We start from the raw sequence: 258,168 nt of genomic DNA on the forward strand, positions 1-258,168 counted from the left end.
AAAAAGGGGATGTAAACCTCCAAAGCAATTTTTTGCTTTGCAATATGACACAAAAAACTCTTTTGCATAATAATTCACATTATTGTAATTTTGCATATAAATTTAGATAAACATAAGTCTCACTTGCTCATTTCTGTTATTTTTGATGAGAGCAATACTGCTGAATTGGGTGCCTCAGTTTGGGGTACGCAGGTTCAGAGTTTGGATTCCCCTGGGAGTGCTGATTATCCACTTTGGAAAGTGAGGTCTCCCATGACAGCGGTACCATGTCCCATTCAAAAGAAGGTTCTCCATGGAGGAGGAATATAGTCACACATTAACACACACACACAAAAAACACACAATGAGCACGTGTATGTCTTGTCTGAGTTGATGAAAGGGCAGAAGTCATCACCTCCTTCTCTGAACATGGAGCACTGTGTGTGCTGACCACAGCCTGAGTCGGGCAACAGAAACTTCCAAAGCTGCTGCTTAAAAATAAAACCAAACTCTTGTTTTAGACTGACAGCCTTTTCCTTGTGGTCCTGAACTCCTTACTCAAACAACAACCATCTCTCATGTGATGAGGGAATAAAAATCAGCAGGAGAGAAGTGTGAATGAGGTTCTCCACCACCTTCAGCTCTCACCACAGCTGCTGTCAGTCCCTCAGGAGGGTCTCTGGCCTGACCTCACATCTTTCACCAACCTTTCCCATCTCCCCTTTGCTTGCAATTTGGAAACCAACACCATCTGACCATTTTATAACCCTGCAGAGGCGCGGGGAGCCAGAGAGGAGGATGTGTTTGGTCCCTCTGCACCCCCATTCTGCAATCTTCCATCTCCAAACCCTTGTCTCCCCACAGAACATGGGGAGGGAGGGTTTGGGAAAGGAGGTTTCTCCACTTCATTAAAGAGGGACTGTAGATGCCTCAGTTTTTGCTTTAATTCAAAAAGGAGTCAAAATATCTTCACTGGGTCAAGAAAATCAGCCTCTCTGTTCCTCCCACTGACCCTGAATTACAAACCCTCTCCCCGCGGCTGTGACAGAAAGGGCATGGCAGGGTAGTTCCTAGCAGAGGTGAGCGATTCCCTGCTGGGTCTGAAGGGATGGCGACATGGCAGCAAAAAGGGGCATATTTTTGTTACAAAGGATGCTTGTAGGGGATTAAAAACTTCGTTTTAACAGAGGAAAATGTTACAAGTGAAGAGAAAAGTGACTGCACCAAAGAATAATTCTCCTTTTGACCCACAGAGAAAGAGGTGCCTAATGAAAATATATGATCACGGACAGTGTGAAGATAACTGTCTGATCAAATAATGGAATTGTTTTCAGTGATAAGAATGAATCCATTACTAATGCAAATAACGATAATAATTATAATTTGCAATACAGTAAAAATCACCTAGTCTACCTCCTCCTCTGACAGCAGACTGTATAATAAATTATAGGCTGAGAAAAAAAAAAATTTCAAAGGGATAAAGGTTAAAAGATTAAAAAAAAAATCTGAAACTTAAAAGCTTAACAGGGAAGTCAAGACCTGAAAGCAGAAATTGGTGCTATTAAATAAAGCAATTGTGAAGAATGAGATATTATGGAATTGATTAACAAACCAGAAACCAAACGTTTCCTCGTATCACTACCTCTTGTCACAGATTTCAATAATTGTGAAAGAACAAAAAAATAAGAGTTGGCGTATAACAAGAAAATTAATTATTTAAATGTAGGTGAATATGCTAATAGTACTCTGGGAAGATGAATATAACTTAACACACAAAAAGCTCTCAGAAGGGTTCAATAAATTTGGGGAGTTTCACCAGTCATTTTTGCTTTGCTTTGATACCTGAAACAGGTCCAGCTGTTCTGTCAGTCCCAACCAGGACCACCTTCGCAGACCATGCATCTTCATAGGGCAGATCTTTCAGGGCTCTCTGGGCATACCAAGATGCTCATACCAATTCCATAACTTTCTTTGTTCGTGTGAAGGCTTTTAGGTATGGAGGCAATGTGAAAAATGCTTCATTTCACCTTTGTGGAGGAGCAGAATAAGGCAGATGAAACAAATCTGGTATTACAGAGGTTGCACTACAGTGAGCTGTTTCACCAGTTACAGCAATTCTGCTTTCTCCATCAGTTAAGCAGAGAGAAGATGCGCTACATAAGGCTTACCCATACATGTTGGCATCATACCAGTCACACAGAGTTCAGTGATCAAACGTTAGGAATCTACCAAGAGATGATGCGATTCTTTCACACCCATCAGTTCTAAGTAAAATAGCAATTAAGTCACCAACTCTAAAGCACTGTCTTCCAGCACTCTTCATTTAGATCCTCAGTTTCCAAAGCATAGTATGTCCTGTAACAACCACATAAGAAGAACCAGGAATTTTAATGACAAAGGGTATGTTAGGGAGACTTAAAGACCAGAGGGGCTGCCAGCTAGTTAAAAGTAGGTGTGACTACCATTTTAATCTCAGAATGAAGCCCAGTTTTCTGCAGTTGGAGTATTTTATTGCATTTTAAATGCACAGTTTAAAGCACAATGTATCCTACCTAAACTTCCCCAGAAAATTATTCAGGAAGTTAGAGATATCTCACCTTCTTTGAAGTCTTTCATTGCAGCATTTTTCATGTGGCTGAAAAGCTTGACACACTTCAGGTCAGTAAAGCACAAGTAATTCATCAGAACTTCCACATTATAGGATTCCAAGGAAAATGCTTTAAACAATGCGAATTCTAAAAGCAAAATGAGTGCAAAACCCACAGTATGTTTCATAACCGTGATTTGTGGTTACCTCATAAGTGCAATTTATCAAAAGCACACCCAGCTAATGTAATACTAACTACTGTAACAAGCTCCTAAGGTTTTAACACCCACTCTTCAGACTGCACACAAAAGTGCCCTTTAATCAACGTTTGCAAAAGTCAAAACCACAATGTTGTGGGATGACTGATGCACTTCATTCATAAAAGAGAACAGCAATGTTTATTGGTATAAAACAGCAACTTTACAAAGTTTGATAGTAAAAGCGACAGTGGTTTAACATGATTTGATGGCAATGTACACTTGATTATTTACTGTACTGAGGACAGGGTCAGACAAAACCATCAGGGAGACCCTCCTGTTGAGTCATGAGGTTCAGAAAGGACCTTCTTGCATTCTAAACTCCTTCTCAGAGGGGAGTTTAGGTGTGGTTAGATCCAGACCTAGTCCCAGACTTGGTCAACGGTTTATATCTAAAGGATTATACATGCACAAACAATCCTTTATCCACTTAGCTAAGATTTCCAAATTTAGCATGCTATGAACCACTTACCAAGAATCTGTTGCAGCAAGGAGTCTCTCAGCCTCAAGCAGTAACCTTGAGAGGTGTCCTTACTCAAGGGAAATCCTGGCATGCAGCCCACTGTCGTCCAGGAGAGCTTGACGGATAAGATAATTCACTTATAGTCAGATTTGCATACCAACTACAGAAGTTAGTTTCTTTCAGACTTTCAGACCTTGACCAGCACTGTGGCCAGGTGCGTGCATTGCTCCAGTTAGCCCTTGGCTATTGTATTGTTACCTGTCTCCCCTGAATCCACTTTGACACATACAGCCATCATGACCAGATGCACATGTTACAACTGCCACTGGTGGTGATCACTTGAGCAGTGTTAGAGCAATAAAAGTCAGGATGCAGGGGAGCACACAGCCCCACACAACACGCTTTAACTACTCACACCACATTTTGTTTGGTGATGCTTTGCCAGGGCTTTCTGTTTTGTACTGCAATGTGCACAACATGTCTGTCCTCCATGTGTGTGTACACAGAACAACTTCAGCATTGGTTTCCAAAGTCCTTCCAGCAACAAGATGTTTATCTGCAAGAAAACAGCATCCACTGTCTAATCCTCAAAGCTGCTAACAGAGCTGTAAAAAAGATCACAGGTCTATAAAACCTGATCGAAAGACCTGGGGTTTAATTAGAGAGTTAGATTCAGGGCAAGCATGAAACCCGTCTTCAGATAATGCCAAAAGCTGTCAGAGCAGGAATGGGATGAAATCTTCCTGTGTTCTCCAGGGGCAGACAGCCACAGAGAGTCAGAGTTCACATTATGCAAAACTTTAGCAAGGTTACAACAGCAAAACACAAACTGCCCAGGCAGGTAGCACCACTGCAGTGTCAGAAGGTTTAAAACCAGATTAAACAAAAGTTGGGAGTAGCTTAGGCAGAACTAACAGTGTTTTGTAATTGGGAGGTGAGATATAGTTGGTGCCTGAGGTCCTTTACAGCTACATACATCTTCTGTGATGCTCTGACAGATCTGCAATTGCAGTCAGCGAAAATACTGCATGGGTCTGCACAGAGATAGAGAAGAAAAAGGGAAAAAAATCTAAAGCCACAATTAATACTATATACTACCCAACTCTGAAGGAGAGAAATGATAAATGCTTCTGTGGGATGTGATCAGCATACTCTGGCAACATCCCCTCAGATCTGTAGCATGTTTGGCAAGCGTGTGACACTTCCTGATCTTCAATCTTATGTCTCTCATCCTTAAGACACAAGAAAGTGACTACAAAATTAATCTAAGTACATTTTGGAACACCCTCAATTACGTTACCCGATTCTTCAAATATCTTACACAATTATCAGACTTAAATGTTGACCTTGTTGCCCTGAGCTGACAAAATTTCTGTTCTCCTACCCACCTGTGTACTCTCGCTAAGGCTTTTTTGATGGACAAGGCAGCTAGCTGCGTGTTCCCACCACCCTGCAGATACTACTGCCATCTGGGATCTCTGCTTACATAAGCAACACAGGGAGAAAATTATCTGAAGGAGTATGCTGTAACACTGTTCGTAGAAAAACACACTTAAATACAGGAACCCCTGCAGATGTCATGCAGGACCAGCATCCTTTCTGCTGGAATCAGCTCTGCTCACAGTTAACTTCCTCCAACATTTTGAGGCATCGATAGTCATCTGAAGTGTGTGTGTTGAGGGGGTGGAACAGGCTGAGAAAATAGATTCACTATGATTGTCGCTAGATGAAAAGTAAAAGCTCTGTGAACACCCCATTATCCTGCAGTGCTTTACCTGCAACCTTGGTACCTTAGCAAATACGCGGTGACGGCACATACAGCAGGCAGCTCGTCTGCAGGAAGCATCAGGTCAGCGCTGAGGGTTGCTCTTTGTACTACAAAGGAAGAGGATATGTTCAGTCTGGTGTCCGCCCTTATCAGCTGATGGCAGACGGAAGTTCCCACTGGAGGTGCAGAGCTTATTCCTCAGAGGAAAGGAAATACTCCTTGTTGTCCTTAGGAAAGGGGCTGTCACCTTTCCAACTCCTTAGATTACTGTGGTTTAACAAACTCTGGCATTCACAGCTGTCAGTCTCACCACCCCTTTCTACTTTGAAACCTCTGATCTTCAGTTATTGCTGGAGCGCATCAGTGCCTCTGCCCTCCCTCATCCACACGCCTCTCCAGCCAACTCTGGTTTCCTTACACTCAGTCCGGTATCGTCCTCCTTTTACTTGTTGACTCTGCTGCAGCACACAGTATTCACAGACTAAGCTTATATTGTATTTTTCATTTCTCCGTGTTTATGTAAGCTTAGCTCTGGATGCTGCTAGAAGGATCACAGCAGCTGCAATCTACCAAGTTCTTAATTTTTTGCCATTACATGGTAGCAAACACTACGTCCTAGTCTGATGATTTCTGCTTTGGGCACAAAGGCAGTGCTCCTGGGATATAGCATCTAATAAACTTTTCCCTATTACTACAATCCCTGAAAAATGAGAAAATAAATGCTACTTCAAAATTATAGACAGCACCCACTCAACTGTATGTTAAAGAAAGAAGATACAGAAAAAATATTTGCAGCAAACCAACTAACTCTATATGCTGCATAGTTCCTTAATATCACTGAGGTATATGCTCAGCTGCTTTGGATATACCCCTTAGTGATGCTGAGATCATATTTATTTATTTATTTTTATTCTATGAGCACATCCACATGTCAAGTCACAGGTATGAAAATAGAATTGTCATGAACTCATACCTCACAAATACACCATGAACATCTTCACCTCCCCAGAGGCTGCTCAGCACTCCTGACATTTGCTGTGATGCATTTTCAGGATGGCATAAGACACTTTTTGCTGCAAGAAATTGATCTTTGCCTCTGTGGAACTGCACAGGCTGTAATGCAAACTGCTCCCTTTGTTTGAACACCCACTTTCAGATCTCTAATTTGAAGGGAAAAAAAAAAAGCATAAAATTCTGCCTCCTAATACCTTGTTGCAACTCTACTGCAGTCCCACCACAAAAATGTTTCTGTGTGTTAGAACACAGTGAGGAATGAATGAGAACTAATAAAACAGAATTTATTGCTGAAAAAAAGGGCATACAAGTTTTCCAACATCAGTACCGAAGGAGACTGGCAAATAACAGGCCTGAATGCCAGTTACACAAAGCATCTGCAGTTCTCAGTAATTTAGCCAAGCTGCATCTCTTGAAAATCAGGCAGCTCTTGCACTGAGTAGGGAGGCTCAGAATCCATTGTTCTTAACACAGATGTCTGGGTGGGGGTTAATGTAGCTGCTTAGGAAACTGAAAGGAGAGAATCTCTGGGAAAGTTGGACACTGCTGTCATGGAGGTTGTTTTGTAAATTGTTTTATTCCATCACTATTAACACTAAAAGACTGCCTGCAAATTTCAGTAGGAATTTACGTGATCTTAGTAGAACCAACAATTTATACAAACTCCTTCCTATCAAGATGGGGCTGTAACTTTAAATATAAACAGACTTATAAGATTTAGATTTAAAATTTAGAAAAGTCTAGTGAAAGGACCAAATTCTGAATGCACATACATTATTGGCCAGCTTATTGGCCTGATAATACAATTTTAACAATAAACCAGACTTTGACAAGGCCTAGAGACTACAGACCTCCCTGATATATCGATTTTTATATTTGATCTCTTAGCTCTCTCAGAGCATCATTATAGAAAATACCTAATCCGCTTTCGATATTGTCCAAAGCCTTTCTGCCTTAACTCCAACAGACACCTTACTCAGAGCTACACCTACTTTCACAGAAGTTGAGTAATCACCAGGAGCAGACTTCTCCCATGGGCGCATCCAAAGTCCCCCTAGAAAGTACACAAGTGAATTAAAAATGCAGCAGCCTCTTGTCAAAGAGTTGTGCGCACTGCACAGGGGGCTGGAAGCCCTTGACAAAGCCCGTAGGTGTCCACACATCTAAAAGGCTAAATAAATCTCACAAGCAGTGCACACAGTTGGTGTCACTTTTGCTAAGTTAAGCATATGAAGGAGCATCCAAATGCAAGTATAACCACTTATCCTTTCTCACTTTTTTTTTTTTAATAGCCATTTTCAGAAAATAGTAACACCCAAAAAGAATGAATACTTTTACGGTATTTTATTTGACATGATTGAAGACACAAGAACACTCAAGATACAATCCAGACAAGTTGTGAACAGCTCCAAACATCAGTGAAACCTGAATTTATCTTGCACAGAGGTGAACAAGACCACAATGGTTGGTTTTATAGTATAGTTTAAGACTATTTCAAGCAGGTGAGTACTGTGACGTTATGCCCAACAACTTTATACTATTCATCCGCTTAAGCCACTTTGTATCATAAATATGCAGCTTATCTTGGCGATTACATCTCTGCAATATATAATTAGCCTTCTCATAATAATGCATTAAAACTCCTGTATATAAATAAATATTGGTATTTTCATACCAACATAGACTGCCCTAACCACCACTGCACATTTATCATATTCTAGCACAATTAATCATTCCATCACAATTAACTGCTAACTTTGAGCCTAGAGTTAAGTAACTTGGACCCAAGCTGGCAAGTTGCTGCTCAGAGCAAAACTTCTGCCAAGACCTTCTGCTTTCCCTAAGGATAGCAGGCCTTCTCCTTTCAACATTAAGTTGCACAATGTCATCTGAAACCCCTACCAAAAAATGCTCCGCAGGGATTCTCCTGCAAAGGTATCAGAACAACTATTCTAAAAATTACTCATTTCCTAATAAATTTCATATTAATTTTACAGCCTAACTTCCTTTATCAAAATGGGCATCCGCATGCCACTTACAATGTAAAGTTGTTTAACTGGGTTATAGACTACAGACCACAGCTTAATATTCTACTTACAATTCTAACTCCTTAGAGACAAGCTAATTTCCATTCTTAGAATTAAAGAGGGCAACAAGGACAGCTGGGAGTTTGTTCGGTAGTTCAGTGCGCTGCAATGATAAGCTTGATAGTGCTCTCATCAGACTGAATGAGGAAGTGCAAAAATATGTAAACCACATTTTACAGTTACAGTAATTTCAGCAACAAACCCCTGCTTGGATCCAGATGGGATCTTACAAAAGGTGAATAAGAAAGGGCAGAAACTGGTACTGTGCAGGGAACTCTGCTTCAGAAGAGCTGCAGAAAATACCCTGAGCATTCCCTGCAGACAGGCTGAAAACAGCACAAAAATCATGGGCCACCTGACCTTGCAGTTCACCGCCCTCCTCTCCAGAGGGGAGCGGGGGAGGTTGCAGCCATTTATTAAACCAAATTCTGTGTTAACTTAAGGCCACCAGAAACAAATCTGTGCAGAATTGGACCAATTCAGTTTAACATAGGATGTAAAGACACTGAATCCTACTTTTCTTTAAGAATTTTGTCTTTTGGTAGGTGGTAGTGGTAGACAGAGACTGGGTCTTACCTGCAGCTACAATAAATCAGTGTTGCCTGGCTTTGGAAGGTAGTTTTGTGTTTGTTTTTTTAAAAACTAGAGAATATCCTTAATGAAACCCCAAAACCTAGTAAAGCTTTATATCCAGATCAATAAATCTATTTTTTAACTTGGATTTACAGGAGGATTCATCCATTATTATGATGAACTGCTGGAGATGGAATGGTCACTGTCTGAAACAAAGAAATGAAAATCCCAGCAACATACTACTGCATCTGTGCAATATGCTTAACTGGTATGACTTATGTTGCAGGAAGAACGTTGTATTCTCTGACACACCAACATTTCTTTCCTATTATTATAAGATCAGCCTTTTACATTTCATACCTTACCATCGTCAAAAGCCTATAATTACAGAAGCTGATTGAGAAACTATGTTATTTAAAATTAACAGCTGAATGAAATCAACAGAGGCAAAGAGCATTTTTATACAAGAAAATAGCACTGTAGAAAGAAAGAGTCTGTACAATATTTAAATATTGTATATACATAAAATTATATCATTCATAACTCATCTTAAAGTTTCTCTTGTTTGTAAACCGTGGAAAGCAACACACAAAAAAATCCTGGTATTCAGCTTTTAAAGCATTTAGCAGGCAGCAGGAAACTGAATGCTCGCAAGCACACTTTGTAATTATAGAAAGTATCCAGCGAGATACTGTGACTAGCATTCTCCATAGTCCTTTTTTTTTTCTTTTTCTTTTTTTTTTTTTTTTTTAAGCTGAATGCAGAAGAGATTTCACATTCAACTAGGGAATCCTGCAGGAGACACAGAAAACTCAATGGCAAAATGCAGTAGATCAGTTCTGCAGCTCTTTACTGTGGCAAAACTCCAGGCTAAACATAAAAATCCTAAGTGCAGGACTGGAACGTAAATTAGTGAAATAATTCATAATGCTTTCTTTTCCCAAAAGTGTCAGTAATGAATTTAACTTATGCTCAATGTATTAGAAAGGAGGTTTAGTTTAACAATTAACATTGCAAAGTTTCAAAAATGTAATGAATTCCAGCAGGTAATCAGGCAGCTCTGTAAAACTAAATGCTCTGAAAGTGTCAGCATTTTAGGGTGATTCAAAAGGTTAGTATCATTCTGCCGATTTGGAGTGGAGTTTAGATTTGAATCTGAAGTTATCAGTTCATGGCAGATACAGATTGTAGGTTTCAGAAGTTATCCACCTGTAGCATTTTGCAAAATAAAAACTCTTCCAGTTGCAGAAGAAATTTTCCAGGTGGATGTGCTTAAGAAAACATTTTCAGAAAGTTATTTGGCAAACAAGATGCTACCGTGACCATCATTGTATTTCACCTGCATTAGAGTTATGTGCTTGTAGCCATGCACGGAATACTTTATTTAATGCTATTTGTAGTTTCATTCTCTTGCCTTCCAATTTACTGGCCATTCAACTCAACCCAGAAATATATTTTACTTAATTAAAACCTCTGTTATTCAAAACATATTACAGTACTTCTGATCTGGATGTTTTCTCTCTTAACTTGTTTAAATCTTCCTGGACAGCCATCACCTAACTGTACTTCCAAATCTTAACACAGGGATTATCAAGAAAAGAAATATAATCACTTGGAGAAGTGCTTGGTAAACCAGATGGGTCAGAGGGACCTCAACAGGCTGGAGAGATGTGCAGACAGGACAGACCTCATGAAGTTCAACAAAGGCAAGTGCAGGATCCTGAACCTGGGGAGGAGCAACCCCATGCAGCAGTATACGCTGCCAGCCATCTGCCTGGGAAGCAGCTCTGCAGAAAAAGCCCTCTGGGTCTTGGTAGACACAAAGCTGAGCATGACCCTTGCAACAAAGAATGCCAATAGCCTCCTATTAGCCTTCCTCATTAGGAAGAGCATTGCCAGCAGGTCAAAGAAAGCAATTATTTCCCTTTATTCAGCCCTGGTGAGACCACACCTGGGGTGTTGGGTCCAGTCTTGGGCTTCTCAGTCCAAGAGAGACATGGTCATACCTGACTGAGACCAGCAAAGGGTCGTGAAGACAATGGACAGACTGAGTAAGCTGAGACTGTTCAGACTCGAGAAGACTCAGGCAATGCTAGAAACATGTATAAAGACCTGGTAGGAAAGAGTACAGAAGATGGAGTCAGACTTCTCAGAGGTATCCAGTGAAGAAACAAGAGGCAATGGGCAAAATTTGAAACTCAAGAAATTCCTTTCAACCATAAGAAAAAAACTTTTTTGCAGTGAGGGTTGTCAAATACTGGAACAGGCTGCCCAGACTTTAGGCATCTCCATCACTGGAGATATTCAAAACTGGACAAAGTACCCTGCTCTGGTTGACACTGCTTAGAGCTGAGAAGTTGGATCAGACAGTCAATGGGTGTCCTCTCCAACCTCAACCATTCTGTGATTCTATGATTTCAGACGGAGACTAATAAAAGAAAGTTTAGAATACCCAAAAGGGAAATAGCTTTGTTCTTAATAATTTTCCAAAGCATAATGAGGGTAACACTAGCTATTTAATCCAACAGCTTGTTCTGAGAGTTTGGACAATAAAGGCTTTGTTTTCAAACTGAAGCAATCAATATGAGGCTCCTAAATATATATATTTTATATATATATATTTACTAAATCTAATTTTAAGGATTCCTGAGGATCTTCTTTTCAGTAGGATCTAAGAATTTAAGAAACTCGGTTCCCATTTCTTTAAGTCATTGACTTTCAGCACTACAAATTTTGAAAGCCCAGGGCAAAAATGAAAGAACAAAAGAATACTATAGACTACTAATTTGTTTCCATTGCCAGAGGATGGTGCTGTTTAAACAAGTACCTCACACAGATACCACATGGGTTAGGGAGTTTTTCTTGGGAGGAAGAGGAAGAAGAACAAGAACAAGGCAAATAGACTGCAGTTTTATATCTTTTAAACTAATCTCCAGGTGCCAACAATAATCAGTATTTACTTAATAAAGGTAGATCTTTAAGCATGCTTGAATAATTTGGGAACTTTTACTACCTCTGGAACTTTTGCTCCCAAAACTTTTTAAGGGTCTTTCAACATCCAGCCTTTGGTCATCAAAGGCACGAACATGACATACCCCACCTTACTAGCTGTTCTCATATAGCCTGCTGAAATTCAAGGTGATTATGTGGTATATGAAAGTCAAAAAATGGAATAGTGGAAGATCAGTCTCACAAACAGGCTGTGGTGGGGAAAATGGGCTGTTAGTAGTTTAAGAAATCAATACCAACTTTGACACTTTTAGAGGTGGCAACATCAATGGCCATGGCTTTGATTTCAGTGTCCCCAAACTGCATAAGTGTTTTGATCTCCCGGCGGTTTGGCACTGAAGCATCAGTTCCCGTGAGATCCAAGCGAAGGGTGCCACACTTTTTCACTCCAGATTCAGTGATGAAGCTAACATTATCTTGTTCTGAGCTATAAATATTGATCACTATTACTAACTGAGAAGGTTTGGCAGGTGTGTAACTGCGTGTCACAGTTTCTCCAAGGGCTACAGATTGGTCAGCTGAGATAAACTTGTCAAAGACATCAGTGCACCAGCGTGTGCCATCTTTGACCAGCAGCTTCTCTGGTGGATGCTTCCCTTCCACAAACCGATTGAGCACACCCACACCATAGGTGAGAGGTGAACGCCGCACTTTGATGACAGCAGGGTCTAGACCGAAGAGAACAGCTCCTTTGAGGATAGTGAGCCCCACATCCTGAGGAATGATGACTCGACACCTCGAACCAAAAGCGCTCTGGACAGCTTGTTGGAGTAAGGGGGATTCAGCGAAGCCACCAACCAGGAACAGAAACTTGACATTTGTCACTTCTGGCTTATCAAACACATCACCTAAACAGAAACAGAGCCCATTCAGTAGGGAAAAATCCACTGTGACAAGGCAATGGGGGTGAAACTCCTAATGTCCGAGTGCACTGAATATCCCACGCACACACACAAGATCTGAAACTGCCACACCTATGCCCACACTGCCACTCTCAGCATGCACTAGTTCCACTTCTGTAGTCTCTTCTATATTTCACTGTGAATGGAAACTTATTTCAAAGCATACAATATTTCTGAAGTGGCATTTAGAACAGAATTTTTATTTACCTCCTACCAGTAAAGGGAGACAGGGATTTCTTGCAAAGAAATCCTGCCAGTCACATTATTATCATCTTGCCACTTCAGGGATCAGTGAAATATTCCCAAACCTAATCAATTCACATATCCTTTATGGCATTCCAGATAAGTTACCCCATTTAAAATTCACTTGTTATTTCTGACCCTAACATCTCAACCACAATAAGTACCATCTGCAAAATAATACCTCCTTACGTTTTTAGAGATGTTATTTCTTAGCTTAAGCCCACATCTCCTACATTCAAGAATATCATACAGTTCAGTTGTAGGCTTACCCTGAGTTCAAGTAACCGAGGCAGCACAACTCAGTTATCCATCACAACTATTGTAATTCTAGGTCTCTCCCTCCCTGCTCACATATAAGCTGTTCTGTACTAGTCTAAGTTGTGACCTCTGAAATTTACTTAATAATTCCTCACATACAATAAGCAAAGCTGTATATCCCATGGCAAATGCAATTCAATTAGTGCTTTGTAACGTAAAGAACAGCAATACTTTGTTCTGTACATATATTATATTCTACTTGATACAAATATGATCTTCCACCAGGAAGACTTGAAATAATAAATTTCCCAATAAGCTTATGTCACTTCCCATTACTGGATAAATTAATTCTGTGCTGCTTAAGACATGCCTGCAAGTACTTTTAGCATGATGCATCAATTATTATTATTTGTGTTTTAGAGATGTCAGTGATTTGGATAGTCATGAGTAAATGTGACCTTCCACTGAGGAGAACTAAATTATTTTCCTAAACTGTGTACTAGGGGGGTTGTTTGACTTTAATTCCAGTTACTGGTTTGAAACAGGTAAGCAAAGCTTCAGTTTCAGCTCAGCCAGAAAGGGGAATTACATGCAGATACGTACTAAGGTGCTGAATGATCTGGTCAATTGTAGGTTTGAAAAGAGCATTCATCGCATCTGGGCTCATCCTCAGCATTCCCTGGGAAGACCACTTCACAAAGTCCACGCTGGAAAAGAACAGTTGGAAAGGACATTAAAACATAACAGCTGAGCTGTAAGAAACAGCCAGGCACTCACAAGACACACTAAATAAATAAGTGAATGAGTTTACAAAATCTGCATGCGTTTTGCTTGGAAGAAAGTGCCTCACCTCACCCTAGCCACATACCAACTGCAGCAATGCTAAATTTCAAGGAAGAATTGTTGGGTTTGCTTGTCTAATTGTTGTTTTCTTTGCCTGATTGCCTTCTGTAGCCTTACCAATGCTCAGCTGCTTCTTGAAACAGCTGGCAGACAATCCAATGCTCGTTCATCTGAAACAGCACTGATTCATCCCCAGAAGGGCAGCATTTAGATTATAGCAGCAGCAGGCCAAAGCTGCTGGAAACGCACAAGGAGAATGAGCAAGTAGGGGAAGCCTCACGAGGCAGAAGGTAGCAGAGCATTTTTAATGAGGCATAGCATTTGTTAAGTGAATACAGGCATTATGTTATTCCATCACTGATACAAATCCATATAGCTCGGCAATCTCCTTTTCACTCATGCCCGTTATATGTTGCCTTTATACTCTTTCTATCCTGTTATCCAATGAATTTTATTTTATTCCAAGGGAACATTTAGCATTCCCTCTAAAATTCACCATTAAGACTATTAATAAGAAGAAGATGGTCTTGCAAGGGGGAATATTTCCAATTTTTTAATGATTTCAGAACCTCAGTCTCATTTAGGAAGTGACTCTGAGCTGGATTCCAAGTCATTTAGGCTTAAAGTACATTTATCAATAACTTTAGGAAGAAATGCAGGAGTTTCAGCTTGCATGTTACATTCAACATTCACTGGCTTAAAAAAAAAACAACGCAGAAAGAAGCCAAGGTACAGGTACTAAATATCACATCTCCTGCTCTCAAGCATTCTGCCCCAGATTCACAAGCTCTCTTGTTCGTTCTCTTTTATGCCATTAATCTCCAGGTCTCCTGTAGTATATAATCTCAAAAGATGCAAAATGCCACTTTTACTTTCTCTTCACTTCCTTTTCTATAGCAGCCCATGATCTCATCATTTATGGTGCCCTCTTGATACTGAAAAACATGAATTGAAAAAATCTCTGGAGGGGATTATGTCTCCCCACCTACCGAGCTGATTATCTAACTGGTAAAATACTAGAATAAAAGAAAGCCTGCCATTACTTAAAAGAAGAATGCTTTGCCCTTGCAGAGCTTTATGAGCTTTATGCAGTAGTGTATGTTTTCACCAGTGATCTCATATTATTAATAACTCTTCTTAAGCCGTGAACATATTTACAAATCTTGCTCAACATCCTGGTTTTGTTCCAGGGCGCAGGCCTCTAAAAATTAAGGTTCTAGATAAGTAACTTTTAGACATCAAATTCTGTATTAGATCCGACGTTCCTAATTAACACATAAGGGACTCAAAATATGTGGTCAAATTCAGAAAGTGATGCAGTGGTGGCATAGAAATCAATTTCAGAAGAGTGCAAGTCTTGTATAGAAAAGCTTTTTCAAGAGATTGGTCAAAACTTTTCATTCTGGAAACTGCACTTCTGGCAATCCCATTTTCTCATCCTTATATTACTACATTTTTACATTATTATCTTCCAGTCTACATGTAATTAGGATATCTTATTATTTGTCTTTGCTACCTGTAGTTAATTTGGCATCCATTTGGGTTCAGTCATCTACTCACTTGCTTTTCCTCAAGGCATGTTCCACACTGTGACCTCGAAACTTCTTGTAATAGTCAATGAAGGAGAAAGGCAGAGTGATGTTTAGTGGATTGGTCCTGTCTGGAGCTGCTGCCCGTTTACGGGACTCAAATGCTATCATCAGATCTACCCAGGCAGCAGGACGCTTGATTTTAAATTGCTCAATAAAATCTTCTCCAAATATTTTACACAGGAGCTTTTCAAATTCATAGTCCACACCTAGAGAACCATATGGCCCGCCTGCATTACAAACAAAACACAGTTTTAATATTCTTAACTGCTTCTTAGATTTCAAGTTGACCAAATACACATCAGATTGACACTACTAGGACTGTCATGGGAGAAGGTCTACAGAAAAAGATATCTTTCCTAAATGTAACAGCTGGTCTAATACAGAACATAATCTTACTTTTGCCTCACTTACAATCATAGCAATTGTAATACTACCACTATAAAACAGAAATGTTTTTACTGGAACAGAGGAAATGCCTCTTTATCCACACATGAGAAGGTGTGGGTTAGTCATATTTAGGAGTAGACTTGATGTACACTGTCCCATTTGCTCTTACTAGGTTGTATCCTGAATTAGTCTTACTGCCAGCAAGACTGAGAAGGCTCAGCAATGAACCATACAGATTAACTTGGTATAGAGACACAGCAACAAATAATAGGCTGAGTCATGTGCTTAACATCTTAGCCGCAGGACAAAGTCAAAGGGGATCTGGAGTTCAGGATGCAAACACCATTCAAGGAATTGCACTTTCTATCTTTGTTAGGAACTGACCATTGTGCATTTTTCCCAGGGGATGGCAGACCCTCCTTGTTACACTGCCTGTGAAATTACTGGAATATGTAAGATCCCCCTTAAAACTAGGGAAACTTTTGTTCTGCCAACAGTCACTTTAGAATGATCTTGCTGTGACACTTAGATATTCACATCTCCACAGTACATCTCCGAATACCTGGACAGGGTAGCAATACAAAGGTGACAGGAAGATGACGAATCTACTAGCAGAAGTCAGACCAGGACCACGGCAGAAGGTCATGGCCTGAATGGGAGTGAATAACACAGGAGATGGGAGTTTTTTTACCCTCCCAATGTGGGGCTTACCATCCAAAAGCATCAAAAGCATTGAGTGATCTAGCCATGTCTGCTGACCAGCAGCTAGGTTATACTAATTTTGAATGCTGGTCTTAATTCAGGAAGAACTGTTAATGAAATGTAGGAATAATGAAGCATACATTTTCTTCACTGACAAGTCAAAATATTACATAAATAAAGCAAGCGGTGAAAGTGACATTACCTGTTGCCTTGTATAGCTCCTTAAGATGTCCTTCAGGGAGCCTAATCTGATGGACAGTCATATCTACTGTGCCTCCTCCACTGTCAACAACGATGTAACGGTCACCTAGATTGGCAAGGAATAGGCAAATGGTATTTACCTTGGCATTATCACAACAGCATACCACAATGAAAGCTTCTCAGGGGCATTACCACCATGAAAGATAATGACTTACAGAAAATCATGAACACCTACGCTGAAGACTTGATCTTTATTAGAAATTATAATGCAATGACTGATAACAAGTATGAAATTCAGATGTCAAAAGCTGTTGATTTAGCACACATGAAAAGTAGATTAGCGGAATCGCTCATGCTGCTGGTGTATGTTCTAGTGGGCTACCAAATTAACGCTATGGCAAGATCTATTCTGAGGAAAACATTCTGGTTGCGTTTTTAAATCCAGATTGCTTTCTACCATCTCCTTAACAAACCATGTTTTGCTAGAGCATACAGAATTTCAGTTCAGCCTTAGTAACTAAAAGCAGCTCACGAACTTGTACTTTTTTTTTCTTTTCCTATTTATAATGACTGTGAGAACAATGCAGTGAACAGCACATTTGTGGAAAACACAATGTTTGCCCACAATATAATACCAGTGAGAGCTAAGTTTATTCAGGAAAAGACACTACCTTCCTCCAGTTCGGACCAGATTTCTCCTATGACATTTTCCACCATAAAGGTACGACTCTGGCGATTACGACGGACATGTTCCTTAGCTAGTCATTGACAGAGAAAAAAAATCACTGAGTATAAGAAAGCATGAAGAAGTTGTATCGTAAATTCATGAAACAAGTGCAAGCAGGCCAACAGATCTGTATGTGTCACTTCTTAACAAAACAAACAGAAATTATTGCACGAGAAGCAGGAAGATTCTAACATTGTTTCTAGAAAGAAGGGAAAACGTTTGTCAGCCACAGTGATCCTCCTTGATACTAACTGGATTAAACCCCATAACCTAATATGAAAACTATAAGCCAGTCTGATGGGTTTTTTGTAATCTGTTCTGGTTTTCAAAGCGCCGTCTGGAAGCGGGCAAGCTGGCAGCCACCAGGAAGCATCCCCAGCCCACTGCCAGGTCAACCCACGCTGCCTGGGCTCAGCAGAGAACCCCCCTGTTTCCAAAAGCCACTGCTGATTTTGGGTGCTCAGGCACAGACACCTCCCCAGCCTTTCAGGGTGTCGGTCCGTCCCAAAACAAGCAGCCAAAAGCACTGCTGCTCATGTTTAGAACTCCTTACGGCCACAGTGATCACCAAGTCTGACCCTCATCATATTTTAAATAGACACCGATTAAAAATTCTAGCCATCTAGCAATACTATCAGAAGGATCATTTAACTTACAAGATTTAATTGCTACTTACACGTTTAAAAGATGCAGAACAGTCAAGCAGAGTAGTGAAAGCCTTTACTACTAGGCTTCTAAATCAACCTCTACAACAGTATCAGGATGCAAATCACTGAATGCATCTGGCTTGTCATTTCTCTAGTGCCCATCATCAGGAAAAGCCCAGTGGCCCCATGGGCACCCTCCCCCTGCCCACGAAGACCCTGCGATGCAGACCAGCCACATCAGCCTCGCCGCATAGCAGCACAGCAACAGCTTCAACAACAAAGCGTTCAACGGCAGGACAAGCACCAGGTCCCAGCAAGGGCCTGACACAGCGCCCACAGCAGTCAGTGGGAGCCCTTTCATTCACTCCTGTGGGTGAGAAGTGAACACAAGGGCCAGTCTTTAACCACAGCTGAAGTATGCTTATCCTGGTTACTACAAACAGTAGAATTTTTGTTTTGACTTCACAGCAATAATATGCTCCTTGGAGTGCTTCCCTCTGTTTATATTTAAAGGGGTTTTTTTCTCCTTAATCTGTTCTCAGCTTATCTTGGGTGCCTGCCATGCCCTTACAAAATTTTATTTGAACTCCAAATTAATTCACTCCAAACTTCGTTTTCATTAATTTTGACACAAAACCTTTCTCATCCACAATAGCTTTTACCATACAAAGTCATGAAGGAGAAAAGTAACCCCCACCCCAGAAAAAGCCCATCAGCAGAAATCCATGGTCCGCCAGATTCTGCCCAGCATCAAAACCTTAACCAATGAAACTAATGTCTTTTATTATTTACCCAAGGGTAAATCGTTGTGTAGCCTGAGAGTGAGTTCATGCAAAATCACATGGAACTGGAACAGTTCAGGACATGAACGAGAGGGTATAGATGCTGAGGGCCCTGAAGGGACTGTGTCCTGAAAACGGATTGTGCCCTGTGCTCCGCGTGGGTAACACTGAACACATCTGACAAGCGCTGGCTGGGAGAGGCATGGATTTGAAAGAATGATGTAGTGACTCCACCTACCTATAAAAAATACCCTCCAGTAAGTACAAGAATAGCTTTACTAGCTTAATCTTCCATTTGCCTGTACTGTTTTGAGCTAACAAACATGATAAAATACAAATTCTTCCGAAAAATTCCTTCTGGGATAGATTGGCACACTACCACCAATATCAGTGCAACTGATAGAGTTCACACAAACGGGAAATCTGTGCAGTACGTAGCAGTCACATCTTATTGCTGCTTTGTTTACTTGGGGGTTTTTCTCTCTCCTGTTTTCCTCCAATCTCATGTAGGATACCAAGCTAAAAAATCCTAGTGACAAAGGATCTTTTGAAGAGTGACTTACACTATAATCCAACCTATGTCCCTCATTGTAAGTCAGTCTTCAGATACTGATATTAGCAACATGCCAGGTCAATAAATCAGAAGTACCATATCTAGTTGCGCTTCACAGATAAATTCACTGCTATATTCCAAAACTGTGATGAAAGTAATTAATGGTATTTCATAAAGGTAACATCAAAAAGCATTTGCCAAATCTCTGGAACACCTCAGCCTAAAAGTCTCATTGCAGATCCAATTTAACACTGCTTCAATAACGCAGCTAATCAAACACATAATTGTTTTCAACAAATGAAATATTAAAAAAATGTTCCAACATGAAGTATTGATTTTAATTAAAGCAGAAAAATACTGTTGTGAAAATACTAAAAGACTCCCACAACATCTCAGTAAAGGCAAGGCAATGAAGCTACCTGCATGCTAAAGTTCAAGTGCACACAAACGTGTCTGACAGTTCAATAACCAAACTAGTCTAACTACAGCAAACAGCAAAACAGTTATAAAAGGAAACTGATGCTAGTCTGAAACATTTAAGAAAGCTAAGACAACGAGAAAAGATAAAAAAAACATCCCTCATGGACAAAGCAAATTTAGGCATAAGAATCTAAAGAAGTGAGTTAATAGAAGAAGTACCCTGTGTAAATCCAGTTCCAATAGTGTCACTTGGGCTATAACCATTGACAGGCGCCCTACTACTCAGGTCTATCATCTGGTGCAGGCGGAGCTTTCGGCAGTAGATAGAGGCAGCCTCGGGTTCCAGGGCAATGATCAACTGCTCAGGATTTTCAGGAGATGCCATTCCTGCCTGCGAGAGAGAATTGATCAGAGAGGTGGGGTGGGAAACACCACAGCCTAGCAAACCCTTTCCAGCAAGTGAACAAGCCTTTCCCCAGCTTGCAGGTTCGGGTAGGACAGCCCTCCGAGTTCAACGCGCAAAGGAGCTACTGCCATGGGCTCGAGGTCTTGATCTGGGAACCGTCCTGCCCACAATGTCTAGCACAGCTTCACAGGCTGGAACAGGGAGGTGTGCATGCACTTACCATGCTGTCTAACCCAGCAGCTGTACCTGACAGGTGGAGAAAGGAAGAAAGTTGTTTTGGAACCTGTAACGAATGGCCTAAAACCTGAACTCCTAATTAACCCGTGAATCTGCCTGCTAAGAGGGTGCCCAACCTCCCTTAAGAAATGAAGAAATACTTTTGGCCTCTCCTCCCCACAGCGATATTTGAAGTATGCCTGCCTTTATATCCCAGATATACATAGTCCTTGCCGAAATGGACTCCATGCACTGTGTAGCTTACTAGAAATATACAATACGCTTTGCCAGTAATGCATCTTCTGACTTACAACCAACACTTTCTGCTTCAAAATCCATTGCTTTTAAGCACATTCACTTTTATAACATCTCCAAAATGCCCAGTATATTCAAGGACTCAAAATACAATAGGGCAGGTTCCTAAAATGTAGAGAGAATAAGCCTAAAAGTAAACCCACATTATAAAACCAACATTTGCCATTCTTTCTATTTTTCTTCTGGATTTTCAGCCTTCAGACACACAGATTTTCAAGAAGCCACAAGATCTCATGTAACAACATCACTCTGAGAGTGGGCTTAAAGAAAAATACCAAAGCAACTGACAAGATTGTGTTTTCGTTTCTTTTCTCCTGTACTTCTCCCTACTGGATGATTATCTGTTAAAATAGGTAACGTTATCTTTCAACTATTTCTGCCCAACTTTTGGTTTACCTGCTTTAACTGTTTTTCAGTTAAATGCCTGAGTACTAAAGCATGCTAGCAAATGAATATACGTATGAACATCTTTCTGCTTCCACAGTCAGCCTTTGAGCAAACCTTCACTTCAATTCATATACACGCACTGTGGTGGCTCCAGAGCATCCCCAAAAAAAGGTAGAATCACATGGAAAGGCTGCAGGACCTGGACTGGAATTTGGCTTCCTTCATACAGCTACACTGTGGGCTATGGGAATTGCTGGCTAGTTTATACCTGCAGCTAGCAACTCAAAGTAAAACTTGTTCAAAAAGCAATACTGAGGTAAAACTTGGAGACATAAAATTGTCCTTCACATTCATGGACTCATTTTACCCTCTTCATCTTCATAAACACGATAAATAGATTTTTATAGAAAGCATCTTTCTCATTGTTGATAATAAAAAAGGAAAAACAACAAATAAATTCCACAATAAGAAAGTAAGGGTTAAACTAATCATCTCAATGATGGGGATTATGGTCACTTTACATCCTTTATTGCTGTCGGGCGAAACCTTCTGTTTTGGTTGCATCCACTGGACTCGACAGCATGATCTAAAATTAGTGGAACTGTCTGGGAAGGAGAATGCTGGGCAAATACCACAGAATATCAAACCTTGCCAGCTATGTGACAACATATATTGAAAAAATATTATATTGAAAAGAATGTTTGCAATCAAACGTCCACAATTTGGAAAACACAGATTTACAGCAGCCAGAGTAACACTCAAAGATATAAAAAGACTTTTGATCAAGCATGGGTCCCAGCCAGGCTCTCCTGCCATCACTTGGATACAAGCATGCTGGCAGCACAGGCCACAGGCTTAGATAAAAGTTCTGGAGCTGTACTGGGGATGGAGATGAAGTTCTTGCATTGTGCTTTAGTATAAACCCAATCTTTCCTCCAACTGATCTCAACGTACTAGGCACAAGCAGGGCTGGTTTCATGCCAGCTCACTTCAACGTCACTTATCTCCAGCTGAGCTCTTCCACACACAAAGCTTTAATTTGTTGCTTTGGGAAGGGCAACACTCAAGACATGCTTGAGTACTTGCTCCCTGAAATATACTTATCTAATCTGCTAAAGAATTCCAAAAGTGTATGGTCTCTGTGTACAAACTCAGCCCTTTACTGTCTTTGCCTTCGGAAAGTTTTCCTAAAAGCCTAATCTGAATCTTTCTTGCTGCAATTTTAAGCCCAGCACATTTAGCCCTGTCCAATAAGGGTACGATGAACAGAGTTCCCTACTACCCTGCTGCAGTTTTCACATATGTTAAATCCATTATCACATCTTGCAAGAGCACCAAGTGTTTATTTTTAATATCCAGCAATGTGGATTAACTTGTGTGCTCAGCCTGGTCCCTGTACTGGGCATATGTTAGTAGCACAGACAAAGCAACTCTTAAGTCTCGTGTCTAACCTAGGCACTAAAAGAGAAAATTGCATTTTAGAGAAATATAATTTGCTGCTAAGGGTATTTAAAATCCAAAGGCTATATCATAAAGCATTTTCAGAGGTGACAAGAACTGAGATGCACACACAGGGAATGCACTGGTATTTCCTAAACTGAGGCAGGGGAAAAAACAGATTGTATTAATTGCAAAGTCATCTGTTCTAGGGGGGATTTTGGGACAAATTTCCAAGGCTGGTTCTGCTAAAATAAAACAGTAAACCATTAACAATAACATTTGCTTCCTCCCCTCCTCCAGCAGTAGTCTGTACCATGAACTTTTCACATTGCAGCCTGCACGTCAGGAGAGGAAGGCAGTGACCTGGAGCAGATGGACTCAGATCCATGTTCTCAGACCCTCGGAGTATAGCAGATGCTATTCTTGCTACTTTTTCTCTCTAGATATTATTTTAGCATGCTTAAAATATCTCCTGAAGAAAACATTCAACAGAAATAACAGTTTTTAACAGTTCAAAGCACAGCTGATCCTAACAGAATTTAATGAAAAAAAGTTGGGTTTTTTTGTTAAAAAGCTTCCCTTACAGAGTTTGAAGGGCCAGTTACAATGAAGAATGTGTTGTTTCACATTATAAAAAGACCATACAAAGAATCTTATACACTGAAAGGTACTAGGAATCATGTGTACATATATATATTTATAGGTACACACACAAATGTACGTAGAGATATATATATTGATCAATATTGACTCTATTTCATACCTTGTGCATGATCTACTTAGATCATCAGATATAACACATTACTGTACATATATCTATACACAGCACAGAAAATGGGTGAAGGGGAGATGAGAAAGAAACATGAACACATACATACTGCTAAGGAGGAATGGAGCAAGGAGATTGCTTTAATACAAGCTCTGAGAAGATGAAAACTTCAGAGGCAGTACCTCTGTCCCATCATTACAGCCAAGGAGAAAGGGACAGAAGGCAGAAAAACATCAAGCGTGCAGAGAAAAAGGAGTGACAACAATAGGCACTCAATACAAAGAAACGGTGATATACTAACTGTAGACATTTGGGAATTTGTGTATTTTACATTTCTTCCTTTCTATCTGCCTCACTCCATACCCTTACCCACTGCTGCCCAAGTACAACTGTAACTAAGAACAGAGGTTCACAAGGTAACAGGCTTGTAACAGGACAGATCTAAACAATGTCTCAATATTCAACATTATATAAATCATTCTGGCAGTGGGATAGATGCATCACATTGCTCTTGCCTAGGGTAGCTTACAGCAGACTTTATAACAGAGCCATGTCTTCAGTCTGCCAAGGAGATTTTCTTTCTCCCATCATGCTCACTAGCAGCATAAACCCAGCCATCACTTATGAAACACGAAGGCAACAGACACCAGTATTCCCAAAAACGCAAATGTGGAAAACCCATCATGGAATTACAAAAATCCTTTGAGCACCAGAAAGTTCTTAAAAACAAGTTTATTTGCAGGATGTTGCTGCATTTATAGACCTGGAAGAAGCAAAGAACACTATGAAAACAACTACTTCACAAAACTGCCCCAAACTCACTTTGCTCATATGCCTGAGGACTAGGATTTAATACTTTGAGAAATCCCAGATTTTCACTCACTCCAGTAAAACATGTCTGTGAGCTGGTGCCAGTGCATTCACCAAGATGCATCAACAATAGCAAACTTCAAAGTGCTTCAAAGCTTCACATACTTGAGCACAAATAACTTTACCATCCAGATGCAGGTGAATTCTCAACTCAGTGCACTTTGCTCTCCTATAGCCAGAGATGTGTCACCAGATGAGAGCCACAGTTGACCACAAATATATTCTTGATTCCCTGAAAAGCATCAGCTGCCCAGTGTTAAACTGATTCATCATTAGCAAACATTGAGGTCTGGACTGAAGCTCAGTATAAGCAGTCCAAGCACTTCCAGAGAACTAAATGATATTCACTTATTCCACGTGCAGAGTCTTCATTACTACAGATTAAAAGATGCTATGTTTAAAACCCAGCCTTACATGCCATGATGCACAATGAAAAAAAGCAATGCACGTTGATTTTGGTTTTTTAAATATTGTCATGTATATGGCCCTAAAGACAGCATCATAGTAAAATATTGTAAGTATTTTTAGAAGACAATGAAAGCCACGAGGTAGGCTAGATAAAAAGCTCCTATCTCTGAAAGCTGCCATAATTAGAAGCATCAGCATTTAGCTGGAGTATTTCCTGTATTTCATAACACAGCCAGGCAAAACACTGTTCTCTAGTAGATTTTATTTATTACACCACAGTGACCTCAAAAGAAATAGCATATTGGGAAATACACCATCATTGACAAGACACACATTTCCTATTACTATGCTTTCAAACTATTGAAAGCAACAGTTAGATTTCCTTTTTCACATATTCAGAGAGATGCATCAGACTGATTTGTAACACCAGGAACATGCCTTGCATGGAGTGCACCCATATCTTCGAGTTGTAGAACTGATTAAAAGGACTGATACAAAGGTCTTAAATACTAAAAAAAACCCCAACCCACGTACTCCATCTGTTGAGTTTAAGATGCTGGTTTATTATTAGAATTGTATGTTAATCGGAGTCAGTCCCATGCATTTTGTATTCACCTTTATTTCCTTGAGCTTGACCTGTCTGGAAATCTCTCCAATTGAAAAATTCACATCAACCTTGTTTTCTGAATATTAAACCTTCTAAAATTCCATGGCTGACTGCCACGAGGGCTGGGAGGCTCTCAGCTCACACTGCAGCTTTTCCCGTTGTCAGGGAACACACAACCATGCCTTCCTGCACACTGCAGCCTTTACTCAACCATTTCTGAAGCTTCTGCCCTTCCATCAACACTGGGTGATAACATAGGCAGGCACATACACTTTCACAAGATCACTGCACAGGTCTAGCTTACTTTTGGAACCAGATCATTAAAAAGGGACAAACCTGCAGAATGGAACTACACTAGGGGCACAACAGCAATGATCAAAACATTGCCCTGTCTCATGCAGACTTTTCAAGCACTTTCCTCTGACCAAAGGAAAGTACTTGTGTTAAATTTGTATGTACAATAATTAGCTTTTATGTCCCTGAGGATGTGTGGAGGAAGAATAGTTTATAGCACAGCTGTATAAAAGCTGTCAAACCCAACTGAATCTGTGGGCAAGCTCCTAGGCTGCTCCACGGGCCCATGGTGCTACTCTGCAAAGCCAGGAAGGAAAGCAGCAGCTCACGGGACTAAACTAGCCCCATGCAGGCAGGCTCTGAGGAGACCGACAACAGAGGGATGTGCCTTAATGTAATTCTGCAGCATGGGGGGTTGGGAAGGTGAAAACATTAAAGAAATACAATAAGCGACAAGGTGCATTTTACCCCACAGTTATACAGGACTAGATTCAGACGGTTCTTGCACCTCAGTGTTATGACAACATAGCCACAAAAGCCTCGACCTGTTAAGATGCATCTGTATATAATATTATAAAATCATCATCTTCCTTAAAGCGAAAATATGGTGAAAATATATATTAATCTTAACACAGCCTCTGAAGAAGATCCAAAAATTTTTAAAAAATGGTTAAAAATCAGTACATACAGGAAATAACGGAGGTACAAAGGAGCACCACACAGATTTAGGATTAATCAGATCTATGCAGGCGATCCGGTCTTGACCCCTATTTCACTAGGATGTAGAGTCAGGGCCAGAGCAAAACGCAGCTGGGTTTACTTCAGTGCTAACACTCACATTAACTTGCAGAGTGGTGGTCTTCATCGCTGCAAGAGGAGCACAAAGACCACTCTGACCCTTTTGATTCCCTTTTGGTCTAGGGAGTAGTTTAGGCAAATTCTCTGAACTAGAGAAAATAATCTGATCAAGACCTCATTTTTTACCCATTTACTAACATTTGATACATCACTTTCAGGTCAAATGGAATAAGTAAATTATTCCAACGTATACTCACAAATGTTAAAAAGTGCATTTTCTCTGGATAAGAACTGTGCTTACAATCAGGAGAAGTGAATTTTACTTTCTTTGCACTGCTAACCAGTGAGATGATCCTGGCAGACTGTACTCCTTACCAGCTCAGATTACCTATCTGTTAAAATATGTATACTACTGCCTTTGTCCTCTGTGCATGGAAAGCCATCAAAGGAAAACATTTTGTAAGCTAAGTATAGAGTATTATAGGGTATTACTTTCATGGCAGTTAAATTCAATCATTCAGAAAGAGAAACAAAGTAGGAGGTCTGATTGGATGAATTCTAATTTTCTGCTTTGATCAATTTCGTAGTCATCTAAGACCCAATTCAGTACTGCGTCAGTGCCATAGGCACTGCATTCACAATTAGATATTTCTAGATATAAAAATGTAGCACAAATAGATTAAACAGATGAAAATGTGCAAGAGAAGAACCACCCTCGTTAGACAGTTGGAAAAACAAGGCACAGAGGCTAAAAGCCTTGGCTAATGTTGCGCAGGAACCCACAAATAAGTGGGACTTCACAACACCCGAACTCCAGTTCAGTGTCCCAGCCACACAGAGCAAGCTTCAGTTTCTGCATGTGACACGTAGCACGTGCAGAAGCTGCATGGACAGCTCCATCACAGCTCCACCACAGCCTTGGGTCCCCATCCTGCTTCCATAGTTTGCCACCTCCACCAACTGTATTACTTTAATCACTTTTGAAGTAATGCTGCAAACCAGAGGAGTGTAATGATCTTTTCTTCTGGGAAGAACCTTTTAAACCTCTTTTACCACTAAAGTCACATTTGTAGGCACCAGAGATAAAATTCAAAAGTTGGATTCCACAAAATAGCTCTGTAAAGATAATGTGGTTCATTAGGAAATGAAGCTCTGCAGGACAACATCATTCAGCCAAAAAAACAGCAGCTGTGAATTAACATCAACATTTTTCTATTTTCCAAGATATTTATTATAATTAGTAACAATAGGAAAGCCATGATTGCAAGTTAAGCACCACACAGCCTGCATGAAGAAAGTATTGTGTGCCTGAATCAAGGCAACACAAAACAGCAGTTGGAAATTAAGTGCCTTGTGAAATTTACACTGTTTAAACTAATCAGTTCATTGTGTTAACGGATTCATGATAACACCATCCACTTAGTGCCTTGGTAAGTGAGCTCCTCTAATCCTCCTCCTTTTTCACTAGCTAGCACTTTCTCCAGTTCTATGGCATCAAACTGGGATGTCACAAATAAATGACTGAGATCTAATTACAGAGGCAGAGCCTGCCAGGGAAGATGAGCAACATGGGAAAAGACTGTCAGCACTATCACAAAGAGGCGTGTAAGGGGGAGCTGGGTTGGCAGGGAGTGGGGCTAGTGGATATCACAAAGCTGCATGAAAAGCACAACACATCCAGTTTTGCTAAATCTTCAGCCTTGAGACTTATAAAGCCTTCACAAGAAATGCTTGAAAATAACTATGCCATCATATACACCAAAGCTTCGGCTTTAGAGTGACGAAAAGTACTGCAGTACGTTAGGTATTGTGAATAAATACAACAGAGTGAAGGCAGACAGCCCATTTAGCTCAGTCCACTTGTCTGTTCAAAGACAGATTCTTAAAATTGCTGAAGAGCCACAAAACGAACAGGATCTTCAAAGGCACCCAGATTCCTCTTAGTGATGACAGCAAAGAGGCTGCACTTGCCAAAGGCAGGAGAAGAGCTGCTGGGTGCTCCCCTCCTTTCAAAACCTCATCCTCAGAATTTAAGAGCCAAGATGAAAACTGAGAATTAACGCCTGTCTCTTTTTTTTAAATCTAGTCAACACAACGTTTGGGTGATGGTTGATCCTGGAAAGATCTAACATCTACAATGTCACTGAGGCACTTCTTGCTTTGCAGAACCAAGAGCTTTTCGCTTTCTCTTAAACAACATTTGCTACACACAAATGCATACATTTTCCACTATTGTTGCCCATTGAGCTAAAATTAGATTTGTAGCACAGGCTGCCCTTCATCCTATTCTGATTAGGTGCCACTTGATATTTTGCATTTCACAAGTGAGAACATAGTGGATAATTATCACAGCTGCAGAATTCCTTCAGTGTCAGCTTCCCCATCTGTACAGTTAAGTGACAGGACAAAGATACTCATCTCTCTGTGAAAAAGCTGCTTGAGAGAGCATAAATGAAAATCTCAGGCTATGGTAAAATCATAGTAACTTCATTTTGCAGACAAGGGAAATACGGATTATGGAAGATGAAAAGTAGAAAAGCCATTGGTTTATGGAGAGGGAACAAAACTAGAAGTTGAGAGACCCCTGTAATAGCTTTTATTTATTCACTTTGCATTAGCACAAGTGATTAAGTAACATGAAAGACATAGGATGAACCCCCATGTAAAAACTGGCCTTCAGATTGTCCTTGGGACTTTGGGATTATCCTGAGACATCTTTTAGACCCCAGGTTATCTTGGGTTCTACCATGACAAAGTAGATATTGTTACTATATATTTATACATTTTTTCCTTGCTTTTAAAATACTAGAGCTTAGGTTTTACAGTGTCTTGTGGATTCCCAGGGTTTGCCTATATCAGAAACTCATACAAAGTAACTAACCCACAGAAAATTCACAGCCTTCCTAGGAGCCTTCACTAGGCTGAATTAACTGGTCACAGCTGCTCGCACTTCCAAGGTAGAACTTACAATCTATGAATTCCTGTGCAGGGAGCTTTCAGGTGAAATCCTCTAACCTACAGGAAATCAGGACAGATGATGATAATAAGGTACCTCACACTTGCACACATATAGCCGGTGTGGTGAACATCACCAGACAAGATATAAATGAATTTCAGTTAATAGCAACGCTACTCCCTATTTAAGAGTTTGTGCATGAACATACATGTTGAAGAGGGAAGAGGTTTAGATTAACATTTCATTTATAATTAGACTAAGTTTTATGGTGGAAGAAACTCTTGGATACCAACTTCAAAAGCTGGGATGAAAATGTGTAATCATTGCGTAAACTAGTAATATTAATAATAATAATAATAATAACAACTCCAAAGAAACCACTAGAATCACTTACAGCCCTCTACTACAGCACTTAACTTCCTTGCTATTTCTTGGTATAAGTATTCATGACTGCTAATTTCCATGAGTAATGGCTACAGAATGAGCTCTGTGAAGGTTATCAACAGAACACTTTTGCACTCCTCAGTTCAAGACAGACATGGAGAAAGTGGAGAGGATTCAAGGAGGGCTGCTAGAGAACACATTCTGTAAGGAGACTGAGGGAGCTGGCCTTGTTTAGTCTGGTAAAGAGGCGGCCAAGGAGCGATGCAGCTGTCTGAAGAGTAGTTATAAAGACAGCAGAACACAACTATCCTCAGTCTTGCCAGGGGTACAACAAGGGGCAATGGCCACATACTGCAGCTTGTGGAATTCAAATTGGGTATTACAACAACCCCTTTTTTACTAGGAAGGTGATGCAGCACTAGAACTGCTGCCCAGGGAGGCATCTCTGCCCTTGGAGATTTTTAAAACTTTGCTAAACAAAGCCACTGCTGATGTGGTGTTAGCAATAACCCTGCTTCAAATGGAAGGTCAGGCTAGATGGATCTTCAACAAACGCTTCCAATGAACGCTTCCATGATTCCAAAATGGTGCAGGTATTATACACTGAGAAAGACCAGAACTGCTGGTAGGAACCTTTCCCTAATGCCAAAGACCTACACACTTTCTCATTCTGTCTTTGTGAATGCCGCATTGAATCCTTGCCTGCATCAGAGGGAGCCCATCGTGCCTGACAGTAAACTGCAGCACCAGACTCACTGTAACAAGCCTGCAGTTATTCATGGCCTCACGGTTTCTGTATGGAGTTCAGTCATCATTGCAATTAGAATTTCTATTTAAATATCTTGAAATCAAAAGGAAACATTTGTCAAAGTACACTTTAAAAAAAAAATCTGAAAGCTACACTTTTAAAATCTCAAATTATAAAGAGCACAACAGCCCTAAGAAGTCCTTTAGCCTTAAACATCAGCCATCAGTCACTTTTTAAAATGATTCAGTATAGGAAAAGCAGTTAGTTTAATGCAACAAGGATGCACAGGTTAAGTTTAAAACACTAATACAATCTGCCCCTCAGTCCAGTGTCTTGTCAAAGAAGAACTTCAATTCCTAATGAATTCATTTTCCTGTATTTGATTGTAGAGAATAAACAGTCTTGTGCTTAAAAGCATGAGAATACAGATAGCAGGCCTGGACTTGAAGGTCAATGCTTTTGCATTCAGCTCTGCTACAAGCATCCCATATAACATTTTGCAAGTCACTCAGACCAAACTTTGTGAAACAATCCAGTAAAGTAAATACATCATCAGTTTCTGAGTGTTCAACTCAATGCCAAGGTTTACAATGGAGCTATTGCTGAAGTTTGTTGGAATGGGAGGTGCTCGGACTGAATAATCAAGCTGGCTATCCATCACACACATAGCTCATCATGCTACTTAGCAAGTTGGTTTGGACCAAAGCAGAATCCATTTGATCCTTCATTTCTCTTTACTAACCTATCAATAAAGCTCCTCCTATGATAAGAAATAAAGTACAGCCTGTAACATTGCTCCCTCCTAATGGTTGTTTAGAAACCATGCCATTATCCCATTCTGAAAAGCAAGACCACAAATGTGGCACCTGGAATTGTAATGGAAGTGTGACTTTTACTTTCAGCACACTCTGAATAACGAATTTTGTGGAGTTGCATTGCCTACAGTCAGAACCGCTGCATTTGTGTGGTCACTGATTAGATGAACTAATTTGTTATAGAGGCTAGGCTGACAATTACTGAGACGAATGCCTTTGCTAAGCATGGTCAGACTGCCTCAATTTATTTTTCCTGGGGTTGCTGTTACCCACCTAAGAGTACAGATTGTTTTACCTGGATATTTCTATACTTTGTATTTTATACATTATCGTTACAATCTCTTATTTGTATTTTCAGCCTGAACTTGGAATTCTTTGGGACTGTAAACACTGTTTGATTCTCTTATTTAAATCCATACTCATCAGGTCTTTTGGATTTTGTATAATAATTTCCCTTTTTTAAGTTAAGAAACGATAAAATTTACTAAACATAGGCTATAACACAAACTTTTGAAATGGAAGCCAGAGAAGGAAAAGAAGCAGATAATCTCAAGAGCTCCTGAGCTCTGCGAAGTATTTATTACTCAGGGAAATATGAAGTTCTCCTGGGCAGTAGGAGCCAGGAGAGGACAGAGAACAAGAAATATTGTCAAATCCTTGTACGTGACAATAGCAGAATTGCAGAATATTGCAAGAATACAGTATTCGCTATCTATTATGTTACAAGGATGAAGATTACACTTCTAGTCCAAATGCTTCTTGCAGAAAACAGCAATGGTGACAAAAAGGGGTCCCCTCTGTCAAGCCTTCCAAAATATCATTCTCCTCTCATAGTTAGAGGAAGTCCTTTAACTGGACTGTCTTAATTCAAAAACCTGAGGAAATTTATAATTTAAAAGCATACTGTGACAACTCTGACAGGGGAACGTCACCCTACCCCAAAACCAACAGACATCTTTTATGACTCAAAGAAAGAGGTCTCTGAGACCTGTCAGAAATCACCCAGAAAAGTGTGCAAGCTGTTTATTCTAAAGATATGCTTTCACTGAACAAATGAATCTTTAATTTTTGAAAGGCTGTTGGTCATTTGTTTACTTCTCAAAGGAAAAGACTGTTCATGCTGAACTCCCCATGGAGGTGATTCCAGGGTTTTACAGGGCCCCGCAGAGCTGAGGGCTAACATGGAATTCTGTCCTGACAAAGGTGAGAGATGGAAATCAAGGAGTAGGAAATCAAGAGTAGGAAAACACATGTACTGCAACTGTGGGAGGGTCTGGGAAGAGAGCCAGGAGGAACTGCTACGTATCACTGCCTGTTTTACCCCTCAGTCTTTGACTGCCCTCTTCATGCACGTACTCGGGCAACTCATGCGCTTGGGCTCAGATCTGCAGCAGGCACAGCCACAGGAGCGCTGCTGGCGCCCTGAGAGTTTGCATCTGGTTTGAATAGACTGTGCAGACGGGAAAGGGCTGCCACATCTCCCAGCAGCATAAGACAGCACCCAAAACTCCAAACATGCTGCTGTCTGAATGCTTTCTGATGCAGTCACAGAGCTTATATCCCTGGCATAAGCCTCCTGCTTTCCTTCTCCCCTGTACTGGAACCTGCACCGCCAGCAGGTGCATCCATAGAAGACTTTCAGCGGAAACAAAATATTTCAGCTGCCTTTTACCAGCTACTGGGAGGCATGGTGTGAAAATACAGTTGTCGTTTTGCACTGCATGGCAGTCTGCTCCAAACCTCTCACAGTGTAAAAAAATTCTGCTGTCCTTATTAAGACAGAAAATAAGAGCTGACATACCCCCAGGAGGGATGTCTGTTCTTCACTGCCTTTAGAAGATGCTCACTGGAACTGAATTTCAAGAAGTGGCTGCTTTCCAGGCAGAAACAGAGATACAGAAGTACCACTTTCACTTTATAGCACGATGAGAGGATTATTCCAGTTGCTATCTTAAATCCAAAAATTTCCTCTTCCAATTACACTTTTCTAGGGAAGAGCTCTGTAGTTTGAGGAGAAATGACACAGGTTTTAACAGTGAGATGGATGAATCCAACACCAGATGCCTGAGCAGAATGGACTGGAAATTAGTATTGTAGCATTTGCTGATGAGCGGGCCTTGAGGAAGTGGAACATAAGGAAGGAAATATCTGAATTACAACCAGTGGCTACCAATCATGAAGCAGCATTAAAACCACTTTTGCTTACAATGCACAGAAAAGGTTCTGCAGCTTACCTGTGTCTATTCCTCAAAAAGCTTCTGTGAACCAATGATAAGAAAGAAAGATAATTTCTTGCGACACACAGACAAGGCACAAGGCTGAGTCATTGTGAGAGAGACAAGGGTTGCTTGCATTTGTGAGACAGAAAATAATACCAATAATTGCAGCAGACCTTACTTAGGACATCACATCTAGTCTATCTCATTCTGGTCTTAGAAGTAATCCCAGATATGTAGACACAGTTTTCTAAGGGGAAGAATCTTGGAAACCTTACAAGGCAAGGAACAACCAGAAGACTCTGAAATCACCAACTTTTTCTTTGCACAGCACGCTACAAAAAGCTCCAAATTGCTTGTTTTGTTGTGTCCCTGCCCTTTCATTCCTCCAAAATTTTCATGGGTATTGGGACCACAAATAAATCCAAATTAGCATTACTAAAGCTAGCTAACTCACATATTGCTAAACAATAACGTGCTAAGGGAGAGGATGTGCTTCTTGACAGGTTGATGGCAAATTGGACCACAGTTGCATTGAGTCCATATTTCCACTAGCACGATGCTGCTGCAGCTCACTCCCAAATGACTGTTGCCACAGATCACATTTGTGAAGTAAATGAAAGCTTAGCTCCAAGTGGCATTACTAAGAATTTTTTGCTGCATTACATTATATCCCCCAAGGTGCAGGAAGACATTAGTTGCAAGTTTTATGAGTAGTGTGCATTAGAAAAATGAAGCCATTAAATTCTCATAAGCTTTTCAATTTTTCATGTTATATTATTCTAGAAATGCTTTTTGTACCATGGGCATACACCAGTTACCGCAATAGCAAAGCCTGACTCTCTTCCTATTTAAGTAACCTATTTAAGTGTCTCAGGTTTCTCCCCTTTGTTTCAAAATATCCTCATTATAGGTCCTTGTGGCTCAGGCTGACTTTATTAAAGAGACACAAGTGGCCCTGACTGAGAGTAGTTTTGCTGAGAAAACTATATGGTTGCTATTTTCTATTGGTTGCATCTTATTTTGTACCTTGGGCCTTCTGATTTTGCCTTAATATTTTTCACTGTAGTTCCACTTTCAGCTTGTATTTCTTTCCTCTTTGTAACTGAATACTGGCATCTAAGATGTCTTTTAGGCTGATCTATTATCCTCCTTCATCGTCCTTTCTATGAACTTATTACAAACAATCCTATGTACTAGTTTTAGTTCTTGTCCACACTGCTTTAAATTTGTTTGTGGACCTCTATCACTCCCTCCACTGCTCCTGACTGCAGTTCAAAGCCTTTCCAACTATTGTTTTCTTCTTTTGGCTGGAAAACCCCATCTAGCACAGTCTTTCCACCAGGCGGAGGGAAGATTCTAATTTTTGGCTATTTCTGTGTGTTACAGTGACCTTTCAGGCAATTTCTAAGATACTGAGAAACAGCTCCCACAGCTTTGTAAGACACACACAGACCCATCTACCTGTTCTTACCTAGAATGCTATGAAAACTTCCTATTTTATTTGCTTAGCAAAATAAAAAGAAAACCTCCAAATACTCCAACTTGTGCTGCAGAAGTGGACAAACAGAAATGTACAGAACTGGATGAGCAGATGGCTTTGTCAAATGCCTCTGCTTTCATGTGAACCTGCCTGGGTAATTAAAATGTGTAAACCGAGATCAATTAGTACACGTTCCCCACTGTGCTGAGTTCCCTCTCGCTAATCTTCACTCCTCAGTTAGTTATCCTTTCCTAATTAAATATAGCTACAAGATGCAGAATCCTCCCTAACATATCACTTCATAAATGTTTTAATTCTTATGATTAAAAAGATCCTAATATCACAAAAGTGGAAGTATGGACTCAAGAGAACCCCAGAAGCTACAAATTCTCAGGAAGGCTGATTCATTAGCACACTTCTGCCTCATCTGCCTCCATGAACAAGTACTGTTTCAAAGAAATCACCAGCTTCCCTGTGTTCTTACGGCTGAACATCGCTGCCTTTTTATGTAGTTTAGAGCAGAAGTCTGCTACACTATGCCTAGACAAATACATTTCAGTTGTGTGTGTTTTACGTATAAAAAAAAATACTTACAAAGGAATAAGTTTAGCTCAGCTTCACAGATATCAATCTGGTTAAGTCTCTCTAGTAATCTTTTTAAAAATCAAACTTACTTCACATCATGTTTTTATTAGCAAGGAATTTTATGTGTTGTCACATTACTCTTTCACCAAATTTGTTTACTTTTCTCCAAAGGTTTCTACAGAGCAATGTAATGTAATGTAACCCTGGAACACAATGTGTTAAATAACTCTCATTGTGCACATTCCATGATGTGAAGACATTTATAGATATTCAGCATAAGAGCTGGTTAAAAAAAGTTTCTGGAATTCCAGCATCACATGCTTAATCCTATAACCTAGACTGCCTCTGTTTATTTATATGAGCTTATCATACAAATTATTTTACTTGCTATTTGTAACTGAAAAATAGATCTACTTCAGAGCTCTAGAACTCCATTTCAAAATCAACAGTTCATATAAAAAAGAAAATAGCCCTCAATATCTCTAAGCAGTTGAGCTGACTGATGTTTGTAAGCCTACAGAATATTTTGGGCAAGCTTATGAAAATGCACTAGCCTTCCCTTTCCTTTGCTCTGCCCTGAGTACATTTGGTATGCCATGTTTTATTTTCTTATTTTATAGCTTCTGCATTCACTCCTGCCACACTCCAAACTCTTCCTTAAAACCTTATTCCTATTGGCATGTTCAAGGAATTCCAGCCTGTAGATTCTGCTCTGCACTTACTGTGCCCAAAGAATGTGTATTGAAAGATGAGCTGGAAAAATGCCTTTACTGTAAAGAAACACTCTGCCAAGAATATTGGATCCTGTGTTCCCTCTAATAAACAATCTACAGCGCCTGAATTTCATTTCGATATGGGATTAAAAGTGTTGCTTATAGTAATATATTAAGATACCAAAGTGCTGTTAAGACTGAACCAAGTATTCATGCCTACCCAGATTCAATGCATTTCTACACAAATGGTCTTGAACGCTTTCAGAGTTTCATCTTTCCATTAGTGGACACACGCTTTATTTTTTTTTCCTTTTTTTTTTTGGTCATCAGTAATACAAGACTAACAAAACACTTTCTCGTGTCAGTAGAACCTCAGATGACACAGAGGTGGAATCCTGGTTTTGTATCCACGTTCACACATCATTCTGATGAGGCTGTAAGTGCCAGGCCACGTTCACGAGCAGGAACTGGCTTGCCTCCACACCTAAGCCATCTGTTCATGTCGGGGTCTAAACCTCAGAGCCACTGCAGGTAGCTGCATCTGGCTGCTTCTGCTATGGCAAGAATAAGGGTAGGTCCCACCACACGAGTGGGATGGAGTCCTTCCACACGCTGTCCAACCAGACGATGCTGTCAAGGTCTCCAGAATAAGCAAATATATGAGCAATTTGAATTCATTACTCACGATGCAAGTTCTTCACGAGAATGGGATTCCTTCTAATACTGGTAAATACAGCACTCCTGACAGAACTATACCAAAGCAAAGAATTTGAAACGGAACAAATAGGACACAGAAACAAGAAAAGTTAATGCTATTTATGATGCCTTATATTTTACTGGTGGGGACAATGGCAAACCTGACTAATGTATCCTCAGAGTCATTATTCAGGATGTAATGAACACAGATACAATGAACACTTCATTCCAGCAGACATGCTTTGGGAAAGGAAACTTAAACCAAAGTTCGTCCTCCTGAGATAACACTCTGCTCTCATCACAGAGCTCTCTCCAAGTGTGACCAGACCTCAGCAAGTGTCACACAGCTTTAGAACTACCCCTGGACACATAGAAATTAAGCATGAAGGACAGCAAGAAGTGTCTGTGAACTGTTATTCAGGAATAAAGCAATTATGATTCAGCAAAGTGAAGTTGTAAAGACATGCAGCTCTCTACAGCCTACCAAACTGAGTTCTTCAGGAGGTCCCAGGAAGCAAGGCAAATGAGAATAAACAAATACCTGCTTCAAAGAGGTAGCAGCTCAAGTATAACAAGAGTTAAGGATACAAGCAGCACAACACATGAATACAATATGGGGCAGGCAGGATAACAGCAAGAAGCAATGAGGAGCAGTTTTCACATATCAGTATGTTAATCACAGTCAAGTTTTTGTAGGCATGAAAAAACCAGCATTTTAGAGAGGGTTTCAGAGGAAGAAAATGAGTTAGCATTACAGATGTTCATCTCCAGGACATGCAGCTTATGTCTGAGATGACACAGATGAAAGAGTCCAATGAGGGTTGTTATCCTGTCAAACATGAGGCTACAAAACCCTTTAGCAGCAATATTCTGAAGAGATACAAAACAGACCAGATTGCAGTTGCCAAAGCCAAGGAAATGATGTTGCAGTAACCAAGATGCAAAACCAGCGACAGCTTTGATGGAAGCTCAGTGGTATGTAGAGACAGGAAAAGCTGTCATGCAGACAGAATTAGCAGGATTTCGATAGGCTGGATGGAAAGAGAGAGGAAGAACTGTGGGCTGAAGGGAACACCCAGATTACTCATTGAAATGAGAAAGCAGGGCAGCAGCTGGAAGGGGCTGTCACAGGAGCCCTTGGGCAAATTAAGAATTCCAGGTTAGCAATGTTTTGTTTAAGGCAAGACAGATATGAGGGGATGTCAGAGATGCACTGAGATTGCAGACTGTACAGAAGCTGATTGACATTGAGTGCAGAAGCAGATCTACAACACTTCTTACTTGTCTCTATTAATTCCGTGCAGTATTTAGCTTTGCCTAGGCAACTACTTAACCATCCCAGAGAGGCTGCGCTTCACATTGTGAACCAGTGGCTGAAGCCATTAGTATTTCTGTTCTCTTAGAGATATGTCAGTTGCCACAGATTACTCAAGCAGATTTCCACAGCTCATTAACATTTCCCACTAGTTAACTCTCACCTTAGACTAGTGGTTGTACTTCAGTGTCTTTCCCTTAACAAAACTGCCTTTTCACATGTTTCTCTACTCAGTGCCCCGATTACTCTTACAACAAGCTCTGCTTTTCAAGATGCTTGCATGTTCCAATAGCTAGCACCAAGAGCTGCAACTTCTGATCCATCTGTACACACCGGTTTGAGGAACGTTTTGGATCCAGCGATAGGAATCTGAAAGACTGAATGGCAGTGCTGAATTCTCAGTTTTCTGCACTTCTTTCTTCATCCCCATTATTTTAAAAAAAATCAACCATGTGTCCAGTAAACATCAATTATTTCCATAAACTCTTAAGTTTTCCAGTAATTGATCACACACGCCGAGTTAAAAGCCTTGTCAGTCCTTGCTGTTTATCAAGCTTGCTGATAAAAGTACACAACCACAGACACAACCACAGACACAGACACTAATTAACAACATTCCATTGCGCCACAAGTGAGAAATGCCAAGAGATCTACCTTTCCCTGCCCTGCTCCTTACACAGCTCCCAGTTCACGAGCACACATGCACACAGACAGCAGGCAGACAACAATATACAAAGATAACAAATGGGTCTCTAGCGTTTCAGATTTACCTACAACAGTGTCCTTCCATCAGAACTTTAAGAGTGTTTTGCTTCTGGCACTAGCATTAGCAATCCCAAACAAAGACTGTTAAGAAAAATGTTGCTCAACATTAGAGATAGTTAGAAACAGCGTTAGAAAAAACTGGGTGCTTCCCAGGAGCACTCTGAGAATTAGTCATGAACTACTAGATATTTTACAAATTGCCTCGCATAGCTGCTGCCAATGGGTTACGCAAGAGTCTGACCAAAAATAAAATAAAATTAAAAAAAAAAAAAACAACAACGGAAGATGGAAATCCTGATGAAAAGAAGAATGTGTACATCTCATGTATTAAAGACACAAACTGAATTTGAAATAAAGGGCAGTCATAACAAAAGAGCACATACTTGGGGGAGTTTCAGGGGAAAGAGTTAAATGCAGATAAACCCTGTACTGGTGAAAATAACATTTAAATTTAATTTTATATCCAGATTATCCAGTTCACAGTCCTTTCATTCCTACTGTGGGAAAATGGGAACTGGAAAAAAAGTCCCACCGAGGAGGCTCTTTGCTTTCCTTTCTCTTCTTTTTATTTTTTTTTTTTTACTTTAAAAGTCTGTGATGACCTAAAGAAAATTAAAAAAAAAAAAAAACCTGTGTCCAGTATTTTAAAATCAGCTTTCCCTTGGGTCTCAAAACTGCATCTGTTCCATGTGCACTGAATTCAGCAGGAATACAGCATACAAGATGACTAAACCATCACAGTCTGCAGTGAGGGACACCAATATATAAAAGCGAACAGAAAGAAAAAGGTATTTAAGAAGTGAATATGTATGACTTAAAGCTACTGCTTGGTAGAGCTAACTCCTCTTTCAGTGTTTCTAGTCTGACTCTTTTTCTAGCCCATTTCTATACAGTTTATACTAGAGCTAACTGTCCCAAATACGTTTTATCATTTAGCCTATCAGCTAGAGCTTTAAAGGGGCATTTCTAGATTCAGCCTGCAATCTTACCTTGTAGGCAGCTTGTCTCATAAACTGTTTTGCAGGCTGCTTCCAAATAGCAGGCACTGTAATGACCCATCTTACTTCCGTGTTTTCAAAGTCCGAGCCTCCTTGGTCGCTGAGCTCCTAAATAAAAGGAAAAATAGAGGTGAATCCAAAATGATGGGCGTCAACTTTAGAAGAAAGCATTATTTTCTGCTGGCTCTAATAACAGTAACTTTCCCTTTTCCATTTTTTTCCTGTTACATCTACGCTACAAATCAGAACTATTGCCAACCTGTCAACAATGCTTTACTATGCCAAAAACTGGGATTAGGGTTGATGCTTTCTCAAGGAGGCCTATAGAAAAGTTTACTGGTGAACATGAAGTAGAAAAGTTAGTTTTTCCAAAAACACCTCATGCACCACTGAATATTACAGAACGTTTATGTACATTCTTAGTCTTGCTGTTAGCTTGAAGAATTCACACTTGCATCTTGATTAATACACAGAAAAATATTTGAGGTATCACTGATGAATATTATGTTTTACACTCTGGATTTTTCAATGACTTCTTTATACACCATTTACTTTAAATCAAATTTTTACAACTGAGTTAACAAGGGAAAGTGAAACCCTTTCCAAAAAAATGACCAATTGCTCCTTGAAAATTTTGCTTTAAGCAAACATTCAAGACCAGTTTAGTTCTTTTATTGTCCTTTTTTCCCCCCCTTACAAAGAGGAAAGTCTGTACTGCATTTGCAAATTAGGTGATATACTGACATGTTTTGGGAAAGGTTCCAAGTAAAATGTCATTACCATATGTCCTATCTAAATCTCCATCCAAACAGGCAAAGGTTCAGAAAGGTGAACAACAGGCCTTTAGAATGTAAAAAAATGTTCCTGCATGTGCTGTGCCAAGGTGTGGTGTTTGTTTAGCTATGCCGCCATTCAAAATATCCATGCTAGAAAAGTAGTACCTTTATACTGCACATAGGGCACTAGGAATGGATAGATTATAGTCCAAAGTAATAGTTTGTTTACAGTGCTTGTCTAATTAAATTCAGGAAACACTCAGAAATCACAAGGATTTATTTATTAACATCAAGAAAGGATGTAGCCCTGAACAGGCAACACAGCAAATATACAGGATTCATATTCACCACGAATTTCCCCAAAGTATGCACAGGTTCAAGTCTGTGACTCCACAATCAGCCCCAAAATCTAGTTTAAAAAGTCTTTGACAAGATGAGAAATTGGACTTGTAATGGTAGCGTTATTTCTCTGCAGCCATAAAAAATAGACTGAGGTCTCACAGAGACTAAATTAACCCCATTCAAAAGAGTAGGTTAGTTTTTAACAACAAGGCTATTTTAAACAATGCTTGCTTGGATGAATATTCTGATTTGACCCAGCAACTATTATGCTTACGTTGACAATACAGTGGTGCATTTGAACCCAATGGCACTTAGCTCGCATTTGACTGTTTACATGAGATTTTAAATCTCTAGAACTGTTCACTGGAGACAAGTATTTCACAAAAGAATACAAAAAACAATCTTGTGACCCAAGCAGAGCATTACAATAAATGAGCATTGCAACATTTCAAATGGAAAATAAAATGTATTTTCCCTACTAACACCAGCCACAGAAGGAGAAAAAAAAACGGCAAGATAAATGGAGGTAGTCCACCAGAACACAGTATGAATTTACAAATTAAACCCCTTACAGATGTCTGTCTCATTGGTTCTCCCGAATGCTTGTTAGATTTTCTCTGTAAACATGCATTCAGGATCAGGGCAACCAAATAACATAGACAACTCCAAATTGGGTCAGTGCTGACCTGCTGGGGGGCAGGGGGCTCTGCAGGGGGGTCTGGGCAGGCCGGGCCGATGTGCCGGGGCCACTTGCATGAGGTTCAACCAGGCTCAGTGCCGGGCCCTGCCCGTGGGTCACACCAGCCCCAGGCAGCGCTGCGGGCTGGGGCAGGGGGCTGGGAGCTGCCTGGGGGGAAAGGGCCTGGGGGGGCTGGCTGACGGCCGGCTGGGCAGGAGCCAGCAGGGTGCCCAGGGGGGCAAGGGGGCCAACAGCACCCTGGCTTGTATCTGAAATAGTGTGGCCAGCAGGACCAGGACAGTGACCGTCCCCCTGTACTCGGCACTGGTGGGGCCGCACCTCGAACCCTGGGCTCAGGTCTGGGCCCCGCACGACAAGAGGGACATGGAGGGGCTACAGCGTGTCCAGAGCCGGGCAGCGGGGCTGGGGAAGGGGCTGGAGCACAAGGCTGGTGAGGAGCGGCTGAGGGAACTGGGGGCATTTAACCTGGAGAAAAGGAGGCTCAGGGGGGACCTTATTGCTCTCCACAGCTCCGACAGGAGGCTGCAGGCAGGTGGGGGTTGGTCTCTTCTCCCAGACAACAAGCAACACAAGAGGAAACGGCCTCAGGTTGTACTAGAGGAGGTTTAGACTGGATATTAGGAAAAATTTCTTCACCGAATGGGTTGTCAGGCATTGGACCAGGCTGCCCAGGGAGCTGGTTGGGTCACTGTCCCTGGAGGTACTTGAAAGATATGTAGGTGTGACACTTGGACACAGTTTAGTGATAGACTTGGCAGTGCTGGGTGAATGGTTGGACTCAATGATTTTTAAGGTCTTTTCCAATTTAAATAATTTAATGATTCTATCTCACAGCATAACAACATGAAATTCACCCCTGCAAATTGTCAGCACAGGGCCGAAATACCACAGCCTACTTGTGGCTCTTTGGCACATACACTGTAGTTTAACTGTGTAAAACAGAATAAAGGAGTCTTATCCAAAATGTTCCTGTGTTGGTTTGGGGAATGGAGACTATAGATCTGTACTGGTGTGGAATTCCACACAGGCTAATATACTGAATCTCTCAATGCAATCAAGTGGCCTGCACAGATCATTGCACTGGCATAATTACACTATTTCCACCAGGTTAGCCAGCTTGTACTCCTCAGCAGGGCATCTTTGTACAGACTTACAGTGAAATGCAAGTCGCCAAATTATAAATGAGCTTCTAATACCCTTTTTATTACAAAATAAATCCAGCTCATCTAGCTCTGCTTTGCTTCATCAGTGAAGACAAAGTTACGTTGGGGCAGGTGACATCAGTAGGTGCCCATCCTATTTGCATTTCACAGTGCCAACTCATGAACATGAGAGACAACCTTGTGTGAACACAGAAGAATGCATCGTCCCAGCTGCAGCAGTGTAGGGGATGAGGACAGGACCCAGTCTCAAATTTAATTCCTGAGCTTCAGCTCCTGCGCTTTTAAATTTCCGTTTCAAATCCACATTTTTTTCATGAAAAAAGGCAATAGAAAATATTTAAGCTGGTAAGAAGATATTCAGAACTCTGCATCACAGCAATACTGTTAGTGAATCAAGCTTCCCCTGTGTGGTGGTAAATCACTTCAGGCTATTGTGAGCTCTCCAGAGTCCACAGACTGCCTAGCGTTTCTACAGCTGCCTTGCTTTGTTTACATCAAATACTACTGAGGTCAAAGCCTGGAAAGGTTAGAAGTGTTAAGCTCACATTCATACCAGTTATAAATCAGAAAATCTAGATAAGGAAGCATTACCTTACCTTTAATGCCTGTTCCTTAAAGAATTGCAGAGCGTAAGCAAATATCTCAAGTGCCTTGACTTTTTTGCCATTTGCAGCTGTCAGGTCTGTCTCCATAGTAAGATTCTACATGAAAGAACATAACTGAAGGTTATTAAAAGGAAAAGGTAAACATTAAATTAATTCCCACTGCTTGAGGAAAGGGAACTCTTCATTATCCACCTGGTTAGGAAAAAGTGACAAAATTGTGCTGAAGAGGATCCAACTCATCACTTGAATTTCCTGGAGCATGACATTTGCTGCTTATTTTAGACTGTTTTAAACACCTACAATGTCTACGGATAACTTCAGGCAGAAAGCTGTACGGACTAAATATTAAATAATTACAATAGAAGTATCTGTAATTAATTGCAACCAAGCTGCATATACAAGAGATTTAATCCAAGTTCAGAGTTAAAAGCATAGATTTCTGGCTTGCCACCAACACATGAAATCAGAAAATACCTCAATACAGAAAGTACTGGCCAAGTCCCAAAAATCTAGAAAGGATTAAAGACAAAAATATCATCAGTAGGAACAATGTCAAATTAACAACATGATTTGCACTTGCGGTTTTGACAATATCTCTGACTAAATTTGCTCCTCCGTGCTAGAGTTCAGTATGGCTCTTATATTCCATTTCTGCTTTCTAACTAGATTTATAGAACAAACCAACCTCGTGCAGATTCCCAAGACAGCTGTGAATTTCAAACAGGAAAATTAGGACGTGAAGATCTAAGCAAATGTGATGGTTTTGGCTGGGGTAGAGTTAATTTTCTTCATAGTAGCTGGAATAGGGCTGTGTTTTGGATTTGTGTTGGAAACAGTGTTGATAATTCAGGGATGTTTTTGTTATCAGTGAGCAGCACTTACACAGAGCCAAGGCCTTTTGTGGTACTCACCCCAGCAGCGAGTAGGCTGGAGGGCACAAGAACGTTGGGAGGGGGCACAGCTGGGACAGCTGATCCTGACTGACCGAAAGGATATTCCATACCATATGACATCATGCTCAGCATATAAACTAGGGGGAAGGAGAAGGAAGGGGGGAACGTTCGGAGTGATGGCGTTTGTCTTCCCAAGTAACCATTACCTGTGATGAAGCCCTGCCTCCCTGGGGATGGCTGAACACCTGCCTGCTGATGGGAAGTGGTGAATTAATTCCTTGTTTTGCTTTGCTATGCTTGCATGCGTGGCTTTTGCTTTACCTATTAAACTGCATCTCAACCCATGTGTCTTCTCACTTTTATTCTTCTGATTCTCTCCCCCATCCCACCAGGGTTAGTCAGCGAGCAGCGTGGGGCTTAGTTGCTGGCTGGGGTTAAATGACAACAGCAAAGCAGATAATGAACTTCTAAGATCTAGAAAGAAGGCTGGCAAAATACACTTGCCAAATGCAGTGAGAGGCAAACCAAATCACAGTGTTAACTGAAGAGTTCATTTTATTTTATTTACTCTTTAAACTTAGAAATAAAGCTGCCTCATATCTATTTGACAATCCTCAGGCAAAAACGTAGTACTGACCACAGGAAGATAATTCGAGTAGCAAATGCACAATTATCCAGGTAAATTGGTTAATACTTACACCAGTGGTATGTAGCTTCATCTTAAACTTTTCAAAATACAACCAGTGCTTTGATTCGGTGGGATCCAGGTCATGGTAGAAATCTCTTGCTGCATACCCAAAGCTATGAAACTTTCTCTCTGGTGTTAGGAGGATAGTGGTTGGTGTCTTCTGGTTGGATACGCCTGGATCTCCACCTTCCCACCGTCTATCCAACAAGTGAAACAGTTTCAGTAAGTGATACTAATGTTTAGAGCAGCAGAAAAAAATAGCATATAGTGAGAAAAACAAAGTGGTGGCAGATTGCACGGACTGCTTTCCCCTCCAAAGATACAAATTTCAATCCTTATAATACCAAAATCAAGTGGTTTTTTTCACATCAAAGAAAAGAGGACTGTAATTTTCATTTCAGATAACTCAATATATTTTGCAGTTAGTGGTATAATTTTTAAGGACATAATCATACTCTGTCTTTGGTAAGAATACAGGTTCCCTGAAGCCATACACAATTAGCAAGGAAACAGTTTTACACTTAGTTTGCAAATTCAAGTGCATGTATGTAATAAATATTGTGCAGGAAAAAAATCAAGTAATTATCCAAGAACACTATTCATGAAAAACCAAATCTTCAAATTGCGTGGCCTATCCAATTGTCAGTCCAACTCCATGAATGCTTATTTGTACAGGATATTTCCCCCATTTGGATTTAGGGATCTGTTTAAGTAATCTGAACACCACTCTGGAGAAGTTGATTAAATCCCTCTTTTTGTCACAGAAAGCTCTATGAAGCAAGACAAGCCAGTTCAACCAACATCTGATCATGTGCCTGTGTCTTCACCTGAAACTCTGAAGACATGTCTGCAGCTGTTGAACTCTCCGCATTCCACTCTCTGCTCACCTGAAGTCGATGGATTTTGTGTTTGAAATGACCAAAATGCTGTAAAAATCTTAGTCTCTCAAAAACGAAGCAGACTCCCCCAGTCCCCAAATACATTACAGGCACCAAAACATTCCCCTCACTACCATCCACTAAAGCAGTGAATAAAGCTATCCTACCTTATCAAGACTGTGAAGTTTTCTTCAGGAAGACACAAGAAGCACAAAAGTGTTAAGATGAAAGCAAAACAAAGCTTGTTGCATGGAATGGATAAGGAAATCAGTAAGAACATCAAATATGAGAACATCCAGAAGCAGAAATTGGGGGGGGGGGGGGGGGGGGGGGGGGGTGTAGGGTGTGCAGGGCACAGTGAGACGAAAGTAGAAAATTGTCAGACAGTAGAAATCATGGTCAGACAGTACACAGTTGTACCACAGAGCCAGCTGTGAGCATTCCTGTCTTCTCACTTTTCAATCACATAAAAAGTAGAATGGAAGAACAAGAAACCTGGGCATGACTGTTCCACCTCACCCTACATAGAAATACTTTCAGCACAGGAAACAAACAATCACCAGAAAACATTTTCTTAAGAAGGCATTGGTGGAAAGATCTGTTTATGCTATCAAACATAACCATAACACCACTCAGAGAGGAGCCAAGTTAAGATCACATGGGCAACTGCATTCATTCATTATTAAACCACATGTTGATTGCTTTCTTCTCAAGATAGCAAAACACACTTAATATACTACTGCCAAAGTCCTTGTTCTAAAGCACAAAAAGGTTGCCTTGTTCTGTGGTACTTGTTTATGTGACACAGGAAGTTTACAAAGGAAAAAAAAAAATCTTTTCCATTTCACTCTCAGAAACAGTTGAAGCAATTGACCTCCAGACCAGGGCAGGCAACTGACATGGAAAACTGCAATCTAAGGGCTTAATACTTGGCAAAGGAACAAGGAACAGGATCTTCTAAAGTGCTGGGAGCCCTTCAGACCATTCAACTAGATCAAACAGCGCAAAATCCACCCTTTTTTGCACCAGCAGCAGCAGCAATGGCAGGGAATCACATATCTGTGAATTTACTTCAGTGTGGAGGACAATTCCACTGCTCTGAAAGCAGAAACAGCATGAGAAGTGGAATGATTTCCACCTTCAACCACTTGGAAAAAACTTGCCTAAACCTCCCTAGTACCACTGCTCAGCCCCCGAGCTACTACCAGCTGGCAAGGGCTCTGCTGCAGATCATTTCTTCTAACCTCTTGCTAGAAATGTACTTGGTCAACTTCAAAATCTTTTGAGTAGGTGTCACAGCGAACATACGGTTCCAATGTGAAGAAGTTGGGATCCCACAGCCCCTGAGCAGAAAACACTGCCTATTTCACCAGACTTAAATCCCACACACCTGCTGCAAGCAGAGAGGAGACAGAGTGGTATCATTTTTGCTTGGAAACATTAATTATTCATTGTGAGTCACTGGTGGGAAATTCCATAAATAGGACATGGCTAGTAACAATACTACTTTGTTTTTCATTATGGCTAGGTGCATTTTTTCTTTCCAGAATAAGTACACTTAAGGTGCAGTTTAAATGAAGAGAAATTGATGCTCAGGGGTATGGGCTGAAATTGTCAAAGCCACCTAGAGAACTGGATTATTTACTTCCTGATGAGTTTCTGACTGAAACTAGACACGGTAATTGCTCAGCACATTCTAAAGTTCTCAGCCTGTACTACAGTTCGGTCACCGGAAGAGCAATAAAGAAACAGAAGGGGAAGTCCAACTCTACCATTTGCAATCAGAGATTTAAAAATATTCCTGTGTGACATCTCTTCTAGAAAGAAGCAGCTGCAAAGGCACATGCATAGTAAATCCTGACTGTGACACTCTGCTGAGGTGGAGCCCTAGCCTCACTCCACTTAGTGGAGGCTTCTAGTCAGTAAGGCTAGGATTTCAGCACCTTCATTTGCAGTTTTTGTTCATGGTCCCAATGCAGGCAAAACAATGGTAATAATGCTCTCAGGGGGGAAAAAACAAACAAACAAACAAACAAACAAACAAACAAAAAACCCAAAATATGGAAATGCCTAGTAAAAGCATGGACTAATACGAGCCAGAAGTACTCTGGCATGTGGGCAATACCTTCTCAAAGCCGAGTCAGAACTAAAAATATTCAAGCAAAACCCAAGGTAGATTTCTGCTCAAATGCAGACATGAGACTAGTTCCTAGGCTGATAAAAAGTGGAGTAGCTCAACAGAGCAGCATAGACCCGTTTATAGCCACAGATGATCTGAATGTATCTAGGAAAAGTGAGAACTGAGACAAGAGAAAAGTTAGTGTGGAAAGGATCGCAAGGTTATGCTAAGGTTAGAGAAATGCCCTTCCTCACACAGGAATCTGGCTAACAGACAGAGTAAAGAGAGCGATCCTTGCAGAGTGATGAGAATTTGATCCAGAGCTGCAGCATAACAGTCAAGGAAACGAAGCAGTGGGATCATCAAAATGTAGCCAAACGCCACTGCAAGCATGTACACCAAAGAAAGGCAAGCACATGGCTGCCAAGAAGGGAAGAGAAGGATAAAGGAAAACCTGAAGGTTGAAGTAAAGTTACACTGAAAAAAGCCCGCATTCTCCCTCCTTCCAAAGACAGGCTGTGATTTTTTTCATAATCACATGTGGTTTTCCCATTTATTTTTCTCCATTTGTGAAATACTCACATTCAGTTTGTTGCAATTTAACCAGCAGCTGAAACATTTATAACTTCACATAAGTGCATATAAATCAATAGGAGTTTTTAAAAACTGTGCAAGGCCTTGCACATTCCCTCCAAAGGAGTTGTAGTTAACCCATTCTACAGCACCAAACGGGCTTTCATTATGACTCTGGCACTGCCCTGCCTGCTCAAGTGCTTGCTGAACTCATGGCCAGGCTGTTCCTATGCATTTACTCAGCCTCAAGGTAAGCAGAAAATAGCACTCGTTATAACATACACTTCTACTCTGAAACAAGAGCCTGAAGGTAACCACAACTATCTATACGGAAGTCATTGGGAACTAGCAAGAGTTTACAAGTGGGAAGTATTACCTAGAATTGATAAAACAGTAACTAACATTATGCAATCAAAGTGAAGTCAATCATTACTCATCTAGAAACATACGCCCAACTCCAAACATGTGCTTTAGACTACCGACATGAGTGAGGAGGATACTTCCACATTTAAAGCAAAGTGTATGCTTCAAGAACTCTGCTTATAAATTCATTTTTTTTAGTACTGGGCATTACAGCAAATAAATACACAGTCAAAAACATGACTGTCTACTAACCACACAACTAGAATCATGCCTTTGCTGACTCTACATTCACACTTGGTACTAAAGCCCTGTGTGTTCACTCTTTGCTGAAGTAGGACCTTCCAAATAAACCCATCTTACCCTTCATTGAGCTATTTACAGAAAAGCAGCTTTGTTAAAAGGCAGCCAGAAATCTAAATGTCTGGAAAGGATCAACACTAACAAGGAAAAAATGTTACGAAGCAAAGAGGACCGTGCATCACTGGAATGTTTTATTTTAATGTAAACATTCTCGAGTGCAGGCGGGAAATTACATTTACTCTGCTGAAATATTTGTAAATTATCCTACATGTAAGCCTCATTATATACAGAGTTTGAACTTCTTAATACCTTCTGAACTACTGAAGCTTTATTTTGATACATACACCACTGAATTTCATGATTTTATGAGTATCGATATATAAATATATATAAAAACATGATATACATTATTTCCTAACTCAGTTTCAGCTATATCTTTCCCAAAATCCTTCCCTGCCAGCAATATTTATTTAAAATATATAATAAAAAATACTATTCTTTGTATTAAAATGTTTTCCATTGTTAGAAATACCTGTTGGAAACCTGAATACATTTCCCCCTCAAAGAGGTATCCTCCCTTCTGTTGGAAATACATATAAATTAATACATTTCATTTCTTTTTACATTACTAAATAATATCTACACAGGTCTGAAGTCACAATCATGGTACCATTATTGCATAAGGAAGAAAATACAGTGTTTTGAACCATAAGTAGTAAAATATCAATTAAGATTTGGAATCTCTCAGCTGGCCATACAGCACCTACAGACTTCAGTGTCCCAGTGATCTACAGCAAGAAGCCAGATACTCTGAAAGGAGAATCTAGTCTGTAACTCACTGTGTGAACCCTGTGGCAAAATCAGGTCCTAAGGTAAAATTTTGAGTTCAAAGCACTGAAAGGACTTCCCTAGAAACAGCAGTGATTTCACCTAGGAAAATCTCCACAGAGATTACAGGAACAACACAGTACACAGGATTTAGGCTTGCTCAGGCACAGCTTCAGAGATATCTTCCCTAATTTTGTAAATTTCTTTAAGAAATCTGATTAATTAATTGCTGTCAAAAGAGAACAGAAATTGATAAACACAGGTTCCAACCTGGCAACCCTGTAACTTGTCTGAGCCAGAAACATGGCCTGTCCTTTGACTCCTGGCCTCGTGCAGCTTCCCATGCCCTTCAGAGAACAATAGATGGATGACATGCATAAAACACCTTGAAGCATTTACATGTCCATACTGAAAACAGTAGGTATCTTTGCAACTGGACAGCATAATACCACTCCAAAATTTACCTCCCTTCAGCCGGTATTGCAGATCAGTTGCATTTGACCTCTGAAATACTTTGCAACTCTATACAAACCAAATGTGCATGCTGACTGCACAATTAACACTGCCTGCTGAGATTTAAGAGCTGCCTTCACCTAGCATCTTTGCTTAGAAAAATGACAGTAAATCACACTGGACTGCAGCAAGTTAGTCTTTTTGCCCTTTTGTTCTCAGTATTACAGTGCTGGAAAAAGTACATCACCTACTGCTACAACAGCAGCTTTGTTCAGAAGAACTTCTATGGCTATGCTTTTTACACATACCTTGTTTATATCTGAAATTAGCTATTATCTTGGTCTTTTTACAATACAGTAGTTTTAAAGATACTTTAATAAGAATTGTACAGGGGTTTAGTTCTAAAAAAAACTTTTCAAAAAGACTATAAAACACTATAAAAATGGTTTGTAGGGCAATCCTTTCAGGTATCTGCCATAATAGGGTTTGCATTTGTGATTGCATTAGTTTTATATGCATAAATTCATATTGTGTTGATTTAGTCATGAAATAAAAAAACAAAAAACCTTACATAACAGCATCTAAAGTTTGTTCCTTACATACATATGATACAGTACAGCTTTCACATCTAACCTTAATTTTCAAATTCATGCCTTTTGCTTGCTTATTTCCCAGTATCACTGGCTTGTTACTAGAGATTTTATTCAAATTTAATGCTAAAAAACTTGTATTAGCCAAATGAACTACCAGTTTCTGGGTGCAAGTAATGAAACATTGTACACATAACTGTACACAGGCATGATTCCAGGGGACGGGCAGCTCCTGGGAAATGCCATGACCCTTAATAAATGTGTAGTTTCTCTCGACCTCTGAGATAAGGGCATCCAGATTTAATAATTAGTACTGCTCCCTGAATAGTTCTAAATACTCACTGATCCCTCCTTTTATTAACGTCATCTTGTAAACTCAGAAAATAGAGAGGATGCATTCACATTGATTATATTAAAGCTAGAATACAGTAAAACACTAAAAAACCCTGTAACTGTGAGAAAGGTGTGGACTGTGGCAATGCTAGACAAATCTAGACACTTTAGACTCCTGTAGAAAATATCTAGAGCTACTGCAGACAACCCATGTTATCACAATCGAAAACCAAATGCTGCATTGCAGCCCTTACCTCATTACATGAATACATTCTGGCTCCTTGGTGAAGCTGTAGGCGTAGCCACTGGATGTTGTGCCAAAATCAATAGCCACAACAACAAGAAATAACTGTTCTACAGCATCCTCTGCATCAGAGTCCTTCTGTTAAATAGCAGAAGCAAAACAGACACTGAGTCACTGATTAGAATAACTGCAACCTGTTTTACCCTTCAGTATTTCTGCTCCCTGAGACATGCATATCTCTTCAGTGAAAATAAGGACCTCCTTAAGCTGCATTTGTGACCGAAGTTGGTACCAGATAGCTGCACATTCCAATGGAAGTGGAAATTTCATATACAACGCAGCATATTTGCTGGAGCCTTGTATGCATAACCTTCTGAATCAAGAGTTTTCTCATATTCACTTTTTTGGAATAGCTATTATCCTGTATCATTAAAACTTATGGCTGAACACTGGGTTATTGGTTTTTGGGCCTGTGTTTTGTTTTTTGTTTGGGTTTTTTCCTTAAATTGATCAAGTGAAGAATATGTTTATATTCGTCAGTGTGGTATATTTGGGACTTATTTGGTGTTTTTAAGAGTTAACTATGTCATAACCTTGTAACATGAGGTACTGCCATTTAAAACTAGTGGAGACAGAACAACCCCCAATACAGCAATAAGCTTTTTATCCCGTGGATAAAAGCAATAAGCTTTTTATCCATTTACTCCTGTCTGTACTAGAATGTGGAAAGCTGTTCAGCTGGTTATAGTGAATTTGGATCCTTCTCCCTGCCTTTTACCTGTAATCCTGCAACCCCTGAAAAGCACCATCAAGGGCAACATGGGAATGTTAATTAGAAGAGGTAGAAGGGTTATGGCCCAAATCATAACGACATGAAATAAAGCCTGACATGAATAAACAGAGAATTGTACCACTCCCCAGCATGCTGTTGCCTAACATAAATCCTGTATAATAGAGGAATAAGTAATGAACAGCAAGGAACTACTCTTCACATGCTGACGGTGGTTAAAGCACTAACAGCTGAGCAAGACTGGCAGAGAACAAGGTGGAAATGCCCGTGAAAGGGCTGTGCGCTACAGGCAGGTAAGTAATGAAGGCAGGCAATACACCCGCCTGCACACACCGTGTTTTGGCAAAACCACCACGGAGCAGACTCATCAACTTAATACTGTACGGGTCTTGTCTGAATCCTCCACCACTGCTGCTCAGCTTGTACTCTCATTAACATTTTGAAGCAATTGTTATCTTTTACAAAGGAAATGCCAAATATCCTCACTCTATGAGCAGTGTTCCACCATCTTCCTCGCATATCTCTGTTCCCTCCATGCCTGCTACTTCCAGCACCTTTCTGCTGTACCCTTACATTTCCCAAGATCATCCCATAGGCCTGCTACTAAAAATGGAGAAACGAGAGTAATATAATTTGGTCTCAAGTAATGAAGGACTTGCTTGGATTCTCCTAATAAAAAAGCTTTTCAACTAGGGCAATAGGTTATTTATATGTCTTCCTCAAAGAGTTTACAGAGCAAATCTAACCGAAAGAGGACATAAATTTATCAATAGACAGAAATAAAAGTTCTGGAGTATATAGAGAAAGAAGTGAATAAAAGCAAAAATTTTTTCCAGAGAGAGGACTCTGGAAATCCTGAAGAGGGGTGTTGCACAACTCTGAACTTGATTCAGAAAACGAAGGAAGAAATCCAACAAGTGTAGCAATGTGTTCTGAACATGATTCCTTGCAATATCAAGACATACACTCTGCATATACTGTGTTACACATGATGCAGATGATCTTAAAAACAGATGGGACTTAGTTTTAATGGGAGTTTACCAACAAAATGAGCATGATGTACAAGGGATTAAAACATACTACATTTATGGGACATTTGCTTGCTTTTAAAAGCTTACAGAAGTGGCTATTTTCCTTAAGAAACTAAAGCAGTTCTATTTTGAGTCTCTGTTGGAAGAGAACAGTAAAATTTGTATTTTACTGTTGAGTACCATAGATCTCCTTTTTTTTTCTGAACAGAATGACACCTTTCAGGGGCTGCCTAAACAAATCACTGATAAAGACAGGGACAGAACTTGGGAACCCTGAGGATCAAGAAGCCCCTGTATTTGATATAAAAATATGCAGAGCAAATCTATGAGCTCAGCAAGTAGACAAATAAAAAAAAGCAAAACCAGGATCCCAATGAAATGAATGAGATCTCTGCTGCCAGCCCCAGTGTGACCAAAATTTAACTTAAGACTCTGGAGAGCATGAAAAGGATTGTTATGGTAGGAAATTACAACTTTTTTTAAAAATTATGTTCCACTAAACAGGCAGGAGAAAATAATGTCAACATACAGTATATGTTAAGAATGCATTTCTTACCACAATATGTGACGGAGACAGTGGAGTTATTCCAGGGTCTCCCAAACTTTTGGCTGGTGATGAGTAAGCAGATGTGGAAACTGCATCTGAAAGGAAACAAAAAGTCTTCAGTCTCAGCAAGCAGAATGACTACAACAGGACAGTTGCTTTGCATACTGCTACACTATTTTCCTGTTGAAACAAATCTGCTAAAAAAGAAGCAAATTCCACAACCACCACACAAAATGTATTTTTTGCCCTTACAACATGCTAAGACTCAGCAACTGCAGTTTTGGTTTTAAAATGTTTATCTGACCTTCATGACTAATTTTCATTCTTTTGCCAATTAAATTACCATGTAGAATTTTAAGTCTTCCTAAATATATTCAGAAGTCATAGTTGATACAAGCAGCTTGAACACTATACACTCAAGCTAATGGCCTAAGATTTAAATGTATGCATGCAGAGACTAAACACAAGCTGTGAATTCAAAAAAGACAGTCATTTTAAGAGAAAAAGAGGAAATAATATTGATTTGACAACACAGTAAGAATAAGTTGCAATGATCCCATCATGAGCCTTTATTCTGAAACTTTTCCAATACTGTCTCTGTTTTTATTCTTCAATACACTCTGTACTGAAATATCTTGCAGCTGTTAATATTACTGCAGGACAGAATCCAGCTGGGAAAAAGGAAAGTATTATTAACAAATCATCAAAGAAATATTTCTACCCTGCATACAATACTGGAATTTCATTTAAAGGAACATACCAAGTGAGTGACAAATACTGTAAAATGCACTATTTGTATTTTTCCCTCTTGTGTTTACCCCATTGATGACAGAAAAGGAGATAGCTTACTGAAATAATTAATCACTGATGACTCAGATTGATGCATATTTATTATCTTATGAACACTGCAATAGTTTATCCAAATGGAACATAGAAAAGGTACCACATGCCCTGTCCATGCTCATACCTCCCTGCCCCCAAATTTAAGCCTTGAATTTACTTAATTCTATTCTGTAGAATATAAGCTAATTAGATATAATGCAGAATTATTTAATGTCTGTAAAGATTAATAACCATAATAAATATTAAATAATACATTTCAACATATTTTACTACCTACTTGGATGCATCACACAATAAAATGCATATTTATGCACAGCATGTAATTCCTAGACATGACTGACAAGTCAGAGCACTATTCTAAGATGACACAGGAACTGCTGGCCAAGAAACAACCTTAGAACTACTTAATGAAGAAACCTGTCACTCCTAGTAATCAAATATGTGTTGTTTTCCAGGGAAGATGCAAAAAATTCTGCAGCAGCCAACTACAGGATAATCTTCCCACATGAAAAAAATCTTCCTCCATAGCTCTCGTAACAGTGTTTATTTGTATTCAAGTTATAATATGCATCTTCAGCCTGATCTTCAGAAGCATTTGCAGAAGCAAAATATTCACACTTCCTGTACAAGTTCTTCAAGAATATATTATGTTACTTCTCTTGTGGTGAAGTACAAAAAGCCACAGGTCAAATGTGACAAACTCAGAATCTGCTCTGTTTCTTAAGATATATTTGGATCAGATGCTGTTATCAGCCTCAGATGCTGTTATCAACCTCCTTTGTGCCATTTCATCCTCTTTTCAAAACAGATTAATTTTTGTACCATTGATATGGCATTTTTTGTAGAACTGAAGAGCAATATTTCAGCACAGGAAAAAAAAAAAAAACAAAACAGAGAATTAATAACAAAACATGTTCCTTGAATCCTGCTGCCATTCCTGACTGGACCTGAACCAACACATCCTGAGCAGACCAGGACATCATAATACTGACTCAACATCTTCGGAAACCAGTACATTTTCCCCACTTAGGATGCTGGCTTTGAAGCACAAAAATATAGACATCAAATCACTATCTATGTGGTTTTCAGTGTTTCTCTTTGTTACTAATTCTTTTCACTATTTGTTTCAGCACCCATTGTTCAGCAATCTATTTTCCAGACTGCCTTCACCTATCAGCCTGGGTGTACCTCGAGAAGTTATTCATAGCTCTACATGCAACTCAGAAAATCCTGTGTGACAATATACACATACTTTTTTGTCTCTCAGAGAGCAATGATAAAATAACCAGTGCAATACTCACATTCATCCAATGAAACTGTGCTAACTTGGGTGGTGTTCTATCAAGAATTTATTCAACTCAATTAACTTGTTGCAATCCAGGGATGTAAAATGTCTACAAGGACACTCACTGTATCCACAAACATAAAAATATGTGTTAACAAACAACAAATGTTAAGCAGAGATCAGAGGTCTGTCTTAGCTACCTGTAGATATCACTGCTTAAAAATAAAACAGACTTAGATATTTTCATCAGAAATCTTCAAAATAAATTGTCCATTTCAGTTTCAGAATGTTCTTGAAAACTTAAGCATAAAGGCTGGATTTGCGGAAGGGCTAACTTTTCCTGATTCTTATCAGCTGCTCCACTCTGCTGGAAGGTTAAACTCTTGGTGATTATCAGTATTTTTGACCTGAGGAAAAAATCCTTCCAAACCCATGACCATTCTGCACTGTATTCACTGCTGCTCCTGCAAATACCCAGCTAAACAAATTAATTCTACAATGAGTCCTTCATTCCACCAGCCTGGAGTTCTGTTAGATCGAGAGAGGAAAATCACGGAAGGCAATGCTACAAGCTCTAAAGGAGCAAAACAAACCAAAATGTACTGTTACAGTGATTCGGTAGAGTTGCTATCCAGTTGACACAAGCAGCAGTGGCACGACATTGCAACTCATTTCATGAGACTACTAACTAATCATGTGCAATAATCAGGGTAAACATAATTGTTATATTCTAACTGTTAAAAGAGACCCTAACACTATCAGAGAGTGCAGAGCTGATAAATGAGTAAGCGCAGTTTAGAATACTGGGAAGTTAAAAAGTTTTTTTATCAGAGCAATTGGCGTTTACAGAAAATGGCTTGCAAGCCAGTCACCCTCGATTTAATGCCAAGAGTTCTAACAAGTAGTGAAACAGTTGTTAAAAGCACATGAAACTGGGAAATTTCTAACATTATACTATCTACCCAATCTAAACTGAAAGGTGTTAAAACAGACTTGTCCATGTGGGAGCTTTAATATTTTGTTGAGTTAGTGTTTGCTTGGGGGAAAAAAAAGTGCACGTCACGATTTTTACAACTGTGTTCTGAACAGCAGTAAATGCATAGATATTCCAGGATATTTAAAAATCTCCTATTTCTAAAGGAGTATGAGTAGTTTATCTGAAAGAAAAAAAAGCATCTATTCCAAGCCAGAAAATGGAAAAAAGGTTGCAAGCAACCTGATTTGCAATCATGCAACCAAAAAAAGGATGCCTAGCCTTTATGAGTAAATTCCTCCTCTTAACAATTGGAAAAGATGTCCTGCAGAGTATCATGGTATTTGGAACAGTTCTTACAAGCAGGATGACTTCTCAAGGCTTCTGTAATGAAAAAACACAAGTAGTGTCCCACATAGCTCAAGTTCCAGCTTTATCTCCCATGTTTACTAAAGATCTCTGTGTCAAGCAACACACTATGAAAAAAAACATATAGCTAAACAGCATGCATTAAATAAACATTTAGTTCTTGACAATTTGCACACCAAAATAAATGGAGAGATCTGATTTAGCATGCAAATTAAAGTCTTCAAACAAACCAATATTTAAAATGATCTTTTTCTAAATACGATTTAAATTTCTTGAACAGAAATTCTTTAATTTACTTATGAAAGAATAATATGAACTTTAGCATGAAATATGACTGTCTGTATCAGGGGGTTGGATAATTTAACTAAACATGTATAGAATTTGACCATATCACTACAATTCTGACTTTTGTCCTAACCTAAGCAATTAGAAGAACACCTTGTGCATTTTCAAGGTGACCAGAAGAGGAAGCAAGAACACAGAAGACTCCCATTTTCAGCAATTTTTTTTAAGGTTCAAAGGGTACCATCTGATTTGCAAATCCCCAAAGAATTCCAGAATTGGTCAAATTATGAGATCAGCAGATACTGTATTAATAATGAATCATGTCCATTATCATATTAGCTGCATTTGCTGGTTTAGACTTAATTTAAATTATTCTTCTTTTCATCTAAACACATGCAAGAGTTTCTTTTCTGTGGTTTCCTGCAATAGCTACTCAGCTTAGCTTTTTCTGTTTTTCAGTAAATGATCAGCCACATTCTAGATTTCAACAAAATGCAATGCAACTGATGACAAAATGCAATGAAGGATTAACCTTTAAGTGTCACAGCACCCAGAGTAAAATCAAAGTCCACAGCATTTCTAAAAACTTAGCTGACACAGTGTGAACATTTCACCGACAGCATATTCAGCTGAATCTGATCTTCTAATAGATCGAAAGAGAAGGACCAATCTTGTTATTTAATTAGAGAGATCAGTTAACAGCAGCTGATATCGTCTGGAAGACTATCAGTCCACTCAATATTTGGGAGCCCCTGCTATGCATTCCTATTCAGGACTGGATAAATGAGTTTTAGCAAACCCCTGAGAGTATCAGACATGGAGTGCTACAGCCCCAGATCATCAGTTCCAAGCCAGCAAGCTGAGCCCTGCTTTAGGAAAGGTGACTGCTAAACCTCACAGCCACAGGTCACTAAGGTCATACTAAACTTTTTCTTTTTCCAGCAGCTACACAAAATCTTATCTTTCCTTTTAAATTCAGGTTTCATAAGTATTTTGCTTTCTATAATTCAGCGACACCAGACTTCAGCAAAATATTCTGCTTCACATATTAAGGAAACTGTTCATTCCAACAGCAAAGCAGCATTCTGTAGCAGTGGACTCTCTGCTAACAAAGTTCCCTGCAATCCAAGTAACACAGACAACATAAGCTAGCGGGCATCGTCTCGAAGTAACAATTTACCAAGACAAGTAAAAGCAAGAATTCAGGAAGCAGAGTACGCTGCTCAATGGTATAAAGCACAGAAATGCAGTCCTATCAGGGAAGGGGGGAATACCTGAATATGTGCCACATCAGCAGTTTGGCGTACACAAGAGAAACAAATAAAAAAAAAAAAAATAAAAAAAAAAAAAAAGGAAGAAATAAGGTATCAAGCCCCATGTTTGCCATCAGAAACCCCAACATGGACCTTTTCAGGCACATTCTGCAGTACTTTAGAGTCATGCCTACAACAGAGAAGGCTCGGTCAGGACAGAACTGCACTTCCCGAAGCTTTGCAGGCCTCCCCTCTGAGCGATGGTGAAAGGGACTCATCATGGTCTGGATCTCCTACAGCTGTTTTGCATATCAGAAAATAGGCAGCATCAGTATGGTATCATCTCTCTGCAGGAGCATGCCTGAACACTAGTGTGTATGTTATATGCCAAGCAATGTATCCTAAGTTCATTTCTATTTCTACCCTGCCAGAGTGGCCACAAACTCAACACTTGCTAATTAAAATTCTTCTTGTGATTTGTTGAATCGGCAATAGAATCAATGCTATTCCCTATTTCAGATCATATTTCTAACATTTGAAGAAGTGCTTTCACAATAGAAGTCATTTTTCTACAATCCATAATGTACAATGCAATGAATTCCATTCATTGTGCAGAACTGAGCCTCTGGCTGAGCTTAAGGACCCACTGGAAAGACCGAGATACAACACCCTTTTCCAGGCTTTCCCAGACTCCCAACTGGGAATGCCTGCAGTACACCACCTGCCTCAAAAGGAAAGCTGCAGCAACTCTTTTTGATGTGTATAACATATATCCACTGTTCCATATGTGAAATCCATTCGGCCTCTCAGTTATTTGCGGGCTGATGAACCACATGCACACGGCAAGTCAGGATGCATTAGACCTACTAAAAACGCCACTATTGCAGCCAATCTTTATGGCTCCAAAAACCCAAGTTCACTGAATTTACTGTGTAGATGCTGATCATTTTCACAGATCACACATTTGCACATATCTAATGGCTGTTTTTCTGGAATTTCCAGCCATCCAGCAGCTGATGAGAGTGACTGCTATATGTAGCTATGATCTCAGTCAGGTTGCTGGCCATACGAAAATCTTAGCCAAATTCTTCATTTTCCACTCAGACAATATCTCTGGATTGAAAAACAAAAAACAAAAAGGATGTACCAAATCAAATCTGGATACAAGGTAGCCATCAGGCAGTAAAAGAATGGCATTAAAAACATCATTTTTCATTCAAAACATGCATATAATTTTGAGCATCAATAATAATTTTGCCCCAAGGAAAGCTTGTTAATGATGTTTGCACAACAGGAAAAGAAGGGTTTACCATACTGCTTTTAGCTGGCAGCTACTGCATTGATGAAGAAAATCTTATTCAGCTTTTCCTATTGCTGAGATTTTGTTTTGCATTAAGCACAAAATGTCACAGCTTCGAAATGTGACATGACAACCTAGAGCATTTCACTGTAAATACAAAGATGGCCTTTGAAAATAATTATAGAACAACCAAAAAAAAAAAGAGACTGAGAGAAGCAAATACAAAAAAACACTTAAAATATTCTTATGCATAATAAAAGATCCCATATTTCATATTAGAAGTAAGACCCTTCTGTTTCTACTGAAACCAATGACACCAGTGTTATTGCCATCAATGGAATCGGAATTCTTTGTTTTAAAATGCCGGTAGGCATCCAGCTGGTTTGTTGACGACTGCAATACACTTCCCTTCTACGAATACAGCCATAGCTAATCTCTGATACAAATCCAAGTTTCCTGATACCCTTTCATAATAACTGGTCACCCAAAGAGCTGGTATTCATTGCATTGATACCAATTAGAGCACAGTGATTTCCTAGGTAAAAATCTCCCAATTCTTTGGATAAAATTCTGAAAATAAGACATGTTCCTCATTATAACTTTGACCTTTTTTGTTTATGCTTTTACATTGCCTCCTATTATGATTACAGTTTGACTGGAGGAATTACTTTTCCACTATGCTATCAAGCTAAGATAATTTTTTAATATTAAGGTTAAGAGTATCAAAAAACAACCCCAGGTTCGCCCCACCACTCTGTGAATAATATTAATTTTCCTGAACCTCCAGCAAAGGAAAACCAAAAGACACTACCTATTTTCTGTGAATGAAATTTAAGATGAAAGAAACACAGAAGAACTATCAATAACCTTCCAAAAATGCCACATGCGTTATATTCATTTCTCTTTTTGACAAGACATAGGCTAAACTATTTTACCTAGATTTGGTCTGACCTCGCTAATGCTTGGTAAGCTGGACCAAAGCAGAAGCATCACACTCCCTTGCACGCTTCGCAGCTGGGTCTGTAAAGCCTCAGCCAGGTCTTTACCAATAGCTAAGTCTGCCCTAGAGCTGCCTTAAACTCAAACCTATTCACTATCTACACTGTAAAGTCTTAAATCCACCTCCCCCTTTAATGACCTGAGAGCTTTCCAGCTTCTGCGATCAGCCAGCTCCCTCATCCATCCCAGTGCTGATGTAGTGCCAACTTGCTCAGAACCTGCTCGGACCCCAGAACCCGGGGGTTTGGGGAACTTACCAGCGGTGCCTTGCAGTCATCGCTCTCCTCCTAGATTCCAGCTCTTCCAGCACTCATGTACTACTAACAGGACAGACAGAACTGATCCCGGTTTACATGTTGGAGAGGGCAGGCTGCATGTTGTGATAAAGGTGGGTTAAGAACAGATGTTGTAGTTCAGAGTGGTAGAAGACAACTCTCCAGGATATTTCTAAATATTCCACATACAATTCTGTAATAGACACCTTTAATACACACTAACTAACCTTCTCTTCCTTCAGCAAGCTCTTCCATGAACTTGCTTCCTTGAGGCTTCCTTGCACTATTTGCCCCTGTGCAAGCACTGTTTTCCTGTATGTCTCATCTACTCCCTCCTTGCTTCCACAAGGAAAGACATAAGGAACACAAAACAAAACACAGATGTACAGAACCTAGGTTCTGTGAAAAGATACTTTCCTAGAAAAGGTTTCCTGTTGCTGCTCCTCCATCATCATGTCTGTCATCATCTACCTCACCTACTTGGTTCACTGCAAGGTTGTCAGGAATACCACTACTAAGATTATGTGCTAATGCCCAGGACCACACTCATAACACAGAGCATTTGTGATGCTAATCACTTTCTTTGGGAAAAACACCATGTACCAGCTGAGGAAGGGCTGGTGAGTTGTTTTTTTCTCTTTAAAAAGCAAGATCAAAATATTGCAGAGTTATAAAACCCCTGTTTGATGGCAAGTTCCTATTTAAGAACCTCCTCAAGGCACAGTTGTATCCTGAAAACAATGAATATCTTAATCTAGGATTGCAAAGAAATATTATCCGAAGACTGAACAATAATTACTGTTCAGACCATGTAACCAGCACAGAAAAATAAGAACACTTTTGGAGGTATTTGTTTACTTAGAAGGCAAAAAGGTTATTTAGTTATCAAGAATTCCTAGATTCATTAAGTACCCTGCAAAGTCTCAAACCAGATGAATGCAGTGACTTCTTTTTCTTAAAACATGGACTGGAAACAGTACTTGAAAATGTCTGTCTTCATTTTTACACTCTTCAAGAATGCCAAACATGACCCATGTAGGTGTAGAGTCTTGATGATAGAAAACATACCTCTCTCCCTAACCCCACTCAAAACAAACAAAAAAACCCAACCCACAAACGAACAAAAAAACCCACCAACAACAAAGAAAGGGGAAGACAGGGCAAAAAGAAGAGCCAAACTAGAATAACTGTTACTTCTCATGGTAGTCAGCACGAGTGATGCTATATATAAATCCCTTGATATTCTGCAAAGCTATTAAACCAGATGTTGTTCAAAGATGGGAAAATAAGAGAGTATTAGTTGTTGTGAAACTGCAAAATTGGTATCACATTTGACAGTTCATTAGCAGTCATTTGTGACTATGGCTATTGATTTAGCTCTGAGTGACACTTTATAGCTAAATCAAAACTAAGTCTTTACTTCTTTGTTCTTTTTATTTTACAATCTTGAAAACAGATCAGCTATCAGGCTTAAAGGAAAATACCTTATGAGAAGAGAAGCCACGGACAGAAGAAAGTACATGTTTAAGGATTTGTTGAGCAGATCACAAAATCAAGCAGTCACCAACCAAAACCCATGTCCAGAGGTTTTTACAGCAGCATCCACCAAGCCTACACTCAGGTACCATGACTGTGCACACAAATCCCACAGCCAGAGACCAACACTGACCAGCCAAAAAGTTCCACTGTCACAGTGGCAAGCCAATGGTACAGACTGCAAAGGAGTTCTTATGGCTAAAACCAGAACTGGAACATAGCTGAGTAAGCAAGAGAGCTACTACAAAAGGTTGATTTTTGAATGCAGCAGTTCCATAATGACAATACCGAAAGCTTTTGCAAATGGCATGCCCTGCTGTTCTGATTACAGCGTGTGCTCTACTAAGGTATCCATGGAAACTTGAGAAAGAGATGTTAAATTTGTGGGATCTGTTTGACAGCTGGGAATGGGGCTAGTTGCCAGTCAGCCTAGTATGACCACAGGTATTTTGATCTTTAAGCATGGAGAAAGCATCAAGAGTCCTCAAACGATGAAATCCGTAAGATCAAATTGTCAGAGGAATGCATTTCCCAGACAATGACAAGAAGGTGGCAAGGACATAGTAAAGAAACGGTGATTTTAATGTTGTTATTACCTCTTAGCAGAGAAAAATAGCCCAATCACTCTAACAAGGAGAGACACACCCAAACACTCACTCTTCAGACCTCATAGGAAAGAGGTGAAAAGCGCGAATCCCAACCCACAGAGCCTCCCGAGGGAAGGCTGCGCGGGGCAGGCGGGCATGGAGTGCTCAGGACTGTAAAACCCTTTAAGAGAAACTGCTTCAGCCCTAGAGAGTAGTCCTGAACAGCACTAAGAGCATAAGACACATTCAGAAATGGACAAATCAAAACAGCGTTCCCAGATTATTCCCTATGGGAGAAAGAAGTAGCATAAGCAGAATATTCATCTCTGCCTCCTTCCCCAAGGAAACCAAGGCAGGTTGGGTAGGCCTCTACCACTGGGACAGTTTTTCTTCAGAGAAAGTTAAGTGAATAAACTCCCTCAGATGACATGAAATCGCTATTATGAAATTCCATTCACATCCACACTTCTTTTCGGACTCCAACAGATAAAAATTACTAGAAATGTCTCTCAGTGTTCCCCAGAAACTGCATCTGCAGAGCACTGGCTGAGAGTGTCGACTCGGGCACTGAGGAAATACTGACAGAAGAAACAGCTATAAGTAAAATCCTCTCCACATCCCCTGTTCTTGTAAATTAAGATGCCTTTAGAACCGACCTATGTGCCCAGAGTCCCGCACATCAATCACAGCAGAGATACTGCTTTGGGCCACTGAGCGCCAAATGGCTCTTGCACAGGCCCAGACCCCAGCAGTGTGCCGATGGCGGGGACAGCAACGCGGCTCCTAAAGCTGCTCTCTGATGTCCTTGACACACCCTGATGCAGTCCTGAGTAAGGACATTTATTCAAGTCCTTAGTAAAGAACAAAGGCTTTCTAACTTGAGTGCCGGCCTCCACATTCTCAGTATTTTAGTTCATTTCTTTGCTTTCTTTATTTGAACCGACTGCATTTCCCTTTTCATTTACATAAAAACCTTTCTCAAATCCCCCTGAGACAGACTTTGAAGGAATTTCCTGTTTTAATACCAATTACTTACACAGTTCACCACTGCCACCCTAATTTTAAAATACTGCAAAGTCACTGCTTTGTGTCACTAGTTATGACAAGATCTAAAACTTGCATTTGTTAATTTTAAATGCATACCACTATGTTTCTTAACAGCACAGCACATGAGCCATAGCTGGCATATTCGGAGTAATGAGAGCTTTGGAATCTTCTTTTGAAGATCAAAAATGTGCCTGGTCACTAAGGCAGTTTCAATTAAATGACCCAGGAGCCACAACATTTGTCACAGAGAAGAAGACGAAGTCTGCAGGTATGTTACAGGCATTTCAGATTGCTGAAAAGTTCATGCTTGGCAGCAGCATTCCCTCACCGCAGCACCAACATCTGTGACCTTACATCATCAAACAGCTGCACACTCTTCAGCAAAACATCTGTGAAGCCAGCGTACCATTTACAGTCACGACCGACGGACTTTAGAGCTCATTCCCGAAAGAGATTCCAAGCCTTCCCTGTACCTCTCTCTTTCACCATTGGAGAAATACAGCTGAACAAGCCTGTGCGACAGCAATGCAGCCTGGAGTTTCATCCATGTCTGTTTTCATCTAGCAAGGCTGTTTGATAGAAACGTGACAAGTGCTGTACAGAAGCTAAATAAGTAAGCAACTGAAGCCATCTACAGATAGACAAAATGCTCTAAAGATTTCTCTAAGCTGCATATAGAAAATGTCAACATCTACTTTACTTTAAAAAATAATAGATCCAAACTCCCCCAAAAGGTCATGGTGCTTCATACCTAATTAAGGCCATGACTGTTCTTGCTCTACTCAGAAGCAGCATCATTTGAGTGAAATGTTTCTTCTTACTTTCGTATTTTCCCTTATCATTTGCTGAGAGCAAGCACAGCTTTTTTAAATACCCAAAACAGACAATTTGCTGCTTTGCCATACCTACAGACTAAAACAGCCACAGAGAGAAGTTTCTAAAACCATAAATGGTACGCTCTTTGAAGTCAAACACTTCTGAAATCCCATCTGACACACCATCAAAAGGCAGAACAATTCAGGTACAGAAAATGGAGGTGATGAGATCCTTTGGATGTTAGCGTTTCAAAATAAAAATTATGGTTTTAAGATTTTTTTTAAGAAAGGGACGGTTGTTTGGTGCGATTATAGATAACTGAAATCACAGCAGAGGACTGCAAAAAGGGAACTAGTCACCTAGAACAGCTTAGAAGAACAAGGAACTGAAAATTTTAGAATATTTGACTGGACCTATAGCTTTAACAGAAAAGAAAAAAAGGGAAAAAAAATCCAGATTTAATTGCAATAGCAGATACAACATCCAGAAGGGGGCTCAATAATTTCAACAGCATTCCCATGAAACTGGGAGAAGTTGGCCATGGCAGGTCACATCAACTCAACAAAAAAGGAAAAAGAAAAGAGGATTTGGCAGAGAAGAATACAAGATGAGACACCAGTCAACTCATATATAACCACCACCACCAGCAACACAGTCAAAAAGCAAACCATATCCTGAATATTGACATTTACATGCAGGGATCAGGTCTTTTGTAGGTGAAACAACATTCTGCTCTTCCTGCACAGACCTGGCCTCCTGAAGGCTGCTCTGACTGGAGCTGACATGCGAGGCCTCAGCAGCCTCTCCTAGCCGCCAGGGATGGTTGTATTTGACAGCCATCCTGCTCGTTCCCTCTAGACTGGGATAAAGCCCCCTTACACCATACATGCATCAGCTAAATCAGCCTCTGGACAGAACAGACCTCTTGGGGCCTCACTACAGCTGACTGCGGCTTTGGGGGAACTTGGCAGGTACGGAGCCAAGCGGCTCTGCTGAACACCAACTGCTGTCCCAGTGGGAATGAACTAAAGATTCAGACAAAGCTTACAGGGTGACAGTACCATTAAGCAAAACCTGTCAGCTGAATCAGCATCACCCAATTACAAGCCAATGGTTTTAAAAATGCCAAAAGTCAGTATAATTAGAAGCTTTACATGCAACAGCTCCTGAGTATGAACAATTTCATCCAGGCTCTTACTAACCAAGCTGCAGATACCGCAATGCTGTGCTAGCCGAAGCTATAAAAATGATTGGCAGGCACTGCATACAACACTTGGCTATTTTACCTATAGACATTTTTTTTTTACGCATTGTACTACGCTGCCATAAGTGACTGCAGCTTCAATACTGTCAATAAAACACTCACTAAATCACATTCTATCCCTCAAGCCTTTTTTTCCTCTGACAGCTTCAGCATTCCAGTGCGTGGAAAGAACATAAGGATTTCTGGCATAACAAATCATTGCTTTGCTACATGGTCTTCTGTCTTTAACAAAATCCCTTCTGCATAGGTTCTCCCTATGTCACAGGTTACTTAATTTCAGTATTGCATTGCACCAACCTTGCAGCTTTGCAGGAGAAAAAAAACGCACGATACCCTATCACCTAAAAGACAAATGAATCTGTCAGTCTGTTTTCCCCGTTGTCAGCTGTGTTCCAGAAAACTGTTACAGGTTACTTCAAACCGATATTAGAGACTTTATTTAGGAAGCACTGAAAGAACATTTAGAAGTCAGGGGTGCGGGGGTGGTGTATGGGAAGGGAATCCAGTAGAGCAGGTCATCTTGAAGATTCAACTACTTTCTAAGTACTGTTCCCTGGGGTTTTTACAATGGATACTTTCTGACTCTTTTATTCCACTTGCACTGCAATTAAGCTATTCCATTCAAAATATACCCCAAATCTCATTGTGATCAGTAAAAACTCAGCATTTCAAGTTTCTCCATATATTACTGCCAGCACCTTAGGCTCAACATTACAGTTTCCTCAAATCTTTGCAGCATACAGTGAGGAAGAAGGGATAGAAAGAGTGAATGAAATGAGGCAGAGTCTGCATTCCCCTTAGGGTTATTCACCCATATCATTTGTATCCTGGGAACCCTCCTCCCTCCCCCAGTTCCCTTCCCACACAGGGAGAGACCACCCCTGTCCTGCAGAGGCTTGTCTTATTTTATTCGGCACACTGCAAACCGCACACGGACCAAAACCACTGAATCTTGGTTTCAGGCAAAACAAGACTCAGATCGCCTCAGCTCTCATGTCGCATTTGCAAAGTCAGAGACCAGCGGATCCGTCAACGTGGGAAAAGGACCCGCTCGGGTTCTGTCCCAGCCCTGCACCTCGTTGGGCTCCCCGGCCCCCGAGGCTGCGCCAGGATGCTCAGGCTCGCATCCCTGGCAGCACTACCGCTGCCACCCACCTGCCTGCTCCTTCTGTTTCAGTGCATCAGGCTACTCAAGTAAGAGCCTGCCTTCATCTCAGCAGCAGCCCGATTTCCAGTCCAAGCCCTCCCCCTTCCCTCCTGGGCCGTTGCAGGGAAAGGGAGATCCCGACCCGGGGGAAGACGGAGCCGCAAAGCCCCGCCGGGAAGGATGCTGCGGGGCCGCGCCCGCCGCAGAGCCCCGGCGACCGGGCAGGGCGCCCGCCCCGGCCCGGCGATGCCGCCGCATTGTTTTTTCCACCTGGATCCCCGCCCGCCGCATCGGCTGCCCCCGGGGACCGCATGCGACGGGCCACGGCAGCTCCGCAGCGGGCGGGGGGCTCCGTGGGGCCGAGCCCCGCAGAGAGCCCCCCTCCCCCCACCCGCGGGACCCCGCCGGGGGGGCTGACGGCCCTTCCCTGCCCCTCGCCTGCCACGGCCGGAGCGGCGGGGCCGGGACATTGTCTGCCGCGGGGCCGGGACATTGCCTGCCGCGGGGCCGGGACATTGTCTGCCGCGGGGCCGGGACATTGTCTGCCGCCGGGCCGCCTCCCCCCCTCCGGACGGGGCTCCGGCTCCCGATCACTTCCCCCGATAAGCCGGGGCCGTCCCGCCGCGCCCGCCGCCGGCAGCCGCGCTCCTGCATTGCGGCGGGGGCCTGGCGGCCGCGGAGCGGGGCGCTCCCCCTTACCTGCGGCGCCGCTCTCTGCCTCCGACATGGCCCCGCCGCCCGCCGCCGCCGCGGCCCCCTGCCCCGCTCAGTGCGCACGGCGCGGCATGGGCCGCCGGCGGAGCCGCGCTGCGCTGCGCTGCCCGGGGGCGGCTCCGCTCCTTCCTCTCGCCCCCGCCCCGCCGCGCCTTCCTGCGGCCGGTGCCGGCAGCCAAGGGGACGCCGCGGCCCGGCTCGGCGCTGCCAGCCCTCCCGCGCCGGCTGCGGGGCTGCGCCGCCCCTCCCCGCCCGCTTCCCGCAGCCGCACAAGGGAGCGGCGCTGCGGCTGCGGCTCGGGGGCGGAGGGGCGCTCGGCGGGCAGCCCGGCCCAGCCCAGCCCAGCCCCAGATGCGCATTTCACGGCTGCTGAAGCAGAAACCCGCCGCGGTGCTGTCTGTGGAAAGCGACACCCTGGGTGCGCCAGGACGGGGGTGCGGGAGCGGGGCTGGCGGCGGCAGAGGCTGCGCTGACTGCCCTCAGGTTGTCGGCGGGGGAAGCAGGTACAGCGAACCTCAACAGTCAGCAGTCGTTAACGGGGGCCCCGAAATCAGGAATTGCAGGGTGACGTTTACAGCATGGGATTCTTTTCATTTGCCTTTGGGGAGAACTCTCTCCCGCGCCGTTCTGCAGCGCCATCAGGGCCAGAACCTCTTGTTCCCGGTGATTTTTAGCGAGTTAACTTGTCTCCAGGACGTGCGAGAGAGACACACTCCCCTACTGTCACTCGACCCACCACTAAGTTTTAAGAGTTTGCCAAACTAAGAAAGAATAAAATGCAGAATAAAAATAAGGCTGGTAACCTGCCATGAACAATTCTGAAGGCAAAGGAAGTGTTCTGGTTTCCTCCCATGCTTCATGGTCTAATTCTCCTTTACCTTCCAGCCTCAGCGGCCATGCACATCTTGAAAGCACTGCCAGCAGTTCACATGGAGTAAATCAGGGCATTAATGTCAAGCACAGCCTCAGTTACTCGCTAACTCCTAAGCTTAGGAAGTCACTAACATTCAACTCACTGTAAAATTCACCCAAAGCTTCTCCTGAGGCCTTTCACCAAAGCTGCTGCTCACACAAGGCAGGATGCCTTTGAAAACCCCAAGGCCTAGGGAATTTTTAAACAAAACCCTAGACACTGCAGGTGCTTACTCAGCACCTGCCTTTATTTGCTCCCTGATCTCCTCCTCTCACAGCATTAGCCCTGTCCCCTGTAAGTTGTGTTGCCTCTGAGGACAGCAGGTGTGGCACAAAGGTTAAAATTAAAGCAGTAAACTGCATCATGTCTACACAGCTGACTCATCTCACAGGCCTTCACCAATCCTGTACACCCTATAAAGACAACTTCCCAAAATCCACTGTCTATTCCAGGGAAAAAGCTGAACTCAGTTCTCTGCCTCCCAAAACCAGCTGCACAAAGGAGAAGAGAGGGAAGGAGCACGCAGGGATGGAGGAACAGCACCTCGCTCCACTGTTCGCCTCGACTGTAAGCTTATGTTCTCAAAGATGCTCAGTAACATGAGGATCACTCGCACAACCTGCCTAAACCCGAGGAGAAGGTGCACTGGGCCAGCTTCCTCTTCTTCCCTCCATACCACACCAGGCAACAAAGGGGAACATCTGGCCAAGAGTTGGCTTTAATTACCTGTTTAGAGTCAGGCTGAATATTTATGCTGTCAGTAAACAGCCTCGGAAATAAGAAACCAAACAACTCTAATACTTGGTTTCCTGACAAGAGACTTAAATAGCAGGAACTTTTGCTTCAAATTAAATGTGCTTCAATGGCAATTAATCACAGGCTTTTAAAATGTATTGAGATAATTAACAAAGGCAGACGGAAAAGAAAAGGAATAATCAAGGAACACACAAACACATATCCAAAGTGTATACTTTTAGGAAAAAAATATTGCATGCAGGCTAATTTTCCATGAACCCTCAAGCAACAAGACAACACACATAAAAATAGCATTTTCTGGGTACAGACATCTCTCTGAATGTCAGCGCAGTGACTACATTATTCAATATCAAGCCAGGTTGCCTAAGTTACACACTCAACTGTAGGTGTTTTGAATAATGCAGAAGGAGAATATCTGAACACATGTGACTGCTGGTTTCAGAAACAAGACCCTTGCCCAGAAAGCTTAGTATCTCCTTTTAAAAATCTAATGAGAGGAACCAAGTTAAAAAAAAATGCATTTGAAGTAAAAATTAGATTGTCAATTTGAAGTACAAAATTAAGAACTAAGATCCCTTAAATTTGGTTTTGTTTTATATAGATCAAAATTAATTATATAAGTAAAAATAAATTATATAATAATAAAATTATGCATTATTTTTCCCTTGTGATCTCTCTCCCTTGGAAACAAATACAAAAGTACATTTCATATGAAAGAAAAAACTTTCTGAAAAGGTCACTGTATCAAATAAGCCTGCTCTGGGGCTGAAGAGTCTATATTTTTGTTACTTACTCCATGGGAAGTTTGTCATTTTTATGGTCATTTTGACAGATTGTTTGGAATTTGTGGTTGTAGTGGTTTATTTTTTTATAAGCATAACAGGAAATGAGTCTAAATATAATTATTAAAATGCAAAAATACTGTGGATGGATAGAATTTGAAAAGGATGGCACAAGTTAAGTCATCTACACTTGTAAGAACACCTGTTCTTACAAGCACCTAGGTGACCTCATTTACTTGTCCCTTACACAAGATTCAGTTTTAGTGTGGGTCTGGAAAGCATTTTTTTTTCATTCTCAGTGAACTAACATCAGCTGGCGTAGTACATTGCAAGGGAGTAGCAGCAGAAAGGAAGAACCTTTTTCTGACTCTGAAACATGGAAGTGTTATTCCGTCAGACAATCAAGGCACCCATCACTGTTAAGTTCAAGCACCAGACCCAGTATTTGTTACGGGTATTACCTTGACTGTGGGGAGAAGCAGGATTCCTGCAGTAGCCCAGGGCAGACGTTTGCTTTAAGTTCCCTCTCAAGCATCTACTTGGGACTAAACACCTCTCGAGCACAATCAAGACCAGTGATTTAATATACTGTATTTTGCATCTGCAGAATACTTCTTATCCTAGGTGGTCCCCAGAAAGCTGCAGCCTCAAACCATTCAATTCATCACAGAAAGGGTTCAGATACACTGTCATTAAAGAAAAAATGCTGTCTAACCTAGCTCTGATTTTAGCAAAGCTACTATATATATGTTATCCATTAGCATCAATCAACATTTCCTAAGAAAACTAAAGACCACCACAGTGCCCTTTCAGAGCCATATTCACTTGTTGTGAGAGCTACATAAAACTGTGGCTAGTCAGTGAAAAGAGCTGTGTGCTTCTCACACATGATTGCAAGGGTCTAAGTGAGGCACTGAGAATCAGTGAGCTGTAACTAGGCACAGAGATCTGGAAGAAATACAGGTATTTGAATATTGCTTTCAATGCACCTGACAGCAAGATGTATAGATATTATTACAGACACAGAGATCAGTGTACCACTGAAATCCAACACCCAGCCCAATACTGCTACCAGGGAGAGTTGTATCTTTAAAAACCACACCATATTATAAATCTAAGAATAGAAAGCATGTAAGTATGCCTTGCATCTTGGTAGCTCAGGAATCCCTCATCAAGCACAGTGTCCATCTGCTCAATTAAAATTCCTTGGACAATGGTTTCATACTTCAGAGTTTCCTCTTACGTACTTTCTGGAGCATCGTTAAACATACAATACCTGATTTTTGTTTGCCACCTGCATAACTGTTATTGCAGTCTCCTCCTTCATTCCAGAGGTATAGTTTTTCAGCTTACAGCACATTAACCTCTCCCATTTGCTTATTGCTTCATGTACTAAAAACCTAGAAATTATTTTTATTACAGAGTCAACTAGCAATATGTATCCCTAGATGCAGTTTTTATCTTGCTCTTTCCTAAAAACAGCCTTTTATATTAATACTGAAGAAATCTCTTAAAGACAGAACAAAAAAGTATTCATTGCTGTTACAGTGTTTCAATAAAGCAGCTTATTGAGCACATAAGGATATGAAGGGTTTCTTCAAAAGGAACAGATCATATAGTTTTCACCTCTTTCATACATTTCTCGTGCCTGGTATCCCAGCATCTGTAGGAAGTGCATCATTCTGGAACACAGCCTGCATAGAATTCTCCAACATTTCACAGCAGGATGGCTTTTTCAGCAAATCTGCTAGGCTGTACACAAAGTCTGGTTCTGGTGCTCACAAATCTCTGGCAATGCTCTCACTTGAAGAGTACTTTCAAATGCAGATATGGGAGCCCTCCCCGCTGCTTACACTGGGTTTTTTCACCTCTTTTACAAACTATACTATGTAGATATGTTGAACACTGAACAGTGTGTCCAGTGGCCCCATCACAGTAACATTCAATAGTCTCCTTGTGTATCTCAACGCACAGATCGCAAATAGCACAGCAGTGCTAGCTGCTGTGTGCACAGAACTGAAAGATCAGCTCAGTCCCAAAATATTTCCACTCATACTGTATGTCCTGAACTACTTTTTTTCTTTAAATTTATTGCCCCTCCTCTATCCTGGATGTATTAAAACAAAACAAAAAACCCCAAACAAAACAAACAAACAAACAAACAAAATAACAGAATAAAAAGATTTATCATATAACTTCATGTGATCACACCGTCATCTGAGTGTTACTCTCCAAATATGCACCCATCTATCTACAGTAAAAAAATGCTATTCCGTCCAGGCATTTTTAAAATATCAATCAGATTGTGCATCCATAGTGGCTTGTTTTACCACACATTTCTTATCGCTCCAAAAGAAACAAAGCTGCATATGCATCAAACAATAAACTTAGTTTTGTTACATGGTTCCTATGAATATATACACTGCTTCTGCAAGTGATGAGCATGTTGGCTCCCACTGAAGTTAAAAAAAGTAGCAAATGGCTCAGCCACCTCTAAACCCAACTACAGCTAGGCAGGACAAAATTCTGCCTCCCTTATTTCTTATGATCCAGAGAATAAATTGTACCCCCTAGATGGCATGTTCAAGTATTATTATTGTTCATACCCTTGCTTTGCAGACTGCTTCACTGAATTAAATAGCATCACCAGAATTTCAATGCTTTTTGCAGTGCAAGTAATAATTTCATCCCTTAAAAATATCCTGTACCAGCCTGAGTGTACTGAATTTGACAATGTAAAGGGGAAAGAACTCAGGTATTATCAGACTCAAGTGAAATAGAAGTACATTCTGTCACTGTGCACCTGTGATACATAGATATCATATACATAGAACATATGACAGTTACCAGGCTCCTACCTAACCACTTTCTGAAGCTTCCTGTGGTCCAATTATAAATACCAGAAAGAAAAGGCAGCATGCTGAAAGATAAGCAACACATGATTGACATGATACTCAAAACAAATTGCATCCAAGGGGAAAATCTGAATCTAGAATTACATGCAGTTTCCACAGATTGATTACTTACAAGGAACAGACATTTAGGTTTTGAGTAGACATGTCAGCTTAAGGGTTGGTTTTATTTTTTCCTAAGACATTTGAGAAACTGTGGAAAGCACACAAATATAATAAAAATGTCCAGCCAGATCCTCCAGATTAGTACAGAATGAACTGGAAGAGTGGGCACTATAATGCACATTAGATTTCATCCATCTCACCTGGGGTCTAGGAGGTAGAAGTGGTCACACTGAGGCACACACATGTACTGAGAAATAAAAGAATTTTAAAGGCTAACTGAAGAAATGCAGGCTTGCAAAGTCAGAGAAAACAAGAGAAATAACATGATCAGTTTTACAAGAAACTATTTGCAGTATACAGATGAGTCTCTACCACCACCTCAACTGATTACTTACTGGAGTAAATCTTAATGGATTCCACTGACCTCCAGCTTCCATTTGACATTTAACAATGCAGCAAGACTGGGACATTTTAGATTCTGAAGAGAAATGAAAAATAACCAAAAGCCCTCTGACACTCTTAAGAAGTGCCTGGTGAATACTGAAAATGTTTTTAACATTTGAAACATATTTTGATAGGTTTTATAACCTTTAACATTTCATGTGTATGAACATTATGTGATTTGATTTATACTCCTAAGAAAAGAAAAGGCTAAATTGTTGTAAAAGATGTTTTACAAAGATAGGCCTTAGAAATGCTCATGAAACAAATCTGCAAATATAAGTGATGCTGGATTTTTTTCAGAGCATTTTTTTTTAAAAGAACATTCAATATAAAATTATACTTAGAACATCAAATGGTACCATATTCAATCATGAGTAGACAAAGCATACTAAATCACACAGATGATGAAAAAAACATAAATACTCCTAGACATAGTAGAATTAGATATTTTAGCATGAATCCACTGGTTGAAATATGTTCTTACAAAATGTTTAAGAAAATTCTAATAACTAACATTTTTTCAAAAATTAAAAGTCTATATCATCAGTCAATCACCACTATGAGTCATTTATTTACTTTTTGTTAAAATGTGTGAAATGAATGGTGTCTCCAGCATCACCAACATTCTCTCAAAATCTTGATGTGCCACTCTACATTCTCTGTTAACCACCACATACTTCTATTTTTGGAATCTTTAATGAGGGCACACACATATAAATGAAAGTACATAAGATCCCAAATGAACAGAGTGATATTTTCCACTCAATAGCTAATTTATCTCACCACAGGTTACAAGAGACCTGTGATCATTTTTTTTCTGCCTAATCACTAAGGGGATGCCAATTCCATAAGGTTACACCACTCTTCTCACTTGCTGTAAAATCTTTCTAAAGACAGACCTCCATACCAGGTTTTGACAATTTCTAAACATGGAGCCTAGTATGTTAAAATAAAGGCCATGAATCAGTAAGTCATATTATATCTGCAAAGGTGAGGAATTACCATGAGCAACAGCAAGTAATTAAAAAGTCCAATTACATACTAAGTAACAATCCAACAGTCATTAACAAAGACATGACTATTTTTAAGAGTAGTTCATCTCATACAAGATTAACATCACTGAAATATGTAATATATTTAGCTTCTATAAATTAATACTGACTTAATTACAACAGCTATATAAAAACAAAAGTAAAAATAAGTTATTTCTGCTATTCACACAAATGCAAGCAAGAATACAGTTTGTCCCTGACTTGGGAATTCAATAATAGATAAAGAAAAAAATAAAAATAAGATGGCAGAACTCTACTGACTTAAAAGGTAATTGAAATTAGAAACCATGATTCAAATCTTGCTTTGATGAGTTATAAAGCTGTTGGCTGGAGAAGTCCATTATTTGTCCATTCTCACTTAAATGACAACAAACTTTGCAACCTTTACAACAAACTTTACAACAAACTGCACCTAAATATTTAAACTGGCACATACAATGCAAAAAACATCCTTCCTGTTATTAAATCTGTTAGATTTGCCAGTAGTATTTTCAATAATGATTTATTATTTCATTTGTCTTTGCCAGCAGAAGAAGAATGTTGTTGACATTCCTTTAAGTGTTTAGCCTAAATTATTACTAAACTGCTCCAGTCTGGTAATTCAATAAACCAAGAATTTGTTCAGGAGAAAAACTCATACTCCTTTAAATGTTGCCACTTTCCTAACTACTATAAAGATGATGCTTTAATCCCTTGAAGAAGCAAAATGGAATTATATTAATTTGTTTTTTCATTGACAAAAGAAGAATCACGTAACAGTGACCCCATTAGCCGCAATAAAAGATCTGGGTTTTATTTCTTGGTGAAGACTGCCATTTAGAAAAAGACACAGCTGATTATTTTAGCATACTGTGTATGCACGCATATCTTATAAAGCCATTTTCACTGACCACAGAAATATTCCATGCCTTTTTGTACTTAAGACATGATGACAAACTCTGGTTGCAGCTTCTTTCAGCTGCATCCAAAGTCTCTCAAAATCAATGGAAAAATCACCCATTGCTTTCAGTAATTTTAAATCAGGCCTTGAAACGCTGAGGTTATGTGACAGCTGCCTTGATGTCTGGGAACTGACAGAGGATGCATCGTATGCCAATCTTTCTAATACAGATATTCTTCAGCTAGCACTTCATTAACCTGTGCTGGTGATGTGATTGTCTACATCACCAGAATGACTGTCACAGAATTTGGATTCAGATGTTTTAAGGAGTCTGCTAAACAATAGGAGTTTGAATATTATTAAAAAAAAAAAAAAAAAAGAGGACAGAACATGCTGAAAAGGAGACTAGATTGCTCTGAGGATCTTGTAACACCAGCAGACCTCTACAAGGATGATTGCAAACCCAAACAGAGCAAATGCACTGAGGTTAATGTGTCCACTCAGATGATCTTTGTTCATCCAAGGTCTCTTGGCTTTGAAACATAGGACAGTGAAAGTAAATGTAGGTGCTTCTTTAAAATCAGTTCTGCAGAAAAGGGAGCAAGCACAATAAAAAAAGCCATCTCTGCAGGAAACTCCTTCTGGTTTGTTTAGAATGGCAGCATAACATTTGACACAAAAAGAAGTGCTTGACACCATTTATAAATAGTGAAATATGTGTAAAAATACTGTTCAAATCCATTTGACATCTCTCTTCTAAAGGACTGTATTTTTAGCTGAATCTATATTTTCAATCCTTTGCCTTAAGCTTGCATATGACTGTATTGTTATTTAGGAAGTAGTGACATTCTTTTACTCATATAACAAATGGGCAATTTGAAATGTGAACATATAAAACTACTGCCATTAAAGTATTATTTAATGCAGTGTCCAGTGCAGGAGCAGTCCTCCTCCTGGAAAAGCCTGCATCCAAAGAAATGGAACAGAGACAGGCACAAGCCTATATCAAATCAAATGGTTCACAAACATAATTCTTGTACTAGCATAAAGTAGGTCTGCACGTGTTAAATAAAAACAGGTAGTAAACAAAAAAATCCATATGAAGGTACTGCTCAAGAAACAGAAGTAGCACATGGTGAGGAATTCACAGCAAGGAGTGACTGCTGTGAGAGGAATAAGCACGAGGAGATAAGAATAGTGTTTTCTAAAGCAAGGTTGTTGCAGAAAAGGTTTCAGATTCCAGTCTATGTTTATAGCCTTTGGTGTCAAGCTGTCCAAGAACAGATCCAGAATGACTGACTTGGTAAAAGTAAATTTTCTCTGTCATCTTTTTTCTCACCCGAGGTGCTATCTGTCAAGGCCTATAAACTTCACCATAGATAGATTATGTTAATAAGACATGAAATACTGTATATAGCTACAGGGAAAATAGGGTGCTTGTATCAAATACATCTTCCTGTTCACTGATGCAAGATCTGAGGGGCACTTTCTACAGATAAGTGGATTTGGAATAACATTAATTTAAAACTGTATTCCCAGTCATAAATGGACCATGCAGACAATGGACATGTAAGCAATCCAGACATTGCCATGAGTCACTATTTAGTCACCCTTCCTTCTTCAAACTTTTCAGTGCTGGATATTTAATCAATACAAAGGCAGCACACTTCTCTCATCATCTCAATTTTGCACTTAAGGTAACTTAAACAAGAGGTTTTAAAGTCAGCTTTTCACAGGCATCTATAACTCATTTTCTATAGCACTGCATAGATATTGTGAGGGCTCAGGATCTCTCAGCAATGGAGAGGAAAACAATAGTTCAGAAGGGCTTACTAATTCTGAAGGGTTAATTCCAGATTTTCTCGGCGTCTAACTTACTGCCGCTTTCTCTGAGATGCAGCTGCTCAACACTGGGAAGAGCAAATGTCCAGCATTTAGAGCGCTCAGAGATAGCTAGATGTCTATCTGGATCTTCAGATTCAGAGACACCAAATCCTCAGTGAAGATCACAGGAGGTAATTGTAACATTGCTTTACAAAGCCAGTTGGAGAGCTATCTCCATTTCTAGGTCCTTTGACAACCCTACCGGCACAAGTATTTTCCCCTGTAATAGATGTGTCTGTGCATCAATGTGTTTGCAAGATTTTATACTCTGTTTGCAATTATGAGGATTTTTGCTAAGAAGATTGTTTGCTTTGAGGTAGTTCTCTTAGAACCGTGTCTTCCTACAGGTACTTGAAATTCCAAGGACTTTGAATGACTGGATACATACAGTTACGATACACAAAGAAGGGAAGCAGTTGTACTTACATGCGAAATTTTCTTGTGTGTTACATGTGAACAATTTTTATGTGGATACATACCATAATTTCCTCTTGATGTGGTAGAGTTTACAGACAAAAATACAATTTTAGATGAGTAATTACAATCATAATTCCTTTCAATTCACTACTAAATCTCCTCATTATAGGCTCTTCCGTTTGTAGTGTTTCTGTATTTGGCTGGCCCTTCTCAACTGGCACAGCTGAGCAGCGTCACTAGAAACGAGTTAGGGACTGTTCTCTTTCCAGGCCCTCATTCACCAGTTAGAAACCACTCTTTCTCAAAGTCTACAGCAGCATATTTGTAAGCCTGTAGGTACCTGAGTTACTGCCAACTGGCAGGTTCTGCTGTTCTTTCACAGCTAATAAGCTGCCTGCAGTTTCAGCTCCAGCTGATGCCTCTGGATCTGAAGCAGGATTCTTGAAGTATGCCTTTCCGTGTTTTCACAGCTAGTGCTTTCTGATCCATTCAGATGCTTTGAGCATACCTAAGCCAAAAGGTGACTAGCTGTCCAGATGTACATAGTGGAAGAGAGAGGTGCCTGTCTTTCCCTGCTTTCAAACTAACAGGTGTTCTGGTGTTCTGCCTAGGAGACTTGAACTTTCTCTTGCAATCAAGATAAGGGAGGTTCAGGTTCTTTCCAAATAATACTCTGGAGATATCAGCATTCTGCAGGCATACCTACCACTTTTATCATGTCTTTTGTTCACACACTCATGGTGTGTGATTTAGACATGTCTCTAAGTCCAGAAGAAATTTTGTGTTTAGGAATACCAAAGAAAGTACCTGCTTGCTCAAAGACCATCTTAGTCCCATCACAGCTCTTGATGTTCTTGTCTTGGCTAGTAAGATTTTCTCTCCACACAGCTGACATTTGTGGGGCCACTCTGGGTTACTCGGTTCTTCCCTATAAACTGCTTGAGGGAATCCTGGAGCTGAGGACTCACTTTAGCTGCAAGGCCCACTGGAGGCAGGCAGTGCCAAGTACTGAACCAGTCAAATACCTTTAATGGTCTAGGCCTGAGCCGGCTGGATTTCTTTTTGTTACAGCAAGAGGTCTTTTTAATACCTCTATGTCAGTAATATCATTTGTCACACACAAAAAAAACAAAAAACCAAAACAACAAAACAAAACAAAAAAACCCCAACCAATAAGCCTGGAAAGCATTTAAAATGTTAAACCTTTATGGAAAGCATTTAAAATGTTAAACCTTTAAGGGAAAGATCTCCTAAACTCTCTCTAAAATACAAAATCTATGGAGAATTCATATGAGTTTGTCAGTGGCCATGTGAGACACCCACCTTGAATTTGGAAAGAGAGGGAGGTAATAGTATGAAATCACTGAGGGATGCATATTTGCCTCGTATCTTTGTTTTCAAGTAAACTGCTATCCAGGCTGTCTTCACTGCTCGGCTCTGCAATGTAACATAATCTGAAATATACACCACAGTATGGCACAGGTGACAGATTTAATTTATATGCCTGAATTAAATAGACTTGTGATGCAAAGCTGAAGCCAAATGTGGATTTATGTTTAAGTAACCAAGGGGGACCTAAAGCATTTGCTTTTGCGGTACAAGACAAGAAGGTTGACCACAACTTCATACTTGTTTGCCTGACAGCCATCGCCACAAACTAGCAGGCATGCCACCACCACGAATCTACAAAATCCTGCTAAAAAGGCCAAAATTAAATTCTTTGCAGAATTTCCCCAGTAGAGATTCCTCACTCCTTCCTACTGAAATCAATAATTTCTGCAGGAAAATCTATGAGAACAGAAAAACATTACGCTCTAATCAAAACCTCAAAAGGTGCAGAAGATGCAAGTTAAACACATGCCCACTGGCTCAAGGCTCCCTAACTCTTTGTATCCAACTCCCTCAAGCTTTAAAGTAGGGAGAGGAGGAATGTGAGGCTATAAGCCTGTACTCCTGCTGTTACATCAACTTCTGCAGTTAGAAGTCATCCAGACAGATGATTTCAAAATCATGCTGGATCGAAACTGTTCAGGACTTTGAACACTTGAATCATTATCTTTAAATAAGGCAGCAACCACTTTACACAGCAGCCAAAGTTTCCAATGATTGCAGTGTATTACTCAGGGTAAAATTGTACTACACTAATCTACCCAAGAGGTGGCGGAGGCAGAGAAAACTGTGTAAGGCCAGCATCCGAAAGGAAAGGTTGCAGACTCTTGGGCAAACACAGATGATAAAAGCATTCCTGGTGGCTTTTTCTATCTAAGCGTTCTGGAATAGCCAAGGACATCTTCAGAATGGCACAATATCATCTTCAGAAACTCCACTCTCATCTGTTCCATTTTTGCAGTGTGTGTTTTGTCCCTCAGCATCCTTGCATGACCCTCTTCTCTTTAAAGTCAGTGGAAGTTAAACACACTTAGGCAAGAAAATGGAAATCCAACTCTTTACAAAACAACCATATGTAGGCTTTGAATTGACAGACAAAGCCAAACCCAGGAACATTTTTTTTTTTTGCTAAATATCGCTGTGATTTGCCCCTTCAGGCTCAAACACATAACACAGATCCAATTAGGAGCCAAAACCACAATTGCTAACATGTTGGCAATGAACTGAACACATCTTAAAAACGGAAACAAAACCACACAAAACCCAAATGCAGGAACAATCAGCAAAAATCTAAAATAAAACCTAAATCAATCTGAGAGAATGTTAAATCTGTGATTGTGCCCCTACATTTCACAAAAGCAACAAAAGATGCTGCACTTCTCAGACCAAGCCCTGTTTGTCCCCAGGTCTGAATTTTACAATAAACTTGTATCCTTAGCTTAGCTGTTCTTCTTAGGCAGAACTGGGAGTAGCCTGGAGGCTTCATTCAGTGCTCTCTACAAAACCTACAAGCACTCAATCACTGACAAAATATTCATCTCTTTTCAGTGTTATTCTCACTGTACTTGCTTTTTAAACATACCCACACATGGCATACAACATTAAAAAAAAATCTTATGACACAAGCTCCAGAAACACACAGCCAGTGCTTACTCCATAATGACACTGTCCCAGCTGATTAATTTCTACCCTTTGATGTGACCTTTTTCTTCAACCAAGTTAATATGCAAGCTTCACTTTGTGGAGGAAATCAATCAAGTTCTGCTTACAATTCCAGTAGCATAAATCTGAAGCAAGCTCATTGTTCTATTCCCAATGTTACAGAAACACAAAGACAGTATTTCAGACCAACAGCACTGAAATGTGATGCATATCTAAAATCAGACACTCGTAATGCAGCAAGATTACATTTTAGATTAGCAACAATGTCCCAACATTGCACAAGAAAAACAAACACAAGCAGCATTAGGAGGAATCATCAAATAGAATAACAGAACCATAGAATCATTTAGATCATAAAATACCTTTGAGATCAAGTCCAATCATTAAGCCAGGACTGCCAAGTCCATCACTAAACCACGTCCCTAAGCACTGCATCTACACATTTTTTAAATACCTCCAGGGATGGTAATTTCACCACCTGCCTGGGCAGCCTGTTCCAATGCTTGACCACCCTTTCAAGGAAAAAAAAATTCCTAATATCCAATCTAAACAAACCTCCCCTGGTGCAATTTGAGGCCATTTCCTCTTGTCCTGTCACTAGTTATCTGTAAGAAAAGACCGACCCCCACCTGCCTGCAACCTCCTTTCACGTGGCTGTAGAGAGCTAGAAGGTCCCCCCGAGCCTCCTCTTCTCCAGGCTGAACACCTCCAGTTCCCTCAGCCACTCCTCTTCAGACTTGTTCTCTAGACCCTTCACTGGTTTTATTGCCCTAATATGAATAATTTGAATATTCTTCTCATTCCCTAATTTGAATATTCTGTAAACACTGCTAAATTCTTAATTAAAAATAAATCCCAATAAAAAAGCTTGCCGTCTTTGATGAATATACCATTCAGCAGCTATCAAGAAATGAGCAAAAGTTTTAGTAGTACAGAGGAACACAATTCAAAAATTATTTCCCAGATACAAAGCTATGTTAAACGTGATGCTCTCACCTGGAATACTGTACTTATTCATACCATCATGTAAGGTGTATAAGAACCAAGTAAGGTTCAAAGTGCATTATAGAAGTGATGTAAAGTCATTTGTCCGCATAATAAGAAACTGTTAAGATTGGGATTGGACACAGAGAACATACAACTGTAGGACAAAGCTCTGTTGACACACAACTCTGCCTGATTAGACTCACCAGATGGTGTTCAAAGGCAGAAAAGAGTACCTTAATTCCAACATCTACCAAACGTCTTAAATTAGAAAGAATCCTGAATAATTTTGAACACACTATTTAAGCCAAGAAACTAAAAGAAAAGACATGCTGCAAGAATATCGAACAGTGATACAGCAGATTCCAGAAGAGAAGATGGCTAGTAAACCATTGAAATAAACATCTGCCCTACAACGCCTTAGCATGCACACCAGAATCATGCTTTGCAGCCACTACAAGTTAGCACAAAAGGACGCTCAGTTGTAAACAAAATCAAGGTTAATACTACTAACATCCTTGTTTCTTAAGGATGTCATCCTAGGTATTTCTGGAAGCACTTTTGTGCAGGCAGGAGATGCCTTTTTGCTCAAGCAAGTAACAGTGAATTCCCACACTCAAACTAACAGGTCCATTGCAGCAGCTGAACAACTCTTGCAGAAAGCTTTGTGAACAAAAAGCAGCCAGGCACGTGAACCAAAAATGCTGGGGATTCAGGGGTAGCAATGTCACAGGCAGGCATCTGCCCTGACATCTTCATTTCTGGATTTTATTGACTAGCTTAAAGTTCTCATTTTAGATTATATATCTTTTACTATAATTTTTCTTCCTTTTTCTTTTTTTTATTTTCAACATTAGGATGTGCAACAGCTATGTGTTGCAACTGTGTCAGGAGATTGCAATTAGGATTAGCAGCACAAACATATCAAAGAAGACAGACAGGAAACGTGTCAAAGAAGGCATAATACGGTTGAAATATAACTTAACTACAAAATATAGAATTGCTACCTTGTGACATACATCTATTACAGTTTATATTTAACCTTGTATGTTTTTTCCTGTGCTAAATCTCGATTGTTGCCTTGCTTCTGATAATAATCTAAATCTGATGTCCTAATTACACACTCCAGTAGTCTCTAGGACCTTGGGAAGCAAAAAAAGGACACAGCTGCATCATGTCACTGAAACTATCCACCTTCCCACTCAAAACACTAGCATCAGCTCAGCAATGCATCAGAAACATGCCACTGCTTTTGCCACCTTCAAACTCTCACCAGTCAGAGAAAATGAGCAAAAGAGTTCTCAAGTAATGGTGGTGAATGAATAGTCTCCAGCTGCACACCAGTGGGAAAAATACGACCTTTCCTAAACTGACCTGGCAGATCCCCTGTGTCTAATATATAAATATGTGTGTAAACATCAGTTAAAACTACATCAACAGCTCCTCATTGCCTTTTCATATAGAAAAGATTTTCAGAAACATTGGGTAAGATGAGCACCAAATTCTCACCTTCTTTTGGAAAATCTCTGTTGAAATATCGTTGCTGGAATTCACAGTTAAATATACTTTGTCCTTACTTTATCCTTAGTTTTAAACACAGCACTGTACTAGCTACTAAAAAGAAAAGCAACTCTACCACAGCCAAAACCAGGACACAAATTTTTATTTTTATTTTGCATTTCTCATTAACTATCCCATAGATTTAGTTTGTTGAAAACTTACTGTCATTTTTCTGCTATGAAATGAACACATCAGCACTAGTGTTTTCTCTGGATGGCTCCTTTAGTGGTTTCTTAGCTGCCCTTCTGGTTGATTTTTTAAAAAATTTACAGCTTATTCAGAATCACGCTGCTCTTTTAATTTCTTGCTGGACCTGCTGTTCTCTTTCTGTTACTATGTTACGTCTTGAGCTACATTAAGATGACTTGGAAATTGAGAAATATGATAAAATCCTTGTTACTGAACTTTATGACTGTAATAAAGCCTAATAGGAAATTGAAGGGAATTCAGAGAAGTGTGAAAATTATTAAGGTGCTTGAGCAGTATATATTTAATTACTTTCAGAAAGCAGCAGCTAACTAACATGTGTAACCAGTGGTACTTAACCTTTGACAAGAATCTGAGGAATATGGGGTCAGACTCACAGTAGTGGGAGATAGTTTTTTTACTTTTAAAACAAATCTAACAGGATGGAAGGATTAAAAGGAATGTATATACTAAATACCAGGAAGTATTTTAAAATTGCAAATCTGAGATTCTAAACACATCAGATAAGAAAATTTAGGACAAAAGACCAAAAATATTCTGTAAAGGATTATATGATATTGGCAGAGGGATGGAAATCACCTCATGAAGTATTGCTTTTGTGTGTTTTTCTAGAATTTTATCAGACTATTCTCTATTTTTTTGTGTCAGTGTAAGCCAGTTCTCATGAATCTGTGGTTTATTCTTATGGAAAGGAGAAAGCAATCAAGAAGTCAGGAGCTGTTTAGATACAGTCCTAAATCTATTTATCTACAAAGTTCTAAATTAAATTCTGTTCTTCAGAACACAAAAGGATCATACTTTGATTTTTATGGAAGTTTCCTAATCGCATCCCATGTCCTAAGCTAGCTTTTGCTGTGAAAATAGCCAACAATGTCCAGAGGGTTCTACAGCTGGAACATCAATCTTTTTACAAAATTTGGTGTGCAGGCAGGAAACTGAGTCCTTTGAAGAAGATGACCTTATGGGCATCAGCCACACTGGAAACATGAAAAAAAGTCCTTTGGGAGTGATATGAGGGAAGGCAGGAGTTTAATATTCTTACTACTAGAAAGAAGGGGCCCCAGCCTCATGGCTGCCAAATGCAATCACATTACAATTTTTTGACGCTTAACTTCACCAACCAAAACCAATTCTTGACAGATAACTCCTAAAGATTGAGGTCAAATGACAATGTTTGCAAAATCAGAGGAAATGTACTGCTAAATATTAAGGATTAATCTCTGCTTGATATATGTTTGGAAAAGGTCTTAAAATAATGGGTAAGGATCAAGCGACATAACAGATAGGCAGGAAGTAACTTTCTGAGCTTAGAGAAGAGCTTCATGACAACCTCTTTTGATGGCTTAAAGTATCCAGTCTTTACAGATGAATAGATCGCATACCTTCTGCCCCTATCACATGGCAGGAGAATGCCATGTGCTGGGACCTTTCTCCTGGCAGATTGTAGCTGATCACACAGCATGTCTATATCCATGTCCAGCTTCTAGGAATTTATGGTTTCATTGTACCTGTGTGGCTCTATACTTGTCCATGGGAACTGAGCCTGCCTGAAGCTGCTCTGTATCTGCATTTGCAGAGTTTGGGACAGATGGCAGCAGGGCACTGATGACACTCCCTGAGCACTTTATGCAACCTGTTTCTGGCTGTTAGGCTTCCTGAATACTGCTCAGGCTCCAGCCCAGAATTACCTGTGGCACACACAAATTGTTCTAGCTTGTGGCATCTTGCTCCTGAAACCATTTTTTCTGGAAGACCCTGAGCTTGCCTGTCACGCATCTTATGAAGTAGTGGGGTACCACTTAGGAAATAACAGCAAATAGAAGCGGGCTGCTGCTGTCAGCTATTGACCCAGCCTGCAGTGTGGGTGAGTATCTAAGGTACTCTCAGGAAAAGACGTGGCCCAGGCAGCTCACCAACTATATGAACTGCTCTGCTGTGCACATCTGATATCCCACTGGCTGGAAATCAGCAGCCAATGTTCACCATGAGATATTGCACATACAGCTAATATTGACTGCACCTCTTACAAGTCCTTCAATTAATGTCTGTGTTTACATAATCACCTGTAAAACCACAAAGCTGGGATTTTTCCACAGCTGAAAAGAAAAGAGAAGCTTTTCTTCTCAGCTAAAGAAAGCTAGGCTCCAAAACCTAACAGGGTATAAAGCTCGAACATTTTACCCACCTTTGAAAATCTCAGCCAAAACGACCAGTTGGGTTTCCTCAGACACAGCCCCTCTCACCTAGCTGTGTAACAGCTAAGACTCAGCTCTCCACTCAGAAGGGGGAAGGGAAGGAGTCCTAATGTTGGAATTTGTTTGGCCCCTAATCTACCAGAACTCAACTGACTATCTGCGACACTCCTTCCTTACACATTGGAAGAAAGTTAAATTTCAACAGATGTGAGCTGGGAGGGTGGGCTATCTCCCATCTGAAAAAGCTGTCATGCTTTTTGCTTACTTTGTTTTGCAATAGTTTTAAAACTGTGCTGTGGATTATGGATAGGAACATTTTAGAACAAACGATTTAATGGGATAGAGCAATCTTGCAGTATCATTCTCACCACCACCACCTTTCTTTTCCTTTATAGGAACAGCCAGGACCAATACAGACAGTGCTTGACTTGGCAGCTAATGACCAAGGCAAAAGGTCGTGTACAAAAATTTGGCTTCCAAGAAACACTCAGTTTAGCAGTTATCTATCACTAATTGACACTGAGGAAAGATCAGACTCAAAGCACTGAGACACTCCATTTCTTCTTATCTGTCAGTGAGTTAATTGCTGCCTCTTTATCCATCTCAAGAAAGGCAACAGCACTGAGGAAACCAGTGTCCAGCTTTTCAGAGTCACGCGCATTGACCCAGACTTTTCCAAGTGACTTTTCAAAGACTTTGGTGCTTCTTACAAAACACATTAGAACTGTGATTTTTCTTTGCTATCCCTAATTATAAGCCTAATCCAATTCTTACTAAATACCTCAACAGTTTTAACATTGGCTTCAGCAGCAGTGGAAACATGGGGTTATATCTGGCATCTAAAGGATAGCTACTGTTCACAAGGTCACGGAGTCTGGAATCAAGAAGCTATAACTTCAAGTTATTCATGTTCTAAGGTTTATTGGAAATAAGTTTGTTCTCTTTTTCAAAAAGCTTATTTCTGGATATATTGAACCAGATCCTTGGGAAAATCCTTATGCTAAAATTAGGATTCAATGACCCTAAAAGGCAAAAGTTTCTGTAACACTAGGTAAAAATATCACGCGAAGTTGGTTTCCAGAGTAGTTTAGCAGACTCATCTTTATCCAACAATACACTGCCATCGTGTGGTTCAGTATATCAGCGACAACGTTTATTAAGACCCACGGATGCAATACTCCTAGGATGTTTCCACAGACATTTCATAGCTTTAATTTCTATTATGCTAATAATGTACCAACTTTTTGTTTCCAGGGTATTTATTGAAAGTTTCAAATAGAAAAAAAGAAACAAATAATGTGATTCCCTCTTCAAATTAGAAGAGTTAAAAAATGTTCAATAACATTATTTGAAATGTTTTGCTTGTTTTAGTTTAGTAGTGGACTGTTTCTAATGCAAACCACAGCCATCCTTTCATTTTCTTTAATTAATCCAGAAGGGGTGAGCTCTTGGAATAATGATATTATTTTTTATATGTGTGTTTATACACATAATTGTATTGATCTCATGTTCAGTTGCTTGTATAACTTGAGTAAGAGCAAACAGCTTTCTAGCCATTCCCTTAGTTCTTTAGCTTCTAATAATAACCTGCTGCCTTAACCCTAAGCATTCAGCTACAGATCCCAATGGGCCAACCCTCTGAAAGCCTCTCATGAACTTCTGTTGCTTTCCTCAGAGCTCTCCAGAGTATGAAATTTAGAGGAAACTAATGCAAAGGAAACACTTTGTAGTGCACCTACTGATTGATCTTCCAACATACAGAACAGTGAGACCTCTACCACAGAATTAAAAAAAAAAAAAAAAAAAGCATTATGATTACCATGAGCATAGCATTTACATGGGGCCAGTCATTTCCTCTCTTTGAAACACTCATGCAAGGTCCTGGATAATCCAATGATAAGCAGTTGGCAGAAGAAATTATTTCTCTTTCTTCCCTGGAATCTTAATAGCTAATCCTGCTTTTAAAAATTCCATCTGACTTTGTAGTACTAAGAAGTCAATACTGTCCAGGAAAGTAAAGAGTTGTAGGTAGCACTTTTAACTAGGATGGTAGGGTAGACTAGACTATGTCGGTTGGAAGGGACTACAGTGATCCTCTAGTCCAACTGCCTGACCAATTCAGAACTGACAAAAATTAAAAGCATGTTGTTAAGGGCATTGCCCAATTGCCTCTTAGATGTTGACAGGCTTGAGGCATTGACCACCTCCCTGGGAAGCCTGTTCCAGTGTTTGACCACCCTCCCCATAAAGAAATGCTTCCTCATGTCCAGTCTAAACCACCCCCCAGCACAGCTTTGAACCATTCCCACTCATCCTGTCACTGGGTACCAGGGAGAAGAGATCAGCACGTCTGTCTCCACTTCCCTCCTCAGGAAGCTGTAGAGAGCAATGAGGTCACCTCTCAGGCTCCTTTTCTCCAAACTAGACAACCTCAAAGTCCTTAGCTACTCCTCACAGGAACATTCCTTCCAGCCCTTTCACCAGCTCTATTGCCCTTCTCTGGACGCATTCAAGAACATTCACATCCTTCTTAAATGGTGGGGCCCAGAACTGCACAGAGCATTCAAGGTGAGGCCACACCAACAAGGAATATAGCAGGATGATCACCTCTTTTGATGGGCTGGTTATGCTGTGTTTGATGCACCCCAAGATGTGGTTTGCCCCCCTGGCTGCCAGAGCACACTGCTGACTCGTATTGAGACTGCTGTGAACCAGCACCCACAGATGCCTTTCTGCAGTGCTGCTCTCCAGCCACTCATCTCCCAACTTATACTTGTCCCTGGCCTTATTTTGTCCTAGGTGCAGAATCCAGAATTTGGACTTGTTAAATTTCATCCCATTAATCATTGCCCAATGCTCCCATCTATCTAGATCACTCTGCAAGGCATCTTATCCCTCAAGAGAGTCAAGAGGACCTCCTGGTTTGGTATCATCATCAGACTGGCTAATGGTGCATTCCACTTCTGCATGCAGATTGCTGATAAATACATTGAACAGAACTGGCCTTAGAACTCAGCCCTGAGGAATACTGCTGGTGTTCTGCATCACACTGCTGTGGTACTTTTTAAGAATTTGACCCTGACATGGTAGGCTGCCACAAGCACAGATTCATAGCTGTTACTACCCAGTGAACAAGCAACAGCTTGCTTTAAAAGGCTGGCGTTGTTTTTGTTCACAAAGATAACAGCAGCATCTCTAAGGGACACTCAGTTGTTACTTTCAAATAAGAAACTTGCTTATTTGTAATAAAAGTCATACCAGGTATTTGTTATCACATGTCCATGAAAAAAGGTCTTCCTGACTTAATCATTAGTGAAACTACATTATGTCCTGGAATGTAGCACTAAATACGTTCCTGATCTAATTTTAATACAAAAAATCAAATCTGCTCTCTTCCTGGCACTTATATATATATACACCTACATATAAACTTGTAAAACTCATTTATAGGCATAAATTTATATATACAAACATATAAATTTGCATTATCTTTATATATTCAGTTTCCTGGTTTTTTTACTGTCATACTAGGAGGACAGATACAGTGGAATATCCCACAGGCTGTTCGTGCCCTACGCTTTATTACATGGCTATATATTACGTTCCACAAAATACAATTTATAAAACGTCGTTCAAAGACCCTCACCCTTCCCCTCTCCCTTGTTTTGAGGTTTCTCTTTCCGCATGAAGGTGCGGCCGGACGCAGCGAGCCAGAGGAGGGCGTCCGATGGCTGCGCACGGGACCCGCCTGCGGCCCCGAGCCGCCACCGCCGCGGGCAGGGGATGGCAGTGAACCAGGGCACCGCGCCGCGGCGTAAAATCAGCGGTGGAAGTACCACAGCCATGTAACAGGAGGCAGGTCTAACACTGAGCGAGGACCCCTGCCTCCACCACCTCCTGGGGGAATCGGAGGACTCGCTACATACCTTAGGCCTGGGACACGGCCACCCACCCGCCCCAGAGCCCTGCCAGCCTGCCCCAGAGCCTTGCCAGCCTGCCCCAGGGCCCCGCCAGCCTGCCCCAGAGCCCCGCCAGCCTGCCCCAGAGCCCTGCCAGCCTGCCCCAGAGCCCCGCAGCCTGCCCCAGAGCCCTGCCAGCCTGCCCCAGAGCCCCGCAGCCTGCCCCAGGGCCCCGCCAGCCTGCCCCAGGGCCCCGCCAGCCTGCCCCAGGGCCCTGCCAGCCTGCCCCAGAGCCTTGCCAGCCTGCCCCAGACTCCTCCTGCGCTCTGCCTCCCAGCACACCAGCCTGACTCTGCAGCCTTTCACTTGCTCTTCCCCTGACTTCTCCAAGAAAATAAACCCGCTGTTCCTCTAAGATTTTCAGGAGGTTTTTGCCGCATGAAAGATCTGGAGTGAAAGGTGGCGATCTTGACCCTAGTCAATTTTCTGAGCTGCGAAACACCAATTGCTTCTGAGAATTTTAGGCCAAACCCACTGCAAACCCATATTTAATAATGAACCTGAGCCAGCTCCTACTGGGAAAGAGCTCCCTTGTGAAAAAGATTGTTCAAAATCAGACACTCCATCATCAATCGGTCATGCCATCATTAAAAATAGCTCCTTTGCAAACAGATACCAAAATGAGCAAGAAGAGGCATCCTAAAATATTGTGAAACTTTTGGGACAGCAACCAACATAAAAAGCTTATAAGAGAATTTAGATCTCTGAGTTCCAAAGGAAATGTCTGCAAACTCTGCCCCTTCTCAACAATTTATGAGACTTACTTTACTGATCCTGTGCCTGGGGAAACCCTTAATAAATCATGGATGAAAGAAATTCTGCCTCTGAATAGAAGTTCTCTTTTAATCAGAACTTTATTACAAGAAACCGTTCTGTTACATTTAACATTTCTCCTACATTCAAAGAATATTTTCAAAGGGGAAAAGCTAGCCATGAAAAGAATGCTTCACTAACTTCTGGGAGGAGCATGTTTGCTTAAAATGGAGCAAAACTATTTCAAATCAATGATGAAGATTAAAAGATACTATAGGAATGGTATATTAAAAGAAAATTATAATGTATATGAGTATCACACTATTTTAATTATAAATTATTTATAATTTTATTGACTGCCATATAACTATTACACAGAAATAACTATTAGAGATATTTAAATTCCGTTACATTTCAATTACTTCATTTGGTAAGGATTTCTATTGAGTGAAAGCTGGGATAGCTTTCATGTCTTCTGCATTCTGCTGCTGTATTGCTGAAGTCAATGGGAGCTTTTTCATTGACTTGAGTAAGAATTGAACTTTACAGCTCTAGTCAAAGGCAGGGATCTTAGATCATCTTGATGAAAGGTGGGCACTTTGAATTGCTAAACACAGTTTTTGACAACTTCTAGTCAAATTAATATCTCGAGGCAGTTATCGGAAGGGTACACTCTGCTGCCCTGAAAATATACACTTCTACATTTTCAAGGTTTTTTAAACCTGAATTTCCTGTCTTGATCTGTGCACTGTTACTATACATGGTTGAAGAGTTACAGTGTTTCATTCCTGATTCCTTCAACCTTTCATTCCAGAAGACCTGCTTTCAGTACCAGAGATGCTGGTGCTCTATCTGCAATGTAGCCTGCAAAGTGCTTTGAGTTCCTTTCAAACAAAATACAGCATAGATTTAAGATGATCAAGTTGACCAATGTAACACACGATAGAGCCAGCGTAGTCAGTTATATCTGACCAATGAAAAATCCTCATTCTTTCCATAATATTCAGCAGGTTCTGCAATTTTTCTCTCAACGGGAGACAAAATGTTAGGTTACAGAACCCTTAAAATTCCCTGCTGTATCTCACAGAATCTGCAAGTCCCACCCTGCAGGGAATGCCACTTTCTGGCAGTCTCTACACATTCCCTGAAAGAGTTCAAATTCTTTACACCAATTGAATGCATCTCTCATCTCATTTGAATGGCAGACTGAATGGAGACACTTGAGAGTTCTTGGTCGCAGACATTCTAATTGATCTCTTGGCTGCAGTATACTGTAATTTGTATGGAAATATGCATTTCTCTGTGTAGGCTGTCCTGCAGTGGACTAAGCATAGTCATGTCACCTAACAAGAGCACTTTATGAACCATAATTTTCTCTGTTCAAATTATATCTTTCAACTTAGGAGGTGCATGAAGAACCTTTCCATATACACACACAGGAGAGAACCTGTCAAAACATGTAGCTTTGATAACATTGACTCAAAACCTGAATGCTTAACAAGAGCTCTCTATGAAATAAATGGGGAAGAGGCTAAAAATCATGTTTTCTTAGGCTAAAGTGCTTTCCACACTATCTGTAATACAAATTTAGCTGTGACATTTGCAGTGCAAATCTCATTAGGTAGGCTGGTAAGTTATGCACGCAGAAACAGACTTCTAAGGATTGTTCTGCAAAGAGGGGGAATTGGCAGTGCACAGAGCACTTCCCTTCCCACTCCCTGTGCTGTGGGATCTGGTGAATCCCCAGCTGTGCTATAAAGCAGACCTGTCAAGTCTCATGCACTGACTCATTCTTTTGTATCACACTCTGTCACTGCCAGCATTGCACATTTTTATATGGCAGTACCATGGCTGCTCTCCCCTTTTTGGATCCCACACATCAGACGCAGGTGGTCAGTCTGCTCTGTGATTATCTGACCAGCTGCATCTGATGTGTGGGTCAAGGAGCAAAAGAAAGGTCAGGGTACTGCCATTGCAGCTGGGGAATGGGAATGTGTTGTTTAGCAGGACCCAGTGTGAACAGGAGCCCTGCTAGAAGGCATGCTCCCCTCGTAAGACTATGTGCTGCATGATTCAGCTCTTTAATGACTGGGCATATGCTTATCACCTAACCTTGCATGGAAATGTGCCCTGGCACGTGGAATTTCACATGTCTGAAGAACAGAGACTTAAGAGTTCTGTATTTATAGGCTTAGCTTTCTCACGCAATTTTTGCAAGAGAAAGAAATACAGTAAGAACTCTGAGACCTGGCTGATATTTCCTCAAGGAACTTTTGCTGACCCTGCCTTTTCCCTTATGCTATTATTGGTCAGCTCCTGACCTGAAGATGTAGAAACAACACATCTTTGTTTTATTTAAGAATTCTTATCTTCTTTTTTTTTTTTTCTCCTCGATTTACAAAGCATAAAGGCAGTAAGGAAGTACTTACGGTGAAGGTAACACCTGTGAACTGATTATGCCTACTTACGAGTCTCTCTTTGTAATAATCAAAAAATAAATTTTATAAATACATGTTTGTATGCAGTTACTTAAAATGAAAAAGGTGAGGATTTCATTGCTGAGGTTTTAAATGTCATCCACCCAAAAAAAAAGCACTGTAAAAATTTTAGCTGCTCTCAGTAGAGAAGAGCATTAAAAGCCTCAAGACTGCAGTTATTTATAAACTGTGATTTTCTAGATTCTTCCACATGTTTAATTCCCTCCCTTATCATCAGCCTTCTCACTGCTTATCACTGACAGGCATGTTAACAACTTTGGTTATTCCTAACATTTGTTTATCTGGCCTGATTTTTCATCACCTTCAGAACTATGCCAAGGAAGACCAAGAACTGAGAAATACCTCTATGCAGAGAGCTTCCATATGGTCCTGTGTACCGCTTATTCCACACTAATGGACACAGCAGGCTTCCACCGACGCATATGATCCTCTGTGGGAGTCCCATAAAATCAGGAACAGCACTGCATAAACAGAGGCATAATAAATTAGCACATTTTAACAATTTTCCTCACAAACATAACTAAAAAAATCCAGTAAAACAATGCTGAGGAAAAAACAAGGTAGGCTGTGCCTTTACAATAGTTAGGATCTTATGCTTTATTGGACAGAGGAACTCCCTTTGGCAGAATCTCTGTTGACAACCACAATTTGTTTAGAGTATCATATTTGTTGGAACACAGGCATCTGTTCTTTAAGAAATTAAATCTTTCACTACACATGAAAACCACAGTCCTTGCATGCAAGAAGGACTTCTGATCTTAAAGATGGGTCATTCCTATTACATTGCTTGGCTCCCTACAAGTAATGTGCCATTGCATTTATTCTTTATGTACTGAACCCTAATCATCTGCTATGATAGAAAATCTTTGTCCATTTTTTTCATATCATTATGTCTAAAGGTGCAAAGACAAAAAAACATATGAAACAATTTACAGTCCACCCTATCCCAAGCAATCAAATACAATTAAAGTAATAATATTATTTTGTATACAACACTGCATAAAACCCAAGCAGACATTCTGTTTAAAGCTGAAGTAGTAATTCATTTTAAAACCTTTTAAATGGGATGTGTAAGTTTTTCTATCCATCACACAAGATAGTAAGCAGTGGCAATGTGTCATAGAAAAGACATATAAATGAAAAGAGTCAAATACTTCAAAAATTCAGAGTATGTTTCAAAGACATATAGGTGTATCAATAACACCACCCCACCTCCAGTGTGTGAGAAAACTGTATGAGTATTCAGAGAAATCATGAATTAACCCCATGCTTAACCTTCTACAGCAGTCCTATCAGCAACACTGTTCTGCAGAACATAACACTTATCTGCTTTCTCTAAGTATTTTCTTTTCTACTTACAGCATTTTCAGCTGCTGTTGTTGACTGCTATTTCTGACAAAGTGAAATAAAAATTATCCCCTGCATATATTATTCACCCTTTCTTTTTTCCTATGGTCAAATGAACCCAGGCATTCATAAGTAAAAACAGCTGCAAAATTCCACACAAGGTTTGAATCCCTCTTCCAAATTGCCAGCTTCCACTCGAGAACCTGAGCCTTCCTGTTCCCGTAACCCCTTGATTTAATTTGCCACATTTCACCCACTGCCTTTGGAACAATGCAAATACTTTTACACATGCTACTGCCAGCTACAAGCAGCTTTTGCTACAGTTAATTCACTAACCCTAAAGGAACTGAATTCAGTCTTCAAAGTGATTTTACTAGTGGAGTTTTAGGCTGTATCTACCTCCCACAATGTGGCTTCACCAAAACAAGGTGGGAACTAGCTCGCCATTTGACTGTACATAATGTTGTACCCTGCATGCATTAAAAGCTTAGGAAACCTAACCTTAATGAGTTCTCCAGAACATAACTCCCCTTCTATAAACATCCCCACCAGTTCACTTCTCCTTTCTTGGGTTTTGCTCACAGCTCTACCAATACACAATCTTACACATCTACTTTAACATCACGGGAAGAAGGAATGGGATCTGCATTTCCAGTCAACCTTTAAGTAATGTATCCACACGCTTCCACTTAGAAGGGGAAATGTCTGGCAGATAAGCCACCTTGTGCAGAAAAAAATCAATGCTTTATATATCAGGTTGCCTGTGTGTCCCCTGCTCTGCACACAATGGAACTAAAAACAAAGGAACACCCTTACTTCCCAGTCCTCAACAACTTTCTTTCCTCTTCCTCCCCTCTCCCTCCAGCATTTCTAGTAGGTTAAGCAGTTCTCCCACACCAGCACAGAGGGCAGCCATAAGAAAATCTCATTATTACACCAGGCAGTACAATACAATGATAATAAAAGGAGTAAATATTTAGCCTTTCCTAGCTTCTAGATTTGCAGTCAAAAAACAGCTTAATTTTAAGGATCAGATTATTATTCTTATTACCTTCCCATCATAGAAAAGAATTCAGATATTACATTTCTGTCTTTTTAAACTGATAATCTATGTCATTTTGGATGGCAAATACTTTACTTAGTTACTCCAAAAGAGAATGAAAATTTTCATTCTTGAAAGCTTTCTGATTTCTTGCCTCCACAAAATTTATTTGGTTTCATTCTGCTATTGAATGTAAAACAGCTGGACAAGAGAAAAAAAAAAAAGGAGGGAGAGGGTGCTCTAATGGCGAGGATTAATTAAAGAAAGAGGATATCCGTGCCTCCTACTGGCAGGTTTGCAACTCTGTATTTTGCTTCAGTGGATCCTTAGCAAAATGTAGACATAGACACAGGGCAGGGAAATGAAAAACAAGAAAGCGGAGGCTGCTCTTTGTTTGGGTTTGATTCTAGCTTCCTCCTATTATATTCCTCAACTCTTTCAAGACAAGAAAAGATACACACCACATGACCAAAATTTATACTTATTTCCATTTTAAAAGAAGATTCACTCCTATAGGTTTTTTTTATATACTGTAAAGGCTGAACGCTCAACTAACCCACTGTGTTTAGGTTTCCCTGAGTGCTTCACAGAGATTTGTTAAAGATATAAAATAGCATACCAAACAATGAAAGAGCTTGTTTCCCCAACCATTTTTGTTGAAAGCTACTTTGTGTATGTTCCTATGCAACAAAAATTAAGTTTATGTGTAGGTGTTCCATGTTTTTACAAACTCTACGCTCCTTAGTTGTTATAAGATTAAAACAATTTTCTCCCTCAGTAAATGCTTCCCTTAAAAACCACTGGAAGCACATAATTCATCTGTCCATTTATAGCTTCTATTTTCTTCTAAGCACTGAGAAACTGCTGATTGTGATTGTTGTTTTCCCTTTTAAGAAGCCAATGTTTAACAAGTGACAGATAAGACAATTTAATGTTTCAGTGACCATACAGATCAATTTTTCATTTATTCTGAAGTTTAAAAGGAAAAAAAAAGATAGGCAACCAAGGTACGATTGCAGGGATTTTGTTTAGCAAATTATTCTTCTATACCCAGAAAATTTAACAGGCACTCTCATTAAACCTGCAGGGAGTTTTCAGGTAGCATTAGTCCTAGTATTTTTCAAAAAATGCATTCAGAGATTTTTCCCCTGAATCATTTTCTTCTCTATGGAATCTATCAGAAAGGTTTGGAGATACAGTACAAGTCTTTAACTGTGAATAATAGAAAAAGAAGAAAGAAAAGAAATGTATTACCACAAACCGCAGAAGATCTCGATAAAAAGATAAGTGAAAAGGGAACATTGTGCAGTTCTGTATTGGATAGAGGAACAGAAAAACCACACGTATTTGGAAAAGTGTTTGTATGGAAAAGGTACAGGACTCATATCACCTGTTAGCACTTACCCATTCCATACAAGTCATTGTAGGGTGATGGACACCTGATTTGCTCTTTCCACCCACTTCATTTCTTGCTGGTTCTTCTCCCTGTAGACCTCTTCCTTCTGTCCCTGCAGGACCCAAGTGTGCCATCTGATGTGCAACCCTATTAAGCAAGCTAGCATTATAGCATCATATGTGGGCTGGCAAAGTGTACTCAGCCCATCACGACTGGGTCCTAGCAACATGATGGCAGCACACTTCATACAGGTTCAGACAAGAAGACACTAAACACTGGTGCAATCTGAATGTAAAATCTACATGCAAGCAACCCTTCTGGAGAGAGGAGGGGGCCTTAGGTATCTGACCTGGCTGTCCTCAGGAAGATCAAGGACGAACAGAATCAGAATCTCCCTCTTTCCATTTATTCATAAGGAGACTGAACTTCGATGCCAGGACTGTTTACCTGTACCCAATCCTGCTGTCAAATAAGATCACACCCGCAGAAAGTTATGCAGTCTTCATGATATCATGCCACAAAAAAACAAAAACTGAAAGATAGCTAATCAACAGTGAATAGTCAACAGTGACATCTAAACTGTGATCAGTAATATTCAGTGTTTTCAGCTTACTGAACACATGCAAGAGATTTAAAACTTATGTCAAGGATTTTACTGTGATATCTCAAGAAATCTTACAAGAATCTTGGAAATACTGTTTGTTTATATTCACAAGTCTTATTGCCTTTACAGCTTTAAACATCAGGGAATCACTAAAAAAAACCAGAACTTTAAATTCAGAAATGTAAGAAGCAATCTTAGAGATAAGCCTGGTCAGGTGGGGGTTGGGGTTTTTTTGTTGTTGTTGTTTTGGATGGTTTTTTAATATATAAAACATGAAAGCTACTAAAAATAGCAGAAAATTCCCATCTTTATTCCTTAAGAAGCAAAAGGTTTTTCTGCCTTTGGCTCATTTTACAGATAGAAAGTAGAATTTAAAATTCCAGGGATGGATATCTATGAGAATAATTTAGAACATGGGTCTATAGATAGTAATTTTGCCCAAGTATTCACTACAAGATTTTTTCCATGTGCTTAACTGTTATTCTCATGTTTAAAAATGTTCCAGATCTTAAACCATATTAATGAATGTATTTCTATGCAAGTTTCGCAGTACAATAGAATTACATCACTATTAGTACCCTACAAATAGCCTCTGGATCTGCTAAATGCTACAAGCAGACTTTATTGCCTCATATACTACTCTTGACCACTTAATTAACTACCACAAAAGCTAATTAATTAGACATCACAGTCTCTAATCGTTCTGGAATTTGCTCTATTATGTTCAGCTGGAATATCCTCTTTCCTCAACAGACCCCCTAAAGTTTAGATGAACACAATGAAGCACTCCGGGTTTTTAATTCTCAGCTTTCCAGATACTCAAGATCAGGGTGGGAATATTTAGACTGATATTATTACAGATTTTCCCTGTTTATCTCTGTCTTTACTACAATGGATGTTTTTGTGAACTTGGAAGACTTCAGCCTGTTTCAGTGTTAGCGTTCTAACATTTTAACCTAACTTGCCAAAAAATCTTTCTTAAGAAGTCAAGAAGAATTCCAGCAGTTTAACTCAGCGACTGCCTACTGCTAATACATCACAACGTGCATGTCACATGCACAGGTACTTTATGAAGCAATTTATCAATTAAACTCAAAAGCTTACCTCCAAAATTTTAAACTGTTTTGTCAACAAGATGGAGCCAGTCTGTAAAGTCAGCCTGTGTATCATGGTGGAATGAAAGTACCAATGAGAAACAAGCTGATAAATTGGTTTGACTAATCATTAAAACCCATCTAGTGTAATCGTTTTAGCCGATCTCATTTAAGTCATTCCGTGAAGCTGCCAAGAGAGTTCAGGGACAGGTCGATCTTCTATTCGCATCATGCAAGGATCAGCAAGATAAAATCCGATCAGTTACCTGAGCATTGTTGCATTTATATGTAATTATTCCTTGTTGTTTTAAAGCTTCCATCTGGAGGAAAGAAATCTGTTCTGCTCCTGACCTTTTCAGACCTCATGTCACTGTATTTAGCTTTAACAGATGGATTCTACTGATCTGATATGAAGATAGAAATAAAAGATTGAAAACATGAAAAGAGTGGGAAAATATTGAATCATTAAAACCTTGAATCATTGCTAACTGCAGGTCAGTGGGTGAATCTTCACTGGATTCATGGGTCATTGATCAGGCCTCACAGTTTGTTCCTGCCCTAAACTGCAAAGAATTAAAAGGACTCTATTAAGGAGGTGACTGGCACTACCGTCCTCTAATGTGCAAGCTGGTGAAAGCAGGAAGGACTGCTAACACACACTGTAACTCCAAGGCCATGACTACTCCTAACAGACAGATATAGTCTAAAAAAAGTACCAGTTTTGAGCAACACTCAGATCTACCTTGTGGGAGTGAGAGCAATTGCTCTGAGCAGTGCAGATTTCTGCAGAAGAGCAGAATTCTTCCTATCTGTACATGTCTTTTCTTCCTGTTGTTGAACAGACCGAGTAAATAAACCATAACTTTCTTGCAGATTCCTGTACAAAACACTTCAATAAAAGGGTTTATTTTTCCGCCCGGGAAAAGAAAATAAAAAATTTAAAAATTGCAACAATCTATAGGAAATAATGAAAGAACTTCTCAGAATAATAAATAAATGAACTAGCTAGTCACAAGGAAAGGAAGCAACTAAACTTTTGCAACAGAAATATTCAGCTTGGGCACACATTTTATGCTCAAGGAGTAAACTGGCAAAGAAACATTTCTGAATCTTACAAATGGAGAGGGAATCCAGAGCAAAACCTGATTCTCTGTCCTTGGTTCAACAGTTTGTCTACTTCATGAAGATTAACTTTGAGGCAGGATGCTCAGATTGACATATGCTGCAGGTTAATATAAACCTACATAGTTTGGAGTAAGCTACAGCAGCATGAGTTTCTGGGCATATTCCCAGAATAGTACAGAGCAGAGGAAATCTGCCTGTAAAAAGCAGCCTTGTCCTCCCCACACCCATCTTAAGATTCATTAATTATACATTTTAGGCTATCTGATGTGCTGGAATATGTGGATATAATAAAACAGGGAGACAAAGACAGTTTTCAGTAACTGTCTTTAAAAAAAAAAAACAGCATTACTTCTATCGTGTTCTGCTTTTTACAACTGTTCTCGTAATTGGAATAATTTCTCATCACAGCTTCACCTTTCCAGGAACTGCTCTTTAAGATGTTAAAAATTTATGTTTGATATGTACTTTTTTTTTCAGTAACTGATTAGTAGGTTATAACAAGAACAGCAAATAAAATTTTTCAGCATGCAACAGAAACCAATTAACTACTCTCAGACATACGTGTATTTCTGAAACCTGCTGAGGGTCTGTGTATTTTATGACAGTAGACACCAAGTCAAACTACATATGAAGACAGAATACAGAAAATTCTGATTTGATATTATCAAATTGGTAATTGGTATTTTTTGTATTGCCAGTGCACATTTGCATAATCATAATGCTCCCATTGGACCTATCTGACAAAAAGTATGTGTACTGTCATTGTCACCAGCTTTCCAAAAGCAGTCAACTAAAAGACTAAAATTCCTTTAGACTGCAGGAAATTAGGAACACAGAAACAGCAAGCATTCTGTTGCACACTCTTTGACTCCAAGTATCAACGAAACAGCTCTACATTCATAAAACAAGGAAAACTACTTTAAAAAAAAATCCCATCAAAAGAAAAAAACATCCCATCTGGAAATAACCCTGTGGGCTTGCCACCTAGCCAGTAACTTTTCTGCATGCCAAGTTCTTTTTATGACAATGTAATGAAAATTAGATGTACACTACAGAGCCAGAAAGTAGATCAATCAAGATATTGACTAACGTGATTCATTATCTTTTCTAGTTAAGTTTTCTCCTGAAAGAAATGCATGTCCCACCATTACTTTCCTATTTCAATATTAATAACTTTTGAATATTGGTGTAATAAACTATGCAACACAACTTTTAGGTCTCCCTATTTGGAATGTCTTGCTGCTAGTTGTCCTCACTGAAAATTAATTTTCATTAAATTAAAATATTGGAATGGAATTAACTTCAATTGTTCTTGCTCTCATGAAGTATTAATAGCATCTCAGCTGTCAGTTCCAATTTTCTACTGTTTCAAAGATACAATTTTGTTGAATGCAACAGAAGAATATTTGTTTTCTCCAGAGCAGAATGTCTTTGGGGTTGTCTTTTGGATCAGAGATAAGGGCAAATAATAATAAAAAATTTAAGAGAGCTTAACATCATTAATAAGAAAGGATGCAACCGTTTCCTATTATAGTCTTCCTATTTAAAAAAAAACAACACACCCTATCATTACATTATGACTACAGCTATCAAGTGATAGAATTTCCTTTATTGTTTCCTGTTCTTAATATTATTGAGTATTATTAAGCAGTTGTCTGTTATTATCCAACTGCTACCTTTTACTTCAGCAGTGGCTTCCTTCCATAAAGGCTACAGCCATTCCTGCACATAGTGACTTTTATGTAAATAGGGGACAGTTAAATTCATCAGCTTAAACTGAGGAGTCTGAAATCTAGTTGCAAGATCTGAAAAACAGAAAATCTTCTCAAAGTTAGATTAATCTTAGACTGAAGAAATCTAGTAAATTATGTCAACCTTGATCAGTCTAATGCTTTGTGATATTGCTTGGCAAAGCATCTTGAAATTCTGAGTTATCTATACAAAGGTCAGCACTGTGTTTATGTTTTAAGGGCTATTTTCTCAGCTAACACAAACTAGCATAACTCAGCTGAAGTCAAATTGCTATTGATAAGCCAAGTGAAAATACCCATTTTAAAAAAGCCAATTCCCGATACATTGATGATCTGATTTTACAGTTGTCAGCTGTCAAGACACCTGAAATTGGCAAACTATCACAAGCGTGTAGCCATATATGAACATGGCCAGTGTGCTACTTAGAAAGAGGTGAGGTCAAAGGAAAACTTTATTTATTCTGGTTTTCTTGTTGTGTTTAAGAAAATACTACTACTACAGTAGTGATGAAATAAAATTTTGAACATATCCTAAGCTTTTTTTGTGGTTGTGGAAGCACTTTATGTTTTTGAGGGTTACTCAGGGTGTTTTGATGGAGATATTTAATATACAAAAATAATAAGGAACAGGTTTGCAACTGAGAAGTAGAAAAGATTTTATTTATGGAATGATCTGCATTTACTCTTTCTCCTTTTCATATCTGTGACTGCCCAGTGCCTGGTTTCTAGAACCAGTGCTGTTTCTGCACCAGTGCCTAAGGTTTATTTGGGGAGGAAAGGGAGAAGGATTGCTAATGATCTCCCAGAGATAAATGAAATTGCTGATTTAGTCAAGCTCATTCTTGACCTTGACACAAGATGGGACAGGCAAAGGGAAGAGCTCAAAATAGAGCAAGTGAAAGAAAGGAAGATCAAACAAATGCTCAGGTCTGGCCAAGACCCCCCCCCACATTCAGCTAACACCTGGCTGAGTTAGAAAACATGACCAGCCCAACCTTCCTGTTGGAACCGATTGAAGCTGTCAGCTCCCGGCTTGTCACCCACTGCATCAGGAGGCCCCTGGGCTGCCACAAGAGCCCTAATTAGGCAGAAATGGCACTTCGGCAACTGACCCGCCAGGACCTTTGGCAAAGCATTTAACATCATTAGTTAACATTTTTATTAAAAAAAGTGTGAATGTAAATGAACAGCCAATGCATTTCAATAGGGTTTGTCGGTGGCTCTGCACGCCCCCCCACTCTCCCAACCACACACACACTTTTTTGCATGAATAGTTCACTTGTTTTCTCTAAAGGGGGATGGGGATGTAGAGAATGTTTTTCCAAGGGAGCTAGACATGTTCAAAGCAGAAGCAAGGTCTTAAACAATCAGACACAAACTCTTGCCTTTTGGGGAGTGTGTTGGTGAGTGAACAAACAACTAAATGCAATCTTACCTGCAACATGCCTAAGGGGACATCTGAAAGGGAAAGTACGCATAACCCACACTGGAACAGATACACAATCACATATTCACCTGATTGTTCTAAGTGTATTCATTGTATTTTTGTTCTTTTCTGTTACATCCAAGAATTGGTACCTAATCCAGTAAGACCGCAACCCTTTGCCGGAGCTATCAAAAGCTACAGCAATGTAAAAGAATGAATGTCTATGAGTACACTGTCCTTTTCTTTCCCTGTCATTTTTTTTAATCATTGCACATTGCTTTTGACAGAAGATTCTAAAAAAACCCACACTCACATATTAACAGCCCACCTTAGTTCAGACTTCACTGGCAGCAACTTATGTGTGAAAAGTTATTTATTCATACAGAAGAATGTACAGCCTTGAGATAGTTTATTAGTCCTCAATTTTTTCTGCAGGTTCTTTAACTAAAGAGTTTCTGTAATTTATCAATACTGGAACAGATCTTATCTTTGGAAATAAGAGACACAAGAAAATGAAATAATTGCAAACATACTTTTTTAATAAAGAACTTAATAAAGTTCCTTTGAACAGGACTTGGAAGGGTCCCCAGATATTTTATGTCTGCTTCCCATGTACATGCCCTGATCCTTGCTCCTTTTATTTCTTTTGAACCCATTAGCTCCCTCTTCCTCCAACAAAACTTCGCACCCGGGCTGTTTCCTTAGGCCATATAAAGACTGTATATATTATCTTAGGTTTTGGAATTTGCTTCCCCAGTCTATAACAGCCATATGTTGCCAGCAACACTTTTGTTCCACCAAAGAAAAGATTTTTTCATTTCTTAAGAAATGGTTCCATTACATTGTAGCTGCATGGACTCTCACTTATACCTTCTAAAGTAAAGTACAAAGATAAGAGATTAAAAGAGATCTTCCACATAAGGTACTTGGGATGAAGGTGCTGAAGGTGTTGGTTCAAAGCCTAAGTTATTAGACTTGCTCTGCAGCCAATGGAAGTCTCAGATCCACATAATAGAAACCAAAATAACAGTATTTTAATTTTCTCAAACATTGGCATATCCAGAGGTTCTGGTCCCTAACTGTTTCTAAGCCACATAAATGCCATATCAGGAGAAAAAAAAACCCTTGGCTGTGCACTTTACTCCTATTTGTTCAGTTTGTTTAAAAAAAGCCAACCTTCCCCTTCATCTCTGACCTCAGTACAAATGGAGAAGCACTGCATTTCTATACACCTGATGGAAACCCAAAAGACCATCTCCTCAGACTACATCAGATGCCTCAAAAATCTCCCATTCTGTGACTGAGATGCAGCAAAGGTTGTATCCAAAAACCCAGAATAAGGCTACACCAGGACATACCTCTACCCCACAGTACAGATGCAACCACTGTTAAGCTGTTCAGTTTCTCTTTAGGAAACTTCTGTCTTGTGTTTGTGCTATGCCTAGTACAAAAAGGCCTGATCAGAACTCTGCATTAATAATAACATTTATACACAACGACAAGATTTGTACATGCAGAGAAAACAAAAAGAATGTTACAGACATACATGGTACACATGAATATGCTCACACTCACAAGGACTGTCTGTTCACAGGATGGGTAAAACCTTCTCCTTTGTAAATGCTTTGGGATCTATGGATTATGTCACATATGTCCTTACTGTCTTTGGGTGGGTGTGTATGTACACAAAACAAGTACTTTCATTCTCTTTTCAAAGACAACTAGCATTCTAAGACACTTTAGAAACAGTAAAGCAATATGGGCTTCTAAATATAGATTTTTAAAGTACAATACCAAGTCTAGAAATCCATGTGGGAAGCCTGGCTTGATCTTCTGACTCATCTCTGAGAGCAAGCAAACAGCTAATTTTGGTGCTATTCAAATCATAGTTTACCAGTGAATTAACAAAACCAAAATCCATATATTTCTTTCTAGAGCAGAAATAAGAAGATATAAATATTAAAAAATATGTATTTGCCAACAATATTCACATGGTCACATGCCCATCCCAATGATGCAGGTTTTTTAAAGGTCGTTAGCTTAAAGGAATGTTAGTAAAATGAATAAATGCTCTTTAGGAATCGCCAAAAAAGTTGAATCATAAAAAGCTCAGAAAGCTGGTAACAGTAAGGTGTCTATCTCTGACCCCTTTTCCCACCTCATGACTATTTTCCAGTCTAGTTCTTTATTATGGCTTCTCCTCTCCTGCTAGGAACTAGAGGGGTGGGTGAAGGGAGAGAGGTGACAGATTATTGAAAAGTTCATGCTCCATGCCTAGTTTCGGCACATTTTCTGCAGGTGCCTTGTACTATGGCCACAACAGGCTCTGGAAGAAGGGATTCAGACCTGCCATAGCTACAGGAGGCAACTCCACAGCTTTGTTTTACAGGTTAACTTGGTCGGCCGCTGTTCTGAACCCTGCAGCACAGGCACCCATTAATGAGATGAGCCCCTTTTCCCTTTGTTTGTTCCTCCCTCTTTTGCCTTTTTTTTTTTTTTCTTTCTGCAATGATTTAACTTGATCGTATTGGTTCCTTTCTAGTGGGGATTGCTCCAACGATCAGATAAGATAATTGCCTGTAGAATACTGCTCAGCAACAACTATTACATCCTTGGCTGAAAATGTCAGAGCAATTGAAAGCTCTTAGTGAAGTTCAAGAACAAGGAGGCAAAAAAGAAGCAGCTCCTGTGTACAGATGTATCTCTGTATATACAGCAAGTTTGCAGTGGCCAGCTCTCCTGGATGATCTTGCTTTATAAGCACCATTTTCAGCATTTTGTATTTGCATTGCTTTTTTAAGCAACTAAACAAGATAATCATGCTCCCAGCAATTAATGTAAGGAAGTATTTCTCTCATTTACTTTGGATTTGTATGTCATTTACTTCAGCTTTGGAAGAAAATGCTATATAATCACCTGTTTTGCATTTTCCCTGCTTCTTACTCCATTTCTTAGAAACCAAAACAAATGCGATTTCTCTTTGATCTTAAAATATTGTCTGCATACAGAAGATGCTGAGGGAAAGCCTGGAATGGCTTGACAAAGTGGGTGGAGTTGCTGAATAGCGCTGAGTCTAATGCCATTCTGATTTAGTCACCTGCTAGCGACAGTGACTTGCCAAATCCTCAAACAAGACAATGTCCTGCGTAGCTCTGCTCTGTAGCTTTATGAAGTGATAGCTGACAGAAGAACACTAAACCATAAAAGGTCATGTAAATATCAGACTCTGTTTCTAGGTACAATTAAAATAATGGAAACAGTCTGGGCCAGTATCTAATTCATTTCTTCATGTGAAACACACGCTGTCACTTCTAACAAACGTGATGTTACACACCAACGAACAACCAGGAGTGCACCCAAAGACATTATGCTTTTTATCACTAAAGTACGTAGGCTCTAAAGATTCCATATGAAATCAAGATCTCCATTTATTTGAATGACAATACAAATAAGCAGGAAAAAATCCACACTTCTAAAAATTTACTCAGAGCAAAATTAGAAGAACCACACAAAACCTCATCCTTCATATTTTTCCAAATCACATTTTTTCTATACTACATATGCACTGTCATCAATAATACATCATCACAAAGTCAGAAACATCAGGGTTTTTTTACCATAAATTCCATAAAGAATAAAGAGCTTTTCAAGCTTCTTAAGAGTTTTGCAAAAAGGATGGAAAGCTGGATCAGCAATTGGATCACTACAAGCTTTTCATATACTGAGTTGCTGAGAAATCACTGTAGGGAAATTCTTTATTCTTTGGTAAAGAACTTCAACACAGGCAACTACAGGATGGTTGTTTAATGTAAAATCACCAGATTACAAGCACTCAAATCAATGTGACTGATATCTGGAGAGATCCAGGCTCCAATCCTGCAATATAATTGAACAAGGCTTGCACTAGCATAACTACATTAAGCAGAGAACCAGATGCACAACCTGTTTACACACTGAATATTTCACAAACTGAACTACTGTTTTAGAGCTAATTCCACAATTATGTTATATTATATGGAGCTATATGTGGTAGGGCTTGCTCCCTGATAGTCTCAATGAATTGTAGTATAAGTATCCAGTTAAACTAAGCAGTGACTTCTAAAGTCCATTATATAACTTACTCAGAATTACTTTAAAGCTTTTGCTGGATGATATGTTTTACAGCAGTGAAGTAAAAGGATTCAGCAGATGCAAAAGATCATTTCCTCTTACTCTTTTCACAAGTATAGTTTGAAAACTCAATAATTGCAATAGGCTCAATTTTTTCAAACAGACAGTCCCACAACTTGTTTGTCAAAAATAAAGTGGCAATTCCATTTAAAACTTCAACATCAAGAACTGTGACATGTGAAACTGAGAATAACTGATCTCTCTTTGTGTCTGAAGCTTAGGCTAGCAGTCTGACTCTGGAGCCCTTGACAGAAACTCACACTTCTAGAGAAAAGCTGCAAGTGGTAATTGCTACTGATGCTTGTCCTGAAACAACATGGCCTTTGAATGAACTCCCATTACAGGGCAGACTACTGCAGCAGTTTCACAAACACTTCATGGCAGTCCTAAAAAAAATGACCATTTATAAGTAGGAAACACAAAAGAAAAGCTCTACTATCTTCTGACAAGTAGCCAAGGAATTTAAGATGTTCCTGTGCTCTTTTTCTTGCTTGTTAATATTCAATGCTCGCAGAATATGGGTAGAATTAAAATACAAAATTGCAAATTGGGAGCTCTGCTCTTTATTAGGATATTTTGCTGCAAGCAGGCAGCAATTCATCTCAAGTTAAAACCTAAAAACCTTTCAACTTGTAGATCATATGCAAAAAAACAATGCAGTGCTTGGCATACACCGGAGGTCAAGAGTAGATGATCCGATAGTCCTTTGTGGGTTTAAGCTTGTAAGTGCTAGGATACCATTTAACTTTAAAACAGAGTGATAGTAAACACTTCTCAAAATAATTTCATTGTTATTTATTTATACACTGCTTGCACTGCCAGCATGTTCTAGGTTATGTGTGATGGACTGCTTCCCTCCATGTGAATGGAGCAGGTAACCGAGAATTAATAAACTGGCACAGTCAAAAAATGTAAACATTTTACACTCTGACACATACAGACGTGTACCTTTGGTACTACTCTCGGATTGATCACTAGGCATCAGCACCTGACAATAATACATTCTCCTTCTTTGCTGAGAAAAGTGGTGAGTTTTATGATGGATGTTTGGACATATAAGGTGTACTGATTGCTTTCTGGTTGGAGCCTGATGTGTTTTACATACTGCCCTCACTGCTTCACAAAACACACAATTGCAGATGCGCTATCTTGCTCCACTTCTAGAGGGTTTTCTGACAAAAAAACCTTTCTAACAGTTCCTCCCCTCACCTTGCTTTCATTAGCTATCTGTAAGAAATAAAGACTAGCAAGCAACAGTCCCGTATCATGGGTAAAGGTACATTCTTATCAGTGCAATATACAGTGAGTATTTTCAGTGGATACCATGCATGGTTTTTTATAAATATACAAATCCTGACAGAAATCTAGAGTCTGACACTGAATTCTAATCTTAATCACAATTCCAGTTATGGTCCGTCAAACCATAATCTTTCTTACACTATCATCATCAAATACACCATAACCAAACACTGTTATGCAATTCCATCAGTGCAATTAATGCAATTACTGGAGTAAGTCCTGCACAGGACACAAAGATGATTAAGGAACTGGAGTATCTTTCATAATAGAAGAAGCTGAGACTGCTGGAGCTCTTCAGCCCAGAGAAGAGAAGGCTCAGGGGGCTCTCATCAATGTGTAAAAAACCACATGGGAGGGAATGAAGAGGAGGAAGGCAGACGGCTCTCAGTAGCGCCCACTGGCAAAACAAGAGGCAGGCAGCACAAATTTAAAAATAGCACACTCAGTGTAAGATGAGAATACAATTTTTGTTCTGAGTGTGGTCAAACACTGGAGCAGGTGGCCCAGAAAGGTTATGGAGTCTCCCTCTGGGAAGATACTCAAAACCTGACCGGACACATGGTCCTGGGCAACCCGCATGAGCTGACCCTGCCTGAACAGGGGAGATAGAGTAGATGATCTCGGGAGGCCCCTTCCAACCTAAATGATCGTGATTCTGTAATTTACATCATAATATAGCTTCAAGAAAGAAAGATCAAGTTTTGTGAAAACTCGTTTGAGAGCTGTACCCTTGTGCTCTAGGAAACTGAAATATTGGGTTAATATTAAACAGCATTTTCTTCTAAACATCATCATGTTAATTACCTTATTTATTTGGTATAGTACTTGATCATTCTGTAGCACCAAAAATATTTTCCAAAACCAAGTCATATTCAGAAGTAGAATATTTCTACTTTTGCCCATATGTATTTGATTCTTAAAACATGTTTATCAATGTTTACAGAAGAAAATGAAGGGAGGTTTTGTATTAGAAAATGTCACTATGCCTGTATCAGCCACTGCTTAATTTTAGAAAATAGGGCTATCTGAGATCTGAACTAATCTTCTCTGTGCAAATGCACCATCCCTGACTATTTCTCCATCATATTTTTCCAAAACACTGCAAACCCACCAGACTGACTTCATGTTCATAGAACTCTTTAAATTTCAAGCCATTCTGAAAGAAATGCTATGGATTTACAAGTCTCATTGACTTTCAATGGAAGTCAAAGGTATTCAAGCTCACTCAAAATCTGCTGCTTTCAGACAAGACACACTAGCTTTTAATAAAATTTTATCAATACACAGAATTTATAAAAACATTATTTTGTGGATGAACACGCACCCAAGCAGTAATGCCAGTCAACAGACTGGGTTTTTACAAAGTACGGTATATTTCATTGAATCAGCTGGATGTTATTCAAATGTATGGCTGAGTATCTTATATGAAACCACAAATATTATGTATTCTTCAGAAGTCATACTCTGAAAAGCTTTTCAGTTTACAATCACATCTAGTTTCAAAATGTGCATTTTTTTTAAGAATAGGAGCAGTACTTCCTTTTCCTTTTATTTTCACTCATTTTTTAAACCGAGTCTTGAACAGAAGGAAACTATTAAAGATAAAATTATCTATTTTCCTCTACTTCCATTGTTATCTACATAATTCATGCAGCATTTCCTTAGTCTCAAGGAAACTATTTAAATCTTGTTTATAGCAAAAAGTAGGATCAAAATGTTTATAAATGTAATATAACTTTCATAAAATATCTGAAAATTTTGGGGGGTATGCAAAAAATACTGGCAACAGGAGGCAAGATTTTTGAAAAAAGAACACCATCTTTTTGAATTAATGAAACCTAAATTAGTGCAATGGAAAAAATTAAGTCAGTTATATATTCGTATGATCTTATGGGCTTATCCCAAAATGATAGTCAAGCTTTTGCTCCAGATGGTGCAATAGTGTTTGTGACATCCACTTTGAACTGCAATCTAGTTATGTGTCAAGCAGGAGAGTCTATTATTCACAGCATCAGTGCTGGGGAAAGAAGGTTAAAAGTTCAAGACATGCCCCAAGTGATTAAGGTTGCAAAAATCAGGAGAGATACCATGGGGAAGAAAAAATGCCATTTGCCCTTTTCTTCCTTACTCAGTTTGTTGCAAAAATATGTGTTTAAGCAAAAAAATCATCACAGGAAAACCCCAATTCTCAGTAGTAACACAAAAATTACCCTTTTTTAAAAAAAAATTCCTTAAACCTCTCTGCTACCAGCTTCACTTTTCCTAGAAAGAAACAGAAAGGCTTGTCTTACAATCTGTTGGCAAGTTAGGGGACTTGAGAACTCAATTAAAATGATTTCTCACTCATGATATTCACTTCAACTATTACATACTTGCAAGTTACTCCGATTTCAAACTTTATTTTTCATGTATCCCAGAGATCACCACCAGTTCATCTGCACTAGTCAGGTTTCACTTCTCAGTCATGTAAGCTTTTGATCTCCTAACCAGTAACAGACAACCCACAGATTGTTTCCAACCACCCCAAAAGTTTCTGTATTTGGAACTGCAAGTACTGCTTCTCAAATAGTTCAGCAAATTTAAGGGGTTTCTAAGCAAATATAAAAGGAAAGAGGAAGATGCATAGCCTGAAGGGTGAAGCTAAAAAAATTTGGGTTCAAAAATATCTTTTGCAAAGTTCCTTATAGTAAGAGTAATGAATGGAAACATTTACAAAAAAAAAAAAAAAAAAAAAAAAAAAGATGCTTTAGTGCTCAGAACCTTTAAAAAGGATATAAAATAATTCTTTTCAGAAAGGTATCTCATTTCAACACACAGGTCAGAAAAGTCAAAAAGAGTGATTCCCTTCTAACTAATACATTATGTTTTCTGCCTGGTGTTTGAACTGCAGATTCAGACTAAAATATTAAGAAAATCATTCAGACCATAAAAAAAGAGATGGATGAATAAGAAAAAATTCTTCTGATCTATGTAAAATTAAGTTTTTCTTTAGCAGTAATTGCCCAGCCTCAGAACTAGAAAACTTAAGTGTAAACTAGATGATCTTTAAGGTCATCTCTGAGTTTGATTGCTGGCTTGTATAAATTGCAATTTTATTATGGCTACATTGCCACGTATCTTTGAAATTATACCAATACCTCATATGCAGCAACTGATGCATAAGCACACATTTTTATTTTCATGTCATGGAAAATATTTAATGTGAATTTCACAGAGCCTTGATAACATTCAGACTGTGTACATACTTGTAAGTGTATTAACATTTCAGAGTATGATATTGATATGCTGACAAAAGTCCCTATAATCCATCATGTCAGGGTCCCTGAGCTAGGTAGGCTTCAATAATGCCTTAAAGTTCCTAACAGTTACTTCAAAACGCACACACAAATCATATAGTAAACTCCTGATATCCCAGACTAAACCTTGCATCCATCAATAATCTATGCGTTACATTAAAAAAATCTACACACTACAAAAACCAATTATATCATAGAAATTTGAGGACAATCTTCTGTAAACTCAAAAATCAGCTCAAAAACTTGTCTTTAAATACTGTGCATGCCAAATCACCTTTAGAGTTAGAATGATAAATCAAAGCCTATCAGGTCTCACACTTTAGTTCAACAGGTTCCTTTGGAGAAGACTAGGCTCACCGTCACACAGCAGGAGCTGAACAGACGCACAGGAAGAATCCTCAAACTTTAGAAAGAAATTAGTACTAAAACCCAGTCAACTTGAAGCAACCATTGGAGCGGAGAATAATTACTCAAGGCAATTGAACCTTTATATGAGTACTCTGGAAATTAAAACAATAATACTAGAGGAAAAAGAAAAAAAGAAAAAAAAAGAAGAAGAGCTAAACACTTATTAGAAATTTCCATATCCAGTATATATACTACTCAAGTTCTTGGAAGTTTTATATCTATACTCAAAGCCCGATCTAAATGTTATATACCAAAGCTTTTGTTTACTCTTGTGGATAAAGTTATATTTAGCTTTGTTACTGAGCTTATCGTTCATAGAATACAGAATATAAAGAATGAAAAGAAACACTACAGAAGCATTTTAAGTGTAAAAAGAAAAAAATCAGCAAAAGCCTTTCTTATTTAGGAAATTAAAATGCCTCAAAAACAGTAACACACAAGAGTATTTTTACCACCAACAAAAAAGGCAATTGTGATTTTATTAGAAATGTCATGTAGTTTCTATGTACCCAGACCTGACTTCAAAGAAGACCCTGTCAGTGGAATGAGCACACATTACTCTTCTGTGAAATCCTACAAGAACACAGATGGCAGTGACACCATGATCTTAATTGATTTAAGGGTCAAGTTTATATCTTTAAAGTGACATTTTAGAACAGAAAAAAGCAAATCCTTAATGCAACATTTAATTATACTTGTATTATACTTGTTTTTAGAGTGCCCAAAATTAGCACCGCATATAAATACTCAAGTGAGATATAAAGCATCTTGTGAAAAAAAGAACACACACAAAAAAATACATCATCAGTGAGGAATAGCTGATCATAATTTATTTCCTGGCAGAAAAGTTATAGAAAAGGCAAGAGGTGAAAAAAAGATATGTACAGCTGCTTTTGATAGAAACAGAAGACCCATTTCTCTATCCACCCAAAAAACTACATGATCTGAAAGATTTGAGGACAAAATTTTCTGAGAAAACATCAAAACACAGTGTTACAGAACACCCCTAGGAAAGTGATAATTGCAAGCTTATACAGATGGTTTTGTACATTTTAATGTAAGTGAAGCATCTTCATTGTTTAAAAACAACAAAAGAACTACTGTAGGGCATAATCTGTACCTGGTCATTTCTCAAAGGCCAGAGTCACACCCATCACAGGCATTTCCTCACTAGGTTTGTTCCTTGGGGCTTGCTACATACATCTTGATTAAGAAAGTTTTTAATTACGCCTTAGCCTGTTAGCACCATGGGGCAATAAAACTAAGAGAAATAGAACTGAATTCTTTTAATTCAACACAACTGTTAACTAAACACCAATTAATTACACCCACACAAGCCTAATGAAGATAATGGGGTTGCAGAGAGTTCACCAATGGTGTGAAGTGGCTTGCAGTATCCTAACCTTAATCAGTTAACTATCATAGGATAAGCCATCCTCTTTCTACATGCTTACAATTACTATTCCTGTTAATGGAAATTATGTGGCCATACAGATAATTCATGTAACATTCACTTGATCATGAACCAAAGAGATAAAATACTTGAGAGGAATCCTCACTAGCATTTCAAACAGTTTATATATATATATATATAAAAAAAAAAAAAAAAGGAGTGCAAAGTTATTATATGAGTATCAATCTTCTTCAACTCATTGCTTCTTTCCTAAAGGCAAAGCTGATGAGTTTCTTTCCCCAGAAGGCTGATCAATATCCACAGAGCAATACGTGAAGCTGTTTCTCCACGGTGCATCTTATTTAGAGCCCTTTCCAAGGCAGAAGGTGGGAAACTGACTTAGAGGCATTGGAAACTTATCAGAAGGTACAGCTCTCGCACCGGCTTGTGTTAGCTAGCGTACACCAGCACCTCTACATCCAGAAGCTTGTTCTTCCAGGAGGATTGAAACTGGAGCCTCCTGAGCCAAGCACATGCCCACAGCACAGACCTGGGACTGCTCCACTGCTGCCACCAGCCCACCGACCCTGCAAGCCCACGGACACTGCAAGCCCCCCGAGCACGACCGTGCCCACCGGAGCAGCCCGGGCTGAGAAAACCCAACGAGGTACCCGCCCCCCGCAAGGGACGGGTTAGCGCCACTTCAGAAACTTCTTCCGAGGAAACGGCTTTCAAATACAGAGGGTTTAACTCTCTGGACAAGTACCATACGGTTTCTGAAGGATGTGAAAGGAACAGAAAATGATTCAGTAGGGATTTTTCTTCATTATCACCCTGCCTTGAGACGTGCACACACAATGAGCAAAGGTCTACACATATTGATTTTAGAGCTGAGGAAGTGTGCAGCTAACAGCTTTTTAAGTATCTCCATTTTCAGTTACTTCAACAAAATTACCAGTGAACAGTGTAACAAAGTGAAAGTTTTTGTAGGAAATTGCAGGCTAAAAATGATCATTTAGGTTGCGAAGCGTTTCTTTTCATTGAAAGTAAAGGGCTTTTGAACCCAGAAGTAGAGCTACTGGGGCATTTTGCAGCGTTATCCTCACTAGACATTTCGCAAACCATAATCTGTCTCTCTTTCAGGACGATCATCTTACACAATTTTGTTGTTCAGAGACTTTTAAAACTAAAGAGTACCTGCCCGAGGCGTTCTGACTTGGAAGCCCATAACCAGCCTCTAAGGGAAGCACCAGCGCCTCACGGCACTAAGAAAACCGAAGCAAACCGCCCCGCCGCGCCCCAGCCGCTCCCGGCGCCGCAGCGCAGCGCGGGCAGGGTGTCCCTTAGCGGCTCCGTGCGAGCAAAGCGCCATTTACCGGGGAGCTCTGGCACCCCGAGAGGACCGGCGGCGCCCTGAGGGGACGGATCTCCCGCCCTGAGGAACCGGCGGGGCTGGGCGCGGGAGGGGCGGCTCTCGCGAGAGCGCGGGCGGCCGCCATTGCCCAGCCGCCAGCCCGGACCCGCAGCCCCCTCGGCCCCGCGATGGAGGCCGGCGGGCGGCGGCAGCAGGAGGAGCGGCGGCGGCTCCGGGAGCTGCGGCAGGAGGCGGTGGAGTACTACCGAGGCCACCGAGTACAACAGCGGGTGGAGGACGCGCTCAACGCCCTCTTCCCCCTGCGCCCCGCGGATCTCTACGGGGAGCTGGTAGCGTGGGGAGGGGGAGCTGCCCGCGGACGGCCGCCCCGGCTCCTCCTGAGGGAGACCCCGCAGCGCCGGGCTGAGGGACCGCTGCCCCCCGGCGGGGGGAGAGGGGCCAGAGGGGGCTCCCCTCGGCGGGCAGGGACCTTCCTGGCGCCGCTTCAGGGCCGAGGAACAGCGTTGGGGGGGGAGGTGGCCGTGTGGCGCTCCCCAGGCGCCCGTGGACGCCCCGCAGCCCCCTCAGCTTCCGGGCGTGCCCGCAGGCCGGTGCGGTACTGCCCGCCCACCGCCGCCTGCTCGCCCCGAGGGTCTGACAAACCTCACACAGACTGATGCGAAGAGCTTGACGTCTCTGTGGTTACAGTTAAATAAATTCTCGCTGACTCCGGCAAGGATCGCCATGGTTTTGTGTTCGTGGCCAGTGGCACTTTTGACACTGGGCCAGATACATTCCCGCAGCGGCAGGGCTTTTTGTTCTGTGCTGGTTGCTTGTCTGGACACAAAACCAAGGTATGTTGCCTTCGGAGGGCACAGATGGATGTCCCTTACAAAACTGCTGTTCAGCATGGTGATGTGTCAGCCCAGTGGCAACAAGAGACAGTGCTATTCACACTGCAGCTGCTCCTTAACAGCAAATGGGCCTCATGGAAGTGGAAAGGATTCAGACCTTATCTGATCCCAGTTGGGAAAATACTGTAGACAGGAGTCCTAATGAAACCTCTATTAGTGGTGATACCGGAATTGCCGACACCAATAGTGAGCAACTTTCGGGGGGAGGGGGGGACGGGAATAAAATATCTAGTACATTCTTTGATGTGAAAGTGGCTGTGGAAATGAAACATTTCATTACATATTACATCATTCCCCATCTCCCAAGTGTTTTGCCATCACCAGTTGGGACTAGAACTGTTCTTGATTTGCTTGGTGTTCGATGTTCCTTCTCTATGTAGCTAGCTGTAAGTGTTTCCTAGTTTTCCCATTTGGTAAGTCATTGTTTGGTGACCATCTCTGATACCAGACTAAAGAATGAAACTAGTAGGGGAATATGTAGTAACCCTTAGGCAGCCCCTTAATCCTTTTTTTAAAGCAACATCAGTGTTTATTAAATACAGACCCCCAAATATATTCTTATAGTTGAATGATGACAGTTCAACAGGCCTGTAAAAGACTGTGTTGGAAGAAGTACGAGAACTCTGCCTGCCAGAAGTCTAGCTTTTCACCTGTTTCACAGGGGTCAAAGCTTGCTAACCTAAACCCCCAGATTTCCCATGGAGTAGTGACCCCTAGCTGCATCAGTTGTCTTGTGTCTTGTTACTAAATGTGGCATACCTGCAACTCCTGAAATTTGTGCTACTCTTAGCTCAGTTCTGTCCAACAAAAGCAACATTTCTAGTCAGGAGAGTTTGGTCATTGTGGTAAATATCTTTACAGCAAGCATGTTCTGTAAGAGAGGAGTGCTTATCATTGTTACTGAGAAGCTTGCTGACAAGCTTCTCTCCTTCCAAATTAATCTTCTGCTATTAAGATCTTTAATGCTGCATTGGTTGAGTGCTGAGACACATGAGCAACTGTACATATATTTGATGAAGCAACCTTGAAACATTATTAGATATCTGGGACATTAAGTACTTTCTGTAAGCAAGGAGTATATTTTGAAAATACTTTTTGTTTTTCCCTGTCTGCAGCACATACAAAATTTTATGTGTAGCATTTCACATGTGGCTTTGGACTACCATGCTCAGATAGGAATTGGATCTGTTCCCTGGAATCTCATTCTTAAGCAGATAATATAGAAGTAAATGTGCAGTGTAACAGAAGTATTTTGAACCCTGGAACATATAAATGGATTTGCTCAATGGTGGATTTGATTGAAATATATTTAATGGAACAAAAGCATTTTGCATAGAAATTGACTTTAATAAAGTTTTTTCTCTTTCATTTAAGGCTAACTACTTTTCTAAATTTTCAAAAGCTCCAGTAATATGCAAATTAGTTGGAAGAAAAGTTCTTGATGGAGTTGGTCAGCCAACATTAGAAGTGGAAATATATTGTACAGTTAAAAACTATGAGAAGGTATGAGCTGCTTCTTCCTGTTTTATTTCTTTTAATTAAAAAATAAATTATTACATTTATTAAATCTCTCAGTATCAGGGAGAAGTACTATTCTGCTCGCATCCTAAGGAATGTTTTATTTGTCATCTTTAGTGAAAGGAGATGAAACCCCGGAACTCAACAGTTGAGTGTTGTAACTTAGAAAAAAAGTCGTGAAAAGTTAGACAGTGGCAGCAACTATAAAACCTTTATTTTCTGTGAATTAGGCAATACTACTTTTTATTTTGTTAGTGGGATGTGACAGTGCATCTTTGTATATTAAATTTTTGTCGGTCTTAGTGATCATGTAGCTTTTCCTTGCACTCTATATCTAGCCCTGTAAGTTCATGCTCCTTTTACTTTTTTCTTTATTTTCAGATCCTTCTATTTCTGTTTGTATGACAGTGTTTCAGAAAAATATAGTACAGGTGAAAATCACAGTAAAGATGAAGGTACATTTTTACACTAAGCTAATAGGCTGATGTGGGCAATGGTTAAGTCAAACATATTCATCTAGCACCTGCAGTGCAAAATTGATGGTGCATTGCCATCTCTCCCCCAACCTGAAATATTCTAGACACTGTCGTTGCAACTCTAGCTATTGTGTAATTATTTCTACTTTCCCTTGGTTAAACTATGGTTCACTTCATTCTTGAATTAAATATAACTTCATAGGTACACAGTATATAAAATTAATACTATTAATGCAGGCAACTCTGTGATATTTTTAAATGATGGTTTCATTGAATTTTCTGAAGTATTTTTCTTCAGCAGTGCAGAAAGATAAGTTCGTTACCTAGGTAAGACAAAATGTAACTGATCATGAGGAATGGCATTAAGAATGACTGCTGCTGAATCATGGTAAAAGTCTACCAACAGCTTCAACAGAAGATGTCCTAATGACTGTATGGTCTTCAAAATTACCCCATTCTATTCTGATAACAAAATATATGCGTAAAGCAGATCTGCCAGGAGGTTTTTGCCTAAGTAGTTATAATTTAGGTCAAGAAACTTGAATAACATTTGTGATTACTAAGTATAAGAGACTAGAAAGAAGGTGCTGGATGAAAAAAGATAAATACATGGAGCAAACATTAGATTTGGACATAGGTACTTGTAGAGTTGGTAAGGACATATAATTCTTAGTCTAGCAAATGACATTTCCAAGTTAGAAATTAAAGAGTGTTTTAAGCCTTTTTACATTTTCTTCCAGAAAATTTGTTCTATTGTAATGTCTTCTCATTCTCAAATACCTGAAAATCCCTTATCTGAAACAACTGAAGCTGATGAGAAAGAAAGAAATGACTCTGTTAACACTGCTGTGGAATGGGTCAATGAATCGCTGAACACAATGTTAAAAAACTTGAAGCCTACTGACCAGTGTGAGGTTGATAAGATGCTTGGGTATGTCTTGCATATTATGTAAATTATTGCATTTGAAATATACACTGTTAGTTTATATTGTAAGTAAAAAAATATATTAAATATTCAATGTTTCCTACTATGATTTTTCTATATATTTTCGGGATGTGATGTCTATCTCAGATACATTGCACTATATTATTGGCTGATGGTTTCATAATTACAATTTGAAAATCGTGTGTTTTTTCACAAGTTTTCATACATGGGATGCAAAAATAGGGGTCTCTAAGAAAACAATGCCTGAACACATTCATGAGTTAAAGGCTTCATTTAAGAAACTCATTCAGTGCCAGTTTCATTAAGTGGGGATGTTTTTTCAAATTGCAAGTTCACTTCTGTGCATTGCATTGCAGAACAAAAGTGGTACGAAAGGCTTGTGGGTCTTGTCTTCTGCATTGAGCTAATCCACAGAAAACATGTATATACATACAATTTTCAGGTTTTGATGGAGTTTTCTTTCTGAGCAAGCTGATCCAAAAGGCTTTTTACTTGGGGCAACTAGTTTATTTGGAAACACAGTTTCTGCAGTAAACATCCATGTTTATTTTTTTCATGCAAATATTTCTTCTTGGGAGCATCCCAGAGTAAAAAAGAATGGCCATTCAAAGAAATGTGTGTGGTTGTTAAAAGAAAAAAAGATGTAGGTTAAAAGTATCGCAGATGTACCTGAATGTATTTTTACAGTAATGTTAGAGGAGCTACCTGGCAACATTGTGGCTTTCTTCATCCTAGAAGCAGTAATGTAGCCTGAAAGTGTTTCTTTCAACTTCACTGCTGAGGGGAGCTACACTTAGCTCTAGGGGTACCAGTAGGGCTGCCACACTTAACACAGACTGTAGCAAACAGACCTAATTGCCTTCCACATGCATTAGCTTTGGGGAAACCTTGATGAAGGGAATAAGGACTCAATTGGAAAGAAATTCTTCCAACTGAAGTGAATCTAAGTAAGATTTTAATGCATTGTTTATATTACTTTATGTATCTTACATACTTGGTTTGCCTGAATTGTGTGACTGCCACCCATGTAGGAAGTTTCCAGTTCATGCATGTAATTGAAAATCATCCACTTCTGAGCTTGCAGGCACTTAGATAAGCAGTGTACAACTGGCCTATTGGATTAGCAACCTGGGCCAGGCTGATGGGTGTGATGAAGTTACGACAGGATCCGTTACTACCCATGCAAAGCAAATACATCCTTCACGCTAAGACTGTCAGCTCAGAGCTGACTTTCAAACCAGTGTGATGTGAAAAGCATGTGTTAAGGTTTATAATACTTGGTTGTGGGTCTGTTTGTTTAACTAATGCTGCAGGTGACTACCAAAAATTAATGTCATTTATTGACTTATCCAGCTTCACACGAGTCTATGGCAGAAACTCAAAGATGCCTTTAATTCACCTCTTAGCATATTCTTTAGCCTGCTGCATTCTGTGTCTACTTGTCTCATGTCTAAAAATGCTTTGAGCCAGTAATTTTTATGCCCTTTCCCTCAGTGAATACTTCTCAAAAAAAGTAGAAGAAAAGAAAGAAATTCAAAAGCAAGAAGAAGCAGCAGAAGCCACTCTTACCCTTACTTCATGCACTCCATCAGCAACAGCACTACCTGGGGAAAAAAAGACAGCAAAACCAGGTTTTACTTTATTTGATTTTAATATCTTCTGCAATACAGATATTGACAAAGGTGCTAAAATACTTTCTGAAATGTTCTGTGGACACTGAATACTTCCGAACACATGACACAGTGTCTTATGTTCAGAGGGTTTGGTTACTTTCTCCTAAATCTTTCTGATCACAGCAGGTTCTCCTGCAGAAATGAGACAGGGGAAAATACAGAGTTTTCTAATCATTCACCTGCATTGGTTGAACAGTTTCTGCCTTTGTTTTACAGTTGGCTTAGACAGGAGGTTATTACTTTTCAGAGTGAGGGGAATAAGAATGGAGGAGAATGCAAATGAAGAATAAAAATTAAAAAGATAAGGAAAGAAAAGGGAATCACAGAACTGAACAGGAGAATGGAGATAGAATTAAGATAGAAGTTGAAAAGAATGGAAAGAGGGAGGAAGGGAAGTTTCTTGCTAACACCGAGAAAAGGAGGAAATAAGGTGAAAAGCAAAAGAGAAAGAAGGAAAGGGATGAGGTGGGACTGATGGGCAATTCAGAGTAAAAAGAAATAAGCAAGCAGTCCAACTAAAGGAAAAAATGATGTGAGAGTAGAGAAACACAGTAAGTATACATGGCCAAAACAAAACCCACCACCAAAGCAAAAAAGCACCATATGTTACCTTCATATATGCATTACCCTAATAAAAACAAGATTTGTTACTATTTATTGGAAGGGCAGAAAATTTTGGCAAATTATTATTTCTTCCTAGTTTAGTTTCAGCTGTCATATACTATGAGTAAAACCTCAAAATTAATATGTCAGATATGTGCACAGTAAATTCACCTTCGACCTGAAATGTAACATCTGCAGTTGTCAGGTCTATACAAATACCATCACGTTGTATACTTTTAGACAAGCTTCTGTTGATACAGATATATTACTTGTTTTCACTGATTGTGTTTTCTTTGTGCTTGATTGTGAATTTGACTGTAATGTTATTGTTAGAATCTATACCTGACTATTAGGATCCAATGATAATAAAGCTATTTCTTGTTACAGGAGACCACTAAGAGGTGGTGACTCCCAGTAGCAGGTGCTTTCCGGGGTAGCATCTGTGGTGTAATTTATGCAGGTTACAAAGTAGCATGGTGTAAAGGATCTCTGCAGAACACTGCAGTTTGTTAGGAGTTGCTCATTCGTGGATTACTCTTGTCTTACATATGTAGCTCTTCATCCTCAATTTAAGAGGTATAGAATCTGTGTGTAGTATGCAAATGAGGTAGAATCTAATCTGCATATCCAATTAAGGTCCTATTTAAATATCAGTCATATCCTGTAGTATTTATATTTTGTTGAAATCAAAAATTGTATGGCGCTCCCATTAGGAACCAAAGTAGTTGGTCAGATTTACCAAAAAGCCCCCAATGCATATGGTTCTCAAGAATCAGACCGCTTATTTTGGTTTCAGATGGGTGCTTACTGTTCGTGTTCATGTAAGCACTGTAGGCAATAAATATGTTAGTGGGCACTGCTGGTTTTCAAGCATTTTGGCAAAAGTTACTCCACTTATCTGGAAGGAGGATAGGTTATTTTGAAATTTTGACAAGGCTATGCATATGGAATATTTAAAAGACCTGTTTTCTCATTGGAAAATCCAACAGTAATAGGCCTAAATTTTTTACATACTCATTATTAGAAGAAAACAAGTATGTGTACTTTGCATCAGGTTATAATGTGATCTTCCAAGTTGTTTATGCAAAAGCAGAGCATACAAGGAGGATGATAAAGAATACTGAAATCATGCTTATGAAAGGAACCTGAAAAATTATATCACGTTACTGCATATAAACATAGATAAATAAAAATACATATTTCAGTGCTTGAAATATCTGCAAAAGAAATGGATTTGAAATACATTTGAAACCAGAGTGAGGACAGATGCTTTGCTTACTTGTAAAGTCATTTTGTGTAAAACAACTGACAAGATTAAGAAAAAAAGAACGATTCTTTTGTAATACAGTGAGTAGATACTGAAATGACAATATCATATTTACTCATATAACTGTGATACATAAAGCACACGTTTTAAACCAAGAAAATATTTAGCTATTACTGTCTTGCAGGGAAGAAGGTGGCAGTTGCAGAGAGAAGGATCCCACCCGCAGAACCGTGGGAATCAGTGCTCTGTGGCAGCTTAGCCATTGGGGGGACGTCCCTTGCTATAGCTAAGGCTGCTGCCACCATTAGCCATATCCCATTGTACTTACATATTGCACTGCTGAAACATGATCAGGTACATGTGACACTTGCAATTTTCTTTGTTTTATCCCAGTCATTACAATTATTCTAGAATTCTGAAGCCAGTAGTCTATTGTGACAGTGGTATTAAATACACATCATAGAGAAAACCCTTAAGACCATTGCCTGTAGCAGTCTTTGAACCTTGTGCCATAATTAAGATATATAAGAAATTACTCTGGTTTTTAACATTTTTATTTTCACGTGGTACTCCCAATTACAGGATTCACCTAAAGAAATGACTCTGCCACTCCCAATGGTTACTCTGTTGAACTGTGAAAAAATTTTGCCTGCAAAACTGAAATTAGTGAAAGAAATTATACTTATACCACCAGTTCAATTATCACTCAAACAGGTACTGTTTCATTTTCATTTTTATGAATGTATTTTATAGATTTTATGTGAACATAAGTATATAGATCTTTTCAATATAGTCATTATCTTCATTTTTGTTTGGTTGCAAGGCCAAAGTTTTAACAAATGTTAGTGCAGAATTCTAACACTGGGAACATTAAAAGAAGTAAATATATGAAGATTTAAAAAGAATATACGTGAAGATTTGAAGTTAAAAATGGATGTGTTATTTAAGAGGGAAAAATCAGTGCATTGATTGTATTACACAACAGTAAGAGATTTTCATTTTGTTTAAAATGTGCATTTACATTGGTAGATTATAAATAATATCAGATGAGTGATAGAGTGTACAAAACAAAACTTGTAACATTCACAAGAAAGCACAAAATCTTTGGGAATAGCTTTAAAAATAAAATTGTGAAGATAGAAGGGAATACAAAGCAGAAAAAAATCTATTCAATGAGCAAGAAGGATGGATGAGGCAGACTGGAACAACCTCTTTTATTTTAGCCATGTGTTGCATTAAAGAATGTATCTGCACAAGATGCCTACATTAGGGCTGTGATTTCTACTTTGTGTGCTGGTGACCTGAACAAATAGCTGAGCTCGATTCTCTTTCTTTTTCCTTTAACATATTAGAATTGCCACCAAGAGCTCTTAATAAGGTTGATAATTCTGTACCTTTCAAAGACATAATGCCTCCTAGTGCTCATGGGAGAGCAGCAAGCTGTTCGCTGCAGTACAAAAAATGTAGCCATTCCTCTTGCGTTGTGTGTTGCCAGCTGTGACTGACTTCTGCCCCCTTCAGTATCCCTTTACTGGCACAGTTTAAGAAAGTCTGAAATGTGGTTTATGAAGTTAGCATTAAACTTACTAACTCAGCTGAAAAGGAAAGAGAGTTTCCTGTTATAAGCAATGGATTCATTTGATTGGAGTGTTCCTCCATTCCCTGTTTAAAATGAAGACAGTGATTTTTTTTCCCTGCTTTCTGGAAATGTTCTGAAGGTAAACACATTCAGTTTTGTCAGTTTCCAGTTAGGACGTCTTGGAGTCATAGTTGTGAACAGTGATCATCATCTTCCCACTTCTCAGATATTACACAGACCCAGATATTGCTTACATGTTAGATTTGGGAAGGGTTCCTTTTGAGGAAGAGACTACTTTTCTTGCCGTCCCATTCAGCAACATAATCAAATATTCCTGTTCATTCCACTGCTACTAACCCTTTATTGTTGGCCACTTGACTGCATTTTATGGGTGGGGGGATTGTGTTAAGGAAGTCTTTAATTTTTTCTTTAAAAATATTATATTAAGGTCTGCATTTAGAGTGAGTGTTCTCTCTCTTCTGATTTAAGCTGCTAAAATGAAATAATTTATCTTGCTTTTGAAGGTTACTATTGTTTAATTTCAGGGCATAGAAAGAGTTCTGGATATTCAGAAAGAAATGATGAGACTGTTGGAGCCTCCAGGCAAAACGGTATGATAAAAATGTGTAATAATAATGCAGTGTACTCCATTTGGTCTTTCTAATAGCGTTGTCTTTTTAAGCTTAAACATGGAGCATTTAGCCTGTTATCAGGCTTTAGGCACAGAACAGAAAATGTGTTTCTCTGACAGATGAATAAAACATTGGCCATTTGGTGATATTAAATTAATGAAGATAGAATATAAAATTGTTGTAAGCATAGTAAGACTTTCTGTTTACCTGAGGAAGTACACTGGGAGTGAATGGTGTCACAGTGAATATACAATATAGGGTTCTGATCTTGCTAGGTCTAACACACCCACAACACGCGTTATTCAAGGTACTGTTATTGTAGTAGTGTATCAATCTCAGTATGGGCATATAATTTTGCAAAGCAAGGTTGTGGGGTTTCTCCAAGTATGGAGTCTAGGTTCTCATTTCTGAGATCCCCTGTTTTTCTGATAGGCTAGGTAAGAATCTTTTGAAAAAACAAATGATGGTTGGAGTGATGCCCACATAGAAATAGATCTTTGAAATGGGTTACCATCACAAAATAAAACTGGATAGGTGCTGATTAGTATTCAAGACAAAACAGAAGCTATTTCCTAACGGAAATATTTGCAATCTCTTTAGACTGAAATTCAGGCAACTTTTTTTTTTTTTTTCCTTTTTTAATTCTGATGTCTCCCTGTCATTTTTGCACTTTTCCATGGAATTGATTTCTTTCTTCTTTCACTCCCTACAGACCAGTCCTCAACTAGCAAACAGTAAGAAAGGCAGAGCACATAATACAGGGAAGAAAGCTCTGGTAAGAAAAGAGATTTTCATTTTAAGCCTTCAGCAAGGTATTAACAACAGCAGGGAACCAAAATGTTCTTAAGAAATGGATCATTAATCTACATTACCATTTTGGAAAGGTCAAGGCAAGACTTTTAAATATTCCAAATGCTCATATTTTGCATAATAACTTGGATTACACTGACTATACCTTCCCTTCCTGTGGAACAATAACAGAAAGGGGAAATTCTTCTGGAATCTGGTCATTTTTCTTGTATAGAAATCCCAGTAAAGTATCCAAATGAGCATTTTGCAGGCCTGTAGCACCGGCAGAGAACATGCCCTTTTGATCATGTAGGCTATAAAACTATTATCTGTAAGACTTGCCTATTGTGCTCTTTCCTAACTCCATGAGCATAACTCTCCTCTTAATCATGCTGCATTAAGTTTCTAGTTCTTGTTTGAGGTTATAGATAATGGCAAGTATGAACCAGTAGCTAAAGGGCAGCACTCACAGTAGTGTACAGGACATTATTTTATATGACTCAAAATCACTTCAAAACTGGTAGTTATTATAAATGAGTTTCCCAGATAGTAGGATGGAAATGCGATGCTAGTTTTGCTCTCCATTCTGAGACAATTAAATATTATCAAGTGAGAATTGTTACTGTTGTGGTGTGTACAAAAGAGAGGATGATCAAAAGTTTTTTCTATTTTTTTGTGCTTAAATAGCAAAATTCATCAGCATTAAGCAGATGACCAATGTTTTTTTCTGGTGCATAGTTTCCATATTCTTATCACAATATGTACTGCAATTGCGAGTTAAAATAATTCCTTAAGATGTGCACAAGGAAACAATGCATCAGATTCTCTGGGGGAAAAAAATCCATTTATTTCAATAGGGGAAAATTAAAGGAGATAGTAGTGGGACTGAAATTTAAACTGATAAAAGCACAATGTTAGTTTGAACTTTTTTTTTGGGGGGGGAAGAAAAAATGACAAAGTAGGCAGTGAAGAAGAAGAACTTGTTTAGGTTATAGAAGTAAAGACTAGAGAGAAAAAATGTTTTTATAAAGATAAGCAATGCTTTTAATAGAATGTAACAAAGCACAACATATGGGTGCCTTGAAGATCACATAAAAATGCAGATTTAGCCTTTATCTCATGTTAAATGCACAAAGACTGCAGCATTTCTTGCTGTGTATTGCTGCAGCTTAGTGCTCGAAAAGCAACAAGTCAAGTAGATTGTCTCTCCTCGCAGATTGCTACAAAATAATCTCACAACAATTTGACCTGGATTTTCTTCCTAACATTTTTTTGTGAAGGAACATTCATATATCTCCTATAGCTAGGCCTGTGTTCTGTCTGCTGTAGTTAGTTCTCCAACTCTTGTCAAAGCCAATGCTTTCCAATTGACTTCTCCAGTCTAACCCAGGATTATATCCTGCTGCTTTCTGGGCAGTTTTTAGTGTCATTCTTTATAATGCAAAATTCACAGACTTTAAAGTTAAAAATTAGTGTTTGAAAAACTTAAAAAAAAATGACAACAGAAGGACAGGTGAAATATTTGCTCAATACAACTCTGCTTGTGGCTTATGTCTAGGAACACAGTTACTGAGGCAGACAACTCCATGCCGTTGTGCTAGAGGTATTCCTTCTTTATGAAATGTGTTCCTCCTAGAAGTCTTAAAAAATTCTAGTGTTTCTTCAGTACTCCATAGAGGCAATATCAAAGTTGTAGTTGAGGATAAATGAGTAAAAGCTGTTTAAAAATGGAGAATCTGGTTTTGTGGCAAGGGGAGGGTCCACAGCACTGGAAACTTTTACATAGCACCCATGACAATACAGTGGCTGTTAAGAGTGCCTTTGAAGTCTTTTTTTAAGCCAGTACTGGCCATATAAGAGCAAGAACTGCATTACTAGACGTGTTACTGATGACTGTATTAGCTCTCTACTCATTAGCACTTGATTACCCCTTATTGATAGGGAATTGTCCTTAGAATTGCCAATGCGATTTTTGAGAAGAGTCTTGTATTTTGATGACCGAATGCAGAGTGAAATGGCAGTGAAAAATTATATATGTGCTATATATAGATGTATAAATAAAGTGATTAATTTTGTTTTACTTGCAGCCACAAGCCTTAAAAAGAATATCACACTTAGGTTGCCTAATAACAGGATGCGATAATTTAGAACAACCGCTACTCCTAATGCAAACAGCTTGCAACAATATAGGTTTGGAGCTAGGAACAGACATGTACTTAGCAATAAATTGTGCTGCTCATGAATTAATGGATTACGTAAGTTATTTTCAATAACTATTTTGTTGGGTTTTAAAGGGAGTGTGGCTACTTGTTAGCAATTTATTACATTGCAAACTCACCTAGAAGCTTCTAACTCCATTTTTTAAAGGTAACAATCAAGCAGAGCAAAAGAATTGTCTCTGCATTTTTAAGGTATGGTTGAATCAGTCCTACAAGCGTAGCAGATGTGTTACTGGATTGTCGGTACAAGGGGACAAGACATGCAGACATCCATCTGGTAGCCTGATGCAGTGGGAACTGTGAGAATGCACGTATTCCTCCTCCCCAGCTGCACCAGCGTACTGGTGGTGCACCTTGAGTGGAATAAGGCTCACTGGACAAAGGCAGACCCCCATTACAGCTTGTGACCTGCCTACAGGAATCTCGGTTCCTTTCATGATTTAACTTTAATCATTCAAACAGTATAAGCCTGCCTGCATCAGCCAGGTTTAATCCTTTTCTCTGTTTATTTATTTAATAAGAGTTTTCAGATCAATGTGTGTCAAATACAGCAAACTGTTTGAATGGGCAAACACCTACTACATGCCCTGTTTAACAAGCCAGCTTCATTTCGTGTAACATCTCAGACAATTTTGAATGAAAGTATTAATCAACAAATCCTGGTTTGTTTGGCGTTTGGTTTTTGTGGGTTTTTTTTCATTTTATCACAAGGTATAAATGAAATTATTATCTTCTATCCACCTTGCTTTCAAAAATGAAGAACAAGTTATTTACACAAGTATACTTCTGTAACTCCTTCACACCACTAGATGCTTATTTTACCATTATATTACACTACATCTGTTGTTTTCTTCCAACTACCTTGACCTTTCCATGTAGTTTTTCTATGGTATGTTTGTATACCCACTAACATTCATCTCATTGTGTATCAACATTCACTTTTTAATTCTTATTTTTCAATATTTGTATTAGACAAAGTTTATTTATCTCCAGCTGAAGTTCTTGCTCCTCGTTCCAAGATCCATCAGGTGACACTCTAAGCAGAAAAAGAAACTTCCTGTTCCATTTAATATCTCATGAGATATTGTGTGTTTGGGTGTACTATAGTGACAAAGCTTCCATTAGTAATATCTTCTGTGAAAGCAGTTGCTTTTATGATAACCTATGATATCTGTATCCTATACCAGAATGAGCAAAATCTTAACAGATGAATTATCAGCAATTCTGCAACATTCTGTTATTGAAGTGTTATAGTCACTAAAGCAGTGGGTATTCTGGCACAGTCTGACAGTGTGCCCATAATTGTTGTATGCTGTGGTTTGTGCGTTCTGTAATGATGAGACTAGTTTTAAAGTATTTTTTTCTTGTTTTTTTTTAAAGAGGAAAGAGGTAAGGAAAAGCAGCATCTTGTTTTTGAGCACTGAGGGGGCACTCCTTTCCCCTAGCAGTATTTTCTTTATGAAAATGAGGACAAAAATCATGAACTTTTTTTGGAAATGAAAAGTGAGGGTTTTCATGCAATACTGCGTAAAAATGTCAAACATTGCTAACTTTATTCATAAATAAAACTGGCAGTGTAAAACTGACAGTGTTGCCTAGAAAATGCTGAAATAGGTCTCCCTGATTTTGGGAGTGGCATCTTTCAGAGACTTTGGCACAAGCCCACTGGAACCCACTGTTACTTCAGGCAGAGTTTTTCCATCACAATGTGCTGAGCGCTTAGCCATACAGCAGCCAAGTGACTGTGTGCTTATTGAAGAACACAATCTGCTGCCTTAATAGAGAACCTGGTGTCACAAGATCTGTATGCTTTCCTTATACTCTGGCTTTCAAAGTATTATTTCCTTATCTTTTATGCTTTTTACTTTACTTTCTAGGTTAAAGGTAAATATGAAATACTCACTGGAACATTCAAAAGTCCTGAGGAAATGGTTGACATATATGTGGAACTGATTAATAAATTTCCTTTTATTATTGCATTAATAGATCCCTTAAGAAAAGAGGTAAGATACCACAGTACAGTCCCTTTTCACATTTTTACAAAACACATAAAACATGAAGCTTCTGGTTTTGGAGTCTTTAAGCTCAAAAATATCACTATAAAAATGTATTTAACAATTCATTTGCATATCTGTAATTGACAATAACTAAAGTTTTCTATACTTTTGACATAATTCCTAACAAGATAATCCTGGCATGAACAGAATACGGTTAGTACAAATATTTTAGAGAGTTACAAGAAAATGCTTTTTTTCTGATTCTACTTGCTAAAGCACTATTAAGTTTTCCTTCTTACATAAACAAATAGTTCAAGTTATAAAAACAAGTTATAACATTTAAGTGATATATGACTGACACTGTATTGTATTATAAGGAAGAAGCTAAAATTTGGACATTTTTATATATTCCTTAAAATCACTCAAAAAAATTATTGCTGCTATTCTTCATGATTGAGATTGACACTCAAAGCATGAACAAACCTGTCACTGGCAGCACTGCTCGGCAGAATTTTTTAAGTGGTAGTAAAATACCATGTATTTACCACTGTGCTCAAAGTTAGAGGAGTTAATTTAGTGTGGCAAATATATTACAACAATAAAGTAGAATACTATTAAGCATGTTATAGAGTTATAGATGGGTGAAAGAAACAGATTGCACAACCTTAAATATTAGCATTTATACATTAAGTTTCCATGCTAAAAACTTAATTTGTAGCAGAACCTACAATTGCAGACCTAGATTCTGCAGTTGCAAAACTTAATAAGTATCTCTTGCTGTCAAACTGCAGCCTTTATCTTCTGTAAAATATATGGGGTTTGTTTTCATGAACAAAACAGGAAGACCATGATTGAAGGTGGAAGCAAAGTGACATTGTCTCTGTCAATCTGCCCAGTGCCTGAATCAATAATTCTAAAACAGATGAGCTGCAAAATCCATCTGATTTTGTTCTTAACTGGAACTTTAAAAGTTCATTTTTCTAGTATGTGTTTATTGTTAGCTCGCTCAAATCAGCCTTGCCTCCCTGTGCTGTTTCAGTGTGACTCTGAATTACCCATGTTCCAAAACAGCAGATTATTCCCCACTGCTGCCAGGGCTGCAGAATTCTTTGAGAATTCTTACAAAGGAACTATTTGCAGTATGGAAATCTGCAGGTGAATTACAACAGATAATTGTACAGATAAGTACAGATAAGGGAAATGCCTCTCCTCCTCCTCCCTCCTCACAAATCTACAAAGTTTACCCATGCCACACCTTTGCCACAGATAATTAGGTCCTTGAGGATTAGCCCTGGTACCAATTCCACAATTCATTGCCAGACAGCAGACCACTTTTGTGCTTAAGTTTGAACATTTGTTCAGATGTCAAAAACTTCATTTTCATTTACATGCAAGCTTGAAATCCTTACAGGAATGGACCCTTGCACAGATTGCAACTACATAGGTACAAAAGTCTGTCTGATCCACAGACCAAGAATTATTACTGACAGAATTATTAATTGGAAAAGTAATGTTTTTAATGTGAGAACTTCGCATTCTATGGACACAAAGCAAGCAAATTAATTTTTAAATTTGTTCTTTCAAATTATTTACATATCTTTTTCCTTTTTTTATCCTTAAATCTCAGTACCATGTGAACAGTGCATTAAAATCAAGAAACAAAGACCCTAAAAAATGGAGCTCTGCTGGAAAGACTGTTGTATTCTGCTGTTCCCTCTGGGTCAGTCTCACAGCTCTGATCCTCCTGACTTGATACATGTCACTGAGTCTATGACTGCCTCTTGTTTCATTATTTTATATTCAAATAAATATTAAGACATTTAAAATATTAACACAAGAATTAATCCCCAGAATAAAACAACAGGAAATAAATTTATATTCCATTAGAATAGAATACATTTCAGGAAATAAATCAAAACTGCAAAATCCTACAGTTAATTTAATTTGAAATATTTTAAGCTATACTTGTATGCAACTAGCTTTGATTAATTCCAGATTAGAATTTATGTTTTCTAGCAAAATCCTGAAATCCAAGTAAAATGGTATGTTCTTCTTAAGTAGACAGATTTTAAAACCAGTATAAAATATAATATGTTAATATGAAGGGTATCTTTAGGATTAAATAATTTTTGTTTTGTTTTGTTTTTTACCTCCTCAATTAGGGTTTTCATTCAGTTTAGTTTTTTTAACTTCAATTATTTACTTGATTGTTTATGCAGGACAGACAACAATGGAGTAACATATGTTATGCTCTGGGTTCCAAATGTTACCTGATTGCTGAAGATGCTGCCACATGTATTTCCAAACTTAAAATTGACCAAAACATAAGCATACCAATGTGCAGTGGTGTTGTCCTGAAATATATTAACCAAACCAAGGTATCAGACCTCATAGAACTTACTGGACTTCTAGACGGTGAGTAGGGGAGGGGGAAAGGCTGACTTTCAAACCCTACAAGTCAGTAAGTAGTGTTGTGACACCTGTAAATATTACACGTTTTTATTAAATTAATGCCACTTCTGATTTAGCAAGCCCTTGTCAGAAGGAACTAAAATTCATGATTTGATTCCCAAATTCCTGTTCAGGAGCTTAAAACAGCATCCAAGGCTTCAACTATAGTAAATTAATACACTGTGGACGTTTTGAATGTGGGTGCCCTTTGACACCGCAGCTAAGTCTCATACAGTTAGATATCAAAAGTGAACACAATAAAAAAAAAGATGTAGCTGAGTAATCTGAATTTTTACTAATACTAGTATTAATAATTAAGAAATCCAAACAAGACCAAAATGTTTAAAATTGCAGTTTACATAATTATTGACTACATATTATTGAGCCTTTGTGGTAACACTACTAAGAACTTCTGCAGTTTCATATGTGAGATTTCTCTTTGTATCAATTTGTCTGTATTCATGTTTATACCCAAGGGATAGGTGAACAAATTTAACATATCTAAGTTCCTTCCTTATTCCTTCAAAGAGCCCAGAATCACCATCTCAAAGCAAGTAAATAGCAACTTAAAGATTTCATTTAGTCAGGATGGTAAATGCTTCTTTTATAGTGAAGAAAAAACATTACTATAGTAAGGAGCACATTTAAAATAAACAGAACAGCCTCCTAGCCTGTAGAACGTGTTACCAGCCAGATCAGCGAGGGACAGAAATTAGGATAGGATGTTAGATATTCCCTTATCCATGCTGAAAATAAAATGTAATGTTAACCTAGCAAACTAATACAGTTTACATTTTTATGAGATGGGTTTCATTGGTTTTACTCCTGTTTGTATTTAAGCTTAGATAGCCCAAGGGTAAAAAAGAATGAGAACTCCAAACAATTTCTGTGTTGAATACATAAAATATACACTAATGAAGGTTTTACACTTCCATTATATATAGGTCAAAGACATATTACCATATTAGGAAGTCCAGATAGAGAATCTTCTGATGACAGCCTTGTGGATCTGGTAAGTATTGAAAGCTGTTCAATTGCAGAATTGCCAAAACACTGCTTTTAACACGAACTATATTTTAAGGAGAAAGCCTGTTTCTGCTTGAGAAAGAAACAACGTTTTACAAAATGGGCTTTTTCTAGAGAGTTACTTTTTTTTTTCTCCACAAGTTTATCTTTGAGTTTAAAGAGAACATACAGGAAATTTGCCAAAGCAGGGAGTATATTCAAAAATGTGTATGATCTATTCGGTTGCATTAGTTTATTAAAAAATGTGAGTTACTTAAAACATTTCTGAGTAGTAATAATATTTTAGGAAAAAATTCTTAATACTAATACATTTAATCTTTTTGTATTAAAGCTACATTTGCAAATAAAATTTCATTTCATACGCCAGTGAAAATTACTGTTTGCATCTGACAAATCTTTTATTAAGAGATTTAATTTCTAAATAGAGGAGGGTTTTTATCTGTAGAAAGAGTGTTAAATTAGAAGTAGGATACTGTATTTAACAATTAAGAATGACTTCACTTCCCAAACTGTGTAGTTTTAAAATACGCACTTTCTCGTTTGAGGCTGTTGGACTGGGTGCCAGGTTTATCAAGTTGGGAGGTCTTTCCCGCGGAGAAAGGGTGACCAAATACAACCGCCTTCTTGCTATAGAGGAAGAACTGGCCAAGAATGGAACGCTACGTATGAGCTTCTTTCTTACTTTGTTTTCAGCTTGCAATGAATACGAGAACAAAGATTGGAGGGAGAATGATTGAAACTGCACCACAGGAGGGAAGGGAAATCAAAAGACTATAAATAAGCACTGACAAAAAAACCTAGGATAGCACTTGCCACAATGTATATTGTTGTCCTAATGGATTATCTGTTTACTGAATGTTAAAATAGACCCCTTCTTGAGGAGTAGCCTACATTAAGCTTTTTTCCAGAATTAATTGGTTGGCGTCTTGAAGCCCACAGTGCAAAAGGAACAAAACAAAAAACCATGCATATAACACGCCGAAAAGCTGCCAAACCAGAATTTTAGCCCAAATACCCTACCTCCCTTGAGCCCCTAAACATATATTGCTAACAAACCTTCATTTCACAACCCTCTTTTGTGTGTTACATCTCCAGCAAAATATATTTGGAAAGCTACAGTTGCACGGGTAAGCACTAAATAAAACCCAAGAAAAAACGAAGTGATGATGCACATTCAGCCTTAGCCACACGTATCATTTCGGGGGCTGCATCTTCTTTTTACACTATAGGCTACACTGTTAAATGCTTAACAGTTCATTAGAGCCAATTCTCACTTGCTCAGGTATCAATCAAGACAGAATAAAGGCATACAGTCTGAAGGGGAAGCAGAGAGACAAGGAGAGGAAGAAAGGAAGGAAAGGGTTTGCAAGAATTATTATGCCTCAGAAAAGGAAACATGAAGGAGACTTCAGTCATTTTACCCTCTTGTCTAATAATTTTCAGTGTTCTATACATTGGATAGCAGCACTTGACATGCATACTATAGAACAAAGTTTTCATTTTAAAAACGTTTTTTATTGAAAATATTCTGAGTTTTCAAAATCTCCCCCTTGCTCATATATAATCATTGTTAAATAATAGGAACATGGACAGAAATTCTTTTTTGCTGAGAAGGTAGTTTCACAGAATGCACTTTTCAAAAACAAGACAGATAATTATAGAACTATGAATTTTAACTGCCTCAGCAGTATTAATATATTCCCTATTCAAATGGTATAGTCTAAACAAAAGAGCTTGAGTTTGACAAATATTTAGACCTGTATCTCATGAAATGAAATAGCAACAATTCCCGATGTCATTAATCGTTTAGCAGAAATAAAATCCAGTAACTAAATCAACAGCGGGGAAATACTGAGAGAGGATGTCTGAGCTGCATACCAAACTCTTCATTTGGCTGGGCTGCGAGCTATGGAATACGCTGGAGGGCTGCAAGTGGAGGGCTCTGTAAGTGGCTTACAGACGGGGGGGGTGACACTGACCCCTCAGGAGTCCCCCCAGGAGCGACTGAATGGGGCGTACAGCTGGGCCCAGCAGCACTGTGCCCACAGCCACCCGCGGCTCCTCGCCCCGCGAGCGATGCGGGTTGCACAGAAGTAACTCTTGGCCTAAGCGCAGCCCCGGTGCTGACGCTGCGCTTCAGCCGCTGGATTCACCGGGACAATGCGCTGAGCCACTTGCAAGCTGAAGGGCAGGCTGGCCTTCCCATGCCAGCAACGCGCAGCTGAGGCGTGTTCAGGGATGGGGTGGGCACTGCATGTCTGTGGCAAAACGGGGAGTTGGGTGGTGAAGTTAGGGAAGAGGAGCATCACAGAACGGGGAACAACAGCGGCGGAGAGAGAGGTGAAGTGTTAGTTACAGAAGCAACGCCTGAACATGTGCTTACGTGAAGTTGTTACAGACGGGGGTGGAGGTGCAGAGGAAGACTCAAAAAAAGGACAGCAGGGTGAGATGGTTAGTGAGGAAGGGAATCCAATAAATACTCGGGCTCCAGCTGCTGCGCACCGTGCCCTGATCCTGTAATCAACACACAGGCCTGGTGCTCCTTTGTTCCTAAGGGCCAGGCTTTAGAGGTGTTTAGAGACTCTTGTAAGCATCAGGCGGCATTTTAAAAAAATCTGAGTGCACCAGAGAACATTACAAGAAACCAGATTACAGCAAACGTAAGAATGAGCTTCATTTTTCTCTTCTATTTCAGGTGAAGCAAATCTCAAATTTATTGCTTTTGCTGAAGAATCACAGCCAGAAAAACAGCTTTCTGATGTACCTCCTCCCCCCAAAGCCAGAGCCGTCGCCTCCACAGCTCTGCCCGCCAGCCCTGCAGGTTCGCAGCCTGCCTGCTCAGCTCCCAGCAAATAACACACTGACCTGAGTTGTCAACATTAACTTTTGGATAATTTAAAAAAAAAAAACAACTAGTAAGAAACTCATATCTTAACTAGTCCTTAATCCATTTATTTTCAAGCACTTCAGCAAACATTTTAAAAAGCATTCAAATACTAGCTGCTTTTTTCCCAGGAGACCATCGTTTTCAGCTGAAACCAAGTTAACTGAGCGGCAGCTATAGTTTGAAAATGCCACAGAATTCTGTGCTGTATTTACAAATTGACCAAATAAATACCTCTGTGTTAAGTCCAAAACTAAATGTTTGTTTTGGGAAAGTGGAAATCTCTCTCCCTACAAAGAGCAAGCTATTGACAAACAGTAGAAAAAAAACATTTTACAAAACACAAAGGCCTTGACTGTTATGTGGCTCCATCCCCCCACGCACCCTCAATGCTGCTCTTAGATCTAGCCTACAAGGGAAATTTTGCTCCAGTTCTAGCTCGCTATCAACACAAGTGCATCAGTGCAAACCCCAAATGTAGGGCACAAAGCTGTAATTGGCATCACTAAGAAGCTCGCTTCAGTCAGAGGCAGGGAGTAACAAGTCAATTTCACAAGGTCTGGGAAACTTGTCAGGAGTCTTTTTAATAAGCAACAGTGAAAAGAGAAATAAATAATTTATGTCCTAGGTAACAAACAGTTTGAAATGCTTCTTAAAAAACTTCTGGAGGTTGTATAATTTGAAAATTGGAACATACAATACAGCAGCAGTAATTTGAGGAAAAAGACATATATAAAATGTTGCATTTGAAATTCAGTGTAACAGCCACCTAAGTGAAAGATTCACCACCAGAACCACATGCCCCCCAGAAATGCAGATATCAATGAGACAAATTTCCTCCAGTGTAGGAATTATATGTAGTTCAGCAATTAGATCAAGCCCAAGACCTTCTTAGCAAACATGCAAAAAACACCAAAAAGATGTGAAACTACCACACTCGTTACTATCATTTTATTTTTAGGAAAAGCACCAGACAGTTGCATGCAGAGCCAAACCAACAAACTCAGAACATTCATCCTTCAACACTATCATTGTTTCAAATCATTAAATTAAAAATAATCCAAGTGCATTCAGGTACTTGACCACTCAATTTCAGGTACACCAATCTTTAGGTAAATCCCTGATTACATTTGTTCGTTCGTTATAAAAGAATGAGATACTGTGTTCAGTTTAAAAAGAGACTACAGTGGAATGTGAATTGGCAGTGGAGCAAATCACTTACATACCTATCTCGCTGTCTTCGTAGGAAATAAGGGCTGAGGGAAACTGGGATTTGTGTTCGCAAATACAGACATCTAAAGTGTTACCTAACAGAGACATCAATGCCACCAGCGTGTACCCGGGTCAAAGCAAAGGCTTATTTGTTTGTGCTGCGAGCTTGATTCCAAATAACCTGCAATCCCAGAATGACCGAATCCCAGATGTAGTCCATGCTCGTGGGAGCCTGGAAGAAGTTGTTTTGGTTTTTTCAGCAGTAAATGCAGGCTCCAGTTGCAGCAGTTCCAAACCTGGCTGTGTCATGGAAACAAAAACCAGGAGGTGAGTCCTCTGAAAAGCTTTTCATCCAAATGAGAGCACCGGTCTCGACCCACGAGCTACGGACTCTGGCTACCGTTAGATGACATGCTGCACTGCCTCTGCTTTTCAGTCTTTGGGCTACCTGTCTGCTGGAGAACCTGCAGCAGACAGAAGTGTTATGCTTGTGCTTTTAATTTCCTCCAGAAAGCGTGTGTGGAGACAGCAGTAAGGAGACCTAAAAGATCTGGCTTGAAGCAGATACCAAAATGTCTTTAAAGCAATGTGTCTAAAGAATGATTTTTTAATAATTAGTAATACCTCCCATACTAAAGCTGATGTGTGTGTTATCACCTTCACAGGGTCTAACCCAAACCTGCCCGATTCAAGAGGGGTGCGAGGGGCTGCTGGCAAGCTTCAGAGTGGACCTTTTAACAAGGCATTCTTCTCAGTGAAAGAGTAATTAAAAAAGCCTTTTCAAAAACAGTTTTTAAGTAAAGGCAACTGACACCATCTAAGAAAATAATAAAGTTACCTGCTAAATTAAAATGGGAGGGGGGGGGTGAGTGATACATAGTTATTTAACACTTTAATGCATGTAACTGAACTGCATACAAAAGACCATTTCAATCTATATTATTGAAAACTGTTTGGAGTACAGACTGTAGCCCCTAGTGACACACCTAAGCAACGTACACATCCAGATAATGATTCCCAAAAGTTACAGCCTTTCAGAATAACAATTAACAGTTAGAACTGTCTGTTTCTTTTATTTTCTCAGCGTTAGTTTCTTTATAGAGTGGCTTGGTTTTTTCTTCCTTCATTTTGTTCTGATTCAGAGTGTTGTTGGGCATCTGATCCCCAGTGGTGGAAACAGGATCTAAAACTACAACGGATTCTGTCTCTTTTTCATTGCTAGAAGCTTCTCTTCTAAATTCTGTATGACTAGTTGATCTAAAGGAAAAAAGAATAAATATATGAATATAGGTAACAGATCACACATTTAAAAGAAAGAATATAAATATACAGAAAAGCATTTCTATTATTAGTGGCATGTATGATCAGGACAGGTCTACTAAACCAGTAAATAGATTTATAGATTTAACAGCCGTTACACACAGATAGTAGCGCACAAAATGCAACAGTCGCATTACCCCTCCTGAATCCCTTGTTAAGCTAGCCATGGAAGACACTTAACAGGAAAAATGAACTCACAAAGCACTGAAAAAAATCCTTAGACTACAAAAGAATCAGTTTAAAGATAGTCTTTGAGAATTTGTTTTCTCTCTGCTCATCTCAGATCCGGATTTGGGTTCCCCCATGTCCAACACAGCCGTTGCACTCAGAGAAAATGCTGCCAGTTCCTGCGGGCTGTAGGCTAACAGCCTGCAGCCTGGACAGAGAACGTGGCTGCTTCTCCACACCTGCACCCCAGAGCAGCTTGCATGGGGCTTCCACTGTGCCACACTCCTCCGTACAACCGGGAGGCAGAGGCAGCGTAACCAGATTTGCCGCTGTGGCTCGGCACCAACAGGCTGCTAGTGGTCTCACTGGGAGCAAGCACCAACGGTTTCTGAGAATTCACCGACTGGATGCGCTGAAGTACAGAGGGCGTTAGACCCACGTTCTGTACTGCAGCAATGGGGTTACATCTTGATCGCTCACAGCGCAGGGATCCGCGCAGATAAACAGCCCTCTGCATGGGGAGAGAGGAAGGAAAGGTCAGAGACACCGGGGTTATTTGTCGAGGCTGGCAACACGCTAGAAACGCTAAAAGCACTTCTCTATATTCAAAAGCTTTGTACTAGTGTTGAAAACGTGCAGGCAAATCCTTAGATTAGCTAAAACGCCCCAGCAGAGAACCAGGCAAAGACTGGGGAAGCGGGAGCGGCCAAGGCAGGGACGGGGCATTTCCCGTGCCGCCCTGACGCCGCTGCGTGGGCAGGGGCTTGGCCTCCCCTGCCGGCTCTCCTAGCCAGCCTGCTGGCCCCTCGCCGGGGGCATGCAACCAGCCGCGCTCGGAGAGGCACTGGGCCCATCTTCAGGCAGGGCCTCACACAGCAGCGTGGACGCGGGGCAGATGTCCACGCCGATACAGCTACAACCCCCACGCTGGGCAGGGGCAAAACCCCTTAGTGCAGGAAGGTCCTACGCAGCGGCAGGCGTGTGGACCCGCTCTCCCAGGCAGCCTAACTGTACCGCTGCTGAATGCAACTGCATTTGCTAGTCTGCAGCCTTTTTTTAATTCTTTTTCTTCTTTTCCTTTTTTTAATTTTTCATGCTTACTCATAAGGAGCAGCCTTCCATCCTGCTACGATAACACCCTTGAAAGGAAAAAGTGGAATCAAGTGGAGGCCAGAGAAAGAGATTCAGCTACTGGATCCATCTGCTATGAACCGCCCTTTATTGTGACAGTCTTTGTCCTGGAGAAAATGACAAAGAAAAAAGAGGTCACCCCACTCAACAATTAGAGCACGGGGCGGAGAATGTACTGGCTCCCACCTGATGGGGAGAGAGTAAATGTACAGGTTAAAAACGAATAAATAATCACAGAAACAACAGTTGCTGCACTTTCCGTTTCAGAAAGAATTTACTCAGCTTGCTACTGAAGCACTGGATATAACAAATGAAATTCCATGTTCAAGCTTTAATTACAAGCATTGTCTCTAACATTAGAACTTTGGTATAAGTTAATTAATGCAGAAATTGGTGCTAATAGATACAGTTTCAGACTCATTTGATTATCATCAGAAGCTAGTGATTTCATAAGGAAAATAATGCTTATTTTATGCAAAAGTTGCCAATCATTCCAGAAAACACAAGGTGGGGTATTTTAAATGTTACAGCAAATTAAACTTTATAAAGCAGTGTAACCAGAAGAGGGTTATTTTTAAAAGTGCTACCTCTGAAAAGCTGATTGCCCAACTCTATAAAAATGGTCAAAGCCATAAATGCCAAGTTCATTTTTATTTCACTTTGGAGGTAACTATCTTTCAAATCCCAACAGCTGGACTATTTAATACAATCTGGTGAATCAAAGTATAATTCTTCACTGGGCTCACAGTGGGGAGTCTGCATTAGTGTATGGCAACATTCCAACAACTGATGCACAGCCAAACACTCTGAAGTCTGTTTCATTTATAACAAAAATGGATAAAACGGCAATCATATTTACCACCTTTAAAGGACAGAAAAATAAAAGATGTCGATATAAAGTAGTTTAATGGAGAAAACCAGTGATTAAATCAGCGTTTCAAGCATAAAAATAAGAATTACTATTCCGACTTCACTGTACTCGCATTCCCTTCTTCAAATGCTTTACGCTGTTGCAGCACCAGTCTGACAGTGCTGCTGTTACAGATGCAGTATTGTTAAAAATTATTAACCCTATTTATCAGGTGTTCAGAGCTCATTTTCAACAGTTTGTCAAGAGCGGACTGCAGGCATAATGAAGTTTCAGTGCAAGAATGAACACAACATCGGTGCTCCCTTTCAGAAAACTTTTTTTTTTTTTACTGCTACAAATACAGCTGGGAAAAGCAATTAGTACAGATATAGTTAGCCACAGATTTGAACAGTTACAAATTTATCCAGCCAAGGTATTTGCATTTAGTTCTATGCAAAGCTCTTCCCTCATTAAGATTGTTAATGTTGTTATCAGTATTCTTGTTATTTGCCCAACTATATATTTAAGCCAGAAACTGAGAACCTAGTTCTGTTGTACTCATTCATACATAATTCTTTATAAGTCTACATATATTTTTATGACTAAACACATAAAATCTGTGCTGTGAAATCCAGATTTAGATGATAAATGCATTTTAGATTAATTGTGGGGGATATGCCAAGTCCCATGCAGTACTGAGGACTGCTTGTGATACAAGAGTATCAAAAGCAATATATTCTATTTAGATAGTTAAAGAATTAATACCAAAGATTTAAACATGAAGGCTTACACCTGACGGGCTGTCTGTGAACTAGTACTGCTGTGCCCTTTGTAAATAATTTACAGTAGGAGCATAAAAAGAAACTAAGGATTGGATGGTCAACTGAGACTTGGATTTTTCTTTGTTTCTTCTGGTTAATATTATAACCTTGGTATTATTTAACCTCACTCGGTGCTCTATTCAGGAAATCACTGTAATATGTTTCCATTTAGAAACCAGAATTTTATGTAAATATCATGGAAAATTTTATTGGATGAAGTCCCATCCAATTTTCTAAAAAGCAGAAGGCTAAAGGAAACCATTCAAGGAAAATGCTGTAGGAAAATCTGTGGGTTTTACAGCATATTTAGAAACTACTAGCAAAAATCTATCCCAACAAAGACTGGTTTTGCAAGTACATGGTATAAGCATGGGAGAATCCATGTAGATCCTCTGCCTGGAATCTGAGATAGTATGAATGAAGTAATTTCTGCTACAAAAGCCAACACTAACATGGCATCAAATTAGTATACTTTGTCCTTCAGTGAGCTCCTTAATCTAGGATGTTGAAATAGCTGTCATCTGCCTTCAAAGCAAAATTGCTTTCAAAACCAAAATAAAACTCAGCTGGTGCTATTCCTTACTCCCCAAAAGGTAAGATCTGAAGCATTAAGCTAATTTGACAGTTGCTCACCACCAGCTGCTTCTTCCTAACAGTTAAAAACCATGCCTGCATGCCAGTTACAGCTTGCTATTCGCCGATCTACCGCCCACCCCGACCCCAGCATTCTCGTTTTCCTATAAGATACCCGTAACTGAGGACAAACATCACTCGTGCAATAAAGCTCAGACTCCAATCTCTGTGTCCTTTCCAAACTACCATGCTAGGAGGGTTTGCCAAACAACAGCAGCTCCACTGTCCTGCCTCTGACCTGGACTAACCAGCCCACGGTGCCAGGCTGTACAGGACAGGGTCCCAGCTCAACAGAGCGCCACCGTGGTCTGTCTGCTGCGTGCCAGACCACAAGAGGTGAGTCAATTTTATCCTCCGTCAAAAACTTTTATTGAGAATAACTGCAGATGTGTTTATTAAACACCTCAGAATTCTTAAAAAGGCAGGGGAATTCAACAGACAGGGCCAAAGGCTAATGCTGAACAATAGTAAAAAATACACCAATTCCAAGCCTTGAAAGTCTTCAATGAACAAAAAAATCCCAGCACGCTACAGAATTTGTCAACAGGAAATTAGAGGGAATACAAAGAGTGACACTAGTGAATTAGTCGGTTGTTTTCCTCCTCTGATAGTACGAGTTCTATCTATAACACCAGACATCTGTGAAGTGCAAGAAACCTTCTCCGTTTCAGGAATGCCACTGCTACACCTGGCTAAGTAGAAAGGTCACCAACATAGCAGCAAGCAGAACAGAACTGCAGATAATCTCTAGTATGGAATTTGTTCCCAACTGTTTTGAAAATGCTCAGAAAGATTAGCAAATTCATTTAAACGAAGAATCTTGAAGAGCTTCTACCTGCACTGAGGGAGCACAAAAGAAGTACACTCTAAGAAAAATGTATGACAGTAGCTTTTAAAATACTTAAAATTGAGGAGACCTCAAACTTCCAGGACATCCCATTGTTTTCTTCATTTGTTGTTCAAACTGAATTGCCCATGTTCAAGCTGCACTGGAAAACCTTTGCAGTTCTGTCTAGCTGAGGCTGAGCTACTTCCCGCAGAGCTGGTAGATGATTCAGGGGTACTAAGATTACAGCCAGGGGAAGGAGGACAAATCCTTTAATTGTATAAAATCATCAGATTAAGACTAACCCTCTCTGTGGTTCACTCTGTTAGCGGAGAACTCTGCTGCCCAGAAACAAAATGTTTACAAAGTGCTGGAAAAAAAACACCAAAAAACCCAGGGGCAGAGCCAGACACACCTTCTCCTTCTGTGTCTACACACTGCAGGGAGTCACGGGAACTCGCTTTGCTCCCAAGGTAACTAAATTGTCACCCATTCTCTTCTGAGCAATTGTCACAGAATTACAGTCATGCTGGGTTAAACATTTGGGAAGAGATTTGCAGAGGAAGTTACCTGAATACTGAGGTAAGGCCTCAATTTCTCTATAGGACACACATGATTGATGTCTTCCCCCTCAGCACGACCCGAGCAAAATTTCACATTCAAACATTCCAAATCATCCACTTAATGGCTTCAGACCCTTCTTCTAACAATCTCCTATACTGAAGGAACACCTCACCTAGTGGTTCGAAACCCACATTTTTCCTCTGAATTCATTTCTCTGAGCTGTCATCACTTAGTTTGATTACAGGAAAACTTCAGAACCAACCTGTAATTGCTGATGATGTTACAGCCCTTTTCCACAATCCCTCCTTCGGCCACTCGCCTGAGTGGCCCAGCAGATTCAGCTGGCGGCCAGTGCTTTGGTAACACTGGCCACAGGAGTAACCATATCACCTGCGGAGTCCTACTGCAACCAAAGCCTGAAACTCCTGACCCTTCGCATATTTCGGTTAGATTGCCACTGACTTGGGGGCAGGGAGGATCTGGGATTTTACTCAGTAAGCTGACTTCCATCTACATATTGTTTACAGATACATTTTCAAGACTGGGTCTTTTTCAAAGGCATGACCTTCTTTCTCCGCAAAAACAGGTGTGCTCAACTGTTACTCAGTGTGAATAAAGAACGATGAATAGGGCTGTTCGCATTTAAATGTCTGTAAGTATTACCTCCTCCTTCGGATTACAAGCCTCAGTAAATGGATGGCACAGCAAAGAGAAATATCTCATGCACAACTATTCCCAAGGTTTTCTATAGGCAGCTCTACATTAAAATCCAGGTGAAGAAAAAAGAATAAATGCTGCACTGCCAGAGACACCTGGTAATGATGAGACATGCAGTCCTCTACCGTGCTCGAAAAGGCTTGCTTGGCTGCTGCAAACTGGGCACACCTTTGTCCGATTTCAAGGAATTGTGAATGATGAGACAGCTGCATCCTTTCACCTCAGGTATGAATAATAAGAAGAGCCACAATAAATCTTTTTCATGCCTTTGGCATTTAGGGTATCTGCCCAAAGCAGCATGCTGCTTGTTTAGTTAACACGGGCTACCTTCGAAAATAGTGTGGTGCAACATCAGCAGATGTGTAAAGGGAAACAGCCTGTGCTTCAGATCAGTGCCCTCACAACACACATTTCAGGGGGGGGGGTTCACTGAACTAGCTCTTGGGTGGCTCCTGGGCCAGTCAGTAAAGGCTGGATCACATCTTCTGGTTCAGTTTCACTCATCCAACGAATCCCTAGTTTATGCACTAAGACCACTCCAGGATAAGAAGCAAAGCATAGCAAATGGGGACAATAGGGAGATTTGCTTCAGAAGTGCTCTGTTGATCCAAACGAAACTGTTAGTACAGATGTACCCAGGGAAGCCCAGAAAACTGCCTAATTACAGAGCCAAGTAGTCAGATGTGATAGCCAAATGAACTTCCTTCTGATGTCTGCTTTGAATGAGCCTTGTTTCAAAACAACACTTACACACCTAGGAGCCCGGAGGCTGCCTCTACTAACCTTTGCTGCAAACAGTACCCAGGAGGAAAAAGAAAACTAATTGCACTTCAACATGGTATGAAACGTCTAGGTTACTCCTGCTCCTCCCTGCCAGCCCAGCAGTGGAAGTCTGACAGCCCCAGCATCTTCTCGCTTGCTGGAACACCAGCCTCAAAGATGAGCCTCTCTAATACGCAGGTTACACCAGTGACGCGGTGCAAAGCAGCCCTGCAGCACTAAGGAATCTGGCCCACTACATTTGTTTTAATGCTTTAAACAGATAAATTAAAGCGAAATGTGTCTTTCAGGATGTCACTGAATAGGCAAGCTGAGAAATAAATTGCGCTTCACATATGCTTTTATAACACATAACAACTGTGACTGTCAACACAAGATCCTTTTCACTGTCAATTCACCACGCGTTCTGCGAGACCTTGGGGCCTGCAATTATTTCATTTCCTTTCTTGTAAATGCAATTTCCACTTAGTTTGGTGGAATAAAGGTAGACAAAAGGTGGTAGGAGTTGCTGTACTTTCTGATAAAGGTTATCTGTTCAAAATTGCAGAAATCCACAAATTACAAACAGTATTTTTCAGGAAAAACCTCACCTTTCTGTCAGGGTAGCAGTTCAAGAAAATGCAATGGCATTATTCATGTCAAATTAACTGTTGAACAAATCTTCATCTTTCTGATTAAATTAAAATGAAGATCATCTTTCTTCTAGGGATACTTAAATTAAATAAAAGGGGGAAACACATATGATTGTAAAAGACATCCTGCTTTTAAAACTCGGTGCGACTTAAATACTGTAGAGCACAAAAGGAAATTGGGCTCTTTATCCATTCAAAAATAAATTATAAAAGTACCTGCAAGAGAGTGAAGTAACTATCAATTCATAAAAACAGATACGAACTGAATTTCCAGCTCATTTGTCATTACTTACTCCTTTGAACCAAGCAATGGATACTTTCTAGAATTGGTACTGGTGATATTTTTTAACTGACAGAGCAGGAAATCAGAGGTTTAATTAGCCATGATTACAATATTCTGCTGATCTGATTTGTCTCAACTATCTCCTTTTCTTGAAGTGACAAACTGACAAACAACCTGGCAAGGGAACTGAAGCAAGTGCACAGCCTAATTTCAAAAGGAGCTTGGTATTGTTGTAAAACAAACCAATCCTCCACGGGATCTGTCTGAAATAAATATTTCTGAAGCAGGTTTAACTCTTTGATGCTTAACTGGCACCTTGGGTCTTCAATCTGTTGGGACAAAAGATCCTTCTGCCCACCTGTGCAAATGCGGCACTAACTATATTTTTTGTAGCTTTTGAAGACTCTTAATCTTGCGATTTCAAGGTAATTCAGAATTTTTACCAACAAACATTTAAGAGGAATAGGACTTGTTTTGGTCCAACAGAAACTACCCTGAGCACCTGCATACAGACCAATATGACCTACATGACAGTATGTTTTAAAATATTGTGCTAGAATTACCCTATTTTTTACATCAAGAGTTAACTATATAACTATCATCCCTCTTCTCTTCAGGATGTGGAAAGACCCCTCAACTTTGCCATTCCTCAAACTCTTGAGGTCTCTTTTGGCAAAGATGATGAACTTTTTTTTGAAGAATGTTCACAGATTTTACGGGAAATGGGCTTTATTACAGAGAATTCAATTTCTACTTCCACATGAGGCTATAAATTATTTGAAGAGTCAGTGAGTGGTAAACAGCTGCAGACTGTACCTTTATCCTGTTAACCAAAACTGGTATTAAATCACTTTCAAAACGCACCAGCTAAACAGATCTGGTACTAAAATGTATCTAGAAATCCATATTCTACTTACTGTAATGTATGCTTGGAGCCCGTGACACCCTTAAGCTCATTAGAGATGGGACCCGAGTCAGGTACTTTGGGACTGAATTCTGTCTCCAGGTCTTTCTTGTTCAGCGCTGTTTGTGCGGCACTGGCTCCCGAACCTAGCACAGGCAGAGATTTTGATTCTGATGTGGCCAAGATTCCAGTGGGACCTAAAATCCAAAGAAAGTTTAATGCTTCTGTCGTCTAGATTGACCAGTCTAGAAAACAACACATAAGCATAGCAGAATTCAAGCTAACTAAGGAATCAAAATGGAATTTTAACTAAAAGCCTCCAGTGCATGGAGACTAGCAAAATGCAGCATTTGCAGCTTCTGCTCTCCCTACCAAGATTAACCCTTTCTTGTACCCCAAGCAGGGCTTGCTATATTGACACCGTCATGCACGCAATCCCCCGGCCTTGTGGGATGGCGAGTCCTGCTGCCCATGCAGCGCGTCCACGCCACAACTTGCCAGTGCTCTCCCAGCCCAAAGTACAGCTGGAGCGAGAACCAGCCCACTGACAAAAAAGCCTGTTCTCATATTCCTGAGTGAACTGTCCAGCTACAGAGTCCAAGCTAAATCCACACAGTGACATTAAAACCAGCCACATCTGCATCAACTATCGCATGGCCTTACACTGGCACAGACTGTTTCTAACTAGGCAGAACATCAACAGTTCCTTACAGATGATGATAATAAAGCACATTTTAAGAACTGCAGACCTTTGCTCTGCAGAAGAGGTTAATTCAAAATATTACTCCTAAATCCTCATTTCTCTGGTTACCATTACTTTAAGGAGTATTTTCTCAGTAGGCTCAGACTATTAACTGCAATAACAATGTCTGAGCTCCAAGCAGGACAGAGGAACCTCTGTGTATATGGCTGTGTGCGCAGAAAATCCCGACAGAGGCATCTCTTGGAGAAAATGGGGATGAAAAGTGACAGGTGCGACGGGGAAGTGAGTCACTGTAGAAGTAAGCAGGGCTCTCCATAATGGCTGAAATGGCAATGGTCTGGAAGAGAAAGTAAAGCTTCAAGAGTCACTTAATGCAAGAGAGAGGAAGAGGACTACAAAGGAGTCCAGCCACTTACTGCCACTGTCCTGGTCAGTGGTCACTTTCCGGCGTCGCAGAACTCGTTCCAGCTCTGTTTCACTGCTGTCTGTTTCAAGGGACTTCAAGCTTCGGGAACTAGTGGATTTATTCAGTGTTTCCTACAGCAAGAAATAGGCATGAGAAGCTCTCTGAGGACATAGTATGCCTTGCCAAACATCCCATATGCACAAGATGATAACCTTTTAAACTGCAGTTCTAGACCAGCGTGTGAAGCTCTTCCATTAGTACAACAGTGAGCATCTGGGGGCTGGCTCACCACTCCTCCCCTTACTTGAATTTCCTGGTGTAGGGATTAACCATACTTAGCTACACATTACAGGGCTGATATCGGGCTTAAGAGTGATGCTCTGGATCACTAATGAACAAATTCTGATGTTTGCAGGGAACTGCCAACTTCCTCCATCTTAACGTTTAAATGATCTTAATAAACTGCTAGAGCGTTACCATGCCCATTATCAGCAGAAAGCCAACGACTCATATTTTACTGCTGCATATGTTCTGTGCTGGTCCTGTGTTGCTCCATCCTGGTGTGTGCACCTGTCTGTAGAAGTCAATAGGTACTAGCAGCAACTGCAGCGCATTATTATATTCTGTAATCTAGCTGATCTGCCATAACCCTGACCCTATATCCACATACTTCATGGCTTCTCTTACATACAGAGTTTGATCTCAAGCTTTTTAAACACACAAAATAGAAATGCATGCTACTCGTGCCTTATGCCAAAACCGGTATTTTGTAGCAGTGAAGCTGCAAGTCCAGCAGCGCTTCTCTTAAGGTGTGAGAGGAAAGGCTTTAATCAAAGCCTGAAACCTCACAGACTTGCCCACAGGAATTTTAACACGCACATAGTGCACACTGCATGCATTTCCCAACTGACAAAAGTCAGTTACTGGATCAGCACCCACTTGATTGTAAAATTTCCCTAAAATGTTTACAATGCAACTGAAAACTTGGGACCTATATGGTATTTCATTCTCCCTCTGAGTCTTGCCATCTTTAGGGATGCCCAGGAACCCTGTTCATTCAGCCTTCCAAAAATGTCAGACTCACACAGCATTTTTCCAAAGTATAAATAACATACTCTTAACATCTTTTTTTGACAAGCACATATATTCTGAGCAGAAATAGCAAATGACAAAAGAAAATGGCATCACAAGTTGCAAAACCTGTGCTACTTTCAGGTTCCCAGCAAAGTAACTAATTCTTCACCACCACCCAAAAATTAAAGTATTTTCTTTGGCAAATATTTGAAATTTAACTGGGCAGGTACATTATTAATTAGTAGTATGCTCCAGATCTGCACAAATGTACACAACAGAGTCACTCAAGTCTGCAATTTACAGAACATAAATGTGTTTTGTTTGTAACAATTATATGGAGGTCTACATGAAATGCATAATTAGCATAGTAACAACAAATGTTTACTCCATCACATCCCACCCCCATGTTTGTTGTCTGACTGTGCATAATGACTGGTCTCAAGAATAGATTGGAATTGGATTTTACACAGTTTGTCTTACGCCGCAAATATCCTAAAGGGCTCCAAAGCAACAAGCTAGATACAGCAGTACAGTGACTGTAGGCTTCTCTCTGCTCCCTCTGAAGTACATAATCAAGTCTCCCCTGATGTCAGTGATACAGTGTCAAAGAAATTAAACAGCTATTAGAAAACGAAAGGACCTTAAGCAGGATTGTTCAGTCTAGCCCTCACTGGTCCAAACAGCACGCCATATGAAATATTCCTATAATTACAGAGTTTCGTTTAAAACATAATCTCCATGTTGCATTTTATTTCTTTTCTATTTACCTCAACATTTAGTTATGTGTCCCTCTAATTACAGCTTAGCATTAAGGTCTGGTGGCCCTGTAGATGATTTCTTCCCTTCTTCCCCTGCTTTCATGTGACTGGAGAACAGTAAGTTTAACACACTGTTGGTGCCGCACTCATGGTTTTAAATGGCAGCACAGGCTGTGGCTAAGCTCCTTGCTGCACTACCCAACACAGCACTGAAGTTATTTTTCATAAGGTCTGTTTAGGTGCTACAATGGATGAGTAGAATGATTAGCCTTACCTTCTGTAGAGTGAATGTGAAGTATTTTGCTTCGGTTCAGGCAGAATTTCACCTTACAAAGGCAAAATTTCACCTGATGTGCCAAAGTCACGCTTCAACTTTAAAAGCTTCAGGGTCACAGAAGTAAGGGAGCAAGCAAGAACTACAGCCCCTTCTGAATGTTTGATACAATTTTAGCACTTGTGCAAAAGAAGCAACCAGTTAAATAAGCAATGCAATGTATGAGCAAAGGATGGAATTGGAACAAACTTAGCACATTGCTCTGAGCAGGACCAAATACACACCTGATGTTTTTATTTAGTGATCAATGGGTATGTGGACAGCTATTCAGAATTATTTTTTTCTACTTATAAAGGCAGAAAGACTAGAGAGCTCTTGCTCTGTTTAGGCTACGTCTATGTTAACAAGAAATTCGGTGCCTCAGGAGAGAGCAGGAGTTCAGAGCAGTTGATGAGGAGAACCCTATGTCTACTATATGCGCTGTCCGGGGGCTTCACTTTGGACTAGATATATTCAGCTGCCTCTCACTCCCTAAGCATTCCCACTGTGAGTACTTGGATAGTTTCCAAAAGATCTATGGCAGGTGTGGACCATAACCTCCCCTCTAGTGGCAGGAACATACAAATCTGGGAGCAGAGTTAACAGGCTAGTTTTCTCCAAAATAAATTCTGTTCACAAGACCAAAACCAATCTTTCAGTCTGACCAAAGTAAAAAGTGGAATCAAGGGATTCACTCCAAAGCTGCTCTAAAGCTTCAAACCAAAACACTAATGCAGAAGTTTCAAATACTCGTCTATTTTACACAGAAGGCCCTGTCAGCTCAATGAGAAGAAAAAATGAAATATAAACCACAAGTTTTCTTACCAGAATCCCTTTTAATTCTTTCATTGCACTTTCAGAGGGCTTTGGTGTTTCTGGCTGTAAAAACACATGCATGTTAAAAAACACATGAAATGGACGATGACAGACTTTGTACTTGAAGACAGATGTCGCACGAGAGTCTGCCACACAGGCGTACAGTTGTGTTACGTTCCTCTGCTCTCTCCTCTCCTGGGCACATGGCTAACGTCCAATCTATAGTCTTACACAGATGAATGGAAGAGTCTGAGCTCTTAAGACTGTGAATCACAGCCTACACACATAAAGAAAAGTCATGCTTTTGTGAAGATGGTAAGCAATATTTTATAGTAGCCACATTCAGGTATTAGTGCTAAGTGTTGCATAAAAGGAAGAAATACTGCTAAATACCATCTACTTCTTTATCACCCCCTTCGGTTCAGGCAGAATCGTGTTTTCTCTCTGTGCTTTTTGTTTCTCAGTAGCTGTTTGTTTACAAGATGTTTGCTTTCAGTTCCTTTCTCTGTCAAAGAAACTGGGCTTCTATTTACTTATTGTTGGCTTCGCCTCCTTTTCTGTTCTTCAGGCATATGCTGCTCTAATTTATTTTATTCAAAATCAAGCAAAGCAAATGAGGTGAGATAAATGTATTCTTTTGAATGTTTCACAGAAACTCTGATTTATTTTCAGTGTAAATTAGTGTACTTGGCTAATATCATTGCTCTGCTATTTATTCCAAACCTTTGTTTTAGGCCTGCTTGACTGGTTGACTGGTCTCAGATGAACTCCCTTTTTAATTCTGTCCATCATTTCTTCAACAGCTTGTCTCTTCAGATCCGTAACTTCTTCACCTGTTCCGAAAATCAAAAAGCATATCATGTTCCAGATATAAATACAGAGAAATAGTACAAAGAAAAAACCACGTTAAACAGATAGCCTACTAATCAGCTTGCTTGCCATAAACAGTTACCATAATCATAAATTAGTTTTAATGATGAAACAGTATTTACGTATACAATGTACTTAGCTATACTCCATGCCTGCATGTGTGGGCATACTGCTCAGGTACTATCCAAATCCATGCTTTTCCTCAGTTTTATTGAAAATGGCAATGATAACCATAAATATATAGGCTTACTTTTCTCCCCGTAAGTGGGCTGTTCACAGGGTCTTTCTTACATGATCACTATCTTACTCTTAATTTGTCCCACCAAAAAGAGGCACTTCACCTGATGTTGCATGCATCTATATACAGTAGCAGAAAGCAGTAACCTCGTCTCTAGTTATCAGGAATTCTAGTTCCTGGATACAGCGCTGTTAGTGATCTTTGCTATCAGCTACACTGTCACAAGCTCTTCAAGGATAATATGCCAATCTACACACGCTGAGGATCCAGCCGTGGACTTTGCAAATGCCTGAAGAAGTTTGGACAGAAGGAGGGCCCAGATCCTGAAAAACGCAAAGCTCCTATAACAGTTTCAGAATTGCAAAAGTTTAGCGCTACAGGCTGAAAATACAGCCCCACTTCCACTGTACCTCTTCACCCTGGCTCAGCAGAAATTTCCCCAGCTTCACTGAAACAGGACAAGTGCACAATGCCCCACACACGGCCTGCACGCAGCCCATCACAAGACTGCCGAACATGTCTTGTATTTCACATGGGTTTGAGAACCTTGCTGGAATGATACAGCAACATCTCAGACTGAACTAAAAACACGTTTAAAGAACACTGCATGAAGTCAGAGTGCAAAACTTAAATACCATGAAAGGAAATGGTTGCTTTTTCAAGAGACTGAGTATCAGGACTGCAAAATATTCAGATGAAGTGGGAAGCTGTGTGATGAACCTAAACAATACCTGTTAACTTATCAGTGTTCTGGATAATGTAACAAAAGACATTTAACATGCCATACCAAAAAGGGGGGGGGGGGGGGGGGGGGGGTGAAGAGTACTTAAAGCAAATACATGGAGAAATAATGGCTGATGGTATTCAGAGCTGCAATGTTGTACCTTATATAACAGGAATTTTAAATAGACTTTCGCTCTCTCACTTGTCAGGGTACTATTGATGATTCATAGAAATGCAGTTTCTGTATTCTAAGCCAATTTAATGTCAGGCTTTAATTTCACAAACAGGCTGTTTCAAATATAAAAGCATAATTGGTGGTATGGGATAGAAACCACTCATTCTAAGTCCTTAACAAGGGTCAAAATAAGCCTCAAGTTGGATATAATAACAAGATCAAGACAGAACTTTCCACCTTTTTATATTTTTATTTTAGGAACAGCTCAACTATTAAGAGAAAAAGCAGTTCATATGTGATTGAAGAAAGGTCAGAACTCTTAAAGTTTGCTAATAAATAATGAAAAAATGGGGTGTAGAGAACTTATAGTGAATTTCATAGTATTTCCTGCAATCACTGTTTGTAACAGTCTCAACAAAAAGGTGTAATCAAAACATCTAGGATGCTTCAAGATAAGGAAACCTGATAAATGAAGGCAACATAATTGAACTTTTACTGAAATATAAGAGTGACTCTTCATCAGAGACCTCAGTACAAGGTCACTTCTCTGATTATTTTACCCAGACAAACAACTTTATTTCTCTCAGATTGGTAATGAGTTCCCAAAGGTCCCCGCCAGGACCTGCCCAAGTCACCTGATTCCTCAGTTCTTCACCTGAAAATGGGAGGGGTAATACTTCTTGTCCTTCCCATCCTGCCTGTTGGTCCCATCCAACAATCCAGCAATAGTTGCAGACCATGACAGTCTGCTAGCAGCTATTTTTTCTTTAACAGTTATATCCTATACCTACAGTTTCAGCCAGGTTCCCTCCTGCAGCCCCCTTTGTTTAAGTGGCAGCAAATGAGTTAAGCAATTGACTACAAACTCCTATTTCAGAAGGAAAGAGAGAAACAGCCAGAAAAACCTTAGTTATTTTACTGGCAATGCTTGTCTAACTAGCTTTGATTCTTCAGGCACTCATGTTCATTTGTAAATCTGTACTTGACTCCTGTTCTCAACCTACTAGGTTTCCAGCTTCCATTAACAACAATAAAATGCAATTTCAGCTGTTACTTTGCACGCAGAGTCACCTTAGTGCAAGATCCTGTTTTGTTTTAGGTTTTCAGTATTATTAAAGGATTAGCATTACAGTCAACTCTGAGTGGTAATTTCACAAGATATGAATAGAGGGATGAAAACTGAAGCATTTAACAAACTAGCTCTGTGGAGAGGCTTGGGACAGAAGAAATCACAAACAAGAAGCCATTTGAAAGTTGGAAACTTCTCTGTGTTATGCTGCATATAACCTGTTCTCTGCTTAATGGTTGTTGGATTTGTTCTTCTGCCTCTTCCAGATAACCTATGGTAGTGCAAAGTCCTGGACATACTGTAGGTGCAGCTACATGCTATAGTGTGTCCAGTTTAAAGCCACAGGTTGAGCCTCTAAACGCTACTATAGTGCAACTACTACTGCCAGGGCGCAACTCAAGCTGCATGGAGTTGGTGTAACAGCATGGGGCCTAAATTGGACCATGCTGTTCTCCCCATCCATTTATATCACCCAGCACATCACCATACCCGGCTAAGTGCTTATCTTTACCCTCTCCCCAAGGGAAAAAACAGGAAAGATAACTTTTTCTGCCACATCAGTGAGTAAGATCAGCTCAGTAACTTATCTGATAAGCATTAGAGCCAGAAGCAGGAAAATCAGAACTCTTCAGTTACAGCAAGTGCTAGATCTTCCTTTAAGGTTTTTGATCTGCAGCTTCAAAGACTGTTCATACTAAAATCCATTTGGAAAAAGTATATTGGATGCTGATGAACAGCTCAGCTGTGGAGGCACAGGTGGCTACAGGGGCTGCATAAGTTTGCTGGGTATCCTGAGGCAGCTTGCAGTAGAATAGAATAAAATATTTCAGTTAGAAGGGTCCTACAACAATTATCTAGTTCATCTGCCTAACCACTTCAAGGCTGAACAGAAGTTAACGCATGCTATTAAGGGCATTGCCCAAATGCCTCAAATGCTGACAGGCTTGGGGCATTGACCACCTCCCTGGGAAGCCTGTTCCAGTGTTTGACCACCCTCCCCATAAAGAAATGCTTCCTCATGTCCAGTCTGAACCACCCCCCGGCACAGCTTTGAACCATTCCCGCTCATCCTATCAGCAATGAGGTCACCCCTCAGCCTCCTTTTCTCCAAAGTAGACAAACTCAAAGTCCTTAGCTACTCCTTACCAAAGCTACCACACATGTACCTGGGCTGCAACCACATTTCTAAGCGCAAGGCAGATGAATATGCTGGGACATGGATAGCAGTAGTTAATGTTGACAGTTATAAGCATTTGTATCACTAGCTGTACGCACGGTTCATTTTCACTAGTTTTATCTGCAGTACCTAGTGAATAATCTGCACGACTTGAGAAAGGACGAGCCATACCTGACTCTTGCTGAGGAGGTTTCTCCTTCTTGCTCACGTTGGTGTTGGAGTGAGATCTCTTGCGAATCATTGACATAAGAGACCTTTGGGAAAAATGAAACTGCAGACTGTCATTCTGTCCTGTATTACACACTGTTAGAATGAACTTGAACATGACATACACAACAGCTTGCTTATACCTGATTATACAGCTAGTTACAAAAGACTCATTTAACAGTTCTTGAATGCAGATGTACGTTCTGAATTACCCCCCACAATGCCTCCCATCAAAATGCACCAGAGAAATCTATTTCTTTTTAACAGGCATTAGGCACAAATCAAAACACTCCAGATTTGAATATTAAATGACAGTGTCTCATTGTAACACATGACAAATTGAAGCTGCTCCAGCATAATAAGAGGAAAGAAGAGCTTTCTTCTTTTGAATATTGATAGCAAAGTATTAGATATTCTAATAGATATCGACATGAAGATATTGAATCTTCAGATATTGAAGTGAAGTATTATTCTTCAGAGGACACTTAAATATGGTCATCAGTATCTCCTCACCAACTACAAGTTTGTAATCTTCTTACGGTATCAAATAACTATCCTTTCACTATAGTGAAAATGTAAAAGTCCAGGCATAGAAATGATTCATCTTAAAGCCCAAGTATAAGCTCCTATGCATATCTGATGTGTCAGTGGGGCATATCACTCCCAGCTGAACATTGCTCCTTACAGAGGAGAGTGACCTCCCTGACATAAAGGGTCAGAACTCTGTCCCAGAAAAAAGCAGCATTCAGCGCCTAGGCTCTGAAACAACCTCTACGCACATCAGCATCACAGTGCATGAAGGAAATATTCTGATGTAGCTACTACAGGGCTTAAAATGAATTGTGTTACCTGTTTCAAAAATCAAAAAAATAAAACAAAACACAAAAAACCAAACCCATACCACCACCACCCCAAGTTAATTCATGCTACACATTAGCAAGAAAGAAGCAAACAAGCCAAGTGAGTTAACAGACAGAAAAGGAGCAAAAGGCGAAACACAATTGTTCAGAACTTGTTTAGTTTAGATTTCTAAAAATAAAGCAAGATGCACAAAGGGATGAATTCTCCCTACTAATCATCTCTATCCATATATTAACACAGTAGTTAACAAGATTCCTATATGTAATTTCTATTAGGTTAGAAAGTGTCAAAGTCCATTTATTTTTAAAACCAAGCAGACAACATGAAGATCAGCTGAGTTCCTAAAATTAGCTAAACACACCTTAGGGCTTAGTTAATTAATTCAGGTCTAATGCCTGATACATCCTATATTGGTCATCCTCTTTTACAGTCCTTTGCAAAAATCAGACTTAATTTTGATAATTTCACCCAAAGCTGCTTGACGATGGGGTGGTGATTTTCTGGGATTTTTTTTTTCTTTTTAACTTACGAAAGCAATTGTGGGAACTCAATGGAGTCTGCATTTTCATCACCAGTATCTGACAGGAAGGGACACACAGTAACCCAACATAACCTTTGGTTCAAAGGCGTTTTCTTAGCAGTAGATTCAGACAAGCATTTCACAAATCTGTAATTACAGCTATCAGGTGAATAGAAAAAAAATAACCTCTGAAATTAGAGAAGACAGGTATCCCTCCTACTGCAAAGTCACAGCCTAGACAACCGGTTGGGCTTGGCAAGGCAGACACTGTTCAGAATTGGTCAGGGTGTTCGCCTGTTGGCAGGTGGGGCACAGAGCCCGTCCTGCCAGTAAAAAGCCCAAGACAGATGGAGAAAGCCTTTTTTTTTTCTTTAAAGACCCTCTTCCTGCTTGGATGCAAGCTCATGTAATGTATTCTGCTTCAGCAAAGCATTAAAGCTGTGACCTTTGATTTAAGCACTTACCGTATAGGGTTAGGAGGAGGAGGAGGAGGAAGAGGAGGAGGGGGTGGTGGTGGTGGAGGTGGTGGAGGATTTTCAGACTGCTGTATTCGTTTTTGAAGTTCATCAACTGCACAAGAGCAACAAAACAAACTACAGTAAGTTCTTGGTTTCTCACATCTGCTCTAAAACTCTGATGGTTTAAACAAAGCAGCTACTAATTAACTAAAAAACAAACAACAAGAATAAACCATACAACTTCTAGGATATCACATTTTTGATTTCCTACCAAGAACAATGTCCTAGATGCACAGGATTCTCATTAAACCAGGTAGCTTCAATGTGAGTTACTTTTGAAACTAAAATGACACTCTCCCTCATACAGGATCCTTCATATAAAATGACAGAGCATGGAAAAGTTTATCACATTCCGGCAATGGTCTATTTGAGGTTCCATTTGAGAATGAATTAAGAAGAGATGAAAGAAATGAGCAATTTTGGCTTCCAGCCTTATCTCTGTCTTGCTGATGGTGTGGGTTTTCCCCACAAAAATGGTCAAAACTGGGCAGTGATCAGAATGGGTTCCTTCTCTCCCGTTTTCGTGTCAGACCTAAACTGTGAAAATTACTTTTCTGCACTTGAAATATTGTCAAATGCAGTCAACTGGGGAAGAGCAGATACAAAGAAAAAAAAGTCTTAAATTACTTTTTGTTAGAACAATTTTTAGCAATTGCTCTGAATTATGGCAGAAGTACAGAATATGATTTCCAAAGTGGATAAGGTTCATTATTCTCATAATGATGGATTCAAATTAAAATGACAATCTTTAACATTTACTTTTAAACTTAAAAAGAAAAAAAAATTTAAATCAACTAAATTGCTTTAAATTTCAGGTACAATCTTTATGCTGATGAATTCCTTCTGAAGGACAAAAAAGCCTGGAAGAACCTATGTGCTGCCATCCAGCAAGACCTGACCCCAGGCTGGAGAGCTGGGCAGAGAGGAACCTGATGAAGTTCCACAGAGGCCAGTGTAGGGTCCTGCCCCTGGGGAGGGACAGCCCCAGGCACCAGCACAGGCTGGGGCTGGCCTGCTGGGGGGCAGCTCTGCGGGGACGGGACTGGGGGTTCTGGGGGCAGCAAGTTGCCCGTGAGCCAGCAGTGGCCCTGTGGCCAAGGAGGCCAGTGGGACCCTGGGGGGCATGAGGAAGAACATGGCCAGCAGGTGGAGGGAGGTGATCCTCCCCCTCTGCTCTGCCCTGCTGAGGCCGCCCCTGGAGTGCTGGGTCCATACTGGGCTCCCCAGTTTGGGAGAGGCGGGGAACTGCTGGGGAGGGGCCAGCGGAGGGTACCAAGATGGTGAGGGGACTGGAGCATCCCCCGTATGAGGAAAGGCTGAGGGGCTGGGGCTGCTTAGCCTGGAGAAGAGAAGGCTGAGGGGAGCTCATCGATGCCTACAAACATCTCAAGGGCGAGTGCCAAGAGGACGGGGCCAGGCTCCTTTCAGTGGTGCCCAGTGACGGGACAAGGGGCAACGGGCACAGACTGCAGCACAAGAAGTTCTTTCTGAACATGAGGAAGAACAGCTTTACCTGGAGGGTGACGGAGCACTGGCACAGGCTGCCCAGGGAGGCTGGGGAGTCTCCTTCTCTGGAGACATTCAAAACCCGCCTGGACACGACTCTGTGCAACCTGCTCAAGGTGAGCCTGCTTTAGCAGGGGTTGGACTAGATGAGCTCCAGAGGTGCCTTCCAACCCCAGCCACTCTGATGCTGTGAAAGAATCTGCTGTGAAGGTTAGGTCTTTTCCAAGGCAGCTGAGAATTCATATGCTGCCTAGGCATATTTTTAAGGCTTGCTAATGTAAAACTCACACAAAGCAGTTCTTCCAAGCAAGACTGCTTAAAGTGAATCCTGCTTTTAAGGGTATGTTTCAGAAAAGTGCGGCTGTACATGGAGTCTTAACTGAAGACAGGGACTTTGGCCTCCTCTGACAGGGGCTTAAATGCTTCTCTGACCAGGTGTCATACTTAAAACTAGCACCTGGTTAGGCCTTCAGCTGAACAAGGACTGAAAGCAAAGGTACATGCAAATACTTAACCAGCCACAGCCCCACACTCCCTATAGTGAAGCCACACACATCAGGTGCTCTTTTTAAAATCCATTTTAAATCAAGAGCATTAGGTCAGAAATATCCTCATTCAATACATGGGATGCTGCAGACAAGCCAGGCACCATCCTGACAGCCATAACTGTGTGAACATCTGCACTGCAACAGTTGTTCTGTCCTCAATATTCTGTGAACCTATTCTTTGGGTGTTAAAGTCTTAGAGACAAATGCACACAGCAGCTAGCAAGACTGTTCCTTTCCTTTCAGTCACTTGACATGGAACAAAATATTTGACTACACGTAAGAGATTTAGATATAGAATTCTCATAGATATGAGCCATAAAATCCCACCAGATTTGTTTAGCTAACTTCTTTTGTAGAGCTCTGAAGGCAGTACTTACCTTTTAAATATCTGGTTTTTGAAAAAAAGAAAAAAAGAAACACCTCCTAGACCCTCTCACATCAGCAGAAATTGTTTTCTCACATGTCAGTATGCAGGCTAAATCATGTCTTTATTTTCACTGATGTCTTCTATTGCAAGACTGTTAAATGGCTGGGTAAGCTTGATAATTACGGGATGTTTTTGTACAACTGATACAATGTAGACTCCACAGTCTGATAAATCACTGTGCATCTTTGCAAAACAAAAACAACAAAAAAAGGAGGGCAAAAAAAGAGCAGAGTTGTCCCATTTTTTTAATTTTTAAAACTAGGTAAGAGGATAGATTTTGATTGGGTACACATTTCGACTGTGTCTTTCACACAGAAACAACAGATATATATCTCCATCTGTAAGACACAGGGCAATTTAACAGTACCTTACAGAAGTTTTGCAAGGTTATTCTTTCACAGACATTCTAGACAACCGTAGTTGAAGGCAGTTACTGTATTTTGTCTTGTAAAGCACAGGTCTGGATCTCAGCTACAAAAGCTGTTGCTTCTGGGGTCTCAAATGTAACATGTATAATTCTATTAGATGTGCACTCACCACTCACACCCCCGTCAACTGTCCCTCTAAAACGAAAGTTATTATATTATTTTACCTGAATGCTTTAGGTCTCTAGCTTTTTCTTCTGAGTTCTGACACTTAAGCTCTAGTTCCTTCTTATCTTCTTCCAAAAGTTCTAGTTGCTGTTTAAGACGACTAATCTCCTTATGCAGTGCTTGATTCTCTAGCTGCTCCTCCAATTCTTTGATCTGCAGTCAGCAAACAATAGCATTCATTACAATGAAAGGTATTTTCTTCCCTTCCTTTTGAGAAATAACCCATTAGGCACAGTTATTCCCGAAAACGTGATTTAGGAGTGAACTGCAAGTCCCAGAAAGAGGACAAATTTTGAATGAGAGCCGGACAGATCTCTCTGAGAGATGTCAGAATTTCTATTATGATCCAAACTTGTTTTATCTCTTCTTCAGAATACGTCTTTAGCTCCAAAGTATTTGAGCTATAAGATGTTCCCTTTTTCTTTTTATAGTTTTTTTATCACGTAATTAGAATTTCATTTCAGAACATTTCTTCATTTGAAAGCAGAAGAACATTGACATTTTTGTTCTTTCACTGATTGTTTCCACTGACAGGTTGTTATTTAATCTCCCTTGTCGCAACTCATGCACATGCCAGTAGGTGAACTATGGAACATCTGCAGCACTGAGGCAGCATTCAGGTGCAGAGTAGCAATCACTTCCCCACTCCCTAAATATATACATTTTACTCTAGACTTCAAGAGGCCAAAGATGCAGAGGTTTTCTATAAACTGGCAATTATCCTTCCAAAACGCTCATTCAGAAGTAAGTAAGATTACATATAGTCTTAGTATCACTGCGCTGATGAAAGCACTGGAACTGTCTACCTCTTCCTAGCGTTACTCTATTAACAGAGTGGAAAACTAATTTTCAGGCTTTGGAGTGAAGCAATGGTGATTTTTCCCAGTTAGAGACTAATCTAGTCCTGTTTCAAAGAATATATTTGTTTAGATCCTAGTGCTTTAGACCCTATCATACCACTTTGCAGCGTTCACTTAACATTTCCCTGCTCTAGTATGTCTGGCTCTTCCCCATGCAGTTCATTAGCAAGTGGCCAGACTACTAACGTGAACTGCCCACCTCTCAACTCCTGGTCTTCTTAGCTTATACCCCCCCTAAAACACCCTTTATATTACTCAAAGTCCAAAATATTCTCCTGTCATCTCTTCTTCAATGGAACCTGACTTACTGCTCGTATTGCACTTTACTGGCATCCAGAATAAAATACTTAGCTAAACCAGAGCCCTCAGGCCAAAAAACTTTCAGGTTTTGTACTCATGTGCTACCAGTGACCCAGAAAAAGGGCATCACAACCTTCTCTGAAGTTCAGGTTTGTATTTTGAATTCTTATGGGGCACAAGAGCTCAAATAATTCCGAACATAAAAAATATGATACTCCTTAAATTCAGGAGGGTCTCAAAGACTTCTGCATGAGATGCAAAGTAATCCTGTTTTACCTTTTGTTGGTGTTGAAGCCTCTCTTCTTCTAATGTGTGGGTTAGCTTAGCGTTGTCATCCAAAGCCTTCAAAAGCTGTTGATCAGGAGCAGAATTTTGCAGAAGCAATTGACTTTGCCTTTTCATCTTGTTTTGTTCAATAAACATCTGCCAAAACAAAACCCACCCCCAACAAAAACAACAGTTAAGCACAGTCTAATGCTACCCTGGGAAAAATAGCAACTGAAAAGAAAATGAAGAAATTAACATTGTGTTAATATATGGTAGGGATAGCGAGGAAGAAGGTGAGAAGGAAAGGGAAAAGTAGTTTGAGAATAAAATTTACAAGAGCTAAGCTCACACACTGAAAGAAACCAGGTGTTTGCTGATAGAACCACCCACTGCTACACCTCAATTATGCGCATGTTGGTAGCATTCAGAATTTAAACACGTCTCTGAATTTTGTTTCCTGGAAATGGGAACAATCTGGTCCCTATTCTGGGAGTTCCAGAGAGATTAAAAGAACTCTAGGTGGAGGAAAAAAGGTCTGTGAATTCACAGGCTACCTCCTTAAACACACCTGCAAGCCTTGGCATAAAGCCCACTTCTTGTGAAAGTTACTTGGATATGTGAATGATGGAGAGTCTTTGGCAAATGAATTTCAGTCCATGTCTGTGTAATCATTTCAGGGCAATTTCAGTCTTTTAGTTCTGATCCTTGTGTTCTTTCCTCTTCCTCAGTTATATTTTTGACGTGGGGAATGGATACATTGGGGGTGGGGGAAATAATCAAATAGTCTAGAGACCTGTTATTTACAAAAATACCACACATTTCTCTAGGATTCACCTAAGAGATGCAGAGGCTGCCAGCACATGCAGTTTCCATAAGAAAGATCTGCTCCTTCCAGACTGTTCAGGAGCTCAGGAAAAAAAAGATTGATTCCTGCCAAAAAAAAAAATTCCTAGTGAATTTGTTCTGCATCTTGGCATCTCTTTCAGGTAGAGGGTTGCCCCCCCGGCAACAGGGGCTTCATCTTGAAAAACTCAGCTGAGCCTGTTCTTACAGCAGAAAAGAGGGACCGGGTCATGCTGAGGTTTCAGACAAGTGCACAGATCAGCAAAGCATGCCACTTACAGCAGAAGAACAGAGAACAGCCTGAGAATGCAGACACTCCCTCCGACTGTAAAAACACTGTTGTACGGCACAGCAAAAGCAAGGCAATGCTTTAAGAATAAAGTATTTTAGACATACAAAAGTTCCATGGCTCTTTTCAGGTTCCCATACTATTTATTTACACACCCAAATTATGGATACAACATATGGTTTCTTTTCATCTGGTGCTACTGCAATGCTACGTGATTTATTTATTTAATACAATTGGATTTTAAAGAAATATCAGCTGATGCAGATTTGTGGCAAGCACTCCATCCAGCGCTTTGCACAGACGCTTCAGTTGAGTCTTCTTAGCAAGCAGCTCTCTAGCTGTACATACAGACTGAGAAGCCTGCTGACCGTGCTGAACTTTTAACTCACAAAGCAGCCTGCTCGACCCTGCGTGCCAAGAAGAGTCAATTGATGCAGCCTTAATACTAAAAAAACCTACAGTGAACACTTCATTGGGCAAAGCTGTGCCATGAGGGCAAGGCAATAAAGGACTGGAAGTATTCGATGAAGAGGAAACGATGAACAGATTCTAGTACCACACTTCGTTACAAAACAAACAAAACCAAATTTATGACAATACACACAGGCCACTGCGGCGTGGTGCAAATGTGCACTGGACACCAGCTCCCTATCATAAAATTCTGCCAGTCAAACCAATTATGTTTGCGTTACCTTAAATAAGTAGGGCTGTACCAAAAACAATTCAAAGGCAAGAGAAATTCAGAATCAAAGCTACCCACCCCAACCCATAAAGGTTTGCCTTTGTATTGCAATCCATCAATTTGTTTAACATTTTCTCTTCTTAAACAAAACAGCATGTTTGAAACATCACACTTTCAAAAGGCCTGTAAATCACTGCTAAAGAACTCAATACTGTCTCAAACCCTTCTGCTTTCCTGTTAAGTGAGTCAAAAGTTATTTAACCCTGATGGAAGCATCTCTCTAGAAGCCACCTTCACCAAACGTCACAGTTTACCTATAGCAAACTTTCAACGCAAAGTGAAATCTTGGGTTTCATTTTTTTGGAATTTGAAAAATAGTTTGAGATGATAACTCCAGATTTTTGTTCCCCAAGTTTCTACCACTAAAACCAACAGAACAGAGTTGTTCCAGCCTGAGGGAGCAGAAAGTTGCCAAAACAAGAAGAAATCAAGTAGATCAACTTGATTTCTTCAGCTTGAGCAGATACTTCACCAAATGTAGAAAATTCATATTCACTTTGTTTCATGTTCTTCTGCAACAACATAAAAAAAAATACTTTTGAAGACCTGGCTGAAAATCTTTTCATTCAGAAGTTTTCACATGAAGTATTTTCAATTGGCTTTATAAATTGCTTTCATGATATTGCAAATACGTTCCTACTTACAACATATGTAAAAGTGTTTTCACCACCACAAAAAAATTGTTGCTTATAACTTAATGCTGTCATCAGACACATGGGAATCAGTTTCTCATGGGGAATCCCATCCATTTCACAAGTTACTTACACACATGTCCTTGAAGTACCAGAATATTTTAAATGGAATGGAAAAAACTAGACAAGATGGCCATGACAGATAAAGCAGAAAGCAAGCTGGTGATGAACTGATTGCAAGTTTTTGAGAGGTTGCTCTGTGTGTTTGACAGGGGACAAAGAACCACCTTAGAAATTAATTCTAACTTAAAATTTAAAAAAATCAATTCCTGCTTCAGCAGGGCAGAAATCTGTCTGCACAACCCTGAATATTAATTAAAGTGACTGCTGAAAGGGCAAAACAGCTACTAACAGGATTATTTGGACTAGGTGGAATTTAACCAATTGATGGATTAGTTCCGACTTTGCCACCTGCTAGACAATTATCTGCAGAGTATCCCAATCAATGCTAGAAATGTAAGTTGATGCTGAAGGAATCTACTGAAACCATGACTGCAACGAAAGGCAGATCACAAGGGACAATAGTTTGCTTACAGCTACCATTTAAATTTTAAAAATCTCCAAGTGTTGTTCAAAGCAGCTATGTATCTTTCCCCCAAGTTTACAAAAAGAAGCTCCAAAGTGCAGGAGATCCGGGACTTGGCCACTTTCCATCAGCAGAGTTTGCATAAGAATTGCAGAGGGGGAAAGAGAAGGGGGTGAAATCCTGAAAATAACAGACGTTTTTCCCTTGACCTTAATGGGGCCACACCTCATTCTCAGACCACTGCTCTAACCATTACCCTAAAGAGCGCTCGCTGCAGCTGTTTTTTGTTTACACCAGAGCTGGAAAAGGAATTCTTCCTCATTAAAAAAGTTAGAAAGCAACTCCATTAGTGTCAAGTCCCTGGGAACTCTGATCCTCGTTCAAATAATGTTCAGGGTACAACTGGATGCTTTCCAACTAACTCTTCTCCCAGGAGCAAAATGAGGCCAAAGGAAATGCTTTGATATCCATATGTTGCTACATTTCCACCTATACATTGTTTGGGTACTCGCTATGCGGGATAACTTTTTTGTCTTAGCTACAGTTTGAAGGGAGTAGAATGTCTCAATACAGCCGCACTGTTATAAGAAGGTAATCACTGGGTGCATAAAGTAAAACCTACATCAGTGGCAAATGCTATCGACTATGAATAAAATAACAAAAGGCATGTTGCAAGGCAGAGTCAAACTCTGGAAGTCTCAAATAGAAAAGAGATTAAGATCAGTCAACTAAACAGTCGGCCCTGATTTCAATCCTTGGCAGCACTGCTCCATCCCCTACACATCCTAGTGAGACATATAGTAAGTCATCCTCATTGAGTGGTAACACGCTCATTTACATCTGTCATAGTTTACAGGAGCTGATGTCTTTCCCATTACGTGTACCCTAAAGCCTTATAGTCTTGTGTTCAGACCTGAAATAAGTCCCAAGAAAGGTAGGGTTAAGGTACTTGTATCTCCACAAAAGAACAGCCTGTTGGGAGGATTGTATGTGAAGGGGAGGACAGAAGTGATCTTGTCTGATTATGGCTTGACAGGGCACTAAATGGCTCTAAATTCAGGAGGTACTCAGTTTAAAATACCAGCTCCAGGTGTGGATTTTAGTTCAATGGCTAATCAGGAAAGATAAATATATATACACTAACTCTGTAACTGCTTAACTGTACTGTATTATCAAGGACACCTGGGCTTGTGAGCTTCACTGCACATAAATATTACAGCAGGGAACAATAGCTAGTGGGGGTTTTTGATGGAAGAGTTGAGAAACAGATGTATCTTACTAAAGCACATTAACATGCCCATAGTTTGGACATTGACCTAGAAATGCTCCCTCTACACTCAGATTCAATGCTGCACATCAAGCAATGATATCAGCCTCATATGAGTTACAAATTCCTTATGGTTTAGTGGGTTCATAGGTGTCTGAAGAGCTACTCGGGAAAAAAGCTACGACAAATAAATAGGCTCTGCAGTTCGGGCACAATCCAGAAAACCTGCTTCAGCACATGTTTGATTTTAAATGCATGTGGCATTACTCGGATCTGAAAATGTTGTAGCTGGTGCTTATATTCCTCCCCCCCTAGTAACTGCTTCTATGAAAAGTAACTGTCACGTGATGTCAGACAGAAAGAGATTACCCAAATGGCTAATATCAAGGGCATGGAGGGCACAGGACAAGACTCTCTCTAACAAAAAACCAAACAATGCGAAGAGTGGAAAACCACAGCAATGCATTTCTGGCAGTGTACTTCATAGAGCTCCTCCTTCAGAGGAGCCAAAGACTAACCCTAGATAGATTTTCAGACTACTACAGAAAATCAAGCAACAGATCATGAAAAAGGACACGTGCATAGTAATGGGCAACCAACAGTCACTCCTCTTTCTCCAGATAATTCATAATATTTTATGGTTAGTAGTTTTTGTTCAGCCCTGCATCCATTTTAGACTAATAAAAGATACAATGCAGTTGATTTGGTTACTTGGCTAATAGCCAGACAACTTCTGAAGGGACTGTTCCTAAAGAACTACAAGTTGTAGTATTAGTAAGTTTTGTGGCTCAGAAGATGAGATCTAATTTACTTAGAATGGGGGAACTGGAGTAGATGAGTTAACTGTATTTCCACAAAGGTGCTTAGAGCATGTGTTTTGAGCATGAGAAAACAGAATCCTCATCAGTTTTGTAACTTCCTTAAAAACACAGTATTATTTATTTTACCAGCCTGTTCTGTACAAAAGGATTTGTCAAACTACAGCACTCATTTTTCACTTATGAGACATAACTGCCCAAGGCCCAAAATAAAGGGGAAAAAAAAAAAGACTATTGTAATTTATTTCTTTGTTTCCTGTAGAAAACCATTTTCTTTTTGCCACGGCAGAAGTATATAACACTTCTATAACACTCACAGTCTTACACCATCGAGACACTATCGAATATATTTAGAAACAGATCATATACCACATGAAAAAGGAGGAAAACTCTCCACTTTTTTTCCCAATAGATTAATTGCCTGAACAAAAAAAGAGAAGGGAGTAGGGGGGGAAAGAGGTAGACCAAAGAGATAGTTTCCTAGAGCGTACATCTGTTACCATTTCACAAGCCTGTTCTTGGGAAAAAGCTTGATGAAATATATTAGTGCTATATCATGCTTCAAAAGTGGTGACATCCAAGCTCAGGAGAATTCACATACTAACCACTTATCATGTCTCTTTAATTATTATTCACAGTTTAGTCATCTGGAATGCAAATTAATTATCTTCAGATACCAATCACTGTTGAACTATCCTTGGTAATGCACAGTGTGGTACTTGTAAGCACAGAGTTGCTCCATGAGTGCTGGTTTTGCAGTACCCACTCACGGATGTGGCATGTTAATGCAGAAGTCCTCACACATTAACCCTTAATAAAAGGTCACAAACACATCTGAGAAAGAAGAGTTCTTGGGGAGCTCACGTCATTGAGATAACCAAATCCATTGCACACAACCTCATGAGTAGTGTAAACATCTGTTAAGAATGACAATTTTTCCTAAGTCTTCTAAAGTGATAGCCACCTTTTATCTTTCAATAAGGGAAGATTCAGTCCTAGATTAAGTAATGCAGCTGTGCACTGGCCCACGTATGGGATGCAGGCATTTTGAGGTAAACAAATGGCAAACACAATGTTGTGTAATAGTTACTTAGAAACACACAGACATGGTATGCTGGTTTAATGCATCCATAAACACTGAGAGTTGAAGGGAAACTCAAAGAAAAGATGAACGATTCACATTACAGATTCACTTCCCTTTTTTAATCCATCTGGATCACAGTTCCTTTGAACCTCTCAGACCACAAACTATTTTACAGACAACCATAAACACTTGGGAAACCCTTAATTTTTTTCTCCAGTTGTATGTTTTGAGAGAAAGCCTACACTAGCCTCAAAAGTGAACGGAACCCCAACAAACCTGCTCAGCAGTTTAACACTTCATTTCTATTTATCCAAGATACAGAGGACAGAAAACAAGAGCTCAATACTAACTTTGAGAGCACACTGCCTCTTATCCAGGAGGTTTCCAGAGTAACTTTAGATGCAAAGGTTGTCCCCATGCCAGCACACAAAACAGTAACGAACTGTTCACTTGTAGTGGTTTTGGCTGGGGTAGAGTTAATTTTCTTCTTAGCAGCTGGAATGGGGCTGTGTTTTGGATTTGTGCTGGAAACAGTGTTCATAATTCAGGGATGTTTTCATTATCACTGAGCAGCCCTTGCACAGAGCCAAGGCCTTTTCTGCTCCCCACCCCACCAGCGAGCAGGTTGGGGGGCACAAGAAGTCAGGAGGGGGCACAGATGCGACAGCTGACCCCAGCTGACCCAAAGGATATTCCATGCCGTATGATGTCATGCTCAGCATATAAACTAGGGAGAAGGAAGGGGGGACAGGGACGGGACGATGACACACGTTTCAGAGTGATGGCATTTGTCTTCCCAAGTAAACGTTACATGTGATGGAGCCCTGCCAGAAGGAATGGAGGTGGCTGGACACCTGTCTGCCCATGGGAAGCGGTGAAAAAATTCCTTGTTTTGTTTGCTTGCACGAACAGCCTTTGCTTCACCTTTTCAACTGCCTTTATCTGAAGCCATGAGTTGTCTCACTTTTACTCTTCTGATTCTCTCCCCCATCCCCTTCAGGGGAGGAGTGAGCAAGTGGCTGTGTGGGGCTTAGTTGCTGGCTAAGGTTAAACCACAACATCACTTTACAAAATATTGTTGCAAGGCAGGATGTATGCTTAATAAACTATTTATGCCAGATTATTTTGTTAAACTCCTGGGATTTTTACATCCCTAAGACTTTAAATTTACTTCTCTCACTGTGTTCCTCCCCTTTTGGCTTCCTCTGGCTGTATGTATTGTATTTTGCTCATCTTTGTGAAGAGTGCTTTTCAGGGCTAATCTCTATATTACTGCAATGGCCTTCAAGATACTCTCTGCCTTCCTTTGTTTTCTTATAAACTGCTCCACAAAGAGCTGAGAGATCTTAAAGTGTCTCTTAAAACATGACACTAGAATTCTGGTTAAGCTTGCCAAGATTCCTGTGTTAACAACCCTGTTTTATTCAGGTAGGTACAGATTTTTCCATGTCCCCGCCCCTTACACACTCTATTTATTTAGTTCTTTTATGCAGAGTCCTGTACCTTTCACAATGGATTGTGACTCACTTCAAACCTTCTTTCTTTTTCCTTCCCCCTCTCCACACCACGGCTGACAATATTTACTCAGTTTCTTTAGAACCTCTACAGAGCATGAATTCTAATGTTTGAAGTTGGATCATTTTTGATTAATTAAATATATATTATGGTGGTGCCAGCAGCATGACTATAATTAAAGCTGTATTGGATTATTTTTTAATCAAAAGCTCTGATTTTCAAGCGTTCACTCACTCCTATATGTGCTTGCTCCCTCCCTCTTCTTGTCTTTCCTCTCTCCCCCATCTGTGTTCCGCTTCTGCACACACACTCACCCACCCATTATTTCTCACACCTGTACTCCCAATTGCTCACATTCTGTGGCAAATCCTCCTCATTTGTCAGAAGTGCAGGATGCAAAGGGCATCCCTCCAAAAAGCAGCCTGCACCAGTCACTCATCTGGTCTCCTACCACCACAGCCTCAACGCAACCCCAGGAAGGCAAAGCTAAAAGAGGAAGGCACTCTATCGAGAAAGGGGTTAATCTGAATTCATGGGATAGCCCCCTGTGAAGGCAAGATTCAGATACCTCAGCCCCTTAGAAAGACAAGACATCCACCACCAAACAAGTCCCTTCACAGGCAGTAAGTCTGTATTTCAGGGAGCTGAAAGACACATCTAGGCTGTTTGAGATGTCACAAACACTAATACGAAACACTAAGATGTGAATTCTAAAGTCTTTGCAGTGACGCTGCAGTGACACCCACGTTACTCTGAGCCTATTTCCTTTCTCAACGTGCTCCAAACAAGTCGAGCACAAAGCACTGAACATGCAGTGTTGCCCTTTACTGAAAGCTATTCCTTCTCTCATTACTGCACAGATTATCACAACCAACTATTGTGGGTTCTGCAAAAAACAAGCAAAAATCCAGCAGGGTTTTTGTTTTTTCAAGAAACATTTTATAGGGACAGAGAAAACACGGCTGATGAAAGCAAGCAGAAAATCCCTGCACATCCTTAGCATAATCCAAACTGTAAGCACATCCTAGAAACCGCAGTTCGCAAAACACAGCTGCAACCTTGTGGCATGATCCATGTGAAAGGACACTCATACAACCTCACCCAAGCCTAAAGCTTTGTTGCTGTGGATGCAGTTGTGGTCTAGAGCCTGTCTCTCTAATGTCTCAGGTCACTGAAGGGACACCATCAGTGTGAAACCAGGCAGTGATAGCAGATTTTTAAAGTGATTAGAAATGCTACTAGTTCTCCAAAGACAAATGAACAATGCCTTTGTTGTCATGTTCCTATATTTTAAAAAACTTCCCAAAAATCTTTCTGAACAGCATGATACCAAAGGAAGAGAAGAAGAGAAGCAGGTACACAAAAAGAAGACTAATGCAGGCCTGAATCTCACTGTTGTAGTGACTCTGGTTTAGATGGGAGAACTTTACGGAATGAAAAGCCTCAACTGAAGAGCTAACACTGTCTGTCTACAACAACGGTAGCCCATAGTTTTCATGAGAGACAGCTAATGACAAAAACCAAGAAGTACTTTTTTGCGCATAATCAATATTTTGCCTCAGACCTTAATAGCAAGACCAGCTTCCCTTGGGTACTCAGCCCCCTAAGCTGGAAGACAGGGATGAGGAGGAGCAGAATGAAGTCCCCACAGCCCAGGCGGAAACAGTTAGTGACCTGCTGCTCTGTTCACACATGCACAAATCTATGGGGCTAGACAGGATCCACCCAAGGGCACTGAGAGAGCTGGCAGAGGAACTTGCCAAGCCTCCCCCCACCATTTATCAACAGTCCTGGCATACTATAGAGGCTGCAGAAGGCTGGAGCTCAGCCAGCGTGACCCCCATTTACAAGAAGGGCAGGAAGGAGGATCTGGGGCACTACGGGCCTGTCAGCCTGACCTCAGTGCTGGGGGAGGTTATGGAGTAGCTCATCCTTAGGGCTGTCATGCGGCACGTGCAGGACAACCAGGAGATCAGGCTCAGCCAGCGTGGGCTTGTGAAAGATGGGTCCTGCTTGACAAACCTGATCACTTTCTATAACAAGGTGACCAGCTAAGTGGATGAGGGAAAGGCTGTGGCTGTTGTTGACCTGGACCTTAGTAAAGCCTTTGACACCATCTCCCACAGCATCTCCTGGAGAAACTGGCTGGTCATGGCTTGGACGGGTGTGCTCTATGCTGTATAAAAGGTTTGCTGGACAGTTGAGCTCAGAGTGGTAGTAAATGGAGTCACCTCTGGCTGGCAGCAGGTCATAAGTGGGCTCAGTGCTGGGCCAATTCTGTTGAATATCTTCATTGACAATCTGGATGGGGGCCTGAGTGCACCCTCAGTCTGCAGACGGCACCCCGTTGGGGGTCAGTGCTGACCTGCCGGGGGGCAGGGGGCTCTGCAGGGGGGTCTGGGCAGGCCGGGCCGATGTGCCGGGGCCACTTGCATGAGGTTCAACCAGGCTCAGTGCCGGGCCCTGCCCGTGGGTCACACCAGCCCCAGGCAGCGCTGCGGGCTGGGGCAGGGGGCTGGGAGCTGCCTGGGGGGAAAGGGCCTGGGGGGGCTGGCTGACGGCCGGCTGGGCAGGAGCCAGCAGGGTGCCCAGGGGGGCAAGGGGGCCAACAGCACCCTGGCTTGTATCTGAAATAGTGTGGCCAGCAGGACCAGGACAGTGACCGTCCCCCTGTACTCGGCACTGGTGGGGCCGCACCTCGAACCCTGGGCTCAGTTCTGGGCCCCGCACGACAAGAGGGACATGGAGGGGCTGCAGCGTGTCCAGAGCCGGGCAGCGGGGCTGGGGAAGGGGCTGGAGCACAAGGCTGGTGAGGAGCGGCTGAGGGAACTGGGGTTGTTCAGCCTGGAGAAAAGGAGGTTCAGGGGGGACCTTGCCGCTCTCTGCAGCTCCCTGACAGGAGGCTGTAGCGAGGTGGGGGTCGGTCTCTTCTCCCAGGTAACAAGTGACAGGACAAAAGGAAATGACCTCAAGTTATGCCAGGGGAGGTTTATATTGGATATTAGGAAAAAATTCTTCACTGAAAGGGTGGCCAAGCATTGACACAGGCTGCCTAGGGAGGTGGTGGAATCACCATCCTCAGAGGTATTTAAAAAGCACTTAGATGCAGTGCTTAGCAACATGGTTTAGTGATGGACTTGGCAGTCTTGGGTTAACGGTTGGACTTCAGGATCTCAAAGGTGTTTTCCAATCTAAATGATCCTAGGATTCTATGATTTCTTTGGCATTGTGCTTAACAGCTTGCCTGTCAGTTTGTTATTCAAATACAAAAAGTACTTTAAATATCATCTTTCAAAACATGTAGATGCCTGACATTACAGTTATGAAACTAAACGGAAGCAACATTCTGGGCCCAGAGTATTAGATTATACTCTTTTTATGATCTGAAAACCAGTTTAACTATGCATTTATAAATTAGTCATTTCTGAGAGACATAAGACCTTTACATACAATCTCCTGTTGTCAGTTAATGAACAGAAGCACATAATTGTTCTATACTTAGAAGATAAAGCAAAGCAACAGTCAGAGATGCAAGACAGTGTAATAATGCAGGCTAAATGAACATGCTTAACTTTCTCAGAATTTTTTTTCCTTAAAAGAAGAGTTCTGCAGATATTACAGTCAACAAACACTGCTAATAAATAATGCCTGCACAATCTCAGGAGGTGAAGAAAAAAACCACATTATAAAAATAGTTATCATAAAAAGCATAGGTAATGAAAAAACCCAGGTTTCCTAAAGTTTACAAATAGTTGCAAGAAAGTAATATTTTACAGCACAGACTGGTAACAGTCTCAAAAAAATCCAAATGAATATTTAACAAATGTAGGCAATATTTTGTTTAACAACTTTCGTGACAAATAATGTCTCTAATAAATTTGAATGGAATTTGCAGATCTCAGTTTTATTTCTGAAAAACCGAAGTGAGCCTTTGAACAAAATATAAATGGCCCAATGGCACTGAAGCCAAACAAAGGGAGTCATCCAGTTCTGCTCAGCAGAGGAATCTGGGCTCTGTCCCACCAAGCTCTATAAAAGTGCGGTTTGGAAGAGGCTGCACGTGCAGTCTCTGATCTCAGAAATCACTCCTCTTGAGTGATTTCTCTCCCACATCTCTTGACTCTAACAGCACCTTAAAAAGTCCATTTTTATACTTAAAATTTGGGAGTTAACAGGACATTTTAATAAATAGTAAATATTTTCATTTCTGTTGTCCCTTATTCCCTTGGGGGTAAAATGAGTCAGCAGCTTTAGCTTTGCCAGAAGTACAGTTACATATTCAACTCATGGCAAAAATACTGAAAACAAAAGGCAGGAGACTGCATATATGTGTATATATACATTATATACATTTATATTTAATTCAATTACAAGTTGACTCATCAAATGATTGAAGCTTTAGTAGTGGAACTGATAAGCAGCAGTTTATCTAAAGCTAGGTTATACCATATACCTGTATGAATGAAAGAGAATCTGCCAAAGCTTAATATACTTGAATCTGCAAATACCTTTCTCCTTTAGGATGAGTACCCAGCCCCATTTTTCAAATGAAAATCTTCCTATTAATAGAAATTGTTCTATACCAATAAGTTATTAGGTTACTGTCAAGGTAGCTCCTTCAATGGATTTCCCAAAGGGTCAACAGAGTGACCTTGCAAAAGAGAGAACAGGAAAGAGTAGCAAAAGGTGGAAGGAGGAGAACACTTGGCCCAGATGCTCTAAAGTTCTCCAGCCTTTGTACACAGTACCATCGGAGACAGAGAGCGAGTGCAAGCAACATCTGGGTTGCCTTCTTCACCTCTAGCTTCCAGATGTTCTAATTTACTTACAGTTTATCTCAAATCCCAAGAAATTCTTTTTGTTTACAATGTTGTTATATGATTTTGTTCGTATCCAAAACACTCAAATACTCAGCAAAACCCACAAGATTAACAGAACAAAGTAAGCCTATTCACTGTTTTCTATACAGGTTCAGAATTTATATATGCCCTTGCTTACAACCACTAAGTGAATGCAGTTAGCTATAAAGGAGTTATCAAACATATTTTTAAATTTTGAGAGAGAAACAGCAGCAGCAAAGACAAAAAGCAAAAGAGCTTTCTACTCAGACAAAGCTGACTTCCTGAAGGCTAAATACCTGCTTGCTGGCAGCCATGATTTCAAAACCAAAAATCCGCTTTATATCAGGTGTCAGATGTTTCCCTTACTTACAATATTTCAGTACTGATGACTCATGTAGTTTTGATATATATAATGGCTTTCTTCAAACATGAGCTCCCAGAAAAATTATTCCTTAGGAAGCCCAACTTTTAATAAAGAAAATATCGATGCATGGGGGATAGAAAAGCTTGAAAATATAACCCAAGTGCAGAGCTCTAAAAATCCAGAGTGCAAGCAGAAAAAGCACATGAGAAAAAAAAAATTTAAAAAAACCACACAAAACCAAAAAAACCAAAGTCATGATTTTATAGGGCTTCAGTCTATCAACAGAATGAAAGAGTTTGTCAGCATTTTCTAAGGCAAACATTGCCAGTCACAAGCCATCAGAGCAACAACCACCAGCCATTCCATAATGCTACCTGGTAACTCATTTTCCTCTTTGGGAGTTTATACCTTTGCTAGAACACGGAAACAGTGTTTTTCAGCTTGAATGCTCCCTGCAATAGCTTATTCGAAAGGCCTATGTTAAACAGCAGCCAAACTTCTACAAACATCAACTAATATTGTATTTTGCAATGCTTTTTCTGTGAGTTCACGTATTTTTCAGGAAAAACACAATGCTTCAAATTATATCACTAGAAAAGCAGCTAATCCTTCCCAGATCCAGCTACTACACATACCACATTGAAATGTTGTAGCTGACTAAGCCCATTATAAATTTAAAGCCTCGCTTTAAAAGGGGAAAGAGGTAAGACTGCATGGATAATTCTGAAGTGCTTTATAAATGCTGTTGAAACAGTAAACCCATTTTACGGATGAAGTACAGATGTTAGCTAAGTAGTGCATAGACATTCAAAGGCATCTTTTGTACAAGAGCTGGGAATTGAAATCAAGTCATCTAAGATGGCAGGGTTTTGCCCAGCTGCAACGTCTCCATTTTACAACATCCCTTCTTCTTGACTACTCACCTCTTGTGCAAATGACTCTGCTTTCTTCCGCAGGTTCTTTTCCAGTTCAAAGTTTACATGAAGCTCTTCATACTCCTCTACTGCCAGCACAGACACTGTTTATAGGAATAAAACAGTATCAGAAGTAAAAGTGGAATAGATCAAAAAAACTACTGCTTGATTTACCCAGATAAACTGTTATTCCCTAGTAACTTAGTTTTACATTTCTGCATACAGTCTGCTTTGCAATATTTGTCCTGTTTGCTCTAAACCACACTATACATATGCACAATTACTGATCTTCTGAATAGAGTAATACCCCTGCCATCAAGGCTAAAAATCTCCATTAACAGGCATTACATAGCACAGATCGTATTTTGCCTCTTTGGGTATGAGCCTTGCTGAATCTATCAAACATTACTATGTTATTTTGGAGGCACCTGCATTTGCCTACCTGGTTTGAGTGAGGTTTGATTTGTCCTTTTACAACAACCATTTAAAGGAGACTCAAGAAGATAGCAATGCAATTTTGCACTGCCTGTATTTAAACTGTGCTCACAAAAGCGAGGGTCGTATGGGTGGCTAAAGCTAACCATGGGGCATGCTCCCCCAAAACCATTCTGAGGCCTCAATCCAGGACAGCAAGGATCATTTGTCTCAGCGACCACCTTGATAAGGTTTAGCTCTTACAAGCTGAAGACTAGTTTGCAGGGTGATGACACTGGATTTCTTAACAGTCGTACACAAGTTCCTTGCTTTTTTGGAGATGAACCTAACAGTTTTTAAAGCTACGTACAGTAAGTGGTACTTTAAACAGTGAGATACACATCCCAGCTCACCTGACTCTCAAAATGTTTACTAAAAAAAAAAAAAAATAAACCACACACCAAATTAACAATCAACCCCCACACTTAGATTTAAGATAAATCTGACTATCTGTCAACTCTGACTGAAATGTATTTGATTACATGGCTCCAAGACAGTGACACATAGACACACGGTAGGTATTGAATAGATACTTTTGTAGCTCATTTCAAGTATACAAACAAAAAAATCTTGCTTTATGTTGCCAGGGCACTAGGACCTAGCCTGGCATAACTCCTCCTTCCTGGAAAGCAGGCAAATGCGAAACAAGGGGTTGTTCCTTTGTTCATCTTTAGAACACAGAAAACATTTCAGAAACTTTTCATCTGTCACACTATCCCTGCAAAACCTTCTTCAAGGTGATCTGTCAACCTATCTGAATTTTGGTGTTTTAAGACTCTTCAAGTACTGCCTATCACAGGCTTAAGCCACGCAGACACATGAAAGAGGTAAGAGATGAACACTTGGTGGAAGCTTACAGGATATGCCCTACTGCACCTTGCCAGACCCGTCGGCTTCCACTTCAGGAAAATGTGAAACAGCCAAGGAGACTTTCAACCAAACAATTTTTAATTTTACAAGGCTAAATAAGCAACAAGAGAAAAGGGCACAGCACTCCAAGGCATAAAGTCTTTCCTCTTCCCTCTAAATTTCTTTTGGGTCAACTATTTTTCATGTGGAAGCACTCACCTTCATTAAGCAAAAGCTTTCTTTTCTGAGCCATATGTCTTTTCAGATCTTCCTTGCCCTAATTTTACCACTCACTACGTTCCAGGAAAGGAAAGTCCCTGCTTTCCTTCCATAACTTGCAAATCCTATTTATCTCATTCCCAGCATTCTTGCCTTTTTCTCACCATCCTCTGATCATACAAGTTGCTCCCAAGTCTTTAGATATTCAAAATTATTAGCTGTGTCCCAGCTAAAAGGAAAGCTGATGTAATGATTTAGGAAAACAGAAGATTAAGGTTCAAGTTCCATCTCTGTGAAGGACTACCTTCCTGCCCTAGTTTGCCACTTAGGCCACAGAGCAAAAAAAAATTCCTATTCTCACATATAATCTGTTGTTTATACCACCACATTTTGCTGAAGTTGAGATAGTCTAGAATAGTCCATGTGTTCATGCAGCGCCTGCAGCAATGAGGCGGAGTGTCAGATCTGGACCACAGTTGCTCTTCTGTAACCTACTCTTAGTACTACAACATAAAAGCTCTGAAGCTTCTGCAAAGCATGTAGCAAACTGTTAGAGAACCTGCTGAGACCACACACCTCTGTTACATTTCTCCAACAATTTTTGCTGCTTAGTAACTTCTGTTGTCAAAACAGCCTTTTCTTCTTTTACTTTACTCACCTAGAAAAGTATAAAGAACAAATTAAAAAGAAGAGTATTTTAGTTAGTAGTACAAGGCATAGAGCACATACATAATTGCAAGCAGTATTTTGCTTTCAGTAATGCTGTTTCTTGAGTTTGGCTCAGTGTTAGGGTTTCCAGCAGGGTGGAAAGCGTTTTTACCCCAACTCGGAGACCTCAGAGCATATGTCACAGAAGGGTTATGAAGTAATCCTCCCATGGCCCATTTGCATGGCACGTACCAGTCACAGCTGCAAATATAACACCCTTGGAACATTTCAGGATCAGGTGCCAGCACCTGGTTGAAAAGTTACTAGCTTGCCCTTGACTGCTTGCATTTCAATATAGTTAGGCTGCTGTTTTGGTTTTTTTTCCTGGGCTCTGTTTATTGTCCAAGAGCTGTCAGCTGTGTCTTTCTGAATCCAAGTGTTGCATAGACAGGAAGAGCCACTAAGTCCTGATTTGCATCAGTACATGGCTTATCCAGTTTTAAAGCAGGAATGAAACTCTGCTGGCTCCAAAAGCCAATTTGCTGGTCTAATTACCATGACAGGGCACTGCCAATGGCTAAACTCAAGGATATGCTCAATGAAGTAGCACCAGCGATTAAACTGGACATTCTCCAAAAGTATTTCTTGCACATCTACAGGTTTCAGGAAATCCAAGAACCCTGCAGGCTGTGATGGGTGAAGGGCTGTCAGGAAGGGGAAGATGAGAGTTATAATAAGGGCATTAAAACAGATCATTAAAAGTCATTGTGCCAGCCACAGCAGCTGACTGGACTGTGACACAGAAGGCCCCTTACAGGTGTATGCCCTAAGTGGTCTATCATATGGGAAGGCTGGCAGGACTTGCGATTAGATAGTATTCAATTAACTTCACAACTAAGCGTTTTTAGCAAAATTAGACACAAAAAGTACTGACTACACGCTAACGTGGTCTCCCCTTCCATGGTACAATACATACTTCTTCAATTACTTCTACAAGTTTGCACCTCAGGTTTTCCAGTTCAATGGCTAAGGTCTTCTTTTCCTCATGAACAGATACGATTTGATCTCGCAGCTCTATGGTTTGAGGAAGGAAATGAAAAATATATTTTATTCTTGGAAGAAAACAACAAAGGAAATGTGATACCAATGCAAGTACAATCAAGTACGAAACACCTTAACTGCATACAAAGCATTAATTGTATTCAAGGCACATCCTCAATAATTCAGGAACTTCATGTAAGTGTCAAGTAACAGATCTATAACTGGGCCACAGTTTCAGATTTACTCTGTTGAGGCAGGCTGCCCTGTTCAGTACTGCTGTCTTTATTTGCATTCTGAATGATTCATTTCCTGCTATAACAGGGCCAATCCTGCCACCACAGAGCGTCCTCAGTCCTACCCAGGGGACTGTCACATCACAGAGATGCTGGTACGGAGGCAGCAGAAAGCATTTTTTAATAGGTGTCCTTTAAAACAAATTAATGCAGTTCAATTATTTTTGGATCATGAATTCTCATCACAAGGGAAATAAACAAAACAACAGGCCGTTAATACTTGGGAGGTTTTCACCAAATAAATTGTCCTGAATAGCTGCCAATTTATAGGCTTTGTAATGTTATGTGAACAGAGTCACAATATAACCTTTACTGATGAAAGAGTTAATGCTTGTAATTTTCCCCTCAGAAGTTTTGTTCCTTAATTATCAAAATATGAAATAAATGAAATTCACAATGGAATAAAACATTTGATTATAATCACTTCTTAACAGGAGATCAGTTTGCATACATAATATATCAAGGTTTAGGTTAACATAAAACCACCACAAAAATATAAATTTATTTTTATGTATTAGCTTTCAGTAAGTGCTCTCATTCCCCACCCGCTTCCAGTATTTCATAGCACCGCTGTTTGTTAAGTATCAGCCACGAGTTGAGAAAATTGTTGCTATTCAATTGCAGATGATGATGACGATATCATTCTGTTTGGTCTCACATCTTAAAAATGTTGATTCTACCCCAGCATCCCCTTCTCAATTCAGAGGCCTTAGATTTATTTTCCTCCAAATTAAAGGCACACATATTCTAAAGTAAATAGAGAGACCTGTTTTCCCAGAACATTCTTGAACCAAATCGTCTCTTTTATGGATTTGTGCTTTCCAGTGAAATTAATGGGGAAAAAAAGTCTCACTGAAATTTATGCTAGTAATTCAGGTCTTACAATATGTATATCAACCTCATTATCCAGAGAAGAAAGCAAATCCATATATCTAAATCTTTATAAATGTGTTCAGTAAATGTTTCTTTGCAGATACAGGTGTGCACTGAACTGCTCAACTAACACAGTTGAGTTTTCAGTTCTTGTTACATCCAAAAGGACAACTAAAAAGGAAAAGAAAACCCAAAACCTATAAATTAATTTCAGGTACTGCTCTGAGACCACCCTATGCTTCCATTAGGAACTACAGCTGTACTATCACCTTCCCCTAATGTATGAGAAAAAAAAGGAGGAGGAAGGTCTGGGAGAGACAAAATTTTAACCCTTTAATAAACAAGACAGTGTTAATCACAGATCCTCAGACTATACCACCATATTTGTATATCCTTACAGAAAATGGTGGGATGGAAGGAATCATTCCAAGAAACATCCAATATTTTGTTGAATGGTGAGAAAGCTAAAAGACTTCCAAGATCCCCAACACAAAACACAAATATTTGAAATCATAAACATGCACAGAAGAGCAAATTTCACCTGAGGCAACACCACAAAGCATTAAAAAGAATTTTGAATAATACACCTCTTTCATTGCATATGATCTTTCACTTAGGAGGTAATCCAAGATGTAACTTCAGATTCTTCAGCGAAGACGAACACCATGCAGCTTTGGCTTAGGCTTGGGACACAGCCCTAACATATACCTTTTGGTATTGTCAGATCACTCTGCTACCATACACATACACATTTCTCTACAGGCACAGGGATGGAATATCTTCTATAGCAAATGGGATGCCAATGGTTTTTAGAATACTCAGCACTTGTAAAGGTAAGGTCATTAACATTTAATAGTAAGGCCAGAGAGAGGCACAGAAGCCAGGAGTTCTAAATCCTTTACAAAATGCCACATTGTTCTTTAGTGAATTTTTCATCAAGAAAGAAAGCATGTACATTAGAGGCTTTCTAAAATACTTCTCTACTTTGACCCTGCCACCCTCCTAACCACGTTCTCCTCTGATCCGTAGCCAGAGTCTTTGCTCTCTTTAAATGTATCCTTGATATCTTTCTCCAATAACAGACAGGAGGAACTCCAGAATTGTATTTCCAATTCAGATGGGTTGTTGGTGTGGATCACACCATTGCACTGCCTCTTCCTGCATCTATAGGATTGAAAACTGCTTGCTATAGAAGGGTACTATGGCATGTTATTTCTTGGGCTGGATTTCTGTAAAGCATTTTTACAACACTCATTCTCTTTTCTCAGTGATATTTTGTATTCTCGCTTCATTTTGAGGTTGCTCCATTCAAGAAAAACAATTAACAAGGTTACACTGAAAATTCAGGAAAGCTGTACTTGCAACATCATTTGCTATATTACTATCAGAAAAAAGTGAAGGCTGTTTGGTTTTTTGTTTGTTTGTTGGGTGTGGGGTTTTGGTTGGTTTTAAGTGAGCCACTTAGTCTCCCTCTGTCACCAAAAGCAGAATGTCGGCATTCCCCTTTTCTGGATACTATGATATAATAACATACAGAATCATAATGACTTAATCAGAATTAGACAAGAAAGGAAGGCAGATTTTGGATTACAGAAATAAAATTTGACTTTCAAAAAAGACCCAGAAATTTCCTAATAAAGCAGATATATCTTATCTGTGTATTTCCATGTTACCAAGTTTTGCTGGTTTACCCAGTACAACAGTCCTTTTTTAAGTTGCTTGTTTGGCAACAGCTCCGTAATATGAATGAAGTTTGTGCATATAAAGGTACATAATGGAAACAGAAATGGAGAGTCCTGTTACACCAGCTTTGAAATACTGACATTGCAGTTGGAGCAATACCAAGGTGACCTTATCTTCTGCTCAACTTTTACTTTGTTAAGGATTTGAGGAAGTACTTCTTTTACCGACTCAGTAACATCGAGCTCTCTTAGCTGTGTAGATCTCATTTTCCTATTGCATTATTACTTTGCAGGCTGTATATCCACCATATACATTACACAGTATCACAACAAGGCTACCGTGTTCTTAGTCTTTTCTGGAAATCCTTTGATGACCCATCTGACTCAGTCTCGTGCTTCTGAGAGTGATCTCTGGTCCAAACCAATACTGCCATTCTTCAGACAGCTTCTGCTTTGTATGGTGGTGCAGGCTCAACAACACTCACCTTTTATTTGCTGCTGACAATGCAGAGAATTGCAGGATCCAGAGTTAGCTTCTGTATCTGTGGATGAATCATCCTCATCAATGTTAATCTCTTCAGTGATAATTTCTGGGCCCAGTTTTGCCATATAAAGCATACTAATTCTTTTCAAGGTCTTATTTTCTTTGTTCAGCTGAAAGTTAAGAAGCACAAACAGTAATAAGCTAGTCAGTCTGTCTTCAAGCTGCTGTGCAAGAAAATAGAAGTCAACTGTATTTTTTTTCCTCCTTTATCATTAAAAGATCTATCAAATGAAGAAGACAAAGTAACATTTGATTAAATGGTCCATTCAACATTAAAAGATGTGAAGATGGGAAACTTGTCCACTTTCTCCCCTGAGGAGGCTTGAATTCAACATGATGCTTCATCCATGCCCTTCTTTCCTCTCTGGTACTTCTGATTAATAAATACCCTGTGTAGGTTCAAATGAAATCAAATCAACTATCAAGCTTACTTAATGCTACAAATTCTTTGTGATAGGTGCTTCAGCTCCTTACCCTTACGCATGCATTAGCATCAACAGGAGACCTAACTAAATGACCTGAAGAAGGGCTTGTGTTCCTGAAAGCTCCTGTGGTTTTGCCAGCTCTATCAACTGGTCAAATAAAAGCTCTTACCTTCTCATATGCCCTTCCTTTACTTATAAACTACCAACACCACAACTACTATGCTCCCAGTCATGACAGAATTACCTCAAAATTCTTCTGAATTATTTTCAATTCTCAGGAATTATTAGTGGAGTCAACATATGTAAGATGAAAGCTGTATCATAAACCAATTCTTTATGGGTCAAACCACAAGTCAGAAACCACTCTGAGTTGGATGCTTAAACACATGACTCATTGGTGGATGATACAGAAGAGGTTCTACAAGGCATCTCCATCTTGATCAAAGTGCCAGCAAAAACTGAACAGGGATTACTGCAAATGTTTCACTCTCACCATTTCTTTCACTGTCCTGCATCTAGACAGCCCATGCCAGCAGCTGTCAGCAAGCTCAGCACAGTCTCAGCAGTATTCAGGCATACGTTGAGGTCACTGTCCACCCACCAGCCAAGCATTCCCTGTATTCAGGTCTAAGAATGAGACTCAATTTTCTAGTAGTGACGTACAACATGTTGAAGTCAACATGCACTTCAGAAGTCCAATTTTTACCTTCAAATAAAACATATACTCTGCAGTTAAGCTGACCCTGAATTTTTACCCAAGCAATCATCTTTGATCCCCCTTTTCCTCAGCCCCCCAGCTACAGGAGATTTACTTGAGAACTGCTTCATCTCATTCCCAAAGAATGAAACTCAGCAAGCGGGAAAGGTGGTGTGAGGAACCTTACATGGTCAGCTCACAGCAACAAAAAAATCAGCTTTGGCAAAGCAGCCCCATGGGATAAACCTATCCTTTGAACTGCTCCTCTACATGCATTACAGGAAAAGTGCAGGAAAGAAGAAAAGTTGCATAAATGCGTTCATTTTCTTACTTATATGCTGATTGTCTATCTTATGAATTCTAATACAGTGCCATTATGCAAACAATTAAGTAAATACCTCCAGAAAGTACATTGCTAATGCATCTAAATTAAAGTGATTTCTTGCTGGTGTGATTTTTGCCATATCTAAGGATGTACTTTGGGCAGGGGATGGGAGGGAGGGGTGGGGGGACAGAAAAAAAAAAAAAAGGCAGTCAGCATTGCTAATGAAATTTGGTTCAAAATTGCTGTAATCCATTTTCTGATGAAGTGGCTCAGATGCATTTTACACAACCAAAAATATATAAGGGAGATAAAAACATTCTTTAATAATAATGCACTTCTGATGAGATGGAATATAGAAAATTACACACTTGCTAAATTCATCAGACTAGGCGCAATCAACAGAGCAGCGGAGGTCACCTTTCCCCTGCCCTTGCTTTGCTTTCATAAACAATCACCTGAAATGTAATGCAGTGGTTGACTTTTTCCATTTCATTTAGACACTGAAATGCTCATTATTGTTTTATATCTCACACAGGACAGTTCTAAAACTTGTTTTCCATTTAACCTAAATGCATATAAAAACTAGATATCAAGATGCTGATCCACAGCTTAGTCTTCCAAAATAGAAACTAAATTAAAATGGCAGGAGTTGTATTTTGCATCTTGCATATGGCTTATAGTTTTTGCTACTTCAAAACAATTTCACAGATCCACAAGATTATACCAAACACATACCTGGGACATGCATACAATCTCAAGTTAAAAAAAAAAAAAAAAAAAAAAAAAGAAATTGGATGAAATAGAATCACCATAATTCTTCTCACCTTAGAAGCCAAAGCTTCAGCACTTTCACGGCACGTCTTCTCAATTTCAAGATGGTTCTGAATACAGTTTACTTCCTCAATAACCATGTGAGAAACTAGGGGAAGAGTTTAGTCATTATTTTCCTGAATTTGACACACACATTTGACACATGCATCCCATGATGAGAAATATTACACCTTTTCCTGTTAACTTTCATGTAAGCATTTCAAATACAGAGAAGTACATACTTAGCTAATCTCCATGGATAGGAATGGTTTTGAACATTGACTATTTGGTTCATTGCTTTAAGCAAATCTTTCAAGCCATGTCTGCAGCACCAGAGGGGGAACTGGAGAATTGAGCATAAACTTATGGAAGTAGAAAGCCAGCAGAAGCCTACTTGACCACCATCATTCATCATCTTTACTTCATTACCACTTAAGGAATCACAGTGAGAACATTAGGATTGTCCCTTAAGATTGACATTCTTCTGAAAACTTGCTATGGATGCCATTTTCAGAAGATTAGAACCTCAGAATTTTTAAACAGCAAGATTAACTGGACAGCAAGTTGCCCGTGAGCCAGCAGTGGCCCTGTGGCCAAGGAGGCCAGTGGGACCCTGGGGGGCATGAGGAAGAACATGGCCAGCAGGTGGAGGGAGGTGATCCTCCCCCTCTGCTCTGCCCTGCTGAGGCCGCCCCTGGAGTGCTGGGTCCATACTGGGCTCCCCAGTTCGGGAGAGGCGGGGAACTGCTGGGGAGGGGCCAGCGGAGGGTACCAAGATGGTGAGGGGACTGGAGCATCCCCCGTATGAGGAAAGGCTGAGGGGCTGGGGCTGCTTAGCCTGGAGAAGAGAAGGCTGAGGGGAGCTCGTCGATGCCTACAAACATCTCCAGGGCGAGTGCCAAGAGGATGGGGCCAGGCTCCTTTCAGTGGTGCCCAGTGACGGGACAAGGGGCAACGGGCACAAACTGCCGCACAAGAAGTTCTTTCTGAACATGAGGAAGAACTTATTTACCTGGAGCATGACAGAGCACCGGCACAGGCTGCCCAAAGAGACTGTGGAGTCTCCTTCTCTGGAGACATTCAAAATCTGCCTGGATGCAATTCTGTGCAACCTGCTCTAGAGGAACCAGCTTTAGCAGTGGGTTGGGCTAGACAACCTCCACAGGTCCCTTCCAACCCTGACCATTCTGTGAACTCAGGTATGTTATGAAGTTTATTTTCATCTTCCAGTCTTCAGGTTTATACAGTATTTTAAGTATCAACACACTTGCTGACCACACTGTACAAGAACAGCTGCAGGATGGACATACAGCACAGGTCTGGGGCAAGTTTGCCAGGAAATGGAGAAAGGAGTTAAGTGACTGAAGCCTCCATATTCACTGTGTCTCCTACAGCGCATGAAGTCAAATCATTACCACAGCACAGTTCCTTCACCTTGTTCTGCCCATCAGCTCTGAAGCCACCTGCAGTAGTACATCCTGATGGAGGCAGTCCTGATGGAAACTCAACACTGCTTGCACTGCCTGATTTCTGACAGCCTCAGCTGAAAAACTCAAGATCTGTATTACTATATGGCTGTAGTGTCTGAACTGTTTCTTGTTTGAAGTCTTTCTGTGCTTGAGAGTGCCCTAAAACAAGCACCTTGGTCTCAAAACCCACCTTCACAGTCCTCAATAAAGATTCAGGCCCCGGCATGTACACACACAAACTTCCATGAGACCAGGGCCAAGAGCAAGCTGCTTGACTGTGTCTGAAATCACGGCTGTGCTACTACATTTGATGTCACATTTGTCCTTTGCACTTATAGGATCCCTATTACCACAGTGGGTACACACCACTGTGTCAAAGATACACAATATTCTTAGAGTGACCAAAAAGTTATGGAACAAATCATATTTGTAACATAGGATACCAATGCAAGTTAGAGGAAAGTTAAAAGCATAGATACATTTTGGCTTGCCATTCCCCTGAATTTCCAGCAGTACTGCAGGTACTTCAATATACTAGTGTTGAAGGCTGTCTTCTAAGTAACAAGCTTCCAGTCACACGGGGGATCTGGAGCAAAGCAGAAAACCCAACAACAGTTTCCCATTTCTCACGCTAGCACCTTGCTCACTGATGCAGCTCCTCCTTGGCTCCTGGCACCTTTATCCATCCTAAGCAGCAGCCTGGACCCTAATTCTGCAAGTCATTTTATGGGGCAGATTCCTTCTCAGCCCACTGTCAGGATTTCAATGTGCAGAAAGGACTACTTGCAGCTGAACAATACTTTGGAGCAGGAGCAAGGCTAAAAGAAGATCGTGTAAATATGGAGGACTTCTTCCAGTATCTCCTTTCATTTTCGTAAGCTTTAAAACCTAGAGATTTTACACCACTGCTTAGAAAATCCCACTCGGCCTCTTCCAAGACTTTTGCCTAAATACTGAAGAGACTTAAGTCCTCTTTGATATCCAGAGGTCATCCTAATTACTAGAAAAATAGGACTTAGGATAGGAAAAAGAAGGCCATTAACAAGTATTATTTATGCAGCTTTATAGATACTTAGTCAATATTGACTAATGTCATTAATAACATACATAACAAGAAATACATTGGAGTTTGTTGCCAAATGTGTAGCTGCATGTAAGAAACAAGTTTGAGAAAATATGAGCAGACAAAGAAAAAAAATCAGGGCAGAGTATTGGGAAATGTTGGCCCAAAAACCACTGACGTGAAGTCTTCTAACAGCAGAGCAACCACACCTCTTTCTTTGGTTGTCTTTTTGTTTCCATTTTTTCTGACTTTGGAGAAGCTACCTGCTCCACGTGTGCTGTACCAGCTGCTATATTTAATTTGAGAGAGGAAAAGCTTCAGGTAGTACACATCTATACCTCTTCTGGTGTTATTTTGCCTAGCTTTGGGAATTTGGAGCAATGAAATGCAGGATGAGGGAGCAGTGGAAATACAGAGCAGCTTCCCTTTTACAGACAGGAACCTAATGGCCTCAAGCAAGGCTAAAGTTAGGAAACAAGGATCGGGCTCACATGGCAGAACTGGGGATTACTCTTGGTTCATTTAAACTTAATTAACCTGCAATTATGATTAACTCGGGGGGAAAAAATCTTTCCAAATTAAATACAAAAAAAATGTATTATTTCCTAAGTCTGTCCAAAGTTCTTATTATGTCAATATTAATATTCATAAAGCAGCACTAAGTGGCCTGAAACATCTCTAACCTTGACAGTTTTTTTCAGGGGTAATAATAATCCGCAGCAAATGCAGGCCAACCAAAAACCACTTAACTAATTAGTAGTTGCAGTCACCGAGAAAACATGAATCAACACTGTTATTACAAGTGGCACATTTGAGTGGCATCTAATTATGACTTGATGAGCACGATACTTGCATTATCAACATTACTACTGCATCCCATCAGGGACTAAAAGCGGCTGATGGCATTGACTGCGAGAAACTCCCACTCAATGGTACTGCAGCACCCAACAATCTCCTTGGCAGGGGCACCCTCACTAAATGACATGTTAAGCATAATTACTGGTAGACATTGTAAATAAACAGGATTGGAAGTGAAAATTGTACCAAGTACATAAGACACAATCTGACACATTGGAAGTGGCAGCCTTAATTGAGAGTTTCTTTGACTGCTCAAGATCATTTCAACTGCATTTCTCGGAGGACAGTGATTATAACTGTGGAGACAGACGGCATAATGGTATCAGCACTGCTGACAGAGCAGTGAATTAAATTGTATCTGCTGTTGTGTGAAAGCCTTGATGAGAGGTACAGATCCTTAGTGGTCTTATCATTATAACACAATGGTCATGTTGTCATCAACCTTGCTGGCTCCAATTGAAAAGAAATGATTGTGTGTTGAAGCTTTCCCCCCCACCACCACCTTCTATCTCTTGTGCTCAATAGAACCAATTTTCAGAGAGCTATGAAATCACGCAATAGGGCCTAAAATGCAGCTGCTTGGCATACAAACGGGGCCCCATTAAACTGGAATCACACACAATATGTGTTTATGCCAGGAGAACAAATAGAAGCTGAGTACAGGCCAAGTTTATTCACAGACACAAAGCCAATGTAGCTCTTCATCAATATAATTGCCTTTTATATTGTCGTTTAAATAATGGGCTCTATTATTGCCTTAAAATCCTAATATTCCTGGCATTTTATCACTATGTTTACAAGGTATGTCCTTTAAAAATGTGAAAGGAAGATAAAAGAAACCTATAAAATTTTACAACATCAAATATTACTTCAAATTTTAAGTCTTAACTACTTGACATTTTTTGCCACACTCTGGTATTCCTCGTATCATAACAAAAACAAAACAGGCTGCAGTTTTTTCCAGAGGAATTAGACTTCTAAGAGAACATTCTTACCTCACAGAACAGTAATCTAAGATCATTTAAGGCAGTAGGTGTTTGATTTTTAAATTATTTTCCATAATTGTGTCATATGAACAATTATAAAATAGAAGTGAGCAAATTCCTCTATTATACAGTCAAACAGAAGTATAGACAGTGTGATTTCCTCCTGCATTAACTTCATCCACATTTCTGATGCTTCGTTGTGCAGTTCACCATACTGGCATAAACCAGACATAACAGACCACAATCCTATTGTAGCTGTCTCTTCTAAGGAGCTATTCCACTAGGATACTTCCACTCCCATTAGATGTGCTTTGTTGCTTCCAGACACCACACAGTTTCAATAGAACCATTACCATAAAAGTGTAAAACTGAATATTGACATTCTCACAGCCCAGACAAGATATACTTTGCTCTAAAAATTATCAACAGACAGCAGCTCATCCTAAAAACCTTTACTGGTGTGTTTATGCTTAAAATAATTTTACTTCTTCACAAAAAAATTACCATTATTATTACTAGCAATGTCAGCAAAAGGGTTAAAACCCACTCAACCCAAGCATATATCATTCCAAAAGTCACTTGCAGAATCCAGGTGAGACAGAGCTGCATTTGTATTTTCACCACTTTGCACCTTAAGAATGGCTACCTGTGTCAGAGCGTATAAAAGCCATGACAGCAGTTAGTCTGACAATGGTCAGTCTCACCAGATTAGCTCCTTAAAACAAGGTTTTGAAGGAGAAACAGCAAGTGGGGCTGAATCTCAGTCTTAACACCGCTGCAATGCAGAGCTATGTTCATAACTCTCTATACCAAAAACAAAAAAACCCCACACTAATATTAACAGCTTACTTTTCTGAAACTCCTCCAGTTTTTTGACAGCCTCATCTCGTTCTTGCTTGATTTTGTCACACTGTAGAAAAGAAAATTGAAATGAAATACTGATCCCAGTTATTTAATTAGCAGTCAGTCACAACATGCAAAATCAACAAAGATCAACTGCCAGCACAATAACGCATGGAAGCTTATCTAGGCATCGTTTCTTTTTGCTCTCGGTCGTGTAAGATCGATGAAAACTATGCATAAAAAATTCATTACCCAGCGCATTTCCTAACCAAACTAGCAAGTTCTACTTGATTTTAAGTTCCAATTCAGAGCTACTCTGAAAACATTTTAGAAAAGTTACATTATCCTAAACTGATTTAAGTCATCCATGTTCCACACAACAGTAAAAGCAACACTTTGCATGTCAAGAATCTCCTTTTTATCTCTAGTTTAACACAAATAGACTTGGAAAAGAGGCCTACATTTCTATACCTACCATGTGCAAGGAAAACCTCAAAGCCAATAAACAGGGACATGCTGTTCAGTTTCATAACATCATGATAAAAGCTTCAGCCTTAAAGAGAGGAGGACACTCATTTTCACACTTTGAGGATTTCCCATCAACCGAATTTTAATAATTTTGGGGTTAATGCTAACACTGCATAGGGCTACAATCACTGATCTTTTGATGGAAAAGTTTCTTCAAAGAGAAAGAATAAAACAGATGTTACATAGACTTGTCTAAGAAACCCCTTTCTATAAGCAAATGAAAGGACTCAAAGAAATGAGTAAAATTCACAAGAGAGACAGTCAGTGATTAACCACACTGTGAAAAACACATGACCCGGGGGGAAGTATGACTGGCACACAACAGGTCTTACACTCACAGTGTACCAGACATCCTTCCTCACATGCGGCTGTGTATGTTCACAGTAATAAATCAACGCCAAGACCATGAGTTAACTTCTGGAAGAGATCTGTGTGACTGAGCTCCTTACAGTGTAACTGCAATTACAAGGATACTGACCATTGGAACAGAACTGGAGGAAAAAAAAAACCTGAAATGATTTTGCTCGATTTTCAGTTTTTCCACATGAGGACTCACTTTGAGTTAGCTGGGAAAGGAGCCTGCTGTTTAGTAACAAGAAGCGGGAGAGCCCGATTCAAAGGCAGCCAAATTCAAGAGAGCCCTTCTGTCAGCTCCGGAGGACTCTGGATGAGGCCCAAAGAAGGATCTGTTCTTGGGCAAGGAGAGGATGCCATTGGTGTCACCTCAGGGGCAGCCTTCACGCAGGTTTTGGAAGCTGCTGCTGATGGCTATGAGTGGGAGCAAAAGCAGCTGCACTCAACAAGCAACCTCTCTTCTCGTGGCACTGGGGTGATGAGGCAAGGGACAGCGGCTGAGTAGTGGGGACAGGTCAGTCACCAGCTGCTGTAAAGGTCTGTGAAAAAAGGCAGAGCTGCAGAAGGAGCAAGACATGCTGAGCAAGCAGCACAGGACAAAGACTCACCATTTCATCTGGCCCTGTTAACAAAGAAGCTGTTTAGAGAATCTTGCATAGGAGAGGCGGGGAAGGGAAATCTGTGCATGAATCTTGCTGCTTGCCGCCCTCCCTCTCAATTTTCTCAGCAAAAATTTGTGTTACCTTACTGGCAGAAGTGCAGTCTAAGAACAGCAGCAGTAAAAGACGCAGAAGAATTTCCGATCGTTCGTGCAAGAGTGCAGCTCCACTGCAAAAGGGGGATCAGCGTGAGCTGCTGCCTCTTTGTATTTTACAAGAGAGACACTGTAATCACACTGGCATACTTCACCCACAGATTTTTCTGCACTCTGCAAGCTTTCAGCCCACTGCACATTAAGTGAGCAAGCCGTTTTAATGCTCAGTTTAAAAACCAGGAAGATTAACATTTTAAGGATCTGATCTGCTGCCTGTGGAAGTCACCAAGACACTTTTGTACTGATGAAAACCTTGATGTAGAAGATGTGGTACACTCCCTATCCCAGTGATGGGAAAAACTCCTTTTGAAATCCTCCAGCAACATGCTCTAAGGCGTAACAGCTTTCCCTGTGCAGCAAAAGGGGAAGTGAAATGACCTATTCCACTTCACCTTGAGTGCTGTTTGCACAGAGAGCTCCATTTGGACCACGGCAAGCTGACTATTCTGATAGCTACGCATGTTTCTCTGCACAATCAGGGTCTGTAGGTTTGGGTCTCTGCTGAGCAATTCCTGCTCCCAGTTGCAGTTTCCTCAATATTTTCCTTTTGCTGCTACTGTGCTTCAGAATGAAAAAACAGGAAAAAAGGAAAGCAGGAGATTGTTGCCCTTGCTGAAATGATCAATGGAAAGCACTTTGCCTTTTGTCTTGCAATCAGACCCGTGCAAGCAGAGCTGTTGCAAGTCCTACCAAAAAAAATAGTTTATCTCAAATTTAGCTAAGGATTAGAAAAAGCTGAGATTATCTTAAATGTTTCAGACTGGATAGTTATACAAACAAAATATTCCTGTAAAGTAATGAAGTTTCATAATAAAAAACACTGTCATCCCTTAAAATACATTGAACACACCTTTAAAACAGGAAAGTTTAAAAATATCAAAATTTAGAAGTGTTAGCTGCTCTCAAAAAGCTGCACAGAAGCCTTCAAAATTCGCAACCACCTCACTTTTCAAAAAGGTAATTTCAGGCAGATATGGTAGAATTCTTAGTTGACAGGAATATCAATAACATTAAATGTTAAAAGCTAAATAAATACCATAACATCACTATAAAAATCTACTATTCACTTTTCACATTCAAGCACGTGCAACTGTTGAGGAGAAACAGCTTTCAAGTATTCAATAAGTCTTCCCTTGTCAGTATTAACAGATAGCTCCATACGCAAGTACCCTCAAATAAAAAAAAAAAAAAGTCAATGATACCTGCATTGTTGGTCAATTTTATGGTCTTAACTTTATTTTGTTAAGAGTTCCAGCTTCTCTTCAGAAGAAAATAAGCATTTATACTATCTAATATTTATAGCACCATTATCCCAATAAAAAACTGAAGGTAACAGACAACATTCCCGTTCCAGTCCTGAACTAGTGATAGGACTCAACAATAATTACTTGGCAATAAACAGGTATTGCATCTGTATTTTTAGAAACAAATTAAGAGCTCAGTTTCCAAAATTCATTTTGTGAATAACTCCTTACTTTGCAGAAGCAAGTTCAGGAGCTTTGCCAATCCCACTCAATTTCAGATTTTTGCCTTCTAGGTACACAAGATAAGAGGAAACACTTTCATTTCTAGCACAGGGAATTGATACGCTGACTACTTACAAGTAAACCACATACACATCAAAGGCTGATGTTCAAACCAAGACTGCATATATAGCAAGGTGAACAGCAGTGCATAAATTTGGCGTGTACTTGGAGCTAGCACAGTACCAGGATAGTACCATGCTATCAAGGGAACCTGACAATACAACAGGATGTTGGAAGTCAATGCACACAACCACCTGGCAGCCTGTGGATACATTCTCTGTACACCCGCTCCCACCAGCCTGATGACTCTTTGCCACTAATTCCAGGGAGGCCTGGGTTTCTTGTCTATTCTCTTTTAATAGGCTTCATTTTTGCCAACTATTTTGCACATAAGCTCCTACTGACTTCAGTAGAAAGCCTTCAAATGGCAAAAAACAAGAAAGAGATTGTTCAGTTCAGAAATTAAGATGCAAGAAGTTCACGTACTAGCCATATAGTCAATTAAGCCATTGCTAAGCAACACAAGATACATTCTTTCCCATTTACACAGATATGAAATTTATGTAAATTTAATGCTTGTTCTAAAATTATGAGTTTGGTACAGTGCTCAAAAGTATCCTATGACATTTGCTACACTCAACTTACAGAAAGAATAAGCATGTCATCAGGGCAGAATCCCTTCTCCATTCCCATTTGGTGACAAAACATATAATCCACTCTATGGATTATATGCTTTAACAGAGCAACTATGAATGATGCATCAGAGATATAGTATTACACCTACTGTTTTGGATAGCTGTCTTGCTTTTTCTTTCCCCCCACTGGCAGCATGACAAAACACTGTCAAAACCAGTGTTCAGAGTCATTTCTGTCTGATTAGCAAGTAGTCAAATATTTATTCATGATCTGACTCTGAATACATCAGCACTGCATATTAAGTTATCTACATTTGTGTGCAACTGAACATTAGTTATCTGTTTTTTGGGGACTGGTACGCATGTTTAGTCGGTTACTTCAATTAAAAGGATGACCTAAGAGAAGTAATCTGCCAATGTCATTTTTGTTCCAGTTTTTAAAAGTATTTAAAAATACTAATAACAAAATTCCTGCACCAGTTTTGTCAGAGACCCCACCAGAGGTCTCAAAATAGGCAGTTTAGCAAGGCAATGAGGAAGAGATGTTGCAGATAAAAGATCTTATATTTTGCTCCTAAATTTTCACGGTTATTAGCAGCAGTGCTTTGAATAAAGTAACCTATGACAACTCAGTTTCTAATCCTAAGAATACATATGGAACAAAAAGCACACATTTTCAAAAATTAAAATTACATCTTATTTTAAGTTAGCTGCTCATTATCCACCGAGTTCCACATTTCTAATATAAACTAGGATCATTTCTCCATGACACAGCTCATCTTCCAGAGCCATACAAGCACAGTGGTGACTTAGAAAAAGATTCCACTGAGTGCATCTAAAGCACATACATCAGACTGCTATCTAACTCCTGTGTGATACTTTCCACAAATAATCTCCAAGCCCTATTCTAAAATTTCTCTCTTCTTTTCCTCCTATCTATGCAATTACATGAGCACAACTGATATGTGGATAATGGAGGAAGCTATTTGCTTACACTTATACTGACGAAGAGTGGCAGAAACTGGAACAGAACAGAAGCCACCCACAACTCCCCAGACCCACAGGCAGAGATAGCCTGTGCTAAATTCCTCCAACATCAGGTCTGATCCTGCAGAGCATAAACTAAGATACAAAGTTACAAAGATGCTAATGAGCTTTCAGGATTACCCAGCCCTTCAATAATGCAAGGAATAGTTTCTTTCAGTATTGGCACTGGAAGCAAAAATAACCATGAACTCTGTACCAGCAGATTCTTTTTTTTTTGTAGAATAAATGCACTTAGGGCCTCACACTTAACCACCTGAATCCAAGCACTTAAACAGTTAAGCACAAATGCTTATATAAGCACACCAGTTTGCAGGATGGAGGTTCTTGGATGGAGAATACTTGCATAACAACTGAAAATCCTCCAACCCTGAGCACCTGCTTAACTAATTTGTTGGACTGGGAATGTAATCCCCATGTGCTCAGGGTTGGAGGATTTTCAGTTTTATTCAAGTATTCTGAAAAACGTCATACCAGCCTTCAGAACAAACACACAGGAGTGGCTGGAGATAGGCAGTTATAGGAAAGAAGTCTTGTGTGAGAGAGGAGCAAGGAAGAAAAGCAGAATGCAAGAAACATCAGAACATCTCATTTCATCTCAATTTTGGCTACAATGTTTTTCACTGGAATTGCCTTTGAAGAAGAAAAATTTCTAAACAAAAATGCACCTCGAGAAAATCCTCCCCAATCCCCACCCCCAAAACCTCAACAAAGCTTTGTTGAAGCAACAGCAAAAGCCAGCAGGACTTGGGGTTCAGGGCAAAGCTGGGGAGCCTGTTTTTCATGTGGTAGACAGTCCTGGTGTGGAACCCCTCACATGATGGAAGCCAACAAGCAGCACAAGCTTGGAGGGGACAGGGCAAATTCAAGAAAGAGCACTGTGAAGGGCAGAACACACTGAAACCACATGCAGCTGAGGAAGTCCCCAGGCCACAAGTGGTTTGGAAACTATAAGAGTACTCTGCAGAGGTGTTTTATACACGCTGTTACTCCTCCCTCTCCACTGCTGTCAGAGGCAGGACACCAGGCTACTGGACTCTTGGTTTAACTCAGTTTCATTCTCCTTTTCCTCTGAGCACTAGGAGATGAACTGCTGCAGTCTTCTGAACAGCAAAACTTGAGGACCGATTTCCTGGGATATCTGAGGCTCTTGTGTAGGACAGCAGAACAGGAATGCAGCAACAAGCACAGTATAAAAGACAAGGAGGTCAGCGGGTAGGAGGGAGTGAAGTGCAATGCGCTGAGCTCAGTGGAAATACACATAATCATTGCTGAAGCATAATGTGAAGATAAGCTTAAAGTTTTCTTTAATAATGAGAAAGTAGCTAAGAACAAGGTCTTCCCAATACAGCCTTGCATTGCAACATTTATAGCAACCAGACTAAAAGTGACCCTTCAGAAATTACTTCACAGAAAGCTAAATTAAACCTACATGCCTTGGAAGCTAATAGGGATTTGAAAACTAACATGTCTCTTGCACCTTCAGTTCACTAATACTGAAGAAAGGATAATTTTTTGTTTATCATACAGAGTAGCACTGACTCCTCCTCTACCTTCCTCGCTATCTAGAACCGGTATGAGTCTTTTAAAGGCCACAGTTTCTTTCGGCAGATATCTGCTAAAGACCTTTTGCAAATTGACACGGATTTATGCAGCGCAACACTCCCATCTAATCTCTCGCAGGAGTTCTCTGTTCCCATTGGCTTCCTTGCAGAAAGCAGGTGTGTTGAATGAACAACAGTGCTGGGTGGAAAGAGCTACCTTACCGAATGTGCTTAATTTAACTACTAAACAGTTCATCATAATTACAATAAACAATCTAGAAAGCAGTCATTTTTTACTCTAGTATGTCTGAACATTAAAAAAATTAATCCTGCAGTGATGTATGAAGTTCAGCTCAAACATTAAAAGCTTCTTTTCAAGTTGGACAGGCACACAGATTTCAGAGAAAGATGCGTGATATGCTGCCATTCCATTTTATGCTGCAGTACCATTCTCCAAATTGAGATATTTTGCTCTCCTATTAAAAATTGGGTTGGTTTGGTTTTTAGGGTGACAGGGTGGGGCCAAGGGAGGGGAGAAGACTTTAAAGACCTTCAGAAATCATATTCCAACTTTCAGAAGGGCTAGGTACTTTTTTTTTTTTTTCCCAGTAAGTCCCATTCCGCAAATTTATTTGTAATAAAACAAGGTTTAGAACCAAAAGAAACAAGAATATCTACACACTTGAGTTGTCTACATTTCCCATTGTAATCCTAGGCAAACTGTCTATTTCAGCAATCATTTAAAACAAATTATAGATAAAAATCATACATAAAATCAAAATATACATTTAGAACAACTTTTCTGGAGTGGGACAGCTGGAATAGTTGATGGGAGTTGCACTCTGCTCCTCAATACTTACATGTGATAAGTATCACTTGCATCTATACGTAATCAGCTGAGCTCACAAAAGCAGACAACAACCCACCGTAGCAAGTAAGGTATACAGATATTTAGCATTTTAGTATTAAAGAAATAATCAACAGATACAAACCTCTTCTTTCGTTTTCTTATTTTCTGCTCTAAGCTCTTCATATTCGCCAATAGCTATGCAAGAAAAAACAAAAATAAGTTAATATTGCAGCACTTCCTTTGCCCAAATCAGCTCTCCATTTCATTCATTTTAAAGCTCTTCTGGCTATCTACACAGACTTCTTAAATAACACGGGTCATAAACTTCATTAATAGTGGATGAACTGGATATCCTTGTAGAATTGAAGTAATTGGAAAGTGTCTGGAAAAGATGGTGGCTCCCAAAACAATCAATTTTTGATCAATGGAGAGTTAAACAACCTTATTGATTGAGTTCAAAAATTACAAAGTGAATGTACTGGCTTGCAGTCACTATTTTATACCCACACTGGCTCAGGTTACAGATCAATCCTAGAAAGCATGGTTAATACAATACTGTTACACATATGTAACTCCAGAGTAGCTGAGCACCTTTATTTATTTATTTACTAACATTTTCTTCCAACAAGAGTCCTAGGACAGATCTTTTTCTTTAAACTCCACATTGGAGTCATGAAATGATTGTATGATTTACTTGGAATCACACAAGAACTCAGCTGCAGGGATCAGCAGGGAAGGGATCAACCTCCAGGATGCTAGAGATCCACTGTTTCAAACCAGTAAATAATATGCAGAAACAATCAATCAGCTACCAATTAAACTTCCAGCTTACTGTGTATTTTTATGTGTCTTCTTACATCTTTTATTTTACTACCTTAGAGACATGCCATTGTTACCACAACTTCCCAATTCTGTTGTCCTTTCAGTGTGTCCCATATGGGTTGTTTTGCTTCCAAGACCATAGAAATTTTATTGTCGCTAGAAAGAAGCTGAATACACCTCCAAACGTTAGAACAACAAACTTGCTAGAAAGCAACACTGTGCAGTCTTCAAGATTCATGCTGCAAGAATAAAATGAGAGGGCTCCTGACATCACTATGCACTTTATCCCAGCCCTGCGGCATCTTCTCAATTTTTTTCTTATACCTAAGAGAAGCTATACTAGCATACAGGTTTTATTTCAATCCAACTTAATTAAAACTGGATAAAGGATGTGAATATATGGTTTTCAGCTGACGACAGCAGAGGTGTTGGAGTTTCATCTTAAACTTAATATGTCTTACCCTACATCTGAAGACATGAACATGTACAATCTGGCAGATTAGCCACCTGAAAACCCACTAGCCCTTTCTAGCTTTAGATAGTTAAACTTTTTCAAACAAGAAGCTCTTACAAATGAAAGTTACACTTTACACTGTTGTGACAGCCTCTTCTGCTTCTCCAGAGTTTAAAAATCTGTTGAAATAAAACTAATCCAACTCACTCCTGAAAGCTAGGTCCATAGCATCACTGTTCTGCTTGCCTTCAGCATGCCTATTACTCTCAGCAGCAGCACAGAAGTACCTCCGATGTAAAAAACTCAAATTATCCTAATTCCTCTTTTCTGCAAGACCACTTCATTTCAGAGAGCAGGACTGACGTAATGAAGTCTGGGATACAGAAAGCAGTATTAGCTCCTGGGCTAGTAACTCAAAACACAGGACTCTGCTCCTTGGTGCCCTGACCAGCAATGGGGAAATGGCAAGACCTTGCTGACTGTATTAACTAGAAAGGGAAATGAAGGAACACTAGAAATCTCTTAGCCAGAATCTCAGCTTTGCTCTGATCAGCAGTGTTGAAAAATTTGCAGGGATCTCTAAGAGGAAAAAGTTAAATAAAACCACTGAAAACAAAGTCACGGTCCACATGCAAACTCACAGAAAATCTGATTATTTAAACAGATGGAAAAAAATCCTCACTCCTGCTCATCCAAGTAAAAAGATATATCTGAAGAGCAGAACAAACAAAATCAGGTTTCTTAAAAATGTGCCATGCATCCCCCCGCCAGTAAAACCAAGGTTTCTCATCCATCCCTTTACTTTGTCCCCACTCCTCCTTACCTAGCCCGGAGACCCCTACCCACCTCCCATAGTCAAGAAGCAGGCAAAACCAACAGGTAGATGAACAAGGAAGAAACCACACTGATGCAGTTGCTCTAAGAAAGAGCGCCTTTAGTGAAACAACACATTTCCTACACAGGAACATGGAACAGAAAAGCTATGCCTCTTGATCAGTGTTCCACTTCTAATTTCCCTGTTCCCTTTAAGAAAACAAGAGATTCCTAGCACCCAGATGCAAGAAAAGGAATGAAGGCTGTATCAACAGATATAGTTTCTTCATACTTGAAAACTGCTAGTGTTTGCTTGCCTGGAACTCATACTTGCTATGCAATGCTTTAAAAATGACTGAAAAATGTAAATACAGATTTGCCCCACCCTTAGCTCTCCTCACATGCTCCAGGAACAGAGAACTCTGAATCAGCTGCCCTTAAGGCATGGATACAGGAACAAGTTACCAAAAGACAAGGAGACAATTTACACAACGCTCCAGTAATTCCAGTGAGGGCTCACCTGTGAGAGACTGGGAATTAAACTGTCTGTTATGGGTAGCCCTTCCCTCTTTTACTGCGGACTGTTATCCACAGCACATTCATTGTGGAATTTCATTGCAGAACGCAAACACAAGATCATCAGCTACTTCATGCTGCACTCACATGGCAACTTTCTGCAGTGCCTTTTTACCATGCCCACCCCCTTACAGTCACTGCAAAACTGTTAGTTCTGCCTTCAATACAGCTAATGCATAGCAAGGATCTGGTATCTTAAAACAAGATTGTTCTTTGTGGATGGCAACCTCTAGATAAAGCTCCAATACAGATCCCATCATTCAGATTTTCAGTTTTGGATTTATTATACACTAAGTCTAATGAAGAAATTGCTGTTTTTATCAGGCCTGGAAACAGAAATAATAATTTTAAAATGACTACACTATTTTCTGCTGTATATCAGATTCTCTGCAAAGGCAGAAGATGGAAATTGGCAGGCTTTTTTTTTTTCCTGAACATTGGAGGGGGTATTGGGAAGGTTTTATACAAAGTTTTTCAAGTGTTTTACATACAATAAATTTTGAGGCCATCTAAAATAAACTCAAGAGTCTACATAACGTTCACTGAACAACTAAATGCCATAAAGGTGACAATCATCTCTTTACTCTAAAATGACCCTAAAACAATTAATACCAGCAGCACTAGGCAACACTTTACATGTTCCAAATCTCATATAGCTTATTTAGCCTTAAAACCCACTTTGGTAGATCAAAAGTTATCATTATCACCCATTTATAAATCAACAAGCAATAAATCCTGTTGTATGAGGACCTCCCTAAACCTTCTCTGTGAGACAGGACTATTTTTTCACCTTAACCTATGAAGGTGCTCACACAACATGACAATGGCACTTGAGCATCTCAAAACTTCTTACATCTCATCTTGACTCACTCAGATTGTGCTTTACATAATTTACCCTGGAATAAAAACTCTTTCCAATATATCAGTGGTGAATGAAACAAACAGACTAAAATGCTTTACTAAAGGTGCTAGTAAAATTCCGTAACTGTACATCATTTTATCAAAGCATCAGTACTGTAGTATATATTGATAGTAAAATGCCTATGTTGTACTCATTAGCCTCCAGTGAATCCTAAAGAACTATGATAAATAAGTATCAGAGACAACTCCAGATACTATCGCTGTCCGACACTGACTTAAGTTTATCCTTAATAGAACTATTCCTGATACACAACAGTATTATAGGAAAAAAATATCAGGATACAAACCCTATTTCTTTGCTTCAGGGTATCTTCACGCAGTACAAGGGCAACATTACAACTTTACTTCAAGACTAAGGAGAGAAAAGAGCTGGAAAAAGAGCTCTTAGCCCACCCAAAACATCCCCAGCCTTACTTGCTTTTACTGTAAAACACTCAAACCACAAAATAGCCAACATGAGTGAACACAGCATGTTCCTTCATAGCATGACCATGCTCATTCAGCAGCTACTTATTCCACAGCTCAGTGGGCCAGAAAGAACTGTCCTGTCAAGATATATTAATGTACTTTATCTGTATTAAATTAAGGAGGTAACTTTGTATGCAGAAGGTCCTTTAACTATATCTCAGTCTTTTGATTTTTAGTTGTGAACCTGAGTCTTCTGAACCTGGATTTGCTACCAGCAGATACACATTATCTAAATTAAATGTTCTATATATTAGATACTTATTGTGGCTAAAAAGCACTTGTTAGTAAAATGAGGTCACAAGGATAAAAGTATGTAATGACTATAATTCATAGTGAACAACAGAAAAGACACCTTCACTTACACAGAGCAAGGTGGTGAGAGACTTCCTACTCTTTTTATTTAAAAATTCATTAACTCTTTTTCTAATGCTGTATATTGAAAATACAAATTAAAAAAAACAACCTTAAAAAGCTACATGAACATCTTTTTTATTTATATTTATATTGCATTTATATTGCAAACCAGGGTAGTCTTTAAGTAGGCTGAAAGCCCTTCCATGCCAAATCAACAAGTAATGACACTTCAGCATTTCAAATCTACTTATTTAATCAAAAAGTAAGTAGAGCTGTCAAAGGAAGCAAGTGTCATTCCGCTATTTATTCTTCTAGACTATGGAACAGGCATGTCTTTGCTGGTACAGGCAAGAGAAAGAGCTTACAGTGTGAGAAGGCCTTCACTCCAGATAAAACAAGCTATCCCAGTGAAGTCATCTTTTGTTGGTAAAGCAAACTAACAACCAGCATTTTGCAGGTTCAGATGTATCATTAGAGAGAGAATTACCCCTGACAGCAACACTGCACCAGACGCTTTAATGGGACTGCTGCCACCACCCACCTCATCCCAGTGTACTTGGAATAGGGAGTCAGGCTAAGTCTTTTCTACAAACCACCTCTCAAATAGCAATGGTCTCCCTACAAGCACAGCATGCGTAAGACCTGTGAATTGCTGTCAAAAGTGTAAACAAAAGTCAAAAGGGCTCAACTTTTCTCTTGTTTCCCATTTTAGGCTCAAATATCCCCTTCACTTAACCGGGTGATCTCTATTTCAACAGGACACGGTGTGACATCAGTAGTGCCAGCCATGTGCAAACTACTTCAAACTGATGCCTGGGAAGCATTTCTAACATCTCCCGGGCCTCCATGAAAGAGAGATGGAGCTGAGGAACAAGCACTTAAGGCTTGTGTAATGGTTAATATATGTAATGGCATTATACTCGTTACTTCACAATGACTCCAAATCCTGAGTCAGCATATATAAATATATTATTGGGCCTAAAGTTTACAGAGCCAAACTAAGCTTTTGGTCACATGTCAGTTGCATTAGCTGATACCTACAAGATTCCATTACCAAACAGTTCTTAAAAAAATAAACAAATAAAAATCAGGTGTGTAAGTATACAAAGGTAAGCATTAAGTACAAATACTGTAAGTCAGATCCTGCATCTGGGTTCCCACATGCTTTGATTTTACTCAAATCTGTAGAAATGTGTACAAAAAATTTTTTTCATGAGATCCCAAGTTTGCATCCTGCAGTCTTACAGCTTCCTGGAAACTGGACAGAGAAATTAAATACACCACTACCTGACAAAGCCCAACCACTAAGCTCACACCAAAAGACTTGCCTTCACAAGTTTCTGAAAGGCAGGTAGGGTTCCACACAAGAAACTAAAGTGGAAAACACTTTTAAACATTAATACATGAAAAAAAACATTCAGGCAGGGTGGGTTCTGCTGGTGAACGATGACTGCTGTGCACGAACACCCACATACATGGGTATATGGGGGAGGAACAACTATAGAGAAGATGACAACAGAGAAACATAGCAGCCAACAATATACCCTAAACAAAGAAATTCCTCTGGCCATATAAATTATTCTTCTGCCACAAAGAAGAATAAATTTGTCAAACCACATTAAGAGCTTATCAATACCAGATACTTAAAAAGTATTACCCTGAGATATCGCTGTTAGATTGGTAGTCTGTTTCTTAGAATATTCCCTTATTCAAAGATTCTGACATTAAAAAAATAAATAAATAAAGAGATTACATAGATCTTAAAAAAAAAAAAATCATAGAGCCATAGTGCTTGAGACTAGAGACTGGAAATCACCACACTTCATCAAATCCAGCCAACAAACACAGAGCAAGACCTTCAAAACTGACAAAGAAAACCCAGGCAATGTAACCATGCTTAGTATATGTATAGTTAACAGGAGTTGTTAACCACTGTAATTTAACCAAGTGACCAGAAATGTGACTGTGATAGTGGCAGCTGAAGTGTAATTTTACCTAGTTTTAACTCTAGATGTTTTGGTTGCTGACTCTTGTTTTCGACTAAACAAAAGTGACCGCAGCGGAAAATGACTCTGTCTTTAAGGGCAAAGTACCAGCAGTGCAAATAAAAGGAAAGACAAACAAGGCAATCTTCCAGGCAGGTAATCAACTACTGTTACAATGTAGCTGTTAGCTTGCTACAGTTCCTCAGGTTCTACAACCAACCATTAATAATGCAAGGCTTTGCCCACTTGATTTGGTTTGTTTCAGTTCTAAGTCTTACCCATAGGAGTTATAAGGGCCAGCTGAATAGAAAAGTACACTGCTAGAAATACCACTTGAAAGTACGGTTAGGTAATACTAATATTTATAGTGGATCTGCTTTATCAAACCAAGCCATCTCAGAAAGCTATTCACAGGATTAAAAGTCAAACAATACTTTTAAGTCCTAAATATCATCAATACAGAGATCATGTTTCTTCATGATGCTCACCTTAAACTTGGTAATGGAGCAAGCCAAAGGACGATCAGTATCAGGTATCTCAGTCTAACACACAGGACTTGGAAAATTCAGCATGGGAGAAAGATAAATGTATCTTGCACACAGACAGCTGCAGTGCCCTTGGTGCTGTTCAGAGCACTGCCAAACAGCCACACGAGTTTGCGCAGACACCAGTCAGCATCACAGCTGCCATTGAGAATTGAGCAGGCAGCTACACAACACCTGCCTCAGGTTCAATGTATTGACCTTGATTAGGAAAAGTATAAGCAGTAGCTGAAATGTGACAGCAATCAGCCACCTACGCTGCTATTTGCCTTCCCCTCTACCTTTTGCCTCATTTCTCAGACGCTTTAGTTAGCTGGTGTCAGGCAAGTTTCTCAAGACTAGAAAAACACGTCCTGAAAGAGAAACCAAACAACAGCTACTGAACAAATGTTCTCTGAAACCCCTCCAAATCAATGGGTGTTTACCAGAAATCTGACTACAGACCATAATGTTACAGTAGTCTGAAGCCATATGCCACTCTGAAGGCGTTAAAGACAAGACATGATAAGTACATACACCCATTACCCCAAATATTCAGGAACAGCAGATCCTTCCACCAACAGCATTTACTTACCGAGTAATACTGCTATCTACACCTGGAAGCAGTAAAGAGGAAAAATAAAAGGCTGCTCTTCCTCCTCTTTTCACGCTGCCCCTGTTTAATGGAGCATCCTAAAATTACTTGAGGAAAGTTGTTAGTATCTAAAATAGTCTTGTTATCAATATGATTGGAGGGAAAATGATATATTCAAAATTCCATTATATAAAGAGGAAAAAAATTTACTTACCTACAGCAACATTATTTAGGTCATTACTGTTAGGACAATTTTATGCATCTCATTACCTTTTCATCACTTGAATTCTTTTCTTTGGGCACCTCAGACTTGTCAGTTAACATAATGTAACTATTAATTTAACTGTGGTGTGCTGCCATAATTTTGCATTGGTTTAGATGTGAAACAGCATATAGGAGAGTATTTTCCAAAGTTTTCCAGTGGCTAAAACTTTCTCACCAGCCATACAATTACAAAAACATCTGTTAGCCTCACAACAACACTCTACAACTCCTGCATTTGGGGATGAACATCCACCAAAAAATGCCTTACAGGATGAGGTGTGCCGAGTACAGTTTCTGTTTCAACAGCTTAAGTGGATCTGGGAAAGCCAGTCCTCAAGTTACAGTAACTTTCCCTTGAACTAATTCCTGCAGTCCTGTAAAATTTCATTAGACCTTAAAAGATACTCAGCCTACTGGAGCAGAAGACTTTCAGACATCAGATCTGAAGCCTCAACCTAACCAAGTTCAAGAGGCTAGGATTTCTCTAAAGAACAACCCAAACCTGCCTTTTTGCAACTAATTATTGCCATTTTAGCAACTGTCTTTTTGGCACAGGCAGCTCCTCTGGTACTGGAGCTGGTACCATCCAACAGTACCGGCAAGAAGCAGTCAGCAAAAAAACCCAGATTTTTAGCCTTATTTTTTGGTCTCGTGTTATCAAAATGCACAGCTAAAAGATTATCATAAATTTTATACCCACTGAAATCCTTTTAAGTCAGAATCTACCCAGTCCAGCCAGTAATCATGAATTTACAATGCTGAGTGTACAGGAACAACCAAAAAAAAGAAGTGTCAAAGCAGATCATAAATAGTTCATAAAAATCCAGCTGAAATTTGGTTAAGAAAAGCTTCTGCTATACAGCAATAGTGACCAAGCACATTGATGGCCAAGAAAAAATGACAGAAAAAGGGGCACTGATCACACCCCCATAATTTCACTCTTTTACACAACTTTGTCCAACAGGTCCTTTCCAAACAGCTCCTCCCAGGCTCATGGGAGACCAGGAGAACACAGTTACGGGAATTAACAGCTGCAAGTTACAGGCTTGGTACTCTGCACCTACTGCACATGGTGCTGTGAGACAGGAGCCACACCAATTGTTTGAAGCATGTTCACAAGCAGATGTCCACAATTCAAACAGCTGGTAATGCCCATTTTTCAAGTGTTGCCTACCTATCTAACCAAAGTAGAAACTTTGCTAGACCAACCTGTTTGGGGATTGACTGACCGGGGAAGTTAAAAAATGGGTTGCCTTTTGAGCATCCAAGCTCTTTTCCATTCCCCTTCTTACAGAAGAACTGTTTACAATGCATCAGCTTTCGAGCCGAACTATTCACTCACAAAGCTGAATATCTATAAAGTTGAAGTACTGGACTTTTCTACAAAAGCACCGAGAGTGACTCACACAGGAATCCAAACCAGTCCAACACAACTGCTCCCTTTCATTTACACTGGCACTACAAAGGCTCTACAGAAACGTCTGGCGTACCAAGGCGAGCCCCAAGCCACGGGTAGGAAGTTTGCACACTGACAGGGAGCGGGATGGATGGTGTTGGATGGGCTGGGTTAGCACCAGATCCTGCAGCGCAGGGCGGGAGATGGGACAAGATGCCAGGTTCGGCACAGCCAGGCACACCACGTGAAGCTCGAGAGACAGCAAGGCAGACTTCCACCTCCTGCAGCCGGCCAGACATCTGGGCTCACCAGTACCGCTGGCCGGGGACCCATTGCCCACCGTGAGCCATGCCCACCACCAGCCCACGGGCCAGACCGAGCACAGGGCGGCAAGGCCCGGGCTGCGGGCAGCCCATGTGCCACCAGCACCGCAGCCTCTGCCCTCAGCCCGCCCGCCATGGGCCGCCGCGACGCCCACGCCCGCCCCGCCTCAGCCGAGCCCACCTGCGGGAGGCGAGGCAGCTGCGGCGGGCACTGGCAAGGGGTACCACCGAAACGTTTTGCTCCCCCGATTTATTTTGTTCAGGCTTTTTTCTCCTCTGCGTGGAGGGAGGGAGAAAGGGGCCTGGGAAGGAGGGACCTGGCCGCCGGGCGGGGGACGCCCAGGCCGCAGCCGCCCCCCCTCCCCGGCACAGGCCGCGCCCGCCCCGCCGCGCCCCGACCCCCCGCGGGGCCGGGCGCGGAGCCCCCGCCTCACGCCGCCGCCTCACGCCGCCGCCCGGCAGCCGCTCCCGCCGGCCGAGCCAGGGCCCGCGGCGGCGGAGGGGGAGCCGCGCTCCCCAGCGCCGGAGGCGGCGACGGCGCCGCCCGCCCCTACCTTGGTCCTTCAGGCTGGCAAGGAGCTCCAGCTGCTTCTCTTCGTCGGAGCTGTTCATCTTGCCCCGCCGCCGCCGGCCAGCGGCTGCCCCGCTCCGCCTCACCTAGCGCGGCTTCACCTGGCAGCGGGGGCAGGGGCGGCGGAGCCCCGGGGCGCGGCGGGCGCGGCGAGCGGCCCGGCCCGCTCTGCACATGCCCAGACTCCCGCGGCGCCCCAGTGAGCATGTGCGAGGTGCGGGCACGGCGGCACCTCGGCCCGCGGGCGGGCACCGGCCGGCAGGATGGCACTCGGCCCGCACGCCCGCCGGCCGGCCGCGGCTACACCCCAGGGCCGCTCGGCTTGTGGACGAGGGGGCAGGGGGCACAACAGCCACCAGCTGTTGCGGAGACGGGCGTCCTCACTGCCCTGTTGGCGCGGCCGGCGCGCCAGCCCCTCGTAGGCATTGATGGGCCCTGAAGGCCCTTCCCGCCAGCCCCCTAGGGTGTCCCCCCACGGGTCTCCCGTGGGCCAGGCAGAAGCCCTCCTGAACCGCTCCCTGTGCCGCTGCGGGTCTGCACGTGTTTAATAAGCCCTTTTGTGCCCTTTCCATAGGGCAACGTTCCACATGGGATTCACGTGCTGCCCCGAGGAGGGGTGGGAGGGCATAAAACTGTGATTCAAGCGCTGTGGTACGAAGAAAGCTAAAAATTTTTTTAAAAAAATATCATAATAATTGGAGGGTTGCTTTACTGTTCGTGAGGATTGGGGGGAAACAACTGCATGCCAGTTCCAGTGCCCAGCAATTAATTGCAGCTTTGGAACAACGTGAGGGCAGAGCGCTTCGACGGGGACCCCACCATGTTCGCCTCAGAGGAGCACAGTTGTCCTCTGCTGATGGCTTTTTGGAAAAGGAGGGGGCCTAGTGGTGATTCCTGTATTAAAACAGTTACCTTACCTGGCTTATCCCAAGGCTGACACTGCACTGCAGAATCTGGTTCTGCCTCTTATCTGCTGAGCTTCGGTAGCAGCCAGCTAAGCAGCAACTGTCTTCAGATTTGCATGGGCAAAGGTACTGTTGATACACCTCCCTCCCGCCGCCTTTGGCAATCACCTATCGTTCACCACGCCGAGCAGGTCAGAAAACACAGCACTGCCACAGACATGGCAACATTAGTTAGAAATACCTGGGAAGGAAAGGAAAAATCTGATTACAAAGAGTTGCTTAGTCCTCACACCTCTGTCCTCCCAGACTGCATCCTCTAGTTTTTCCATCCTGACCTAGGAAACCTTTAAAACATGAAGAGACTCCATATTGATGCTTTACAGCATTGTCTGTCCCACAGGTAGTTAATAACACGTGTACCATCCTGGAAAGAAGCCGAGAGATCCAGGAGATCCACCATGAGATGGTGTCTCATAAGCATGTAACACTCACGGAAAGCAAAGGAGGCCATACAGGGAAGTTCACAAGCTAGTCAGCTTATTTTGAACTAGTCAGCACAAAACACATTTAACTGCACCAAATGCAAAGTTAAAAATTTGTGCTCCTGGAAGTGGAGTTGTATGCAGAGGATGGAAAATTATCTTGGAAAACGAAGGGTCTGTAAAGGAAGTGGGAGGCAAAGTACAGGTAATTACGTATGTGCTGCCAGTAAGGTACTACAGCAAAAGAAGGAGCTGTATGCTGACAGCAGTGGAAAAATTTCTTCTGTGACATTGACAAGACCAAAACAAAGTTACTGTCTCCAGTTCTTCAAAAGATGGTACAGAGACATTTACAGTGAAAGCACAAGAGAAAAAAAATGACCTAAGTTTTCAGGAGAGTGCTTTGCAATGAGAGACCTCAAACCCTTGATCTTTTTAATTGAGAAAAAAGGAAAGAAATTATTTAGTTATGTTAATTTCACAGGAGAAAATTCTCAATACTTGAGGGCTTTTCAGCCTACTGGAAAAAGAGTCAACCAGTATCTGTCTGTAACAAGAAGCTGAATGTAAAAACTACAAATAAAGCCACACATTAATAAATCTCTCCATTTGAAGGAACACAGGGGTGCTATTTAGGTCCTTAGAGTTCTGGGCTGACCTCAGTTTTGAATAGCCCCCACTCTAAGTCAGAGCAGTTTTGCCAGGGTTTTGCTTTTTAGCATCCTTTCTTGGGTTGCCTGTTGGCTCACCTTCAGCCACAGGTCCCATTCCAAGCCCCTCTTCCCATTGCTGATATCGCTCCCCTCCATTTCCAAACCAATTTCTTTCACGCAGCGCAATAGCAGGATTTGCAAAAGAGTCATTGTAGGGTCGCTTATCCCTGCGCCGTGCCAAGACACCGGACATCTTCATCTTGCAACAATGTTCTGTCTGTTGTATGCAGCCAGAACAGGGCATAAAATGTCTTTGATATCTGCAGAGACAGTAAGCCGATTCTTCCATTATTTTATTTATTTATTCAAATTTAGGTATTATGGCTCTGTCAAAAGAATTCCCTTCCATAATTTCTATATTGCAGCTTCATCATTGTTCTTGTTGTTATTATTCACTTAGACCTACATCAGGTTACAATACCTTGAAAACTAAGTATTTAAAACAAGGATGTTACTGTTGCAAACCCTTTTGATTGCAACAGTAGGATGAGTGCCCCTACAGCATTACTCTTCAAAGACATTAATTGTTAATCAAGTGTTGCTTTTCTTTTTCTAAGTTAGCAGAAAACAGAAAAATTAACTCCATTACTAAATTTGCTAATGGATCCCCCTACGCTCTAAGGATTTAACATCCACAGAAATGTTTCCCTGCATCGTTAATTCGTTTCATTGTTTCAGGGATATTTTAAATAACAGTTAGCCCATAACACCTATTTCTATGTAATATAATGTCTACATTGTGATTTGATAACCAATGCTGTAAACCACTAAGACCATAAAAGGCCGAAGCAGGCAATACAAGCATGCAACATGAGATTTCTTAATATTTGAATAGGGACTGGGCAGCAATTGCTTCCTCTGTCAAAGAAAAGCAACATTGTACTTTGAACACACATAACCAGTTTCTAGTGGTAGCATTGCAAGAACACTATCTCTTCTTTGTTAAATGGCAAAGCTAAGAATAAAAGGGGCTCTTAAAACTTGTCCAGTACACAGTTGGTACCAGTGCTGGGGAAAAAAATCAAAGATTTGGTCACTTTTGACTGGACATAACATGTCATGGATGATCCACATCCTTTTGGAGATGAAAATTCAGATGGATTCACCATATCTTTAGGTTCCACCCATATATGCCTATTCTTCCAAGACCAGGAGTAGCTTCGTCACAGAGCGTGCAGTGTTTTGAGAACTGCAAATTATACTTGGTAGGAAAATGGAAGTCAGACATGATGGGGAAGGCTAGAAGCACTACAGAAAGTGGGATTGCAATTCAACCCTTGCCCAAGCGGAGCAGTGATTTAAGCTGGGTACTACTGTTCTACACAACGCTCTGTTATGCTACATGGAAACAGTGTGCCGGTTTTGGCTGAGATGGAGTAAATTTTCTTCATAGCAGCTGGAATGGGGCTGTGTTTTGGATTTGTGCTGGAAACAGTGTTCATAATTCAGGGATGTTTTCATTATCACTGAGCAGCCCTTGCACAGAGCCAAGGCCCTTTCTGCTCCCCACCCCACCAGCGAGCAGGTTGGGGGGCACAAGAAGTCAGGAGGGGGCACAGATGGGACAGCTGACCCCAGCTGACCCAAAGGATATTCCATGCCGTATGATGTCATGCTCAGCATATAAACTAGGGAGAAGGAAGGGGGGACAGGGACGGGACGATGACACACGTTTCAGAGTGATGGCATTTGTCTTCCCAAGTAAACATTACATGTGATGGAGCCCTGCCAGAAGGAATGGAGGTGGCTGAACATCTGTCTGCCCATGGGAAGTGGTGAAAAAATTCCTTGTTTTGTTTGCTTGCACACACAGCTTTTGCTTTACTTTTTGAACTGTCTTTATCTGAAGCCATGAGTTGTCTCACTTTTACTCTTCTGATTTTCTCCCCCATCCCCCAGGTGAGAGGGAACAAGCAGCTGTGTGGGGCTTCATTGCTGGCTGGGGTCAAACCCTGACAAACAGTGATAGTCAGTAAAAATAAATGCATCAGTAAAAATAAATGCATCAGTAAAATAAGCGCATCATCTCTGGAAGTTTGAGCAAATTAAGGTGGCTGTGAAAAAAGACAAAATCTGGAATATAAATAAGTACATAAGACACGCTATGGTTTGTTCCTGATGTGCTTGACTTTGGTGAGACAACAGGCAGAATAGCATGCCAGCTCCTACTACCACGCATCAAACAGAAATGCAGACCTGCTAGGGAGAGCCTGCAACAAGAGCAGTCAGTTCTAAACGTAACCCGGGCCTGTCAGAAGAAAAAAACGTGTGTTTAGGGGGATCATTCCCTATAATGAAAACCCAAGGAAAAAATAATGAAGGTCTTGATATCAATTAAGGACTATCACAAAGTTGTCCTCAGTAACCACTGGGTTGAAGAACCAGTGCAAGGTTTAAACTGTAAGTGGGGAGAAAGGTTAGGTATTAGTAAAGGGTTTATTAGTGGAAGCACTGGAATAGGCTACAGAGAAGAGGAAAGGTGAAATCTTCAGAAGTTTCCGACAGGTCTGGGTAACCTCTGAGTGTCCGCCCTTCCAAACATCTGTGTAGGCAACAGGACTGAGAGCAAATGCACCACTCCTGCTCCTCTCTCCCTCCAGTTCCCCATCATCCACACCGAGGCTAGCTTCACAAGGAGTCCCCCCTGCCACCTTTCCAACTCATCACAGTCTCACAACTCTTCCCACTATGCACAGAAGCGGGTGATGGACTCTAAGTTCTAAGAAGGATGGGAGAGAAAATCAGAGCTGAATGGCAATACCTCTGAATCTCTCAATACAGTAAAGCAAACCAGACATCCCATATCTCTGCTCCCACCCTGTTGTTCATGGATGATTATGTTTATGAGCTTTATTGGAAATAATGCTCTGACACATTAAATGAAATAAGGAAAGACCTTCATTGCTGTTATTCTCCTTGCAGCAGGACAGATTTATTCTTGCTGTTGGCTGCCCCTGAGCTGCAGACAGGCCTGTGAAGGCTCACCCATAGCGGTGGGGTATGGGCACAGCTCTGCCACTCCCAGACTGAATGGAGAGAGGCACCAATCAACAGAGGGTCACAACCTAGGCACAATGTCCAAGGCAGTATCCCTGAGCAACAGTAGGGGAGGGCAACATCTCCAGGCGTTATCTTTGAAATGAAATGTGGCTGCTGTCTTTCCATTTGCCTCTTTGGCTCCATGCACTGACTCTCACCTGCTGGCAGCTGCCCACGTGGTGCAGCTCATATGCTCGTATATTCAGTTCTTCCATAGGATTTCCAGAAGGAGAGTTGGTGCCAATAAGCAAGTGAAAGAGCAGGTGATATGCAAGATAGCCTCAAACTCTTGAAAACAGACTAGTCACAAGCCTGTCCCTGACCCTGCTCATGTAAGAACAGAGCAGATCTTATGTTCATCTCCAGAGAGGCTAGGAGGGGCAGTGCCAAAGAGCTGGGTACTTCTGAAATGATGACACCATTCCTGGAGAGGCAATTTCTTTTATGCCTGTATATGAACTCTCCTAATGGCCAGGTAGTTTGGGACCATCATTGTTCATTATTTCTTCCTGCTACTATCAGGTTTTGGTAATTTTTCAGGAGGCATTTGCTTACCATCTTTTGGAATTTTTCCAAATGTTCATTTTGCTGACTGCAGATTTGTACCACCTTGTTCCTACTGATGATGTAGTTAATACATAAACGTGTATATCTTTTCACTAGGGCTGCTCCCCATCTAAACAATATAAATATTTGTTTACTTGTTAAAACTTACATTGCTTGTTAAAATTTATATAGCATTCCTGCACTTTTTATGACCAGAGGTTTCCAGTATCCTTACAAGGATGATGAAAATGAACAAAAGCTAAAGGGGAAAAAAAAAACTTAAAGCATTCAGAATTTGCCTAAGATCAATATTCGATATTAGAGTGGCTTCAGTCTTGTGGGAGAGCTTTATAAAATCACATCCATCCACATCAAAGCATATCTGCAGGCAAATAACCAGTGCACAGGGTGGAACAAGAATAATTTTCATAGTTTTAAGGAGCTACAAAAATAGCCAAAAATTAAAGGAATCATTGTTTTCACTGTATCCTCTGCTCCATACACATTCCTTTAGTATCTATTCCTGTAGGTATTATAAGGTGAGCATGAAAATATATTTATAGCAGACAACATGAAGGGAACCATGCAGTTGGAGCCGTATCGAACAGTAAGAGAAAGATGAGTAACAAAGAACTCAGAGCTGCAATGAATGAGAATCTAACTGGTATTGTCAATTTCACAGTAGCCAACAATAGTATAAAATAGGATAATTATATAGAAAATGAAAGATAAAGAAAAAAACAAGAGGTTTAACTTTGTCTTTCCTTGAGATAGATCTTAGTGAGATGTTGGACACCTCTTGTTAATAGCTTGCATATCATTTTTGCATTTTTTTTCATTATTAAGAGCATGCTTTATGCCTGTTCTCCTCTTGGATGGGACTTTGATGAGTATTCACACAGACGGACTTTGTAAGTTGAAAATATCACAGAATGACAAACTGAAGCAAATGCAAGTGTTGTGGTTTAACTCCAGCTGGCAACTAAGTACCATGCAGCTTATTCCCCCCACCTGGTGGGATGGGGAGGAGAATTGGAAAAAGGAAAAAACTGTGGGTTGAGATAAGAACAGTTTAATTATTGAAATAAAGTGAAAGGTAATAATAACAACAACAACAGTAAAAATAACATAACAAAAAGAGAAAGAGGAATAAAATCCAATAAAAACAAGTGATGCACAGTACAGTTGCTCACCACCTGCTGACCAATGCCCAGCCAGTCCCTGAGCAGCGATCCCCCCCCTGGCCCTGGCCACCACCCCCCAGTTTATATACTGAGCACGATGCTCTATGGTATGGAATATCCCTTTGGCTGGTTTGGGTCAGCTGCCCTGGCTCTGCTTCCCTCCCTGCTCCTTGTGCACCGCCTCACTGGCAGAGCACTGGAAACTGAAAAGTCCTTGACTTAGGGTAAGCACCACTTAGCCGGAACTAAAACATCAGCGTATGATCAACATTATTCTCATGCTATATCAAAAACACAGCACTGTACCAGTTACTAGGAAAAAAAAAAACCTCTATCACAGCCGAAACCAGGATAGCTAGTAATTACTCACAAATTCCTACATTCAAAGAATCTAGAGTGGAGCGCTAGGAATTGGAAACAATCATGATGTCAATTAATGATTTTAGCCTGGAATCTTCTCAAGACAGTAGATTGTGAACCTTATCTATTCATCCTTATAGAATTTACTTTTTTTTTTTCCCCCTCATAGATTAGCTGTTTAACAGAACACTGCACATGATTGTAATTGCAGAATTGAAGAGGCTGGTACCTTATCAAATAGGTACTGCAATCAGAAATTTGATCTAATTGTTATCGATCCTAGAATGTTCATGTTCCTATTCCTCATTGGGGTTAAAGGTTACTTGGACCTTTTAATGGACACAGAGAAATCTTACCTCATATTTAAATAAAACCCCAACATTTCCAACAAGTGACAAAGAAGGGAGCAGCGGACCTCCTCTGGCTGGGAGAGAAGGGTGTTCTCTTCTGAAGCAGTGGCATCCATCAGTCCTTGCCAAACCTAGATTATCTCTTGAGGGGTCATCGTCCTCCTGTTGAGGAGAGCTACCCTGTGGATACCACGGTGACTACAGACTGAAGTTACCCTCAGGGCATGACTACAGCCATATGTTCACCACTTTCAGAGCAGACATATTTTGAGGGGCGGAAGGGGGGGGGACACAAGGAAAAATAAACAACATAATCACTGAACAGATAAACAACTATTTAAAAACTCAAAAAAAAAATGAAAAGGCAATAGCTATTTGAGTATATAATTAACACCATGAATAAGACTAAACAGCTTATGTGCTGAGGTAATGTATATTTTTCCATCAAACCAATCAGTGCTGAATAACGACTAGCGTAGTATATCTGGGTAAATATAAGCACTTCTTGTTTTCCTGAGATGACAACTAACTAATCAACACACATTCAAACTGGAGTATAAGTATGATTAAAAATAAAAAAATCAGATAATATGGGTTCATTTGAAAAATTTAACCATTTGATTAGAGACACTGGCATGATCTTTGCTAGTTATCCCTATCTAGGGTGGCAAATGCGTCTATTTGCACAAAAAAAAAAGCACAAACTGATTGGGGAATAAATCAGAAGAAGATTAAGTATTTAGCATGGCATTTTAAAATGCTGTAATTATACTGCAATTAAGAACCCTGCATATTAAATCTGCAACTATAAAATAGAACTAGGCAAATCATACCTACCTGCCCTTCATAGCAGTACATCGTACATTATGGATGCTCACCTTGTTCAATCTGGTTGAAATAGATGTCTGCTCACCCCCAAGATGGGAACACCTGCCAACACATGCAAGGACACGTATTTAGAGATAAGAAATAGCTCAGGAGTGACTCACCATGTTCCTACCAGCGAAATAGAAGAACTCCTTTGCTTCCAACCTGGCAGGGACAAATGCCATGCTCTTGGAAAGCTGAAAGCTGAGTTGCTCTCCAGATTTCCCTCCTGAAGTGGGGGACCCTGTTTCACCACTATCACACTGGGCAGGCTGTGCTTCACCCGTTGTTGCAGTGGCTTGTATGTGCTACTCTGGTTTATTTTGTAGCTCTTTGGATAAAATGGGCTGCCAGGGCAGAGAAGAGGGTTTGTATCGGAATGTCCTTGCAAGAAACATTTTCATGTGCCCTGTTTCTTCTTAGTCATTACATTACTGTCTTCACTCAGAGTATCTGAGAGTTGTTTTGTCCAGTCTGGAGGAAGGAATAAGCTGCTGACTGATGCACCACATCACTTTGTTAAAGCAGTTGTAACACTTTTTTTCTGGTAGATGTTACACCAGTGACCAGAGTCATTGAAAACACAAATGCTACAGTGGCTCTGCCAGTAACAGCTCTGCATCCCAAGAGCCAGCAGTCCCTCTTACAGCTCCCAGATTAATTCCCTTGGTTTCAGATTGAAAATTTTGCATAATTTAACAATCAGTTATTGATTCTTAAGTTTTCAAGTATTTCTTTTTATGTATAAAAGAGAGAGCTCAGCAAAGGGCCTCTGAGGCGATCAAGGGACCAGAGCACATCACACATGAGGGAAGGCTGGGAGAGCTGGGACTGTTCAGCCCAGAGAAGAGAAGGTGCAAGGGGGGATCTCATCAATGTGTGTAAGTACTTGATGGGAGGGTGCAAAAAGGATGGAGCCAGGCTCCTTCCAGTGGTGCCCAGTGACAGGACAAGAGGCAACAGGCACAAACTCGAACACCGCAAGTTGCCTCTGAACATCAGGAAACACTTTTTCACTGTGAGGGTGACTGAGCACTGGCACATGCTGCCTGGAAAGGTTGTAGAGTCTCCATCCTTGGGGACAGTCAGAAACTATCTGGATGTGGCAATGGGCAAACTGCTCTAGCTAGCCCTGTTGGAGCAGGGAGGTTGGACAAGATGACCCCCAAATGTTCCTTCCAACCTCAGCCAGTCTGTGAAAGACACTCTCACCCCACTGATACCTCTGGTCAGATGCTCTTTCTTCTGTGGTATTCTGCAAAGAGAAGAGATGAGCTGGTAAGACTGCATGTGAACGTAGCTTGGAAGAGAATCTGATGTTCCCCACTACAGAAGGAGTAACTCCACACAGTCTTATCAACACTCTGAGGATTTCATAAGTTGCCTATGAACAGGTATCTGGCTTGCATATTGCTCAGCTGCAAGTATTTTAACAGCATTTACTCCAATAGTCCCTACTCTAATATTTTTTTTAAATTACCATGTGTTATGTGATGATAAATGACAATAGCAAATAAGCTTCCCCCCCCCCCCCAGGAAGAAGAGAAGATCCATCAGATTAGGTGAAAAATATAAATCTTAGCCATGTGGCATCAAGTATCTCTGTGATCATAATTTCATTATGAAACACAGACATTATCAGATTTTGTTGTCAACAGATGTTTATCATGGGAGAAATCTGAGGGAAAGAACACACTGAAATCTAACAAAGTGTCACTGAATAAAAAAAGTTATTCCTTGGTAAATTGTTCCTGGAACTCACAGTGCTATTTTAGACCTTGTTCTTTGGTAAACAACTAACATCATGTCAAACTAAACAATAAAATCAATTAGCTAGAAACTTAAGTATGTTATTACACAACAGTCAAGGTCTCTTGGTACTGATCATAGGCATGTTAATAGACCATTCATAATGCCGAGATTCTGAATTCAATGCCACTCTTATTTTGCCTACATCTTTATTACACTGCTCTGTAAAGTTGTCTTCATAATTAATTTCCTCAAGAAGGGCAATTCATTTCACTTATATTAAGCAATTTTGCAGCTTCTGAGAAATAACCCATTGCCCTGCTTTCTCAACACACTTTCTATCAAGTGTTCAGTGCAAGTGCAACTGGAGCTGCTTTGTCTGTCTGTCTGTCTCTCAGTTGAACTTTGAATGCAGCTCAACAGCAGTTTCTGGTTTTGTTCCTGTTGTGGACTTGTCCATTTTCTGGTGCTTGTACTACCACCATTTTCACTACATAATTAGGGTCAGATGCTAGTTCCTTGAATTAAAAGGCATTTGGGCTCTCCTCCCAACAAGCACTTCCACTCCCTTCTTGCAAAACAAAGCTGTCACATGCATTCTTTAGCTGATATTGGATTAAATTACACCACTCGACCACGCTGCTATGCCAAGATAATTATGCCAGGTATTTTGCTGATAAAAATCACCATGGTTTTATCGTATGCTGTGGAGCTCCATCAATTCATGCCAGCAGAAAACTGCGCTCTTTAGGGACAGCGACAAAGCTCAGAGTTGCCATAAGGATTCTCACCAGGTTAACCGGCATTTCTGGAAGTCCTTCAACAAGGCAGAAGTAAAGGGACCAAGGAGTAAGCAAATTTACTCCCATAAAAATATAAGAAAACTTTCTCCCACTTGCCCAACTGTTCATCACCAGGTACTGAAGAAATACATCCTTTGCAACACACTTCATTTTGCTGACCTGCCATACCACAGGGCAGCTCCTACAGCTCACGCGAGCACTGTTACTGGCCATACTAGAAACAGAGATAAAGAAATTATGTCATGAACCTTTGGTAGCAATTCCAAGAAGCTCATAAAGGGCTGTTCAGGAGACAGAAAAAACTGTTTGCCGTGGAGTTTTACCAGGAATAAACTTGGCCCAAAGTATTTGTTGACATTTAAGAGGACTCCCTGCTCTTGGAGCCTATGCAGAGCAACTCATTTCTGTGAGCCCGTGGCCACCCAAACGATCTTATGGGTTGGCTGGAGCCAGGGTTTGCCCTGTAGCTTCTCAGCATTAGTTACAAGTTCCCACTAGAGTCTGAAACAGAGAATCACAGACAGTGAAAATGGAGAAGAACCTTGCAGAGCAGCACACCCACCAGTGATCGCCCCCACAGAGCATTCTGGCCAACAGGACACTCCACTGTGTCTTCCCTATTGAAACAGGTCGTACCAAGAGCTCCTTAGAGTGAATATTGGGGGATAAAAATCCTGCTTGCCACACTAAAGTTAGTTTTCAGTAACCGCCTTGACTTCAAAATTGTTCTTAGTTCATGCCATTTCGACAAAGTGAAGTTTGCTTTATTTGTTGGATGAGACTGTATACTATTTCTATTGCCACAAGAAGTACATATCATCTTCTCACTATTTCTATCACCAGGAGTGATAGATACCATACTTTTACTCCACCAGTGCTTTTTATTTGTATACTGATTCTACATTAAGGCTTGTTAGTTAAAGGAGATGGCAAATAGTGTATTAACTACATCTCTGGGTCTGACCAGAAGATTATTTGCAGCTTAATTACATTCTTTTTTAGTAACTTCCTTCACATTCCAAATACCAAGCATATCATTTCTCATATAGTATAAAAAACCATAAACCTATGTAAAAATACTGCTTTAGTGCAAAAAAAAAATGGGGGAAATCTCCACATTGTACAAAACTAGTGCAATGCAACAATCTAATAAATCAGAGTGTTCTCACAAGGGTGAGTTGTTGTGTCAGTTGAGTGCTTGAAATGCTATCTAATGTCTCTGTGGAAATGGCTGAAAGAAACAACAGATGTCTCAGATTTTTGCCTTTCATGTCTTGTTAAAAATCAAGAGAAGATGGAAAGGCAAACAAAGGGTTACTCATCATTTTCTCTCCCAGGAAAAAGTTCCTAAGAACACCGCCTACAAGAAGAGGCAGTGGTAACTGAAAGACAAAAAGCAACTTAGAAAATGATGAGCATTAATAACCGAAAAGGTTCATCAAGAACAAGGTAGAAAGGAGCAGAGAAATTCTGCAAGCTGCTCATCTGAATAATGTAGCAGTGTCACTGCAGCCTTCAGCACAGACATCTTGTATTATTCCCCACCAAATGCATTCATCCGAGAAACTCTGAATGAGATGCTTGTGATTTGATTTGTGTTGGATACTTTTGACTTCACTCTCTTGTTCAGACTTGCAGCTCTGGCCTCTGAGCAGCATCCCTGCTCTGCAGGGACTGAAAAGCGGTTAACTAGGTAAGAGTCAAGTGACTTGGAGCACCTAGCTCAATGCTTACAGCAGAGCTTTCCACAGCCATCATCTAAGATGTCTCCATGTCCTACTTTCATCAGCCCCCTGCACTGCCTTGTATGTGAAACAGCAATGTATGCCATTGTTGTTTATCTGCTAAACAACACGGCATATCAAAGTCTGCTTCACATTGCTATGGAAGCCACTTACGCTTTGTACTACAAGCCAAAGCAAATGCCCGATCTCTTATTCTACTATTTCATCCTTCTGTTCCTGGAAGAAGATGGATTTGTAATTTGCATTGGCTATACTAAGCATCTCCTGATAAGATGAAAACACTTAGAAAAAATGCATATGCAAAGTAAGTGTGACCCAAGCAGTATTTCTAAGCCTGTGTTTCAGCTCTGGGAAGAGTGAGTGAGCACACTCTGGGGATCAGATGTTCAACCAACACCCCTATTGCATGTCACTGTGCATTTGGCATCACACAGCTCACTGGAATGGCTGGTGGTTGCAGGCAGTGTGCCATGATGCTGCGGGCAAGGGCAAGGACCACTGCACTACTCACACCATGGCTCCCTGAGGATGCCTTTTCCACTGCTCCTGCACCTTTGTAGGCAAAGGGCCAAGCATTAAACTCTGAATCATCCCAGGCTGCATACAGCCACCCTCGACAAAACATTACAGATGCCAGAGCAGGAGATCAGGCTGTTCTGCCCTATAAGCCACTATAAACAGGATACGCAGAATGCCAGCTGAGATACTTTAAAAAATAAATTAATAATCCTGCTTTTGCATTCCTGAGCTGAAATTCTGTAGAGGAGTTCACACAGAATAGGTTAGCTTTGATCTTAAATATGTTACACTTCAAATAAAGAAACTGAAGAGACAGCATTTCTTTCCTTAGTTGTTTTCATTTAAGACCTCAATCCCAAGTTGCTGACACTGATGGGCTGTACTGATGCCAAGTGCTGCTGAAAATTGATGAAAAGCAGTCTTTAAACATTCAGTGAACGATCTCATATTTAACAGCAAAGGCTACAGGCACTGAAAAAGGTTTGGTTGGTGAGTGGTGTATGTGAGCATGTCATTCAAGAAAGCTGTCCTCAATTATCCGTGGAACAATTAAAAAAAAAAAAAACCAACACTTATTTACTAATTTTTGGATACACCCTACGGATACAGCCTTATGTATTTATATAGAAATGCATGGGAATCAAAACAGTTCTATACCTACTGTAAAAGGTTTCAGACTGACTGTAGAACTGGTCTAGTGTCACATACATCTTGTTATAAGGACTGGTTTGCTTCTGTTCATAGCATTGCCAAAAGTATAATGATATGGACTAAAGAACGCAGTGGCAAATTTCTGGCTAAAGCCAAATTTTGGGATTGTTTTCATGGTTACACTGCACTGATTTTAGTTACCTTAAGTGTGTGGAGGGGGGGGGGGGGGGGGGGGCAGGGGCAGGAAAAAAAAAGTATTGCCACTTTATTGGGAAGCTGTAGCACCTTACCACCTTGTGGCAGCTCTAAAAGCCCAGCCATGGATCTCTGCGGTGGCCACACAGTTGGTTTTGCCAAAGCAGAAGGCTGGGAGAGATGGGTAGGGACATCCTGGAGAGGGTGGCCTCTGCATAGCCTGGGCTGGAGCAACCTGGAGATGGGCAGCGCCAGCCTTTTTGCCTTGGAAGGATGAGGGGGCTTATGATGAGAGGAGATGGCATACACTGAGGCTGCGGTAAGAATGAGGAGGCCAAGTTGGTGGGAGTGACAGTCACAGAGGAGAGTATGGAAAGAGGAGGAAAGAGGAGGAGAAAGCAGCCAGCAAAACAGGTGACCTGGGGGTCAAAGAGGGTCAGTGGGGTCCCTAAGACTGGAACCCATCATCCAGCTGGAGTGGATCCCCTTACTTCTGAGTGTCAGATTCCTTCCTGTCCCCACAACTGATGAGGGACCCTGTTGGTAAAGCGTCTCTATCACCTCTGCTGGGGTGTCCACATCGCAGTGAGCCCCCTCCTCCAGCTACCCACCCCTCCAGACAGAAGCTCTGAAAAATTCATCCTCAGTGATCACTCATGTTGGGGGGAAGCTCAAGACCATTCCTACCTGCCTCCTGTCCCTCCCGGGCCCCCCCTAGGTCTTAATATGCTAAAACCTGAGAAACATCATCCAGAGATATAACATGAAGGATTACCCACCCATGAAGCACTTGCAGGTTTGTTCCCACAGCAAACCTGGCTTGCCTTACCTTATCTGTATGCTTGAGAATGCAGTCTTTAGTATGTAATCATATAATCATTTTCCCTGTGGGACCGATATTACTCCTTTCACTGCCATTATTAATAGCAACCTTGCCCATCTTGTTGCAGGAGCTGGAAGATGTACAACTAAACACCAGAGCCTGTTACAGGTAGTTAAAGCAACATTCTGTTAAAGACAGTATTTTTTTTTTTTTTAAGTTAGAATTACTCTTTGTATTATCTAAGAACCTTTATATATTTTGTTAACAATTTAGTTCTATTTTCTACAGTGAATGTGTGTTTTGGGAAGGGGGTGTCCAGAATGTGGGGAGTTGAGGTCTAATTTTAGGCCTGGGTTTATGGCACAAGGTAAAACCTTCTTTCCTCTTTGTGGTGAGCAGTCATGTGCATGGATTTAAAACAAGACCTTTGAGTAATTCAGGTGTTTCTGTTATTCTTGCACTTTTCAGAAGAAAGCATGTCAACTCAAGAAACTGCAAGTAGAATAAAAGATGACCATTCCTTACAGAACACCCATCCTGCTTCCTAAAACATTAAGAAGAAATACCAGAAGGAACCTCATTTCTACAAGAGCTACTTGGGCTTGGGCATGGCACCATGATGCCCTAATGTGAACAAGCTATATTTGAGTGCTTGAAACCACAGCATCAGCTAAGCGGGTGACTCCCCTGGGATATGATAGGAAACGGTCCCACTTTCTGCTGCTGGCTACCCTGCAAGAGTACTCTCTAGAAGAGTGCTCCATGCTTTTCTGTACGTCCTGATACACCGCTTCAGCACATTTTCATTCTCCATTAAGGTTTTCCGATACTTACATGAGATACCCTCAAATTTAATGCCTAGGTAGATTGCATTCCCAAAGTCTTTGACTCTGAACCATACAGGAACGGTAGCCAGAGGGGTGTAATGGTCACGTTCCCTCTGATTCTTGAAGTAACTTGCATCTGGACCAGAACATCTGCAAAGTTGCCACCACAGAAAAAGTAGTCCCTGCAGGAAAAGTAATCCCTGTTCTGAGAAGTCTGCACAGCTCAGTAATACTGGCGACACTGCTCTGATGTCTGCTGGGAAGAAAACACCACAGCTCCTGTGTGACTTTTCTTCCTGGGGCTTTCATTTCTGGAGCATCCAGTTAGAAAAAAAAAGCTTTAAAGACTGCAGTTTTCAGAAAAAAAAGCTGAACGTTTATCAGCCCAAAGTCAGCTGAGGCCTCTAGGTGGTATTATAAGACAAACACAAAATAACTACCCTTTTGAGAGTGGCAAGTTAGGTGCTAGTCTTTGCAAAGAAAAGATTTGGGTCTAAGTGCCCTAAACAAAGGCTCTAATCTTGACAGTTCTGCATTGGAGCAGGAATTTACAGCAGCAGGTGTGAGAGGATGGAAGGGAAAAGGGAACCCTGCGAAGGGGGCACTAACCCCACTGTCAGTCCAGGCTGCTGTAACACACATTCCTGTCTCACAATAGGTTTACAACTACAAGTCTGAGCAGCTCCATCCCCTCCAGAGAAGGAAAAATACGGAGCCTCTTCATTCCCTGCTGCCGCTGAAACCAGGTCATCCATGCCTGTGGCACTGCTCCAGTGAGACTAGAGGCAGGGGAGTCTTCCCTGCATTTTGAACAATACTACCAGCTCCAAAGGGTTTGCAGACTAGCTCTTGAGATAGGTACAGCATGGCTTTGTAGCAGAAGCATCACACCAACACTTCTGACCTGGCCCTGGGTCCCCACACCAAATGAACCGACCTACAGCCTCACCAGCTTCTGCAGAAGCCACTCTCCCCTCCGCCAACACACACACACACACGCCTCTGAGCTGTCCTGGAGGCAGCAGAAGAGGCGAGAACAGGCAGTATTTACTGAACAGATTTCTTTGGAACAAATGCTTGGCAAAAAAATAATTTTACATTTTTGCTTCCTACAGTGCCTCAAGAATTATGTCTGTTTAACTAGCATGTGCTTATTAAACTGGTAAAGAAGGCATTCTGGTGTGGTTAGTAAAAAACACAGGCAGTCGTGTATTGCATGGGACACAGTCCAGCTCGCCTAGCTCATCTGAACAGCCTGTTCTGACCTGTCATAAACAACATTTGATTTTGTAAAGGAACCAGATGTATTTAGTGGAAGTAAGGGTAGATTCTCTGACCAAACCCATTGGCAGGAAGAGTCTGGAACTGAAGTCGGCTTGCGGAGGTGGGAATCACTGCCTGTCTGGCGAGAGCTGGCACCACAGGTCTATGAGATCTCCACTTCTGGCTTGGGCATAAGCGTCAGAGTTAGTAATGAGTCTCAAGCCCATCTAGGTCTGATAAAGTCCTCAGCACGCACCAATGGTGATTTAGTCTCTATTCTTACTCTTTCTGCTGAACAACAACAGACTGCAGTCCAAAACCACTACAGATTGTTCCACACACAACTAATTCCTACAATACACCAGTGCTGACACATGCTAACACCTTTCTGTCTCTTTCTAGCAGCTATTTATATTAGTAAATAAATCTTGACCCAGTGTGAGCTGGCAACTAAAAGATGAACAGTTTGAATTTCAATCTCCTCTTTTATGCTGTCTCACCAGAACACATTCCCACACATCCAGAGCTACTAAAAGCCAGCCACACTTTCCATAAATATAAATTTTCTAGCTGTTGTGCTTCTAATGCTGTACTGCCTTTGTCTCCGATCTGAACAGTTAGTATCCCAGTAATGCTTTTGAAATGTGTCTTAGCCTTGAGTTCCAGGTTAAGAAACAAGTGGCTTTTGTCAGAAAATCAGCGGAAAAATCAAGAGTACAGAAGGAAAATATCTTCAAAATACTCAGTACTTTCCAGTTCTCTTATGTCTAGGATGAAGCCAGCTGCCTCAGTGGGACTACATCAGGTTCAAGGTGTCTACAAATGGTCAAGTCGTACAAGCCAGACAGAAGAGTATGAAGAAGGGAAGCAGAGGGAATATCCAACAAACAGAAGACCAGATCAGATCACAGTAGGAATGGGAGTTCAGCTGGGTGGACATTTAGTGTAGGAAGAATCAGTCTTCTAGTGTGTACTTTGTCTCCCTCTGCCTTTCTGCCCTCTTCATTTCCTTCACCTGCCCAGCAGATTGAAAGCATTGCACTGATCAGGTATTTTCCAAGTCCTTTCAGGTTCCAGGTTCATTCTGTTCATGATACCAATCACCCACCCTTTGGAGCTGTGAGAGGGATACCTCATCTGGAATTGCTCAGGGTTCTACTTTGTTTGTTTGCATTGCAATGGCACGTAACCAGCTCTAGCTAAACCTTTTGCTTGTCATCCTAGCTGTCATAAAAAATCCTGGAGACAGAATCCACCCCCATTCCTCCCCCCAAAAAGGATCAACTTCACCAGATAATGCAAATAGAGACTGGCAGAAAGGAGGTGTTACCAGTGCCACCATTAGACAGCCCCTGTTGCTGTTTCTCCTTCTCCTTTTGCCTATCAGCAGCCCCTGGGCTCAAGGCTCTGAGCCTTTTGTCCCTGCTTTGGCACATTCAACATGTGGGATTCATCTCCCTCGTAAGGGTGCCATCTGCTTTTAACTATGCAGGAATTCTATAAAGCATTGTTATCACTGCTGCAAGAGAGGAAAGCTATCAGCACAAATCATACAGATGAACGGAAAGGTTTTCAGGATTAATAGGTCTGAAATATTTCTGACAGATGAGTTAAAAGATGCATTAAGGCAGAATATAACACTCATCAAGCTCAAGATTTGCTTTTCTTTCCTTGACATCTACCCATTGGAGCAAATCCTGAGCCACTAAGTCAGCTTGTTGACATACTGGGGCAGGAAAAACTGAAAAACACTAGTAAAAGCACTTCACAAAAGCTCCATAAGAACGTTCTATACCTTAACTCAGCATTACTGATGTTGACAACTGCCATTCTGCACAGGGTTGCTCAGTATTCTGGGCAGCCAGGAATCGCATTCATTTTAGATTATTCTTACTTAAGGTACAAGGGCATCTCTAATGACATAAACTTGGAGAACTATACCCAAGGAACAAAAGTCAGCTCTGCCTTCTATGAAATTAAAACAAGAAAGATGACTGCAACAGAGGACGGTGACAGAGAGCCTGCTGTTGAAATATCGGTGTTATAACCGGAATGATTGCCTTCCCACTTTGTTTTGATATAGATCAGGAAAGAATCTAATGCTGTGTTTTCAAGTGAAGAGAGGGGAAGTGGACACCTTGGAGAAGTCACCAAACCTCTCCTTGTGAAGTCACCAGCAGTGGTGGAGTTGCGAGCCCTTCCCACCTGGGGACAAGGAGTGACCCAAAGCTGCTTTAACTAAAACAACTGCATCTTAGCAGCTGCTCCAAACAGGAGCCACCTCCTAGCAAGTGTCTCTACGTAGGCAGGGACACTCAGCACTTTGCTCACAGGCAGAGTACACAGTCATGCTTGACCTGGCCAAGTTGTTAATACTCCAACCCCCCTAAATAACACCACTTACCCTGTGCAGCCGAGTTTACTTTTACAGCGTTACAGAATCCACAGACACCTACAAATATAAAGACTGCATTGACTAATGCTTAGGTCAATATTATGAGTATATAGTTCAAAGTTAACGGCATGACTGATTCACACTGAAGGAGCACAGCTCATTACCCATCCTGGGAATAAATATAGCAGCTGCATAAACACACTTAGCTGCCAAATACAAACTGGATTATGGCTTTATTCTTATATAAAACACTAGCTCCCTCCCATAATGGTAAACAGAAACAACATTTAAAGGACCTAAAGTACATGATGAGCTGTCTCACCCATTTTACAAAAGCAAATATAATAGAGGAAGAGAGGGGTCTTATAAAAATATGATAATGAAAATGGCATTCAGAAATCCATTAGCAAGTGACTGTGCTTCATCACAGCAGTGGAGAAGTATTTTAAATGTAAGCAAAGATCTTTGCTTTTAAAATCCTTAATGAAGATGTAAAGTACTAAAAGCGACCAGGAAGTCTTAAAAAATAAAACAAGACTATGCAACAAAGCTAACACCTTAGTTCATAATGGATTACAAGTCGATACCATTGTTCCTGCCTACCTTATTGCAGGCTACTGTTCACCAGAGTGAATGATACTACAAAACTCACCTACTTTTTTTCCTTGGCCTCCTTATCTCTAGTAAGGTTTGCTTTGTTTATTGATCTCCCTGATGGGTACCATAGCGATGGATAAAACAGGACCATTTATTCAAACTATCTTTAATTAAGGCAAATGAAATTCATTCAGGTGAAAACTCAGAATACTAAGAAAAGGTAAAATAGGACTGAAAAAAGTTGCAAAGGATTGGCTTTTGGAACCTAGCTTAAAGTCTGTAGTTTTGGAAGGAAATGCATTGTAATGTGTATATTGGAAAACTGCCATCTGTTTTTAAGGAGAAAGTTAGGATTTACTAGGTGCAGAAGCTCCTAGCTGGGCAAAGGGATCCTGTATCCTGCAGCAACATCTGGAGTTCAGAGCCTCCCAATGCAGGTGGTGAAGACACTGCTACTTAAGGACTTCTTCAAAATGTCTTGCACCAAAAATGAGCTTTTTCCCAGACAAAACCAGTGATTTTTATGTGATCACTTTTTTTTTTTGACAAGTGCTCACTCTCTGTCATTTTGTTGTCAGATATGGCTATAACAGGGTACACTGTGCAGCCACTGGATGTCTTTGAGGAACGCAAGGGTAGTTTATAAGGGCAGAACTTCACTTCAAACAACTCATTCAGTAGTGCATTGCTTTCTCTGCCACATCAAGGAAGAGAAAATGCCCTGGAAGTTGCAAAGCCATGTAGTTTACCTTTTGCCAACAAATGAAGTGACGAAAACCAAGCTGATACCTCCTATTTGTTAATGCAAACCACGATTAAAGGGAGAATACCTTCCAAGATAGGTGGTATCTGAGAAAAGGGTATTTCTAAGTCTGCATCCTTTGCTTTCGTATTTGGAGTGTCTTCTGCAGCAAGAACAAATGTCACTCCTGGGCTAGTAATACTGTGCCACTCTCCTCAAAGGCCATCTCCCACTGCTGTGCTTGAAACGGTGCTTTTCTGCTGCAAGTCCTGCTTAAGCCACATTTCATATGCAGGAAGGTGTGCTGAGAAGCACCAGGGAGGGTGGGGATGTCCCAGGGCCAGACAGCAGCAAGGCACATCCCTCCACATGGGCAAGTATTTCTGACATATGGCAAGTTCCATCTCTCATCACTGGCCTGTACAAGAAACATATCTAGTGGAAGTCTTGTATCATTCACTTACTGATGCAATGGCACTGTCTCAGCATCTCTGGATATTGTATTTTTATTTGCAGGCATGCTCAGCCTGCAATACATTATACTGTTGGAAATGTTGAGAAAAGCAGTCATACAACCAATAACTGAAAATTAACTGCTTGGCTAGGACTGAACTCCAGCACCTTTATAATAGAAAATAAAAACCCTGAAAATAATCAGCTGTAAAACAGTCCCCAAGGTCTCACCTTTGGCCATCAATTCCATCAGAAGTCTGACATACCCCTGGACTCCTGGGTTGCTTCCTGCTACAGGCAGCATCTGCTCCCGTTTTGCACTTTCTGAGTAGGTATGCGAGTAGCACAGCTTCCTTGTACCTCCTTTGCAGTACAGAAAAGGTTACTGCTCAACCCTACATTGAAGCAACTGGCTTTGAGCTCTTAATTATCTTAGATACAACCAAGTACACTTTTCTAAAGTGAGATAATCTGATGTAAGAGCACACAGCTGCATAAAGGATGAGTGATTCACTTTCTTATGCCTGATGAAAAAGTCAATGTCTTAGGTGTAACAAAGTTGATGAACTACAGGATTAAAGAGGTGGATCTTGCTTGCAATAAAAGAGAACGGAGCAGGCATTCAGGGTCGTGAAACTACTGTTTATGCACTCCATAGCTTAACAAATAGCATAACAATATATAGACATTGATTTTGTAAGTTAACATAATGATTTCATACACAGTAGCTATTATAAAGCGATGTATTTTTTTGTTCTGTCAATGCCCAGCAATAACTGGTTATTTGTGTCTCCCTGCACAACAGAGGAGTTGGCAGGAGTCTTACCCTGGAGTCAGTCATAAGGCTTATTTTTAAAAGGTTGGTAAGAGGCCCTTAAATGTGCTACTTCAATTAAGCCTTATGAATGTCAGTACACATTTCTTCAGAGATCTGAATTAGTGCAGTTAATTTTAATCTCTCCAAGAGTCAGTTTACCTTTAGAATCCAGATTCTGGAGGCAGGGCAGGAGGATGACTCCTTTTTGTCATACACCAAAGTTCTCTGGACACAGCCGCCTCTGGCATGGTCTTTTACTGCTCAAGGAACTCGAGCCAACAGAGAGCCTCCAGGACATTGCTGTTCAGCCCCATGCATCATCTCACACAATACCTCTCGTACATTTACCAAGCTCCCTTTTATGACTAGGTAGACACTGCTCATACTTAACTCTGATTGCAAGGCTACTCAGATGCTAAAGTAGAAGTCAGACAATCTCTACCTACCTATTCATAGCATCAACCTTACCTTACAGCTTTTCTCCCTACTTGCTTGTAAAGGGTAATAATTTTTGCCTTTTCATGTTCATTTTGACAGGATGAGCAAAGCTCTGTCAGTTGGTCTGAATAAAAGGCTCTCCCCATTTCCCAAACTTCTAGCTCTTTGCTCACTTACCCCACTCCCCTCCTCCTTCACTCTACACAATTAGTTGCTTTCTTAGCAGTCAAACATAACTCAAGTGTAACTTCTTCCATTAACTCTACACAGGCATGGTGACTGCCATGGCTAGTAAGTTTTGAGGAGGAGGTGCTCAAAGTTTGGCTTAAATGCTTAAGCTTAAACAGCTGTGTTTTATTAGGATCACTATGGCACGAAGTACAGGCTTCATCTTTTGTCTTTATGCCTGGTTTCCAGAAAAGCCTTGCCTGCTTAGGACCTCTGCTCAGACAAGGGAGTCCACCCAATTCTCTAAACCCAGGACCAAGGGGAATATCATGATTTGAGCCATCCTTTCCAGTGCTTGCTCTCCAGGTACCCTGCAGTTTAGCTCTACAAGGATTCACAGAGCCAACAGCAGAAATCCCCTAAAGGTTTTTTTAGACAAAAAATTGCTACTAGAGATAACACCAGAGTATAAAAGGCTAAGGTGCAACAAGCCAGCCTGATAGCTAATATCAAAACTTACCTCCAGGGCCACACACCAGTGACACAGGTTAGACAGAAAGTAGCCAGCCAGCCCAGCACACAGGGGACAAACTGGAGACACGTTCAAATCAAATAGAGATGAACCACACAAAAGTACTCCACATCTGTGGGGCTGCTTTAAACAGAGTTAGGGCTCTCAGCAGGGTGACCACAGGTGGAGTTAGGAGCTAGTAATTACTTGGTGGCCTCAGCTGGGACAGCTCAGGTCCCAGCCCAGGGGCCTGATGCTTGTCAGCTGGGGAACACAACCACATGAGGACAGCGTGGCTCTGCCCCCCTTCTAGATCTCCCTCTGCCTTTTCTTTTAACTTCTCTCTCTCACACTACTCACTCTTTTTCTTTTTTCCCCTTTTCAGAATTTTTCCATTCTTTCCACAAAGTGGACAGGGATGAGGTTATTTGGGATACGGTGACCTGCTTTTCTAAGCTAGGTTAGTCACTTGTTGATGGTTTCTCATGGTTGCCCATTCAGAAGGTGTTACAAAGGCTGTATCTGTGTTGATATCAAAAGAAGTCCAGAGAGAAATCACTGTCCCCAGGATTAACAGGCTCAGCCTGACTTATATCCTTGCTGCTCAGTGCTAGTTCCTCTTGATGGGCCACGTTTGCACTGCGCTGGAGGTGGCTCTCAGTATTTCCTAGGCACACTGTGGCTGTAGACAGAAATAACTGTAGGTTTTGGGCTTCTTTTTAGCTTTCAAAATACATGAAATAACATAAGGACTGTGTTGCAGCTCACTAGATTTATTTTTTTTTTAATTAGCATAAACCAAGACTATCTGTGTGCACTGTGGTTGAGACACAGGAGTCTGTGAGAACGTTCAGGACTGCAAAGCCTGGTGGAGTAACACCGGATTGCGTGGTATCACAAAACATGCTACCTTCTGGGAGCAATCCCTGCAACAACCTGTCCTTAATGTTACCTTGGAGACTTAGCTAGAGCCTTGAGAGCAAGCTGAGGAGTGATCTATGCAATACAGTCAGTGGAAGGCCCAGTTGTCCAGCCTGCTCTTTCCCTCCTTTTATTTAACTGTGTAGATGCACCCAAAAATGCCAGTTCCCCTCTCCCTGGCAAACAAGGAGCCCCTCCCCTGCTCTCTGGTCACCTTGTGAGGCTCTCTGAGTCCACGCAGCAGCAGCAAACTCACCTGGAAGGCCACTAGTTCCTTTTCCATCCCTCTGTCACCCATGGTGGCTATCCTGAGTTGTTTAGGCACCCTGACCTCCCAGTGACTGGGACATGCACAGGCCTAATAGGGAGTCTGGCACCGTGCTTTTGTCACAGACAATTTTTAATGATTATACTGCTATATGGTTAGAAGTGGAGAAAAAGTCTTCCTTGTTAGAAATAGGAGGGAAGGAGCTGCGTACCTCTACTCTTCCTTTTTAAGCCATTTCAGGAGACATCTTCATTTAGGAAACTCCCACAATGAGCCATGGGATGGGGTAGATGAGACACATTTGAATATTTAGAGAAGAAAGATGGCCCTGTTCCCCTAGCTATCACCCAGCCCTCCCACCTCTGTCCTGCACTGAGATTTTAGGCACTCGGTGTCACTTTGCTGACAGAGGATTTCCAAGTGGCTGTGCCTGATGATTTGGGGTCAGGAGGGAGAGGGAAGGAAGCATTGCCCTGCAAAGCCAAGAAGGGTGCTGGGGGGGCAAAGGGTTGGGAAGGGAAAGCAAAGCTGATGCTAAGCATGAAAGCCTGGACATGCATGTTTTGAATCCTGGCTTCACGGGGACTTACTAAATTGTGTTAGGGTCTGATGAGATTGCTGGCTATTTCTCATAGGTCGCACACATATCCAGACCTAATCCTTTCCTGAACTGGGTTATGCACAGTCCCATTATTTAGTGGGAGTTGTGCATCTCTCTGAGTATGGTGGCTGTGTGGTGGGACAAAGACTTGCCATCCTCTGAGTGGGAGAGATGCTGGGAAAATAAACATTCAAAGAGTGAAATGGCTCGTGCAGACAAGTACGCTCTGTGTGTGTGCGGAGAGATGCAGCATCTGTGGGCATATGCACCAGCTGGTTCTCTCTGATGCGTTTAATGGTTTAGGTTACACTTGCCAAACCCTAGGCCTGATCCTTCTTCCTTCTCTGAACAGCACTTGTCCTTTTTCTTCTGATTTGGAATGACTTACTGCTCTTGGATGGTGGCAGAGAGGGTTCACCATTCCAAAGCATCTTTATCTGTATGATTTACTGTACTATACATCAGGCTGCCTACTCTTCTAGGCACTGGCAGAATCAGAGCCACTTCTTTTCCCCCTCTGTGGTACCAGGGAATTCAGATGTCTAGATGAGATCTCGGGACCAAAAGCCTTTTAGCTATGCTGGTGTCAGTGGAGATGTTCTGGCTTGTAGCTACTGAAGCTCTGGTCTGGTATTACTGGGTTAGCGAGGAGTTTAGCGTTGCACCCTCAATGGACCCTTTTTATCCTTATTATTTTTTCTGCAAGAAAATAAAGCTCTGAAACTGCTCAAATACTGTCGGACTTGTCTTATTGTGTGTAATTTTGAAGCATTTGTTCCAGACACACTACAATTTTTGCCATTTAGTGATTACCTTTAAATTCTGCGAAGCCTTTTCTCCTGTGCCCTTGTGCAGCGCTTTGGGAGATTGTCTGATCTGAAAAGGCACTATTACATATTGAACTGATTATTGTTGTTTGTTGCTGTTAACACAGACAAGAAACCCTCCTGGCAGGCAAACAACTTCTTTGCTAATAAGTATTCATAATTTGTATCTCGGCAAAAGATGTAAACATATATTATCATTAAATAGGCTGTAATTTTAATTGCCTATAAATGTTATTAATTCTGATTGTGATTATTCAATAGGTAATAAAGATAAAGGCTGTCAAAATTAATTAAGTACATATTCATTAAATTCAAGGTAGCTTCAGTTTCTTTATTGCACAAATACAATTAACACTTAATCTGAATCTCAGTAAGTTACATAATCATGTGACTCAAAATAAAGGGAGGATACAACCTTGGCCTTTTACTTTTTACATGGGAAAACATTAATGATGCTGACATTGGAGACAATTAGACAGTGTCGGCCAATTGTTTTTAGTCAGCTTTCTCTCACATCTGTGGTGTCTACAAGCAAGAAGGGCCATTGTTTCTGCAGGCCTCCGTCGCGCTTTGGCTCTTTGTGCTAACCGTCAATCTCTTGCTGAATATCAAAGCTGTGAGGAAATTAGAACAGACCAGCTCTACTGCACCACACTAAAGCTTAGCAGGGTGCATCCACTATGCTACTAATTAGGCAGTGGCCAACAAAATAACCTGTCAATGTGTGCTTGCCATTTCCCACACACCTGCATTTCATACACTAATAAGCGTACAGCCAGGGAGAGAAAGGGATAACTGCTGAAGTGTGAAAAATGAACAAAATATAACAATGTTTCTCTCCCCACCTATACTACTGCCAATTACCATTTAACATTAGGTAGAATCAACATGTCGGAAGAAATACAATACAGTATCTGAAACTAAAGAGGGGGTAGGAAGGGGCAAAGCCACACATAGCGAGTGTATTAATGTTTGCTGCAGAACGGCGCGCTAAGTGGAATCTCTCCTTATTTATATAAACCAGGATGTTGAAAATGATCATGATTAGGGTCTTTCTAGTCACGTCAACCTGCAAAGAAATCCATATTTTTGTTGCTTACCAAAATAGGTGAATAAACACAGTAGCAAATGAGGTCCAGTGCCCTTCCAGCAGACCTCATCCTTCATGTGTACCGGTGCAGCAAAGCCAAAGCAGAGAGACCAAAATTCTGATCTCCTCTTATTTACTTGCAGCCAGTTGGTTGCAAGCTTCTCGGAAACTTCTGTGCATTGTCCTTCCACCTTATAATTCCTTCGTTTGAAATCATGTCAATCAGGATGTCAGTACCAACTTCCTGGTGGACTTATTTCTGCTAGTATTTCCTATCATGGATCTTTTCCCTATCAAATACATGGTTAGAAAACTTCTAGAAATGACTTTTCAGTCCGAGTAATATATACAAAACTGCCCTGTTATTACTATTATGAAAGGGGGAGGAGGAATGCTTATGCAGTGATCACAAATATTGTGTTTGAAAATGGCTCATCCTTAAAATACAGAAATCAGTTTCATTACAATCGTTACAACATAGCATCGCCGAGAATTCACACAACTCCCACTTACAAGCCTTTGTAAATTGCTAGGTTTTGTACAATAGTAATTCTCACACCATATATTTCTTTCCCTTTCCCTTTGCTTTAATGCCTGATCAGATTGCAAGAGTGATGATTTAGAAGTGATATGCACTGAAAACAAAGCAGAGCAGAAGTAAAGATATTAAGTCAGCTGCAAAATACCTGGGGCCAAGCTGCTAAGGCCATTACCTCCACTGAGGATCTAGCTTGGCTGAATTCAGCACTTCAGACCTGGAGCTCTTTATTTTTTTTCCTCTTTGCACAAACCCAAGGAGTATAAATGCAAATTTACTCATATGAAACACAGTGATTCCCTTGTAGGACTCCCTCCCCCTGCATCCTGATGCATATACTCAGATTTTCTCTCTCTCTTTTTTTTTTCCCACCCTGGGCTTGAGCTTTGGTGGATCAGGTAGGTGAACAGCAGAATTTCCCTCAAAAAGAGATTTATGGGTGTATATCACTCCTGAGCAGCCATCCTACTGGGTGCCTTTAATGTACAGCTGAATTTAAAACAAGAAATGAAAACCAGAAGGGTTGATGCAATATGTGGATGAAGCTGTTTTCCTTTACAAGAAAAATCACTTCATCTCAATATGTAGGAGAAATGACTATATTGTTACGCTATCCTTGATGGAAATCACACAATGAAGGCCAATATTCAAATGGTATTTGTTAGATACTTTTGAACACCACTCTGCCTTTCATTAGACTTTATCCAGGAGCAGCATTTTCAATTATAAATAAAAACTTTCTCCGCCTCTTCCCACTTGAGCTCAAGTACAGAAGGCCCCTATTTAAAATGCAGCTCCCGAGCAGGCCACCAGGCCGCCTGTTCAGCTGCCAGTGGCTTTTGTGTACAAAGATGTTAATTGGTCCTAATCCCCTCCTAGAAGCTGTTTTGGTAGCCTGACCTGGCACCCCAAAGGACACCTTGGTGTGAAAAACTAAAGGGCCCATTGAAAAGAGAGTGAAAAGCAGCACTGAGCATTCCAACACATTTTAATTTCAGGAATTAAAAAAAAAAAAAAAAAGGGAGGGTGTAGCCAGAGGGGTTACGGTGGAGGGGGGGACGGCACACATCATCTTGCTGATTCTGAATTGGTTGTACAAAGCTTTAGTAACCGTGAAGTAAGTTCTACAAACACCTTTTACACACACACACACAAAATAAAGCCAGGGGCTGCTTATATTTCAGCTTTGAGTTCAGATCCTTCTTGTATTTTGTTATCTTTAATGCACCAGCTGTGTTTAGGAGGGCTGAAGGAACCCAAATGCAGCCCAAGGGTCCAACATGCCTTCTTCCGTCTCTCTGGGGAGGAGGTGGCTAAGTCCAGGCCAAAGTCCATTTCCCTGAGTATTCTGCTTGTCCATTATGTAGCACAAATAAACATCCAGAATCCGAAGTAGAGAAGACATTTTTATTAGGCACTTCCCCAGCAGCTGCGGGAGGGGTGGGGGGGAGGGGGGAAAAGGACAGGAAAAGGGGAAAAAAGGCAGCTATTATGGCAAACTTATAATCAAATGTGCTCAAGAAATGTTAGATATAAACACTCCCCCTTAGGAAGTTGTAAAATGCTGTCTGTTCAGCAAGCCATTGTATAAAGTGTACATTTACAGCTTGGGTGGTAAATTATGCTAATAGAATTCACAAACCTCAACCGTGAGGTTTTGAATTTTTTGACACAGTTCACAGATCAACTTCATAGGTCAAAGGAGTTTGCCTCCCACAGCCTGCTAAAGTAGAAAGATATAGTGTGTGTATTATTATAATCTTGCTGAATGCAAGTTTTTAGGTAGAATAGATTTGTTACATTTTTATCCCCGCATTTGCTCATAATGAGTATTTTTCACTAGACGCTGCCCTAGGCAAGGGCAAAACACATAGGAGACTCTTTTCATGGAAGTGTTTCAAGGTGTTGAGTGTAAAAACCCAGTAACAGAAGCTTCCATAGCACATCAATGTACACAGAAAGGAAACTACAGTAGCATTTCTTTCACCAAAGAACAACCACTCAGATATACTTTTTTGTGAGCATTTGCAATATAAGAAAAAAAATAAGGCCTGTGAAATGATAGATTCCTCAGCCAGCAGAGACTTCCTGCTCAGAAAACAAGGATCCATCGTTAGAGATGGAAGGCGAGAAAGACACGAAGCTTGTGCAATTACTGTAAAACAAACAAACCAACCCTTTGAATACAAAGCACCGAAGAACTGTGGAGTATCCGTTTGGAGGGAACAGCAAAAAGTGGTGCGCTTTCCCATCCATCTCCTAAAGCACTTTTGGTGATGGAAGGATTGAAAATGAGATTGTCAGCATTTTCTGGACTCATTAAAAAAAATACTGGTTTTTTTAGACAGATAAAGAAAGGGTAGCTACCGGAAGTTAATCTTCTTCAGTTATCTCAAGGTGCATTTTTTATATGAATGACTGATTCACTGCTCTTCTCATGATAACAGTAACTCTTTCTTTGGCTTGGCGCTTTCTGGGTCAACTGCTTAAAAATGCTAAGGTATACCTCAGAAACAAGGCAGGACCACTAAAGCACCTTAAGAGATGGATGGAAAAGCAGATGATCGAGCTGGAGAAAGAATTTCCTCAGAAGCTGAAAAGTTAAACGAACGGCAATTGGCAAAACTTCAATGCATGGGTAAAGCAGCTGATAACATTCCTTTTTCCACAATATATTTCTCGTTTTAAAGCATACAGATGGATTTTAATTATTTGGAATGTTTTGCAGGTTTATTCCTTTTCAGTTTACTACTTAGTAAGCAAAGGTAAGAAGAAAGAATTCAAAAGTACTTAAGGAGCCAGAGTGTGAGTAAGTGGCAGGGTGTTCCCACATGCGCCCCTCTGTGATGTGCTGGAGGAGCTGCTCAGCAAGCACAAAGCATCTGCTGGTGGAAAAGGTGACAGATTTGTGGAGTTTCAATAAAAAAAAAAAAAAAAAAGAAAACCAGAATCAGTTCTGCAGACCTAGACCTCAGTCCCTGAGTTGTCTGCAGGTTGATCGTGCTCTGTCTCCTGAACTGAACTGATTATTTACATGTGTAAGGTGAGCAGGGCTTGTTCTAGGGTCATCCATGTACAATCCTCATTATAAAACAGGCCTGAAGTTACACAAGGTGAGGCAGCAGAAGAGACTGAACAAAGTAACCCAAGAAATCCTGCTACAAACCCTTCTATGTCTCCCTGGGATTCTGCAGGCTTCTCTAGAGCTGCACAGGATCAGAGCAGAAGACAAAGTTTATCTCAGAGCAAGGGCTTTCCCTGAGAACCGTAGCAGATCATTAGGAAAAGAAAAAGTAGTATTTATTTTCATGGTGAATGAGAAGTAACTGCCCTGGAACACCAAATGATTCTCACTTTTCATTGAACTGCTCAGAGAAAGAGCTTTCAGATGAAGCCATACTTCTGAACTGCTGCTGGTGTTTGTGAAATTGTGCTTTCCGCTCAGTATTACTGCACTAAAAAAAAAAAAATAACCAGGAGAAAAGTAGCCTCTGCAAACCACTCCAGCCTCTTTGGGGAGGTGAGTGCATAGTGAATTATGTTGAACTTTTTTTCTCCCATTCCAATCATTTCCCTCCACTCCCCCTCACATTTACAGCTCTAGTGGTATTTCAATCCAGTTAATGTATGTGTGTTGTAAATGTCACAGGGGTTAATCTCTGCCAAGCTTTTAAGAAAATAAATCAGCATTTTGACTGATTTGATACTTTTAAAAAGTTTCCACCCACTCCTCCTTTCTTCTCTTGACATGGCAGGAGGGGTATTAAACTCTGGGTGAGCCTATAAGAAACTGTTGGGTATTTTCTGTTATCCCTGCCAGGTGGCAAAGAACCACAAAAGTATACAAGTCCTTTTTGCATTAGATTAGTAAAATAGAAGGATTGCTAAATGAGGGCCTGATCCTGCTGGTTACTGTCTGTCCCTCTTGATTTCTGTAGTAACTTCAAAAAAAAAAAGATGAAGTGAAAAATTTAAATTAAAGGGGGAAAAAAGGAATCAGAGCATGGGGTGGGATTCCTCGCCCCTGTTGTTGCACCGATGAAACTTTGAGCTGCGTGCTGCACAGCCTCCGGGAATTTCTAAAGTTGTATTTTTTCCCTTTGAACTTACATGTGTGGCTTTTCAGGGGCATTGGTGAAAACCGCAGCCACACTCACACCTGCTTAAATCAGTCCTTAAAGAGTGCCGCTGGCTCTAAATGTAGCTATGGCAGCAGAGCTGGCTGAAAGCATGGGCAGAATAGGCTTGTGGAGGGCAGCACATTTCCAGGGGGCAAAAAACATCCTCATTCCCGTTTTTGTGAGTGTCAGCAACCAGCAAAACCAGGCAGCTGGGAAGGAGCGGTGATGGTGTGTGCGATGGCAGCTGCTGGGGTGGAGGGAAGAAAGGTACACCGTGACCAGCAGCCGCAGAAGCAGCAAGCGCAGCTCCTGGAAGGTCCTCCTCCATCCTGGGCTAGGGACCCCCACCGCACCCCATCCCTCCCCAGGGGCCTTGGCTCAGCTCTGGAGAGCAATGGCAGGGACTGAAATGGAGCCGGCAGAACTGCAAAACTAACCTGATCTCTTCAGAAGGATGCAGAATATTACTCCCATGATTTTATTGAGAGAAATGCCTAGAGTCATCAAACAGGTAAATAATACAGGTGTTCTCTGCATGGTCCATGTACATCCATGAGACAGACTTCCCATTATCCTACTCTAAAAGGAAAGTATTAGTATCTGCATTTTAGAAATTAGGAGTTTTAATAAACGACCTGGCACATGATGTTCAGAGATAATCTGTCACAATCAGGAACAGAACATAAACATAATGTTTAAAACTTGGGGGCTTGACACTATGTACAGCATGCCCTCTGAAACCTGCTGGCATTGAACCCAGAGCTAAGAAACCCTGTTAAAGGAGGTGTTACAAAATCCAGTGTTTAACCTCTCACATGTGGTACGCTGTCCCCCCAGCTCAGACTCAGATGATAAAAGTGGTTTCTATGAATCAATTAATTCCTTCTCTAAAATCTCCATTCACTTTACCTTTTTCTGCAAAAGTCTGGCAGTATCAAAACGTGTCGTTTTTCTAAAATGGATTAAGAATGAAGTGCCAAAAAAATCCCTTGTTCTCTCTAAATACCCTACTTGCCTAGAAAACAGTGAATACACAGTGAATACACAATTTAAGGAAAATGAATCTACATCTGCCCCCAAAAGCACAGCAAAGGTAGCGGATGTAGATTGGCTTCCTGTATTTGCATTTCCTTCACACAATGAGTGGATCTAGTTACATTTGTTTCAGCTTTCAGCTATTTCTCCAATTTTCCTTTCTGAATGGAGGAATTTATCCCTTTTTTTTCTCCCAGAGTCAATGCTGGGGAGGGAAGCAAGGAAGTTATCAAAGGGGGGAGGGTGGGGAGAACAGCCTAACCAGAGCTAAGGCTGTAATTACTTTAGAAACATAAAGGTCTATTCTCTCATTGCTAAAAAAGGGGAATTACACACATAACTTCCATTAACATTAATGGGACTCACCTACATAAATCCCTGGTACATCAATGGGAGAATAGATCCTGTAAAACTATAGGTAATGTTTACTCAAAGGAAATGTGTACCAAAGCATACTGCCTAAATCAGGATAGAGTGGGTGAAAGCTCTACCTTACTCATTTCATTGTCATTTGCTCTTGAAGGGCAATTATCAAGAAATTATTAGGTAGTGGCATCTTAATATCATGCTCTCCTGCCTTTTTACTTCTTGTCTGACAAAGGCAAAAGCTGACAGAATATAAAATATTTTCATAATGGAGTTTTTCTTAGTTGTTTTTCTGGTATTCCCCCAGGTTAGTTTTCTGCAAACAGAGAAATACATGATTTGTGTTTATGCTCCTCGGCTCTGTCTCTGTGCATGCTTAGGAAGGCTGGGCTGGTTTATAGCCAGTAATGTATTCAAGGACTTTATCTCTTTTTCTTTTCATGGATATATGAAGGAATTTGCTTGCTTCCCCCCCACCCCCAACTGATCTGCTATTCAGAATGGTTAGGTGAATGTCTTACATGAATGTCATGCCAGAGAATGCACGTAGCAAGGGATTTAGTGTTCACTCTTACTGTTACACACGGGGCAACAACATCTCATTGGATCAGTGTAATCACAACGAAGAAAACTGGGAGCACCAGCTACCCGCAATGCTTTGTATTGCTCCAGATTTTGGAGCAGTAGAACAAGAATAAAGAATATTTAGAGCAATTCTGGAACTACAAATCACTGTCTGAAACTTTATGGCTATAAAAGTTGCACTGCCAGCACCAGCATGCTGGCAGCGGGTTAAATGCAGAGCCCAGGCAGTGGTCTTGCTACCAAACAGAATGTCCCATTTCCTATATTCCTGAAGTATAGGTCTCAAAGTACTGAGCGGTTAGTCCTTATTTAAATCTCACATAACTTAAGGGTGTTTTTTTTATTTCAGGGACTGTAAAATTCATCACAGAAAAGCATTCATCCTTGGCAGAGTCAGGTATCACCCTTACCCAGGAATTCAGTGAGGGGGAAATACCATTCAGCGCATGCAGAGCAGGACCCCAGATGAGCCCTAACCAGCAGGCTTCCTGGGCTGCCCACACCTCCCTTCGCTTGCTTGCTCTTCCCTAGTTTGCAGGGGGCTCGCTGGCCGCTCAGATGGCTGTATGGGTTTGGGAGGGAATGCCTTTACCTGCTCTTCCAAGGGAACTTTCTCTCTATGGTGGTGCTATGCATCCCATTCATTGCCAACACAAAATTCAAAACTAAAGCAAAATATTATGTGGGAGAACTTAGCTGAGAAAAATGCAGATGATGCTTCATCAGAGCCACCAACTTTACGTCCAGAAACACTGCAGCAAAACCATCCTTTGCTCTAGGAGTTATCAGTTTCTACTGCTAAATGCAAGGATAAAAGGAGGAGGAACAGAAAATAAAATCCAGAGCCATTCAGGTCTGATATACATGCCAGGGACCAGACTAGCTGGAAAGATTGGATTTATAAAGCAACACAGCTAATGTGAGTGGTATGAGTCAGCTCAATATATCATACTCGGAGAGGGAAATCACTTGTGATGGTCTTGCAGGTCTTCCAGGCATCTGCAGAGATCATATCAAATCTATTTAAAATGTTAAATTTCTGGTTCTGTAAGTCAAAGTCAGTTATGTCCCTGACTTTGATGAGGGCATGATGAGGTTTCACTCCCTGTAAAGACAGAGGGTGCAGGGATGGGAGTTCTCGCTGTTGGCTTGTTTTGTTCTTTGGAGCTGTTCCTTTGATCATTCCCCTTTTAATCAGACTTATCACTCTGGCTGTGAGGGAAGGCCAGGTTCTGCAGTCCTTATTTCTATAAAAGTACGGTTGAGTCAATATGAGTTTTTCTCAAGCAAGGACTGCAAGTGTGACTCTGTATGTCAGCAAGCCAGCCTCCTGGGAGGCAATTAATTCTGTAAGCAACAAAGGTGGGGAGAGTGGGACCAGCCGGTTGGGGTGGGTGGGTATAACTTTAGAAAACTGGTGAAACAAGGGGAGAGATTTTAAAACCAAAAAGCTCTTTTAGTTAGAAACAAGTGTCCTGTAAAGCTCTTTTTTTTTTACAGATTAATCTTACAATTTACAATACAATCACAGAATGCAGCCAGTTGAAGCATGATGTATTGACTTATCTTGGAAAGATTAACTTCCCTTTCATACTTAGCTGCTTATTTTTATGCTGAAATTTTGCCTCTCCTGGAAGCTCCTCATATAAGCGCTTGTAGCCAGATTTTGTCTATGTATGTGGTGATCAGGCAGGATAAATACACTAGGTATGCTATTTTCTTCCTTGCGTGTCTTAAGTATAGAAGACTTCTGTATCAGAATAAGCCCTGGATACAAAGTAAACTAAGGTTAATAAAAAGCAGTGCTTTAGCTAGTTCAGCATCATATAAATGTATTTCCTAGTAAAAAAGCAGCTAACCTACCTCCTCTCCTCCACAAAAAAAAAAAAAAATAAAAAAATAAAAAATCTGGGCATTCACAATTTGGTCCACAAATGATGCAATCCTTTCAGAGTGTGTCAGGTCCAGGAAACCTCCCAGTAACGGGTAATTGAGGTTGGTTTTGTTGGTGACACATGCAACAACTGGGCACAACTGTCGTAGATGCTCCTTGTCTCAAAGAGGTTATATATGTAGCATCATGGAACCATAGAATCATTTAGGCTGGAGAAGACCTTTAAGATCATTGAGTCCAACTGTTAACCCAGGAATGCCAAGTCCATCACTAAACCTTGTCCCTAAGCGCCACATCTACATGTCCTTTAAATATTTCCAGGGATGGTGACTGAACCCTGGGCAGACTGTGCCAGTGCTTGCCAACCCTTCTGGTGAAGAAATTTTTCCTAATATCCAATCTAAACCTCCCCTGACGTAAGTTAAGGTCATTTCCTCTTGTCCTGTCACTTGTTACTTGGGAGAAGCAACTGACCCCACCTCACTACAACCTCCTTTCAGGTGGCTGTAGAGAGCTGTAAAGTCTCCCCTGAGTCTCCTTTTCTCCATATAAACACCCCCAGTTCCCTCAGTCACCTTTCACAGGACTTGTTCTTCAGACCCTGCCCCAGCCCCGCTGCCTGGCTCTGGACACGCTGCAGCACCTCAATGTCCCTTTTGCAGTGAGAGACCCAGAACTGAACACGGTGTTCGAGGTGCCACCTCCCCAACAGCTAGTACAGGGGGACAATCACTTCCCAGGGTGCTGTTGGCCCCCTTGCCCCCCTGGGCACCCTGCTGGCTCCTGCCCAGCCGGCCGTCAGCCAGCCCCCCCAGGCCCTTTCCCCCCAGGCAGCTCCCAGCCCCCTGCCCCAGCCCGCAGCGCTGCCTGGGGCTGGTGTGACCCACGGGCAGGGCCCGGCACTGAGCCTGGTTGAACCTCATGCAAGTGGCCCCGGCACATCGGCCCGGCCTGCCCAGACCCCCCTGCAGAGCCCCCTGCCCCCCGGCAGGTCAGCACTGACCCCCAACAGGGTGTCGTCTGCAGACTGAGGGTGCACTCAGCCCCCCCTTGCAGAAAGGAAGCTGTTGGAAGCGGGATTTGAGCCCCCGCCTCCGAGGGAGGCTGCAGCCCGAGCGCAGTGCCTTAGACTTCTTGGCCATCCTGACCCAACGCCATCTATCAAATTCTATTGATAGAAATAAATCATGAACGTAACTGCTAGTAAGTCTCTAAGAATAGCTCCTGCCACCAGACTTCTCACTGTTGGCAGCTTGCAGCTTTTGATTCCTCCTCAACATGCATGTTTGTGCCCTGTGCACACTGCTAACGCTTCTTAATGTTTCTTCCAAGAGAGCAGAACTACCTCAGTTTGGGGGTTTAACTTGTACAGGCAAAGAAAAGGTTCCCCACTTTAGCAATATTCCTCAGTCAACAAAGACTGGGATGCCAGTTGCGGATCTTAGCCATAATTATTGAACCATTTTTCCTTTAGAAACACACAATTATCGAATTCATTGTAGACATACTGTATGTACTAACTTAATTTTAGCCGTATAATCTCATAATGGACATCAATGAATAGAGGATTAGTCAAAACCTATTAATAAAGAGATATAACAGGCCCGCCAATATTTTCTTTCAAAAGGCACAGTAAGCTTCCAGTTCTGCTTCTAGAGCCAAGCCTAAGTACCCAGCTTGCATAGTGGGCATCACAGTAGGGACAAGAGGAAGAAATCACTTCTTTTAAATTGTGGATTAGAAGCAAATCTACCTTGCAGATCTGACTGTAGTTTTCATTTTGCAGCAACTACCTTGTCTTAACATCTCCCTCCTTTGAGGTCCCTGAGATCCTTTCAGGGGGTGGTGCCCCAATTGTATTCCAAGCCCTCGAGAGTGCCTGTTTGCTTTTGCATGGAAATACGGGCTCTGTAAGGTTGTAGGGACTGTGAAGTGTTGGGCTGAGCTGGGGCTAGTATGGCACACCACCAGCAAGGGAGCAGAGCAACCTCCATCCCGCACATTAGTTGTGTATTTGCATTCCTAGTTGCAGCAGAGAGAGGCTACACAAGTGTGCAAAATGTTCAAATGTGATCTGTTCTAAGATGGAGCAGACAGAGAAAAGGATACTTCTTTTATGCATGTGTGAACACACATTTTTGTGTTTAAACCTTAGGAGAAATACAAGCTTCAAGTAGTTCTCGTGGTAACTCCTTCCTGATGGCCTGATTCAACACATTTGAAGTTGATAGAAACTTTCTCCTGCCAGCAGAGAAGGCTGGATTGGAGTTTAGGTGAGCTGTATTTGAAAATTTATTTCAACATAGATTGGAAAATTGTTTGGAAAATGTGGGCTAGAAGTAACTAAAGCAGAGAAGTAGCTAGAAGGAGAGGTTAGCTGAACATCATCGCTGTGCCACTGGAAGAAGTTTAGCTGCTTTGCTTTTAAAAGTTAGCCAAGAAGAGAGTGACACATCCTGAGAACTACCCAGCAGCTTTTTGTGAATATATTGCTATATAAAAAAAAAACCAAACCCCAGAACTATTTTATATAGTGTTCATTGACCTTCCTTCCCAGTGCTGAATGAATGACTTCTGACATCCTCAGGGTCCCTCACACCCTCCGTGTCTATAAAGTCATTCCAAACACAGACCAGGGAATTCTTTGGGAAGGTCACATACTGCTGAGGAAACTGTTTGCCCTATCCAGCCAGACTGCAAGTATCCAGCAGGTCCCTTCTCATCCTCGAAGACACAGTCCGGCACCTGCAGGCAGTGGACCCTAACCTGTATCCTCAGGGCAATGATGCTCTGCAGTGCACATCAGGCCCCAGCTGGCGCAGAGGCACCCACAGCAGAGCTGTCCAAGGCAGCTCCAGTCACCCCTTCCATGTGCATCCATAGAAAAGCAGGGACAAGATGTTGATAAAGGGACAATGAAAAGGAAGATGGATCCTCCAAAAGTCTGTGTCATTAGTTTCACAGGACTTTCAGTGGATCACTAGTAATTTCCTTTACTGCCTAGAGAGCAAGCAGACTATCTGAAGGCTGTTCCTTCAGGGTCTGTAACTGCCTTCTCTGAAGCCAGAGGGGTAATGGACAATGTTGCCAAAAGGACAAAAAAACATACCAATCCCCTCCCCCCAAAAAACCCAAAAACATGAGGTGGGTGGGACACAGGACTGCCATGATAGTCCTATGCCATATGTTGTCTGTGGCTTTCTTAGCTGAAAAATTTCAAGGCCATTTTCCAGGTCACCCAAATCCAATTTTTAGCACCATTTTCAATTTCAAACTTATGCCAAAGAATCACTACCCTGAAAAATGCACAAGCACGCCACAATTATACTATTATTATTATTATTATTATCATTATCATTATCACTATCATTATCATTGCTTTCATGTTACAATAGGTGATAGCCAGATTAGGAAGGTAGGAACCTTAAAACACACTACGTAAGGTCAGAGCATATGGGTTGTGCTGTTTCCGGAGGTCCGGCAGTAGCTTTTGCATTGGGATTGAGGCAGCTGTGTGTAGCACAGGGAAGTGCTGGGTGGGCCACGGCAGTACTTAAGAGCTGCTGGCAGAGCTGAGGGGCAATAGCTGTCACTTTATTCTGCACACTTAACTCCTATTAGTATTAATAGAGCTGCACATAAACAGTGAGAGCAGATCATGGCCTGCAGCTATTTATATATTTCTGTCTCATGTCTTGTATTTTATGGCATTGTTCACTAGTGTCACCCATAAGCTTGCAGTCATTGTGTTTCTATTTTGACGTATATAGGAGTGTGTATGTGGAATTTATAAAGGCAAAAAGGAGGCATACATTTTGAACTGAAGTGTATTCTTCCATAAGGGAAGCAAATTTCCTTAAGTAAGTGCTCCTGCTGCACAACCCCCCACTCCAAGTCTTCATGTGGCCCCAAGAGCTGCTTTTTGTAGGCTGCTGGTGCCCTCACCATCTTGTGTGGAACTTGTTTATTTGTACTGCAGTAGCACTTAGCGCTTCCCAAGGAGTGAGGTCCATTGTGTTAGATGCTGGGTACAGAGCTGAATTGGAACAAGCGCAGCTTTCTATGTGAGTGCTCTAGAGAGAGAATAGATCATTAAGGTCACTTGTTTTCCTTACAGAGGCCAAGGCAGGATTGATTCCTACATTATATTCTATCTGTGTATGTATTTTTCCTTCCTAGTTTCAAATAGCCAAGGTGCCAAGATATCACTCACTTCCCTTAGGAGAGTCTTCTCTTACCCAGACTTCTTGTTCAAAGTTATCTTGAATTTTTTAAACCCTCATTTTTTAAATTTCATTCTGTTATTTGCAGATGGGGAATATTCACACAGAGAAGGAAGCTTGTCACAGAGGGAAAGGGGAAGGAAACCTCAGCCCCTGGCAGAGCAAAGAAAGGATTGGTGAAGGCAGCCTGAGTCAACCATAAGAAGGGTCCCACCCGCTCTTTCTACCTCCACCCACTTCTAGGCACTCCTGGCCATGTTTGAGGCAGCACCATTGAGTCCATTCAGCACTACAGCATTATATCTATTCAGAGAAATGCACTTCAACAGGGCAACCGCCCTTAAAAACAGCCCCATTGTTTCTCCTAAAAGCCTCATTGAAATCTGCCTATATAACTAGCTGCTGTTTTGTGAGTCAGCTATACTTGCGCGTTACTGATTTGAAAGTGAATGCTCCTTGGAGGGTTATTTTACTTGAAATACAGCTTCTCGGCAAAATGTTCCTCCTTTCTTCAACGATGTCATCGCAGAGATTCCTCCCTTTAGAAGGATGATCAAAATTGCTTTGTGAGCCAGGATCTGGTAGGAATTTGTGTTGTTAGGGGCATCGGATCAGCGGTCTAACGAATCACAGGGTTCTGTGTCTCTGTGTTTGTACGTTTACTGAGAAGCAGTTTTACCTGGCTTGCCCACCAGAGAGAGACACAATCACTTGCACAAGCACGCAGACATACACACACCCCTCAAAATGCTCCTCTTGCATGCTGTCAATGAGACAGTAATGGCAGTTGGACTAAAAAGAGTTTCTTCTCAAGAACAAGGAGGAGTTAGCCTACATACTGCATCTTTTGCTCTCAAGGTAGCTTGCAGTAGCAGATTTGGTTGAAGGCTTAACAATGCAAGCACAGAGTGAGAGTGCTGGCAGAACCGGCAGCCAGGCCCCGTGACACCCATTCCTCCAGATGACAGTGCAAAGCAGGGCAGGATGAAAAGGCATGATAGATCTGTGAGGCGTAGTTCATGTCTGGGTTTGCCGAAATTCTCGTGTTTCATTAATTATACCTAGAAATGCCCCAAACTAGAAAAAGACATCATCAGAAGTTGTCAGTGAAACCCAGCAAATACATCTCATGGCTAAATATCTAAAGCAGTGTGCCAGCCTTCACCTCTTTTGCAAGCATCATACTGATGATCATCAACTTACCAGCTTGCTTGGACCTTTGTCAGTGTAGGTCCCTCATTCAAGATGCAGCTGTAGTCTGGAGATTTACCCATCCTCTGACTACCGATGCACCACCCAGCAATCACAGAATCGTTTGGGGTGGAAGGGACCTTTAAAGGTCATCTAGTCCAACCCCCCTGCAATGTGCAGGGACATCTTCAACCAGATCAGGTTGCTCAGAGCCCAGTCCAGCCTGACCTTGAATGTGTCCAGGGATGGGGCATCTGCCACTCTCTGGGCAACCTGTGCCAGTGTTTCACCACCCTCATTGTAAAAAGTTTCTTCCTTACATCTAGTCTGAGTCTTACCCCTTCTAAAACCATTACCCTTTGCCCTATCACTACAGGCCCTATTAAAATGTCTGTCCCCATCTTTCTTATAAGCCCCCTTTAAGATCAGGTACATCTGCATCCCCACTCCATATGGCTCCTGGCTGTATAGGTTTTTTCTGCAGAGCTATTTGTGCATTGCACTGAGGTGCATGCTCAGACTGGTTTCCCAGGTGCATTAGGAAAGGCATATACAGCCCTCACTTTCAAACACAGGGTTAAACAAACCTGTGGCAAATTTGACTGCTTCACAGAATGTGGTAATGGAGTTGCTGCCATGTAGATGGCAGAAAGTGTACACAATATTGGCCAGTTGTTTGATACTGCCACTCTAAAGGCCCCAAGAATTAGACCAATTTCACACTAGAAGAGGTGCCTGTTTCTCACATTTTCTTTCACAGTTGGAGTCCTGGTCACTTGTTGATCTTCTGTCCTCATAAAATCTTTCCAGTTCATTTAAAAGTTGGCTCTCTTGTGCATTTCTTAAATTCTTTTTGAAGCTCAAGGTTTGAAATGCTTCCTTACTTCTGAGACCAAAAGGGAAAAACTGTAAACCGAGCACACTGACCCCAAAGGCCTTATGCTGCCAAATACACACAGCAAGAATTTGTGGTAAATGGGGCTGCAGGATCATGGTCCAGTATTAAGTACTAGCTAAATGGTAATTTGTACTCGAAGGCTTCGAAGTCTTATGTTTTCCCTTCAGCTGTCTCCAATGCATCTCTATGATACAGGCTCGAAGTTCTCCACTGAGAGATTTCCAAACTTCTCTTTCTAAAATTTTACTTTCCCTGTAAAAAATGGTTGGCCATATAAGGCTGTTAAGTTATTTGCTTCCAGGTAAGATCTCTTTCTACATCATTTTGGAAAATACTACTGTTGACTCTTTTTAATATGGTTGCAGGATAACCCATGAAAAAATGGTGCTGCCTGTGCTATTCCCTTTCCCTCTCCTAAAGCACGCCGTGCGCAGACATGCATGGGGCAGAATATTTATTACACAGCAACACAGACCAAGTAATATTACATTAACTAGTGATCATCTAGTGAGCATGCTGGTTCAGACAGTGTCTAGTGTTTCAGCTGACCTTTAAGTAGTCAGCTGTAGAATACTTTGTTTCAGAAGTAAAATCTATTCTACATCTTTTAAAATTATTGTTCATGTGTGAACTAAAGCACGTCTCAACTGAATCCTGAGTTCTGGGCTTGAAATAATCCTGAAATCAGAGGAAAATTGGTCCATACTCATTATAAAGTTCTAGCTATGGAAAGAGCTGGATTCAGGTCCTGCAAGCACTGTTTTGTGGTACAGAACTCGCCAGTTCTAGAACATTATTTTATGAGTTCACCAGCAGATTAATTCTGACATCAATCAGGACTAAAAATGTTGCTTACTAGCATTGATGCAAGAGGTATTAAAAGGCGAGAAACATTTGGTTGGTATCCCAGACCAGGCTGCCAGGAGTTAATAGACTCAATATTAACCCACACACAGTTTGGTACTCCCCACGCTGTGCTGCCTACACCACCTGCCAAATCATACCCTGCAAGTACAGAACTCCCTCGCCCTGTTAATCTGAAGCTGATAGTCAAGAAGCAAATCATATGTAAGAATTTTGTTTTACACAAGTTGAATTGTGTTTTCTCTTTCTTCTGGTACTTGTGACCCCTTGATCTATACGCATCAAGAACTTACAATGGGACATCTAATAGGTCTTCATGAAAATGTCAAAAAAACCTAGCTGAAGGTTTTGTCTACTCTCTGCCTTTAAATCTTAAGCAATAAAGTTCAGAGTAACCAAGGCAAAAAAGACTCTGCTCTCCACCAAAGTTTATCCATCTCAGGATCCTGATCTGAAAGAACCAGTATTTCCCATCTTCCCATCTTCCACTTTAGGAAGCCATGTAATTAGGCAGAAATATTTCCTCGGAGACCCCTCTGTGCTGATGCAGCTTTCAGGAGAGGTCACTTTATGCATTTGTTCCTTTCCTGTTATCAAAATGGCTGCCCTGGATTTGCTTTGCTGTTGGGATTCTCACTGCTTTGGCCAGCACAAATGGACATTGCAGAATCTTCTTCGTCTCTGCAGGGGTTTTATTGTGTTACCTGCTTACCCACACCAATCAGCTATGGAGTACGGGCAGTTTCCAGGATTCTTCTTGACAGAAGCCTTCACATGTATAAACATAGCCAGATCCTAAATTTCTTGGAAGCTCTCAAACAGGTGAATTCCATAAATCTTTCTTTCATTTTAATACTAATATAGTCCCACAGGAGCTAGCAGTGGTATTTTATAATGGTGGTGTATCCACAGGCATCTAGAAAGTGGTGTATCTGCTCTCTAGGCTGTGAAACCAAATGAATAGGTAGAAAATTATCATTTATCTTGGCTTAACTATAAACTAGCATTACAGTTCATTAAAGGGCTTGAACTTCTGGCTGTAGAGTTTTCAGCACTTACTATATGCTCAAGGATTGAAAAGCTGTTTATTATTGTTATTCATATTAAAGCAATGTTCACTGACTGGCCTAATTATGCAAACGCATAGCAGGAAAGAGTTTCGACCTGCAAATCTTACAGCATACACTAAGAAAGACTGGGAGCAGAATGAAAAGGGAAAGCAAATGGACAAGGTGCTAGTACTGGAGCTCTCTGATTACCAGCCGAGGTCCGCATGTTCTGGCTCCACTGCATCTGTTCTAACGTGATGCTTTCCAGCATAAATTTTCCAGAAATGGATCTGGAAAGAGCAGTAAATGCTGCTAAATAAGGATCCTGGTCATCTGTAAGTCTTAGAAATCTCTTTTAAGTGATGTCAAGGAGATGAGTTTGTTCCTGTTGGCTGCAGTAGGAGAAAACTGTGTTTTGTGTGCATTTGGATCCTGTAGAGGTCAGGGAAGATGGTGATATGGTGAGAGTAGCAAGCAGGGCTGCGTTCAGCTGCTAAGCTGCCTGATGAAGGTGTGCAGTGTGGGAGCAAAAGGGTATTGCAGCAACAGAGTCCTTCAGCTGAAATAATCTTGTCTTTGCTAAATTCCCTTCCCTAATTAAAGAGATTCATGACATGGCATGTCATCCCTGACCTCTGGTTTCAGTTTTCTCAAGAGCTACTTTACAAATACATGTTGAGGTGCCTTCAAATCACGTCTGCCAAAGCCCATCCAACGCTGTTGGCCGAGCCCTGCCGCCGGGCCGCCGGCCTGTCCCGGCTTGTCCCCCGGTGCCCGCATCCCGGGATGCGCCGCCGCCCGGGACAGCCCCGCGGAGGGGCCGCCGCTGTCCGCGGTGCTGAGCGGACCCGGCCTCTACCGCGGTCCCCGGTGGGCCCGACCTGCCGTGGGTGCAGGGCCGGGACGGGGCCCGGTCTACCGTGGGTGCAGGGACGGGCCCTGCCAGCGTGGAGCGGCTTCTTCCTCCGAGAGAACGGCAGGGTCCGTGCCGGGGTGCTCCTGGCTGGCCACGGATGCGTTGGCAGCTCCCAGCCAAGGAACAGGCTCTGCCTTCATCGGGCACGCCGCGGAGCAAGGCAAGGGAGGTCCTGCAGCAGCACACCCGGGCGTGCCTGGGCTTGCACTGGGAGCGGGTTTCTCTCTGAACATGAGCAGTTTTACATAAAGAGATCCTACATATCTTTGTGTTATTGCTGTTAATTTTGTTTTGTAGCATCACTTAGGGCACTCTTGCAGAAGGAGATGATCGCCTTGATCAAAGATGCTGTGCCTTGAGGCCTCACTGGCTGAGCTGGCACTCTGGAACATTGCAGGATCTTTCCACTTGGATTCATGTGTCTGACTGCCCAACAACAGCATACAGACATTTAGCTACAACATTAGAAAATTTGTCTTAGCTATAAATAACAAGATGAAGATAAAGCTCATAACCTAGGTTTCATGCTAATTATATCCAGATGGATGCGAGGTTTGGCTCATGAAGAAGTTTTGAGGTGGTAACACCATCCCATCACAGAAACAGTTCTCACTGTCCCCCAGGGAGGGTAAATACATGCTCAAAACTCCTATTCAGGGGAAGAGTTTCTAGGAGATATATTCTGACTAGCATGATTTGGGCATCTTCCAACACAATGAAAATATTTCTTCTTTTACTTGGTTGTTGTGGTTTATTTTGAAACAGATTTCAAGTAAATACCATATTTATTGAGTTTCATCTTTTCCCCATTAATCAGTCTCCTCAAATAACTTTCACATATTTGTTCTCAGCATTGAACATACTTCTTAGGAATTCCAGATTTCTGAAGAAAAGTTTCTGGTGCCTGATTAGATGGCCATTTCTTCTTTTATGTATACATCTTAGAACCCTCCTTCTGTGAAAGTCCATGCATATAAACCACTTCCCTGGAGGACCTTTGCCACTGTCTGACTATCACAATCCTGGATAGAAATTTCAGGAGCTGAAATGGGAAATGAAACACAGACTAATATATGAACTGGAAATACAGCTTATATGATGGTTCTTTCCCTTTGCAATAGGTAAATTCCATGCTTAAATGTTTAGATCTATTCCTCTGGATTTTTCCCCACTTGGCTCTTCTAATGAAAAAGTTATTCTGAATACCAATGGCCTGCACTAAGACTGAAGTATCAATATGATCTACAGCGGTCAACTTCTTACAAAACACCATTTAAACCCTACGTGACAAGGGATCTGATTTCATCAAGTAAAAGCAATAGGAGAATTGGCAAGTGGGAAAGAAGCAAACCCAATGAGTTTCATAGACTCATAAACTTAATAAAGGGCAACTAATCCATGTATCACACTATTTTCCCTACAACCATATTAGAACTGTACCAATGGAAGAAAGTACTAAATATGCATGTGAACACATTTAAGTAGGAGTGACTATCAGTTCTCCTGGTAAATAATAATAACGACAGTAAGAATATCTAAGAAGACACAATGCATTAAGAAATAACAAGCATAATCCCTTTCATTAAAAATGTTTCACTCCATGGGGCCAGTAATCCAAGACTGTTTCCATAAGGCTCTGTTGTTTTAACATCTGTGGCCACGGTATAAAGTTTCCCATTTGGAACCTGAGCACAATTAAAGTCCCCCTCAACACCTGATGAAATGGGTTCTTATTTACTAATTCATCTCAATAATCTTGAGGATGTTCACAGTGCTGTTTCCAGAGAAGTATAGAGATTATCTTGGAGTGTGCACTCAGGATGCCTTGGATTGTCTATTTATCCCTTCTTAGCTTTGTATGGCAACATACACTTTATTCTCCTGCCTACTTCTGACTTCCATTTAGGATTTGGTTTATAAAAATATTTAGAGGCCTCAGAAAGATTATGACCATCTAGTGGTAGGCATACTTTAGAGGTTTAAATTGATGAGGCCAGGCAGGAAAAGAGGGAAAGGAAGAATGATGAGGGCTAATGGGAGGGAATGACTGCAAGCAGTGGATTGGAGTTGCCTGTGGTGGCCATTACATTTTTGGTCATGATTTTGCCTCAACTTCGTTGAAACAGGAGTATATACTAATACCTCCTTCTACGTAGATTTAGATGAGTGTCAGTATTCCCATTTCAGAGGAAGAGCAGCAAGAAACTCACTGGCCAGTGATAAACGATGTTCTTAGGACCAGATAGAAATTCTGGTAAAAACAAGAACTGGTCTCCTGCTCTTAGAATCAGGCTGGGGGCTAAGCCGCGAGGACATCCTTCCATGCTTCTGCATACACATTATTTTGTCCTTCGCTTGCTTCTCTCTCTGCATTTTTGTAACAAGGGTAAGGATTTCTTTCAATTGACCTTTCACATGATTATCTTCAACTTTTTCCCAGGTGTGGCCTCAGTAACCTTCCTCATCTTTCTCTGTTTCCTGGCTGGCGTGCTTCCCAATATCCAGTCTGAATCCTTGAAGCCACAGCTCCTGACTTGCCAACTTGATGCTTGTCAGCATGAGTTTCTTTCTACCCCTTTGTCTTTTCTGTGCACTAAAATAAGACAAAAAAATTGTGGTAGGAAATCTAAAAGAACAAGAACTCAGTGAGGTTTCCCTTGCAAAATTTTCTCCAGGCTGATCCCTGTACAGCCAGGCTAACAGAAAAAGCAAGGGAATTACTGAATATGTAAGGGATACCCACCTTAGAAATTATTCAAATTCATGTTAACATTAATTATTTTATCTTTTTGGGACAGAATTGAAAAAATCGGTTTCCCTTTGGTTTGCCATCGGTCTCATGGTCTGTTTTTCATGCATCTTCAGTGATGTGCTGCTGGGCTGTAGAAGAGGTCCTATACCAGGTAGATGTACCCTGTTCTGTGACAAACTTTGTGGACCAGGCTTGTGTGGATCAATCTGTTTTAGTTGTCCTCTGCTACATCTGGTTCCTTGGCTGGCTGCTTCAGCTGAAAGATGGAAAACACTTTTAATTCACCCAGGCTGCAGCAGCTCAGCAGTTGAGGCCTGTAATCCAGTCTTACTGCGTTGACCGCAGCACTACCATGTCCAGTAAGGGTTTGTATTCGGTGTGAATCCTTATTGGTGCGATGTTTTCATCATTGTTCACAGCAACAGCTGAGATCAAACAGAAGAATGGGCTGCAGATAGCCAAAGAGGAAAAGGTTCTGATAATTTATTGCTTTGTTTTTTCATAGGGAGAGTAAGAAGGAAAAGGCAGCACCTTTTGGCAAACAGTTACATTAAGTGCAGTTTGCAAGAACTGTGCATGAAAGGAAGTTGAAAGGATTTTGATTGTTCACATAGAAAGGAGACGAAGAAGAGGTAATGTGGTAAAAGAATTAAAAATGATGTGGTTGCAGAAAGTAGCTGGAGAACATCTGTTCTGCTGCTTCTAATGACAGAACTTGGGACTATTCATGTTAACAAAAAGTCAAAAATTAATATGCAGAATATAATAGGTTTTGTTCTATATATGATTGACCGTGGAACTCACTCCACTAGAAATATTTAAGACTTAACATTCAAATTAGAATCAGTTACTCACAGAGATGAACAGCATTAACAGTAAAAACTACATGTAGAAAGACAAGAAACACTGTGCTTAAGTTTCTCAGCAATTATTAGAAGCAGCAAGGTGGGGAGTAAACTACTGCTTAGAGAGTTCTTACATCTGAGTCAGAAACGTTTCATGTCAGCTTCTGCCAGCCAGCACTCTGGACCACAGCTGTGGTCCAGGGTCACAGTTTATATTATGGCTGCCACATAAACAGCATTGCATGGATGGATTCCGCTTTAGCTTCCCTGGTAATTTTGTTAAACACTTGCCAGTGACTGTGACTTGATTTTGTTCAAGAGTTATTCTTTTGAAGTGTTTTTTCTTTTCTCTAAAGAAATAAAATACTCGAAAGTTAATCAGGGACCTCGTGTGCTTTTTTACATGTCACAAGGTCATGCATCTCGGGCTGATGACAGGGTTGCAAATGGAGACAAAATGGTCAGAAGCTGCACTAATCCCTGACATGAGGGATATGGAGGAGCAGCAAATAAAGCAGAGCCTATGTTAAGTGGGTGGGCAAATGCTTTTGAAAAAATCCTCTAAATAGACTAGTTCCTCTTCTCCCTACATGGACCCAGCTAACATTGTTTTGTGTTCACCCTGAGTGCTCTGGAGCTGATCCTGAGAGTTTTGCCTTCCTGAAAGCCGCAGGACCAGGCACTCTGTCCGTGTACCTGTGAAAATATTCCTCAGGTTCAGCTGAACAAACTGAAATACCCCACACTGCCCTCAGTCTTTGTTACTGCCTGCTCACCCTAAGTCCTACGTGTAGCTGCTGCTAAAGGAAAGTTTGAGGAAGTCTGCCTGCCACAGAAATATTTTCATTATTTCATTTAAAAAAAAAAAAAAATTGTGCTGGAGATAGATTGATATTTTGTTTGTTTGCTTTCCTACTAAGTGTTCGCACCCCTCACACTCACACATGCTCCTTCTGCATAAGCTAAATATTCCTCACTTTGAGCTCAGATGCTGCAGCGATGGGCACAAATAGCAATACCACATGAAACGCAACAAAACCTTTCAGCTGCAAGTAGCTTCAGGAGGGTGGTTTGTGTTCATTGCTCCAGCAGAATGAAATTCAGCATTTCAATGAAAACAAGCAAGCAGTGTCTCTGGCAGCACAGAGATTCAGAACAGTTTTGGTGTAGTAGGAAAAAAAAAAAAAAAGAAAGAAACAGGACTATTATTTATAAACAGATTTTTTGATTCAGGCTCACTGTTTATATGGATATGCATAATTTTAAACTTGTCCTGTGCAGCAACACAGCTACAGGTGGTATTCCCTTCTTCTTTTCCAGAAATCAGATTAACATGTTTTACTTGTTTCTCTTGTAGAAAGAAAGGGGTTTAGCACCCAGGAACCCCATGCATTCAAGATACTGGAAGTTTCAAAGGAAACAACAAATTGCCTCCCTCCCTGTTGGGGTCCAGGGTTTTGACCTGAGTCACAAGCAGAGACTGGAAGGGGGCTGTGGTAACCCCGCATGGGAGCAGAGAGCCTCCAGCTTTTGCTCTGACCCCAGCCCAGAAGCAGCCTCTGGTACAGAGGTAGGACTGGTGGAACATGAAGGAGACAGGAGGAAAAAAAATGAATAATGTCCTGAAGTATTTATTTTACTTCAATGCTTAGACAAGACGCCTTCACACCACAGGGCACATCCTTATTTTTTAATACTCAGAAATAATTAATAATAATAGTAATAAGAACCAAAATGTCTAGCTCTTCAAATGTATACTGAGGGCTGCAAAGCTGTAAAATAAGGATTTCTGGTTTAGCATG

The 258,168-nt window shown here is 40.6% G+C and overlaps 3 protein-coding genes across 8 annotated transcripts; 1 reads left to right on the forward strand and 2 right to left on the reverse strand.

Moving 5' to 3' along the window:
* Positions 1 to 7,397: 7,397 nt before the first annotated feature.
* Positions 7,398 to 115,383, reverse strand: HSPA12A (heat shock protein family A (Hsp70) member 12A). 4 transcript variants are annotated; one of them, XM_080403260.1, is made up of 13 exons: positions 99,933 to 115,383; positions 94,782 to 94,900; positions 54,404 to 54,489; positions 52,037 to 52,164; positions 45,356 to 45,542; positions 43,756 to 43,860; positions 40,170 to 40,286; positions 20,214 to 20,385; positions 17,537 to 17,623; positions 16,867 to 16,971; positions 15,544 to 15,802; positions 13,744 to 13,847; positions 7,398 to 12,585 (listed from the first exon to the last, which is right to left on the reverse strand). In XM_080403260.1, the coding sequence occupies exons 2-13, from the start codon at positions 94,882 to 94,884 to the stop codon at positions 11,951 to 11,953; spliced, it is 2,088 nt and encodes a 695-aa protein (XP_080259386.1). In that variant the 5' UTR covers positions 94,885 to 94,900; positions 99,933 to 115,383; the 3' UTR covers positions 7,398 to 11,950. The 4 variants fall into 4 exon arrangements, with proteins under 4 accessions (XP_080259386.1, XP_080259385.1, XP_080259384.1 ...); XM_080403259.1 differs by having other exon boundaries at positions 98,233 to 115,383; XM_080403258.1 differs by having other exon boundaries at positions 94,782 to 115,383.
* Positions 115,384 to 115,388: 5 nt separating this feature from the next.
* On the forward strand, positions 115,389 to 138,492 carry ENO4 (enolase 4). 2 transcript variants are annotated; one of them, XM_080403262.1, is made up of 14 exons: positions 115,389 to 116,494; positions 118,433 to 118,561; positions 119,793 to 119,983; positions 121,493 to 121,629; positions 123,726 to 123,895; positions 124,124 to 124,255; positions 125,666 to 125,731; positions 126,465 to 126,527; positions 128,629 to 128,796; positions 130,638 to 130,763; positions 132,977 to 133,172; positions 134,153 to 134,220; positions 134,780 to 134,897; positions 136,930 to 138,492. In XM_080403262.1, the coding sequence occupies exons 1-14, from the start codon at positions 116,333 to 116,335 to the stop codon at positions 137,088 to 137,090; spliced, it is 1,887 nt and encodes a 628-aa protein (XP_080259388.1). In that variant the 5' UTR covers positions 115,389 to 116,332; the 3' UTR covers positions 137,091 to 138,492. The 2 variants fall into 2 exon arrangements, with proteins under 2 accessions (XP_080259388.1, XP_080259389.1); XM_080403263.1 differs by lacking the exon at positions 128,629 to 128,796.
* Positions 138,493 to 138,502: 10 nt separating this feature from the next.
* On the reverse strand, positions 138,503 to 212,330 carry SHTN1 (shootin 1). 2 transcript variants are annotated; one of them, XM_080403265.1, is made up of 17 exons: positions 208,224 to 212,330; positions 198,320 to 198,372; positions 190,889 to 190,949; positions 185,678 to 185,772; positions 183,348 to 183,516; positions 179,950 to 180,047; positions 178,902 to 178,983; positions 176,793 to 176,887; positions 162,898 to 163,044; positions 161,461 to 161,614; positions 158,334 to 158,439; positions 156,453 to 156,535; positions 152,753 to 152,862; positions 152,039 to 152,092; positions 149,079 to 149,199; positions 147,973 to 148,105; positions 138,503 to 139,587 (listed from the first exon to the last, which is right to left on the reverse strand). In XM_080403265.1, the coding sequence occupies exons 1-17, from the start codon at positions 208,279 to 208,281 to the stop codon at positions 139,377 to 139,379; spliced, it is 1,830 nt and encodes a 609-aa protein (XP_080259391.1). In that variant the 5' UTR covers positions 208,282 to 212,330; the 3' UTR covers positions 138,503 to 139,376. The 2 variants fall into 2 exon arrangements, with proteins under 2 accessions (XP_080259391.1, XP_080259390.1); XM_080403264.1 differs by having other exon boundaries at positions 147,973 to 148,156.
* Positions 212,331 to 258,168: the final 45,838 nt, after the last annotated feature.

Source organism: Falco punctatus, assembly GCF_963210335.1.
Source record: "Falco punctatus genome assembly, chromosome: 9".
In the NCBI taxonomy this organism is placed as follows: Eukaryota; Metazoa; Chordata; class Aves; order Falconiformes; family Falconidae; genus Falco; species Falco punctatus.

Coding starts and splice junctions, on each gene's coding strand:
- HSPA12A (XM_080403260.1), bottom strand. CDS start 94,884: ATGGGACTCCCACAGAGGATCATATGCGTCGGTGGAAGCCTGCTGTGT. Junction 54,490..94,781: donor TGGAAGCTCTCTGCATAGAG/GTATTTCTCAGT, acceptor GTTTCCTTTCAG/ATGCAGTTTCCACATCTGCT. Junction 13,848..15,543: donor CATGCCTTGAGGAAAAGCAA/GTGAGTAGATGA, acceptor GTTCTTTTCCAG/CGTGGACTTTGTGAAGTGGT.
- ENO4 (XM_080403262.1), top strand. CDS start 116,333: ATGGAGGCCGGCGGGCGGCGGCAGCAGGAGGAGCGGCGGCGGCTCCGG. Junction 116,495..118,432: donor CGGATCTCTACGGGGAGCTG/GTAGCGTGGGGA, acceptor CTTTCATTTAAG/GCTAACTACTTTTCTAAATT. Junction 130,764..132,976: donor TAGATCCCTTAAGAAAAGAG/GTAAGATACCAC, acceptor TTGTTTATGCAG/GACAGACAACAATGGAGTAA.
- SHTN1 (XM_080403264.1), bottom strand. CDS start 208,281: ATGAACAGCTCCGACGAAGAGAAGCAGCTGGAGCTCCTTGCCAGCCTG. Junction 152,093..152,752: donor CAAGCAGGCCTAAAACAAAG/GTTTGGAATAAA, acceptor GTGTTTTTACAG/CCAGAAACACCAAAGCCCTC. Junction 148,157..149,078: donor CACTGACCAGGACAGTGGCA/GTAAGTGGCTGG, acceptor TTTGGATTTTAG/GTCCCACTGGAATCTTGGCC.